Consider the following 288,358-nt stretch of genomic DNA (forward strand, 5'->3'; position numbering starts at 1 on the left):
TGATAAAAATTATGGTATTTTTTCTTCACCGCCCAAGGATATAAATTTCTGCTACACACACATGGTGTAATTATTATCACTGCACCTCTATATGAATTATTTGAGAGATGCAGTTTGTAAAATGAGGTCACTTATGGTGTGTTCTGGTGTTCTGGCACCTCAAAGACTCAGCCAATGTGTCATGGCACCCTCAAACCATTCCAGCAAAATATGCAGTGCAATTAGGCACTGCTTCCTTTCTGAGGTTCGCACTGTGCCTTGAAGCAATTTTTGAACACTTATGATGTAGTGGCATAATCAAAAGAAATAGCGTAACATATTTAGTGTTCAATTTTCTAATATTATCCCTTTTGAAAATTGAAAACTTGGGACCAAAGAAACATTTTAGTGGAAAAAGGGAATTTTCCATTGATTCAGCCCAATGTTATAAAAATTTATAAAAAGCCTTGAGGTTAAAAATGCTCACTACCCCATTAGATAAATTCCACAAGAGGTAAAATTTCCAAAATGGATTCATTTGTGGGGGTGCTCTGCTGTTTTGGCATGTCAATCGCAAATTTGGCACAAACGTAGCACATTGAGCTTCATGTTCACGTTCACAAGCATTTTTACTCAAAGTTGGCAAAATTCTTTCACAGTTCGGTAAATCATCGCATTTCCAAAAATGCTTTTGTTATTACTTTGGCTATGATAGTGGTAGTGTATGATGAGCGGGGTGATGGAGGAATTTGTTTAATGAGGGGAGGGGGTGTGGAGAGTTTAGAGGAGCGGCATGCTTTTTTTTTCCTTAACTTTATGTGTGCTGATTCTGACAGCCTATCAGGGCTCAGAAAATATTTACAACGCCATGACACAAGGTCTTGTGTAATTGGCTACTGAAATCACATGTCTATGGCCATATAAAAAGAGGACATCTTGTTTTGTTGGTGACATTGTCTCAAGGTCACAGTGCAGAGATATCGCTCCTGCGCTAGTGCTGCTGCTGAAAGTGAACTTGTAAATTAAATAGATAGGATTCTGTCCTGTGTGAACTTTCAGCATAGAACTAGATTGTGCAAAAACTATGTGGTAGTCTCCGGAGGCCCCATTTGCTACTCCAAATCATTTGTGATAAAACTGTTTTATTAGCAAATCAGAAGGCCAGATTTACGCTTAAAAATCTTTTGGTATAAGGGCACATGCCCACTTGCTATGAAATTGGAATAATTCAATCAGATAAAAAATAGGGTTAAATTCGGACCAATATTAATGATAATGATAATTAATGATCTATGATTGTGTGTACATCTGTGTGTTTTTTCCAGCTCGGATTGTCAGGGCTTATCACTGAAGCAAGCACCAGCAGCTTCTCATTCATTCAGTAGTAGTTTAGCACCGCTCCTGGTTGTAAACTGTATATGGCCCAAATATGGATTACGGCGTTGGACTCTATGCCGGAAAGGTATGGTATATTGTTGGTTTATTATTTTTTCTTTATTACAGGAGAATGATGGGGGTCACTCGGATTAGCAGAACAATAAAGATCACAAACTGTGTTTATTGTTTTATTTCATTAAAAGACTTTATTCTGGCTGTGTGTTTTTTAACCACTTAATAACTCATCTCTAGGATTATTAATGGATAGGTGTCTTATTTATACCTCTCCATTACTAAGCCGGGCTTGATGTCACCTTTCAATAGAAAGGTGGCATCAACCCTCAACTATTACCTCATATGCCACCCATTACAGGGCAGTGGGAAGAGAGAGGCTAAGTGCCAGAATTGGCGCACCTTAGAGATGCGCTATTTCTTGGGTAGCTTGGTTCAGATGTTTGTAGCCGGGGGGGCAATAACCATGGTACCTTCCTAGGCTATGAATATCTGCTCCCAGTCGCTGACTTTCCCTCTCTGGCTTGGAAAATTGCATGGGACCACACTCCATTTTTTACCTGAATAGATTCTTTTATTAAATACATACATGTCCCATAATTTGCACACACTATACTAATTATATTGGTCACTGACATCTATATCTCAAATTATTCTACATGTGTTTACTGTATGTAGACCATGTCTCCTATCCCGTCAGCTCCTGCATTGATTTTACAGAAGCTGACAAATGAATTAATGGCTAATCTTCTATCTATATCTCTATGCAATATAAAGATATATAGATGGGTGTCACTGATATATATTCTATGTGTATATATCTATTCTATTTTATTCTATACTGTACCCGGCAAATTATTTGCCAGCTTTCTATCTATCTATCCATAATATATATACAGACACTGTATATACTTGTGTATAAGCCGACCCGAGTATGAGCCGGCCCCCCTAATTTTGCCACAAAAAACTGGGAAAACGTATTGACTCGAGTATAAGCCAAGGGTGGGAAATGCAACATGCTCCATATTAATACATGCCCAATATAATGTTGCACAAAGGTTAATGGTGGCTTATAACGTGCTCAATATTAACCTCTTCGCGACCGCCCACAGTAGATAAACGTTGGCGCTTGCTGGACTTTGTGCAGCGCCGACGTTTATCTACTGTCGGCGGTTTTGTGCCCCCGGGACCCCTTCATACCTTATAATGCGGGGATCCCGGTGCACAATGCATGCTGGGACCCCCGACGTCATCGAGACCTGATTGGTTCAGGTCCTGATGACGTCGCGTCACAGCAGCCAATGAGAGAGCTCGCTGGGAAAGCTGCTTGTTTCCCGGCGATCTCCCTCATTATAACGTGACTTCTCCTCTGAGCTCATGCTGACAGATGAGCAGAGGTGAAGCAGCGTTACAGTGTGACTAGATCGCTGCCTGGCACAGCTGATCGCTGCCTGGCACAGCTGTGTCAGGCAGCGATCTTGTCACACAGTAAGGCTGGTTTCACATTTGCGTTAAAACAACGCTGCGCCCTGCGTCGTTAAGCCCCGCCCTGAGCCGGCTCCCTGCCCACCCCATCCGGGATCACCGCCTACTTTCGCATTTGCACGCATGCGATCGGCGCACCCTATCTTTAGCATAGGGTGCGCAGATCATGCGCTGCCAGTGTGAAAGTAGCGTGCTGCGCACTTTTGACGGTGCGCCATGCCCGCCGAAATGCAGCATGTTGCATTTCGGCGCGCACGGCGCACCGTCAAAAGTGCGCAGCATGCTACTTTCACACTGGCAGCGCATGATCTGCGCACCCTATGCTAAAGATAGGGTGCGCCGATCGCATGCGTGCAAATGCGAAAGTAGGCGGTGATCCCGGATGGGGCGGGCAGGGAGCCGGCTCAGGGCGGGGCTTAACGACGCAGGGCGCAGCGTTGTTTTAACGCAAATGTGAAACCAGCCTAACGCTGCTTCACCTCTGCTCATCTGTCAGTGTGAGATCAGAGGAGAAGTGGCGTTACTATGTGCCGGGCAGCGATCTTGTCACATAGTAATGCTGCTTCTCCTCTGATCATCTGCCAGTGTGAGATCAGAGGAGAAGTGGCGTTACTATGAGTCAAAAATACAAAAAATAAAAAACACAAAAATAAAAAAAAAAGTAAAGAAAAAAAAGCAGGTAGGCAGGCTAGGGCTAGGTCTAGGGTTAGGGCTAGGGTTAGGGCTAGGGTTAGGGCTAGAGTTAGGGGTGTGTTGGGGTTAGGGTTGGAATTCAAATTGGGGGTTTCCACTGTTTAGGTACATCAGGGGCTCTGTAAATGCAATATGACGCCCGCAGACCATTCCATCAAAGTCTGCATTCCAGAACGTCACTACTTCCCTTCCGAGCCCCACCGTGTGCCCAAACAGTGGTCCCCCCCACATGTGGGGTACCAGCGTACTCAGGACAAATTGGACAACAACTCTTAGGGTCCAATTTCTCCTGTTACCCTTGTGAAAATAAAAATTGGGAGCTAAAAGATCATTTTTGTGGGAAAAAAATGATTTTTTTATTTTCACGGCTCTACATTATAAACGTTAGTGAAACACTTGGGGGTTCAAAGTGCTCACCACACATCTAGATAAGTTCCTTGGGGGGTCTAGTTTCCAAAAAGGGGTCACTTGTGGAGGATTTCCACTGTTTAGGCACATCAGGGGCTCTGCAAACGCGACATGACACCCGCAGACCATTCCATCAAAGTCTGCATTCCAAAACGTCACTACTTCCCTTCCGAGCCCCCCCGTGTGCCCAAACAGTAGTTTTCTTCCACATATGGGGTACCAGTGTACTCAGGACAAATTGGACAACAACTTTTGGGGTCCAATTTCTCCTGTTACCCTTGTGAAAATAAAAAATTGGGGGCTAAAAGATCATGTTTGTGGAACAAAAATAATTTTTTATTTTCATGGCTCTACGTTATAAACTTCTGTGAAGCACTTGGGGGTTCAAAGTGCTCACGACACATCTAGATAAGTTCTCTAAGGGGTCTAGTTTCCAAAATGGGGTCACTTGTGGGGGTTTCCACTGTTTAGGCACATTAGGGGCTCTCCAAATGCGACATGGCGTCCTATCTCAATTCCAGCCAATTCTGCATTGAAAAAGTCAAACGGCACTCCTTCCTTTCTGAGCTCTGCCGTGTGCTCAAACAGTGGTTTAGCCCCACATACGGGGTATCGGCGTATTTGGGAGAAATTGCACAAAAAATTTTGTGGTTCATTTTCTGTTTTTACACTTGTGAAAATAAAAAAAATGGTTCTGAAGTAAAATGTTTGTGAAAAAAAGTTAAATGTTTATTTTTTCCTTCCACATTCCATTCATTCATGTGAAGCACCTGAAGGGTTAATAAACTTCTTGAATGTGGTTTTGAGTACATTGAGAGGTGCAGTTTTTAGAATGGTGTCACTTTTGGGTATTTTCTGTCATATTGACCCCCCAAACTCACTTTAAATGTGAGGTGGTCCCTAAAAAAAATGGTGTTGTAAATTTTGTTGTAAAAATGAGAAATCGCTGGTCAACTTTTAACCCTTATAACTTCCTAAAAAAAAAAATTATGTTTCCAAAATTGTGCAGATGTAAAGTAGACATGTGGGAAATGTTATTTATTAACTATTTTGTGCGATATCACTCTCTGATTTAAGGGCATAAAAATTAAAAGTTTGAAAATTGCAAAATTTTCAAAATTTTTGCCAAATTTCGATTTTTTTAACATATAAGCGCAGTTCATATCTAAGAAATTTTACCACTATCCTGAAGTACAATATGTCATGAGAAAACCTTGTCAGAATCAGCAGGATCCGTTGAAGCGTTCTAGAGTTATGGCCTCATAAAGTGACACTGGTCAGAATTGAAAAAATTGGCCTGGTCACGAAGGCAAAAACAGGCTCAGGCGCGAAAGGGTTAATATATACCCCATATAATAATGCTGCACAAAGATTATTGGTGGCCCATAACATGCTCCATATTAATATATGTGTCCCATATAATGCTGCACAAAGGTTATTGGTGACCCATAACATGCTCCATATATGCCCCATATAATAATGCTGCTGCTGCAGCAATTTAAAAAAAATGACATACTCACCTCTCCTTATGGCATCCTTATGGCATGGCTGGCTCACCCTCCCCCAGTGCTACTCACCCTCCTGGCGTCTGCATATCCGGCTCTGCTACATCTCAGTACCAGAGTCTGTATCTCCCTTCCTGTCTTCTTCCTGTGCGGTCACATGGTACCACTCATTAAAGTCATTAATATGTGGCTCCACCCCTATGACTAAGTATGGAATGGACAAGGCAACTGTTAGGTGGATTCATAACTGGCTTAGTGATCGGACCCAAAGAGTGGTCGTAAATGGCTGCACATCCAGTTGGAAGAATGTCTCAAGTGGGGTACCACAGGGCTCTGTCCTGGGCCCTGTATTGTTCAACATCTTTATCAACGATTTAGATGAAGGAATTGAGGGTAAACTGATTAAATTTGCTGATGACACAAAGCTAGGAGGGATAGCTAATACTAGAGAAGAGAGAGAGAGGATTCAAAAAGATTTAAATAAACTGGAGAAGTGGGCAGCAACTAACAGAATGGTTTTTAACAGGGAGAAATGCAAAGTACTACATCTGGGCAATAAAAATGAAAAAAGCATATATAGAATGGGAGGAATAGGGCTAAGTGACAGCACATGTGAAAAAGACTTGGGTATACTAATAGATCACAGACTGAATATGAGTCAACAGTGTGATGCAGCAGCAAAAAAGGCAAATGCAATTCTAGGATGTATTAACAGAAGCATACAGTCTAGATCACGTGAAGTCATTATTTCCCTCTACTCCTCTTTGGTCAGACCTCATCTGGAATATTGTGTCCAGTTTTGGGCACCACATTTTAAAAAAGACATCAACAAACTGGAGCAAGTTCAGAAAAGAGCGACCAGAATGGTGACCGGTCTGCAAACCCTGTCTTATGAGGAAAGGTTGCAGGATTTGGGAATGTTTAGTTTGCAAAAGAGAAGACTGAGAGGAGACTTAATAGCTGTCTACAAATATCTAAAGGGCTGTCACATTGTAGAAGGATCAACTTTATTCTCATTTGCACAAGGAAAGACTAGAAGCAATGGGATGAAACTGAATGGGAAGAGACACAGATTAGATATTAGAAAAAACTTTTTGACAGTTAGAGTGATCAATGAGTGGAACAGGCTGCCACGAGAAGTGGTGAGTTCTCCTTCAATGGAAGTCTTCAAACAGAGGCTGGACAGACATCTGACTGGGATGATTTAGCGAATCCTGCTTTGAGCAGGGGGTTGGACCAGATGGCCCAGGAGGTCCCTTCCAACTCTACGATTCTATGATTCTATGAGAGTGGAGAAACATCCATATTCATAATGAGCGGTACCATGTGACCGCACAGGAAGAATTCAGGAAGGGAGATACAGACACCGGGACTGAGATGTAGCAGAGCCGGATATGCAGACGCCAGGAGGGTGAGTATCATGTTTCCTGCTCCTCCTCCCTCACTGGCTTTCAGGTGTATGACTCGTGTATAAGCTGAGAGGGTCTTTCTCAGTACAAAAAAGGGACTGAAAAACTCAGCTTATACACGAATATATACGGTATATGTTTTGAAGAATATTTCGTTTTAAAATGATGTGTAAATGACTTAGAACATTTCTCTATGTAAAAGCTCATGTTAAAATTGCATTGCAGTCTGATAGCAATCGCACTGCATTCGGATGTAAATGGGATGCTAGGTGTGAAAAACCGGATTGTACTCGCATACAAATACTGGAGTAAAAAACTCACCAAATGCTGAATGTGTGCATGTGGCCTTACAGTGTTGTTCAGGCACACTAGCTAATAAAATAGTGATTGTTCATTTAGTGACAGGTGACTGACAGCTGTAGGACTAAGGTTGCGAAGCAGCAGGTTACAAAAGGGGAAGGCTACTTACAACATGAGTGAGAAAAGCAAGGTCATGGTGGAAGGGGGTATAGGCTTGTACGTGTACATGGGTTAGGTGTTAATGTTAATAAAAACTCAACTGAACAAGCACCGTCTTGTCCTATCCAAAGACCACTGACAACATTTGTTACTGGACGGGTTACTCCACTCCACTCCTGCTTCTTCCTCCTCCATCATCATTCCAAGTCTTCTCACATAGGTCTCTGGCCGCAGAAGCTACAATTGTTTATCAACCACAGTCGGGGTGAGTGAGAGCCAGTCAGCGGTTACTGAAGTAGAAATAACTGCTGCTTTTTTGTCACCTAGCACAACACATCTTTCTTTATCCACCATAATATCTCTGCCTGCACCTCACTCACAGTCCAGCAGTTTGTCCTGTTATCCATACTCCGTCCCTCTCTCAGCACAGCAGCCAGCCCTTGGTCCTGTAGTTGTGGTCACGTAAAAGGATATTTCCTCCTGCACATGGCAGAGCTAAAAGCTTGAACTCCACCATCTCCAATCTGTTGCCCATGGAAATGCTGCTTTTCAACCTGGTGGATACAAATGGTTTCCGAAAGTTGATGGTCGTCTCAGTCCCCCAGTACCAGTTACCCAGTCACCATTACTTCTCTGAGAAAGCTGTGCATGCGCTACACCAGCATGTCTCCAACAAAATCACCTATTCCGTGAAAAACTCTATGTCTGCCAGAGTGTATTTCACTGCTGAAACCTGAACAAACAAACATAGGCAGGGGTGTTGCATCTCGCTGACTGGGCACTGGGTGACTGTGGTGGCAGGCGGTCAAGGAGCTGCTCCACAAGTATTTGAATCCCCAAGGCTTGTGGGACAACCCTCTGTATCTAACAGTTCCTCCACTGCTTCAGCCTTCTCTACCTACTCTAAGGACTGCTCCTGTGCCCTCAACCTCTCCCTTAATCAGACACGCATTCCAACTGTGCAGATAGAATATCCCCCACCTCCATACTGCAAAGCAATGGCTCACCGCAATCAGGCAGTGTTTAAATTAATATGCTTCGAAGATCGCAGTCACACAGCTCAAGAGTTGTTGACAGGTATCCAGGCCAAGTTATAACAATGAATGTCTCCACTAAACCTGGAGTCAGAGAAGGCGATAATGGTGGAAACCTAGGGCAGCCCTATGTGGTGGCAATCTCACACACATGCCTTAAGACTCACTTTCTCAACCTGATGGTAGAGCAATTTCTGTGCCACTATCCCTGCTTGGATGTGCTGCTGCAGAAAGCATGGTCGCTGTGTGCTCACTTCCGACAATCACACCCCGCAGGTCATCGACTTGTATCACTAAAGAGGTCTTTCTGCCTACCGGCTAACTGTTTGATTAGTGATGTTCCGACACAGTGGAATTCCACTCTGCATGTGTTGCAGCGGTTGTAGCAGGAGCTGAGGAACAAATTGAGAAGGACGAGGTGATGGACGCTCAACAGTCAGGAGATGAAGAGGATAATGATACGCTCTCTGTTGTCCGTGGTTGGTGAAAGGGGACGGAGCAAGCAACCTTGAGTGTTACCCCGCCACTGACACAGCATGGACTTGAATCTCAAGTGCCCAATGCATGAGTGCCTTCTTGCTGCAATATCTTCAACATGATGCCTGTATTCTTAGGGTTAAAAATAGTGCTGACTACTGAGTTTCCACTCTATTAGGTCCATAGTACCATGGTACAAGAGTAAATTTAGCCAGATGCTCCCCCCGGAAAGTGATGCACGCATACTGCAGTATAGAAATACACTTGTATACAATCTTAAGACCGATTTTCCTCAAGAAAGCAGTGAGGCACACAGTGAGTATCCCATTTGTAGATGTCCAACCCAGGAAATTTCAAAGCATCATCAGCAAAACACTAGCAGCAGCAGTATTGCAAGCGGCATAAGCAATTTCTTTGAGTCATTTAGCACATTTTTTAGATGAGCCCATGCACCAGCTGAACAGAGTAAAAGTCTGACATGTGAACAACTGGAAAGGATGGTGCAAGAGCATATGGAGTTCAATATAAATGCTATTGGGGGGTTTGGACCCTTTTACATTTTGGTCTTTAAAAATGAAAGCATGGCCGTAGCTCACCTGTCACACCTTGGAGGTTTTGTCAGCCCGGCAGCCAGCGCTCTATAAGAACTTGCCTTCAGTGGTGATGGTGGTGTCCTGATGGATAAGCACATCCAGCTGTCCCCCCAAAGTGTAGACTGCCTAACTTTCATCAAAATGAACAAATCATGGATCTCCGATGACTTTTGCACCCCAGTCACAGATTGGGCAGACTAGGTGATGGTGCCATTTTTAGTGTCTCTCTTTATTGCAGTCTGTGTATCTTTGTAGTGTCTTCTGTGCCTGCTGTTGCTTGAATAAAAAAAATTGGAGGTGTTGCATGAGGTATTAGGTCTCACAGCTAAGAAGGCTTACACCTCTTCCTTAAACATCAGGTCCTCATTAAAACTTAAATTTGGCTGACTGCTGCTATGCCATTTGCAAATTTCTACTGTGGGACAATTGATGCCACTTTTTATGTTGTCTACCCCTAATTTTAGCTGTTTGGGAAGCTTTTTGTCACCCCTTAAGATGTTGTCTATGCATTTGGTTTTGCCTCCCATTGAATCTAATGGCGTTCTGGTCCGTTCGGCAAATGGTGGTCCATTCAACGAATCTGAAATGAACCTTGAAAGGTTTTTTCATCTTTATTAATATTAATACAGCATAAATTACATGTAAGTCAGAAATTCAAATTGTTATGACTACTTTCCACATCCATTGCTCATCTCCTGCAAGAAAATTCCAGAAAATAGAAATCTTTGCAAATATCATCCACCCACTATCACTGATAAGTCTATTCACCATCCAGTATTCTTGCGGTTTCCTCAAATATCTTTTGGCCATGCTGGCTACTCCATTCTTCTGGACCCCCACTGTCTGCAAAGGCTGCCAAATAGTACTGTAACTATACAGTCTCGTTTGGCTTGTTGAAATAAGCACTTGAGCAAAAGCGTCCTAATTTGAACCTGTAAGTAAATATATTGCTTATCACTTAACCTTAAAATCTTTGCATGAGTAGTTTTAAATAAAATATGAGTATTCTTACAGTATGTATATTTCCCAAAGATTAGTTTATGTTATGTTTAAAGTCATTGGAAGTTCAGAAGCAACTAGTGATGGCAATTACCGTGAAGTAACTGAGATTTCTGCTATGAGCCTTCTTATTATAACTTGTTTTTACTGTCTTTACTATTTAAAAGACTTAAATACCGGTAATAATAAAATATCTCTGGTATTAAAATCATGATTACTGTCAGATAAAAGAAAGCCTTCACGATATTGCGCATAGCTCATTGTTATACTCGCTGCATTTGTGCTCACCTTTTCTTTTGCTTTTGGAAATGTTTGTTAAGCTAAATCTTTAATCTCTTTTTAACAAAATCACTAAAGACCATTAAGAAGTTGAGCAGATTGTGATTTTGATGAGACTCTTCACTTGATCACCATGGAATATCTGGCAAGATATTGCAAAACAGGAATGAAGAGTTGATGAATGGGAGCAGCCAAGGGAAAAGACAGATAAATATGACTCTAGTGTCATAGCTCTGCAAATGACTTTAATGCAGCAGACAGCAGGATTTTAAAGGGACTCCTTTTGTCTTTTTTAATGGAATTTAGAAAAGTATCACTGATTAGTTGTCTGGTAGGAATATGACTATTTCATAGTCACTGTTCCTCTGTGACTGCAGTCAATTTCTGAAAACACAATTTTTTTCAATGAATTCTTTCAGTTTTATGCTTTAAAAATACAAAAAACATTCATCAGAATCACTAGAACTGTATTGACTAGGACTGTAACTGGAAGTAGCTAAACCATACCAGTTTTATAATCTATGCACTACATACCTGATGAAGGTGGCCTCAGGTCTACTCCTGCTCCTACTCCTACTCAGCAGCCATTTTGGAAACTTTAGATTTAGACTCCCTTTTATATTTGAATTTCTTTGTGCACATTAAAGAAGAAATTTAGTGGTGTTACCTCACCCTGTTTATGTCAAAGCTATGTCCTGCCATTTCCAAGAAATGGACGAACACAAGCAGATACCATCAGAACTGAATGTAGGGATGTGGACTGTATTACACTGTTCCTGCTCCTGACATTGACAATTATGCTATGTGTACAGTATAGTGTAAATGTGGTTTTACACGTCATAATGATGAGCGTCTTGCATAATGTTTTATGATAATGTACAGTATGTAAGTCATATAAAGTATTGCTGTACATTGTGAGTAGTGTTTAGTGCAAGGTAAGCATAGGAATAGCTTTAGGATACCATAAATAAGTGATATAGCAACAGCATAGGACATAGGATAAGAACATTAGGTTTAGTCTATAGGATAGAAAATAGTTTATTATAGAACTAGCCCAGTGGGTGGCGACTAGTGTTAATAAAAAAGGTGGCACTTCCTGCTAGTGAGTGATTAGAGAAGTGCAGTGTCAAAGTGAAGTTTGGGTGCAGTGGGCTGTTAGGAACAGCATGGGCCAATCGTTCGAGGCAGTGGGAGGCCTTACTGATATCACTGATGTCACGAAACAATCACTTACCTCAGGGAGACCAGTCAAAGAAAACACTGCGGCAGCCGGCAAAGGTGCTCAATCACAGTGAAATCCTAGGTGCAATGCTCCCTGGGAAATACGAATATGCAAATAAAGTCCGTGGAGCCTCATTTAAGAGTCTCAAACACAGGACTAGCCAGATCTTCCTCCAGGGAAGGACCCAGCCAAGGAGTGGCTCCTTTCGGAAACCACCATTACCACCATAGAGACTGGATTGTCAGCGGGCCACTGGATTTTACTTTTGCAAGGAGCAGGGAAAAAGGTAATAGATATTATACATGTATTTACTGGGAATTTGGATTTTGGGATGTGTTGACGGTGATCATTCTGAAAGAGCGTGGTGAAGTGGAAACAGACGTATATGAAAATTTAGGTATGGGCACTTCATGAGGCCATGTGGCATAATGCAATATACGGATGTCTTAGTCTCAATTTACGTCTATGGGCAATGGTTGCATGATAGTTATATGGGAATATTTTTTTATTCTGGTATTTGGCTATATGCATTGAGGCTTTTTCTACATATCTAACAGATGTTATTGAAATTCAGAACTATGATGGATTTATTCCCAATTTTACCCTATTTGAAATATAATAATGTTATTTTCCCTGCATACTTGTGATCTGCTAAACTCTTAGTTTTGTTTATGGTTTGAGGTACCTTGTCTTATTGTATGTCTATATATGTTTTTTCTAAATAAAAGAGTATTTTTTATATAATCTTTGTCTAATCATCACACTTTTTGATCTATATATAGTTAAAGTCTATAATGATCATTGTGTTTTATTGGTATTTCAAGTGTGACCTATTCCTTGTGTAAAGGAAATGGGTTTGGGTAGTGTGCTTATCAATAATAGATAGTAATATAATACTACTTACTAGAGTTGAGCGACTTTTGGTTTTTTAGGGTCGAGTTTCGTTTCGTGAAACCCGACTTTTCCAAAAGTCGGGTCGAGCAAGATCGGCCGATTATAGGGAAAAGTCGGGATCGTCCCGAAACACGAAACCCAATGTAAGTCAATGGGGAATAAAAGTCGGCAGTGAGAGGAGGACAGGAAACACACCTACAGTGCCCATTTGAATGCCAAAAGCATCAATTCTTCTTACTTAAGCTTGTCAACCTTAATTAACTTCATAATACAAGTTACGCACTGAAAAATGGGGGTTATTTGGCTAAAGTTGTGGGGGGGTAGGGCTGGCTCCAGGTTTTCATGTGCCGTGGGCGAAAGAGCGCCCCTATAACACATACCACAACTCATCATGCTCCGATACGGCAGAGAAATAGCGGTATAGTACAATGAAAAATACTTCACTTTTTACATCTCATGACGAGGCCCATCTATTTCTCCATACAGAATCATTGGTCCCATATAATGTTTGAAACAGTATATGATGAGCTCCACATAATGCTACAGTATATGTTGGTCCCCATGGATGAAGCTCCACTGTCTTATGGGCCCAAATAATGCTCCAAACATAATGGGCCCCATTTCTAATGCTCTAGTGTATAATGGGCCCTGTAAATGCTGCTCCAGTGTCTGATGTCCACCTTTGGAATGTTCCAGTGTATGGTGGGCCCCATCTATCATTCTCCAGAGTAACGTGCTCCCCAAAAATTGCTGTCCCAACATTGAAAACAATCAAATAAGTCTCCTCGCTAGGGAATCCCTGTACTAGTCTGGACTCCTTGTCGTCCCCATCTTCCATCTCACTGCACAGTATTTCAACCTTGCAAGTGCTGTGATCCTGAGCAAGCAGGGGGGGCCCACTCATTGGCGACGGCACTGGCACAGGGCCCCTGATAGTACGGTGGTGTGTCTGATGGTGGGTGGGCCGAACCTGCACTTTCATCTGCAGCTTCCTCTTTGTCACCGTGTAAGATGGAACTGTATATGGGAAGGGTAACCTGAGTTTCATCAGGGTCAGATTCAGGCCGTGTAGCGTGTGAGGAGAATGTAGTGGTCTGGGTCAATGTACCAGCAAATTCATCGAGCAGTGGCTGGGCATCAGTGCACTTGTGTCGCCCCCAGGAGTACGGTCGCCACAGTGGCATTACCTTCCTCCTAGGGAGTGTGATGTCATGCTTGGGAGCAACAAAGGATCTCTCTAGCAGGTTAACTGATTGGGCGGCGTTATTCCCACGAGTCATGACCCTCCAAACAGCGTTCATGAAGGCAAAGTGTTTGTTTTACGTGGGCAGTATGGTTGCAAAGCTGAACCTTAAAGGAATGTCCAGAAGGGCACCACCAGGAGTGGAGCCTACGGTTAAATTCGACTCCACCTGGGAAAGCTCAACCATGCCAGCTACAGAAAAGATGCACACATTGCAAGCTTAATTCCGTTAACGAACGAGACTCCGTCATACCCCGCGGTCCGAGTACAGCTTACTAGAGGGACACGTGAGGCTCTGGCACATGAGATTGGCCAATAACTGGTGTGTCATGCCCTTACATGTCCGTGGCTGCATGTGCGCTACACTGAAAAGGCCAGCGTTTGTCGCTTACAGGTGCAGATAACCCGCTGAACAACGTTAGTGATGGGGATCACTGATTACAATTATTACCCGCGAACGATGATTTCCCAGTAAGTGCAGGTCAACTGCAGTTCCGGAATTAGGCCTAACCGTCATTCCTGAAAAAATGAAAAACTTACGTGTGCAAACCACAGGTGCTGTAGCTTGCTTAACAGCTCGCCAGCCATTCTCACGCCCAGTATGGATTACACGTGATTGCACAAAGGTGAGAAAGGGTACCGTATCCCCGGATAACATGTATGGAAAGCGTACACATTCAAAATATATGTCAATACATCAGGAGGCAGGCTCAGACGGTGTTAGGCCCAGTATGGCTTGCACGTGATTGTACAAAGGTGAGAAAGGGTACCGAATCCCCGGATAACATGTATGGATAGCGTACACATTCAAAATATATGTCTATACATCAGGAGGCAGGCTCAGACGGTGTTAGGTCCAGTATGGATTGCACGTGATTGCACAAAGGTGAGAAAGGGTACCGTATCCCCGGATAACATGTATGGATAGCGTACACATTCAAAATAGATGTCTATACATCAGGAGGCAGGCTCAGACGGTGTCAGGCACAGTATGGATTTGACGGCCCAGACTACACAGCGGAGAAGCAGGGAGAGGTAAAGATTGCAAATGCTGGGGCCCTGCCCAAGCAAGGGGGGCCCACTCGTGGGCGTCGGTACTGGCACTGGGCCCCTCATAGTATGGCGGTGTGTCTGACGGCGGGTGTGCACCACCACCGTCAGAGACACTTGATTGCACTATGAGGGACCCTGTGCCAGTGCCTGCGCCCAAGAGTCGGCCTACCCACCTGTCCAGGGCAATGGCACTCGCACGGTGTCGTGCGCTAGGTGGTAACCCCGGCCATGGGGGGGGAGGCAGCACAGTTAGGGAGTTTTAGAAAGTGGCATATGTTGATGTTAGACATTCAGCTGATGCAAAAGGCGAAATAGGTCAAGTCCCAGGAAGAGGTGGACCAAAGCAAGCCATTTTTCTGTCACCCTATGTGTCATCAGGGGAAGGTGGGACAAAATCCTTGGAAACCCATGCATGGTTCATTTTAATGAAGGTTAGATCATCCACATTTTGGGTTGACAGACGGGTCCTTTTTTCTGTCAGGATTGATCCAGCTGCACTGAAGACTCTTTCCGATAGCACACTTGCAGCTGGGCAAGCGAGCTCCTGTAAGGCATATTGGGCCAATTCAGGCCAGGTGTCCAGTTTAGCGGCCCAATAGTCAAAGGGGAATGACTAGAGTTGAGCGAAACGGGTCGAAAAAATTCAAAAGTCACCGACTTTTGGCAAAGTCGGGTTTCATGAAACGAAACCCGACCCTAGGATGAGGTCGGCCACGAGGTCGGCGACTTACGCGCCAAAGTCGCGTTTCAAAAGTTTGTTTTGCGCTCTTTTTCAGCCAATCAGGATCCACGGACACTGTGGGCAACGTGATGACATAGGCACGGGTCACCACCATCTTTCAGAAGGGCATGCAAGTGATTGGCTTGCTTTGGTGGGCGTCACAGGGGGTATAAAAGGGCGTGCACGCCGACCGCCATCTTACTTCTGCCGATCTTAGTATAGGGAGAGGTTGCTGCTGATTCTGTAGGGAGAGCGTTAGGCAGGGAAGAAGACAAAAAAACTGCTTCTGCTGCTAGCGATTTGGCCTGCACAACACACAAGTCACTGTGTGTGCAGTGCAAGGGGAGGCTATATTGTGGTGTATCAGTGGTGTTGGTTGTTGGGCTGCCTTCTAAGGCTTCCTGACACGCTTGCATTGCTGTTTACCCACTGCTCCGCAAACTGCTTTTTTAAAAGCAATCCAATCTCCCTTATCCTCTCGTCACTTTGGTCACAGGCAGCTGTGCCATCGAGCGTGTCACATAGCGCTCAGATATCAGTGGGCCGCACACAATCCACAAGTGTCCAGTGTCCAAAAGTGTACGCAGAGATTCAAAATCTCCATTATCCTCTCGTCACTTTGGTCACAGGCAGCTGTGCCATCGAGCGTGTCACATAGCGCTCAGATATCAGTGGGCCGCACACAATCCACAAGTGTCCAGTGTCCAAAAGTGTACGCAGAGATTCAAAATCTCCATTATCCTCTCGTCACTTTGGTCACAGGCAGCTGTGCCATCGAGCGTGTCACATAGCGCTCAGATATCAGTGGGCCGCACACAATCCACAAGTGTCCACTGTCCACAAGTGTACGCAGAGATTCAAAATCTCCATTATCCTCTCGTCACTTTGGTCACAGGCAGCTGTGCCATCGAGCGTGTCACATAGCGCTCAGATATCAGTGGGCCGCACACAATCCACAAGTGTCCACTGTCCACAAGTATACGCAGAGATTCAAAATCTCCATTATCCTCTCGTCACTTTGGTCACAGGCAGCTGTGCCATCGAGCGTGTCACATAGCGCTCAGATATCAGTGGGCCGCACACAATCCACAAGTGTCCAGTGTCCACAAGTGTACGCAGAGATTCAAAATCTCCATTATCCTCTCGTCACTTTGGTCACAGGCAGCTGTGCCATCGAGCGTGTCACATAGCGCTCAGATATCAGTGGGCCGCACACAATCCACAAGTGTCCACTGTCCACAAGTGTACGCAGAGATTCAACATCTCCATTATCCTCTCGTCACTTTGGTCACAGGCAGCTGTGCCATCGAGCGTGTCACATAGTGCTCAGATATCAGTGGGCCGCACACAATCCACAAGTGTCCAGTGTCCAAAAGTGTACGCAGAGATTCAAAATCTCCATTATCCTCTCGTCACTTTGGTCACAGGCAGCTGTGCCATCGAGCGTGTCACATAGCGCTCAGATATCAGTGGGCCGCACACAATCCACAAGTGTCCACTGTCCACAAGTATACGCAGAGATTCAAAATCTCCATTATCCTCTCGTCACTTTGGTCACAGGCAGCTGTGCCATCGAGCGTGTCACATAGCGCTCAGATATCAGTGGGCCGCACACAATCCACAAGTGTCCAGTGTCCACAAGTGTACGCAGAGATTCAAAATCTCCATTATCCTCTCGTCACTTTGGTCACAGGCAGCTGTGCCATCGAGCGTGTCACATAGCGCTCAGATATCAGTGGGCCGCACACAATCCACAAGTGTCCACTGTCCACAAGTGTACGCAGAGATTCAACATCTCCATTATCCTCTCGTCACTTTGGTCACAGGCAGCTGTGCCATCGAGCGTGTCACATAGTGCTCAGATATCAGTGGGCCGCACACAATCCACAAGTGTCCAGTGTCCAAAAGTGTACGCAGAGATTCAAAATCTCCATTATCCTCTCGTCACTTTGGTCACAGGCAGCTGTGCCATCGAGCGTGTCACATAGCGCTCAGATATCAGTGGGCCGCACACAATCCACAAGTGTCCAGTGTCCAAAAGTGTACGCAGAGATTCAAAATCTCCATTATCCTCTCGTAACTTTGGTCACAGGCAGCTGTGCCATCGAGCGTGTTACATAGCGCTCAGATATCAGTGGGCCGCACACAATCCACAAGTGTCCACTGTCCACAAGTGTGTGCAGAAATTCTAAAACTCCCCTGTCCTATAGACACCTTGTACCTTGTTTTACATTACTATATAGTTTGTTGGATTTTGTCTACATTTCTACCAAAAATGAGGAAGGCTGGTGGAAGAGGCCGTGGAATTGGGCGGGGGTTGGCAGCTGGTAATGATGGTGTTGGTGGTGGATCTGATGGTAGTGGCAAGAGCAAAATAGAACCAAATGCAGGAGGTGCTGACCCTGCGTCATCGTCTGTCTACATAAGGCCTCGAACGCTTAGTTTTCTAGGAGTTGGCAAACCGCTTTTAAAGGCAGAGCATCAGGAAAAAGTTTTGTCTTACATTGCTGACTCAGCCTCCAGCTCTATCGCCTCCTCTTCTGAAGTTGTAAAAAGTAAAAGCACTGAGTCGTCATTGGAGGCTCATGTTCATGAACCACACCTTTCCTTGTGTCCTTCACCCAAACCAAGATTGAAGGATGATGCAGGCCATACTACTGATTACTCCATGGAGCTGTTTTCACATACCATGCCTGGATTATCAAGTCAAATGGTGAATTACCCAGGCCAAGATGAATCTGACATGGAGTGCACTGATGCACAGCCGCTGATGGATGATTCTGCTGGTACATTCACTCAGAGCACTACATTGTCCTCGCAGTGTACAGAGCCAGATTTTGACCCTGATGAGACTCAGGTGCCCCTTCCCGCACACTATACCACCATACACGGTGACACAGAGAAAGGTGCACATGACATAGAAGAGGAGGTGATGGATGACCCAGTTGTTGACCCAGATTGGCATCCATTGGGGGAAGAGGGTGCTGCTTCCAATAGCTCAGATGAGGAGCATCCACAGCAGACATCGACATCGCAACAGCTGTTATCTGGCAGGCCCGGAGCACTCCAAAGACAGGTTCCAAACATCAAAAGAGTTGCTGGACAGCTTGTCCAGATGGTCAAAAGATCACAGCGTGCTAGGCCGCAAAATGTCTGCCAAAGTAGGAAGAGTGCAGTGTGGCAGTTTTTTGAACAAAATCCTCATGATCAGGCCAAGGTTATCTGTAAGAAGTGCGCAAAGACCTTTAGCCGAGGGAAAAATCTGAAAAATATGAATACCAGTTGCATGCTTAGACATTTAACCAGCATGCACTTGCAAGCGTGGACACAACAACAAACCTCAAGTGCCACATGTGCAACTGATCACAACAAAGGTAGTCAGCAACGCTACATTGTTTCCCCCACTGTAAGCCCACCGGTTAGCACAGCAGCAAATGTTGAGGTGTCGTTGCAAGGCCACAGCAGTCAGGGAATCCCACTGTTATATCAACGAAAGACTGATTCTAGGCCATCAGAAAGAACACCAACTCCATCACCATCATCAACCCTCTCTCAGTCCGCCCTGTCCACCGCTACTTCCACCATATGCAGTTCTCAAGTCCAGCTCACCCTCCCAGACACTATGAGTAGGTCAAGAAAGTACTCAGTCTCTCATCCGCGTACACTGGGTTTGAACGCCCACATTGCCAAACTAATCTCGTTTGAGATGATGCCCTTTCGGTTGGTGGAAAGCACAGCTTTCCGCGAACTCATGGCCTATGCAGTACCACGCTATGACCTACCCAGTCGCCACTTCTTCTCTCGCAAAGCCATCCCAGCCCTCCACCATCATGTGAAAGACCGCATTGTCCATGCACTCAAGCAGTCAGTGAGCGGAAAGGTGCACCTCACAACTGATGCATGGTCCAGTCGGCATGGCCAGGGCCGTTACGTGTCCATCACTGCGCACTGGGTTAATGTGGTGGATGCAGGGTCCACAGGGGACAGCGGTGGTGGGACAGTGCTGCCTAGCCCACGGTATAGGAAACAGTTGGCTGTAGGCGTTCGACCCTCCTCCTCCTCCTCCAGAAGCGACAGCTCGTCCACAGAGCGCAGTCGTACGAGCACTCCATCTGCAGCTGCCACTGTTGCACACGATGTGTCCCCCTATCGAGCAGCTAGTGGAAAGCATCAGCAGGCTGTGTTGCAGATGATGTGTTTGGGCGACAGACACACCGCCGAGGTGCTGGCCGAGTACTTGAAGCGACAAACTGAGTCATGGCTGGGCAGTGTACATCTTGAGGCAGGCAAGGTAGTTAGTGATAACGGCCGTAATTTTGTGGCAGCCATAGCCCTTTCAAAACTCAGCCACATACCTTGCTTGGCTCACACCTTGAACCTGGTGGTGCAGTGCTTCCTCAAAAATTATCCGGAGTTAACAGCCCTGCTCCAGAAGGTGCGAAGACTGTGCGCGCACATCCGCCGGTCGCCTGTACACTCCGTTCGTATGCAGAAGCTGCAGCGATTGCTCCACCTTCCCAACCACCGCCTCATTATCGACATTGCAACAAGGTGGAACTCCACCCTGCACATGGTGGAGCGGCTGTGCGATCAGAGACAGGCCATAATGCATTTGTGGGAGGATACACGGCCAGGCACTTTGAGAGCAGACATGGAGTTGACAGGCGTGCAGTGGTCGAAGCTGAAAGACCTTTGTAAAGTCCTTCAGTGTTTTGAGGAATGCACACGGCTGGTAAGCGCAGACAACGCCATCCTAAGCATGAGCATCCCACTTATGCGTCTGCTCATGCAAACTTTGACGCACCTTAAGGAGCAGGCGTCTGCAGCCAATGTTGATGAGGAGGAAGAGGAGGAGGGAATCCTTGATGACATTCAGCCATTGTCTGCTCAGGGACCTCTCCTGGACGAGGTGGAGGAAGAAGAGGAGGAGGAGGAGGAGGATGATGGGGATGATTACTTAGGGGAGGAGGATGCATCTCGTGGGGCAAGTGAAAATGTTGGCGTGGCAAGGTCTGGTACAGGGTTTGTGCGTGACTGGAGGCATGTGGATTTGCCAGAAAGTGCTCCTCCAACCAGCACTCGCAGTGCATCATTGACACCGGGAACATTGGCCCACATGTCAGATTATGCCTTGCGGATCCTAAAAAGGGACCCCCGCATTGCCAAAATGATGAACGATGACGACTACTGGTTGGCCAGCATCCTGGATCCACGCTATAAAGGCAAATTACAAAACATCATGCCACAGGAGAACCTTGACCTAATATTGGCTAATAAACAAGCAACTCTGGTAAATCGGTTGCTTGAGGCACTCCCAGCACACAGCAGCGGTGATGGTTCTCACACGAGCCGTACGGGCCGGGGGCAGCTTGGCAGAGGTGTTCGTGGTGCACACAGCAGAAGTGGCATTGGAGACAGGGGTTTCATGACAATGTTGTGGACTGATTTTTCAAATACCGCTCACACAACTGGTAATACTGCATCGATGGAAAGTGACAGGAGACAGCAGTTGTCAACTATGGTTACAAACTACTTTTCCTCCCATATCGATGTTCTCCCACACAGGTCATTCCCCTTTGACTATTGGGCCGCTAAACTGGACACCTGGCCTGAATTGGCCCAATATGCCTTACAGGAGCTCGCTTGCCTAGCTGCAAGTGTGCTATCGGAAAGAGTCTTCAGTGCAGCTGGATCAATCCTGACAGAAAAAAGGACCCGTCTGTCAACCCAAAATGTGGATGATCTAACCTTCATTAAAATGAACCACGCATGGGTTTCCAAGGATTTTGTCCCACCTTCCCCTGATGACACATAGGGTGACAGAAAAATGGCTTGCTTTGGTCCATCTCTTCCTGGTACTTCACCTATTTCGCCTTTTGCATCAGTTGAATGTCCAACATCAACATATGCCACTTTCTAAAACTCCCTAACTGTGCTGCCTCCCCCCCATGGCCGGGGTCACCACCTAGCGCACGACACCGTGCGAGTGCCGTTGCCCTGGACAGGTGGGTAGGCCGACTCTTGGGCACGGGCACTTGCACAGGGTCCCTCATAGTTTAATCAAGTGTCTCTGACGGTGGTGGTGCACACCCGCCGTCAGACACACCGCTGTACTATGAGGGGCCCAGTGCCAGTACCGACACCCACGAGTGGGCCCCCCTTGCTTGGCCAGGGCCCCAGCATTTGCAATCTTTACCTCTCCCTGCTCCTCCGCTGTGTAATCTGGGCCGTCAAATCCATACTGTGCCTGACACAGTCTGAGCCTGCCTCCTGATGTATAGACATATATTTTGAATGTGTACGCTATCCATACATGTTATCCGGGGATACGTTTCCCCTTCTAAACTTTGTGCAATGACGTGCAATCCATACTGGGCCTAACACCGTCTGAGCCTGCCTCATGCTGTATAGACATATATTTTGAATGTGTACGCTATCCATACATGTTATCCGGGGATACGGTACCCCTTCTAACCTTTGTGCAATGACGTGCAATCCATACTGGGCCTAACACTGTCTGAGCCTGCCTCAGGCTGTATAGACATATATTTTGAATGTGTACGCTATCCATACATGTTATCCAGGGATACGGTACCCTTTCTAACCTTTGTGCAATGACGTGCAATCCATACTGGGCCTAACACCGTCTGAGCCTGCCTCATGCTGTATAGACATATATTTTGAATGTGTACGCTATCCATACATGTTATCCAGGGATACGGTACCCTTTCTAACCTTTGTGCAATGACGTGCAATCCATACTGGGCCTAACACCGTCTGAGCCTGCCTCATGCTGTATAGACATATATTTTGAATGTGTACGCTATCCATACATGTTATCCGGGGATACGGTACCCCTTCTAACCTTTGTGCAATGACGTGCAATCCATACTGGGCCTAACACCATCTGAGCCTGCCTCATGCTGTATAGACATATATTTTGAATGTGTACGCTATCCATACATGTTATCCGGGGATACGGTACCCCTTCTAACCTTTGTGCAATGACGTGCAATCCATACTGGGCCTAACACCGTCTGAGCCTGCCTCATGCTGTATAGACATATATTTTGAATGTGTAAGCTATCCATACATGTTATCCGGGGATACGGTACCCCTTCTAACCTTTGTGCAATGACGTGCAATCCATACTGGGCCTAACACCGTCTGAGCCTGCCTCATGCTGTATAGACATATATTTTGAATGTGTACGCTATCCATACATGTTATCCAGGGATACGGTACCCTTTCTAACCTTTGTGCAATGACGTGCAATCCATACTGGGCCTAACACCGTCTGAGCCTGCCTCATGCTGTATAGACATATATTTTGAATGTGTACGCTATCCATACATGTTATCCAGGGATACGGTACCCTTTCTAACCTTTGTGCAATGACGTGCAATCCATACTGGGCCTAACACCGTCTGAGCCTGCCTCATGCTGTATAGACATATATTTTGAATGTGTACGCTATCCATACATGTTATCCGGGGATACGGTACCCCTTCTAACCTTTGTGCAATGACGTGCAATCCATACTGGGCCTAACACCGTCTGAGCCTGCCTCATGCTGTATAGACATATATTTTGAATGTGTACGCTATCCATACATGTTGTCCAGGGATACGGTACCATTTCTAACCTTTGTGCAATGACGTGCAATCCATACTGGGCCTAACACCGTCTGAGCCTGCCTCATGCTGTATAGACATATATTTTGAATGTGTACGCTATCCATACATGTTATCCAGGGATACGGTACCCTTTCTAACCTTTCTGCAATCACGTGCAATCCATACTGGGCGTGAGAACGGCTGGCGAGCTGTTAAGCAAGCTACAGCACCTGTCCAGACAAGTACAGGGATTACCTAGCGAGGAGACTTATTTGATTGTTTTCTATGTTGGGACAGCAATTTTTGGGGAGCACTATACTCTGGAGAATGATAGATGGGGCCCACCATACACTGGAACATTCCAAAGGTGGACATCAGACACTGGAGCAGCATTTACAGGGCCCATTATACACTAGAGCATTAGAAATGGGGCCCATTATGTTTGGAGCATTATTTGGGCCCATAAGACAGTGGAGCTTCATCCATGGGGACCAACATATACTGTAGCATTATGTGGAGCTCATCATATACTGTTTCAAACATTATATGGGACCAATGATTTTGTATGGAGAAATAGATGGGCCTCGTCATGAGATATAAAAAGTGAGGTATTTTTCATTGTACTATACCGCTATTTCTCTGCCGTATCGGAGCATGATGAGTTGTGGTAAGTGTTAAAGGGGCGCTCTTTCGCCCAGGGCACATGAAAACCTGCAGCCAGCCCCCCCCCCACAAATTTAGCCAAATAACCCCCATTTTTCAGTGCGTAACTTGTATTATGAAGTTAATTAAGGTTGATAAGCTTAAGTAAGAAGAATTGATGCTTTTGGCATTCAAATGGGCACTGTAGGTGTGTTTCCTGTCCTCCTCTCAATGCCGACTTTTATTCCCCACTGACTTACATTGGGTTTCGTGTTTCGGGACGACCCCGACTTTTCCCTATAATCGGACGATCTTGCTCGACCTGACTTTTGGAAAAGTCGGGTTTCACGAAACGAAACGCGACCCTAAAAAAGCAAAAACTCGCTCAACTCTAGGAATGACCTGTGTGGGAGAACATCAATATGGGAGGAAAAGTAGTTTGTAACCATAGTTGACAACTGCTGTCTCCTGTCACTTTCCATCGATGCAGTATTACCAGTTGTGTGAGCGGTACTTGAAAAATCAGTCCACAACATTGTCATGAAACCCCTGTCTCCAACGCCACTTCTGCTGTGTGCACCATGAACACCTCTGTCAAGCTGCCCCCGGCCCGTACGGCTCGTGTGAGAACCATCACCGCTGCTGTGTGCTGGGAATGCCTCAAGCAACCGATTTACCAGAGTTGCTTGTTTATTAGCCAATATTAGGTCAAGGTTCTCCTGTGGCATGATGTTTTGTAATTTGCCTTTATAGCGTGGATCCAGGATGCTGGCCAACCAGCAGTCATCATCGTTCATCATTTTGGCAATGCGGGGTCCCTTTTTAGGATCTGCAAGGCATAATCTGACATGTGGGCCAATGTTCCCGGTGTCAATTATGCACTGCGAGTGCTGGTTGGAGGAGCACTTTCTGGCAAATCCACATCCCTCCAGTCACGCACAAACCCTGTACCAGACCTTGCCACGCCAACATTTTCACTTGCCCCACGAGATGCATCCTCCTCCCCTAAGTAATCATCCCCATCATCATCCTCCTCCTCCTCTTCTTCCTCCACCTCGTCCAGGAGAGGTCCCTGAGCAGACAATGGCTGAATGTCATCAAGGATTCCCTCCTCCTCTTCCTCCTCATCAACATTGGCTGCAGACGCCTGCTCCTTAAGGTGCGTCAAAGTTTGCATGAGCAGACGTATAAGTGGGATGCTCATGCTTAGGATGGCGTCGTCTGCGCTTACCAGCCGTGTGCATTCCTCAAAACACTGAAGGACTTTACAGAGGTCTTTCAGCTTCGACCACTGCACACCTGTCAAATCCATGTCTGCTCTCAAAGTGCCTGGCCGTGTATCCTCCCACAAATGCATTATGGCCTGCCTCTGCTCGCACAGCCGCTCCACCATGTGCAGGGTGGAGTTCCACCTTGTTGCAATGTCGATAATGAGGCGGTGGTTGGGAAGGTGGAGCAATCGCTGCAGCTTCTGCATACGAACGGAGTGTACAGGCGACCGGAGGATGTGCGCGCACAGTCTTCACACCTTCTTGAGCAGGGCTGTTAACTCCGGATAATTTTTGAGGAAGCACTGCACCACCAGGTTCAAGGTGTGAGCCAAGCAAGGTATGTGGCTGAGTTTTGAAAGGGCTATGGCTGCCACAAAATTACGGCCGTTATCACTAACTACCTTGCCTGCCTCAAGATGTACACTGCCCAGCCATGACTCAGTTTGTCGCTTCAAGTACTCGGCCAGCACCTCGGCGGTGTGTCTGTCGCCCAAACACATCATCTGCAACACAGCCTGCTGACGCTTTCCACTAGCTGCTCGATAGGGGGACACCTCATGTGCAACAGTGGCAGCTGCAGATGGAGTGCTCGTACGACTGCGCTCTGTGGACGAGCTTTCGCTTCTGGAGGAGGAGGAGGAGGAGGGTCGAACGTCTACAGCCAACTGTTTCCTATACCGTGGGCTAGGCAGCACTGTCCCACCACCGCTGTCCCCTGTGGACCCTGCATCCACCACATTAACCCAGTGCGCAGTGATGGACACGTAACGGCCCTGGCCATGCCGACTGGAACATGCATCAGTTGTAAGGTGCACCTTTCCACTCACTGACTGCTTGAGTGCATGGACAATGCGGTCTTTTACATGATGGTGGAGGGCTGGGATGGCTTTGCAAGAGAAGAAGTGGCGACTGGGTAGGTCATAGCGTGGTACTGCATAGGCATCATCTCAAACAAGATTAGTTTGGCAATGTGGGCGTTCAAACCCAGTGTACGCGGATGAGAGACTGAGTACTTTCTTGACCTACTCATAGTGTCTGGGAGGATGAGCTGGACTTGAGAGCTGCATATGGTGGAAGTAGCGGTGGACAGGGCGGACTGAGAGAGGGTTGATGATGGTGATGGAGTTGGTGTTCTTTCTGATTGCCTAGATTCAGTATTTCGTTGATATAACAGTGGGATTCCCTGACTGCTGTGGCCTTGCAACGACACCTCAACATTTGCTGCTGTGCTAACTGGTGGGCTTACAGTGGGGGAAACAATGTAGCGTTGCTGACCACCTTCTTTGTGATCAGTTGCACATGTGGCACTTGAGGTTTGGTGTTGTGTCCACGCTTGCAAGTGCATGGTGGTTAAATGTCTAAGCATGCAACTGGTATTCAAATTTTTCAGATTTTTCCCTCGGCTAAAGGTCTTTGTGCACTCCTTACAGATAACCTTGGCCTGATCATGAGGATTTTGTTCAAAAAAGTGCCACACTGCACTCTTCCTACTTTGGCAGACATTTTGCGGCCTAGCACGCTGTGATGTTTTGACCCTCGGGACAAGCTGTCCAGCAACTCTTTTGATTTTTGGAACCTGTCTTTGGAGTGCTCCGGGCCTGCCAGATAACAGCTGTTGCGATGTCGATGTCTGCTGTGGATGCTCCTCATCTGAGCTATTGGAAGCAGCACCCTCTTCCCCCAATGGATGCCAATCTGGGTGAACAACTGGGTCATCCATCACCTCCTCTTCAATGTCATGTGCACCTTCCTCTGTGTCACCGTGTATGGTGGTATAGTGTGCGGGAAGGGGCACCTGAGTCTCATCAGGGTCAGAATCTGGCTCTGTACACTGCGAGGACAATGTAGTGCTCTGAGTGAATGTACCGGCAGAATCATCTATCAGCGGCTGTGCATCAGTGCACTCCATGTCAGATTCATCTTGGCCTGGGTAATTCACCATTTCACTTGATAATCCAGGCATGGTATGTGAAAACAGCTCCATGGAGTAATCAGTAGTATGGCCTGCATCATCCTTCAATCTTGGTTGGGGTGAAGGACACAAGGAAAGGTGTGGTTCATGAACATGAGCCTCCAATGACGACTCAGTGCTTTTACTTTTTACAACTTCAGAAGAGGAGGCGATAGAGCTGGAGGCTGAGTCAGCAATGTAAGACAAAACTTTTTCCTGATACTCTGGCTTTAAAAGCGGTTTGCCAACTCCTAGAAAACTAAACCTTCGAAGCCTTATGGAGCCAGACGATGACGCAGGCTCAACACCTCCTGCATTCGGTCCTATTTTGCTCTTGCCACTACCATCAGATCCACCACCAACACCATCATTACCAGCTGCCAACCCCCGCCCAATTCCACGGCCTCCAGCCTTCCTCATTTTTTGTAGAAATGTAGACAAAATCCAACAAACTATATAGTAATGTAAAACAAGGTACAAGGTGTCTATAGGACAGGGGAGATTTTGAATTTCTGCACACACTTGTGGACACTGGACACTTATGGATTGTGTGAGGCCCACTGAATATCACAGCGCTATGTCACAGGCACGATGGCACAGGTGTGAAAAAAGTGACTACAGGATAAGGGAGATTTTGAATTTCTGCACACACTAGTGTACACTGGACACTTTTGGATTGTGTGAGGCCCACTGAATATCACAGCGCTATGTCACAGGCTCGATGGCACAGGTGTGAAAAAAAAGTGACTACAGGATAAGGGAGATTTTGAATTTCTGCACACACTGGTGGACACTGGACACTTTTGGATTGTGTGAGGCCCACTGAATATCACAGCGCTATGTCACAGGCTCGATGGCACAGGTGTGAAAAAAGTGACTACAGGATAAGGGAGATTTTGAATTTCTGCACACACTAGTGGACACTGGACACTTTTGGATTGTGTGAGGCCCACTGAATATCAGAGCGCTATGTCACAGGCTCGATGGCACAGGTGTGAAAAAAGTGACTACAGGATAAGGGAGATTTTGAATTTCTGCACACACTAGTGGACACTGGACACTTTTGGATTGTGTGAGGCCCACTGAATATCACAGCGCTATGTCACAGGCTCGATGGCACAGGTGTGAAAAAAGTGACTACAGGATAAGGGAGATTTTGAATTTCTGCACACACTAGTGGACACTGGACACTTTTGGATTGTGTGAGGCCCACTGAATATCAGAGCGCTATGTCACAGGCTCGATGGCACAGTTGTGAAAAAAGTGACTACAGGATAAGGGTGATTTTGAATTTCTGCACACACTAGTGGACACTGGACACTTTTGGATTGTGTGAGGCCCACTGAATATCAGAGTGCTATGTCACAGGCACGATGGCACAGGTGTGAAAAAAGTGACTACAGGATAAGGGAGATTTTGAATTTCTGCACACACTAGTGTACACTGGACACTTTTGGATTGTGTGAGGCCCACTGAATATCAGAGCGCTATGTCACAGGCTCGATGGCACAGGAGTGAAAAAAGTGACTACAGGATAAGGGAGATTTTGAATTTCTGCACACACTAGTGGACACTGGACACTTTTGGATTGTGTGAGGCCCACTGAATATCACAGCGCTATGTCACAGGCTCGATGGCACAGGTGTGAAAAAAGTGACTACAGGATAAGGGAGATTTTGAATTTCTGCACACACTAATGGACACTGGACACTTTTGGATTGTGTGAGGCCCACTGAATATCAGAGCGCTATGTCACAGGCTCGATGGCACAGGAGTGAAAAAAGTGACTACAGGATAAGGGAGATTTTGAATTTCTGCACACACTAGTGGACACTGGACACTTTTGGATTGTGTGAGGCCCACTGAATATCACAGCGCTATGTCACAGGCTCGATGGCACAGGTGTGAAAAAAGTGACTACAGGATAAGGGAGATTTTGAATTTCTGCACACACTAGTGGACACTGGACACTTTTGGATTGTGTGAGGCCCACTGAAAATCAGAACGCTATGTCACAGGCTCGATGGCACAGTTGTGAAAAAAGTGACTACAGGATAAGGGAGATTTTGAATTTCTGCACACACTAGTGGACACTGGACACTTTTGGATTGTGTGAGGCCCACTGAATATCAGAGCGCTATGTCACAGGCTCGATGGCACAGGTGTGAAAAAAGTGACTACAGGATAAGGGAGATTTTGAATTTCTACACACACTAGTGGACACTGGACACTTTTGGATTGTGTGAGGCCCACTGAATATCAGAGCGCTATGTCACAGGCTCGATGGCACAGGTGTGAAAAAAGTGACTACAGGATCACAGAGATTTTCAATTTTTGCACACACTAGTGGACACTGGACACTTTTGGATTGTGTGAGGCCCACTGAATATCAGAGCGCTATGTCACAGGCTCGATGGCACAGGTGTGAAAAAAGTGACTACAGGATAAGGGAGATTTTGAATTTCTGCACACACTAGTGGACACTGGACACTTTTGGATTGTGTGAAGCCCACTGAATATCAGAGCGCTATGTCACAGGCTCGATGGCACAGGTGTGAAAAAAGTGACTACAGGATAAGGGAGATTTTGAATTTCTGCACACACTAGTGGACACTGGACACTTTTGGATTGTGTGAGGCCCACTGAATATCAGAGCGCTATGTCACAGGCTCGATGGCACAGGAGTGAAAAAAGTGACTACAGGATAAGGGAGATTTTGAATTTCTGCACACACTAGTGGACACTGGACACTTTTGGATTGTGTGAGGCCCACTGAATATCAGAGTGCTATGTCACAGGCTCGATGGCACAGGTGTGAAAAAAGTGACTACAGGATCACAGAGATTTTGAATTTCTGCACACACTAGTGGACACTGGACACTTATGGATTGTGTGAGGCCCACTGAATATCACAGCGCTATGTCACAGGCTCGATGGAACAGGTGTGAAAAAAGTGACTACAGGATAAGGGAGATTTTGAATTTCTGCACACACTAGTGGACACTGGACACTTTTGGATTGTGTGAGGCCCACTGAATATCAGAGCGCTATGTCACAGGCAGAAATTGGCTAGAGTATCACAAACTACAAGGTGTATGTAGAATTGGGCAGAATAGGAATCTCCCTTGAGGGAAGGTCTGTAAGAACGGAACATGTCCTCCACTTATCCTTCCACAGTGACACACAGATAGCTTCACTGTGGCCGTGATAACAGCCGTTACACGGTACTGAGAGGAGCGTGCACGTACACGGCTGTCCGGTGTACGTAAAATTGTCAAGCTCCGTGTTTTTTAAGTATACGGACTGACACACTCTGTCTCTCTATAGTTTTGAATGTGATCAAACAGCAAATATATTTAACTGTTTGAAAGCTAGACAAAACTAGTAGGTGCAGGTCTGTAAGAACGGAACATGTCCTTGACTTATTCTCACAGAGTGACACACAGATAGCTTCACTGTGGCTGTGATAACAGCCGTTACACGGTACTGTGTGAGGAGCGTACACCGCTGTATGGTGTGAAAAAATGCACGCTCAGTACCTCAGCAGGACAAAAAAAAAAATTGGGATTGCTTTTAAAAAAGCAGTTTGCAGAGCAGTGGGTAAACAGCAATACAGCTGTCAGGAAGCCTTAGAAGGCAGCCTAACAACCAACACCGCTGATCCACCACAATATAGCCTCCCCTTGCACTGCACACACAGTGACTAGTGTGTTGTACAGGCAAAATCGCTAGCAGCAGAAGCAGTTTTTTTTTCTTCTTCCCTGCCTAACGCTCTCCCTACAGAATCAGCAACCTCTCCCTATGCTAAGATCGGCAGAAGTAAGATGGCGGTCGGCGTGCACGCCCTTTTATAACCCCTGTGACGCCCACCAAAGCAAGCCAATCACTTGCATGCCCTTCTGAAAGATGGTGGTGACCCCTGCCTATGTCATCACGTTGTCCACAGTGTCCGTGGATCCTGATTGGCTGAAAAAGAGCGCAAAACAAACTTTTGAAATGCGACTTTGGCGCGTAAGTCGCCGACCTCGTGGCCGACCTCATCCTAGGGTCGGGTTTCGTTTCATGAAACCCGACTTTGCCAAAAGTCGGCGACTTTTGAAATTTTTCGACCCGTTTCGCTCAACTCTACTACTTACTGGATAAGTAAAGGGAGGTCAAATGATCCGAGGTCAGGTCCAAGAAATGGCGCAGTACAACAAGGGGTAGTCAGAGACGAAATTCAATTCACTAGCCGGGGTCAGCAAAACCAGAAAGGCAAATATAGTTTACAGGGAGCAGGCAAAAGAGAAGTCAGGTCACAAACAAGAGTCAAGCCCAGGAAGGGAATCAAGTCAGGCTAGGTCAGGTGCAGAGCACAGAGGGGTCAGACTTTGGCCTCTTTCACACTTCCGCTTTTTACAATCAGTCAAAATCCGTCAGGTTTTGAAAAAAACGGATCCGCAATTTTTTTTTGCGGATCCGTTTTTTTCTCCATTGACTTTCATTATTGGCGGATCTTGACGGATTGCCGTCCGTTGCATCCGTTTTTGTGCAGATCCACCATGATGTTGCTCTCTGTCAACATCCTCAAAGATTTCCAAACGGAGCTTGCAACGTTTTTTTGGCCGGCGGATCCTCCAGACACAGATTTAACCCGAAATTCTGTCTGGGTGCAGGACAAAAAAAAAATTCTCTCTCTCTCTCTCTCTCTCTCTCTCTCTCCTTCCCGGCCAGCGGTTCCTTTAAATTTCCTCATTTTGCAGATCCATCAAAAAACGGATCCTGTGGCATCCGTTCACATCAGTTAAGAACGGATCCGCTTGTCCGCCTTTTTGGCGGATTTTAACTGACACAAAAAACTGAAGTGTGAAAGAGGTCTTACACAGACAGCAGCAAGTGTACGATTGACACTGGGTGAAGGAACTAGCATGCTTAAGTAGAAGACTAATCAAGGAAAGTGAACACAGATGATTCAGCACAAACCCAGCACAACCAAAACATATTGACAACCCCTACACAAAGTAACATATCAGACAGGAACAGAGAGGAGATAGTGACAACACCTAAGTATTCCATTATATAGTGATTAAAAATGATGTTCAATGAAAGTCTCTTGTGGATCCAAAAAAATAAACATTTTCTTTTTCATTTTTCTACTAAAATGACAAAACATATTTTTAATATCCATATATACATGAGAATAAGACGACCAGAGTGTAAGCCAACCCGAGAATACTCCGAGGCCCCTAATTTTGCCACAATCAAACTGGGAAAACTTATTGACTTGAGTATAAGCCTAGGGTGGGAAATGCAGCCGCTACTGGTGAATTTAAAAAATAAAAATATATACCAATAAAAGTAAAATTAATTGAGTCTTCAGTAGGCTAAATGTTTTTGAATATCCATATTGAATCAGGAGCCCCATATAATGCTCCATACAGATCATGATGGGCCCCATAGGATGCTCCATACAAAATATGCCCCATATAATGATCCGTAAAGTTCATGATGAGCCCCATAAGATGCTCCATACAAAAATATGCCCCATATAATGCTGCACAAAGGTTAATAATGGCCCCATATGATGCTCCATAGAATAATATGCCCCATATGCTGCTCCATAAAGCTTGATGGCCCCATAAGATGCTCCATAGAATAATATGCCCCATATGCTGCTCCATAAAGGTTGATGGCCCCATAAGATGCTCCATAGAATAATATACCCCATATGCTGCTCTATAAAGATTGATGGCCTCATAAGATGCAACATAGAATAATATGCCCCATATGCTAATCCATAAAGATTGATGGCCCCATAAGATGCTCCACAGAATAATATGTCCCATATGCTGCTCCATAAAGGTTGATGGCCCCATAAGGTGCTCCATAGAATAATATGCCCCATATGCTGCTTCATAAAGGTTGATGGCCCCATAAGATGCTCCATAGATATATATGCCCCACATGCTGCTGCTGCTGTGATTAAAAAAAAGACATACTCACCTCTCATCGCTGGGGGCCAGGTGCCAGTGTCCTGAGCCGGCGGGGACATCAGCGCGCTATAGGGGCCAGGTGCCGGTGTTGCCGCTGGCTCAGGCCCCCGGCACCTGCAATATTCACCTCTCCCCATTCTACCACCATGAGCTGCTCTGTCTTCTAGGTCTCTGCAGTGACTGCTCAGGCAGAGGGCGTGCACTAAACATGTCATCGCACCCTCTGACCTGAATGTCACAGCCAGAGGATGAGGAAGACAGAGCGACGCATGGCAGTGGAGCGGGGATAGGTGAATATTGCCTAGCTCTCCCTGTCCTCCCCATCATACTCACTTCCACCTGGCACGGTCTCTGCAGTCCCTGCTTCTCCGATGGTCTCTGGCACCACAGCTCCTTCCAGTGTTCAGCAGTCATGTGACTGCTGAACACAGGAAGAGCTGCATCGCCGGAGACCATCTGAGAAGTCAGGACTGCAGAGACTGTGCCAGGAGGCGGTGAGTATGATCTGACAGCAGCGCTCCCCCTCCCCCGCCGAACCCCTGTGACAATGATTCAAGCATACGCCGAGAGGAGCACTTTCAGCCTTTAAAAATGGGCTGAAAATCTCAGCTTATACGCGAGTATCTATGGTATTTCATTCTGTACAAAAGGAAAACCAGCAAATATACACTAACACAACTCCTACATACAGTATTTGGCATCCCCATAAACATCACAAGATCTACAATGCATATATTTAGAAAAACATGTTTAATTTCCTTTACACTTCTCAAAATATTTATTTATTTTATTCATTTAAATGCAATTAATTCAACAACTTTTTACAGACATTATCGGCAATGTCCCCATTGGGGCTGACAATATAAATTCCCTATCGGTGTAATTTTGGAGTGTAGGAGGAAACTGGAAAACCTGGAGGAGACTGTCAGGAAAGGTAGCTCCGTACCTATGCAGGCCCCTCGCTCTCTTGCTCTCAGACCGGTCACCCGTAGCCCTTCACGGGCCATGAGAGTAAGGATGTCACCTCCTGGGTGAAGCGCTTACGAAGGTGCTCGCTCAGTCCGGATATCGCATTCTAGGAGATGCACTCCTAGCAACGCTGAGAGGTGGGATGCCTCTGCTACCGGTGATTATGCTGTGCGGGAACCCCGCGACACCTGGCCTCCCAGTGTTAGCTGCTGCCATTTCCTCCTTTTGCTGCCGATTATTCTCAGTTCTGGTGGGTGGTTAAGGTCAGTGTTGTTGAACTTCTGAGGAGATTTCTGCTTTGGTTCCTGTGTTTAGGTTCCTGTCCATAGTTCATGCATTTGCACTGCAGTTTTTAGGTTCTAGGGTGTTTTCCCTGTCTGCTGTTTATGTGTCAGGTCACCAGTCGCCATGCTTCTCTCTGCCTAGGATGCACAGCAGTGTGATGACTAGCGCCAAGTGTGACTGACACACTGCTCATGCTGGCTAGTAGTAGGTCATTACACCATCATCCAGCATAACAGAAACCCACACAAACATGGAGAGAACATATAAACTCCTTGCAGATGCTTTCCTTGGTGGGATTTGAACCCAAAAGTCCACAAGACTGTAGTGCTAACCACTGAGCCACCGTGCTGCTCATATCACATTAAATCCCAATAAAATATGTTTAAGTTCATGGGTGCAACACGAAAAAAGGAGAAAATGTTCACTTGTGGGAATACTATTTCATAGCACTGTACATTTAGGTGTATAATGAAAATCATGATGATATGTTTGGTTTGTCTCTAAAATGAAATTAATTGGAAGTAATATTTTACTGTCTCTGTACCTAAAAATGGTACAGGTAGAAACTACAATTTGTTCTTAAACCCTTAAGAGAATCTATCACTAGCATTTTGTTTCTTCAACAGAGAGAAGCTTAAATCACTTTCGGAGGGAGTGTGGGTGGTGAGGTTGGTGGGTTTAAATACCAAGACTCACTGCTTTTTTGTTTCTTCTTAAGACAGTTTCATACAGGCTGATTTTTTTTCCCTACTTCCATTTTTGGAAACATATGATATTATTATCACATTTAATCTCATTTTTTGTGAGGCTGGATGACCAAAAGTCATCTATTCTGGTGATTTTTTATTAACAGTGTTCATCATATGGGATAATTTATTATATTGTTTCACAGTATTCTATGATTACACTGATACTCAATTCATATTTTTTAAGCTTTATTACTTTGCACAAAAAACAACTTTTTAACTTTAACAAAATATTTTTTTTTTGTTTACAGATCTATGAGGACTGATTTATTTTTTCTGTAACAACAGGAGTTTTTATTTGCATAATTTTTGGATATAGACATGGACAAGGTGTTATCCTTCTGTGATGAAATCCTACATTGGTCACCGAAATAACTTGAAAGTGACATGAGTAATTTTCAATTTAAATTTACTGAATGTCAACTAATGAAAATCAGACACTGCTTTTAAATTGTTGTTTAACAGAGAATTCTTAAAAAAAAAGAAAAAAAAACTAATGTAAATTGCCTGGTCGAAAAGTGATGCCACAATTAACTTACTATTTTGTTGCACAACCTTTTGATGCAGTCACTGCAAACAAAGTTTTTTAGGTCATGTCTAAAACTGTGGACATTGAAAATTAATAAAATTATCTGAGGAACCACACTACAGTGGACTAATGCAGCTTTAGGATGTTCTTGAAATGGGACTGTGAGGTTTGGATTATAAATGTAGGTTTGAGATTGTATTATTAGCAGAATATAGGGCACAGTTAGGGTGCAGCACTGTGGAGAAGTTTGTGAGCCTGATAAGTTTATGTTGCATTCTGAAGAAGATAGCAAACAGCTGAATGGCTGTCATAGGGTGGAGGCATGCGTGTAGTGGCTGTGCAGTAATATGAACTTGGCATCTGCATTCAGGATAGATTAGAGAGAGGATAGTTTATTGAAAAGAAGACAGATTTGTATTAAATTACAGTAAAGCTGGGAGAAATTTGCACGAGTCTTGCATCTCATTAGCCGGCACTGCTGCCGGCACTTGCTACTGGAGCGCTCATATGCATGTATTTCTATGCAGCTGTGCGCTTCAGTCCCATGTGCCGGCGATAGTGCTGGGTATTCAGATGTGAGACTCGTGTGAGTTTTTTGCAAGTGTGACCCAAGCCTAAGGGTCAGTTTCAGACAGTCGGTCATGAGCAAAAGCTAAATGTACATGTTAGGCACCGGGATTCTCTCTCTGCACAGGATGGATCCCATGCCTTCTCTTCTCCTGCGGTCTCCCATTCAGTCTCAACCACAGTGAATGCTGCTCAGCAAAGACATCAGTCAGCATCTTGCTCAGACTCAGGTTGTACACTTGGTTACTGCTGCCTCTCCAGGTTCAGCTATAGTAACTGGCAATACTCAGCAGCGAGCAGTGACTCTTGAAGCTAAGTCCAGGATTTGCCTTACTGAGCATGCTCATGAGATTGAGACCTCCCAATGGTGGTCGGTCGTCAGCTGCTCAGGTCCTGCAGCGAGTCCGAATTGGCCAGCGAGTAAGGTCCTTTCTGACTGGCCTAGTCTATAAAAGGATCTCTGAGGCGCCCATCGGTGCGCTATGAGCACATTCATATTTGCGTCGTGTGTGCTTGGGGCTTCAGCCCTGCCTCTAATGGCCTGTGTCTGTGAGTGTGTGCTGTGAGTGTATGCAATAGTTGTTCCTTGTGAGGCAGGTTATCCTTTACACAGGGCACAGTCTGGCCACGCATCGTGACACACATTAGTTATTACACAGTGCGCAGTCAGGCAACGTGCTGTTGTTGTAATACAAATGGGATATGCATGAGTGAGAGACTGGTATAGATAGGCATCCAGTCAATAAGGTAGTGATTGCAGTACATTGAAACATCCATTTGGATACTATGGATTGTGACCGGAATCTTAACTTTTCCTACCATGAGGAGAGCACACACTCAGGAATGTGAAAAACAACCACCTGCTCAGGCATTGTTGTGGGAGTTGGAAGGGAGGAATGTGAGAACCAAACCAACTGAGATAAAGGAGGAATGTGAAAAAAACCTGATTCACTGCGCATGTCAGTGCGTGATCATTCCAATTAATATTATAAAAAGTACTGACCTCCTCAGCGGGTAGGGACTTTCCAGACAATTCAAGTGGACGCACTTAGTCTGTGATGCTGACCGAGGAAAACCCCTTCCCGCTGATCGAGGTCCCCCGATGTGAAGGGTGATGCTACAATAACTCGGTAATTATTATTGATGCTGAAATCTTTCATGTCATAACTGTTGTTTTTAAATCAATGAGACTATTCATGTGCTATGTAAAACAAAATGATTGCTTGCTAAAATAAAAGATTGTCAATAATCTTTGCCTGGTTGGGATGCCAGTGAGCGCTACGTAAGTTAAGGTAAATAACCTAATTTGGGAGAAAATTTAGCAAGACATAAATTGGCGTAGTCGGCAGGATTTTTCAAATTTCAGGCTTTTGAGTAAAAAGATTTTTGTAGTTGTAACTAGGAAGGTTTTTGGTATGTTCTATAGTCTGGAGAAGTGATAATTGTAAAGTTGTGATAGGTTGCGTCTATTTGGCAGAAAGCCAATTTTGGAAAATCCTAAATAACTTTTTGCCTGAATATAATTTTGAAATTCTATTTTTGTCAAAATACGGAATATTAGTTAAGGTTTCTTTGTGCAAAAAATCAGCATTTGGCATTTTGCCAAATTTTTGTTACAATGTTCAGGTGAAGTAATAAAGAAAAGTTGAGGAAAAACCGGAGGTTCCTGGCTGGACCGAAGCTCTGTATGATATAATAGCGCATGAATTGGGGAGTAGTGGACTTGCAGAGGCATAGGATAATAAGCTCAAGGGCTCAGAGCCCCATGATGTTGTTAGTGTACTCATGGGGATCCCTGCAAAGGCAGGTGATGCAGTTAACCCCTCGATGTTGTTAAGTTACTCGAGGGTGTCCCTGCAAAGGCAGGTGATGCAGTTAACCCCTCGATGTTGTTAAGTTACTCGAGGGTGTCCCTACAAAGGCAGGTGATGCAGTTAACCCCTCGATGTTGTTAAGTTACTCGAGGGTGTCCCTGCAAAGGCAGGTGATGCAGTTAACCCCTCGATGTTGTTAAGTTACTCGAGGGTGTCCCTGCAAAGGCAGGTGATGCAGTTAACCCACTGATGTTGTTGATGTACTCAGGGGTGTCCCTGCTAAGGCAGGTGATGTAGTGTCTTTAGGACGGCGCATGTGGATTCTGCTCAGTGCTTACCGTGTTATGCATGACTGGAAGATTAACATGCAGGAGAAATGCTCTTAGTTAAAACAAAAGATAACAGAAGTAGGAGGGCAGAAAGTGGTGTTAGAATGTAACACCTGGTTGTAAAAAGACAAGTGAGAACATTATCAGAATGTAGCTGGAAAAAAAAAACTGCAGTAAAAGTTCCTGGAATACTGGAAAAGAAAATGGAAAAGCAGTCAATATGCTGAATTATATGGGGTTTTTTTTGGCTTTGAAACATGAACAAGTTTCAGAATGTTATCTGTACACTGATTCATGGTCAGTGGCTAATGGATTAGCTACTTGGATCATGGGATAAAAAAACATGATTGGCAGATTCATGGAAAAGAGGTGTGGGGTAGGGAAGTGTGGCAATATTTGGAGGAAATGGTGCAAGAGACACCTACCACTGTCTTTCATGTTGATGCTCATATGCCAATTGACTCACTTGAACGTTTGTTTAACTCTGAAGCAGATAAAGCAGCTGCTATTCGACAAAATACTACTGAGATTGATGCTGGAGAAAAAGAAGCATGGCTGCAAGGTACAGCCGTTTGGGCTCATCAGAAAAGCGGACATCTTGGAGAAAAAGCCACTTACAGGTGGGCCCAGGAGAGAGGTGTGCCTCTGACACTTGACATAATAAAACAAACTATACAACATTTCCCAATATGTCAACATTCACAAAAACGAGAGGTACCACACACCGTAATGGGACACATAGGCAGAGGCCAGTTACCTGCTCAGATATGGCAAATGGATTTCATCGGCCCTTTGTCAGAGAGTAGGGGGTGTAAGTATGTCTGTACTGCGGTAGATACATATTCAGGACTGATGGTGGGCTTTCCGTGTAAAGCAGCCACCCAATGGAGCACAGAGCGGACCTTAGAGATAATAACACAGTATTATGGGGTCCCCTTACAAATTCAAACTGATAATGGATCTCATTTCACTGGAGATGCCATTAAAAAATATGCTCAGGACAACAATATACAATGGGTATATCATATACCTTACTATCCACAAGCAGCAGGTTTGGTGGAAAGAATGAATGGATTATTAAAATCCACATTGAGAAAACTTAATCAATCTGATACACAGTATGGACAATGGAGAGACAATTTGAGTGAGGCTTTACAGATAATTAACAACAGGCCTATCACAGACTCTATGACTCCTCTCATGAGGATGCTTACACCCAATCTCACCATACATGAGGCACACCTGATAAGGTCCGTCATATGGTGGAAAACTGATCAAGAAGCACGAATACCGGAACGAGCAACTCCACATTCAGCAGGTTTGGATTTGAGTGCATTGGAAACTGTTGTGATCCCACAGGGGAAAGTAAAACCAATAGCTACAGGATTGGGGTGTCAGATTCCAAAGGACCACTATGGACAGATAGCCACTAGGTCTAGTTTGGCATTAAAGGGGGCCATGGTGGTGGGAGGAGTCATAGATGCAGATTATCAAGGAGAAATCAAAGTATTAATGATAAATTTGGGGAATGAGCCTCTAATTTTGGAGAAAGGACAGCGTATTGCGCAAATGCTTTTGATTCCAATAAATTTGTCAGATGTGCAAGAGGGAACAGCCCCTTCAGAATTAACGATCAGAGGCTCAAAAGGTTTTGGCTCTTCTAACATCACTAATGTGGGAGCCAAAATCTGGGTTCAAAATACCCAAGGACCGCCTTCAGAGGCTGAAGTGATAGCAATAGGCAAAGACCATACCCTGTTAATTATGAGGCCAGGAGTGGAAAAATGGGAATATATCCCACAAGAAAAATGTTATTTGAGAGAATAATGTTGATTATTGATTTTATAGATTCCAAATCTTCAAATATGGTTAAGTGGAATCCTTGGGCTCGCGTGTTTGGACAGCATCGGTGCCTGGACTCCTGGAATCTGTCTGACTACAAAATTCAGGAAGGAGTACGTTCCGAGGCCAGGAGATTGGAAGGAATACAACCGAACCACCCCGAATGAAAATGCCGGATGTGGAGGTTGGGGAAAACTCACCACTCAAGTGATTTTTGACGTTAATCTCACCATAACTGCAAAATATCCCCGACCATGGTATTATAATGGGACTAAGTCTACTATATACTTAGCTGATAGTAAGGACACTTTGAATATTCAAGCTGAAGATCATATTATTTGTTGGACGACTGAACAATTAACCTTTGATCAGTCGATATGGGATAATTATAGTTCAAAAGGGGAGAATAAAACTGAGTTCACTTTTACTTTAAACAAAACTATGATTATATTTTGTGGTAATGCCACCAATCGTCAGATGGTAGCGATGACAGGACAGAAATATCCGCCTTGTAATAATCACACGGGAACCTATAACGGAACAGGACTATGCTGTGGGATACCTAGTTTATCATGTATATCATGGAGAAGGATACTCCGGGTGTATCTGATGTCACAGACTAAAGCTGATCCAGGACAGATGAAGAAGATTCCCACATCATGTGTAAAAACAGGAACTCAATCGCAGAAGACTGTTGTTGCAGCCAAAATAATCTTCCCACCTACTCCTGCATGCCATTATAGGGGTAAAAGGGCATGGTATGATACAGTATTGGGAGGAGTCGGGGCTGTGACTGGGACTTTGAACTCATTTGATATTGAAACTTTGGCAAATAAAATGCATAATGCCGGAAAGGATATCCAAGATGCTTTGACTAGAGTTGAGCGAAACGGGTCGAAAAAATTCAAAAGTCGCCAACTTTTGGCAAAGTCGGGTTTCATGAAACGAAACCCGACCCTAGGATGAGGTCGGCCACGAGGTCGGCGACTTACGCGCCAAAGTCGCGTTTCAAAAGTTTGTTTTGCGCTCTTTTTCAGCCAATCAGGATCCACAGACACTGTGGGCAACGTGATGACCTAGGCACGGGTCACCACCATCTTTCAGAAGGACATGCAAGTGATTGGCTTGCTTTGGTGGGCGTCACAGGGGGTATAAAAGGGCGTGCACGCCGACCGCAATCTTACTTCTGCCGATCTTAGTATAGGGAGAGGTTGCTGCTGATTCTGTAGGGAGAGCGTTAGGCAGGGAAGAAGACAAAAAAACTGCTTCTGCTGCTAGCGATTTGGCCTGCACAACACACAAGTCACTGTGTGTGCAGTGCAAGGGGAGGCTATATTGTGGTGTATCAGTGGTGTTGGTTGTTGGGCTGCCTTTTAAGGCTTCCTGACACGCTGGCATTGCTGTTTACCCACTGCTCCGCAAACTGCTTTTTTAAAAGCAATCCAATCTCCCTTATCCTCTAGTCACTTTTGTCACAGCTGTGCCATCGAGCGTGTCACATGGCGCTCAGATATCAGTGGGCCTCACACAATCCACAAGTGTCCAGTGTCCAAAAGTGTACGCAGAGATTCAAAATCTCCATTATCCTCTCGTCACTTTGGTCACAGGCAGCTGTGCCATCGAGAGTGTCACATAGCGCTCAGATATCAGTGGGCCTCACACAATCCACAAGTGTCCAGTGTCCAAAAGTGTACGCAGAGATTCAAAATCTCCATTATCCTCTCGTCACTTTGGTCACAGGCAGCTTTGCCATCGAGCGTGTCACATAGCGCTCAGATATCAGTGGGCCTCACACAATCCACAAGTGTCCAGTGTCCAAAAGTGTACGCAGAGATTCAAAATCTCCATTATCCTCTAGTCACTTTGGTCACAGGCAGCTGTGCCATCGAGCGTGTCACATAGCGCTCAGATATCAGTGGGCCTCACACAATCCAAAAGTGTCCACTGTCCACAAGTGTGTGCAGAAATTCTAAATCTCCCCTGTCCTATAGACACCTTGTACCTTGTTTTACATTACTATATAGTTTGTTGGATTTTGTCTACATTTCTACCAAAAATGAGGAAGGCTGGTGGAAGAGGCCGTGGAATTGGGCGGGGGTTGGCAGCTGGTAATGATGGTGTTGGTGGTGGATCTGATGGTAGTGGCAAGAGCAAAATAGGACCGAATGCAGGAGGTGCTGACCCTGCGTCATCGTCTGGCTACATAAGGCCTCGAACGCTTAGTTTTCTAGGAGTTGGCAAACCGCTTTTAAAGGCAGAGCATCAGGAAAAAGTTTTGTCTTACATTGCTGACTCAGCCTCCAGCTCTATCGCCTCCTCTTCTGAAGTTGTAAAAAGTAAAAGCACTGAGTCGTCATTGGAGGCTCATGTTCATGAACCACACCTTTCCTTATGTCCTTCACCCCAACCAAGATTGAAGGATGACGCAGGCCATACTACTGATTACTCCATGGAGCTGTTTTCACATACCATGCCTGGATTATCAAGTCAAATGGTGAATTACCCAGGCCAAGATGAATCTGACATGGAGTGCACTGATGCACAGCCGCTGATGGATGATTCTGCTGGTACATTCACTCAGAGCACTACATTGTCCTCGCAGTGTACAGAGCCAGATTTTGACCCTGATGAGACTCAGGTGCCCCTTCCCGCACACTATACCACCATACACGGTGACACAGAGAAAGGTGCACATGACATAGAAGAGGAGGTGATGGATGACCCAGTTGTTGACCCAGATTGGCATCCATTGGGGGAAGAGGGTGCTGCTTCCAATAGCTCAGATGAGGAGCATCCACAGCAGACATCGACATCGCAACAGCTGTTATCTGGCAGGCCCGGAGCACTCCAAAGACAGGTTCCAAACATCAAAAGAGTTGCTGGACAGCTTGTCCAGAGGGTCAAAAGATCACAGCGTGCTAGGCCGCAAAATGTCTGCCAAAGTAGGAAGAGTGCAGTGTGGCACTTTTTTGAACAAAATCCTCATGATCAGGCCAAGGTTATCTGTAAGAAGTGCGCAAAGACCTTTAGCCGAGGAAAAAATCTGAAAAATTTGAATACCAGTTGCAAGCTTAGACATTTAACCAGCATGCACTTGCAAGCGTGGACACAACACCAAACCTCAAGTGCCACATGTGCAACTGATCACAACGAAGGTAGTCAGCAACGCTACATTGTTTCCCCCACTGTAAGCCCACCGGTTAGCACAGCAGCAAATGTTGAGGTGTCGTTGCAAGGCCACAGCAGTCAGGGAATCCCACTGTTATATCAACGAAAGACTGATTCTAGGCCATCAGAAAGAACACCAACTCCATCACCATCATCAACCCTCTCTCAGTCCGCCCTGTCCACCGCTACTTCCACCATATGCAGCTCTCAAGTCCAGCTCACCCTCCCAGACACTATGAGTAGGTCAAGAAAGTACTCAGTCTCTCATCCGCGTACACTGGGTTTGAACGCCCACATTGCCAAACTAATCTCGTTTGAGATGATGCCCTTTCGGTTGGTGGAAAGCACAGCTTTCCGCGAACTCATGGCCTATGCAGTACCACGCTATGACCTACCCAGTCACCACTTCTTCTCTCGCAAAGCCATCCCAGCCCTCCACCATCATGTGAAAGACCGCATTGTCCATGCACTCAAGCAGTCAGTGAGCGGAAAGGTGCACCTCACAACTGATGCATGGTCCAGTCGGCATGGCCAGGGCCGTTACGTGTCCATCACTGCGCACTGGGTTAATGTGGTGGATGCAGGGTCCACAGGGGACAGCGGTGGTGGGACAGTGCTGCCTAGCCCACGGTATAGGAAACAGTTGGCTGTAGGCGTTCGACCCTCCTCCTCCTCCTCCTCCTCCAGAAGAGAAAGCTCATCCACAGAGCGCAGTTGTACGAGCACTCCATCTGCAGCTGCCACTGTTGCACACGATGTGTCCCCCTATCGAGCAGCTAGTGGAAAGCGTCAGCAGGCTGTGTTGCAGATGATGTGTTTGGGCGACAGACACACCGCCGAGGTGCTGGTCGAGTACTTGAAGCGACAAACTGAGTCATGGCTGGGCAGTGTACATCTTGAGGCAGGCAAGGTAGTTAGTGATAACGGCCGTAATTTTGTGGCAGCCATAGCCCTTTCAAAACTCAGCCACATACCTTGCTTGGTTCACACCTTGAACCTGGTGGTGCAGTGCTTCCTCAAAAATTATCCGGAGTTAACAGCCCTGCTCCAGAAGGTGCGAAGACTGTGCGCGCACATCCGCCGGTCGCCTGTACACTCCGTTCGTATGCAGAAGCTGCAGCGATTGCTCCACCTTCCCAACCACCGCCTCATTATCGACATTGCAACAAGGTGGAACTCCACCCTGCACATGGTGGAGTGGCTGTGCGAGCAGAGGCAGGCCATAATGCATTTGTGGGAGGATACACGGCCAGGCACTTTGAGAGCAGACATGGAGTTGACAGGCGTGCAGTGGTCGAAGCTGAAAGACCTTTGTAAAGTCCTTCAGTGTTTTGAGGAATGCACACGGCTGGTAAGCGCAGACGACGCTATCCTAAGCATGAGCATCCCACTTATGCGTCTGCTCATGCAAACTTTGACGCACCTTAAGGAGCAGGCATCTGCAGCCAATGTTGATGAGGAGGAAGAGGAGGAGGGAATCCTTGATGACATTCAGCCATTGTCTGCTCAGGGACCTCTCCTGGACGAGGTGGAGGAAGAAGAGGAGGAGGAGGAGGAGGATGATGGGGATGATTACTTAGGGGAGGAGGATGCATTTCGTGGGGCAAGTGAAAATGTTGGCGTGGCAAGGTCTGGTACAGGGTTTGTGCGTGACTGGAGGGATGTGGATTTGCCAGAAAGTGCTCCTCCACCCAGCACTCGCAGTGCATCATTGACACCGGGAACATTGGCCCACATGTCAGATTATGCCTTGCGGATCCTAAAAAGGGACCCCCGCATTGCCAAAATGATGAACGATAACGACTACTGGTTGGCCAGCATCCTGGATCCACGCTATAAAGGCAAATTACAAAACATCACGCCACAGGAGAACCTTGACCTAATATTGGCTAATAAACAAGCAACTCTGGTAAATCGGTTGCTTGAGGCATTCCCAGCACACAGCAGCGGTGATGGTTCTCACACGAGCCGTATGGGCCGGGGGCAGCTTGGCAGAGGTGTTCGTGGTGCACACAGCAGAAGTGGCGTTGGAGACAGGGGTTTCATGACAATGTTGTGGACTGATTTTTCAAATACCGCTCACACAACTGGTAATACTGCATCGATGGAAAGTGACAGGAGACAGCAGTTGTCAACTATGGTTACAAACTACTTTTCCTCCCATATCGATGTTCTCCCACACAGGTCATTCCCCTTTGACTATTGGGCCGCTAAACTGGACACCTGGCCTGAATTGGCCCAATATGCCTTACAGGAGCTCGCTTGCCCAGCTGCAAGTGTGCTATCGGAAAGAGTCTTCAGTGCAGCTGGATCAATCCTGACAGAAAAAAGGACCCGTCTGTCAACCCAAAATGTGGATGATCTAACCTTCATTAAAATGAACCACGCATGGGTTTCCAAGGATTTTGTCCCACCTTCCCCTGATGACACATAGGGTGACAGAAAAATGGCTTGCTTTGGTCCACCTCTTCCTGGTACTTCACCTATTTCACCTTTTGCATCAGCTGAATGTCCAACATCAACATATGCCACTTTCTAAAACTCCCTAACTGTGCTGCCTCCCCCCCATGGCCGGGGTAACCACCTAGCGCACGACACCGTGCGAGTGCCGTTGCCCTGGACAGGTGGGTAGGCCGACTCTTGGGCGCGGGCACTGGCACAGGGTCCCTCATAGTGCAATCAAGTGTCTCTGACGGTGGTGGTGCACACCCGCCGTCAGACACACCGCTGTACTATGAGGGGCCCAGTTCCAGTACCGACGCCCATGAGTGGGCCCCCCTTGCTTGGGCAGGGCCCCAGCATTTGCAATCTTTACCTCTCCCTGCTCCTCCGCTGTGTAATCTGGGCCGTCAAATCCATACTGTGCCTGACACCGTCTGAGCCTGCCTCCTGAGACATATATTTTGAATGTGTACGCTATCCATACATGTTATCCAGGGATACGGTACCCTTTCTAACCTTTGTGCAATCACGTGTAATCCATACTGGGCCTAACACCGTCTGAGCCTGCCTCATGCTGTATAGACATATATTTTGAATGTGTACGCTATCCATACATGTTATCCGGGGATACGGTACCCTTTCTAACCTTTGTGCAATCACGTGCAAGCCATACTGGGCCTAACACCGTCTGAGCCTGCCTCATGCTGTATAGACATATATTTTGAATGTGTACGCTATCCATACATGTTATCCGGGGATACGGTACCCTTTCTAACCTTTGTGCAATGACGTGCAATCCATACTGGGCCTAACACCGTCTGAGCCTGCCTCATGCTGTATAGACATATATTTTGAATGTGTACGCTATCCATACATGTTATCCAGGGATACGGTACCCTTTCTAACCTTTGTGCAATGACGTGCAATCCATACTGGGCCTAACACCGTCTGAGCCTGCCTCATGCTGTATAGACATATATTTTGAATATGTACGCTATCCATACATGTTATCCGGGGATACGGTACCCTTTCTAACCTTTGTGCAATCACGTGCAATCCATACTGGGCCTAACACCGTCTGAGCCTGCCTCATGCTGTATAGACATATATTTTGAATGTGTACGCTATCCATACATGTTATCCAGGGATATGGTACCCTTTCTAACCTTTGTGCAATGACGTGCAATCCATACTGGGCCTAACATCGTCTGAGCCTGCCTCATGCTGTATAGACATATATTTTGAATGTGTACGCTATCCATACATGTTATCCAGGGATACGGTACCCTTTCTAACCTTTGTGCAATCACGTGCAATCCATACTGGGCGTGAGAACGGCTGGCGAGCTGTTAAGCAAGCTACAGCACCTGTCCAGACAAGTACAGGGATTCCCTAGCGAGGAGACTTATTTGATTGTTTTCAATGTTGGGACAGCAATTTTTGGGGAGCACTATACTCTGGAGAATGATAGATGGGGCCCACCATACACTGGAACATTCCAAAGGTGGACATCAGACACTGGAGCAGCATTTACAGGGCCCATTATACACTAGAGCATTAGAAATGGGGCCCATTATGTTTGGAGCATTATTTGGGCCCATAAGACAGTGGAGCTTCATCCATGGGGACCAACATATACTGTAGCATTATGTGGAGCTCATCATATACTGTTTCAAACATTATATGGGACCAATGATTCTGTATGGAGAAATAGATGGGCCTCGTCATGAGATGTAAAAAGTGAGGTATTTTTCATTGTACTATACCGCTATTTATCTGCCGTATCGGAGCATGATGAGTTGTGGTATGTGTTAAAGGGGCGCTCTTTCGCCCAGGGCACATGAAAACCTGCAGCCAGCCCCCCCCCACAACTTTAGCCAAATAACCCCCATTTTTCAGTGCGTAACTTATATTATGAAGTTAATTAAGGTTGACAAGCTTAAGTAAGAAGAATTGATGCTTTTGGCATTCAAATGGGCACTGTAGGTGTGTTTCCTGTCCTCCTCTCACTGCCGACTTTTATTCCCCATTGACTTACATTGGGTTTCGTGTTTCGGGACAACCCCGACTTTTCCCTATAATCGGACGATCTTGCTCGACCCGACTTTTGGAAAAGTCGGGTTTCACGAAACGAAACGCGACCCTAAAAAACCAAAAGTCGCTCAACTCTAGCTTTGACTATACAAGGTAGATGGATGCCTACTATTTGGCGTCCTTGGAAGCAGGCATTACAAATGGATACTTTTCTTTTACAAATGAAAAATGTTTCAGATACCTTAAATTTAGAAATTAATACTAATGTTAGCATAATAGTTAACTTGACAATATGTACGCTGCAAGCTATATATCAAATTCAGCAGAAAAATAATATGCAAACTCAACTTATGACCGGGAATGAGTTAGTCTGGAGGACCGTATTTAAAAATACAATCCCGAAGGTTTCCTGGTTAAGAATAGAAGCTCCTAAGATGGTTTGCAACGACACTTTGTGTTCAGGACTATTGATTGTTTATAATGTAACCAATCAACAAGTAATGTGTAGATTTGTAGTGATGCCATTATTATTAGGTATTCCTGGACAACAGTGGTTATGGATGCCCAAGTTTAATGGGTTATATATTGATAAAAATAATTGTACTCATGATTTAAGTTTATGTGAGGATACTTTAGAGGGGAAAATTTGCAGGTTACAATCAGCCGTATATGAACCATGTTTGTTACAAAATACTATGAATGCATGTGATAAGCACCACTATTATAGCAGATAAGATTGTAAAAATGGGATCGATTATTGCTGATGCTACCTCTCATCATTGGTATGATATTTTTCTAGGGTATTCGCCCTTAGCTACCAAATTATTGAATTGGCTGATTCATCCCGTGTTGGTGATGGCTATTGTAGTGATTCTATTATCCATATGGAATTGCTTTATAGCTTACAAAATGTGTTGCAAGAAACCACAAGTGCTCATGGTGTCCTATAAAGATGGTGTTTAAAAGACTGCAATCAAGGACCGATTGTGATACAAATGGGATATGCATGAGTGAGAGACTGGTATAGATAGGCATCCTGTCAATAAGGTAGTGATTGCAGTACATTGAAACATCCATTTGGATACTATGGATTGTGACCGGAATCTGAACTTTTCCTACCATGAGGAGAGCACACACTCAGGAATGTGAAAAACAGCCACCTGCTCAGGCATTGTTGTGGGAGTTGGAAGGGAGGAATGTGAGAACCAAACCAACTGAGATAAACGAGGAATGTGAAAAAAACCTGATTCACTGCGCATGTCAGTGCGTGATCATTCCAATTAATATTATAAAAAGTACTGACCTCCTCAGCGGGTAGGGACTTTCCAGACTATTCAAGTGGACGCACTTAGTCTGTGATGCTGACCGAGGAAAACCCCTTCCCGCTGATCGAGGTCCCCCGATGTGAAGGGTGATGCTACAATAACTCGGTAATTATTATTGATGCTGAAATCTTTCATGTCATAACTGTCGTTTTTAAATCAATGAGACTATTCATGTGCTATGTAAAACAAAATGATTGCTTGTTAAAATAAAAGATTGTCAATAATCTTTGCCTGGTTGGGATGCCAGTGAGCGCTACGTAAGTTAAGGTAAATAACCTAATTTGGGAGAAAATTTAGCAAGACAGTTGTACGCTCCAGTTAGTTTACAGGGCACAACCAGGCCACGCGCTGTGGCACACACCTGTTAGCATGTGCTGTGCATAGAGAACAGTTTATCCACGTGTTCTGACACATTGCTTCTTTACCGCTCTGTGGAGTAACAGGGCAGGTTCTTTATATTCAGTTCCCACCTCGTGACGTTTAAAGCAGTGTGCTTAGCTGCATAGCCTTAGGTGCTCTGTAGCATTGTATCTTTGTGTTCCGTTCACATTGTGTGCATTTAACCCAGTGTGCTTATTGTGAATGCTTGCAGTGCAGGGCCACCATTGTTCACATTAGCTGCAGTTTTACACCTCTGCACGGTGGACCCCGGGTTGCGAACGCTCATTATAATATTTTATTTAGTGCGTTCCTCCAACCCTAACAGTACGTCTGTAAATGCCAACATATTGCATCGTCACATAGAAACATTTAGGTTGCAGTTACATGAGCTGTTTTAAGATCATTAAACAAGAGTGATTGATTATATTGAAATCATTTGAAGCTTGTTTATTGGCCTCTTTACACAGACTGATAAAAAATTATGGGGATGGAAGGAACACCAATAGATTATTCAGTCTTCATAATATGTTATCAGCAGCACATCTCCTATTTACATCAGACGATGTGCTGCTGAGAAAAATATTTTTGATCAGGCATAAACCCAATCCAGTCACCCTATGAATGAGCATCATTTTGCTTGTTTGTTGCATGATTGCTGATTGTATACATCTATAAACATTCTTCTACGCGGCTGCTATTTATAAATGTGGATAATTCCCAAACACACACACTATATGTGACACATAATAGAAGTTATACACATGTCAATATACTGGGTGAGCCATCTATATGGATTCACGTAAGTAAAATGGGAATGGTTGGTGACCAAGATCGGCACACTGAATTTGCAGAATGGGCAAAACAAAAATTGAAACAGGACCCTCAGTTTACACAGAACTTTATGTTCAGTGATGAGGCAAACTTTTCTGGGTGGGCCATTTATATGGATACACCTAAATAATATGGGAATGATGCCAGTTTTCTAACGTAGGGTATCTTGCATTGAAATCTGCTGCAATGACCCGGGTACTGCGTTCACCAGACATCAACACAATTTCTATCTGCTCCTCACGTGTTAACCTCTGCAACATGTCAATGGCTGTAAACAAAGAGAAACTTGTAAATAACTCATAAAAGAATAAAGTTACATTAAAACCAAGCACACCATTGTTTTTTTGTGAAATTATCAATAAGTTTGATGTGTCACATGACCCTCTTCCCATTGAAAAAAATAAATTTGTATCCAAAATGGCTGACTTGAAAATGGCTGCCATGTCACCACCCATCTTGAAAAGTTTTCCTCCTCCCATATACTAATGTGCCACATAGAGGAAATTGATATCACCAACCATTCCCATTTTATTTAGGTGTATCGATATAAATGGCCCACCCTGTATAACACACATACTATATGTTGAAAACACATATACACACACCATATGTTACATACACACACACTGGCAAAAAATAAGAGACCACTGCACAGTTTTATAAAAATCCGCTTCTCTACATGTGTGACAGCCATTCCATTCCAGTGTCAGTTGAATTCCTACCAGAGTACACCTCATTCTACTTAATGTGCCTCTGATTAGGTAATCACCTGAACCAAATCTTATTTATCAAAGGAAAGTATAAAAAAAAACCCTGCTGTGCTGTTAACAAGCCTCTTGCAATAGGACAAGCTGGATTTCAAAACAAGTGCTAGTAATATCCCAAAAGTAATAGGAATGAAAAAATAACTATTAACCATGCCAAGGGAGTTGAAAAGAAAAGTCTTTAGTGAGCAAAAATTAGGGTTCAATTCTGGCTTTGCTAGCAGAGGGATACAGTGAGCGTCATGTTGCCTCCATCCTTAAAATTTCTAAGATGGCAGTCCATTACAACAAGGTCAAGCAGCAGAAATTGGGGACAACATAGCTACAGACCGGCAGAGGGGGAAAACGACTCTCCACTGCCCGGGATGACCGTCATCTTATTCGAATGTCACTCAGCAACTGCAGGATGACATCAAATAGGGACCTACAAAAGGAATGGCAAATGGCATCTGGGGTGAAGTGTATGGCAAGAACAGTCCCTAAGAGGCTCCTAGAGGCAGGGCTCAAGTCATGTAAAGCTAGGAAAAAGCCTTTCAACATTGAGAAGCAAAGGAGAGCCAAGATGAAGTTTGCCAAAGACCATAAGGATTGGACCATAGAGGATTGGAGTAAGGTAATCTTCTCTGATGAGTCTAATTTTCAGCTTTGCCCAACATCTGGTTGTCTAATGATTAGACGGAGACCTGGAGAGGCATACAAGCCACAGTGTCTTGCACCCTCTGTGAAATTTGGTGGAAGATTGGTGATGATCTGGGGATGCTTCAGCAAGGCTGGAATTGGGTAGATTAATCTTTGTGAAGGATGTGTGAATCAAGCCGCACACACGGTTATCCTTGAAAAAAAGTTGATTCCTTCTGCTCAGGCAATGTTCCCCATCTCTGAGGACTGGTTTTTCCACCAGCACAATGTGCCATACCACACAGCTAGGTCAGTCATTGTGTGGATGAAGGGCCACCACATCAAATCCCTGTCATGGCCAGCCCAATCTCCAGACCTGAACCCCATTGAAAACCTCTGGAATGTAATCAATAGGAAGATGGATAGTCACAAGCCATCAAACAAAGAAGAACTGCTTAAATTTTTGTACCAGGAGTGGCATAAGGTCACCCAAAAGCAGTGTGAAATACTGGTGGAAAGTATGCCAAGATGCATGAAAGCTGTGATTAAAAATCATGGTTATTCCACAAAATATTGATTTCTGAACTCTTCCTTAGTTAAAACATTAGTGTTGTTACTGCTAAATGATTATGAATTTGTTTTCTTAGCATTATTTAAGGTATGCAAGCACTGCATTTTTTGATATTTTGACCATTTCTAATTTTTTGAAAATAAATACAAAATTTAGTAGCTTAAGGAGAGGGGGGGATTTTTGAAGCTCACCACGCCATGTCATCCAATATTGGAGGCTGAAATCTGTGTGTCGGGTGGCCATCCTGCTGGTGAAGCTCAGCCAAAGGTTCAGAGAAAGGAAATAGGTGGCACATCCTTCCACAATATGTAAAAATTTAGTTCATGCTTTGTTCAAAATTCATTAAAACATGGAATCCAAAAAATATAGGTAAAAACCTGATGCATTTCTGGCGTCCAACCGACCTTAGTCAGAGGATATGTCAGAAATAAACTAAGTGAACTATTTATGAAGCTCTAAGCCAATTACAACAGAGGTAGACAATCATTATCGGAAATAGAACACAGGTGTTAGCTGCGGGTTACATGGATTTGACATCGGTATACGAGACAACAATAAGTCATTTGTGAAATCTAATTAGAATACTTTCCTTTGAACACCATGAAAAATGCTTTTGTGCAAAAAATAAAGTCCGTGAAATGGTAACAAAGGAATTCCATATAAAAAGTCAAGACCATGGTATGCTGACCAAGAAAATTAAAACTGTCATAAACAGAATCACATTTATTATGTGGCTAATTGACTAGTTTTACAACGTATCAAAAGAGTTTTTCTGGCAATGAAAATCCATATAAATTGCAACAAAAATGCTATATTGATATTAAGTATATTGCACTAAGTCAAGAATAGGTTTTTTGTGTAAAAATTATATAAACATGATAAACATGAATATTAGATATTTAACAGACAAAAAAACACTCACGGTACTGCCACTGACCAATCAGATAACAGTAAACCTCACATTGAGCATTAATCATGATACCAAGAAAAATTCATTGGGAGAGAGCAATAGAACCAATCAATATCGCATGTGTAACAAACTGCTACCCTGCCAGCCGTGATTTGTGCTTGTGTTGATACGAGGAGTAAGTTCAGGAGGACAATAGTGTTTATTCTGTATATATATATACAATATACATACATATAGCACTTAAAACATAGTATACATACATACACACTTATGTATACACAGAGAATAAACATTTGTATACATTGAGCACATAGATACCCACATACAGTTATGGCTGAAAGTATTGTGATTAGATATGTTTTCAGATACACATGTTTATTTCCTTCATGTGTATTGGAACAATACAGAAAAACTGAGAAAAAAAAGGCAGATTGGACATAATTTCACACAGAACCCTAAAAATGGGTTGGACAAAATTGTTGGCACTCTCAACTTAATATTTGGTTGCACATCCTTTGGAATAAATAACTGAAATCAGTCACTTCCTATATCCATCAACAGGCTTCTTACATCTCTCAACTGGAATTTTGGACCACTTTTTTTTCAAACTGCTCCAGGTCTCTCACATTTGAAGGGTGCCCTTTCCCAACAGTAATTGTAAGATCTCTTCACAGGTGTTCAATAGGATTTAGATCCAGACCCATTGCTAGAACTTCAGAACTCTCCAGAACTTTGTTTCCATCTATTTTTAGGTGCTTCTTGAAGTATGATTGAGGTCATTGTCCTGCTGGAAGACCCATAACCTAGGATAAAAGCCCAGCTTTCTGACACTGGGTACAAAATTCTTTGTTAATCTTCAGATTTCTTGATGACTTGAAAACTGTCACGGTACCCAATGCAAAAGGCAGCAAAACAACCTCAAACCATCATTGAACCTCCACCATATTTGGCTGTAGGTACTGTTTTTTCTTTTTGTAGGCCCCAATCTGTTTTTGGTAAACAGAAGAATGATATGCTTTACCAAAAAGTTCCATCTTGGTCTCATGTGTCTCATGTGTCCACAAGATGCTTTCCCAGTAGGATTTTGGCTTACTCGCATACATTTTAGCAAACTGCAGTCTAGCTTTTTACTTCTCTGGGGTCCTCCTGGGTCTCCTGCCATAGCGTTTAATTTCATTCAAATGTTAATGGATAGTTCGCGCTGACACTGATGTACCCAGAGACTTTAGGACAGCTAGAATTTCTTTGAAACTTGATTAGGGCTGCTTATCTATCATCTGGAATATAGTGCTTTAGAACCTTTCAGCTATCTTTTTCTATCATTTACATCCAAAGAGATTAGCGACAGTAACATAGGTTGCAAAGTTCTTAATTATGTTGTGCACCATGAGCAAAGGAACAGCAAGATTTCTGGAGATGGCATTGCAACTTGAGTTGAGCAAATTTTTTTGAAATTTTGTTCCAATTATGATCAGAGACGAATATTGTTTTTGCAATATTCGCCAAACACAGCCTAATGTCACTGGAGTCAATGGGAGTAGAAATGACTAAAAATGTTTGAAACCGATTATCAAACATAATAAATTCAGCACAAATAGGATAGCAATATTAGCCAAATATGGCAAATTCATATTCGGTGACCTACCGAACATATTTGCTCAACTCTACTTGTAACCTTGAGATTGTTCATATTTTTAAACAGTTTTGGATCTGAAGTCCTCAGAAAGTTCTCTTCTCCTCTCTCTGTTCTTCATGCTTAGTGTGGCACACAAAGACAGCAATGGAACTAAGTCAACGTCTCATATTTTTTTATCTGGTTTGAAGTTTGATATTCATATTTCTCAAATCTGTTATTTGCCACAGTTGAGTTTGAATGAGTATCACATGCTTGAAACAAAGTTGTTTATCCACATTTTTGGAAAGGTATCAACAATTTTGTCAGGTCTATTTTGGGGGATTTGTGTGAAATTATATCCAATTTGCCTTTTCCTTTTTTTGTGCTTTTCCAATACACACAAAGGAAATAAACATGAAAAACAAGGCATGTATTATTGCAATAATTTTCTGTGAGAAATGCTTCATTTTCTGGAACAATTTCAAGGGTGCCAATACTTTTTGCCAAGACTGTATGTGCCTAATGTAAATATGCATATTAATGTGTATATGCAAGTGGTTATTAATGGAACAGAAGGCAGATATGGGGCGGTTTTGCTCTCAGTGATCAACCCTGGCATTGACCTATGAATTTTTATGTGAGTATACGCCTCTATAATATACCAAGTATAAAGCGAGGCTACCTGGCTGAGTCATTCAGTACAAAGATAGTCTTTGTAGGGAAAATTGAACTTGTCAAGGATATGATCCATGCTATTAGTTAATCATTGGGGTAAACCAACACAACCTTTTTAACTCAATGAGTCATAAAGATGTTCTGAAGAGAGAAATGAAATATTAAGTTTGCTACATCTAGAGGTGATTTACTTCAATTCTGTTAGTTGAATACTGTGGAATAAATTACTAAATGATGTGAACACAGAAAAACTGATTCAAGCCATGTAGAATATGTTTTCAAGGTACTGTCATTAGATTTCATTATATGCCATTAAATTCAAAATGAAAGCAGATAATGATTTGTAGGATGCAAAAGCAATTTTCAGGGTACTCTTCTAAATAGCAGAACATTAACATTGACATTTCTATGTCAGATAGCTGCTATATTCAACACTTTGTATGTACAATGCTTCTTAAAGTTTTTTTCTCCTTGTTTTCAATAAGAGAGTAAAATCCAACAATATGAATGCACCTCTCTTTTCCAGTGAAAACCATGTTTTTTACCAATAATATTAAAAATTAGCTTTAATAAGCTGCAACAGTGAATGCTTGATACTTTTTAGTTAAATACAGCATGCATGACTCTGGCTTTATTGTGAAATGCATTCTTATTGTGTTGACTCTATCATTGTCCACTGTTAAGTTTATCATCTGTCATCTATATCTAGTAAATAAAACAAAAAGATTACATAAGTATATATATACATATATATGTACAGTGTGTGTGTATATATACATATACAGTATATATATATATATACAGCACAGGCCAAAAGTTTGGACACACCTTCTCATTCAAAGAGTTTTCTTTATTTTCATGACTGTGAAAATTGTAGATTCACTCTGAAGGCATCAAAACTATGAATTAACACATGTGGAATTGTATAATTAACAAAAAAAGTGTGAAACAACTGAAAATACTGTATGTCTTATATTCTAGGTTCTTCAATGTAGCCACCTTTTGCTTTGATTACTGCTTTGCACACTTTTGGCATTCTCTTGATGAGCTTCAAGAGGTTGTCACCGGAAATGGTTTTAACTTCACAGGTGTGCCCTGTCAGGTTTAATAAGTGGGATTTCTAGCCTTATAAATGGGTTGGAACCATCAGTTGTGTTGTGGAGATGTCTGGTGGATACACAGCTGATAGTCCTACTGAATAGACTGTTAGCTGCTTTTTTCTTGCCATAATACAAATTCTAAGTAAAGACAAATGAGTGGCCATCATTACTTTAAGAAATGAAGGTCGGTCAGTCTGAAAAATTGGGAAAACGTTGAAAGTGTCCCCAAGTGCAGTGGAAAAAACCATCAAGCGCTACAAAGAAACTGGCTCACATGAGGGCCACCCCAGGAGAAGAGCAAGAGTCACCTCTGCTGTGGAGGATAAGTTCATCCGAGTCACCAGCCTCAGAAATCGTAGGTTAACAGCAGCTCAGATTAGAGACCAGGTCAATGCCACAGAGAGTTCTAGCAGCAGGCACATCTGTACAACAACTGTTAAGAGGAGACTTTGTGCAGCAGGCCTTCATGGTAAAATAGCTGCTAAGGAAACCACTGCTACGGTGTCATGTCGGACACTGTTCGCACCAGGATGTCCGGCAGACAGCGGTAATACCCCATCTTACCACATGGTTCTCAGCGGCGCTGGTTGGTCTTCTGATCCGGCTTGGATTGTGTTAACCAGGCTGTCATTCTGGCTGAGGTCTTAGCCACACCCTCTGTCTTTAAATTGCCCTGTGTGACTATGGGCGTCGCCGACTATAGCTCTTGCCTTGTGCTAAGCGATACCGGTCTGGAGTGGTGGTCTAAGGAGCATACGGTTGCTGGTGTAGTATATTCCATTGTTGCCATTTTGTCTCCCTGTGTTGTATTCTTTGGTTGCCCTTGCACATTACTGTATTCCCCTGTGTGTACGCAGTGTGGTGCATTTCAGTTATCCCTGTCCATACTTATTTGTGGGGTCTGGTGCTTGGTCTCCTCACTGGGTGGAGGGTGGTGGGTTCAGCTTAGGGCTGGACAGGAGACAAGGACAGGGTGGAGGCCCAGGCAGGCACACCTTCAGTGTAAACCCTGGGTTGAGGGACAGCCAGGGTTTCCCCTAGTCTGAGGGACACCACAGGGGCCCCGGGTTTTCTGCCTAAAGTTACCTAGGCTTCCCTTGACATTATAGTCGGCCCAAAAAGAGAAAAAAAAAAAAAGGAATTATTTACCATGGATCCTATAGTCTCCATAACCAAGCAGCTGGAGGCTCTGTCCATACAGGTCACTGAACTGAGGGGGGCGGTCCAGCAACAAGGCCTCTCAGTTCCTGCTGTGCAAACTGAGGCAGCAGTCAGGGCAGCTGAACCTAAGTTACCTCTCCCTGAACGATTTTCTGGTGATCGCTGTAAGTTCGTTGTATTTCGTGAATCCTGCAAATTGTATTTTCGCATGCGTCCTCTCTCCTCAGGAAATGAGGCTCAGCGTGTAGGCTTGGTAGTTTCCTTGCTCGGTGGTGACCCACAAGCATGGGCGTTTTCACTACCTTCTGATTCATCTGCATTTGAGTCCGTAGACCTTTTTTTTCTGCTCTGGGTTTAATCTATGACGATCCTGACAGACTGGCGTTAGCAGAATCTAAAATACGCTCTCTACTCCAGGGTGAGCGACTGGCGGAGGATTACTGTACTGAATTTCGTCGCTGGGATGTGGACACGCAATGGAATGACCCTCCACTAAGGAGTCAATTTTTGCATGGGGTTTCTGAAGGGGTTAAACAAGCTCTGCTAATGTATTAGAGTCTCGCTTCGCTGGAGGCTGCTAAGGTGCTTGTAGTACGCATTGATCGCCGCTTTCGTCAGAGGTCGCAGGAGACATTGCCTGTAGGGGGAGGGGCAGTCTCTGGTGAGGTTGCCTCAGGTGAATCCGTGGAACCTATGCAGATCGCTGGTATATCACATACACATAATAAGAAGCATAAATGTCCCTTGCCCAGAAAGCAAGGGGTCCGTTTTTTTGTGGCAAAAAAGGACATTTTATTAATGGTTGGCCCCTGGTACCTAAGAAAGATGTGCCGGCGGAAAACTGCTAGGCTCAGAGGGTTTGGAGGAGTCTAGTCTGAGCCTTTGCATATCCTCCGTGGTGGTCTCCCAGTGTATGCTCCCTGCCAAGGTAGTTATCGGGGGCCAAGAGCTGTCAATTACTGTATTTGTAGATAGTGGTTCAGCCACTAATCTCATTGATGAAAAGTTTGCACGTACTGCGGGATTTAAGGTGGAGACGCTGCCTAATCCTATCCGGGTGGTTACCATCAATGCCTCCCCTCTCTCACAAGGGGAGATTAAAGAGTTTGTGGCTGATGTAAAACTCCACATTGGGGTCCTACACTCTGAGCGGGTAACATGTAAGGTGCTCAGTAATTTACCTGCTCAGGTAGTTCTGGGGTTTCCATGGTTGTCTTTGCACAATCCGGTGATTGATTGGAAACCCCAGGACATAATTCAGTGGAGCAGATACTGCCAGGAGAGTTGTCTGGCCATGTGTATCTCCGCTGTGACTCCCAGCATCCCGGAGCCACTGCTGGACTTTGCTGATGTATTTTCTGAAAGAGGTTGTTCAGAGCTGCCACCGCACCGACCCTATGTCACGTTTCCGCCAGACTTAGGGCCTGCTGTTCCGGTCGCGGCCTCTAGGAGGCGCCGGACCGCCACTTTATCGTCAGACTCAGGGACGGCTGTTCCTGCCTCGGCCACTGGACAGGGCCGTGGTTCTGTCACGTCAGGCTCAGAGCCTACTGTCCCGGCTTTAGCCTCTAGGAGGCGCCGGTCTGTCACGTCGCCGTTAAATTCTGGGTCTGCTGCTCCTGTCGCGGTCACTAGGAGGCGCCATGGCTCGCCCGTGAGTTATGGTGCTGACAGAGTAAGGGCACCTGCGCAGGCATCTGGTGGACGCAGGCTCCACCCCTCTGTCAGTCATCAAGAGGTTACTGCATCTCCATCTGGCCTGGTCCTGGGGGCGGTACTGATGACATCATCAGTCCAGGAACCTATGAGGGGTGACCTGATCCCTGAAATACCTTGGGACTGGTCTTGCAAGCCGCTGGATATATTCTTGGTTCCCCTGTGTGTTACTGTGTGAATTGCTTTCTGACTGACTGACTTTGGCCTGGACTTCTGACTCTCCTTCTGCCTAACGATTCTGTACCTCTGCGACTCTCCTGGTTTATGACTTTCGGCCTGAATCTGACTCTGATTCTGCCTAACGATTCTGTACCTCTGCTACTCTCCTGGTTTATGACTCTCGGCCTGAATCTGACTCTGCTTCTGCCTAACGATTCTGTACCACTGCTACTCTCATGGTTTATGACTCTCGGCCTGAATCTGACTCTGCTTCTGTCTACCGTTTTTGTACCATTGCTGCCCGACTGGTTTAGACTCGCATATCTCCACGTTTGTGTCCTGTATTGAACACCAAGGGTATCAGTGTTTCTCGGGGTGTTGCCTGGCTGCAGCCCAGACCCGCAGGCGGACGTCACATTATATCCGGCCATATAAAAAAAAAACTTCTTCTTGTGTATATATCCAGCATATACAAAAGCAGTCTCCCTGAACTTTTTTTTTCTCTCCCTTCTTCTGACTGAGCTGATTTCTGGCCTAAACACCTGGTTCAGTGCACAGCCTGAAGGAGCACTTTCATCTTCCTGCACCAGTATGCTGCAGTCTGGAGCCTTCAGAGAGAGAGCTGAGCGTCAGAGATCCATACTACTGAGACATCGGCCTCTGGGCAACTCTGGCTATGGTTGCCCAGGGGCACAGGTATTGCCCGCAGATGCGGCTAAAGTTTTATTGCCTATTGCCCTTTCTTTTGGTCAGAAATCTCAGTGTGTGAACGCATATGTGGATTGTGGATCTGAAGGGAATTTTATGGATTCTTTGGTTGCTAAAAGTCTCGGTGTACCCCTATTAAGACTTAATGCCCCTATAAAAACTACGGCTATTAATGGCACATCTATTGTCCAGGAGGGGGTTAAATTTGTTACTGACAAAATCACTATGTCGGTGGGAGCATTGCATACCGAGGTTATGTCATTTTTTGTGATGGATAATTTGTCTGCTGCAGTCATTTTGGGGATGCCATGGCTACGCCAGCATAATCCAGTCATCGACTGGCACCTAGGCGATGTTATACGCTGGAGTTCACACTGTCAGGAAAACTGCATGTCGCTAACAGTAAAGCAAGTTAAAGTTAAACCCCTCCACATACCGTTTGCCTTCAGAGATTTTGAGGATGTCTTTTCTATTGCAAAATCTGAAAAGCTACCCCCTCACAGAAAGTATGATTGTCCTATAGATCTGATTCCAGATGCCCGTCTCCCAAAAGGGAGAATATTTAATCTCTCAGGTCCAGAGCGTCAGGCTATGAACGAGTACATAGCTGATAGCTTAAAAAAGGGGTTTATTAGACCGTCCATTTCACCAGTTGGAGCTGGCTTCTTCTTTGTAGAAAAGAAAGATGGTGGTCTCAGACCCTGCATTGACTACCGGGAATTGAATGCAATCACTGTAAAGAACCAGTACCCGCTTCCACTCATCCCTGATCTTTTTAATCAGCTAATGGGAGCCCGTTGGTTTACTAAACTGGACCTCCGGGGGGCATACAATCTAGTCCGCATAAGAGACGGGGATGAGTGGAAAACAGCCTTTAATACCCCTCTTGGCCACTTTGAGTACCTGGTAATGCCCTTCGGACTCAGTAACGCACCTGCCGTGTTCCAGCACTTTGTAAATGACATTTTCAGGGACATTTGTGGGGTGTATGTCGTCGTGTATTTAGATGACATTTTGATTTATTCTGCTGACCCTGTGACACATGCTCAGCACGTTCGCTCTGTACTGCAGAGACTGCGAGAACACTCCCTGTTTGCTAAACTGGAGAAATGTGTTTTTTTTGCGGAGGAGGTACAATTTTTAGGATATGTGGTTTCAAGCACAGGCTTCCGTATGGATCCTGCCAAGATCCAACCTATTAAAACTTGGGTGCAACCCAAGTCGCTAAAAGCGCTGCAGCGATTTTTAGGGTTTGCAAATTATTACCGAAAATTCATCAGGGGTTTCTCCGAAATTGCTAAACCACTCACGGATTTGACCCGAAAAGGGGCAGACGTGACCAATTGGAACCCTGAGGCAATTCAGGCTTTTGCTACGTTAAAAGAGTGCTTTGTAGCCAACCCAGTTTTGGTTCAGCCTGATCTGGACCGCCCGTTTATTGTAGAGGTGGACGCCTCTGAGGTCGGAGTTGGAGCAGTGCTGTCGCAAGGCACTGCATCACTCACTCAGCTTCACCCATGTGCCTTTTTCTCCCGCAAATTCTCTGCCACTGAGAAGAATTACGATATAGGTAATCGGGAGTTATTGGCGATCAAATGGGCCTTCGAGGAATGGCGCCACTTCCTCGAAGGCGCCAAACATAAGATCACTGTGATTACAGATCACAAGAATCTGACTTACCTGGAGTCAGCTAAAAGATTAAATCCTAGACAAGCGAGGTGGGCCTTGTTCTTCTCTAGGTTTGATTTCTTAATAACCTTTCGTCCTGGTACCAAAAATGTGAGGGCTGATGCTCTCTCTCGAAGTTTCTGCCCCTCACAGGCTGAGGACTCGGAGCCAGTTCCAATACTGGCCAATGGTATTGTTGTGTCGGCTGTGTCTCTGGACCTTCTGGAGGAGATCCGTAGGTCCCCAGAACCAGCCCCTGACTCGACGCCCCCCCAGAAATTGTTTGTTCCAGCGCCGTTTCGCCTACAAGTTCTGAAGGAGTCGCACGACTCCGTCCTGGCAGGCCATCCTGGGGTCAATAATACCGCCAGGCTTGTGACTAGGAGTTTTTGGTGGCCAACGGTAGTTAAGGACTGCAAGGATTATGTACTAGCTTGTGAAATCTGTGCTCGCGCCAAGTCCCCTCACAATCGGCCTGCCGGCTGGCTCCAGTCCTTGCCCGCTCCAGAGAGTCCATGGACCCACATCTCCATGGACTTCATTACTGACCTACCACCCTCAGAGGGGAAGACATGTATCTGGGTGGTGGTGGACAGGTTCAGTAAGCAATGTCATTTCGTTCCCCTCTCTGGATTACCTAATTCAGAAACTCTGAGTAAGTTGTTTATTGTTCATGTAATAAGGCTGCATGGCGCTCCAGAGAATATCGTGTCCGACCGAGGTACCCAGTTTGTTTCCAAATTCTGGAGAGCATTCTGCAAACGTATTGGTATTGAATTATCCTTCTCCTCCGCTTACCACCCTGAGACAAATGGTCAAACGGAGCGTACCAACCAGGCTCTAGAGCAATATCTTCGCTGCTATGTCTCAGAACATCAGTCTGATTGGGCGGAACATCTCCCATTAGCTGAGTTCGCTCTAAATAACCAGTACCAGGAATCTATCAAAACCACCCCGTTCTTCTGCAATCATGGTTTGCACCCACGTTTTGGTTCATTTTCGGCCAAGATGTCGGAGCTTCCGGGAGTAGAGAATTCCATACATCACTTAAGGACAATCTGGTCGGAGGTGAACACAAACTTGAAAGGGTCCCAGGTCAGGCAGGCTTCGGCCGCAAATAAACGGAGGTCCACGGGGCCGCACCTAGGAGTTGGGGACAAAGTTTGGCTGTCTACCAGAAACATTAAGCTTAAGGTGCCATCTGCCAAACTGGGGCCCAGGTTTATTGGTCCCTAAGAGATATTAGAAGTAATTAACCCGGTAGCCTTTCGTTTAAGGCTCCCTCAGTCTTTTAAAATTCCTAATGTTTTCCACAAATCCCTTCTCAAGGTGTACCGCTCCCCAATTCATCCCGTCCAGTCCCCTCCTCCTCCAGTTTTGGTCAAGGGTGCCTTGGAGTACGAAGTCCAGGGCATCCTTGATTCCCGTTTAGTGAGAAAGTCTGTGCAATATTTAGTTCATTGGAAAGGCTATGGCCCAGAGGAGAGGTCCTGGGTCCCCGCTAGTGACATTCATGCCAAGGGGTTGATTAGAAGGTTTCACCTCCTTCACCCTGATAAACCGGGTTTTGAGGGTCCGGAGGCCCCTCTTGGAGGGGGGGTACTGTCACGTTTCCGCCAGACTTAGGGCCTGCTGTTCCGGTCGCGGCCTCTAGGAGGCGCCGGACCGCCACTTTATCGTCAGACTCAGGGACGGCTGTTCCTGCCTCGGCCACTGGACAGGGCCGTGGTTCTGTCACGTCAGGCTCAGAGCCTACTGTCCCGGCTTTAGCCTCTAGGAGGCGCCGGTCTGTCACGTCGCCGTTAAATTCTGGGTCTGCTGCTCCTGTCGCGGTCACTAGGAGGCGCCATGGCTCGCCCGTGAGTTATGGTGCTGACAGAGTAAGGGCACCTGCGCAGGCATCTGGTGGACGCAGGCTCCACCCCTCTGTCAGTCATCAAGAGGTTACTGCATCTCCATCTGGCCTGGTCCTGGGGGCGGTACTGATGACATCATCAGTCCAGGAACCTATGAGGGGTGACCTGATCCCTGAAATACCTTGGGACTGGTCTTGCAAGCCGCCGGATATATTCTTGGTTCCCCTGTGTGTTACTGTGTGAATTGCTTTCTGACTTGGCCTGGACCTCTGACTCTCCTTCTGCCTAACGATTCTGTACCTCTGCGACTCTCCTGGTTTATGACTTTCGGCCTGAATCTGACTCTGCTTCTGCCTAACGATTCTGTACCTCTGCTACTCTCCTGGTTTATGACTCTCGGCCTGAATCTGACTCTGCTTCTGTCTACCGTTTTTGTACCATTGCTGCCCGACTGGTTTAGACTCGCATATCTCCACGTTTGTGTCCTGTATTGGAACACCTTTCTGGCAACCGTCCTGCTCTGGTCACTGCTCCTATTCAGACAGCGCCTCCTGGGCTCTGCTATAAATCCAGATCCCTGTATAGGGGTAAATGGTTTCAGTGTTTCTCGGGGTGTTGCCTGGCTGCAGCCCAGACCCGCAGGCGGACGTCACACCCTATGACTGTGCTTTTAGGTTAAAACCGGGGGCCAAGTTACCAAAAGCCAGGATGTTTAATATCTCAGGTCCTGAGAGGCAAGCTCTCAAAGAATACATTGCAGAAAGTCTAAGCAAAGGGCACATCAGGCCTTCATCATCTCCATTGGCGGCGGGGTTCTTCTTTGTCAAGAAGAAAGATGGCGGATTACGCCCGTGTCTGGATTTCAGGGAACTCAACCAGATTACGGTTCGTGACCCCTACCCGATGCCACTGATACCCGATTTGTTCAACCAGGTGTCTGGTGCCAAATGGTTTTCCAAGCTTGACCTCAGGGGGGCGTACAATCTCATAAGAGTCCGTCAAGGGGATGAATGGAAGACGGCATTTAATACCCCTGAGGGTCATTTTGAGAATTTGGTGATGCCATTTGGGTTGACGAGCGCGCCAGCAGTATTTCAACATTTCATAAATGATGTCTTTTCTCATCTCTTGGGGAAATTTGTTATTATATACCTTGATGACATTCTTATTTACTCACGCGATCGTGATGCACACATAGAGCATGTTAGACAGGTGTTGCAGTTGCTCAGGGAAAACAAGCTCTATGCCAAGCTTGAGAAATGTGTATTTGTCATCCAAGAATTACCTTTTTTGGGTTATGTAATTTCCACCTCATTGTTTAAAATGGACACCGCTAAGGTGCAAGCGGTGCTGCAGTGGGAGCGGCCTGATAATCTCAAGGCGCTTCAGCGATTCCTGGGCTTTTCAAACTATTATAGGAAATTTATTAAGAATTTTTCTATGATTGCTAAGCCGCTCATCGACATGACTAAAAAAGGTACCAATTTTTCCGACTGGTCTGAGGCTGCTGTGCGCGCGTTTGAATTCCTCAAAAACAGTTTTGCTTTAGCTCCCATCCTGGTTCAGCCTGATGTCTCCCTACCATTTACCGTGGAGGTGGATGCATCTGAGGTTGGAGTGGGGGCGGTACTGTCTCAGGGTCCATCCTTGGGCGAATTGCATCCGTGTGCCTACTTCTCCAAGAAACTGTCGCCGGCCGAGCGTAATTACGATATTGGTAACAGGGAATTGTTGGCCATCAAGTTGGCATTTGAGGAATGGCGACACTTCTTGGAGGGGGCTGTCCATCAGATTACTGTTATAACAGACCATAAGAATCTGCTTTATTTAGAGTCTGCTAAACGCCTGTCCCTCAGACAGGCTCGCTGGGCGTTATTCTTCACCCGGTTCAATTTTTTTGTGACATACCGACCAGGTTCTAAGAATACTAAGGCGGACGCCTTGTCCAGATGTTTTCCGGGTGGAGAGCCACGTGAGGATCCGGTGCCTATCCTCCAAAAGGGAGTTGTGGTCTCGGCTCTCACAACAGAGGTTGAGGCAGAGATTGCTGATGCTCAGGAGGAGGTACCGCCTGATCTGCCTCCTAATAAATCATTTGTGCCACTACACCTACGCTTAAAAGTGTTAGGGGAACATCACGATACTGTCCTGGCGGGTCACCCAGGAGTTAAGGGCACTCTGGAACTTGTATCACGTCGTTTTTGGTGGCCCAAAATTCGGCAGGACGTGGCCTCATATGTGTCAGCCTGTACCACGTGCGCACGGGCCAAGACACCACGCTCCCGTCCTGCTGGCACATTGCATCCTCTCGGTGTGCCCAGTAAGCCATGGACTGAGATTACCATGGATTTCATTACGGATTTGCCCTCCTCGGCTGGGAACACGGTCATTCTGGCAATAGTTGATCGGTTCTCTAAAATGTCGCATTTCGTAGCTTTGCCATCTTTGCCCAATGCGAAGACCCTTGCTCAGGTATTTATTCGTGTGGTGGTCAGACTTCATGGTGTCCCATCTGACATTGTATCTGATAGAGGTACACAATTTGTGGCAAAATTTTGGAAAGCTTTTTGTTCACGCCTAGGGATTAAATTGTCTCATTCATCGGCTTTCCATCCTCAGTCGAATGGGCAGACTGAGCGTATGAACAAAAACCTGGAACAATACTTACGCTGTTTTGTGTCTGACAATCAGGAAGAGTGGTCGGCGTTTCTTCCTCTGGCTGAATTCGCGATAAACAATCATTATCAGGAAACGTCTGGGGAATCTCCTTTCTTTTGTGTTTATGGTCAACATTCCCAATTCTGTACCTTGCGCCAAGGGAGCTCTGCAGGCGTCCCTGAGGAGGACCAGTTGGGAGCACAATTGTCATCCGTTTGGAGGAGAGTAAAGCAGCGCTTGCTGATTGTAGGTTCTAGGTATAAACGTGTGGCTGACGGTAGACGTGTACCTGGTCCGGACCTGTGTGTGGGTGATTGGGTGTGGTTGTCTACAAGGAACATCAAACTCAAAATACCATCGCTTAAGTTGGGGCCCAGGTTCATTGGTCCATTTAGGATCTCCGCAATTATCAACCCTGTGGCATTTCGTTTAGAGTTACCTGCCGTATACAAGATACATAATGTGTTTCACAAGGCGTTACTTAAGAAAGTCGTGGGTGCTGTTGATGTTTCTCCCGTGCCACCACCTCCCGTCTTGGTGGATGGCACGTTGGAGTTTGAAGTGTCTAAGGTGGTTGACTCTCGGGTAGTGCGTCGCACTCTACAGTACCTGGTCCATTGGCGTGGCTATGGTCCTGAGGAGAGGTCTTGGGTGCCGGCCTCGGACATAAATGCGGACCGACTGATTACAGTGTTTCATCGCCACCATCCGGACAAGCCGGGTCCTCGACATTGTGAGGTTCCTGGGGTCCCTCGTAGAAGGCGGGGTACTGTCATGTCGGACACTGTTCGCACCAGGGTGTCCGTCAGACAGCGGTAATACCCCATCCTACCACATGGTTCTCAGCAGCGCTGGTTGGTCTTCTGATCTGGCTTGGATTGGGTTAACCAGGCTGTCATTCTGGCTGAGGGCTTAGCCACGCCCTCTGTCTTTAAATTGCCCTGTGTGAATATGGGCATCGCCAACTATAGCTCTTGCCTTGTGCTAAGCGATACCGGTCTGGAGTGGTGGTCTAAGGAGCATACGGTTGCTGGTGTAGTATATTCCATTGTTGCCATTTTGCCTCCATGTGTTGTATTCTTTGGTTGCCCTTGCACATTACTGGTATTCCCCTGTGTGTACGCGGTGTGGTGCATTTCAGTTATCCCTGTCCATACTTATTTGTGGGGTCTGGTGCTTGGTCTCCTCACTGGGTGGAGGGTGGTGGGTTCAGCTTAGGGCTGGACAGGAGACAAGGACAGGGTGGAGGCCCAGGCAGGCACACCTTCAGTGTAAACCCTGGGTTGAGGGACAGACTGGGTTTCCCTAAGTCTGAGGGACACCGCAGGGGCCCCGGGTTTTCTGCCTAAAGTTACCTAGGCTTCCCTTGACATACGGACAGGCAGCAAGCAGAAGAGACTTGTTTGGGCTAAAGAACACAAGGAATGGACATTAGACCAGTGGAAATCTGTGCTTTGGTCTGATGAGTCCAAATTTGAGATCTTTGGTTCCAACCACCGTGTCTTTGTGTGACGCAGAAAAGGTGAACGGATGGACTCTACATGCCTGGTTCCCACCGTGAAGCATTGAGGAGGAGGTGTGATGGTGTGGGGGTGCTTTGCTGGTGACACTGTTGGGGATTTATTCAAAATTGAAGGCATACTGAACCAGTATGGCTACCATAGCATCTTGCAGCGGCATGCTATTCCATCCGGTTTGCGTTTAGTTGGACCATCATTTATTTTCCAACAGGACAATGACCCCAAACTCACCTCCAGGCTGTGAAAAGACAATATGACCAAGATGGAGAGTGATGGGGTGCTACGCCAGATAACCTGACCTCCACAGTCACCAAACCTGAACCCAATCGAGATGGTTTGGGGTGAGCTGGACCGCAGATTGAAGGCAAAAGGGCCAACAAGTGCTAAGCATCTCAGGGAACTCCTTCAAGACTGTTGAAAGACCATTTCCAGTGACTACCTCTGGAAGCTCATGAAGAGAATGCCAAGAGTGTGCAAAGCAGTAATCAAAGCAAAAGGTGGCTACTTTGAAGAACCTAGAATATAAGACATATTTTCAGTTGTTTCACACTTTTCTGTTAATTATATAATTCCACATGTGTTAGTTCATAGTTTTGATGCCTTTAGAGTGAATCTACAATTTTCATAGTCATGAAAATAAAGAAAACTCTTTGAATGAGTAGGTGTGTCCAAACTTTCGGTCTGTACTGAAAATATATATATATATATATATATATATATATATATATATATATATATATATATACAGTCATGGCCAAAAGTATTGACACCCCTGCAATTCTGTCAGATAATACTCAGTTTCTTCCTGAAAATGATTGCAAACACAAATTCTTTGGTATTATTATCATCATTTAATTTGTCTTAAATGAAAAAACGCAAAAATAATGGTCCTAAAGCCAAATTGGATATAATTCCACACCAAACATAAAAAAGAGGGTGGACAAAAGTATTGGCACTGTTCGAAAAATCATGTGATGCTTCTCTAATTTGTGTAATTAACAGCACCTGTAACTTACCTGTGGCACCTAACAGGTGTTGGCAATAACTAAATCACACTTGCAGCCAGTTGACATGGATTAAAGTTGACTCAACCTCTGTCCTGTGTCCTTGTGTGTACCACATTGAGCATGGAGAAAAGAAAGAAGACCAAAGAACTGTCTGAGGACTTGAGAAACCAAATTGTGAGGAAGCATGAGCAATCTCAAGGCTACAAGTCCATCTCCAAAGACCTGAATGTTCCTGTGTCTACCGTGCGCAGTGTCATCAAGAAGTTTAAAGCCCATGGCACTGTGGCTAACCTCCCTAGATGTGGATGGAAAAGAAAAATTGACAAGAGATTTCAACGCAAGATTGTGCGGATGTTGGATAAAGAACCTCGACTAACATCCAAACAAGTTCAAGCTGCCCTGCAGTCCGAGGGTACAACAGTGTCAACCCGTACTATCCGTCGGCATCTGAATGAAAAGGGACTGTATGGTAGGAGACCCAGGAAGACCCCACTTCTTACCCCGAGACATAAAAAAGCCAGGCTGGAGTTTGCCAAAACTTACCTGAAAAAGCCTAAAACGTTTTGGAAGAATGTTCTCTGGTCAGATGAGACAAAAGTAGAGCTTTTTGGGCAAAGGCATCAACATAGAGTTTACAGGAGAAAAAAAGAGGCATTCAAAGAAAAGAACACGGTCCCTACAGTCAAACATAGCGGATGTTCCCTGATGTTTTGGGGTTGCTTTGCTGCCTCTGGCACTGGACTGCTTGACCGTGTGCATGGCAATATGAAGTCAGAAGACTACCAACAAATTTTGCAGCATAATGTAGGGCCCAGTGTGAGAAAGCTGGGTCTCCCTCAGAGGTCATGGGTCTTCCAGCAGGACAATGACCCAAAACACACTTCAAAAAGCACTAGAAAATGGTTTGAGAGAAAGCACTGGAGACTTCTAAGGTGGCCAGCAATGAGTCCAGACCTGAATCCCATAGAACACCTGTGGAGAGATCTAAAAATGGCAGTTTGGAGAAGGCACCCTTCAAATATCAGGGACCTGGAGCTGTTTGCCAAAGAAGAATGGTCTAAAATTCCAGCAGAGCATTGTAAGAAACTCATTGATGGTTACCGGAAGCGGTTGGTCGCAGTTATTTTGGCTAAAGGTTGTGCAACCAAGTATTAGGCTGAGGGTGCCAATACTTTTGTCCGGCCCATTTTTGGAGTTTTGTGTGAAATGATCAATGTTTTGCTTTTTGCTTCATTCTCTTTTGTGTTTTTTCATTTAAGACAAATTAAATGAAGATAATAATACCAAAGAATTTGTGTTTGCAATCATTTTCAGGAAGAAACTGAGTATTATCTGACAGAATTGCAGGGGTGTCAATACTTTTGGCCATGACTGTATATATATACAGTATACTGTGTATATATATATATATATATATATATATATATATATATATATATATACTGTGTATGCATATACAGTATATACAGGCTCATACTGGCCCATAGGGTAACAGGGCAATCACCCGATGGGCCCATGTGCAGATCTGGGCCTTCAACTCCCTTATATGAGCAGTACTTAGCATAATTCACTTGATTCACTATGTACAGAAAGAAGCAGCATCTCATCATTCATTAACCAGACTATCCAGCTTATTATGAAAAGAGATATAGGTAAATTTAACGGGGTAGTGTAATGTATGTATGCAGGTGGGTTCCCCAAAGTCAATGGTACTGGTGGTCCCTTGGCACCCCAGTCCGATACTGTATATATATAATATATATATATATACTGTAAATAAATTCCTAAGTGCTTCTAAATGATATCACCTTTGCTGAGTGCTATAGTATCTAACTGCATAGCCAAATAACAGGCCAGACACTGTGCGTCACATCTATCTGTGTGACTGACATCTTATGCAAGTCTCATCTGTGTGCATTTATCATACTAGGCAACCATTTTCCCCATTTTTTATAGGTTTGTGAGTGATTGCTTCATCAGTATTTTGCAACTGTGTAAACCCGCCATTTTCATGGGAGCCGCCTTCATTTTGCTAGTGCATTTGTACTGCGATATGCTGGAAGGCTGCATTGTTAATATTTTTGTTGAGAAACTCTGTGGACATTATTATATGTGAAGTCAAGGGTCATTCTTATTTGTGAAGGACTTAAGAGGCATCATTACTCTATGGGTGGCATGGTGGCTCAGTGGTTAGCATTGCAGCGCTGGAGTCCTGGGTTCAAATCCCACTAAGGACAACACCTGCAAGGAGTTTGTATATTCTCCCCGTGTCTGCGTGGGTTTCTTCCCTCATTCCAAAGTCATACTGATGGGGAATTTAGATGGTAATGTGTGCAAACTGTAAAGCGCTGTAGAATAGGTTAGCGCTATATAAAAAAATAAAGATTATTATTATGTTCAGGACACAGGGGGCATTATATGTGGAGGACTCAGGGAGCCATTATAATCATTTCTATATATTGAAGACTAATGGGGCCTTATTAATATATGAGCAGTGCACTACGGGGAGGTTAGTATATTTGGAGGACTCGGGCCATTATTGTAGGTGGAGGACTCATGAGGCATTATTTTAAGTGGATGGCTCAGGGGCCTTTATTATATATGGAAGACTAAGGAGGAATTATTATTTTTGTAGGACTCAGGGGCTATTAATGTATGTGCAGGAATTAGAGGGCATTATTATATATGGGAGACTCAAGGTACATATTTTATGCAGAGGACTCAGGGGGCATTATTAGGAAATGTGGACTTGTCTCAGGGGCAATGATTCGTATATGGAGGACCAAGGTCTTATCCTCCCCCAAAAAATCACTTCAAATATTAATTCCATTCCGACTAATTTACTGTTCTCTGACTGAAGTAAGAAATAAAAATCAGAGTTTGAATGGAACACCATCCATGTTCCAGCTAAATATACTTTTTTTATTTATTTAGAGCACAAGCGCCAGCTGATGAATACTCTCTTCAGACACGCCTGTTCTCCCTGTTATTAGTGGCAGCAGACGTCGGCTAATGGGAGTAGTATTCCCATCAGCTGACGCCAGTGAGCAGAGGTTAACATTTTTACCTCCAATCACAGCTGTGGGCTCACGCTGTCATTTGACAGAATGGGAACTGTGGCTCTCTGACCAGTGGTAATAATTTTATCGCTGATCCTAGGCAGTGTTTGCTGCGCTTTCATGCACATGTTCTGGCCCCCCATTCAAGGTTGGGCTCTGGTACTGTTCTGTTACCCAAACCAAACCTTTTTTTAACTGTTTGCCCAACCCGACGAACCCGAACCAGGGGTTGGCTCATCTCTAATAACAGTTGTAATCTTTTTTGTGATTTTCTGTTTTGAGACTAAACCACTGATAAATCTACATCTAGTTTACACAATGTACAAATAAATGAATCTCCAAAGACTTAAATTACAGATTCCTGTTTGTTAAATCTGTAGCTATATAAAATTGTATAATAATAATGCCATAGCCATGCTACATAAGTGCTATTTGTCATGTATTTTATGTAAAAGTTGAAAGTAATTTTTTTCCGGAGAATCACAACACCAAAATCTATTAATAGAAACCTTATCAAATGTAAAATGAATCCAAAAGAAAATGGTTTGGTAATGTAGCAAGAAAATGTCTCCAATATCATTATATTTCTAGATTTATGTTTATTCCTGAGAAAGCCTTAAAGTCATCTAAACTGGTTAAGGAGCTTGTAGGAGAAATTGAGCAGTTTGTAAGAGCTATTAATGTGCCATCTGCATTGATTTATACATATCTCATTTTGACCATAACCTGAGAGTCCTCCAATAAAATGATGTGATAAATAGACCAGCCAAAGGCTTAAGTGCAAATATTAGAGAAGATTTTTTACCCTTATAACCCAGTGTTTTTAAACTTGAAGCTGTATTGGCTATAGGTCTTTTTTAAAACATTCATCAATTCCCCACTTTTTACCTATATTGCAGCTTCAGGTACGAAATACAAAAAATGGGAATAGTTTGATAAAAAAAGCTTTCTTATTAAAACCATTTAGTATTTTAGAGTATTTTATATACTACATTGAAGGTTGGTTATCCAGTCTGAAACAGAGATGAGCAAACCCTTGGATGTTCCAGCTCGGCAGGTTCGGCAAACAGTTAGAAAAGAGTTTGGTTCAGTTCCAGAACAGTATCCGAGCCCGAGCTCAAACCCGGAACCCATTCACTTGAATGAGGAGGCCAGAACATTAAGTTTGCCATGCAATCATGTGCATGACAGTGCGGCAAACACTGCCTCTGATCGGCAGAAAAATCATTACCAACAGCCAAAGAGCTGTCAAATGACAGCATGAACCCACAGCTGTGATCAGTGTTAAAAAGTTTACCTCTGGTCACTGGCATCAGCTGATGGGGCTACTACTCCCATCAGCCAACACCTGCTGTTGCTAATAACAGCGAGAGCATGCACATCTGATAGGAGTATTCATCAGCCAGAGCCAGTGCTCTACATAATTAAAAAAAACAGTGTGAGGTCTCCTGTATTTTTGATAACTAGCCAGGCAAAACTGACAGCTGTGGGATGCAAACCTTAGCTGTCAGCATTGGCAAGGCTGGTTATCAAGAAAAGAGGGTTCCTCATTTTTTATAATTATTTCAATAAATAATTAAAAAAACGATATGGGGTTCTTCCCATTTTTGACAACCAGCCCACTTGCCATTTAGCGCTGGCAAGTGGGGTTCATATTTGTGGGGTTGATGTCACCTTTGTATTATACGGTGACATCAAGTCTACGGATTAGTAATGGAGAGACGCCTATCCACTACTAATGCAACAGCCTTTATTTGAAATAAGAACAAAACACACTTTTCCATAAAAAAAATAGCAAGCACAGTTATACTCATCTAACACCCACTCCATTGAAACTCTTGTCTCCGGTAATAAACAGAAAATAATAAACAACAAAAATATTCACCTATGCCTACTCCAGTGAAGCCATGGTCTCCTGTAATAAAACAAAAATAAAAAACAGCCATATCCCTCACCTGTCCATCGTTCTTTCACATGCAGTAATCTTTGTCTGAGGATAAATAGATTTCAACCTGAACAGTGCCAAGATGTTACGATCCAGGCTGAGAATCACTGGGGAATGAGCTGCTGCAAGCACAGCCTAAGTAACAAGCAATGTCATCATCAAGGTTACCATTGGTCACTGAGGCTGCGGTGCCAGATGGGCCCCTGAACTGCGTGAACCTCGGTGAGATCACCACTAGCACTGTGAGAAAAAGTCTCAGGGTGCAGCAGTGAATTTATCATGAGAAATAATAATTTAAAAAATTGGAATGGGGACACCTCTACTCTTGATAATCAGTCTTGCTAATGCTGACAGATGTCAGTTTTGCCCAGCTGGTTATCAAAAATACAGGGAACCCACGCCGTTTAAAAAAAAAAATATGTATTTGTTTAACCCCTTAACCCCCAAGGGTGGTTTGAACGTTCATGACCGGGCCAATTTTTACAATTCTGACCACTGTCCCTTTATGAGGTAATAACTCTGAAACACTTTCATGGTTCCCGGTGATTTTAACACTGTTTTCTTGTGACATATTGTACTTCATGTTAGTGGTAACATTTCATTCAAATAACTTGCGCGTATTTGTGAAAAAAATAGAAATTTGGTGAAAATTTTGAAAATTTTGCAAATTTCCAACTTTGAATTTTTATGCCCTTAAATCACAGAGATACAGTGCCTTGCGAAAGTATTTGGCCCCCTGGAACTTTTCAACCTTTTCCCACATATCATGCTTCAAACATAAAGATACCAAATGTAAATTTTTGGTGAAGAATCAACAACAAGTGGGACACAACTGTGAAGTTGAACGAAATTTATTGGTTGTTTTAAATTTTTGTGGAAATTCAAAAACTGAAAAGTGGGGCGTGCAATATTATTCGGCCCCTTTAACTTAATACTTTGTTGCGCCACCTTTTTCTGCGATTACAGCTGCAAGTCGCTTGGGGTATGTCTCGATCAGTTTTGTACATCAAGAGACTGAAATTCTTGCCCATTCTTCCTTGGCAAACAGCTCGAGCTCAGTGAGGTTTGATGGAGATCGTTTGTGAACAGCAGTTTTCAGCTATTTCAACAGATTCTCGATTGGATTTAGGTCTGGACCTTGACTTGGCCATTTTAACACCTGGATATGTTTATTTGTGAACCATTCCATTATAGATTTGGCTTTATGTTTGGGATCATTGTCTTGTTGGAAGAATCTCCGTCCCAGGCTCAGGTCTTTTGCAGACTCCAACAGGTTTTCTTCAAGAATGGTTCTGTATTTGGCTCCATCCATCTTCCCATCAATTTTAACCATCTTCCCTGTCCCTGCTGAAGAAAAGCAGGCCCAAACCATGATGCTGCCACCACCATGTCTGACAGTGAGGATGGTGTGTTCAGGGTGATGAGCTGTGTTGCCTTTACGCCAAACATATCATTTGGAATTGTTGCCAAAAAGTTCGATTTTGGTTTCATCTGACCAGAGCACCTTCTTCCACATGTTTGGTGTGTCTCCCAGGTGGCTTGTTGCAAATTTTAAACGACACTTTTTATGGATATCTTTGAGAAATGGCTTTCTTCTTGCCACTCTTCCATAAAGGCCAGATTTGTGCAGTGTACAACTGATTGTTGTCCCATGGACAGACTGTCCCACCTCAGCTGTAGATCTCTGCAGTTCATCCAGAGTGATCATGGGTCTCTTGGCTGCATCTCTGATCAGTCTTTCCCTTGTTTGAGATGAAAGTTTAGAGGGACAGCCGGGTCTTGGTAGATTTGCAGTGGTATGATACTCCTTCCATTTCAATATGATCGCTTGCACAGTGCTCCTTGGGATGTTTAAAGTTTTGGAAATCATTTTGTGTGGAAATCCAGATTTAAACTTCTTCACAACAGTATCACGGACCTGCCTGTTATGTTCCTTGGTCTTCATGATGCTCTCTGTGCTTCAAACAGAACCCTGAGACTATCACGGAGCAGGTGCATTTATACGGAGACTTGATTACACACAGGTGGATTATATTTATCATCATTAGTCATTGAGGACAACATTGGATCATTCAGAGATCCACAATGAACTTCTGGAGTGAGTTTGTGCGCTGAAAGTAAAGGGGCCAAATAATATTGCACGCCCCTCTTTTCAGTTTTTGACTTTCCACAAAAATTTTAAATAACCAATAAATTTTGTTCAACTTCACAATTGCGTCCCACTTGTTGTTGATTCTTCACCAAAAATTTACATTTGGTATCTTTATATTTGACGAATGATATGTGGGAAAATGTTGAAAAGTTCCAGGGGGCCGAATACTTTCGAAAGGCACTGTATGGCACACAAAAAACTTAATAAGTAACATTTCACATATGTTTACTTTATATCAGTACAATTTTGGAACCAAAATTTTTTTTTGTTAGGAAGTTATAAGGGTTAAAAGTTGACCAGCGATTTCTCATTTTTGCAACACCATTTTATTTTTATGGACCACGTCACATTTGAAGTCACTTTGAGGGGTCTATATGATAGAAAATACCCAAAAGTGAAACCATTCTAAAAACTGCAACCCTCAAGGTACTCAAAACCATATTCAAGAAGTTTATTAACCCTTCAGGTGCTTCGCAGGAATTTTTTGAATGTTTTAAAAAAAATGAGCATTTAACTTTTTTTCACAAAAACATTACTTCAGGTCCAATTTTTTTTATTTTACCAAGGGTAACAGGAGAAATTGGACTGCAAAAGTTATTGTGCAATTTGTCCTGAGTATGCTGATACCTGATATGTGGGGGAAACCACTGTTTCAGCGCATGGCAGAGCTCAGAAGGGAAGGAGCGCCGTTTGACTTTTTCAATGCAAAATTGGCTGGAATTCAGATCTGACACCATGTCACGTTTGGAGAACCCCTGATGTACCTAAACAGTGGAAACCCCCACAAGTGACCTCATTTTGGACACTAGACCCCCCAAGGAACTTATCTAGATATGTGGTGAGAACTTTGAACCCACAATGGCTTCACAGAAGTTTATAACGTACAGCCGTACAATTAAAAAATCATATTTTTTCCACAAAAATGATCTTTTCACCCCTAATTGTTATTTTCCCAAGGGTAACAGGACCCTAAAAGTTATTGTGCAATTTGTCCTCAGTACGCTGATACCCCATATGTGGGTGTAAATGACTATTTGGGCACATGGCAGAGCTCGGAAGGGAAGCAGCGCCATTTGACCTTTTTGGCTGGAATTGAGATCGGACACCATGTCGCGTTTGGAAAGCCCCTGATGTACCAAAACAGTGGAAACCCCCCACAAATGACACCATTTTGGAATATAGACCCCCCCAAGGAACTTATCTAGATGTGTGGTGAGCACTTTGAACCCCCAAGGGCTTCACAGAAGTTTATAATGCCCGGGCATGAAAATAAAAAAATCATATTTTTTCCACAAACATGATCTTTTAGTCCCCATTTTTTTTATTTTCCCAAGGGTAAAAGGAGAAATTGTACCCCAAAAGTTGTTGTCCAATTTGTTTTGAGTACGCTGATACCCCATATGTGGGAGAAAACTACTGTATGGGCACACGTCAGGGCTCGGAAGGGAAGTAGTGACGTTTTGGAATGCAGACTTTGATGGAATGGTCTGCAGGTGTCATGTTACCTTTGGAGAGCCCCTGATGTACCTAAGCAGTGGAAACCCCCACAAGTGACCCCATTTTGGAAACTAGACCCCTCAAGGAACTTATCTAGATGTGTGGTGAGCACTTTGAACTCCCAAGTACTTCACAGAAGTTTATAACGCCCGGGCGTGAAAACAAATAAATCATATTTTTTCCACAAACATGATAATTTTGCCCCCAATTTTTTATTTTCCTAAGGGTAACAAGAGAAATTGGACCCAAAAAAGTTGTTTTGCAATTTGTCCTGAGTAGGCTGATACCCCATATGTGGGGGTAAAACACTGTTTGGCCAATGGCAGTGCTTGGAAGGGAAGGAGCACCATTTGACTTTTTCAACGCAGAATTGGCTGGAATTGAGATCAGATGCCATGTTGCATTTGGAGAGCCCCTGATGTGCCTAAATAGTGGAAACCCCCCAATTCTAACTCCAACCCTAACCCCAACACACCCCTAACCCTAATCTCAGCCTTAACCCTAGCCCTAACCCTAACCCTAATGGGAAAATGGAAATAAATACATTTTTTTAATTTTATTATTTTTCCATAACTAAGGGGGTGATAAAGGGGGGTTTGATTTACTATTTATAGCGGGGTTTTATTTTTGGCAGCTGTCATACACTAAAATATGCTTTTTATTGTAAAAATAGTTTTGCATCACCACATTTTGAAAGCTATAATTTTTCCGTATTTTGACTCACCGAGTCATGTGAGGTCTTATTTTTTGCGGGACGAGTTGACATTTTAATTGGTACCATTTTCGGGCACGTGACTTTTTTGATCGCTTTTTATTCAGATTTTTGGGACGCAGAATGAGCAAAAACCAGCATTTCAAGAATTTCTTTTGGGGGGGTGTGTTTACACAGTTCAACGTGTGGTAAAATTGATAATGTGGTTTCATTCTTCGGGTCGGTATGGTTACAGCGATACCTCATTTATGTCATTTTTTTAAGTTTTGGCACTTTTATGCAATGAAAACAATTTTATATAAAAAATAATTATTTTTGCATCGCTTTATTCTGCGAGCTATAACTTTTTAATCTTTTTTGCTGATGATGCTGTGTGGTGTCTCGTTTTTTGCGGGACAAAATGCCGTTTTCAGCAGTACCATGGTTATTTATATCTGTCTTTTTGATCGCGCGTTATTGCACTTTTTGTTCGGAGGCATGATGATAAAGCATTATTTCTTGCTTTGCTTTTTATTTTTTAAGAGGTTCGCTAAAGGGGTTAACTAATGGGATATTTTATAGGGCGGGTGGCTATGGATGCGGTGATACCAAATATGTGTACTTTTATTGTTTTTTTTTATTTCCAAAAAATGAATTATTAGGGAATATTTTTTTTTCTTTATTTATTTAGCGATTTTTTTTATAACTTTTTTTGCACTTTTTTTAACTTTATTACATTTTTCCAGGAGGAATATAACTGTCAGGTTACAGATCGCTGATCTGTCACATCCCAGATCGCTGTGACAGATCGCTGATCTGTCACAGGCAGTGCTGCAGGCTTCCTCATGCTGGCACTTTGCAGGCAGTGAGGAAGCCGGCTCCCTGCAGGCCCCCGAAGGTCCCCGCCGCCATATTAGATCCCGGGACTTGCAGGGAAAGAGGCCCCTGCAGCAGCGCTGCAAATTGCGCTGCTGCGAGGATCTCAGGGAAGCACAGAGGGAGCCCCATCCCTGCTGATGCTTCCCTAAACCCTTGGTACACTGCGATCGTGTTTGATCGCAGTGTGCCAGGGGTTAACATGTCGGGGGCGGTCTGTGACTGCCCCCTGATACATAGTGCCGGGTGTCAGCTGTGATAATCAGCTGACACCGGCCCCATCAACGGCGCTCACCACGTGAGCGCCGCTGATCGCTATGATGTACTATCCCATCCCTGGGGATTAAGTCCCAGGGCACATGGATGGGATAGTTCGTCATATGGCAGAAAGGTGGGGAGGCATGGGCCTGTGTGCTTTCAAATCCTAGAGCTGACTATTTGTCCCATTCTATCCCTAATGCTGTGCACAATCAAACTCATCCCTTTGAATTTTTAAATCAAAAGATTTGCATGCGAAGGATGGTTCGCATAGGGGGTATAAACCCCTTCACCCTCTAAGCCTGTTTTCACCTTTAAAATCAGGCCAAATTTTATAATTCTGACCAATGTCACTTTATGTGGTAATAACTTTGGAACGCTTCAGTGGATCACACTGATTCTGAAATAGCACAATTAAAAAACAGTTGGAAGGAGGTTAAACGTTGACTGGCGATTTCTCATTTTTCCAACATTTGCAAAACAATTTTTTTTAGGGTGCACATCACATTTGAAGTAGTTTTGAGAAAGCGATATGACAAAAAAGTCCCCAAAGTGACACCATTCTAAAAACTGTACCCATCAAACTGCTCAAAACTACATTCAAGAAGTGTATTAACCCTTCAAGTGGTTAACATGAATTGATGGAATATGAAAGGAAAAAAATGAACCTTTTTTTTTCACAAAAATTTTACTTTGGTACATAGTACATAGTTTTTTAACGTTGAAGGAAGACTTTAAGTCCATCTAGTTCAACCCATAGCTTTTAGACCCATTTTCCTATTTTCAGGGTAAGAGGAGAAAATGGACAACAAAATTTGTTGTAAAATTTCTAAGAGCTAGGAAGGGAAGGAGCGCCATTGGACTTTTGAAGCACAAAATTATCTAGAATCATTAGCTGACACCATGTTGCAAGTGGAGAGCCTCCGATATGCCTAAATAGTGGAAACTCCCAACAATTAACCCCATTTTGTAAGTTAGACCCCTCAAGGAATGGATCTAGATTTGCAGTGAGCACCTTGAACCCACCAGGTACTTCACAGAAGTTTATAACGTAGAGCCTTGAAAATATTCAAAATGTTCCCACCAAAATGTCTTTTAGCCTCAAGTTTTTTATTTTCACAAGGATAAGAAGAAAAAATGGACCCAAAATATATTGTGCAATTTCTCTTGAGTATGCAAATATCCCCCATGTGGGGCTAAACTACTGTTTGGGCACCCCTCAGGATTCAGAAAGGAAAAAGTGTTGTTTTAAAATGCAGACTTTGATGGAATGGTCTGCAGGTGTCATGTTGCGTTTGTAGAGCCCCTGATGTGCCTAAACAGTGGAAACCCCCCACAAGTGTCCCCATTAACCAAACTAAACCCCTCAAAGAATTTCACTAGAGTGATAAGCACCTTGAACCCAAAGTTTCTAAACAAAATTTTACAATGTAGATATGTAAAAATGAAAAAAAAAATACTTTTCCCACAAAATTGTTCTTTCAACCAAAATATTTTTCATTTTTACAAGGATAGCAGAAGAAAATTGACCCTAAAATATGTGGTCAAAAACTACTTTTGAGGCACCATGCACAGCTCAGAAGGGAAGAAGCACCATATTGGAGTTAAGATTTTGCAAGAATGGTTTGAGGGAACCATGTCACATTAGCAGAGCCCCAGAGGGGTCAGAACTAGAGTTGAGCGACTTTTGCTTTTTTAGGGTCGAGTTTCGTTTCATGAAACCCGACTTTTCCAAAAGTCGGGTCGAGCAAAATCGGCAGACTATAGGGAAAAGTCAGGGGGTCCGACCGAAACACGAAACCCAATGTAAGTCAATGGGGAATTAAAGTCGGCAGTGAGAGGAGGACAGGAAACACACCTACAGTGCCCATTTGAATGCCAAAAGCATCAATTCTTATTACTTAAGCTTGTCAACCTTAATTTACTTCATAATACTAGTTACGCACTGGAAAATGGGGGTTATTTGGCTAAAGTTGTGGGGGGGGTAGGGCTGGCTCCAGGTTTTCATGTGCCCTGGGCGAAAAAGCGCCCCTTTAACACATACCACAACTCATGATGCTCCGATACGGCAGAGAAATAGTGGTATAGTACAATGAAAAATACTTCACTTTTTACATCTCATGACGAGGCCCATCTATTTCTCCATACAGAATCATTTGTCCCATATAATGTTTGAAGAAGTATATGATGAGCTCCACATAATGCTACAGTATATGTTGGTCCCCATGGATGAAGCTCCACTGTCTTATGGGCCCAAATAATGCTCCAAACAAAATGGGCCCAATTTCTAATGCTCTAGTGTATAATGGGCCCTGTAAATGCTGCTCCAGTGTCTGATGTCCACCTTTGGAATGTTCCAGTGTATGGTGGGCCCCATCTATCATTCTCCAGAGTATAGTGCTCCTCAAAAATTGCTGTCATAACATTGAAAACAATGAAATAAGTCTCCTCGCTAGGGAATCCCTGTACTAGTCTGGACTCCTCGTCGTCCCCATCTTCCATCTCACTACACAGTATTTCAACCTTGCAAGTGCTGTGATCCTGAGCAAGCAGGGGGGGCCCACTCATTGGCGACGGCACTGGCACAGGGCCCCTGATAGTACGGTGGTGTGTCTGACGGCGGGCCGAACCTGCACTTTCATCTGCAGCTTCCTCTTTGTCACCGTGTAAGGTGGAACTGTATATGGGAAGGGTAACCTGAGTTTCATCAGGGACAGATTCAGGCCGTGTAGCGTGCGAGGGGAATGTAGTGGTCTGGGTCAATGTACCAGCAGATTCATCGAGCAGTGGCTGGGCATCAGTGCACTTGTGTTGCTCCCAGGAGTAGGCCGCCACAGTGGCATTACCTTCCTCCTTGGGAGTGTGATGTCATGCTTGGGAGCAACGAAGGATCTCTCTAGCAGGTTAACTGGTTGGGCGGCGTTATTCCCACGAGTCACGACCCTCCAAACAGCGTTCATGAAGGCAAAGTGTTTGTTTTACGTGGGCAGTATGGTTGCAAAGCTGAACCTTAAAGGAATGTCCAGAAGGGCACCACCAGGAGTGGAGCCTACGGTGTAATTTGACTCAACACGGGCAACCTCAACCATCCAGCAACAAAAAAGATACACACTTTGCAAGCTTAATTCCGTTAACGAACGAGACTCCGTCATGCCCCGCGGTCCGAGTCCGGCTTACTAGAGGGACACGCTAGGCTCTGGCACGTGAGATTAGCCAATAACTGGTGTGTCATGCCCTTACATGTCCGTGGCTGCATGTGCGCTACACTGAAAATGCCAGCGTTTGTCGCTTACAGGTGCAGATAACCCGCTGAACAAAGTTAGTGATGGGGATCTGGGATTACAATTATTACCCGCGAACGATGATTTCCCAGTAAGAGCAGGTCAACCGCAGTTCCGGAATTAGGCCTAACCGTCATTCCTGAAAAAATGAAAAACTTACGTGTGCAAACCACAGGTGCTGTAGCTTGCTTAACAGCTCGCCAGCCGTTCTCAGGCCCAGTATGGATTACACGTGATTGCACAAAGGTGAGAAAGGGTACCGTATCACCGGATAACATGTATGGATAGCATAGTGTACACATTCAAAATATATGTCTATAGATCAGGAGGCAGGCTCAAACAGTGTCAGGCCCAGTATGGATTACACGTGATTGCAAAAATGTGAGAAAGGGTACCGTACCCCGGATAATATGTATGGATAGCATAGTGTACACATTCAAAATATATGTCTATAGATCAGGAAGCAGGCTCAAACGGTGTCAGGCCCAGTATGGATTACACGTGATTGCACAAAGGTGAGAAAGGGTACCGTATCCCCGGATAACATGTATGGATAGCATAGTGTACACATTCAAAATATATGTCTATAGATCAGGAGGCAGGCTCAAACAGTGTCAGGCCCAGTATGGATTACACGTGATTGCACAAAGGTGAGAAAGGGTACCGTATCCCCGCATAACATGTATGGATAGCATAGTGTACACATTCAAAATATATGTCTATAGATCAGGAGGCAGGCTCAGACGGTGTCAGGCCCAGTATGGATTACACGTGATTGCACAAAGGTGAGAAAGGGTACCGTATCCCCGGATAACATGTATGGATAGCATAGTGTACACATTCAAAATATATGTCTATAGATCAGGAGGCAGGCTCAAACGGTGTCAGGCCCAGTATGGATTACACGTGATTGCACAAAGGTGAGAAAGGGTACCGTATCCCCGGATAACATGTATGGATAGCATAGTGTACACATTCAAAATATATGTCTATAGATCAGTAGGCAGGCTCAGACAGTGTCAGGCCCAGTATGGATTACACGTGATTGCACAAAGGTCAGAAAGGGTACCGTATCACCGGATAACATGTATGGATAGCATAGTGTACACGTTCAAAATATATGTCTATAGATCAGGAGGCAGGCTCAGACGGTGTCAGGCCCAGTGTGTATTACACGTGATTGCACAAAGGTGAGAAAGGGTACCGTATCACCGGATAACATGTATAGATAGCATAGTGTACACGTTCAAAATATATGTCTATAGATCAGGAGGCAGGCTCAAACGGTGACAGGTCCAGTATGGATTACACGTGATTGCACAAAGGTGAGAAAAGGTACCGTATCACCGGATAACATGTATGGATAGCACAGTGTACACATTCAAAATATATGTCTATAGATCAGGAGGCAGGCTCAGACGGTGTCAGGCCCAGTATGGATTACACGTGATTGCACAAAGGTCAGAAAGGGTACCGTATCACCGGATAACATGTATGGATAGCATAGTGTACACGTTCAAAATATATGTCTATAGATCAGGAGGCAGGCTCAAACGGTGACAGGCCCAGTATGGATTACATGTGATTGCACAAAGATGAGAAAAGGTACAGTATCACCGGATAACATGTATGGATAGCACAGTGTACACATTCAAAATATATGTCTATAGATCAGGAGGCAGGTTCAGACGGTGTCAGGCCCAGTATGGATTTGACGGCCCAGACTACACAACGGAGGAGCAGGGAGAGGTAAAGATTGCAAATGCTGGGGCTCTGCCCAAGCAAGGGGAGCCCACTCGCGGGCGTCGGTACTGGCACTGGGCCCCTCATAGTACGGTGGTGTGTCTGACGGCGGGTGTGCACCACCACCGTCAGAGACACTTGATTGCACTATGAGGGACCCTGTGCCAGTGCCCGTGCCCAAGAGTCGGCCTACCCACCTGTCCAGGGCAACGGCACTCGCACGGTTTCATGCGCTAGGTGGTGACCCCGGCCATGGGGGGGGCAGCACAGTTAGGGAGTTTTAGAAAGTGGCATATGTTGATGTTGGACATTCAGCTGATGCAAAAGGTGAAATTGTTCAAGTCCCAGAAAGAGGAGGACCAAAGCAAGCCATTTTTCTGTCACCCTATGTGTCATCAGGGGAGGGTGGGACAAAATCCTTGGAAACCCATGCATGGTTCATTTTAATGAAGGTTAGATCATCCACATTTTGGGTTGACAGACAGGTCCTTTTTTCTGTCAGGATTGATCCAGCTGCACTGAAGACTCTTTCCGATAGCACACTTGCAGCTGGGCAAGCGAGCTCCTGTAAGGCATATTGTGCCAATTCAGGCCAGGTGTCCAGTTTTTGCCCAATAGTCAAAGGGGAATGACCTGTGCGGGAGAACATCGATATGGGAGGAAAAGTAGTTTGTAACCATAGTTGACAACTGCTGTCTCCTGTCACTTTCCATCGATGCAGTATTACCAGCTGTGTGAGCGGTACTTGAAAAATCAGTCCACAACATTGTCATGAAACCCCTGTCTCCAACGCCACTTCTGCTGTGTGCACCACGAACACCTCTGCCAAGCTGCCCCTGGCCCATACGGCTCGTGTGAGAACCATCACCGCTGCTGTATGCTGGGAATGCCTCAACCAACCGGTTTACCAGAGTTGCTTGTCTATTAGCCAATATTAGGTCAAGGTTCTCGTGTGGCATGATGTTTTGTAATTTGCCTTTATAGTGTGGATCCAGGATGCTGGCCAACCAGTAGTCGTCATCGTTCATCATTTTGGCAATGCGGGGGTCCCTTTTTAGGATCTGCAAGGCATAATCTGACATGTGGGCCAATGTTCCCGGTGTCAATGATGCACTGCGAGTGCTGGTTGGAGGAGCACTTTCTGGCAAATCCACATCCCTCCAGTCACGCACAAACCCTGTACCAGACCTTGCCACACCAACATTTTCACTTGCCCCACGAGATGCATCCTCCTCCCCTAAAGTAATCATCCCCATCATCATCCTCCTCCTCCTCTTCTTCCTCCACCTCGTCCAGGAGAGGTCCCTGAGCAGACAATGGCTGAATGTCATCAAGGATTCCCTCCACCTCTTCCTCCTCGTCAACATTGGCTGCAGACGCCTGCTCCTTAAGATGCGTCAAAGTTTGCATGAGCAGACGCATAAGTGGGATGCTCATGCTTAGGATGGCGTTATCTGCGCTTACCAGCCGTGTGCATTCCTCAAAATACTGAAGGACTTTACAGAGGTCTTTCAGCTTCGACCACTGCACACCTGTCAACTCCATGTCTGCTCTCAAAGTGCCTGGCCGTGTATCCTCCCAAAAATGCATTATGGCCTGCCACTGTTCGCACAGCCGCTCAACCATGTGCAGGGTGGAGTTTCACCTTGTTGCAATGTCGATAATGAGGCGGTGGTTGGGAAGGTGGAGCAATCGCTGCAGTTTCTGCATACGAATGGAGTGTTCAGGCAACCGGCGGATGTGCGCGCAGTCTTCGCACCTTCTGGAGCAGGGCTGTTAACTCCGGATAATTGTTGAGGAAGCACTGCACCACCAGGTTCAAGGTGTGAGCCAAGCAAGGTATGTGGCTGAGTTTTGAAAGGGCTATGGCGGCCACAAAATTACGGCCGTTATCACTAACTACCTTGCCTGCCTCAAGATGTATATTGCCCAGCCATGACTCAGTTTGTCGCTGAATGTACTCGGCCAGCACCTCCGCGGTGTGTCTGTCGCTCAAACACATCATCTGCAACACAGCCTGCTGACGCTTTCCACTAGCTGCTCGATAGGGGGACACCTCATGTGCAACAGTGGCAGCTGCAGATGGAGTGCTCGTACGACTGCGCTCTGTGGACGAGCTTTCGCTTCTGGACGAGGAAGAGGAAGAGGGTCAAATGCCTACAGAAAACTGTTTCCTATACCGTGGGCTAGGCAGCACTGTCCCACCACCGCTGTCCCCTGTGGACCCTGCATCCACCACATTAACCCAGTGAGCAGTGATGGACACGTAACGGCCCTGGCCATGCCGACTGGACCATGCATCTGTTGTGAGATGCACCTTTCCACTCACTGACTGCTTGAGTGCATGGACAATGCGGTCTTTCACATGATGGTGGAGGGCTGGGATGGCTTTGCAAGAGAACAAGTGGCGACTGGGTAGGTCATAGCGTGGTACTGCATAGGCCATGAGTTCGCAGAAAGCTGCGCTTTCCACCAACCGATAGGGCATCATCTCTAACGAGATTAGTTTGGCAATGTGGGCGTTCAAACCAAGTATACGCGGATGAGAGACTGAGTACTTTCTTGACCTACTCATAATCTCTGGGAGGGTGAGCTGGACTTGAGAGCTGCATATGGTGGAACTAGCGGTGGACAGGGCGGACTGAGAGAGGGTTGATGATGGTGATGGAGTTGGTGTTCTTTCTGATGGCCTAGATTCAGTCTTTCGTTGATATAACAGTAGGATTCCCTGACTGCTTTGGCCTTGCAACGACACCTCAACATTTGCTGCTGTGCTAACCGGTGGGCTTACAGTGGGGGAAACAATGTAGCGTTGCTGACTACCTTCTTTGTGATCAGTTGCACATGTGGTACTTGAGGTTTGGTGTTGTGTCCACGCTTGCAAGTGCATGCTGGTTAAATGTCTAAGCATGCAACTGGTATTCAAATTTTTCAGATTTTTCCCTCGGCTAAAGGTCTTTGCGCACTTCTTACAGATAACCTTGGCCTGATCATGAGGATTTTGTTCAAAAAAGTGCCACACTGCACTCTTCCTACTTTGAAAGACATTTTGCGGCCTAGCACGCTGTGCTATTTTGACCGTCTGGACAAGCTGTCCAGCAACTCTTTTGATTTTTGGAACCTGTCTTTGGAGTGCTCCGGGCCTGCCAGATAACAGCTGTTGCGATGTCGATGTCTGCTGTGGATGCTCCTCCTCCTCATCTGAGCTATTGGAAGCAGTACCCTCTTCCCCCAATGGATGCCAATCTGGGTCAACCACTGGGTCATCCATCCATCACCTCCTCTTCAATGTCATGTGCACCTTCCTCTGTGTCACCGTGTATGGTGGTATAGTGTGCGGGAAGGGGCACCTGAGTCTCATCAGGGTCAGAATCTGGCTCATTACACTGCGAGGACAATGTAGTGCTCTGACTGAATGTACCAGCAGAATCATCTATCAGTGGCTGTGCATCAGTGCACTCAATGTCAGATTCATCTTGGCCTGGGTAATTCACCATTTCACTTGATAACCTAGGCATGGTATGTGAAAACAGCTCCATGGAGTAATCAGTTGAATGGCCTGCGTCATCCTTCAATCTTGGTTGGGGTGAAGGACACAAGGAAAGGTGTGGTTCATGAACATGAGCCTCCAATGACGACTCAGTGCTTTTATTTTTTACAACTTCAGAAGAGGAGGCGATAGAGCTGGAGGCTGAGTCAGCAATGTAAGCCAAAACTTTTTCCTGAAGCTCTGGCTTTAAAAGCGGTTTGCCAACTCCCAGATAACTAAGCCTTCAAGGCCTTGTGGAGCCAGACGATGACGCAGGCTCAACACCTCCTGCATTTGGTTCTATTTTGCTTTTGCCACTACCATCAGATCCACCACCAACACCATCATTACCAGCTGGCAACCCCCGCCCAATTCCACGGCCTCTTCCACCAGCCTTTCTCATTTTTGGTAAAAATTTACACAAAATCCCACAAACTATATAGTAATGTAAAACAAGGTACAAGGTGTATATGGGACAGGGGAGATGTAGAATTTCTGAACACACTTGTGGACACTGTTGGATTGTGTGAGGCCCAGTGAATATCACACCGCTATGTCACAGGCTCAATGTCGCAGGTGTGAAAAATGTCACTATAGGACAGGGGAGATGTAGAATTTCTGAACACACTTGTGGACACTGTTGGATTGTGTGAGGCCCAGTTAATATCACACTGCTATGTCACAGGCTCAATGTCGTAGGTGTGAAAAATGTCACAATAGGACAGGGGAGATGTAGAATTTCTGAACACACTTGTGGACACTGTTGGATTGTGTGAGGCCCAGTTAATATCACACCGCTATGTCACAGGCTCAATGTCGCAGGTGTGAAAATGTCACTATAGGACAGGGGAGATGTAGAATTTCTGAACACACTTGTGGACACTGTTGTGTGAGGCCCAGTTAATATCACACCGCTATGTCACAGGCAGAAATTGGCTAGTTAATGACAAACTACAAGGTGTATATAGAATTGGGCAGAATAGGAATCTCCCTAGAGTGTAGGTCTGTAAGAAAGGAACATGTCCTCGACTTATCCTTACAGAGTGACACACAGATAGCTTCACTGTGGCCATGATAACAGCCGTTACACAGTACTGAGAGAGGAGCGTGCACGTACACCGCTGTCCGGTGTCCGTAAAATTGTCAAGCTCCGTGTTTTTTAAGTATACGGACTGACACACGCTGTCTCTCTATAGTTTTGAATAGAAGCAGTTTTTGGTGTCTTCTTCCCTGCCTAATGCTCTCCCTACAGAATCAGCAGCAGCAGCTCTCCCTATTCTGAGATCAGCATGAGTAACATGGAGGTCGGCGTGCACGCCCTTTTATACCCCCTGTGACGCCCCCCAAAGCAAGCCAATCACTTGCATGCCCTTCTCAAAGATGGTGGTGACCCCTGCCTATGTCATCACGTTGCCCACAGTGTCCGTGGATCCTGATTGGCTGAAAAAGGGCGGAAAACAAACTTTTGAAACGTGACTTTGGCGCTAAAGTCGCCGAGCTCGTGGCCAACCTCACCCTAGGGTCGGGTTTCGTTTCATGAAACCCGACTTTACCAAAAGTCGGCGACTTTTGAAATTTTTCGACCTGTTTCGCTCAACCCTAGTCAGAACAGTAGAAACCCCCATAAATGATCTCATTTTACAAACTACCCCCTGCAATGAATTCATCTAGAGATGCAGTGATCATATTGATAGCACATGTGCCTCATAGAATTATACACTATGGGGCAGTGAAGAAAGAATGATTAAACTTTACCACTAAAATGTTGTTTTAGCTGCAAGTTTTTAATTTTTCTGAGGGCTAATAGGAAAAAATGGACTTTAGTTTATTGTAGGAATATCTCCTGATTGCGCCAATACCCTACTTGCAATAAGGAAATACTTTTCAGGCACATTGCAATGCTCAGAAGGAAAGAAGCGCCGTATTATAGTGCAGATTTTACTGTTATGTATTGCGGGTGCCATGACCCACTCGGAGAGCCCCTGAGGTGCCAGAACAGCAGAATCCAGCATAAGTGGCCTCATTTTACAAACTACACCTCTAAATGAATTCAACTAGTGGTGCAATGATCATATTTAAACCACATGTGTGTTACAGAATTGTATTCCATTGGGCAATGACAAAAAAAAATTACATGTTTACCTACAAAATGTTGTTTTAGCCACAGATTTAAAATTTTATCACAGAGAAATGGGTAAAAATAACATAGTAACATAGCTTTGAAGGCTGAAGGAAGACCTTATGTCCATCTAGTTCAGCCTATTTTTAGTGCAACTGTTTTGCACTGTTGATCCTGGGGAAGGCAAATAACCCACAAATCAATTTTCTCCATAGGGAAAAAATTTCCTTTCCGGTGTCCGTAAAATTGTCAAGCTCCGTGTTTTTTAAGTATGCGGACTGACACACGCTGTCTCTCTATAGTTTTGAATGTGATCAAACAGCAAATATACTTAACTGTTTGAAAAGCAGACAAAACTAGAAGGTGGAGGTCTGTAAGAACGGAACATGTCCTCGACTTATTCTTACAGAGTCACACACAGATAGCTTCACTGTGGCCGTGATAACAGCCGTTACACGGTACTGTGTGAGGAGCGTACACCGCTGTATGGTGTGAAAAAATGCACGCTCAGTACCTCACCAGTACAAAGAAAAAGAAAATTTGGATTGCTTTTAAAAAAGCAGTTTGCAGAGCAGTGGGAAAACAGCAATGCAGCTATCAGGAAGCCTTATAAGGCAGCCTAACAACCAACACAGCTGATCCAGCAAAATATAGCCTCCACTTGCACTGCACACACAGTGACTGGTGTGCTGTACAGGCAAAATCGCTAGCAGCAGAAGCAGTTTTTGGTGTATTCTTCCCTGCCTAACGCTCTCCCTACAGAATCAGCAGCAGCAGCTCTCCCTATTCTGAGATCAGCATGAGTAACATGGCGGTTGGCGTGCACGCCCTTTTATACCCCCTGTGACGCCCCCCAAAGCAAGCCAATCACTTGCATGCCCTTCTCAAAGATGGTGGTGACCCCTGTCTATGTCATCACGTTATCCTTAATAATTATCCCTTCTCCATAAGGTGCAAAGACTGTGCTCGCACATCCCTTTCTCGCCTGTACACTCCAGTCGTATTCAGAAGCTGCAGCAATTGCTCCAGCTCTCCAAGATCCGCCTAATCATAGACGCTGCACATGGTTGAGAGGCTGTGCGAACAGAGGCAGGCTGTAATGCATTTGTGGGAGGATACACAGGCAGGCAGTTTGAGGGAAGACATGGAATTGTCAGGTGTGCAGTGGTCAAAGCTGAAAGACCTCTGTAAAGTCCTTCAGTGTTTTGAGGAATGCACACAGCTGGTAAGCGTCTGCTCATGCAAAGTTTGACGCACATTAAGGATCTGGCGTCTGCAGCGGATGAGGAACAGGAGGAGGAGGATTAGGAGGAGGGAAGCCTTGCTGACAGTCAGCCTTTGTCTGGTCAGAGAACTGTCCTGGAAGAGATGGAGGAAGAAGAGGAAGAGGAGGAGGATGAGGGGGATGATTATTTTGGGCATGAGGATGCTTCTCGGGGGCAAGAGAAAATGTTGGCTTTCCAAGGTCAAGTATAAGGTTTGTGCGTGACTGTAGGGATGTGGATTTGCCAGAATGTGCTCCTCCACCCAGCAGTGGCAGGCATTATTGACACCTGGAACATTTGCCCACATGTCAGATTATGCCTTGCGGATCCTAAAAAGGGACCCCCGCATTGCCAAAACGATGAAGGATGACAACTACTGGCTGGCCAGCATCCTCGATCCACGCTACAAAGGCAAATTACACAACATCATGCCACAGGAGAACCTAGAGATAATATTGGCTAACAACCAAGCAACTCTGGTAAACCGTTTGTTTGAGGCTTTCCCAGCACACAGCAGCGGTGCTGGTTCTCCCACGAGCCATAGTGGGCACAATGGAAGACGTGTTCATTGTGCACACAGCCAAAGTGGCGTTGGAGACAGGGGTTTCATGACCATGTTGTGGAATGATTTCTCAAGTACCGCTCACACGACTGCTAATACTGCATCTATTACAAATGACAGGAGACAGCAGTTGTCAACTATGGTTACAAACTACTTCTCCTCCCATATCGATGTTCTCCCTCACAGGTCATTCCCCTTTGACTATTGGGCCTCTAAACTGGACACCTGGCCTTAATTGGCACAATATGCCTTACAGGAGATCACTTGCCCTGCTGCTAGTGTGTTATCTGAAAGAGTCTTCAGTGCTGCTGGATCAATCCTGACAGAAAAAAGGACCCGTCTGTCGACCCAAAATGTTGATGATCTAACCTTCATTAAAATGAACCATGCATGGGTTTCAAAGGATTTTGTCCCACCTTCCCCTGATGACACATAGGTTGCAAGAAAACTGCCTTGCTTTTGTCCACCTCTTTCTCGGACTTTCCCAATTCTGCCATTTGCAGCTGCTGAATGTCCAGCCTACACATCAACATATGCCATTTTTAAACCTCCCTAACTGGGCTGCCCACCCCCCCAAGATCTGGGGTCAACACCTGGCGCACCCGGGCAAGTGCCGTTGCTCTGAACAGGTGGATGGGCCCACTGATGGCCGACGGCACTGGCACAGGGCCCCTCAAAGTACAATACAGTGTCTCTGATGGTGGGGGGCCCACTCGCCGTCAGACACACCAGCATACTATGAGGGGCCCTGTGCCAGAACTGTCGCCCACGAGTGTTCCCCCCCCTGCTTGGTCATGGCCGCATCACTTGCAATTTGCAATACTTACCTCTCCCTGCTCCACCGCTGTGTAGTCTGGCCAGTTAAATCCTTCACATGGACAGCCAATAGAAATTTGGTGCATTGATCGATGATGGTTAAGATGTAGCTATGGCCTGTCAAGCAGGCCTCGACCTTCAGGTGATCAATGGCTACCATTTGTAATGGATGTCAACTTACAAGTGGATGCAGTGGTGCTTTATGATCACCTTTCACAGTTGTGATAGTCACAGACGTGTGACATTCCTGCCACCATTTTTCAATGTCTCCTCTCATGCCAATCCAATAGAATCGCCTACGGCCTGTGGCTTCTGTCTTTTGCACTCCAAAATGACCAGACACATCATGATAGGCAGTGAGGACCATGTCTACATCTCTCCCTGTGATCACAATTTGATGGAGACAAGTAACGGTGATGTGATCCACGCTACTGCGATAAAGCAATCCTTTCTTCACAAAGAACCGTTTTCGCTGTCTCCACAGACACAGTAATTGAGGGTCTGCATCACCTGTGCAACATCTACAGGGAGGTTTTCCCGTGATGAGTAATTCCCAAATTTCTGCTAACACTCTACTTTCTGTCTGTACTTGTATCCATGTAGTTTCCAGTAGCGGAGAGTCTGGACTGGCTTACTGAGATTGAAATATATACGAAGATTTAAAAGTACCACAACACTGTATACTGGTGTACGCTTCGAATAACTTTCCATTTTTCCACTTTTTAAATTCTAGTGTAATACATACTGAGCCTGTGAGTGTCTGTGTCTGACTCCAGAAGTATAGATGGAAATTTACAATTACCCCTAGACTGGATACACCTGGTATTTGCTGATATGATACCTTTGTACAAAATTTTTTATTACAGTATCATCCATAGTGAGTGAGCGTGTGTGGTTTATGCCTTCTATATATACGGTGAATCAGAGATACCAAATTTTGCCCTATACTCAATACAGCTTGTATCTTGTTATACAGTACCTTTGTTCGACATTTAGTATTACGGTCAAATCCATACTGAGTATGTGTCTTAGAGTGACTACGGGACTATGTATATGGAGATTTCAATTGTACCCTATAATATATGTACTTGCTATCTTGTTATCCAGTACCTTTTTTACAACATTTTTTATTATGGTCAAACCCAGACTGAGTGAGCATCAGAGGGTGACTCCGAAAATATATACCGAGATTTCAAATTTGCCCAACACTGTATACAGCTGTACGCTTCTGATACAGTAACCTTTTTGCTATTTAGATTCTGGGGTGATCCATAATGAGCCTGTGAAAGTCTGTCTGTTACTCCGGAAATATATTTGGAGATTTAAGATTACCCCAACATTGTATACAGCTGTACGCTTGTGTTACCTTACCCATTTACAGCTTTTCATATTCTTGTGTAATCCATACGGGGCTTGAGAGCGTTTGTGTATGCCTCCTGAAATATATACGGAGATTCAGAATGTTTACACTATACTATATATACCTTGTATCTGGTGATACTGTACCCTTTTTCAACTTTTTCTTTTATTGTGTAATCCATACTGAACCTGTGAGTGTCTGTGTATGACTCATGAAATATATATGGAGATTTACTGTTATCCCTAAACTGTATAGAGCTGTACACTTCTGATATAGTACCATATATCTGCTGGTATTTTGTGTCCATTTTCCAAAACATGAGGAAGTATGGTGGAAGACGATGCAAACATGGGTGTGGGGGGCCACCTGGTACTGATGGTGGTGGTGGTGCATTTGCTGATAGTGCCAATAACACAATAGCAGCTAAGGCAGGAGGTGTTGAGCCTGCATCATAGTGTAGCTCCGGAAGGCCTGTAAGGCTCCCTTTTCTGGAAGTAGGTAGACTGCTTTTAAAGCTGGAGCATCAGGAACTGTTTTGGGCTTACATTGCTGAAACAGCCTCCAGCTCTATCGCCTCCTCTTCTGAAGTTTAAAAAAATGCAAGCACTGAGTCGTCACTGCAGGCTTCTGGTCAGGAGCAACCCCTTTCCTTGTGTCCTTCACCCACACCAAAAGTGAAGGATACGGCAGCACACACTTCAGATTACTCCATGGAGCTCTTTTCACATACTATGCCTGGGTTCATTGAAAATGGGGCCCATCATATACTGGAGCATTCCAAATGGGGACATCAGACACTGGAGCAGCATTTATGGGGCCATTATACACTGGAGCATTAGAAATGGAGCCCATTATATATGGAGCAATATTAGGGCCCATGATACACTGGAGCATCATCCATGAGGACCATCACATACTGGAGCACTCCAAATGGGGGACATCAGACACTGGAGCAGCATTTACGGGGCCCATTATACACTGGACCATTAGAAATGGAGCCCGTTTTATATGGAGCATTATTTGGGCCCATAAGACATTGGAGCATCATCCATGGGGCCCATCATATACTGGACCATTCTAAATGGGGCAGATCAGACACTGGAGCAGCATCTATGGGGAACATTATACACTGGAGCATTAGAAATATGGCCCATTATATATGGAGCATTATTAGGGCCCATAAGACACTGGAGCATCATCCATGAGGCCCATCATATACTGGAGCATTCCAAATGGGGGACATCAGACTCTGGAGCAGCATTTATGGGGCCCATTATGCACTGGAATATTAGAAATGGAGCCCGTTATATATGGTGCATTATTTGGGCCCATAAGACACTGGAGCATCATCCATGGGGCCCATCATATACTGGAGCATTCTAAATGGGGCAGATCAGACACTGGAGCAGCATCTATGGGGCACATTATACACTGGAGCATTAGAAATGGGGCCCATTATATATGGAGCATTATTTGGGCCCATTACACACTGGAGCATCGTCCATGGGGACCATCATGTAGAATTATGTGGAGCTCATCATATACTGTATGGAACATTATATGTGACCAATTATTCTGTACGGAGAAATATATGGGGCTCATTATTCTGTATGGCGCACAATGTGGTGGCCATACTGTATGGAGTAATATACTGTCCGTTTTTTGCGCTATTGTACAATTTGACAATAGATCAGTCATGTCATGTAAGCAGTGAAGTATTTGTCATTGTACTATACTGTACCTATATTTCTGTGCTGTATCGGAGCATCATGAGTTGTGGTATGTGTTAAAGGGGCGCACTGACACTCTTTGGCCCAGGGCACACGAAAACCTGGAGCTAGCCCTACCCCCCCAAACTTTAGCCAAATAACCCCCAGTTTTCAATGCATAACTATTATTATGAAGTAAATTAAGGTTGACAAGCTTCAGAAATAAGAATTGATGTTTTTGGTATTGAAATGGGCACTGTAGGTGTCTTTACTGTCCTTCACTCCCTGCCGACTTTGCTTCCCCATTGACTTGCATTGAGTTTCGTGTTTCAGTCGGCCTCCGACTTTTCCCTATAGTCGGCCGATTTTGTTCGACCCGACTTTTGCGAAAGTCGGGTTTCATGAAACCCGACTCGACCCTAAAAAAGGAAACGTCGCTCATCTCTAATGGACACAGCTGGATCATATGTGAGATGGCATTCCTATCTGCTTCGCTATAGGGAATCTTATCTCAGGGGTCCGTCTGAATCATGTATTGCAGACATTTACACAGAAACCCAGGTGTAAGCGCTCAATGTAGAGTGCAGGATAAATATGCGTCAAGCCTTACTGCAATCTTTGAGACAGAATGAATAAATCAACAGCAGGTGAAAAATTGGTATTAGTTATATTTTAAGCCATTCCTCATGCGGTATAAGTGACTAGATGACTTTATTCTTTAGGTCTGTGAAATTACAGCGATATCAGATATATATATTTTTGGCTGCTGTCACTCACTAGAAAATGCTTGTTATTGCAAAAACTGCAAAGGAGTGATGAATTTTCATTTTTTTGGTACCTTTTTGGTACATGACATTTTTGATCGTTTTCTGTTCCAAGTTATGGAAACCAGCAATTAAGGAATTGTTTTTTTGGGGAGTTTTTTTTAATGCTTTTCCATGTGTGGTAAAATTGATAAGGCAGCTTTCTTTGGGTCAGTTGGATTACAGTGATACCACATTTATATAATACTAGCTGAAGAGCCCGGCGCTGCCCGGGCATAGTAACTAACTGTGGTTAGTTATAGCAAATTATAATTATCCTCCATCCCATAGTCCCGTGCCCATATACCCATGATACATATCCACGATCCCATAGGCCCGTGCCTATATACCCATCATACATATCCTCCATCCCATAGTCGAGTGCCCATATACCCATCACACATCCTCCATCCCATAGTCCCATGCCCATATACCCATCACACATCCTCCATCCCATAGTCCCATGCCCATGTACCCATCATACATATTCGCCATTCCATAGTCGAGTGCCCATATACCAATCACACATCCTTCATCTCATAGTCCCATGCCCATATACCCATCATACATATCCTCCATCCCATAGTTCCGTGCCCATATACCCATCATACATATCCGCCATCCCATAGTCCTGTGCCCATATACCTGTCATACATATCCTCCATCCCATAGTCCCGTGCCCATATACCCATCACACATCCTCCATCCCATAGTCAACCATTATGACATCATAATGAGCGGCGGGGCTTGCAACCTATGATGACATCAGCGTCGCCATGGAAACCATTATGACATCATAATGAGGGGTGGGGCTTGATGCGCACACACTTTTTCCCCATTATGTAGATAGGGGCAAAATTGTTTGGTGAATTGGAACACACGGGGTTAAAATTTCACCTCACAACATAGCTTAGGACACTCTCGGGGTCTAGATGTGTGACTGTGCCAAATTTTGTGGCTGTAGCTGCGACGGTGCGGATGCCTATCCCGGACATACACACACACATACATGCATACACACACTTGAGCTTTATATATTAGATTTTACGTTTTGGTACTTTTTCACAATAAATAAAATTTTATAGAAGAAATTATTATTTTTGCATCGCTTTATTCAGAGAGCTATACCGATTGCAGCAATTAGGGGGTTAAACTCTAGTATTGAGAGTTGGATGTTAGCTATGATATCAGCGGATTACGCCGGCGCCAATCGCTCACAAGCAGCTTCTGTGCCCACAAGATCACCAAGACATACCCTGTGCATCCAAGGTCAGCAAGCATTTCTTAACAATGACATACTGGGTGCGTTTAAGGTCGGGAAGAGGTTAACCTGGTCATGTTGCGGTTGGTAAAAGTCCAAGTCAAAGCCATAAAACCAAAGTTTCGAGGTTCTGTACTATTTCATGATTCTCTCAGTGAACTTATTGAGTTCACCAAAGTTCATTATCCCGGCTCATAGTGATCTACCGGTGGTAACAAAACTTCACCGACCGGTGGTAACCTCTATGACATCACCACCGTCACTGAAGCTTCTTTCGTAGCACCTCAATGTCTGCTGGTTTTCAGCCTGGACTGTCACATAATGGCACGGTCCAGATGTGGCAAAGATGGATTACGGCATGGGATAGTATGGATAGCAATCATTGATTGTTAGAGTTGGAAGCTCCATCTGGCGGATGTCAGAATCCTCTGGTCAGAAATGGAGTCATAGAAACCAAGAAGGGAGCGAGTGTAATACCCATACGTATCGCCACACCACATACTCGCACTTGGTTCCTATGACTCCATTTCTGACCAGAGGATTCTTATATCCGCCAGTTTGAGCTACTCTGCTCCTTCATCTTCCTTATTCTGAAGGAAGCACGGTAACATCTTTTGACCTGTCCATGCTCTTTTTTCTAAGTGTTAATCTGCTATCCCTTACTAGCTTCAGCTAGGGACTTGATTTATTTGTATTATTTTTCTGGTATTGTGAATGAGCATGGTATTCAGCTCAATTATGTGTATTGCATATATTTCTGAATATTGATATTTATATTGATGTCTGGAGTCTTTACTACATGTTTATTATCATGTTTTTCTCATGTCGGGGATTGCTTTTGTCGGACGTCATTGCCTCCATATTAAGGCATGACCAGTGTGTATTTTTTAAATGTTTTTAATGAATTTTTGTGTGCTGTCCTTTTGTAGTGTGTATATGAAATTGTGCAAAAAAATATTGTTTTGTATTTTGTGGATGTTCCCATTCATATGGGCATGATCTTCTTTCTAGTTGTTTCATCACTATAGTTTTTTGCAAACATTTTTCGGAGACCATCCTACACATTTCTTCCTTGCGGGATTGGAGTGTGTGCAAATTTTTGGGAGACCTTGTATTCACTTCATGGGCAAACTTTAGGTGACTTAAAAAAATCAAAATAATGGGAGCTTTGGCTTCATGTGACTATCCAGTATGTGTGTTCAAAGGCTTATTGGGGTGCGTGTAACTTTGGTGTAGGGCAGGCCTTGCATTCAATGCATAAGTAAAAAGTATGGGAGTACCAAATGAATAATGTGAACTTGGCTTTCTTGTGGCCATACAGTACCTTGGTTCAAAGGCTTATTGGGGTGCATGTAACTTTGGTGCAGGGCAGGCCTTGCATTCAATGCATAAGCAAACAGTATGGGAGTACCAAATGAATAATGTGAACTTGGCTTTCCTGTGGCCATCCAGTACCTTGGTTCAAAGGCTTATTGGCATGTATGTAACATAGGCACAGGGCAGGCCTTGCATTCAATGCATAAGCAAACAGTATGGAAGTACCAAATGAATAATGTGATCTTGGTTTTCCTTTGGCCATCCAGTACCTTGGTTCAAAGGCTTATTGGGGTGAGTGTAACTTTGGTGCAGGGCAGGCCTTGCATTCAATGCATAAGCAAACAGTTTGGAAGTACCAAATGAATAATGTGAACTTGGTTTTCCTGTGGCCATCCAGTATGTGTGTTTAAAGGCTTACTGAGGTGCGTGTTACTTTGGTGCAGGGCAGGCCTTGCATTCAGTGCATAAGCAAACAGTATGGGAGTAACAAATGAGTAATGTGAACTTGATTTTCCTGTGGCCAACCAGTATGTGTGTTCAAAGGCTTATTAGAGTGCGTGTAACTTTGGTGCAGGGCAGGCCTTGCATTCAATGCATAAACAAACAGTATGGGAGTACCAAATAAATAATGTGAACTTGCTTTTCCTGTGGCCATCCAGTACGTGTGTTAAAAGGCTTATTGGGGTGCATGTAACTTTGGTGCAGGGCAGGCCTTGCATTCAATGCACAAGCAAACAGTATGGGAGTACCAAATGAATACTGAGAACTTTGGTTGCATGTGGCCATCCAGTACCTTGGTTCAAAGGCTTATTGGGGAGCATGTAACTTTGGTGCAGGGCAGGCCTTGTATTCAATGCACAAGCAAACAGTATGGGAGTACCAAATGAATACTGAGAACTTTGGTTGCATATGGCCATCCAGTACCTTGGTTCAAAGGCTTATTGGGGTGAGTGTAACTTTGGTGCAGGGCAGGCTTTACATTCAATGCATAAGCAAACAGTATGGGAGTACCAAATGAATAATGTGAAATTGGTTTTCCTGTGGCCATCCAGTTCATGTGTTGAAAGGCTTATTGAGGTGGGTGTAACTTTTTGTGCAGCGCAGACCTTGCATTAAATGCATAAGCAAACAGTATGGGAGTACTAAATGAATACTGAGAACTTTGGTTGCATGTGGCCATCCAGTACCTCGGTTCAAAGGCTTATTGGGGAGCATGTAACTTTGGTGCAGGGCAGGCCTTGCATTCAATGCATAAGCAAACAGTATGAGAGTACCAAATGAATACTTGGAACTTTGGTTGCATGTGGTCATCCATGATGTCTGTTCAATAGGTTGTTGGCGTGCATCCAAATTTTGTGCAGCCCTGCCACTCACTGCATACACAATAACAGTATACGGGACTAAATTTTTAATAATGGCAACAACAAAGCATAGTCGGCTGATGGCTCTCTAAGAATAGTGATGGCGACTGCTGGCCCTATAAAAATAGTCTTTGCGACTTTCAGAGTCCCTCCTTCATAAATTAAACAGGAAATGTCTGATGATGTGTCACACACCACATGGTCAAAGAAGGTGGTAAACTGTTAAAGTGATATTTCTCAGTGAATGCATTTCTCTTGGTTGAAAGCAATGGTAAATCTGAAAAACGCTACGTGTGAACATAGCCCAAGAGGTGGAGGAACATTTTTGTTTGGGGTTATTCATTTTGCCTTATATAAAAGTCATTACCCTGGAAAGGATGTTCCTTAACATATTTCCCAGGAAAATCCATATTGGTTTTATTTTTGTGTGTTTTAATGTAAGACTCGGACAACATTGTACACAGCTGTGACCTGGGAGTCAGAAATGCTTCCCAGAGATTTCACCATAATGTTCCCATGTCATTTGAGCACTGTTTCCATCATTTTCAGATGTTTTTAGATTCTAAAATTACCCCAGGGGGTGGTCGCGGTAAAAATGCTCTGTTTTCCCATAAACTTATATTGGCCTCTTTACTCGGGTCGAGTACCCGAGTATTTCAATTTGCTCGACCCGAGCTAAGAGCACCTGTGCATTTTAGTGCTTGCTTATCACTAGTGACATCAACAACAACTCTATTACCCCACTTGACACCACCGCAGGTAAGTGGGAAGAGTGATATAAGTGCCAGATTTGGCTCATCTTATGGATGTGCCATTTCTGGGGAGGCTGTGGGCTGATGTTGGTAGCCTGGGGGGCAATATCTCTGACCCCTTCCCAGGCTAGTATTATCTATTATCAACCCACAGCTGTCTGTTTATCCTTTGCTGGTTTTAATTTATAGGGGGACCCAATGTATTTTTGTCTCTGGGGTTCTGTGGTCCCCCATAAATTCACTAGGAAAGGCTAGGCAAACAGCTGTGAGCAGTTATCAATAGTATGGGAACCTTTTGCGATATTACCCCTTTTCCCAAATTATTAACATCAGCCCCCCCACCATTTTTTAACCTAATTCTTTATTTTACACATGAGGGACACATATGCTGCTAAATACAACTCCCATCATTGTTTATTGGTCTCGCTGATCACAGGGAGACAAGCGACAATGATGAGAGCTGCCTTCAGCAGCTAGCACCTGGGAACAGTGCACACTGTTCCGCCTCTTCCCAGGTGCCAGTATGTGTCACATTGTTGACACATGGATGTCATCCATGTGTCAACAGTGTGCACATGTGTGGACTTATTTTGTCCGTGCTGCTGAAATGTCCGTGTGAAAAACCTGACATATGTGCATCACCATTGAATATAATGGGTATGCGTGTGTCAGTTTTTGTGGCTCTTAAAAAATGGACAGCATGCGGAGACAAAAGGAGTCTAAAGGAGGCCTAGCAAATATCCTGACTCGGTGCATCAGGATGGGAATCCTTTCTTCTTTCAACTCTTTTAACCATATAATTAAATTGTGCATGATCACACTCATCTCTTTGTCCCATAGTTATACCCAAATGATCTGCATGTACAGATATGGTGGTGCTGTGCCCCTTTAAGAATATAGGATATAGTGGACCTTGGTGGCAAATTTGTTCTACACTCAGGAATGGCAGAAGGAATGTAGGCATACACAGAATCAGTTCAGAAACAGCTTTGCTCAAGAAAAGACACTAAAAATGATATTTACAGAATCTTACAAATGGTAACATGTTTTTCATTGATCTGTGCCTCTGGATAGTAGTTTACTGAAAATGTAAAACCCCCATATTTGCAAATATTGTAAACAGAAGTGAAAACACTATCACTAAGATAATTAAATACAGTATATATTTTTTATGTAATGCATAACATTCCTTTTATTGTGCTGTTCCTCACTACTACTATGATAAAGGTTATTTTACAGGATAATATAATGAAAATATCTTCAATAATAAGAAATATGTCATGAGACAGCTATTTATCATTGCTGTTTTTAATAACTGATATAACAGCATGAAGATACTATTTGTTTTTGCTTCAAGATATTCCTTATGCTTGATTTGAACATGTCTGAATGACTCATTTGAATTCATGTATTAACTTTAAGTAGTCACTCTAGCACTATAAGTCTTCTAAATATTTGATATCATTCCTAGGATTCTAAGTGTGAAGGTTAATTACTATGTAAGTGATATTTTTTCTATGCAATCATTCTTCAATTTCTGGTTATAATGTGACCACAGAGCATAATTAAAGGACCTGAAGCAGCGTGGAACATTTAAGCTTTTGGCATTGCTCTGTTTGGAAAAATGTGATTTAGTTAGCTACTGTGATTCTAACATTAAGGGAAAGTGAGATGTGATTACTACTTCTAGTGCAAAGTCTGCTTTTACAAAAGTGCCTTGTGATTGGGCGGGTAATTTCATCTTTGGCTTAGTGCTATAGACATGTACAACTCTGTAGTGCTTGAAGTGAAAAAACTTCAGTTTTGCTAAAATGATTACAAATTAATTAACTTTACAGATTATTTTAGAATTTTAAATTGTTAGGAAATGCCACTACGGCTGATCTGAAGTGAAACTATGTGAATGTTTAAACCATTTCTTAACCCCTTCATGACCGGAGCTTTTTTTTGATTTTTCATTTTTTGCTCCCCTTTTTTCCAGAGCCATAACTTTTTTATTTTCCCATCAATATGGCCATGTAAAGGCTTATTTTTGGCGTGACGAGTTGTACTTTTGAACGACACCATTGGTTTTACCATGTCGTGTAGTCGAAAACAGGAAAAAAATTCCAAGTGCGGTGTAATTATGACATGGAGGGGATATCTGAGACATGGCTGGATGAGAGCCATGACTGAGCTGTTAATTTGCAGGGCTATAGTCTGTTCAGAAATGACCGAACAAATAAGCGAGGGGGAGGTGTGTGTGTTTCTATGTAAAATCATCCTTAAAACCCATCCTGCGTGATAATATATATGAATCTAATGAAAATGTAGAGTCCCTGTGGGTGGAGATAAGGGGAGGGGGGAAAATAATAAATTACTGATAGGGGTTTGTTATAAGTCTCCAAAAATAATGGAAGCAACAGAGAATATCCTCATAAAGCAAATAGATGAAGCTGCGACTCAAGGAGAAGTCATTATTATGGGGGACTTCAACTACCCTGAAATACATTGGGGAACCGAAACCTGCTGTTCCAGCAAAGGTAATGAGTTTTTGACAACTATGGCTACTTTCACACATCAGTTTTTTGCCGTCAGGCATGATCCGGCTTTTTTTAGAAAAAACGGATCCGGCATAAATTTTGGAGAACTGTAGAAACGGATCCGTTTTTTTGCTGGATCCGTCTCTGTTCCTGGAGGCTGGCCAATTGGATCTGAGCATGCGCAGACTTAAAAAAAACGGATCCGGTTGCTGGATCCGTCTTTTTCTGGATCCGGCGCATTCCGGCGCCCATAGACTTTCATTGTAGCAAAAAGCTGGAAGCGCCGGATCCGGCGCTTCCGGCTTTTTCGCCGGAGACAAAAAACGTTACAGTAGACGTTTTTTCAAGACGCCGGAATGAGACAAGTTGCCGGATCCGGCAAAAAACGGATGAAACGCAATGCCATCCGGCACGATCCGGCGCTAATGCAAGTCAATGGGGAAAAACCGGATCCGGCATTGCATTTTGCCGGATCCGTTTTTTCCAAAAAAAGCCGGATCGCGCCTGAAGGCAAAAAACTGATGTGTGAAAGAGGCCTTAGAGAGACAATTACCTTTCACAACTGGTTCAGGACCCAACAAGAGGGGGGCACTGCTATACCTAATATTAACCAACAGGCCAGACCGCATATCAAATATAAGGGTTGGGGGTCACTGGGGTAATAGTGATCACAAGATAATAAGTTTTCATGTATCCTTTAATAAGATGTGTAGTAGAGGGGTTACAAGGACACTAAACTTCAGGAAAGCAAATTTCCAAAGGATGAGAGATGATCTTGGTGCAATTAACTGGGACGATATCCTGAGACATAAAAATACACAAAGAAAATGGGAGATGTTTATTAGCATCCTGAATAGGACCTGTGCACAATATATACCATATGGGAATAAATATGCTAGAAATAGGAGGAAACCACTATGGCTAAATAGAGCTGTAAGGGGAGCAATAAGAGATAAAAATAAAGCATTTAGAGAATTGAAGCAAATAGGTAGTGATGAGGCATTAAATAAATACAGAAGGTTAAATAAATTCTGTAAAATGTAAATCAAGACAGCAAAGATTGAGACAGAGAGACTCATTGCCAGAGAAAGTAAAAATAATCCCAAAATATTCTTTAACTAAATAAATAGTTAGAAACTAAAAAATGATAGTCTGGGTGAAATGGTGGATGAGGATGAGGAAAAAGCCAATATGCTAAATGATTTTTTTCAACAGTATTTACACAAGAAAATCTCATGACGAATAACATGATCAGTGATAAAAATTCTCCATTAATGTCACCTGCAGGAAGAACGGCGGCGTCTAAAAATCACTAAAATTGACAAATCCCCGGGCCCGGATGGGATACACCCCCGAGTACTGCAGGAATTAAGTGCAGTCATAGATAGACCATTATTTTTAATCTTTAAAGATTCCATAATAACAGGGTCTGTAGCACAGAACTGGCATACGGCAAATGTGATGCCAATATTCAAAAAGGGGACAAAAACGGAACTTGGAAATTATAGGCCAGTAAGTTTAACCTCAACTGTGGGTAAAATCCTGGAGGGTTTTCTAAGAGATACTATACTGGAGTATCTGAAGAAGAATAACCTCGTGACCCAATATCAACATGGGTTTACAAGGAACTGTTCCTGTCAGACTAATCTGATAACCTTTTATGAAGAGGTAAGTTCCGGACTGGACCAAGGGAATGCAGTGGACGTGGTGTACATGGACTTTTCAAAAGCTTTTGATATGACGGTGCCACACAAAAGGTTGATACATAAAATGAGAACAATGGGGATAGGGGAAAATATGAGTAAGTGGGTTAAGAGCTGGCTCAGGGATAGAAAACAAAGGGTGGTTATTGATGGAGCACACTCGGACTGGGTTACAGTTAGCAGTGGGGTACCACAGGGGTCAGTTTTGGGCCCACTTCTTTTTAACATATTTATTAATGACCTTGTAGGGGACACAGAGAGTAGAATTTCAATATTTGCAGATGACATTAAACTCTGCAGGGTAATCAATACAGAGGAGAACAATTTTATATTACAGCAGGATTTATGTAAACTAGAAGCTTGGGCTGATAAATGACAAATGAGCTTTAATGGAGATAAATGTAAGGTCATGCACTTGGGTAGAACAAACAAGATGTATAATTATGTGCTTAATTGTAAAACACTGGGCAAAACTGTCACTGAAAAAGACCTGAGTGTATGGGTGGATGACAAACTCACATTTAGTGGCCAGTGTCAGGAAGCTGCTGCAAAGGCAAATAAAATAATGGGATGAATTAAATGAGGCATAGATGCTCATGAGGAGAACATAATTTTACCTCTATATAAGTCACTAGTGCGACCACACTTAGAATACTGTGTACAGTTCTGGTCTCCGGTGTATAGGAAAGACATAGCTGAACTGGAGCGGGTGCAGAGAAGAGCGACCAAGGTTATTAGGGAACTGGGGGGTCTACAATACCAAGACAGTTTATTACACTTGGGGTTATTTAGTTTTGAAAATCGAAGGTTTAAGGATGATCTTATTACAATGTATAAATATATGCGGGGACAGTACAAAGACCTTTCTAATTATCTTTTTACTCTTAGACCTGTGATGGGGACAAGGGGCATCCTCTACGTCTGGAGGAAAGAAGGTTTAAGCATACTCACAGATGCGGATTCTTTACTGTAAGAGCAGTGAGACTATGGAACTCTCTGCCATATGATGTTGTAATGAGTGATTCCCTACTAAAATTTAAGAAGGGTCTGGATGCCTTTCTTGAAAAGTATAATATTACAGGTTATATACACTAGTTTCTGTGATATTGCGTTGATCCAGGGAGCTAGTTTGATTGCCGTATGTGGAGTCGGGAAGGAATTTTTTTCCCCAGTGTGAAGTTTACTGTTTGCCACATGGGTTTTTTTTGCCTTCTTCTGGATCAACATGTTAGGGCAAGTTAGGATAGGATATGGGTTGAACTAGATAGACTTAAAGTCTTCCTTCAACCTTAATAACTATGTTATCCCATTGATTCCAGAAATGTTTGACTGATTAAGAGGTGCCAGGATCTTCACCAAATTCAATTTAAGAGGCACCTTCAATCTAATCCGCATTCACCGGGGAGAAGAATGGAAGATGGCTTTCAACACCAGGGACAGACACTATGAATACCGCGTGATGCTCTTTGGTCTCAGTAATGCACTGGCTGTTTTCCAAGAGTTCGTCAATGACATCTTCTGGGACCTGCTTTATTCTTGCGTTGTGGTGTACCTGGAAGATATTCTGATATTTTTCCCCAGATTTGACCTCCCACAGATAAGCAGTTTGGCAAGTTCTTCAGTGTCTTAGGGAGAATAGACTCTACGCTAAGTATGAGAAGTGTGTTTTTGAAAAATCCTCTCTACCTTTCTTGGGATACATTGTCTCAGATACCGGACTTAGGATAGATCCTGAGGTCGCTTCCATCCTTAAATGGCCGCTACCTGTGGGAGTCAAGGCAATCCAAAGATTACTTGGCATGGCTAATTATTATAGGCAATATATCCCACACTTCTCCACGCTGACTGCTCCCATCTCTGCCATGACCTGAAAGAGAGCGGATCCAAAGAACTGGTCCCTCAAGGCTGAAGAGGCCATCCACTCTCTCAAACAGTGCTTCTCCACCACACCTGTTCTGCATCATCCAGATCTGAATAAACAGTTTTTACTTGAGGTGGTTGCATCCTCATTAGGGGCCTGAGCAGTGCTTATTCAGAAGTCCTCCTCGGGTCACCACGTGTCCTGTGGCTTCTTCTTCATGGTCCTCTCCGCTCCAGAATGTAACTACTCCATCGGGGACCAGGAGTTGCTCGCCGTTAAGATGGCTCTGGAGGAGTGGCGATACCTGCTGGAGGGCGCAGTTTATCCAGTAGAGATCTACACAGACCATAAGAATCTGGCATATATCCAGTCTGCTCAGAGACTTAATCCTCACCAAGCCAGGTGGTCTTTGTTTTTTCCCCGCTTTAACTTTATTTTGTATTTCAGATCCGGTGACAAAAATGTCAGAGCTGATGCCCTCTCTCACTCATTTCTATCTGGGGACCAAGAGGAGGATCCTCAATTTATCATTGAAATATCTAAGATGGTGACGGTCGCCCCTGTCTTTCTGTCACAAATTCCGCCAGGAAAGACACTTGTGGGTGTATCTGAGAAGAAGTGGGTTTTGCCTTGGGGTTTCTCGCCCAAGGTGGCTGGTCACGTGGGACAAAGGAAGACATTACAATTGATCTCTCATCAAGTAGATCTATGATTATGTGGCTGCCTGTCTGACTTGTGCCCACAATAAAGTTCCTAGGCGGCTTTCCACCGATTCTCTTCTGCCATTACCATTTATTCCTTGGCATCCCATAGCAATGGACTTTATTATGGAGTTGTCAGTTTCCAAGGGTTGCACCATCATCTGGGTAGTCGTGGAATGCTTCTCAAAAATGGCGCATTTTACCCCGTTGTCTGCTTTGCCGTCTGCTCCTGAATTGGCTGACAGCTTCATTAAGCATATTTTCCTTCTGCATGGATTTTCTCGCCACATCGTATCAGATCGAGGTTGGCAGTTTACTTCCAGATTCTGGCAAGCACTCTGTAAACATCTGGATATCTTCTTGGATTTCTCCTCGGCTTATCACCCTCAGTCCAATGGACAAGTAGAGCGGGTCAACCAGGTCCTGGGCAACTACCTGCTACACCTCGTCAATGCACACCATAATGATTGGGTGAAATTGCTTCCCTGGGCTGAGTTCTCGTACAACAGTCAAGTTGGTGAAGCCTCTGGAGAGTCACCATTCTACATTGTGTTCGGTCAGCAACCCGAGGTTCCCCTTCCAGTGTCAGTTCCTTCTGATGTTTCTGCAGCAGATGTCCTTTCCAAGAATTTTGTGACGTTGTGGGAGGACACCCGAGACACGTTACAAGCATCCTTGCTTTGTATGAAAAGGCATTCAGACAAGAGGTGCCTGGATCCTCTGTGCTTCCATCCTGGAGACAAGGTATGGCTTTCGTCCAGATACGTCCGGCTAAAGATCCCTTCTTACAAGTTGGGTCCTCGTTTTATTGGGCCTTTCGAGGTGTTGAAGCGGATCAATGAAGTCTCCTATTGGGGACCTATGATGCCTATTTGGGACATTTACCTGCCTATTGGGGACCAATGCTGCCTATTGGGGACATTTACCTGCCAACTAGGGACATTTACCTGCCTATTGGCACATTTACCTGCCTATTGGGGACATTTACCTGCCTATTAGAGACCCATGCTGCTTATGGGGGACATTTACCTGCCTATTGGGACATTTACCTGCCTATAGGGGACATTTACCTGGCTATGGGGACATTTACCTGCCTATTGGGGACATTTACCTGCCTATTGGGAAATTTACCTGCCTATTGGGGACATTTACCTGCCTATGGGGACATTTACCTGCCTATTGGGGACATTTACCTGCCTATTGGGGACTCTCGCACCACACCAGTCTGAGCCAGAGGTAACAGCAGAGTTCCTCCAATATGGGCACTGGTGAGGCTGAAAGGATGTGGACTGGCAAGGCTGCATTGATGGGCACTGATCAGACTGCATTGATGAGCAGTGCAGTCTGTATGTCTCTCTGTTGGCAATTGTATTGCTGGTATATTGTTTTTGTAGCACTGTATATACAGTGGGGCAAAAAAGTATTTAGTCAGTCAGCAATAGTGCAAGTTCCACCACTTAAAAAGATGAGAGGCGCCTGTAATTTACATCATAGGTAGACCTCAACTATGGGAGACAAACTGAGAAAAAAAATCCAGAAAATCACATTGTCTGTTTTTTTTTTCATTTTATTTGCATATTATGGTGGAAAATAAGTATTTGGTCAGAAACAAAATTTCATCTCAATACTTTGTGATATATCCTTTGTTGGCAATGACAGAGGTCAAACGTTTTCTGTAAGTCTTCACAAGGTTGCCACACACTGTTGTTGGTATGTTGGCCCATTCCTCCATGCAGATCTCCTCTAGAGCAGTGATGTTTTTGGCTTTTCGCTTGGCAACACGGACTTTCAACTCCCTCCAAAGGTTTTCTATAGGGTTGAGATCTGGAGACTGGCTAGGCCACTCCAGGACCTTGAAATGCTTCTTATGAAGCCACTCCTTCGTTGCCCTGGCGGTGTGCTTTGGATCATTGTCATGTTGAAAGACCCAGCCACGTTTCATCTTCAATGCCCTTGCTGATGGAAGGAGGTTTGCACTTAAAATCTCACGATACATGGCCCCATTCATTCTTTCATGTACCCGGATCAGTCGTCCTGGCCCCTTTGCAGAGAAACAGCCCCAAAGCATGATGTTTCCACCACCATGCTTTACAGTAGGTATGGTGTTTGATGGATGCAACCCAGTATTCTTTTTCCTCCAAACACGACAAGTTGTGTTTCTACCAAACAGTTCCAGTTTGGTTTCATCAGACCATAGGACATTCTCCCAAAACTCCTCTGGATCATCCAAATGCTCTCTAGCAAACTTCAGACGGGCCCGGACATGTACAGGCTTAAGCAGTGGGACACGTCTGGCACTGCAGGATCTGAGTCCATGGTGGCGTAGTGTGTTACTTATGGTAGGCCTTGTTACATTGGTCCCAGCTCTCTGCAGTTCATTCACTAGGTCCCCCCGCGTGGTTCTGGGATTTTTGCTCACCGTTCTTGTGATCATTCTGACCCCACGGGGTGGGATTTTGCGTGGAGCACCAGATCGAGGGAGATTATCAGTGGTCCTGTATGTCTTCCATTTTCTAATTATTGCTCCCACAGTTGATTTCTTCACTCCAAGCTGGTTGGCTATTGCAGATTCAGTCTTCCCAGCCTGGTGCAGGGCTACAATTTTGTTTCTGGTGTCCTTTGACAGCTCTTTGGCCTTCACCATAGTGGAGTTTGGAGTCAGACTGTTTGAGGGTGTGCACAGGTGTCTTTTTATACTGATAACAAGTTTAAACAGGTGCCATTACTACAGGTAATGAGTGGAGGAAAGAGGAGACTCTTAAAAAAGAAGTTACAGGTCTGTGAGAGCCAGAAATCTTGATTGCTTGTTTCTGACCAAATACTTATTTTCCACCATAATATGCAAATAAAATGAAAAAAAAACAGACAATGTGATTTTCTGGATTTTTTTTTCTCAGTTTGTCTCCCATAGTTGAGGTCTACCTATGATGTAAATTACAGACGCCTCTCATCTTTTTAAGTGGTGGAACTTGCACTATTGCTGACTGACTAAATACTTTTTTGCCCCACTGTATATATTGGTATTTTACTAATAGCAATTTGGAATCCCTAGGAAACAATGATATCAAGAAAGAGAACAATTGCTTCACTTGTTACGACTAACAGTGACAAATATGGAAATGGATATTGACCATCTCTTTAGCCAAAAGCAGGCCCATAGTTTCAATTGAAATACAGGTAATGTCACACTCACCTCCTCCCCGGCGCCTGGCACGCTCACCTCCCCAGCTCTGGCCAGCTCTGTGGCATCTGCGGCCGCTGTCCCTGCTGCCTCTGCCCGGGTTCCTGTCGCTGCCGCTCCATCTGCCAGTGCCGCGGCTCCACCGCTTGCGGTGCCTTCAGTCCTTGCTGCCTCCCGTGCCTCCACGCCGCCTGGGGCTCCCCGGCGTGTCCGGTCCTCTCGCTCCGCCCCCTCAGCTGGCACCTTTCAGTCATCCTTCCTGCGGCCGGCCCCCACTCCTTCACACAGGCATACAGCTAGATACGCCCCCTAGACCTGGCGTCCTATCTCCTGGCCCCATGGTACAACTGCACTCTGACCCGTAAGTTCACCAGCGTGCCCTATATCAGGCAGCCTCCCCCTATGCTCGCTGCCTGACTATCTTTTGTGGTATCGGGTCCACACGCTCCTGCATTCCTCTTTGCCTCTGCGCTGTGTACCACTCAGTGGTCTCCACTGTTCTCCCTGGTTGTGACTTTCCAGTGTTCCCTCCTAGATCCAGTCCGTTCCTGCCTCTGTCTTCCTGCTCCTGTGTCTCGCCCTGTACCGGTTCCTGCCGTCCGCCATTGCCAGTCTCGTCTGTCGTCCACCATCGTTTCCGCAGCCTCTGCAGCCATTCCTGTGGCCATCGCCATCTCCCATCTGGGCGCCTGCACTTCCCTGTCTGCATACTCTCCCAGTTGTTCCCGGGTATCAGCTTCCGCGGCGATAGTCTCCCTTGGGTCTGCCCCTAACGCTCCCTGTATAGGGGGTGGTCCACCTGGTCAGCTCGCCCGAGGGGGGTTCGTCGTCGCGGTCTTGAGGGTTCACTCTGGAAGTCACCAGTCTCTCAGGTAAGTTTGTTGATTTAACTTTACTTGTTTTTCATTTTAAATATTGGATTTGTTTCTGTTTAGTTTTTTTTTTACTTCAAAATAAGATATGTGCAGTGTGAATAGTAATTTGTTCATAGTTTTTTTAAAACTATATTCTGGCCCTCCAATGGTCTGAGGGACCGTGAACTGGCCCCCTGTATAAGTTTGAGGACCCCTGGTCTAAACCATTAAAATACATTTAAATATTTTTCATGAATACATATTTTCAATTGATGAAAACATTTTTTATGACACATTCCCTTAACAGAACATTTGGCATACAAAAATGTATTACTACTGACTACTGCATATATTGAGTAATGCATTCATGAATTCATAATGCATTCATAAATGGCTAACTATCAATTTAGGTATATATATAGTAATATTATAGCTGAATGGGTGCCTACTGTAGCTTTACATCATTAAAAATTGTACATTACAAATGACTGAATCTATGCAGATAACAAATGCAGGTGCAAAAAATAAATCCTTACTCATTTTCCCTTGGTGAATGTACTGCTCAATGTATGCAACAGTATAAAATTATTTTCATGCAAAAATAAGTTGAGCTACTTTTATTATATCAAATAATATCCTATAATACTGCAGTATATACCATTAGAACAAAAAAAGTCATAGAGACGTCATTCTTCCATAGATATTGAATATCAACATATCATAAAAGACTGAAGGAAATGTGCCCTCGGGTCCGATAAGATTACTCATTCACTTGTGAAAGAAATGTTGCTGCAGATAACGTAGAATGCTTCTATGGCTTAATATCAACTTAAAGAAAGACTGACACTGTTTTATAAATTATTTTTAGCTGTAATACCACTATAGGTGAGCGAACCCGAGCAGTAAAGTTTGGGGTCCGTACCGAACACTTAGTGTTTTGGGCACTCAACCCTAACAGGGATTTCTTCATGAAGTCTGAGTTGCTGTTCTGGTACAGCACTCTGAATATCGGGTTTTTCCCATATCGGGTATTTCCCATGCTGTCATTTGTATGATAGCACGAGAAACACCGGTGGCTCTGATATGCGGTAAGATTATTACTGCCGGTGAGAGAGCTGCAGTTCTCACGCAGTTAAATGACAGGATGAGTAAGCAGCTGTGACCAGATGTAAAAAGTTTACCACCAGTCAAAGGCATTAGCTGATGAGAGAGTAAAATCTGTTTTCTCTGCTGCAGATCTACCAGTTCTCAGTTCTATAATGCTGAGCTCTGTATAACTCCGCCCACACCATGATTATCAGCTTTCTGCATACATTGTACATATATAGAAAGCTGTCAATCAGTGGTGGGGGAAGGGTTCATGGGGTTCACAGAGTTCATGAACATGCTTGATTACATGGCAGCATGTTTACTAGTCCTCTAATGTTAATCTCTTTGTGGTATCCCAGTACCCAGTCTACTGCTGCTGGGTGAAGCAGTTGTCATGCGGCAGTAGATTTGTCACTCATTATAAGAGCTACATTGAGCACTGTGAGTTAAGAGATGTAATATATAGTGCATGTGCATACACAGAAAATTCTTAAATATGCATTGTAATTTGTACTTAGCTGCCATCTACTGGTCAATGTATGCATATGAAAGTTAGATGATTAGTCTTGTCTAGTGTTGAGCGATACCATCCGATATTGTGAAATATCGGATGGGATTGGATCGGACAGATACCCAAAAAGTATCGGATATCGCCGATTCCGATACCGGAAACCAATGCAAGTCAATGGGACAGAAATATCGGAATTAAAATAAACCCTTTCTTTCCTTGTAGGTTAATTCTACATGAAGAAAAACAACTAATAATAATGTAGAATGTATTGGGGGAGGTGGAGGAGACATTAAAGGCATAGAGGTTTAGTCCAATCAAATGGAATAGCAGGAATTAATTTTTTTTTTAAGACGTTCGGAGTTACAAAGATATTGACTATGTTAACCTTTTTTATATTTTGTCAGATATGTATGTTTCACTACTTCCAAGCTCTTCACCTTCTTTTTTACTTCTCCCACACTTTCTCCATAATGATCCTCAGCAGCAACATCTTTTTCATCAACTTCTTCTTCACCTTATTCATCTTCTTCTTCTTCTTCACCTTCTTCCTATTATTCTTTTTTTTACATTCTTCATATTCTTCTTATTCAACTATTATTCTTCTTCATATTCTACTTCTTCATCTTCTTCCTATTCTTCTTCTTCATCAAATTCTTATTTGTGACAGGCAATCCTGTAGTTGTTATCTATAAAAGTTTGAAGATTACAACAGCCGTTCTGCCTGTCACAAAAGATTTACAACAGGATTTGTCCGCGTTCAGTTTGGCCTGCAGCAGCAGGCATTTTCCAGGGGCACCACGAGGAGGAACGGACTCACCCCCATACACTGCTTAGTCTTCTTCTGCTTATAATTTAGATAATATCTTTTGCTCTGATTTTTAGTCTTATGCTTAATGTTCTTCTGCTTTTTGTTCTTCTGCTTCTTGGTCTTCTGTCTCTTGTTGCTCTGTATCTTGGTGGTTGTCTTCATGTTCTTTGTCCTCTTGGTCATCTTCTTCAGGGTCATCTTTTTGGTCTTCTTCAGGGTGGTCTTCCGGGTCGTCGTCTTCAGGGTCATCGTTTTCGTGGTCATCGTCTTCTTCGGGGTGATCTTCAGGGTCGTCGTCTTCAGGGTCGTTGTCAGGGAGATCCAGAGTGATAACCAAAAACCATTTCCAAAAGCTTGAACTTGGAAATGTAGCAGAAGGTACAAGAAGGCTGAGGAACTGCCGAGAACCAGCTGACGGTACTGGAACCTGGATGGGTAGCAGAAGGAACAAGAGCCAATGGCACTACCGAGGACCAGCTGATGGTACTGGAACCTGGTTACTAAGCAGTAGGTACCTGTGCTAGAAAGCACTACCAAGGACCAGGAGATGTTGCTGGAACTCAGATACCGAGAAGGAGGCACCTAAGCCAAAGGCACTGCCGAGAACCAGCTGACGGTGCTGGAACCCGGATGGGTAGCAGAAGCTGCAAGAGTCAATGGAACTACCGAAGACCAGCTGATGGTGCTGGAACCCAGAGGGTCAGCAGAAGGAAAAAGAGCCAATGGCACTACCGAGGACCAGCTGACGGTGCTGAAACCTGGTTACTAAGCAGGAGGTAACTGTGCTAGAAAGCGCTACCAAGGACAGCAGACGTTGCTGGAACTCAGATACCGAGGAGGAGGCACCTAAGCCAAAGGCTGTTATGATGAGTCACCGAAGGAGGAAAAAACAAAATACCAGCTAAGTCCAGAAAAAACAGAGAAGTTGGCAGCTATCGGATTGCAGACCCCTGAACCGATCCACAACAACTAGCAGTAGCCGTGGGGGGTTCCTACGGTGCCCTAGACCCCTCAATCACAGCCGGAGAGCTACATAGCCTAAAGACAGAAAGGGGAAAAACTAAACTGCCCCAGAGCAGACCCCAAAGCAATAGGCAGCCCCCAACATATAATGACGGTGAAGCAAGATGAAAACACTAACACAGATAGAAAGATAGGTTGAGCAAATGATGGGGCCTAAGCTAACTACATAGGCCAGGATAGGAAAGCTGCTGTCTGCCATCCGCAAAAACCCTATCAAAATGAGCCAACCGACTGATAGGAAAAACAGGCCATGAAGTCGCTAGGCTTCAAAAGACTATATCAGCACTCAGGTATATTCTGAAGACAGAGCAAAAGATCAACAGATCAGAGACAAAAATGGAATTCAGCTCACCCCCGGCCGGGGATGGCAGAACTCCCAAAAAACAAGGCAAAACAAAAACAAAACTGAAGAGTACAAAGCAGAGCAGAAAAACTTAGCTTTGAGACGCAGGAATCAGACTGGTCTCCAAGAATCCAGCAGGAAAATCACCAGCCAGGAAGAAGGGCGTCGGCAGCCTTATATCCAGTCCTCAATTCCAGCCACCCAGTTATCATCTAGCTGCCCAGGTGTTTGGTAATCAGTCTCACTACTTTCCTTCACCAGAGGAGGGAGTTCATCAGACCTCAATGGTGAAGGGAAAAATGAACTCACAACAGTACCTCCCCCTTGAGGAGGGGTCACCGAACCCTCATCCATGCCACCAGGGCGATCCGGGTGAGCCCGATGAAAGGCACGCACCAATCTTTCGGCATGAATATCAGAGGCAGAGACCCAGGAATTATTCTCCTGACCATAACCCTTCCACTTAACCAAATACTGGAGTCTCCGTCTAGCCAGACGGGAATCCAGTATCTTCTCTACCTCATATTCCATGTTACCAACCAATATAGGGTCAGGAGGTGCCACGACAGGAACTACTGGTTCAACAAACCTCTTCAACAAGGACTTATGAAACACATTATGAATTTTAAAGGTGACAGGAAGAGCCAACCGAAAAGAGACCGGATTAATAATCTCCAAAATCTTGTAAGGTCCAATAAATCTAGGCTTAAACTTAGGAGAAGCCACCTTCATAGCGATATTGTTTGATGACAACCAAACCATACCACCCACCTTAAACTGGGGACCAACGGTCCTACACCGGTTGGAAAACCGCTGGGCCATTTCCTGGGAGAGAGACAACTTATCCACTACTTGGTCCCAGATCTGGTGCATTCTCTCCACCACAGTGTCAACACCTGGGCAGGCAGAAGGCTCCACCTGCCCTGAAGAAAATCGAGGATGAAAACCAAAGTTACAAAAAAAAGGTGACATCAAAGTGGCAGAACTAGCTCTATTATTTAAAGCAAATTTGGGCAAGGACAAAAATGAAACCCAATCATCCTGATCGGCAGAAATAAAACATCTCAAATACGACTCCAAAGTCTGGTTTGTTCTCTCCGTCTGCCCATTGGTCTGAGGGTGAAACGCAGAGGAGAAGGACAACTTAATTCCCAGCTTGGAACAAAGTCCTCCAAAATCTAGACACAAACTGAACTACTCTGTCAGATACAATGTTCTCAGGAATCCCGTGCAAGCGAACCACCTGTTGCAAAAACAAGGGCACCAACTCAGAGGAAGATGGCAACTTAGGGAGTGGTATAAGATGGACCATCTTAGAGAATCTATCACAAATCACCCAAGTAACAGTCATTCTCTGAGAGACAGGCATACCAGAGATGAAATCCATTGAAATATGGGTCCATGGCCTCCTGGGCACCGGCAAAGGCATCAACAAGCCACTAGAGCGAGAACAAGGTTTAGACCGGGAGCAAGTCCCACAGGACTGCACAAAATTCCTGACATCACGAGACAAGACGCGCCACCAAAAGGACCGACTCACCAGATCTCTAGTACCAAAAATACCTGGATGACCAGCCAATGCGGAGCAATGAACTTCAGACATCACTCTCTTCCTCCACTGGTCAGGAACATACAACTTTCCACTGGGACAATGCTCAGGTTTGTCCTCCTGAAACTCTTCCAGAGAACGTCTCAAATCGGGCGAGATGGCAGAAAGAACTACCCCCTCGCCTAAGATGGTAGCAGGCTTAGTCACAACAGGAGAATCAGCAAGGAAACTCCAAGAGAGGGCATCTGCCTTGACATTCTTAGTGCCCGGAAGAAAAGAGACCACAAAATCAAAACATGTGAAAAAAAAGGCCCACCTAGCCTGTCTAGGATTCAAGCGCTTCGCCGACTCCAGGTAAATCAAATTCTTGTGGTCAGTAAGGACCACGACTTGGTGTTTGGCTCCCTCCAACCAATGTCTCCACTCCTCAAATGCCCATTTCATGGCCAACAGTTCCCAATTCCCCACATCATAGTTACGTTCGGATGGTGAGAACTTTCGGGAAAAGAAAGCACAAGGATTCATTTTAGAAGTCACAGGATCTTTTTGGGACAACACCGCTCCTGCACCAATCTCAGAAGCGTCCACCTCCACCTGAAACGGAAGTGAGACATCAGGTTGCCGCAAAACCGGAGCAGAAGTGAATCTTCGCTTCAGCTCCTGAAAGGAAGAAACAGCCTCCGGAGACCAATTCAGCACATCAGCACCCTTCCTAGTCAAATGGCTTGGCAATACCAGAAAAATTAGCTATAAATTTCCGATAAAAATTAGCAAAGCCCAAAAACTTCTGGAGGGCCTTCAAAGAAGTGGGCAGAACCCAATCATAAATGGCCTGTACCTTGGCCGGGTCCATTTCAATAGTTGACGGAGACAAAATAAATCCCAAAAATGAAACCCTCTGTACCTCAAAAAGGCATTTCGATCTCTTGACATACAGGGAATTCTCCCTCAAAATCCGGAACACAGTCCGAACATGTTCCACATGAGAGTCCCAATTCTTGGAAAAGATCAAAATATCGTCCAGATAGATAATCAAAAATTTATCCACAAAGTCTCGGAATATATCGTTCATGAAGCACTGGAAGACAGAAGGGCCATTAGTGAGCCCAAAAAGCATCACCAGGTACTCAAAATGTCCCTCCGGAGTATTAAACGCCGTCTTCCATTCATCCCCATGCTTAATGCGAATAAGATTATACGCCCCCCTGAGGTCAAGCTTGGTAAACCAGCAAGCACCTTTAACTCTGGAGAACAGATCAGAAATCAGGGGTAACGGATACTGATATTTAACAGTAATTTTGTTGAGGGCACGATAGTCAATACAAGGCCTTAATGAACCATCCTTTTTAGCCACGGAAAAAAAAACAGCACCTAAGGGTGAAGAGGATGGTCTAATATGACCCTTCTCCAATGCCTCCTTAATATAGGATCGCATAGCCTCGTGCTCGGGTACAGATAAATTGAAAAGCCGACCCTTGGGGAATTTACACCCCGGGTTCAGCTCAATTGCACAGTCATAACTCCTATGAGGAGGCAAAGACGCAGACTCATTCTCACTAAATACATCATAAAAGTCAGCCAAATAGTCAGGAACATCATGCGACTGGGGAGAGGTGGAGAAAACAGGAGCATCACTAAGGGCACACCGACAACCCCAACTCACCACAGACAAAGATTTCCAATCCAGAACTGGATTATGGATTTGCAACAAGGGAAACCCCCGAACAATGGTATCATGCAAATTATGCAACACCAAAAATCTGCAATTTTCTTGATGGTCTGGGGCGACCCGCATTACCACCTGGGTCCAAAACTGAGGTTTATTCTTCGCCAAAGGAGTAGCATCAATACCCCTCAAAGGGATAGGCGTCCGCAGAGGTGTCATAGGAAATCCACAACGTTTAGCAAAATCCAAGTCCATCAGGTTCAGAGCTGCTCCTGATTCCACAAAAGCCTAGGTGGAAAATGTGGACAGGGAGCAGATCAGAGTAATTGCCAGAAGAAACCTAGGTTAAACACCACCCACAGAAAACATGTGTGCACAACGTTTCTCTCGTTTAGGGCAGACAGAAATAATATGCGAGGCATCTCCCCAAAAAAACACAGCTTATTACGCCTTCTGAACTCCTGACGTTGCACCCTAGACAAAACTCTATCACATTGCATAGGTTCAGACATTTGTTCAACAGGTGGTAACATCTCTCGTGTAGTTTTGCGTTCACGTAAACGCCGATCCAACTGAATGGCTAATGACATAGAATCGTTAAGACCAGAGGGAACACGAAATCCCACCATAGTATCTTTTACAGTTTCTGACAAACCCTTCCGAAAGAGAGCTGCAAAGGCACCATCATTCCAGGTAGTAAGGACCGCCCACTTTTGGAATTTTTGACAGTGCAACTCTGCCGAATCCCGACCCTGGCTTAATGCCAACAGGGTCTTTTCAGCCTGATCAATAGCATTAGGTTCATCATACAACAACCCCCAAGGCTTGAAAAAATGCATTCACATTATTCAGAATAGGATCATCAGGTTTCAAAGAAAACGCCCAATCCTGGGGATCGCCGCGCAGCAAAGAGATGACAATTTTAACCTGCTGCGCGGAGTTCCCCGACGAGTTAGGCTTCAAGGCAAAAAATAATTTACGATTATTCTTGAAATTCAAGAATTTAGACCGATCCCCAAAAAACACATCAGGAGTAGGAATCTTTGGTTCAGCAGCATGTGAATGAGCAAGATAGGCGGAAATTCCCCGCACTTCAGCAGCGAGCTGCTCCACACGATCAGACAATTGCTTCATCTCCATTGAGAGAAAAATTCCCCCTACGGCCTCAGAGATATAGAGGAAAAAATATGCACACAAAAAAAAAAAAATTCTGACACTTTTTTTTTTTTTCCTTTTTTTTTACAATTCTCTCCTGCTATTGAGTACCCTAGGATCTGCGGTATGGCTGGTGATTCTTGTTACGCTCCCCGACGCTCACCTGGGGTCCTCCTCCTCCCGGCGCCCTCCCTCTTCGGTCTCGCGCCGTCCCCTGTCTGGCTTTGCAGGGTCACGGCGCGTCAGAGGCCCGCGCATGCGCGCTCGCCTGTCACCGACCGCTGGGCATCCTGGGAGCACGTGACCCGGTGGCTCCGCCTCATCATGGCGGCGCCCACCGGGTATTTCTGCGTGGCGTCTTGACAGGTAAGACGCCTGTTTGTCATGATCCGTGGCGCTTAGCATTCCTGTGCAGCGTCACCCCCGACTCTCAGGTCCCTGCGCACCCCCTGCTGCGCTCTGCTCTCTGCCCTGGTTTCCGTCTGGGATCCCTGTCCAGTTCTCCCTGCTGTTGCCTTCCTCTTCGTTCTGTCCTCCTACCCCTCTCCCCGGGTCCTCTGTTTTCACCATCCTGTATTCCCCGGTGCCTGTTCCCCGCCTGGTCCTCTGCCTCAGTAACTGTCTGTCTCTGGCATAGTTCGCTTCCTTCCCCTATCTGGTGTTCTGCCCGAACCCCTAGGCCAGTGTCTCCTAATCTCCTTGTGTCCTTTCATTCCAGCTTTTGGTCCCGGCTCCGTCCTGATCCTGCCCGGTTCCCGCAGCCTGTCTCCTCCTGTCCCGGGCCCACTCAATTCCTCATATACCCTCTCATTCTCTGATCTGCTCTTCTGTTTACTCCCCGGGTCGTCCCTTTGGTTCCGGCTGTCGTGGTCCCATCCCCTTTGGGCCTGCCCCTAACACTCCCTGTATAGGGGGTGGTCATCACCTGGGCCGCTCGCCCTCGGGGGCTCTGGAGCCACGACCCAGAGGGTCCACTCTCGGGTTTCTACCTAGAACCCTAACAATTCTGTTATGATGAGTCACCGAAGGAGGAAAAAACAAAATACCAGCTAAGTCCAGAAAAACCAGAGAGGTTGGCAGCTATCGGATTGCAGACCCCTGAACCTATCCACAACAACTAGCAGTAGCCGTGGGGGGTTCCTACGGTGCCCTAGACCCCTCAATCACAGCCGGAGAGCTACATAGCCTAAAGACAGAAAGGGGAAAAACTAAACTGCCCCAGAGCAGACCCCAAAGCAATAGGCAGCCCCCAACATATAATGACGGTGAAGCAAGATGAAAACACTAACACAGATAGAAAGATAGGTTGAGCAAATGATGGGGCCCAAGCTAACTACATAGGACAGGATAGGAAAGCTGCTGTCTGCCATCCGCAAAAACCCTATCAAAATGAGCCAACCGACTGATAGGAAAAACAGGCCCTGAAGTCGCTAGGCTTCAAAAGACTATATCAGCACTCAGGTATATTCTGAAGACAGAGCAAAAGATCAACAGATCAGAGACAAAAATGGAATTCAGCTCACCCCCGGCCAGGGATGGCAGAGCTCCAAAAAAACAAGGCAAAACAAAAACAAAACTGAAGGGTACAAAGCAGAGCAGAAAAACCTAGCTTTGAGATGTAGGAATCAGACTGGTCTCCAAGAATCCAGAAGGAAAATCACCAGCCAGGAAGAAGGGCGTCGGCAGCCTTATATCCAGTCCACAATTCCAGCCACCCAGTTATCATCTAGCTGCCCAGGTGTTTGGTAATCAGTCTCACTACCTTCCTTCACCAGAGGAGGGAGTTCATCAGACCTCAATGGTGAAGGGAAAAATGAACTCACAACAAAAGACACTGCCGAGAACAAGCTGACGGTGCTAGAACCCGGATGGGTAGCAGAAGGTACCCATGAAAAACAAAGTTGCAAGGCCGTGAGCCGGCCACAGTTACCGAAACCCACAGTCCTACAGGGGGTGCTTGCCCTATTGGCACTACGGAACCAGCCTTTGTTGCCAGATCCCGCAGCCCACATAGAAAGCCCATAAACTGCCGGCAACATAGACTCGGCTAACCCGACCGCAACAAGACAGGACAAAGTATTAGTGGCAAAGTGACGTTGACACTACCCGGAAACAGCAGGCGTGCTGGAACCAGGCTGGGCAGGAGGGAGTGCCCGTGCCAAAGACAATGCCGAGAACCAGCTGACGGTGCTGGAACCCGGAGGGGCAGCAGAAGGAACAAAAGCCAATGGCACTACCGAGGACCAGCTGTCGGTGCTGGAACCTGGAGGGGCAACAGAAGGAACAAGAGCCAATGGCACTACCGAGGACCAGCTGACGGTGCTGGAACCTGGTTACTAAGCAGGAGGTACCTGTGGTAGAAAGCACTACCAAGGACCAGCAGATGTTGCTGGAACTCCAATACCGAGAAGGAGGCACCTATGCCAAAGGCACTGCCGAGAACCAGCTGACGGTACTGGATTCCGGATGGGTAGCAGAAGGTACCCATGAAAAACAAAGTTGCAAGGCCACGAGCCAGCCGCAGTTACCGAAACCCACATTCCTACAGGGGGTGCTTGTCCTATTGGCACTACGGAACCAGCCTTTGTTGCCAGATCCCGCAGCCCACATAGGAAGCCCATAAACTGCAGGCACCATAGACTCAGCTAACCCGACCACAACACGACAGGACAACGTATTGGTGGCAAAGTGACATTGACACTACTCGGAAACAGCAGGCATGCTGGAACCAGGCTGGGCAGGAGGGAGTATCTGTGCCAAAGACAATGCCGGGAAACAGCTGGCGGTGCTGGAACCCAGGGAAAATACTACAAACTGAGTGGAGACAGAGGCCTAATTGGAGCAAGTTTAAAATCTGTAGTTGTGTGAGTGTGGACAGAGCAGGAGAAATTGCCTGACACATAGCTGGGGATCAGATGATATTTCTGAACCCCAATAACACTGGAGCGTATGTTGACTGTGCAGATGGCACTTCTGAGCTGCAACTGGCGATGTTGGAGCCCAGAGTCAATCAGGGTGTAGGCTGAGGCCTATTTTCATAAAGTTTAATATCTCTTGTAGACTACTACTGATTTTAAACATGCTCCAATTAGGCCTCTGGCTCCACTCTGTTTCTAGTATTTACCCTGGCCTCCAACACCGCCAGTTGCTGCTCAGAAGTGCCGTCTTAGTAGTGGGAATGTGGACAGAGCAGGAGACATTGCCGGACACACATCAGGGGGTCAGCTGACGCTACTGAACCCCAGTAACACAGGAACAAGTGTTGATTGTGCAGACGGCACTTGTGAGCAGCAACTGGCGGTGTTGGAGACCAGGGTAAATACTAGAGACAGAGTGGAGCCAGAGGCCTAATTGAAGCAAGTTTTATATCTGATATAGTTTGAATGTGGAGGCAACAGGAGACTTTGCCGGACACACAGCAGAGGAGCAGCTGGCGTTACTGAACCCCACTAACACTGGAGCATGTGTTTTTCTCTGTGCAGATGGCACTTCTGAGCAACAACTGGCGGTGTTGAAGCCAGGTTCAATCAGGGTTTAGTGCTATGAGCTCATTTTCTGCTCCACTAGTTGAGAGTTCTCCTTCCGTTCTCCCTCTGGTGGTGACAGGAGGTAGTGAGGTTGGTTTAATTGGTAGTGATCTACCACCTGATGAGGAAGATAACGATTGGATCTCTGGAGTATCAGACTGGATATAAGACAGCCGATGCCCTATCCTGTTGCTGGTGATTTAGTCTGCTTCTCAGGTCTTGGACTCAGCTCTGTTCCAGTCTTCTCAAGTTAAGTTTGTTTTTGCTAATGTTCACACTTGCTCTTGTTGGTCAATTCAGTTTTTTTGTGTTGTCAGCCAGCCCGGCTGGGCTGTGCTAAATTTCCACTCTTATTTATCTGTATTTGCCAATTTGCCTTTTCTTTGTCCCTTATTAGATTGGCCTCTTTTTGCTCTGTCTCAGAATATTTCAGAGTGCTGATATAGTGGGAGAAGTCTAGTGACTTCAGGGTTAATTTTGCTATCAGTTGTGTTGTACATTATTTTTGGTAGGGTTTTTGGCCGATTGCAGACACTATCTTTCCTTTCCTGTCCTTTCTAGTTAGTCGGGCCCCATAGTTTTCTCAGCCTATTTTCCTGCCTTTGTGTGTGTTTTCATCTTGTTTCACCGTCAATACATGTGGGGGCTGTCTTTCCTTTGGGGTCTACTCTGGAGCAGATAGTTTTCCTCTTTTCCTGCTTTAGGCTTATGTAGCTCTCTGGTTGTGACGAGGTGTCTAGGACCAATGTAGGAACGCTCCACGACTGCTCCTAGTTGCGTGGTTAGAGTCAAGGATTTGCAGTCTGCATAGTTACCAACCTCTCTGGTTTTCTGAGACTTAGCTTGTGTTGTTTTTTTTTTCCTCGGTGACCCATTCATAACAGTTTAGGCTGAGGCCTACTTGGAGCAAGTTTTATATCTGATGTAGTGTGAATGTGGACGGAGCAGGAGATATTGCCATACACACAGCAGGTGAGCAGCTGTCATTACTGAACCCCACTAACACAGGAGCTAGTGTTTTTCTCTGTGTAGACCGCACTTCTGAGCAGCAACTGGCAGTGTTGGAGGCCAGGGTCAATCAGGGTGTAGGCTGAGGCCTAATTGGAACAAGTTGAATATCTGATGTAGTGTGAATGTGGCGGGAGCAGGTGCTATTGCCGGACACACAGCAGGGGAGCAGCTGGCGTTACTGAACTCGACTAACACAGGAGCTAGTGTTTTTCTCTGTGCAGACGGCAGTTCCGAGCAGCAACTGGTGGTGTTAGAGCCCAAGGTCAATCATGGAGCAAGCTGAGGCCTACTTGGAGCAAGTTTAATATCTGATGTAGTGTGAATGTGGCGGGAGCAGGTGCCATTGCCGGACACACATCAGGGGAGCAGCTGGCATTACTGAACCCCACTAACACACTAGCTAATGTTTTCCTCTGTGCAGATGACACTTCCGAGCAGCAACTGGCGGTGTTGGAGCCCAGGGTCAATCATGGAGCAGGCTGAGGCCTACTTGGAGCAAGTTTAATATCTAATGTAGTTTGAATGTGGAGGCAGCAGGAGACATTGCCGGACACACAGCAGGGGAGCAGCTGGCGTTACTGAACCCCACTAACACAGGAGCATGTGTTTTTTTCTTTGCAAACGGCACTTCTGAGCAACAACTGGCTGTGCTTGAGCCCAGGATCCATCATGGTGTAGGCTGAGGCCAACGTGGAACAAAGTTTAATATCTGATGTAGTTTGAAAGTGGAGGGAGCAGGAGATATTGCCGGACAAACAGCAGGGGAGCAGCTGGCGTTACTGAACCCCTCTAACACAGGAGCTAGTGTTTTTCTCTGTGCAGACAGCACTTCCGAGCAGCAACTGGCGGTTTTGGAGCCCAGGGTCAATCATGGAGCAGGCTGAGGCCTACTTGGAGCAAGTTTAATATCTGATGTTGTGTGAATGTGGACGGAGCTGGAGATATTGCCGGACACACAGCAGGGGAGCAGCTGACATTACTGAACCCCACTAATACAGGAGCTAGTGTTTTTCTCTGTGCAGACGGCACTTCTGAGCAGCAACTGGCAGTGTTGGAGCCCAGGTTCAATCAGGGTGTAGGCTGAGGCCTAATTGGAGCAAGTTTTATATCTGATGTAGTTTGAATGTGGAGGCAGCAGGAGACTTTGCCGGACACACAGCAGGGGAGCAGCTGGCGTTACTGAACCCCACTAACACTGGAGCATGTGTTTTTCTCTGTGCTGATGGCACTTCTGAGCAACAACTGGCGGTGTTGAAGCCCAGGTTCAATCAGGGTTTAGTGCTATGAGCTCATTTTCTGCTCCACTAGTTGAGAGTTCTCCTTCCGTTCTCCCTCTGGTGGTGACAGGAGGTAGTGAGGTTGGTTTAATTGGTAGTGATCTACCACCTGATGAGGAAGATAACGATTGGATCTCTGGAGTATCAGACTGGATATAAGACAGCCGATGCCCTATCCTGTTGCTGGTGATTTAGTCTGCTTCTCAGGTCTTGGACTCAGCTCTGTTCCAGTCTTCTCAAGTTAAGTTTGTTTTTGCTAATGTTCACACTTGCTCTTGTTGGTCAATTCAGTTTTTTGTGTTGTCAGCCAGCCCGGCTGGGCTGTGCTAAATTTCCACTCTTATTTATCTGTATTTGCCAATTTGCCTTTTCTTTGTCCCTTATTAGATTGGCCTCTTTTTGCTCTGTCTCAGAATATTTCAGAGTGCTGATATAGTGGGAGAAGTCTAGTGACTTCAGGGTTAATTTTGCTATCAGTTGTGTTGTACATTATTTTTGGTAGGGTTTTTGGCCGATTGCAGACAGTATCTTTCCTTTCCTGTCCTTTCTAGTTAGTCGGGCCCCATCGTTTTCTCAGCCTATTTTCCTGCCTTTGTGTGTGTTTTCATCTTGTTTCACCGTCAATACATGTGGGGGGCTGTCTTTCCTTTGGGGTCTACTCTGGAGCAGATAGTTTTCCTCTTTTCCTGCTTTAGGCTTATGTAGCTCTCTGGTTGTGACGAGGTGTCTAGGACCAACGTAGGAACGCTCCACGACTGCTCCTAGTTGCGTGGTTAGAGTCAAGGATTTGCAGTCTGCATAGTTACCAACCTCTCTGGTTTTCTGAGACTTAGCTTGTGTTGTTTTTTTTTTCCTCGGCGACCCATTCATAACAGTTTAGGCTGAGGCCTACTTGGAGCAAGTTTTATATCTGATGTAGTGTGAATGTGGACGGAGCAGGAGATATTGCCATACACACAGCAGGTGAGCAGCTGTCATTACTGAACCCCACTAACACAGGAGCTAGTGTTTTTCTCTGTGTAGACCGCACTTCTGAGCAGCAACTGGCAGTGTTGGAGGCCAGGGTCAATCAGGGTGTAGGCTGAGGCCTAATTGGAACAAGTTGAATATCTGATGTAGTGTGAATGTGGCGGGAGCAGGTGCTATTGCCGGACACACAGCAGGGGAGCAGCTGGCGTTACTGAACTCGACTAACACAGGAGCTAGTGTTTTTCTCTGTGCAGACGGCAGTTCCGAGCAGCAACTGGTGGTGTTAGAGCCCAAGGTCAATCATGGAGCAAGCTGAGGCCTACTTGGAGCAAGTTTAATATCTGATGTAGTGTGAATGTGGCGGGAGCAGGTGCCATTGCCGGACACACAGCAGGGGAGCAGCTGGCATTACTGAACCCCACTAACACAGGAGCTAATGTTTTCCTCTGTGGAGATGACACTTCCGAGCAGCAACTGGCGGTGTTGGAGCCCAGGGTCAATCATGGAGCAGGCTGAGGCCTACTTGGAGCAAGTTTAATATCTAATGTAGTTTGAATGTGGAGGCAGCAGGAGACATTGCCGGACACACAGCAGGGGAGCAGCTGGCGTTACTGAACCCCACTAACACAGGAGCATGTGTTTTTTTCTTTGCAAACGGCACTTCTGAGCAACAACTGGCTGTGCTTGAGCCCAGGATCCATCATGGTGTAGGCTGAGGCCAACGTGGAACAAAGTTTAATATCTGATGTAGTTTGAAAGTGGAGGGAGCAGGAGATATTGCCGGACAAACAGCAGGGGAGCAGCTGGCGTTACTGAACCCCTCTAACACAGGAGCTAGTGTTTTTCTCTGTGCAGACAGCACTTCCGAGCAGCAACTGGCGGTTTTGGAGCCCAGGGTCAATCATGGAGCAGGCTGAGTCCTACTTGGAGCAAGTTTAATATCTGATGTTGTGTGAATGTGGACAGAGCTGGAGATATTGCCGGACACACAGCAGGGGAGCAGCTGACATTACTGAACCCCACTAATACAGGAGCTAGTGTTTTTCTCTGTGCAGACGGCACTTCTGAGCAGCAACTGGCAGTGTTGGAGCCCAGGTTCAATCAGGGTGTAGGCTGAGGCCTAATTGGAGCAAGTTTTATATCTGATGTAGTTTGAATGTGGAGGCAGCAGGAGACTTTGCCGGACACACAGCAGGGGAGCAGCTGGCGTTACTGAACCCCACTAACACTGGAGCATGTGTTTTTCTCTGTGCTGACGGCACTTCTGAGCAACAACTGGCGGTGTTGAAGCCCAGGTTCAATCAGGGTTTAGTGCTATGAGCTCATTTTCTGCTCCACTAATTGAGAGTTCTCCTTCCGTTCTCCCTCTGGTGGTGACAGGAAGTAGTGAGGTTGGTTTAATTGGTAGTGATCTGCCACCTGATGAGGAAGATAACGATTGGATCTCTGGAGTATCAGACTGGATATAAGACAGCCGACGCCCTATCCTGTTGCTGGTGATTTAGTCTGCTTCTCAGGTCTTGGACTCAGCTCTGTTCCAGTCTTCTCAAGTTAAGTTTGTTTTTGCTAATGTTCACACTTGCTCTTGTTGGTCAATTCAGTTTTTTGTGTTGTCAGCCAGCCCGGCTGGGCTGTGCTAAATTTCCACTCTTATTTATCTGTATTTGCCAATTTGCCTTTTCTTTGTCCCTTATTAGATTGGCCTCTTTTTGCTCTGTCTCAGAATATTTCAGAGTGCTGATATAGTGGGAGAAGTCTAGTGACTTCAGGGTTAATTTTGCTATCAGTTGTGTTGGACTTTATTTTTGGTAGGGTTTTTGGCCGATTGCAGACAGTATCTTTCCTTTCCTGTCCTTTCTAGTTAGTCGGGCCCCATCGTTTGCTCAGCCTATTTTCCTGCCTTTGTGTGTGTTTTCATCTTGTTTCACCGTCAATACATGTGGGGGGCTGTCTTTCCTTTGGGGTCTACTCTGGAGCAGATAGTTTTCCTCTTTTCCTGCTTTAGGCTTATGTAGCTCTCTGGTTGTGACGAGGCGTCTAGGACCAACGTAGGAATGCTCCATGACTGCTGCTAGTTGCGTGGTTAGAATCAAGGATTTGCAGTCTGCATAGTTACCAACCTCTCTGGTTTTCTGAGACTTAGCTTGTGTTGTTTTTTTTTTCCTCGGCGACCCATTCATAACAGTTTAGGCTGAGGCCTACTTGGAGCAAGTTTTATATCTGATGTTGTGTGAATGTGGACGGAGCAGGAGATATTGCCAGACACACAGCAGGTGAGCAGCTGTCATTACTGAACCCCACTAACACAGGAGCTAGTGTTTTTTCCTGTGCAGACGGCACTTCTGAGCAACAACTGGCAGTGTTGGAGCCCAGGATCAATCATGGTGTAGGCTGAGGCCTACTTGGAGCAAGTTTAATATCTAATGTAGTTTGAATGTGGAGGCAGCAGGAGACATTGCCGGACACACAGCAGGGGAGCAGCTGACGTTACTGAACCCCACTAACACAGGAGCATGTGTTTTTTTCTTTGCAGATGGCACTTCTGAGCAACAACTGGCTGTGTTTGAGCCCAGGATCAATCATGGTGTAGGCTGAGGCCAGCTTGGAGCAAGTTTAATATCTGATGTAGTTTGAAAGTGGAGGGAGCAGGAGATATTGCCGGACAAACAGCAGGGGAGCAGCTGGCGTTACTGAACCCCTCTAACACAGGAGCTAGTGTTTTTCTCTGTGCAGACAGCACTTCCGAGCAGCAACTGGCAGTTTTGGAGCCCAGGGTCAATCATGGAGCAGGCTGAGGCCTACTTGGAGCAAGTTTAATATCTGATGTTGTGTGAATGTGGACGGAGCTGGAGATATTGCCGGACACACAGCAGGGGAGCAGCTGACATTACTGAACCCCACTAATACAGGAGCTAATGTTTTTCTCTGCAGACGGCACTTCTGAGCAGCAACTGGCAGTGTTGGAGCCCAGGGTCAATCAGGGTGTAGGCTGAGGCCTATTTGGAACTGTGGCGCCCCTGAGGCTCAGTCACCACAGAGGTACTGCACCTTCTCCTAAGGTGTAGTGCCCCACCATCCAGGTAAGATGGGAACTCCCTGCCACACTCCAACACCTGAATCGCACACACAGGATAGTTCAGCAGGGACACCTAGCTGCTTCAGGCTGGGGGTAGCAGAGCACCCTTCGTGGAACCCTGCTTCGCAACACGAGATGTGCTGGGAGGTGGGTGGAGTTAGTATAAAAAGAATAGGAAAGATAGAATTACAGGTCAGTCCCTTAGGGGTCCGTCAGATAGTTAGGTCAGTCTGAACGGAGGGGAGTCTGGAGTCAGTCCCTGAGGGGGACAGGCTGAGAGAAGGTCAGTTGGGACGGAAGCCACTCAGACAGGAGTGAGGGTCCCTGGAAGAAGAGAGAGAGAGAGAGAGAGAGACGTAGAACTGTAACCTGCATTTCCATAAGAGAGAAAAAGACAAGTACGGAATGAAGTGGAAGGAGAACAGAGAGCAGGAGTGGGTTGGATAGGAACCCTGCCTATAGGTTCTAAGTGCACGGCCGGGGCCCGGTCCCCGAGGTTGTATGGACCCTTATGGTTCTGCAGCAGGCACCAGTGGAGTAGTTGGCTGTAAATGCACTACTCCCATCTAAGACTTGGGACATAACAGCAAAACAGATAGAGAGCCAGGACACAGGAGAAGGGAGTCCCCGAAGCAGGCAACAGCTGTCTGTCATACAAGTGAGAGAGTTGTTAGGAACATCTGACAGGAGGAACTTTAGATAACCACGGTGCTGGAGATCTTCACACCAATAGGTGCTATAGAGGAGTCGTTCAGCAAAGGCACATGTTGGAGGGGTGCTGGCGGGGAAAGCCCTATCTTGCCTGGAGGTCGGCTGGGCCTCTGTCCCGGAGGACACTGTACCAAAGCGGGCACCTGTGTGCACTACGAACTGTGAGTAAAGCTTTGAAACTGCAAGCCCTGGTGTCCTCCATTCATTCCCGCATCAGCACTGCCACATTGGGGGTATCAACATCTACACCATTCGGTGCCCCTACTCCTCCATCGCACCTATACACTGCCCTGGGACTACAGGTCCACCTGTGGGGAGCTACACCATCTTAGCTGCATCACACCATCAGTCTCAGTGGATCTGCAAGCAGCGTTGGCTACCATCTTACTTGCCAAATACCACGGGTGGCGTCGCAAACTTTATATTACAACCAAACACCACCGCCATTGATATTGGGGCCCAGGGCCACGGACCGGGTCACCGCTGCTATGAGACATCATCCCCCTGACACCGGCCCGGTACCGAGTACCCCACAGCCCTGGGTGAAACCAGCAGGGGCGACCCAGAACAAGTTTATTATCTGATGTAGTGTGAATGTGGCGGGAGCAGGTGCCATTGCCGGACACACAGCAGGGGAGCAGCTGGCGTTACTGAAACCCACTAACACAAGAGCTAGTGTTTATTTCTGTGCAGACAGCACTTCTGAGCAACAGCTGGCGGTGTTGGAGCCCAGGTTCAATCAGGGTTTAGGCTGAGGCCTAATTGGAGCAAGTTTTTTATCTGATGTAGTTTGAATGTGGAGGCAGCAGGAGACTTTGCCGGACACACAGCAGGGGAGCAGCTGGCGTTACTGAACCCCACTAACACTGGAGCATGTGTTTTTCTCTGTGCAGATGGAACTTCTGAGCAACAACTGGCGGTGTTGGAGCCCAGGTTCAATCAGGGTTTAGGCTGAGGCCTAATTGGAGCCAGTTTTTTATCTGATGTAGTTTGAATGTGGAGGCAGCAGGAGACTTTGCCGGACATACAGCAGGGGAGCAGCTGGCGTTACTGAACCCCTCTAACACAGGAGCTAGTGTTTTTCTCTGTGCAGATGGCACTTCCGAGCAGCAACTGGCGGTGTTGGAGCCCAGGGTCAATCATGGAGCAGGCTGAGGCCTACTTGGAGCAAGTTTAATATCGGATGTAGTTTGAATGTGGAGGAAGCAGGTGCCATTGCCGGACACACAGCAGGGGAGCAGCTGGCATTACTGAACCCCACTAACACAGGAGCTAATGTTTTCCTCTGTGCAGATGACACTTCCGAGCAGCAACTGGTGGTGTTGGAGCCCAGGGTCAATCATGGAGCAGGCTGAGGTCTACTTGGAGCAAATTTAATATCTGATGTAATTTGAATGTGGAGGGAGCAGGTGCCATTGCCGGACACACAGCAGGGGAGCAGCTGGCGTTACTGAACCCCACTAACACAGGAGCTAGTGTTTTTTTCTGTGCAGACGGCACTTCTGAGCAACAACTGGTGGTTTTGGAGCCCAGGTTCAATCAGGGTTTAGGCTGAGGCCTACTTGGAGCAAGTTTTATATCTGATGTAGTTTGAATGTGGAGGCAGCAGGAGACTTTGCCGGACACACAGCACGGGAGTAGCTGGCGTTACTGAACTCCACTAACACAGGAGCTAGTGTTTTTCTCTGTGCAGATGGCACTTCTGAGCAACAACTGGCGGTGTTGAAGCCCAGGGTCAATCAAGGAATAGGCTGAGGCCTAATTGGAGCAAGTTTAATATCTGATGTAGTTTGAATGTGGAGGGAGCAGGAGACATTGTCGTACACACAGCTGGGAAGCAGCTGGCGTTACTGAACCCCACTAACACAGGAGATAGTGTTTTTTTCTGTGCAAACGGCACTTCTGAGCAGCAACTGGTCGTGTTGGAGCCCTGGGATTACAGTTCAGGTGGTAGAAACATGAACACAACAGGAGACCTGGATACTGTTGCCAACCAATTATTTATTCTGGAGGAGGACTGGCAAATTCCGGCGAGATCCAGGCCTTGTTCATTTTCAGAAAAGTAAGCCGGTCAACGTTATCGGTGGCTAAGCTCTGGCCATGTATCCAGTTTAGAGACCCAAAACTTGAAGGGGGAAGAGCCGTCTTGGAGTACACTGATAGGGCATGACATGTAGTCTGTCACCATCTGACGGAAACGTTGCCTCCTGCTGACTGGAGCCGTCTGTGATGGTGTAGACATTTGTATCGGGCACACAAAACTTTGCCACATTTGGGCCATACTGGTCTTGCCTTGTGCTGAGGCGCTGCCTCTGCTCCCTCTTTGTGCAGAGCTTCCTCCACTGCCTCGACGCACAGAGCTGCTTTGTAAAGCACTAGCAGCACTGCTCTTGGGTGAAATGGAGAACATGATGGAATGCACCAGTGTGTCTTGATACTCCCGCATTTTACGCTCCCGGTTCAACGGTGTTATGAGGCTTTGTAAGTTGTCCCGGTAGCGAGGATCTAGGAGGGTGTGCACCCAATAATCAGCCGTGTTGAGAATGTGGGCGATACGGCGGTCATTTCTCAGGCACTGCAGCATGAAATCAACCATGTGCTGCAGACTCCCAACTGCCCAAGAAACGCTGTCCCCTACTTGAGGCGTCATCTCTGCCTGCTCTGCATCACCCCACCCTCGCTGTACATACTGACTACTAGAGCATTGTGTACCTCCTTCCTCTGGAGAGATGTCTTCCTCCTCCATTGACTCCTCCTCATCCTCCTCACAAAGTGTCCCCTGCCTAGGCCTTTGTGAGGAACCACGTTGCACAGACTGTCCAGAAGCAGATGGCATTTGTGACTCCTCATCCTCCACCTCTTCCAAAACCTCCTCCCTTAGTGCTTGCAGTGTTTTTTGAAGCAGGCACATAAGGGGGACAGTCATGCTGACTAGTGCATCATCTGCACTCACCATCCGCGTGGAATCATCGAAGGCATGCAAAACGTGGCAGATGTCCTTCATAGAGGCCCACTCAGTGGTGCTGAAGTGTGACCGGCGCACAGTGCGACTTGTTTGCGCCTGATGCAGCTGGTACTCCATTACTGCTGGCTGCTGCTCACACAACCGCTCCAACATATGTAACGTTGAATTCCACCTGGTGGGTAGGTCACATATGATGCGATGTTCCGGAAGGCGGAATCGGCGCTGCAGAGTTGCAATGCGTGATCTTGCCATGCTGGAACGGAGCAAGTGAGCGCACTCTATGCAGACCTTGTGCAGCAGTGCATCAAGATTCGGATAGTCCCTCAGAAAGCTCTGCACGACCAAGTTGAGCACATGTGTCAGACATGGGATGTGAGTGAGGTTGCCTAGGCCCAGAGCTGCCACCAGATTTCGGCCATTGTCACACACTACCAAGCCTGGCTGGAGATTCGCTGGCACAAACCACACGTCGCTCTCCTGCTTGATGGCATTCCAGAGCTCCTGCGCTGTGTGGCTTCGATTCCCCAAAGAAATTAATTTCAGTACAGCCTGTTGACATTTGGCCACGGCTGTGCTCATATTGGGTAAGCATTCACGGGTCCATGTGGAGGTAGACCGTGACGGCTCCTGCATCTCTGACTCTGAGGAACTTGAGTATGAGGAGGAATCAATGTATACAGACTGGATTCCTGCAATCCTTGGAGTCGGCAGAACACGTACAGCGCCACTCTCAAGATCTCTACCCGGCTCCACAACATTAACCTCCATGGTTACTGGTCCACGCATCAGTGGTCAGGTGGACCTTGCTACTGACGGCATTTAGTAGCGCATGTTTAATTTTTCCCTCCACATGCTTTTGCAGGGCAGGGACGGCTTGCCTGCTGAAATAAAAGTGGCTGGGCACAGTGTATTGTGAGACTGCCAATGCCATGAAGTTATGGAAGATATCAGTCTCCACCAGCCTGAATGAGAGCATTTCAAGGGCCAGTAGTTTTGCAATGCCAGCATTCAGAGCCTGTGCTCGGGGATGGTTTGCCGAGTATGGCCACCTTTTCTCCAATGCCTGTGCTACCGATGGCTGTAGAGTGGCCTGGGAGTGTGAGGATGACAGGGAACGTGGTGCTGTGGGTGGAATGTCACTGGGTCTCTGGACAGCAGTGCCAGAGGTTATTCCATGGTGATCCTGTGAGGAAGCCGAACCAGCTGTGTGTGAGCTGGAGGAAGAGGCTACAACACGAGCTGAAGAGGTGGTAGGTGGTGCTGTAGGTTGGTCTATGTCTTCAGTGTGTATTTGTAACTCCACCACGTGCTCGGTCCGCACATGTTTCCACATATTTGTGGTATTGAGGTTGCTGACACTTTTCCCTCTTTTGACTTTCTGATTACACAGCTTGCATTTGACAAAGCAAATGTTATCTGCAACTGTGTCAAAAAAGGACCACGCACTGCAAGTCCTGGGAGCGCCCGTTTTGGAAGAGGAATGCTCCTAATGGGTGCCGAAGTGGAGGCTACAGGCAACCAAGTCTGCCCTCTCCCTCTCCCTCCTGTTTTGGCCCTTCGGGGAATCTCTTCCTCAGAGCTGCTCCCACCACCTTCCTGTTCCTCACGCCATGATGGGTCAAGGACCTCATCATCTACACTCCCCTCTTCTCCTGGGTAGTCTCACCAGCACAGTACGCACCAGAAAGTGGCACCTGAGTCTCATCATCTAATGCGTACTGAGGTGTGCTGACTAGAGTTGAGCGAAACGGGTCGAAAAATTTCAAAAGTCGCCAACTTTTGGCAAAGTCGGGTTTCATGAAACGAAACCCGACCCTAGGATGAGGTCGGCCACGAGGTCGGTGACTTAAGCGCCAAAGTCGCGTTTCAAAAGTTTGTTTTGCGCTCTTTTTCAGCCAATCAGGATCCACGGACACTGTGGGCAATGTGATGACATAGGCAGGGGTAACCACCATCTTTCAGAAGGGCATGCAAGTGATTGGCTTGCTTTGGTGGGCGTCACAGGGGGTATAAAAGGGCGTGCACGCCGACCGCCATGTTACTCATGCTGATCTCAGAATAGGGAGAGCTGCTGCTGATGATGATTTTGTAGGGAGAGCGTTAGGCAGGGAAGAAGACACCAAAAACTGCTTCTGCTGCTAGCGATTTTGCCTGTACAACACACCAGTCGCTGTGTGTGCAGTGCAAGTGGAGGCTATATTTTGCTGGATCAGCGGTGTTGGTTGTTAGGCTGCCTTCTAAGGCTTCCTGACGGCTGCATTGCTGTTTACCCACTGCTCTGCAAACTGCTTTTTTAAAAGCAATCCCAATTTTTTTTTTGTCCTGGTGAGGTACTGAGCGTGCATTTTTTCACACCATACAGCGGTGCACACTCCTCACACAGTACCGTGTAATGGCTGTTATCACAGCCACAGTGAAGCTATCTGTGTGTCACTCTGTAAGAATAAGTCGAGGACATGATCCGTTCTTACAGACCTGCACCTTCTAGTTTTGTCTAGCTTTCAAACAGTTAAATATATTTGCAGTTTGATCACATTCAAAACTAAATAGAGACAGCGTGTGTCAGTCCGTATACTTAAAAAACACGGAGCTTGACAATTTTACGTACACCGGACAGCCGTGTACGTGCACGCTCCTCTCTCAGTACCATGTAACGGCTGTTATCACGGCCACAGTGAAGCTATCTGTGTGTCGCTCTGTAAGGATAAGTCGAGGACATGTTCCGTTCTTACAGACCTGCACCTTCTAGTTTTGTCTAGCTTTCAAACAGTTAAATATGTTTGCTGTTTGATCACATTCAAAACTATAGAGAGACAGCGTGTGTCAGTCCGTATACTTAAAAAACACGGAGCTTGACAATTTTACATACACCGGACAGCCGTGTACGTGCACGCTCCTCTCTCAGTACCGTGTAACGGCTGTTATCACGGCCACAGTGAAGCTATCTGTGTGTCGCTCTGTAAGGATAAGTCGAGGACTTGTTCCGTTCTTACAGACCTACACTCTAGGGAGATTCCTATTCTGCCAAATTCTATATACACCTTGTAGTTTGTCATACACTAGCCAATTTCTGCCTGTGACATAGCGCTGTGATATTCAGTGGGCCTCACACAATCCAAAAGTGTCCAGTGTCCACAAGTGTGTGCAGAATTCAAAATCTCCATTATCCTCTAGTGACATTTTTCACACCTGCGACATCGAGCCTGTGACATAGCGCTGTGATACTCAGTGGGCCTCACACAATCCAAAAGTGTCCAGTGTCCACAAGTGTGTACAGAAATTCAAAATCTCCATTATCCTCTAGTGACATTTTTCACACCTGCGACATCGAGCCTGTGACATAGCGCTGTGATATTCAGTGGGCCTCACACAATCCAAAAGTGTCCAGTGACCACAAGTGTGTGCAGAAATTCAAAATCTCTGTTATCCTCTACTGACATTTTTCACACCTGCGACATCGAGCCTGTGACATAGCGCTGTGATATTCAGTGGGCCTCACACAATCCAAAAGTGTCCAGTGTCCACAAGTGTGTGCAGAAATTCAAAATCTCCGTTATCCTCTAGTGACATTTTTCACACCTGCGACATCGAGCCTGTGACATAGCGCTGTGATATTCAGTGGGCCTCACACAATCCAAAAGTGTCCAGTGTCCACAAGTGTGTGCAGAAATTCAAAATCTCCCCTGTCCTATAGACACCTTGTACCTTGTTTTACATTACTATATAGTTTGTTGGATTTTGTCTACATTTCTACCAAAAATGAGGAAGGCTGGTGGAAGAGGCCGTGGAATTGGGCGGGGGTTGGCAGCTGGTAATGATGGTGTTGGTGGTGGATCTGATGGTAGTGGCAAAAGCAAAATAGGACCGAATGCAGGAGGTGTTGAGCCTGCCTGCGTCATCATCTGGCTCCACAAGGCCTCGAAGGCTTAGTTTTCTAGGAGTTGGCAAACCGCTTTTAAAGCCAGAGCTTCAGGAAAAAGTTTTGTCTTACATTGCTGACTCAGCCTCCAGCTCTATCGCCTCCTCTTCTGAAGTTGTAAAAAATAAAAGCACTGAGTCTTCATTGGAGGCTCATGTTCATGAACCACACCTTTCCTTGTGTCCTTCACCCCAACCAAGATTGAAGGATGACGCAGGCCATACTACTGATTACTCCATGGAGCTGTTTTCACATACCATGCCTGGATTATCAAGTGAAATGGTGAATTACCCAGGCCAAGATGAATCTGACATGGAGTACACTGATGCACAGCCACTGATAGATGATTCTGCTGGTACATTCACTCAGAGCACTACATTGTCCTCGCAGTGTACAGAGCCAGATTCTGACCCTGATGAGACTCAGGTGCCCCTTCCCGCACACTATACCACCATACACGGTGACACAGAGGAAGGTGCACATGACATTGAAGAGGAGGTGATGGATGACCCAGTTGTTGACCCAGATTGGCATCCATTGGGGGAAGAGGGTGCTGCTTCCAATAGCTCAGATGAGGAGGAGGAGCATCCACAGCAGACATCGACATCGCAACAGCTGTTATCTGGCAGGCCCGGAGCACTCCAAAGACAGGTTCCAAAAATCGAAAGAGTTGATGGACAGCTTGTCCAGAGGGTCAAAATACCACAGCGTGCTAGGCCACAAAATGTCTGCCAAAGTAGGAAGAGTGCAGTGTGGCACTTTTTTGAACAAAATCCTCATGATCAGGCCAAGGTTATCTGTAAGAAGTGCGCAAAGACCTTTAGCCGAGGGAAAAATCTGAAAAATTTGAATACCAGTTGCATGCTTAGACATTTAACCAGCATGCACTTGCAAGCGTGGACACAACACCAAACCTCAAGTACCACATGTGCAACTGATCACAAAGAAGGTAGTCAGCAACGCTACATTGTTTACCCAACGGTAAGCACACTGGTTAGCACAGCAGCAAATGTTGAGGTGTCGTTGCAAGGCCACAGCAGTCAGGGAATCCCACTGTTATATCAACGAAATACTGAATCTAGGCCATCAGAAAGAACACCAACTCCATCACCATCATCAACCCTCTCTCAGTCCGCCCTGTCCACCACTACTTCCACCATATGCAGCTCTCAAGTCCAGCTCACCCTCCCGGACACTATGAGTAGGTCAAGAAAGTACTCAGTCTCTCATCCGCATACACTGGGTTTGAACGCCCACATTGCCAAACTAATCTCGTTAGAGATGATGCCCTATTGGTTGGTGGAAAGCGCAGCTTTCCGCGAACTCATGGCCTATGCAGTACCACGCTATGACCTACCCAGTCGCCACTTCTTCTCTCGCAAAGCCATCCCAGCCCTCCACCATCATGTGAAAGACCGCATTGTCCATGCACTCAAGCCGTCAGTGAGTGGAAAGGTGCACCTCACAACTGATGCATGGTCCAGTCGGCATGGCCAGGACCGTTACGTGTCCATCACTGCGCACTGGGTTAATGTGGTGGATGCAGGGTCCACAGGGGACAGCGGTGGTGGGACAGTGCTGCCTAGCCCACGGTATAGGAAACAGTTGGCTGTAGGCGTTCGACCCTCCTCCTCCTCCAGAAGCGAAAGCTCGTCCACAGAGCGCAGTCGTACAAGCACTCCATCTGCAGCTGCCACTGTTGCACACGAGGTGTCCCCCTATCGAGCAGCTAGTGGGAAGAGTCAGCAGGCTGTGTTGCAGATGATGTGTTTGGGCGACAGACACACCGCCGAGGTGCTGGCTGAGTACTTTCAGCGACAAACTGAGTCATGGCTGGGCAGTGTACATCTTGAGGCAGGCAAGGTAGTTAGTGATAACGGCCGTAATTTTGTGGCAGCCATAGCCCTTTCAAAACCCAGCCACATACCTTGCTTGGCTCACACCTTGAACCTGGTGGTGCAGTGCTTCCTCAATAATTATCCGGAGTTAACAGCCCTGCTACAGAAGGTGCGAAGACTGTGCGCGCACATCCGCCGGTCGCCTGTACACTCCATTCGTATGCAGAAGCTGCAGCAATTGCTCCACCTTCCCAACCACCGCCTCATTATCGACATTGCAACAAGGTGGAACTCCACCCTGCACATGGTTGAGCGGCTGTGCGAGCAGAGGCAGGCCATAATGCATTTGTGGGAGGATACACGGCCAGGCACTTTGAGAGCAGACATGGAGTTGACTGGTGTGCAGTGGTCGAAGCTGAAAGACCTCTGTAAAGTCCTTCAGTGTTTTGAGGAATGCACATGGCTGGTAAGCGCAGACGACGCCATCTTAAGCATGAGCATCCCACTTATGTGTCTGCTCATGCAAACTTTGACGCACCTTAAGGAGCAGGCGTCTGCAGCCAATGTTGACGAGGAGGAAGAGGTGGAGGGAATCCTTGATGACATTCAGCCATTGTCTGCTCAGGGACCTCTCCTGGACGAGGTGGAGGAAGAAGAGGAGGAGGAGGATGATGATGGGGATGATTACTTAGGGGAGGAGGATGCATCTCGTGGGGCAAGTGAAAATGTTGGCGTGGCAAGGTCTGGTACAGGGTTTGTGCGTGACTGGAGGGATGTGGATTTGCCAGAAAGTGCTCCTCCACCCAGCACTCGCAGTGCATCATTGACACCGGGAACATTGGCCCACATGTCAGATTATGCCTTGCAGATCCTAAAAAGGGACCCACGCATTGCCAAAATGATGAACGATGACGACTACTGGTTGGCCAGCATCCTGGATCCACGCTATAAAGGCAAATTACAAAACATCATGCCACAGGAGAACCTTGACCTAATATTGGCTACTAAACAAGCAACTCTGGTTAACCGGTTGGTTGAGGCATTCCCAGCAAACAACAGTGGTGATGGTTCTCACACGAGCCGTACGGGCCGGGGGCAGCTTGGCAAAGGTGTTCGTGGTGCACACAGCAGAAGTGGCGTTGGAGACAGGGGTTTCATGACAATGTTGTGAACTGATTTTTCAAGTACCGCTCACACAACTGGTAATACTGCATCGATGGAAAGTGACAGGAGACAGCAGTTGTCAACTATGGTTAAAAACTACTTTTCCTCCCATATCGATGTTCTCCCGCACAGGTCATTCCCCTTTGACTATTGGGCCGCTAAACTGGACACCTGGCCTGAATTGGCACAATATGCCTTACAGGAGCTCGTTTGCCCAGCTGCAAGTGTGCTATCGGAAAGAGTCTTCAGTGCAGCTGGATCAATCCTGACAGAAAAAAGGACCCGTCTGTCAACCCAAAATGTGGATGATCTAACCTTCATTAAAATGAACTATGCATGGGTTTCCAAGGATTTTGTCCCACCTTCCCTTGATGACACATAGGTTGCCAGAAAAATGGCTTGCTTTGGTCCTCCTCCTATTACGCGAACTTGACCTATTTCGCCTTTTGCAGCAGCTGAATGACCCACATCTACATATGCCACTTTGTAAACCTCCCTAAGTGGGCGGCCCCCCCCATGGCCGGGGTCACCACCTAGCGCACAAAACCGTGCGAGTGCCGTTGCCCTGGACAGGTGGGTAGGCCGACTCTTGGGCGCAGGCACTGGCGTAGGGTCCCTCATAGTGCAATCAAGAGTCTCTGACAGTGGTGGTGCACACCCGCCGTCAGACACACGCCGTACTATGAGGGGCCCAGTGCAAGTACCGACGCCCACGAGTGTGCCCCCCTTGCTTGGGCAGGGCCCCAGCATTTGCAATGTTTACCTCTCCCTGCTCCTCTGCTGTGTAGTCTGTGCTGTCAAATCCTTCACTGGGACTGCCACTACAAATTGATTGAACTGAAAGATGATGGTTAAGATGTAGCTATGCCCTGTCCTGCTGGCCAGGCTCTAGTTCCATATGATCAGTGGCTTCTATTTCTTATGGACGTCGACTCACAATTACATGTAGTGGTGGTTTATCATCAGCTTTCACAGTTTTCCTACTCACAAACGTGTGACATTCCGGCGCACATTTCAAAATGTGCCCTCTCATGCCAATCAAATAGAATCGCCTACGGCCTGTGGCTTCTGTCTTTTGCACTCCAAAGTTACGTGACAGATCATGATAGCCAGTGAGCACCATGTTTACATCGCTCCCTGTGATAAAAATTGGATTGAGATGAGTAACAGTGATGGAATCAACGGAAGTGCGATACAGAAAGACTTTATTCACAAAAAAATGTTTTCACTGTCTCAACACACAAATTAATTGAGGGTCAGCATCGCCTATGAGAATTGTGATGGAAGTTTTTCCCTTGAATAATAATTCCTAGATTTCTGCAATCAATAGCCTTTATGTCACTAACTGTATGCATCTCATTTCCTATTGCGGAGAGGCTGGACTGTATTACTGAGACAGAAATATATATGAAGATTTAAAAATAACACCAAAAGTATATAGTTGTGTACGCCTCAAATGCATTTCCTTTTTTCCACTTTTTAGTTTGCTTTGTAATCCATACTGAGAACACGGAGATTTTACATGTTTAAGCTATGCTATATATACTTGCTATCCAATGAAAAAGTACCCTTTCTCAACTTTGTACAACCAGGTCAAATCCATACTGGGCCTGAGAACATCTGAGTCTGCCTCCTGATCTATAGACATATATTTTTAATGTGTAAACTAGGCTACTTATATACGTGTTATCCGGTGAAACTGTACCCTTTATCAACTTTCTACAATGTTGTTGAATCCATACTGGGCCTGAGAACGGCTGCCGAGCTGTTAAGCAAGCTACAGCACCTGTGGTTTGGACACGTAATTTTTTCAGGAATGACGGTTAGGCCTAACTCCGGAATTGCGGTTGACCTGAACTTACTGGGAAATCATCGTTCGCGGGGAATAATCTGAATCACAGATCCCTATCACTAACGGAGTTCAGCAGGTTATCTGCACCTGTAAGCGACAAAAGCTGGTCCTTTCAGTGTAGCGTGCATGCAGCCCCGGACATGTACTGGAATGCTAGACCTGTTATTGCTCGATCTCACGTGCCACAGCCTCACGTATCCCTCTAGTAAGCTTGACGCGTACCGTGGGGCCATGCCGGAGTCTCGGTCGTTAACGGAATAAAGCTGAGAAATCGATAGCACAACTACAAACGGACATACCACACCACACACAGAATAGACAAATCTTGCAATCTGTCCATCTTTTCTGTAGCTTGTATGGTTGTGGTTTCCCGAATGCAGTCCAATTAAGCCACAGGCTCCACTCCTGGTGGTGCCCTTTTGGACATTCCTTTAAGGTTCAGCTTTGCAATCATACTGCCCCCGGAAACCAAAAACTTTGCCTTCAGGGACGCTGTTTGGAGGTTCGTGGGAATAACGCCGCCCGATCAGCAGTCGGCATATGGGTCACCCTCCCAGGCTTGTGGGGTACTCGGTACCGGGCCGGTGTCAGTGGGATGTGTCACAGCAGCGGTGACCCAGATGGTGGCCCTGGGCGCCCATGTAAATGGCGTGGTACAATGGTAAAGAGTTTATATAGATAGTTTGACACCACCTGTGGTGTTCGGCAACATAGATGTTAGGCCGACGCTGCATGCAGATCCTCTGGGACTGATGGTGTTGTGCAGCAAAGATGGTGAAGCTCCCCACAGGTGGAGCTGGAGTCCCAGGGAAGTGTAGATGTAGTGATGGGGGAAAGACACAGGCGGTGTAGGTGCTGGTACCCAGATGTAGCGGTGCTGGACTAACTGTAGGACACCAGAGCGTGCAATTTCAAAGCTTTACTCACAGTCTGCAGGTTACACAGATGCCTGCCTCCGTGCTGTGTCCTCCGGGTCAGGACCTCTGCCAACCTCCGGGACCAGAATGGAAAGCTCCCTTCCAACACTCCGCCAACATGTACCTTCCTGAACGTCTCCATTCTAGCGCTTGTGGGGGTAGCACTCACAGGACCGTGGTTCACTGAAACTTCCTGTCTAACAGATGTTCCTCAGACTTTACTTGTATGGCAGACAGCTGTAGCCTTTTCCTTCTGCCTCGCACACGTCGATGCTGGGGCCTCCGAGCCTTAGTTGGGTACAGAGCATTTATAGCTGCTACTTCCCCCGGTTTCTGCTGCAGGAACGTCAGTGTCCCTACAAACTCGGAGACCGGAATCCGGACCATGCGCTCCAGCTAGGAGTGAGCATTAACTCTGCTCATCCTCCAGCTCCCCTTCTCACGTCCACACACTTCCCCTTCCCTGCACAGAGTGCCCTAACTTACCTCCTCCCGACCACAGAGAGCAGCTCCTCAGCAGTCACGTTCAGAGGTCTCCCTGCTGGCCTGGAGTGGGAAATGTGTTGTGTGTTGGTTTCACTGCTAGAGAGATCCTTCGTTGCTCCCAAGCTTGACAACACATTCCCTAGGAGGAAGGCAATGCCACAGTGGCGACCGTACTCTTGGGGACGCCACAAGTGCACTGAGGCCCCGCCACTGCTGGATGATGCTGCTGGTACATTGACCCAGACCACTACATTCCCCTCGCACTCTACACAGTGCAGAATCTGACCCAGAGGAAACTCAGGTTCCCCTTCCCGCATACTATACCACCTTACACGGTGACAAAGAGGAAGGTGCAGATGAAAGTGCAGGTTCCTTGAGCAGGTCGGGGGCATACTCATGGGCGATGGCACTGGCACAGGGCACCGCATAGTACGCAAAAGTGTCTCTGCCGGTGGGAGGGCCTAAACAGCCAAGTGCAGTGAGATGGAAGATGGGGACGACAAGGAGTTCAGAGTAGTGCAGGGATTCCCTAGCATGGAGACTTATGTAATTGTTTTCAATGTTGGGACAGCAATTTTTGGGGAGCACTATACTCTGGTGAATGATATATGGGGCCCACCATACACTGGAGCATTCCAAAGGTGGACATCAGACACTGGAGCAGCATTTACAGGGCCCATTATACACTAGAGCAGTAGAAATGGGGCCCATTACATATGGAGCTTCATCCATTGGGACCAACATATACTGTAGCATTATGTGGAGCTCATCATATATGGTTTGAAACATTATATGGGAATAATGATTCCGTATGGAGAAATATATGGGCCTCATTACTCTGTATAGCGCACTAAGCGCTGGCCATAATACTGTATGGAGTTATATACCGTCCGTTTTTGGAGGTATTGGAGAATTTAAAATGGATATCAGTCATGAGATGTAAGAAGTGAAGTATTTTTCATTGTACTATACTGCTATTTCTCTGCCGTATCGGAGCATCATGAGTTGTGGTATGTGTTAAAGGGGCGCTCTTTGGCCCTGGGCCCACGAAAGCCAAATAACATTTTTCAGTGCGTAACTAGTATTATGAAGTTAATTAAGGTTGACAAGCTTCAGTAACAAGAATTTATGTTTTTGGCATTCAAATGGGCACTGTTGGTGTGTTTCCTGTCCTCCTCTCACTGCCGACTTTAATTCTCCATTGACTTACATTGGGTTTCGTGTTTCGGGACGACCCCGACTTTTTCCTATAGTCGGCCGATTTTGCTCGACCCGACTTTTGGAAAAGTCGGGTTTCATGAAACGAAACTCGACCCTAGAAAACCAAAAGTCGCTCAACACTAGTGCTGACCAAAGGCACCGGCCCACCCGCCTCTTCAGATTCAGAGGGACAAAGCAGTTGTGCATCACTGCGTACTCCCTCTTCTTCACATTCTAGAATGCTGCTTGGCTGGCCCCCTGTTTCCAAGCCAAGAGATTCAGAGAACAGAAGTAGAGATGGCTCCTGTCCAGGGCTCTCTGACTGCCTGGGCAATTTGGCAGGTGGTGACGAGACAGATGGTTGCTCTTCAGTGCTCTGGCCCTGAGAGGATGTGGAAGTAATTGAAGTCGATGCGTTAGCTGCCATCCATCCGACAACGGCTTCAATTTGTTCGTCCCGCAGCAGTGGGGTACGGCAAGGTCCTACAAAGCTGCGCATAAAGGACTGTTGCCTGGTAAAACAGGGGGATGCTGAATCACTGATGCCCGCAGCAGGCACAGAGACCCCACATCCTCTCCCTGCTGAAACTCAACGCCCACGACTACGTGCCTTACTCCCTGCCTTCTTCATCTTAGTAGACTGATAAAGATAGGCAGAAAAGTAGAAAGGGGGGGCTTAGTGTGCTTATTCCTGAACAGCTGCAACAGGTATAAGAAACACTAATTTTATAAAGTTAGTGGACTACACTTTAATATGAGCTAATGTGGCCTACACAACTGTCAAGTGGAGTGTTTGGTGAACTTTATTTACTTGTTTTTTTTTTCAAAAAAAACAAAAAGGATGTGACCAAAGATGTGAAAGCGATAGTATCACAAACTTTTTGGCGCTATTACAATGCAGGAAGGTAACCTCCAATGCAATAGATGAGGCTCCAAAAAATAGGCTAATACTAATCTGGCTGCGTCTGCCGGGCACAAGTCAGCAAAAAGGCTCCTCTATCTACTCCTATATAGTGTTTGCAACCAACCAATGTAGATGGATACGGATGGAAGCACACTAATAGGAGAAAAAAATCAGGAAAAATGACCTGCAATAAAACAAAAAAAGGACTATGTATGAGGCAGTGATGCACGCTGAGCACAGAGACCTCACAGACAGCTGTGAACAGTGCAGAGAACTGGGCACTAGCACTGAAAGGCTGCAGAAAGGCTCCACTGTCTACTCCTATAGTGTTTGCAACCAATGTAGATGGATACGGATGGATGCACACTAATAGGAGAATTAATGAAAAATGTGCAGCAAAAATAAATATATATGAGGCAGTGACGCACGCTGAGTGGCCTACAATCAGAGGTGGCTGCAGGACACACTACAGCATGAGCTGCACTCACACAGACCTTGCAGACAGCTGTGAACATCGCTGCAAGGCTAAAGAAAGCTTCAGTGATTGATAATGTAGCCTGGGTAAAGCACAATATTATATAGCAAATCGCTATCTCTAACTGTCCCTCAGAGTCTTGAACAGCAGCCTGTCCCTAACTGAATTCACAGCAAGTGAACCCTAAATGGCGGCGACGGCTTTTATAGTGCATCATGACATCATATCAGCAGCCAATCACAGCCATGCCATTAGTTAACATGCCTACATGCCAAACAGGATGTGCCCACACTTCTGAGGATTCCTCATTGGCTGAATCAAATCAAACTGGCTCATAGCATTAAGGGAACTTCCGATTCCGGTATTCGATATGCAAAAAGTAAAGGAACTCAGTATCGGAATTCCGATACCGCGAACATCGGCCGATACCCAATATTTGCGGTATCAGAATGCTCAACACTAGTCTTGTCACAAAAAGCTGCAATAGAAGCATCATCCTCCACATAGTCACTTCAGCAAATGAGTGAAGCCTTATGCATTCAGGAGAGATAAGACTGAACAACTTATCAGCAACAGCAGGCTGTCACGGGTGTTTCAGGTGTGCCAGACAGTCATCCTGAATCAAAGCTGTAGAAAATCAAATCAATGTGGTTAGCTCTACAAGCATCTTTTTTATTTTGCATTTCTGTTATGAAGTGATATCCTTCTCCCTCGAGGACCCACCAGTTACCTCCACCTTCTGCTGCTAATTAACACACCTTTGCTGAAGTTTTAAATACATTCATTTTCTTCAGCATGGTACTTGTGTTAGCTAGTAGTTGGCTAGTGTCTTCTTGGAGTCTCTTGGAGGATTGCTGGTGTGATTTCTCGGTGGTCTCAAATTAAGTGTATCCCCTAATTCAGCCACCCTCTCTGTCATTAGTTGTAGTGGGGATGACTAGCTCTACCCCGTCCCCTCACTATCCAGGGCCTATAACTAGGGTCAGGCAGGCATTAGGTTCCTGCTCGGTGATAGATGCGGAACCTATTTAGGGATGTTTACAGCAGACAGTACTCTCATCAGCCAATGCCTGTGACTGGCAGTAATCTTTTTACTGCTGGTCACAGCTGCTGGCTCACACTGTCATATGACACCATGGGAACCGCAGCTCTCTGACCAGCAGTAATGATCTTACCATCAATCAGAGCCAGTGCTTGCCGCATTGTCACAGAGATGACAGCATGGCAAACAGCCAATGTTTCGGCCCCCCATTCATCTCAATGAGGTCCAGGTTCGGGTTCAGGTTTGGGTACCATTCTAGTAACTGAACTAAACTTTTTTTTAAATGTTCATCCGAACTTTCTGGACCTGGGCATCCACGTGTTTGCCCATCACTAAGTGTAACCTATACTGTGAACTACTACAATTTTGTGTTTAAGTCACAGGGACTGTATCCTGATTTCTTCTTCAGTAAAATGTTAAGTTTACAAGTACACACATGTGTCTGACTGCTTGACATTGCACAAACATCATGGGCACTCCAACACCCGCACCCAGACACCACCACTAAAGGAGTGCCCCTGGGAGGTCCTATACCATCTCGATAAGTGCCACCTCCCGCTATTGACAATTGTGGTGGACACATGGCAAGTGTTTATGGGTCCAGTGACCCCCTTCAGCTACTGTGACATTAAAATCTGCTGCCAGTGGAACTAAATGTCCGAACTGGCCACTCTGCAACACCTGGAACCACCGCTGTTGCTTACCCCATCTTGCTAACAAAACAGTTATATTATTACAACTACACAAAGCAGCCCAGTAAGTGACACATCATCGGTATCTAGGTCTCTGTCTCTACATTATGCTGCTTTCAGATTATATGGCAAAAACCTATCAACAGCTTTTAATCTATTTTTTTCCAGCGACATACGAGTCGCAAAACAACACTGGAAAGACAGAGAATTATTGGAGGATAACAGTGCAGGTGCACACATTTGATGTCTACATATGACAAAATAAATTACTGAGCAATGATTGTTTTAATTATACATCTGTGCTAATGGGAATTACTTGCTTTTGACAAATAAGACTTTTGTGCTTGTCATAATTATTGAGCTTTTTAAATTACTAATTTGAACATGTGTAAGGTGTAATTGCACTGAAATTCAATGTGGTGTTTGAATTTCATGTTTATTTGCTCTTTAAACTTTTTCTAGTTTAGCATATTCCCTGCAGTGAGAGGAACTTGCCAACAAGTTCAACCTGTTTTTACAACATTGTCATAACCAAAAGACCTACAGTATATAGTAAAGTACTAAATTCCATCTCTGCTAAGTTAACTCCAGCATAAAAAAATAACAAAATATTGTGAAGGGTTAAAACTAAAATCAAAGCTGAAGTTTCATTTTCTCCATTCTCTGAAGGTTTCGTTTCTCCTTTTTTGTTGCTGTAAGATACATTTTTGTAATTGGGATGAAAAGTTCAGGCTGTCATGAAACCAGACTGTTCCTCATCAGGTGCAAGATAAGAGACCCGGGGGTTTATTACTCTGAAGAATATGCTATTATACTACTTTCTATGCTTTGTAAATATAGACATATATGCAGTTTCCAGTTTTCTTGCAATATTATTGGCTTATAAAGTGAAATGATGCTATTGGTAGTTGAGAACTTTGCATAATTAAGCAAAATATTATAAATGAAGTGACTAAAATAAATGGGTTTAGTGATCTCCTTGGATCGTCCCGTACAGAGACCCCCGCGTCTCCGTGTGGTCATTTGAGTTGCTAGCAACACTCTGTGGAATAATTTGGAAATCACTGGATCAACCGTGAAGGGTTAATTCAACCCTCTCCCTATCAGCTGGCTGCCCAATGTGGGGCCCCGAACAGGGACGCCTCTGCCCCCGGAGGACAACAAGACAAAGGACCCTAGGACCGGACACAGGTGCTGGAAAATTGGGACTGATCATCCCGCACGACAACCACGGTAAGTTGGCAGTTATACTGTTCAGACTGACCATTTTGGTGTGGTTTTACTGTGCGTGTTTCTGCAAAGAGGATCTGAGGCTTGTCCCAGATGGTGGGGTGATTCTTGGGTGGAATCATATAGAGGTGCAATCCCGTTGGGGGCCCAGCGCTCGAACCGTACCTCATAAGGGACGGACACCCCGGATTGACCAGTGATTGTGGCTCTCTTTATAGTCAAAATATCCTGAAATCCTGATCACTGTTAGTATCGGGCGTGGTGAAGTGATGGAAGATTGGGTAGGATATGTAAGTCAGGAATATATATATATAACCAGAGGTGTCCGGAGGGATAGTCTGAGACGCCCTCCTCCTTTTGCTGAGTACCACGTTGAATTTTGGGCTTCCCAGAGAGGGTTGACCCTGTGGAACAGAGACTGATATGGCCACCAGTACTATGCACAACTGAAGTAAGGATATTTAGCTTTAAAGGAGAGAATTATGTTTCTGTGGAAGAAGAAGAAAAGTTTGAAATTGTGTGAAGGATCAGATACTGTTAGTCTTATGATTCAAAGACAAGGAAAGAAATCTGTCAGGAATGCAGTAAAAATATTTTCGATTCTGGGATTTGCTAAGGGCGGGAAGCTACAGCCTACGCTATGGGACGAAGGAGTTAAAAGAATAAAGGGAGGTTGAATGATGATGGATTACTTAAAGGCGCTGAGGAATTCCGTGGCTTGGCACATGAATTGTATAATGAAGGTTATGTGGAAATTGAAGAGCAAGTGAATTCTGATTGTTTTTATTGCTATGTGGAAAAAGGAAAATTGTCTACCACTGTGAAAAAGACTGGAAGTTTTGTGGTACAGGAAAGAATTGAGGAAGTGGTTAAAGAAGACACTGGGATCGAGACTAATGTGTCAGGCAGACAAATAGGTAAGAATGATTTGAAACAAGAAGTTTCCCTACTAGATGATAAGGTCCCTCCCCAGGAAATCAAGCCTCTCCTCCCGACTGTAAGCTCTGTGCCCCTTAATCCTAAGGCACCAATATATCCTGGACTACCAAAACTCAGTACACCCCCACCCTATGATCCTGCCGGGTGGATCTGTGCTGTATGCGGAGTTACTAATCCTCAGTGGAGAGAGGTCTGTTACAATTGTGGTATGAGGAGACCGGGAGTAGTAGCCACCTTTCCTTTTTTAAAACGCTGATGGTACCTATTATCATCCGCCGCCAGCCTCAGTCCCCGTTATGCCTAATATTGCTAGTGGTTATGAATATCCACCCCCTCCTACTTTAGTCACTCGGTCAGAGACAGGATACTCAGAGGAGATAGAAGATTTCCAGGAAATGTATTCCAATATTATTCCTGGACCCCACTGTTATGATGTGCCCTTTAGGATAGGGACAGGGGATCTTACGAAGCAGCATGTTGGGGCCATAGTAAATGCTGCGAATAATCAACTCCGCCATGCTGGAGGACTGGCTGCAAAAATTTTACAAAAAGGCGGACCCATGATACAGGAAGAATCTGATTCGCATATACAAATGTATGGCCAGGTAGAAACAGGGCAGGTCGCAGCAACCAGAGCAGGACAGCTGCCATGTCAATATGTAATACATGCAGTGGGACCACGATATGATCCTATCAATATTCCTAGGTCCCAACAATTGCTTACTGAGGCTGTCCAGAGCGCAATCCTGTATGCCTCCTCTGTTCCCCCCGGTATGATGCCTCAATGTACAGTGGCTATACCATTAATCTCTGCCGGTATTTTTCAATATCCCAGGAAGGATGCTGCCATGGTCATAGTATCAGCAATAGAGCGGTGTATACAGGAAAACCCCATAAAATTGGAAGAGGTCCGATTTGTTCTCAACAGCCGCCTAACGGCCCATCAGGCAATACAATCTCTAGCTGTAACAGAGCCTCCTGCCCCGATCCCACAGCAGATGCCTCTTGTGCCCGTACTACCACTACCTCCTCCCCCTGAGTTGTCAGTAATATCTGAATTTGAAGAAGATAATGTGGAAACCACTCCTGACAGGTCAAAGTATACTCCCTTCACCCCATCCCAAATAGACACTCTTTGCAATCAATTACCCGATCCAGAGACTTCCCCCATGGCTTTCTACAGGCAAATGGCAGCAAATCGAGAGATTTATTCCACTCCCCGAAGAGATCTATTGCACATACTTCGAGTAAAAGCTGGGGAGGGGTGTTTTCCAATTATTGAGGGTGGCATAATGTATAATGTGAACTTGGATGGGGGAACCTATGAGAGTGGTGTTGATTTCTGCAATGCTTTAACGGTTTGGGCACAAGACAAACTAGTGGACCAGGCTACCTCTCTCACAGATGTCACACAGGACAAGGGGGAGACTGCCAAGAAGTTCTATGGGCGTCTTATGGTAGTATTTAGAGATCTGGGATTCTCACTGTATAATAAAGCCCATACACATCTTTTTGTGGCAGCTTTGATGTCCGGCCTTAAACCCAAATTGCATGAGGCAATAATGTCTGTTAGACCTGATGTCGAGAATTCCATTCCGGATGATGCATTGAAAGTAATAAAAAGTATTCAGAAGAATTTATTCCATTCTGCAGCAACAGGGAAACAGAAAAATAAATCAACAGCGGCAGCAGTGACAGCTCCTGCTCTAGTAGCAGCCACCACCATCTCGCCTAGCGCTGCTGCGAGTATACAGCTCATCTCTTATCAGTGGAGCACACAGCAAACTGGCCCCTCTCACACTTCAGCTCCCTATTCTCCTAATCCTATGACTAGGAACCTTACTCCCCTGATCCGTCGTGCCAATTCTCATCTGCAATGCTGGCGCTGTGGTCAACTCCGTCACTTTCAGAGAGACTGTCACACTCCCGCTGATAGATGCTACCCTCAAGTTCCCTCTTCCAATCGTAATCTAGATACTGGGAACCCTAGAGGATACCCTGGTTACAGACAGCTCCAAAATCCTGATAATTGTCCATACTGAAGGGGTGGCCAACCAGGGTCTGCCATCACAATGTCCTCCACCAAACCTGGAGCATGCTCATACGTCACGCTCCCTGTAGGGGACACCCTTCTAAGTTTATGGTAGACACTGGGGGGCAATATTTTGTAATCAAATCATCAGATGTACCTATTGATATCCCTATTCAATTCTCAGATCAAGAGCTTGTTTTAATTGGAGTAGATGGCAGACCCAATAAATATACTCTTACAAAACCCATCCCTGTGGGACCCTTCCCCGAGGATACTGCTCAGTTCGTAATCTCTCCCACATGTCCAGTAAATTTACTGGGGGTAGATTTATTATCACAGTTCCGCTTCAGAATACAATTCCAAGATGATGGTCGGATGGTTCTTACGTTACATAACCCCTATGCAGATGAAGACAGTGAGGAAATCTGTATTTTGCATGCCCTTCCCACAGTTATGATGGCCCTGATAGGTCCAGATCCACCCCCAATATTGCCTGAGGATCAACAACTCACCCCCATACCTCTCTGAGATACCATCTAAACTTTGGTCAAAAGGGCCAAATGATATAGGGAAAATGCCTGTAGAACCAGTAAAAGTGTTTCTCAAACCTGGTGCCCCTTTTCCCAAAGTCCATCAATACCCTTTGAAACATGATCAGGAGCGGGGCCTTCAGGAACAAATACAAACGTTACTTGATAACGGTGCTTTGGTACCCTGTGTTTCTCCATGTAATACGCCCTTGTTTCCCCTTAAGAAAAAGAGCCCCACCTGGCCAGCCACCTGTGTACCGGCTGGTACAAGATCTACAGGCAGTTAATGCATCTACTGTTCTGGAAACTCCAGTGTTGCCTAATCCACATACTCTTTTGTCCCAAATACCCCAAGATGCTGCTTGGTTTACAGTTATTGATCTTACCAATGCCTTCTTTAGCATTCCGTTACACCCAGATTGCCAGTTTCTGTTTGCATTCACTTATCAGGTGACAGTTAACATGGACAGTTATGCCACAAGGGGCCCAAAACAGTCCAACCAGTTTGCAAAAAACATGAGCGAGTGTCTCTTGCCCTGACAGTTAGATCACCCCCAGGTTACGCTGCTTCAGTATGTGGATGATCTTTTGCTGTGTGCAAGGACGGAGCAGGAAGCCATTGCTGCCACTGTTAGCCTCCTCAAGCATCTGGCAGCACTGAACTGTCGGGTTTCGGCCTCAAAACCAGTTCTGCCTTGGTCAAGTGATATTCTTGGGTCACTGTCTCCTTCAGGGTGTCAGACTATGACGGCCAGGAAGGTTAAGTCCGAGAGTGGACCCTCAGGATCGCAGCACTGGAGCTCGCAGGGGTGAGCGCGCCAGGTGGTGCCGACCCCTATACAGGAGCCGTTAGGGGCAGACCCTCGGAAGTCAGATGCCGCGACTGCTAGAACCAAGAGGGGCGGCTCAAAGGACTGAGTGAGGGGTACAGTACTGAGAACGGAATGCAGAACGGAGTAGGAAGTACAGAACGGAGTATAGGACGGAGACACGGAGTACAGGACTGGGCACTGGAGTACAGGACGGAGACACGGAGTACATGACTGGGCACTGGAGTACAGGACTGGGCACTGGAGTACAGGACGGAGACACAGAGTACTGGACTGGGCACTGAGTACAGGACGGAGACACGGAGTACAGGACTAGAGAGAGAGTGTGAAGGGGAAACCCCTAAACACTTGGCCAGGATACCGCAAGGAAAGGCACACGATAATCAGGTGTCTCCACCATGCTGGAGACGCCTGATATACCCCATGCTGCTGGCTGATTGGGCGCTCAGGCTAATGGGCGGGCGCTGCAGGGTTAAGAGACCTGCAGAGCGCGCGCCCACGGCCTAAGGTGCCCGCACGAGGCAGGCACACGCTGGACAGATGAGAACATGGAGGAGGCGGGCACAGTGCAGCGTGGGGAGCGCCGGTGAGTATAGGTGGCGGCTACCACCGCCGACATGACACAGACACCTCACAGAAGAAAGAAAAATAGCTGTCAGCTCCCTTCCTTTCCCAAAAGATGAAACTGAACTCCAGCGTTTTCTTGGATTATGTACTTATTGTCATCAGTGGATACCGGATACATCCCGCATAATGCAACCTCTTTACAACGCCTTGAAAGACGGCATAATGAGCTACAAGGAAAGATCACCGGTTTGCATGGAAAGCCTTTATCATGCCTTCTCTGAGTTAAAGCGGCTTATTGCTTCCACCCCTGCCTTAGGACTATACTCGACTATTCCATTTGTATGCATCTGAGAATGAAGGACACGCAGCAGGGGTACTTACACAATCACATGGCAATAGGCAACGACCAGTAGGCTATTATTCGGCCCGCCTCGACCCAGTGGCCCGAGCATCACCAAGTTGCATGACGGCAGTTCACGCCACTCACTCGTTGCTTGACAAGACTGCAGACATAATTCTTGGACATGAAACGCACATTTTTGCCCGCATGATATTGCAGCAATACTGACACTTCAGCAACCAAGACATTTGACTGTGCAACGACACTAACGGCTGCAGTGTGCACTCCTTTTGCCTGATTATGTCAAGTAGCATCGCTGTACAACAATCAACCCTGCTACTTTACTGCCGGTCCCCAAGAAAGATGGCAGTTTTGAGGATTTTCTCCAACATGATTGTTCCCAACTTCTGACTGAAGAAATAGCTACTCCACCAAATGTCAGTGAGAATCCACTTACAAATCCTGATCTGGTGTTATACACGGATGGTTCAAGATATGCTGACGAGTTTGGTAGATTCCACACGGGATATGCTGTTACCACAGAGGACACTGTAGTGCACGCAGCTGTGCTCCGGTCATCACAGTCAGCACAAGAAGCCGAACTCCAGGCTCTGTCTACTGCATGTACTTTGGCCAAGAACAGACGGGCTAATATATACACGGACTCACGGTATGCATTTGGTATTGCTCACGATTTTGGGGCTCTATGGGCCAATCGAGGGTTTATTACTACTGCCGGAACCCCAGTGAAAAATGCTGAAGCTGTTAAAACCCTCATGGACTCAATCAAATTACCTACTCAGGTGGCCATTATTAAAGTTAAGGCACACGGTCCTAGGAACAGTCCACAGACTGTTGGCAACGCATTTGCGGATTTGATCCAACCAAACCAACTATGGTGACTACACGCTCTCAGCATAAACAGTTACAAGAAGCATTGACCCTACAAGAACCTGATGATCTACAACAGACTGAAGTTTTCTGTCGGACCCCGCGAGACCGCTTAATGATGATGCAGAGAATGTCTCCAAAGGAAGAGGTGAAGCAATGGAAGAATGATGGGGCATGAATGGATAATGGTCTCTGGAAAAAGGACCAACTCGTGTGTCTCCCTAATCGGATATACTCTGCTATTGCCACATGGGCATATGGACCTACACATCGAGGAAAGAATCAGGCCCTCGCACTGGTGCAAAAATACTACTGGGCCCTGGGAATTTCCACAGTTTTGACAGCGCTCAACCGTGCCTGTAATATCTGTCAGACTTGTAATCCTGGTCAACTTCAACGTGTACCCCCGAAGCATCTTGCTAAGCCCGACTATCCTTTCCAAAGGCTCCAGGTGGACCATATCACGTTGCCTAAGTCTGGAAGGTATGAATACTGTTTCGTTGTTGTTGACATGTTCTCCAGTTGGCCGGAAGCATTCCCTATTACCAACATGACCGCAAAAACCACAGCGAAGAAACTGGTGATGGAAGTCATATGCAGATATGGGGTTCCAGAAGTTGTTGAAAGTGATCAAGGTCCGGCCTTTTCTTCTCATGTGTACCAAGAAGTTCTGACAATGCTTGGATCCACTGTAGCCCTCCATACTCCGTACCATCCACAATCCAGTGGGAAAGTTGAGAGGCTGAACGGCACACTGAAGGGACAATTGACCAAAATGATGCAGGAGACTACGGCTCCATGGCCAGAGCTCCTACCCATTGTACTATACCATATCCGTACTACCCCTATTGCAAAACATGGCCTGTCCCCATATGAGATATTGTTTGGAACTAGGCCCCAAATTGCAAATTTCCAGCCTCAGCAGTTATCAGAAGAAACTGACCATGCTGTTCAATATGTTACTCAGCTTAGTAAAAATCTTGCTAACACCGATGCTCTAGTTTCTTCTTCTCTTCCAGATTCAGCAGAAACCGACACCTGTCATAACCTGAAGCCTGGTGATTTGGTAGTCGTGAAAAGGCATGTCAGAAAGCATGGACTAGAACCCTTGTATGACGGTCCCTATCTAGTCCTCCTCATCACCCCTACATCAGAGAAACTACAAGGAAGACCGACTTGGATTCACGCATCGCACTGCAAGCCGGTTAAACAACCCAATAGCAAATAAGGGGGCACAATGTTTTGGTCTTTCGCATTTTCCATATTATTATTGGTAACCGCATGAGACAGCCTAAATTCCCCAACATCCTTGAATAATGAGAGATTTGTTGGACAATTCCCAGTCTCTGGCAGACTGTTGGATCTGCACGTATTCACCAGTGTCAGAAACAAGCATCCCCTTTTTGGCTATCCCTGTTCCACCTGAGGAGTTATTTGCTTGGACTAACTGTTCTGACATACTCGCTAATAATGCCACAAATAATTCTAAGTTATGGAATTTAACTGTTGGTATACCTATTGTGGGATGGGTGGGATACCCCTGGTGGCAAGGTAACCTTTCAGGAAGCAATACACAACTTCAATATTTGGCATAAAAAGGAGGGGATTAGGTCCCTAAGAATAAGACTAGTCTAACCAATCTAGGGCAAATTCGAGCGTATGGTTTACAAGTCAGTTTCAATGTAACTTCACACTCTACTGATTCCTTCAAACCAATGTTGTTAGAAAGAAGGTTACATAATATGTCTGAAGGTTTCGTTTCTCAATTTTTGTTGCTGTAAGATAAATTATTGTAATTGGGATGAAAAGTTCAGGCTATCATGAAACCAGACTGTTCCTCATCAGGTGCAAGATAAGGGACCCGGGGGTATACGCGACGCGCCTGCACAGTGTGGCTCCAGACAGAATGAGGCATCCAGCGGGGAGGCGTGTGTATGGTGCCCGGAGATGGCGGTATGCGTCCATACCGCGATCTCAGGCGCCATACTTGCATACTTACCTGACCAGGAGGAGCGTTGCCGCGGTGCTTCTCTTCGGCCAGAGACCAGGGCAGGAGTGTGGCCGGAATCGCACGTGTGCATAACACGACCCAGGGCCATTTTACTGAAAACACATTTGCAGTGTGTCTTCAGCAATATGGCGCCGGTCAGCGCTATGGGCATGCGCGTACTCTGGTGCCAGACTCCTCCCCTGGCCTCCAGCAGAACGCGACAGCGCTGGAGCACAGGAAAGAAGGGTGAGTATAAATGGGTTTTTTTTGTATGTGTGTAGTTTAATAGGGGTGAGGGGGACCATACATATCAGGACAAGGGGGGGTGAGGATGTAGGGAGGAGGACCCCCACAGAGTGTCCGGGCCAGAACCAAGGGGACCACCATCTGAGTTCGTAAGGAAACAGTACTGTTATGATTGAGTCACCGTAGGAGGCAAAAATAGTAATGCTAGCTAAGTCCAGAAAACCAGAGAAGTTGGCAGCTATCGGATTGCAGACCCCTGAACCTATCAACACAACTAGCAGTAGCTGTGGGGGGCTCCTACGATGCCCTAGGCCCCTCGATCACAGCCGGAGGACTACATAGCCTAAAGACAGAAAGGGAAATCTAAACTGCCCCAGAGCAGACCCCAAAGTAAAAGGCAACCCCCCACATATAATGACGGTGAAGCAAGAAGAAAGAACAAAACACAGACAGAAAGATAGACCGAGCAAAGATGGGGCCCACTTAGATAGGAAAGGACAGGAAGGCTGCTGTCTGCAATCCGTGAAAAACCCTATGAAAATAAGAGCCAACAAACTGACAGTAAAAAAGAACCTGAAGACGCTAGGCTTCAAAAAAGCTATGTCAGTACTCAGGAATATTCTGAAGACAGAGCAACAGACAAAAGGAGATTCAGCTAACCGCAGCAGGGAATGGCAGAATCCAGAAAAGCAAGGAAAACAAAACACTAATGCAAAAAGGCAAAGCAGAAATCTTAGCTTTAGATGAGCAGGAATCAGACTGGTTTCCTAGAAGTCCACAGAGAAATCACCCGCAGGCCAGAAGGGCGTCGGCAGCCTTATATCCAGTCATTAACTCCACTCAGCCAGTCATCATCATCAGCCCCAGGTGTTTGACAATCAGGCTCACTACCTTTCTTCACCAGAAGAGGGAGTTCCTCGGGCCTCAGTAGTGAAGGGGAAAATGAACTCACAACACAGTACCCGGGGAACAAAGGAAGAGAGTGGACTGTTGAGAGTGACAGGAAAGCAAGGAGAGAGGCGAGTATAAAAGGGACAGGGAGCACGCAGAGGAGTCAGTTGGTGATACGTCAGACACGGAGCAGGAGATGGAGGGGGCGTGACAGAACGGGAAGGACACTGACAGTTGAGAGAAGAGACCAGCAGCAGAGGGTAGATATGCAGTTGCCCTCAGGAGAGAGGCGCCGAGCTTACCGACAGGGGACTGCCTCTTCACCCCAACCCCGGGTTACGATCTGCCCCGGTCATCCTCTGCCATTACCGCTCGAGCCCTCCGCGGCCTGTCCGCTCCCTCTCCTGGCTGCTGCCATCCCCCTTCAGCCCGCGGCTGCGGCCTGCCCGCTGTCACCTGTGGACGCTGCCGTTTCACTTCAGCCCGTGGTTGCAGCCAGTCTATCACCGCTCACAGCCACCTTCACCCCGTTGCAGTCGGCAGTTGGGGCCTGTTCCTCGTCAACAGAGACACTCTGCACACAGCCTCAGGCTGTGCGCGTGTCCAGTAAACCGCCACTCTTGAGGACTGCGACACAACCCTGCTTGGTCCCATTGAACTCACTAACAAGCACAACCCCGCTGTTACAACAGGGGGATACTTCATCTCAGGACTTCATCAGGGCCTGTTGTGTCCCAACTCCTCCTGGGCGCTGGAACGCCCAAAGATTACTCCAAACCTTCAGCAGCTGGGCTCAGCGGCTGCAACGCCAAGGCAGCCTCATCAAAGACGCCATAGCAGCCTTATCAAAGACGCCAGAGCAGCCTTATCAAAGACGCCAAAGCAGCTTCATCAGCAACGCAGCTTCCACAGAGCCGCTGAGGGACGTCAGGACGGATAAATGACATTATAGAGTATAAGGACCCGTAGACGGCCATACCGTGGCCCCATAGTAACCGGCCTCGGCCGGGTTAGTCGTGTTCTTTTCAAGTAGTGTTTGGTTGTACTGAGTCCCTGCGAGGACAACTGTTGTTACCCTTTTTAGGTTGCTTAGTATAGCCCTAGCGGCTTCAAATTATAAAAGTTTGCTTTTCAAAGTTCAACCAGTCTCACGTCTCGTCAATGCATCCTGCGAACCTGCTGTTACCTACAAGGGGGGAGGGGACCATGCATACCATGAAAAGGGGGTGAGGGGACCATGCATACCACAAAAGAAGAGTGAGGGGACCATGCATACCACAAAAGAAGGGTGAGGGGACCATGCATAACACAAAAAGAGAGTGAGGGGACCATGCACACCACGAAAGGGGGGTGAGGGGACCATGCATACCACAAAAGAAAAGTGAGGTGACCATGCATACCATGAAAGGGGGTGAGGGGACCATGGATACCATGAGAGGGGGGTGAGGGGACCATGCATACCACGAAAGGAGGGTGAGGGGACCATGCATACCATGAAAGGAGGGGGTGGGGACCATGCATATCACGAAAGGGGGTGAGGGGACCATGCATACCACAAAAGGAGGGTTAGGGGACCATGCATACCACGAAAAGGGAGAGAGGGGACCATGCATACCACGAAAGGGGAGTGAGGAGACCATGCATATCATGAAAGGAGGGTGAGGGGACCATGCATACCATGAAAGGGGGGTGAGGGGACCCTGCATACCACAAAAGGGGGGTGAGAGGACCATGCATACCACGAAAGGAGGATGAGGGACCATGCATAACACGAAAGGGGGGTGAGGGGACCATGCATACCACGAAAGGAGGGTGAGGGGACCATGCATACCACGAAAGGGGGTTGAGGAAACCATGCATACCACGAAAGGAGGGTGAGGGGACCATGCATACCATGAAAGGGGAGTGAGGGGACCATGCATACCACGAAAGAGGAGTGAGGGGACCATACATACCACGAAAGGAGTGTGAGGGGACCATGCATACCACGAAAGGAGGGGGAGGGGACCATGCATACCACAAAAGGAGGGTGAGAGGACCATGCATACCACAAAAGGAGGGTGAGGGGACCATGCATACCATGAAAGGAGGGTGAGGGGACCATGCATTCCATGAAAGGGGGGTGAGGGGACCATGTATACCACAAAAGAAGAGTGAGGGGACCATGCATACCACGAAAGGAGGGTGAGGGGACCATGCATACCACGAAAAGGGAGTGAGGGGACCATGCATACCACGAAAGGGTAGTGAGGAGACCATGCATACCACGAAAGGATGGTGAGGGGACCATGCATACCATGAAAGGAGGGTGAGGGGACCATGCATACTACTAAAGGAGGGTGAGGGGACCATGCATACCACGAAAGGAGGGTGAGGGGACCATGCATACCACGAAAAGGGGGTGAGGGGACCATGCATACCATGAAAGAGGAGTGAGGGGACCATGCATTCCACGGAAAGGGAGTGAGGAGACCATGCATACCACAAAAGGGGAAGTTAGGAGATCATGCATACCACAAGAGGAAGGTGAGGGGACCATGCATACCACGAAAGGGGAGTGAGGGGACCATGCATACCATGAAAGGGGAGTGAGGAGACCATGCATACCACGAAAGGAGGGTGAGGGGACCATGCATACCATGAAAGGGGGGTGAGGGGACCATGCATACCACGAAAGAGGAGTGAGGGGACCATGCATACCACGAAAGGAGGGTGAGGGGACCATGCATACCACAAAAGGAGGGTGAGGGGACCAAGCATACCACGAAAGGGGAGTGAGGGGACCATGCATACCACAAAAGTAGGGTGAGGGGACCATGCATACCACAAAAGGAGGGTGAGGGGACCATGCATACCACGAAAGGGGAGTGAGGGGACCATGCATACCATGAAAGGGGAGTGAGGAGACCATGCATACCACGAAAGGAGGGTGAGGGGACCATGCATACCATGAAAGGGGGGTGAGGGGACCATGCATACCACGAAAGAGGAGTGAGGGGACCATGCATACCACAAAAGGGGAGTGAGGGGATCATGCATACCACAAAAGGAGGGTGAGGGGACCAAGCATACCACGAAAGGGGAGTGAGGGGACCATGCATATCACGAAAGGGGGGTGAGGGGACCATGCATACCACAAAAGTAGGGTGAGGGGACCATGCATACCACAAAAGGAGGGTGAGGGGACCATGCATACCACGAAAGGAGGGTGAGGGGACCATGCATACCACGAAAGGAGGGTGAGGGGAACATGCATTCCATGAAAGGGGGTGAGGGGACCATGTATACCACAAAAGAAGAGTGAGGGGACCATGCATACCAGGAAAGGGGGGTGAGGGGACCATGGATACCATGAGAGGGGGGTGAGGGGACCATGCTTACCACGAAAGGAGGGTGAGGGGACCATGCATACCATGAAAGGAGGGGGAGGGGACCATGCATACCATGAAAGGTGGGTGAGGGGACCATGCATACCACAAAAGAAGAGTCAGGGGACCATGCATACCACAATAGGAGGGTGAGGGGACCATGCATACCATGAAAAGGGAGGGAGGGGACCATGCATACCATGAAAGGGGAGTGAGGAGACCATGCATACCATGAAAGGAGGGTGAGGGGACCATGCATACCATGAACGGGGGGTGAGGGGACCATGCATACCACAAAAGGGGGGGTGAGGGGACCATTCATACCATGAAAGGAGGGTGAGGTACCATGCATACCACGAAAGGGGGGTGAGGGGACCATGCATACCGCGAAAGGAGGGTGAGGGGACCATGCATACCACGAAAGGGGGTTGAGGGAACCATGCATACCATGAAAGGAGGGTGAAGGGACCATGCATACCATGAAAGGGGGGTGAGGGGACCATGCACACCACGAAAGAGGAATGAGGGGACCATACGTACCACGAAAGGAGGGTGAGGGGACCATGCATACCACGATAGTAGGGTGAGGGGACCATGCATACCACGAAAGGAGGGTGAGGGGACCATGCATGCCACAAAAGGAGGGTGAGGGGACCATGCATACCAGAAAAGGAGGGTGAGGGGACCATGTATACCACAAAAGAAGAGTGAGGGGACCATGCATACCACGAAAAGATGGTGAGGAGACCATGTATACCACGAAAAGGGAGTGAGGGGACCATGCATACCACGAAAGGGGAGTGAGGAGACCATGCATACCACGAAAGGATGGTGAGGGGACCATGCATACCATGAAAGGGGGGTGAGGGGACCATGTATACCACCGAAGAAGAGTGAGGGGACCATGCATACCATGAAAGGATGGTGAGGGGACCATGCATACCATGAAAGGAGGGTGAGGGGACCATGCATACCACTAAAGGAGGGTGAGGGGACCATGCATACCACGAAAGGAGGGTGAGGGGACCATGCATACCATGAAAGGGGGGTGAGGGAACCATGCATACCACGAAAGAGGAGTGAGGGGACCATGCAAACCATGAAAGGAGGGTGAGTGGACCATGCATACCACGGAAAGTGAGTGAGGAGACCATGCATACCACAAAAGGGGAGTGAGGGGACCATGCATACCACAAGAGGAGGGTGAGGGGACCATGTATACCACGAAAGGGGAGTGAGGGGACCATACATACCATGAAAGGGGAGTGAGGAGACCATGCATACCACGAAAGGGGGTGAGGGGTCCATGCATACCTTGAAAGAGGAGTGAGGGGACCATGCATACCATGAAAGGAGGGTGAGGGGACCATGCATACCATGGAAAGGGAGTGAGCAGACCATGCATACCACAAAAGGGGAGTGAGGGGACCATGCATACCACGGAAAGGGAGTGAGCAGACCATGCATACCACAAAAGGGGAGTGAGGGGACCATGCATACCACAAAAGGGGGTGAGGGGACCATGCATACCACAAAAGGGAGGTGGTGGACCATGCATACCACGAAAAGGGTGTGAAGGGACCATGTATACCAGGATTGGGGGGTGAGGGAACCATGCATACCAGGATTGGGGGAGTGAGTGGACCATGCATGCCAGGATTTAGGGGTGAGGGGACCATGCATACCAGGATTGGGGGGGTGAGAAGACCATGCATACCAGGATAGGGGGGTGAGAGGACCATGCATACCAGGATTGTGGGGTGAGAGGACCATGCATACCAGGAAAAGGGGGGTGAGAGGACCATGCATACCAGGATAGGGGGCATGTGAGGACCATGCATACAAGGATAGGGGGTGAGAGGACCATGCATACCAGGATAGGGGGGTGAGAGGACCATGCATACCAGGATAAGGGGGTGAGAGGACCATGCATAGCAGGATACGGGAGTGAGAAGACCATGCATACCAGGATAGGGGGGTGAGGGGACCATGCATACCAGGATTGGAGGGGTGAGGGGGCCATGCATACCAGGATAGGGATAAGGGGGTACCATGCATACCAGGATTGGGGGGTGAGGGGACCATGCATACCAGGATGAGGAATAGGTTGCCAAGCTTACCAGGATTGGGGGGGTGAGGGTACCATGCATACCATGATAGGGATGAGGGGTGCCATGCACATCAGGATAGGAGGGGGGCAGCACATACCAGGATGGGAGACCATATACCAATAATAATGCTTGCCACCCAGGTATAGAACGGGTTCATAGCTAGTACCATATATAATGTCGATCACCTACCTACAAGATAGTTATTGAAAGTTTGATTAGTGGAGGTCTGGATGCTGAGATCTTCACTGATCACACGATTGGGAGCCCAAAGTCCCGTGTATGAATGAATCTGTATCTTGAATGTGTGACCAATTCTCATAGGAATTTTGGAAGCATGCTTCTCTTGACGAGAGGGAGACCCCTTGGTTGGACCCTCAGTAGTCGAACATTTATCAGGTATCTTGTGACTACATGATGTATGTTGCTTTTGGGAAATCACCATTACCCATTACTGACATCTTTCATACACTATTTGATCAACAGGTGTGAAAAAGTTCCATGGAGAAGGCTCAGGAAGTGAGCCTACTCTGCCCATGTTTGGTATTATACAGCTGGCTGTATGATACAGCTGACATCTGCCAGTAAATGTTGCAATCACAGCTAGCTCAAATCATAGAGGTTTATTCTCTTAAATTTAATTCATTCTTTTACATCTACCTGTCGAGATTTTGGTGTTGCCAATCTGTTTTCATGGCAGGGTCAAAATACAGATAAGAATATGAGAGAAAAAGCTGTGCATTGTGTACTGCTTGTCAAGGAAGAAGTCAAGGAAAGAAATCCTGGAGGATTCAGTGGAATATATATAATCAATAGAGGCTGTATTGAAATATTATTATAAGTACTGTAAATAATTGAATAAAGCAGAAATTGTTATAAAAGGAAAAGGGGATAACAGTATCAAAATACTGCAACATTTCTCAATGCTAAGAGATTTCATTGTAAATTTGGTTATACCTGAAAGGTGTAATACCATGGCATGAAGCAAAAATTATGAAGCAAACCAAATGTGGAAAAAAAATTCTATTTATCAAAATAAAGAAGACATTTAAAGACTACTCAATAAACAAGAAATACCTATAAATGACTCTTTAAACCAAAGTAAATACCAAAAAATCTATATACTGTATATATAAAAATATATCTCATTTTAAACTATTAATTACAAGAAAATAAAAACCCATAAACCCAGAAGGACAGTGAGGTAGATGGAAAATCCTATAATGGCTCATGTAATTAATAAAATGTTTGCTATAACACTCAAGCAGTAATGTTATATTGCACACTCATATACATAATAATGGGAAATATAATACAAGAAATTAAGATATGATTATAGAATTAAATAACATGATATGCGCAATAAAAAAAAACCCTAATTATAGCAAAACCCCTCAAAGAACGCTTGTAAAAATGTATGTTTTTCGCCTTTAGCGTCATCAGTGGGTACTGGGCAGTGCCCTCAGTAATCTTTTATAATAGCCACTCATAATTCTGGTAGATGGCAGATGTATGTCCGCCTCCCGACACCACCCGTCACAATCCTCATCCAAAAAAAGCATCTAGTAATAAATGAGCCCATACACACTAATAAATATCAGCATGAGAAAACCCAAACTGTACACATAACATACAGTGGCTTGCAAAAGTATTCCCCCCCCTTTTTACTGATTTTGTTACATTACAACCTGTGTTTAAATATTTTTGTAATCAAACTTGTGTGCATTAACAGTAAATAGTCTAAGCTGGTGAAGTGAAGTGAGAAAAATATAGATATAAATTAAATGTATGGGATAAAAGAGCTAAAAATTGACATGTGCAAATATTTTCACCCCTTTTGTTATGAAGCCCGTATATATTTCAGGTTCAGGCAATTACCTTCATAAGTCACATTCTTACTGAAAGGAAGTCCAACTGTGTATAATCTAAGTGTCATATGGTCTTTCAGTATATAAACACCTTTTCTATAAGGCCACAGAGGCTGCAAAGCCATAAAGCATGAGGCACCACTAACCAAACAACACCACGAAAGAGCTGCCACTGTGCGCACACAGGTCACCTCTTTCTCTCTGACGCTGGCCAGAACCAGCATCACAGAACATTATGCTTTACTGCTCTACTGACCAATCAAAGGGATCCGCTCCTCAGCTTGTTCGACACTGGACCCGCTTTAGCTTTTTATCCACCTCCCATCTTAGTGATCTAAGTATATGCAGCAGTCTTTATACATTATATAGGTGATACTCTGACTGCTGTATATACATTATATCGGTGATACTGCTAATGTGCCCAATTAGATTCAGGTCTGGGGGACGAGCAGGCCAGTCCATAGCATCCATGCCTTCATTATGCAGGAACTCCAGACACACTTCAAACACAGTACCTAATGGCAGTGAGGGTACCTCTGGCTAGCACATGGAGGGCTACGCGGCCCTCAAAAGAAATGCCTCCCCACACCATTACTGACCCCCTGCCAAACTAGTCATGCTGGAGGATGTTGCAGGCAGCAGAACAGTCTCCACGGCATCTCCAAAACTCTGTCACATCTGTCACATGTGCTCAGTGTGAATCTGCTCTCATCCGTGAAGAGCATAGGGTGCCAATGTCGAAACTGCCAAATTGGTTTTTGGGCTGTAAGCACAACACCCACTTGTGGACATCGGGCCCTCATACTACCCTCATGGAGCCTGTTTCTGACCGTTTGAACAGACACATGGACATTAGTGGCCTGCTGGAGGTCATTTTGCAGGGCACAAAGGAGTTGATATCAGATTTGTTTCTGAGTTGTTACTCTCCTATGGCCCCCTCCATGACTCCTATTGCACTGGCATGTCTCCTGGTATCTTCTCCATGCTCTGGACACTGTTCTGTCAGACACAGCTACCCTTCTTGCCACACCTTGCATTGATGTGCCATCTTGGATGAGCTGCACTACCTGAGCAACTTTTGTGAGTTTCTACTGTACCTCAAGGGGTGAGAGCAATGACAAAATGCAAAAGTGTCCAAAACAACAGCCAAAAAGGATGAGAACAGAGAACTGGTCTGTGGTCACCACCTGCAGAACCTTTATACTGGTTGTCTTGCTAATTGCCTATAATTTCTACATGCTGTTTGTTCCATTTGCACAACAGCATGGGAAATTGATTCACAATCAGTATCGCTTGACAGATGGACTGGTTGATTTCACAGAAATGTGATTGACTTGTTGTTCCCTTTATTTTTTGAGCAGTGTGTATATATATATATACATATGTATATATACATACATATATACATATATATATATATTTATATAATGTAAGGTAGCGCTTGTCATTCGGGATGGGGATACTCACTTTGCAGCCAAATATCCAGGTCCGGCACGGGTTTTTCATAAAAACATCAACATAGTCTATGCAGTTTATTCATCATCATAAACCAAAGCAATATGCAACAGAAAGTTAATATCCAAACAGCATAATGTCCATGACAGAGCTTGGCTCTGTTAACCCTGTGGTCACACAGGCTTTGTTATGTCTGGTAGGCAGGCTCTCTAGCCTCACAGTTATATCCCCTGTCAGGGTTACCTCATAGCTGCTTCTCAGTGCAGACGTTGATTCCCTCTCCTGGGAACTCTCAGACATGTGCAGCCATGATACACAGTGTCCCCACATGCACTCAGGAAGGCAGACACTTCTTCCTGCAGTCGGTCTGACGAGACCTTCCATACGGACCAACCGGGTCCAAGCATTCACTCATCTGACCTACCCTGGTCACCTTGTATGGTCCGTAGCCACGCCCACTGGATCACATGGCTATGACATCATCACAGGTCCTACAACAAGTCATACACATATGCTTTACTATGGGCGTTTTAGACACACGCCCCTGGGTGGATTTGTAGGTGATTGATCCCACCCGTCTCACCAATCACCTGAAGGCTTCTTCCTAAGGCTGGTTTCACATTTGCGTTTTTTAGCGCTGGAAAAAAACGCATATGTGCGCATGCATTTTTTCCCCTATATTTAACATGGGTGCGCATACATGCGCGCTTGTAAGCGCATGTATGCGATTTTCATGCGCTGCGTTTTTTTGGGGTGTGCGTTTGTATTTTCCAGACGCAGCATGTTGCATTTTTTGGCCCTGCAAAAAAGCGCATGCGCACATATGCGCACGTTTTGCGCTAAAAATGGCCATTATAGCCTATGGATGCGCATATGTGCGCACTGGCATGCTCATGTATGCGTTTTTTTGCATATGCGTTTTTTTTTTTTAACCATGGAATTTAGGGGTTTGGGTTAGAGTTAGGGTTAGTTAAGGGGGTTTAGGGTTAGGGTCAGGGTCAGGGTTTGGGTTGGGGTTTGGGTCAGGGTTAGGGTTAAGTATGGTTTGGTTAAGGGTTAGGGTCAGGGTTAGGGTCAGGATTAGGGTTAAGTATGGTTTGGTTAAGGGTTAGGGTCAGGGTTAGGGTTAGGGTTAGGGTCAGGGTTAGGGTTAGGGTTAGGGTTAGGGTCAGGGTTAGGGTTAGGGTTAGGGTCAGGGTTAGGGTTAAGTATGGTTTTGTTAAGGGTTAGGGTCAGGGTTAGGGTCAGGATTAGGGTTAAGTATGGTTTGGTTAAGGGTTAGGGTCAGGGTTAGGGTTAGGGTTAGGGTTAGGGTCAGGGTTAGGGTTAGGGTTATGGTCAGGGTTAGGGTTAGGGTCAGGGTTAGGGTTAAGTATGGTTTTGTTAAGGGTTAGGGTCAGGGTTAGGGTCAGGATTAGGGTTAAGTATGGTTTGGTTAAGGGTTAGGGTCAGGGTTAGGGTTAGGGTTAGGGTCAGGGTTAGGGTTAGGGTTATGGTCAGGGTTAGGGTTAGGGTCAGGGTTAGGGTTAAGTATGGTTTTGTTAAGGGTTAGGGTCAGGGTTAGGGTTAGGGTTAGGGTCAGGGTTAGGGTTAGGGTCAGGGTTAGGGTTAGGGTTAGGGTTAGGGTTAGTTAGGGTTTAGGGTTTGGGTTAGGGTTAAGTATGATTTGGTTAAGGGTTAGGGTCAGGGTTAGGGTTAGGGTTAGGGTCAGGGTTAGGGTTAGGGTTAGGGTTAGGGTTAGGGTCAGGGTTAGGGTTAGTTAGGGTTTAGGGTTTGGGTTAGGGTTAAGTATGATTTGGTTAAGGGTTAGGGTCAGGGTTAGGGTTAGGGTTAGGGTCAGGGTTAGGGGGGTTAGGGTTAGGGTCAGGGTTAGGGTTAGTAAAGTCATGGTTTGGGTTAGTGTGAGGGGCCACCTAATGTTGGAAAAAAACGCAAATGCGGTAAAAACACACTAAAAACGCATACAAACGCATAAAAACGCTGCGTTTTTTTCATGCATGCTCATAAAAATGCTTGAAAAAAACGCAGCAGTTGTATGCTTTTGTATGCGTTTTTTCAATGCGTTTTTTTGCGGGAAAAACGCGCTGCAAAAAAAAGCAAGTGTGAAACTAGCCTAACACATTGAAACAGAACATCAGCAGTAGCTCTGCTGATCAGCACATAATCAAGCCTTCATCCCAAGGCCACCCAACTTGGGATACATAATGGTCATTTACGACCCTGCTCCTGTTACCACACTGGATGTGCCTGTACACCCATCCTGGGACACCTACACAGCGCCCCCTAGCGGACACAGTGGTCACTACATCACAATATATATATACTGTATATATATATTGTGGTGTAGTGACCACTGAGTCCACTAGGGGGCGCTGTGTGGATGTCCCAGGAGAAAGGATGAATGGCAGAATACAGAATGGCCGTTATGTATCCCAAAGTGAGTGGCTTTGGGATGGAGACTTATGTGTTGCTCAGCAATGATATTGTTGAGGTGTTGTTTCAATGTGTAAGGGAGAAGTCTCCAGGTAACTAGAGAGATGGGCAGGCCTGGTTACCTACAAACCCACCCAGGGGGTGTGTTTAAAGCAATGTTGTAAAGAGTGTGTAAATGCCTGAAGGACCTGTGATGAGGTCATAGTCATGTGACCCAATGGGTGTGGCTATGAACCATATAATGTGGCCAGGGTAGGTCACAGGTGGTGAATGCTTGGACCCGGTTGGTCCAGTGTGGAAGGTCCTGCTGAGATGGGGCTTTCTGCCTGACAGCATGTGTGGACGCTGTGAGTAATGGCTGCAAGTGCCTGAGAGTTCCCTGGAGGGAATGAATGTCTGCAGTATGGAGAAGCTGCCATGAGAGAACCCTGACGTGGGTGAGACAACACTGAGGCTGAAGATCCTGTATGCTGGACATTTGCTTAACCTGTGTGATAACAGGATAACCAGAGTGAAGCTATAATGGATGCTATGCTGGTATATGAACTGTATGTTGCTTCTATGGGTTTATGCTGCTGAATAAACCGCATGGACTGTGTTATGGTTTATGAAAACCCTGTGCCGGATCTGGTTTTGTGGCTGCTGAGCGAGTATCCCCTACTTAGATGACAGCGCTATCTCACAATATATATATATATATATATACTGTATATATATAGGCAGTATTCCTATATATATATATATATATATATATATATATATATATATATATATATAGGCAGTATGCCGATTATTTGTGAAAATGTGGAGGACTCTTCATTAGTTCATGTGGCAGCGCATCTTATCCATAACAGAACATTTTTCTGCTATGGAATTTAATTTGGTGTTTATGGAATTTAATTGTTGCCACACGGTCTAATAAAGAGTCCATTGCTTAAGATTTGGTGCTGCTCAGTTATGATATCTATCTATCTATCGATCTATCTATTCATCCTGTCTGTAGGGTGCAAGTCTAAGTATCTGTTTATACTATTACTGTTAACTGCCATTTCTTTATTACATTTCAAACTGAGGAAAGGACAACTTGAAAAACTTTGCTTTCTTCTTGTAACTTCGGTTTGTTTGTACCTTGTTTTCCCTGGAGTTAGTCTGCATGTCTCTCATGTCTCTGCATTAACTCTTTGCTCCTTTCCCCCTATTTAGCTGGGATACTGTTGTTTGTTACCTATATGGATGCTGCTCAGTTCCCGGCTTCGCTGCATAGCCATACATGCGTGTGTGGCTCCACTGCGCTGCATAACCATCCGCTTTTGCGGTCCCTGGCTGCTGCTGTGGAAAGATATTCGCATGTTGCAAGGTCCTCTGCACTGTGCATGATTTACCACGTGTGTTCAGGCTTGCAGCTCTTGCCAGGTGTCCTTTGCAATGCTGATTTGTGTCTGGTTGTATGCTAAAATTGCTGCTCCAGCCTATTGCTGTGAGGCAGCTCCAATATAAAGTTTCCCTGCCCTGTGGGGCATTGCCAGAGCTTTGCACTGAGTTCCTTAACCTAGCCATGTATGTTTGTGTGTTCACTTCCTGCTCTGAATGCTATCAGTTCTGGGAGAGCTGATGCCCTTTGTCTTGTCTTGCTTTTCCGCCTGCTCTGGGGCCAGAATACCCAGATTGCCTTTCCTGGAGGCTGCATACTCAGGCCCATTCCTATTGTGTCTTGTTTCCTGAATCCTTGATCCTGTATCTGTTCCTGTAGCTGACCCTGTCTGAACTGTGTCCTCTGTATTATGTTCCTGATGTCCTTCTGTGTCTTGAACCCTGTGCCCAGTGACTGTGTCTCTTTGCTAACTGACTTTCTGTGATCTAACCTGGCTTCATCTTGGAAGTAGGAGTCCGGTGTGTCTGCTGAGTTTCTGCTACTCTGTGCTCAGCTTGTTGTTCGGTGCAAATCCCCGGCCGGTTTCAGTCCAACCCGGCGGGGCTTGCACCAGACCGCTTGGGTTCCTTTTTAGGTTGCTGCTAGATATTCGGAGCCCAAAAACCGTGGTCTCTCATCCAGATCCTGATGACCACGGACCGATGTCTGATGACTTATGTTGAGCGATACCACCCGATATTGAAAAATATCGGATCGGATTGGATCGGCCGATATCAAAAAAGTATCGGGTATCGCCGATTCCGATCCCGGAAGTCCCATTCGAGTCAATGGAACAGAAATATCGGAATTAAAAAAAAAAACTTTCTTTCCTTGTAGGTTAATTCTACATGAAGAAAAACAACTAATAATAATGTAGAATGCATTGTGGGCGGTGTAGGAGACATTAAAGCCAGAGGTTTAGCCCAATCAAATGGAATAGCAGGAATTAATTTTTTTTTTTTTAAAGACGTTCGGAGTTACAAAGATATTGACTATGTTAACCTCTTTCATATTTTGTCAGATATGTATGTTTCACTACTTCCATGCTCTTCATCATCTTTTTTACTTCTCCCACACTTTCTCCTTCATGATCCTCAGCAGCAGCAGCAGCAGCAGCATCTTTTTCATCAACTTCTTCTTTACCTTATTCATCTTCTTCTTCTTCATCTTCTTCCTATTATTCTTTTTTTGTACATTATTCATATTCTTCTTATTCAACGATTATTCTTCTTCATATTCTACATCTTCATCTTCTTCCTATTCTTCTTATTCATCATATTCTTATTTGTGACAAGCATTCCTGTAGTTGTTATCTATAAAAGTTTGAAGATTACACCTTCCGTTCTGCCTGTCACAAAAGATTTATTACAGGATTTGTCCGCGCTCACTTTGGCCTGCAGCAGCAGGCATTTTCCAGGGGCACCACGAGGAGGAACGGACTCACCCCCATACACTGCTTAGTCTTCTTCTGCTTATAATTTAGATAATATTTTTTGCTCTGATTTTTAGTCTTATGCTTAATGTTTTGCTTTTGGTTCTTCTGCTTTTTGTTCTTCTGCTTCTTTGTCTTCTGTCTCTTGTTGTTCTGCATCTTGGTGGTTGTCTTCATGTTCTTTGTCCTCTTGGTCATCTTCTTCAGGGTCATCTTTTTGGTCTTCTTCGGTGTGGTCTTCAGGGTCGTCGTCTTCAGGGTCGTCGTCAGGGAGGTCCAGAGTGAGAACCAAAAACCATTTCCACAAGCTTGAACTTGGAAAAGTAGCAGAAGGTACAAGAAGACTGAGGAACTGCCGAGAACCAGCTGATGGTACTGGAACCCGGATGGGTAGCAGAAGGAACAAGAGCCAATGGCACAACCGTGGACCAGCTGACGGTGCTGGTACCCAGAGTGGCAGCAGAAGGAACAAGAGCCAATGGCACAACCGTGGACCAGCTGACAGTGCTGAAACACGGTTACTAAGCAGGAGGTACCTGTGCTAAAATGCACTACCAAGGACCAGCAGACGTTAATGGAACTCGGATACCGAGAAGGAGGCGCCTAGGCCAAAGGCACTGACGAGAACCAGCTGACGGTGCTGGAACCCAGATGGGTAGCAGATGCTACAAGAGTCAATGGAACTACCGAGAACCAGCTGACGGTGCAGGTACCCAGAGTGGCAGCAGAAGGAACAAGAGCCAATGGCACAACCGTGGACCAGCTGACAGTGCTGGAACACAGTTACTAAGCAGGAGGTACCTGTGCTAAAAAGCACTATCAAGGACCAGCAGACGTTGCTGGAACTCGGATACCGAGAAGGAGGCACCTAGGCCAAAGGCACTGCTGAGAACCAGCTGACGGTGCTGGAACCCGGATGGGTAGCAGAAGCTACCCCTGAAAAACAACGTTGCAAGGCCACGAGCCGGCCGCAGTTACCGAAACCCATAGACCTACAGGGGGTGCTTGTCCTATTGGCACTATGGAACCAGCCTTTATTGCCAGAACCCACAGCCCACATAGGAAGCACCTAAACTGCAGGCACCATAGACTCGGCTAACCCGACCGCAACACGACAGGACTATATATTGGTGGCAAAGTGACGTTGACACTACCCAGAAACAGCAGGCGTGCTGGAACCAGGTTGGGCAGGAGGGAGTACCCGTGCCAAAGACATTGCCGAGGACTAGCTGACAGTGCTGGAACCCGGATGGGTAGCAGAAGCTACAAGAGTCAATGGAACTACTGAGAACCAGCTGACGGTGCTGGTACCCAGAGTGGCAGCAGAAGGAACAAGAGCCAATGGCACAACCGTGGACCAGCTGACAGTGCTGGAACACGGTTACTAAGCAGGAGGTACCTGTGCTACAAAGCACTACCAAGGACCAGCAGACGTTGCTGGAACTCAGATACCGAGAAGGAGGCACCTAGGCCAAAGGCACTGCCGAGAACCAGCTGACGGTGCTGGAACCCGGATGGGTAGCAGAAGCTGCAAAAGTAAATGAAACTAGCGAGGACCAGCTGACAGTGCAGGAACCCGGAGGGGCAGCAGAAGGAACAAGAGCCAATGACACAACCGTGGACAAGCTGACGGTGCTGGAACACGGTTACTAAGCAGGAGGTACCTGTGCTACAAAGCACTACCAAGGACCAGCTGATGTTGCTGGAACTCGGATACCGAGAAGGAGGCACCTAGGCCAAAGGCACTGCCAAGAACCAGCTGACGGTGCTGGAACACGGATGGGTAGCATAAGCTGCAAGAGCAAATGAAACTAGCGAGGACCAGCTGACGGTGCTGGAACCCAGAGGGGCAGCAGAAGGAACAAGAGCCAATGGCACAACCGTGAACCAGCTGACGGTGCTGGAACATGGTTACTAAGCAGGAGGTACCTGTGCTACAAAGCACTACCTAGGACCAGCTGACGTAGCTGGAACTCGGATACCGAGAAGGAGGCACCTAGGCCAAAGGCACTGCCGAGAACCAGCTGACGGTGCTGGAACCCAGATGGGTAGCAGAAGCTGCAAGAGCAAATGAAACTAGCGAGGACCAGCTGACTGTGCTGGAACCCGAAGGGGCAGCAGAAGGAACAAGAGCCAATTGCACTACCGTGGACCAGCTGACGGTGCTGGAACACGGTTACTAACAGGAGGTACCTGTGCTACAAAACACTACCAAGCACCAGCTGACGTTGCTGGAACTCGGATACCGAGAAGGAGGCACCTAGGCCAAAAGCACTGCCGAGAATCAGCTGACGGTGCTGGAACACGGATGGGTAGCAGAAGCTGCAAGAGCAAATGAAACTAGCGAGGACCAGCTGACGGTGCTGGAACCCGGAGGGGCAGCAGAAGGAAAAAGAGCCAATGGCACAACCGTGGACCAGCTGACGGTGCTGGAACCCGGTTACTAAGCAGGAGGTACCTGTACTACAAAGCACTACCAAGGACCAGCTGACGTTGCTGGAACTCAGATACCGAGAAGGAGGCACCTAGGCCAAAGGCACTGCCGAGAACCAGCTGACGGTGCTGGAACCCAGATGGGTAGCACAAGGTACCCATAATAAACAAAGTTGCAAGGCCGCGAGCAGGACGCAGTTACCAAAACCCACAGTCCAACAGGGGGTGCTTGTACTATTGGCACTACGGAACCAGTCTTTATTACCAGAACCCGCAGCCCACATAGGAAGCACCGAAACTGCAGGCACCATAGACTCGGCTAACCCGACCGCAACACGACAGGACAACGTATTGGTGGCAAAGTGACGTTGACCCTACCCGGAAACAGCAGGCGTGCTGGAACCAGGCTGGGCAGGAGGGAGTACCCATGCCAAAGACACTTCTGAGCAGCAACTGGCGATGTTGGAGCCCAGGGTCAATCATGCAAGAGGCTGAGGCCTACTTGGAGCGAGTAGTAAATAAGATGTAGTGTGATTTTGGAGGCAGCAGGAGACTTTGTCGTCCACACAGCAGGGGAGCAGCTGACGTTACTGAACCCCACTAACACTGGAGCATGTGTTTTTCTCTGTGCAGACGGCACTTCCGAGCAACAACTGGCTGTGTTGAAGCCCAGGATCAATCATGGAGCAGGCTGAGGCCTACTTGAAGCAAGTTTTATGTCGGTTGTACACTACTACTGATTGTAACCGTGCTTCACTTAAGCCTCTGGCTCTACTGTCTCTAGTATTTCCCCTAGCCTTCAACCCCGCCGGTTGCTGCTCTGAAGTGGCATCTGCACAATCCACACTTGTTCCTGGGTTACAGGGGCTCAGTCACGTGAGTTGATCCCCTGATGTGTGTCCGGCAAGGTCTCCTGCTCTGTCCACATTCCCACTACTAGTGCTGGAACGCCGCAAGTGAGTGCACTCTATGCGGACCTTGTGCAGCAGTGCATCAAGATCCGGATAGTCCCTCAGAAAGCTCTGCACGACCAAGTTCAGCACATGTGCCAGACATGGGATGTGAGTGAGGTTGCCTAGGCCCAGAGCTGCCACCAGATTTCGGCCATTGTCACACACTACCAAGCCCAGCTGGAGATTCGCTGGCACAAACCACACGTCGCTCTCTTGCTTGATGGCATTCCAGAGCCCCTGCGCTGTGTGGCTTCGATTCCCCAAAGAAATTAATTTGAGTACGGCCTGTTGACGTTTGGCCACGGCTGTGCTCATATCGGTCGTAACAGGCTCCTGCAGCGATGTTTCTGAGGAACTAGAGTAGGAGGAGGAGTCAATGTGTACAGACTGGATTCCTGCAATCCGTGGTGTTGGCAGAACACGTACAGCACCACTCTCCAGATCTGTACCCGGCTCCACAACATTGACCCAATGGGCAGTGAGGGAAAGGTATCGTCCCTGTCCATGGTTACTGGTCCACGCATCGGTGGTCAGGTGGACCTTGCTACTGACGGCGTTTAGTAGCGCATGTTTTATTTTTCCCTCTACATGTTTTTGCAGGGCAGGGATGGCTTGCCTGCTGAAATAAAAGAGGCTGGGCACGGTGTATTGTGGAACTGCCAATGCCATGAAGTTCCGGAAGGTGTCAGTCTCCACCAGCCTGAATGAGAGCATTTCAAGGGCCAGTAATTTGGCAATGCCAGCATTCAGAGCCTGTGCTCGGGGATGGTTTGCCGAGTATGGCTGCCTTTTATCCCATGCCTGTGCTACCGATGGCTGTAGAGTGGCCTGGGAGTGTGAGGATGACTGGGAATGTGGTGCTGTAGGTGGAATGTCACTGGGTCTCCGGACAACAGTGCCAGAGGTTCTTCCTTGGCGATCCTGTGAGGAAGCCAAACCAGCAGTGTGTGAGCTGGAGGAAAAGGCCCCAACACGAGCTGAAGAGGTGGTAGGTGGTGCTGTACGTTGGCCTACGTCTTCAGTGTGTCTGTGTAACTCCACCTCATGCTTGGTCCGCAAATGTTTCCACATATTTGTGGTACTGAAGTTGCTGACATTTTTCCCTCTTTTGACTTTCTGATGACACAGCTTGCATTTGACAAAGCAAATGTCATCTGCAACTGTGTCAAAAAAGGACCACGCACTGCAAGTCTTGGGAGCGCCCGTTTTGGCTTTTGAAAGAGGAATGCTCCTAACGGATGCCGAAGTGGAGGCTACAGGCAACCAAGTCTGACCCCTCCCTCTCCCTCCTGTTTTGGCCGTTCGGGGAATCTCTTCCTCAGAGCTGTTCCCACCACCTTCCTGTTCCTCACGCCATGATGGGTCAAGGACCTCATCATCTACACTCCCCTCTTCAAACACCTGCTTCTCCTGGGTTGTCTCGCCAGCACCGTATGCACCGTTAAGTGGCACCTGAGTCTCGTCATCATCTGATGCGTACTGAGGTGTGCTGACCATAGGCACTGGCCCACCCGCCTCTTCAGATTCAGAGGGACAAAGAAGTTGTGCATCAATGCGTACTCCCTCTTCTTCACATTCTTGAATGCTGCTTGGCTGGCCCCCTCTTTCCAAGCCAACAGATTCAGAGAACAGAAGTAGAGCCTGTGATGGCTCCTGTCCAGGGCTCTCTGACTGCCTGGGCACTTTGGCAGGTGGTGAAGAGACAGATGGCTGCTCTTCAGTGCTCTGGCCCTGAGAGGACGTGGAAGTCATTGAAGTCGATGCGTTAGCTGCCATCCATCCGACAACGGCTTCAATTTGTTCCTCCCGCAGCAGTGGGGTACGGGTAGGTCCTACAAAGCTGCGCATAAAGGACTGTTGCCTGCTAAAACTGTGGGATGCTGGCTCACTGGTGCCCGCGGCAGGCACAGAATCCCCATGTCCTCTCCCTGCTGAATCCCCACGTCCTCTCCCTGCAGAATCCCCACGTCCTCTCCCTGCTGAAACTCCACGCCCACGCCCACGTGCCTTACTCCCTGCCTTCTTCATCTTGGTAGGACTGATAAAGATAGGCAGAAAAGTACAAATGGGGGGCTTAGTGTGCTTATTCCTGAACAGCTGGTAACAGGTATAAGAAACACTAATTTTATGAAGTGTGTGTGGACTACACTTTAATAGGAGCTAATGTGGCCTACACAACTGTCAAATGGAGTGTTTGGTGAACTTTATTTTTTTATTTTTTTATTTTTTTAAACGAAAAGGATGTGACCAAAGATTTGAAAGCAATAGTATCACAAACTTTTTGGAGCTATTACAATCCAGTAGGGTAACCTACAATGCAAAAGATGAGGCTCCAAAAAATAGGGTAATACTAATCTGGCTGCAGCTGAAGGGCACAAGCCAGAAAAAAGTCTCCTCTATATACTCCCATATAGTGTTTGCAACCAACCAATATAGATGGATACGGATGGATGCACACTAATAGGAGAATAAAAAATGAGCTGCAATAAAAGAAAAATATGTGTGAGGCAGTGATGCACGCTGAGCGGCCTACAACCAGACGTAGCTGAAGGACACACTACTCAGCGTGAGTTGCACTCACACACAGAGACCTCTCAGACAGCCGTGAGCAGTGCAGCAAACTGGGCACTAGCACTGAAAGGCTGCAGAGAGGCTCCGCTGTCTACTCCTATAGTGTTTGCAACCAACGTATATGGATACGAATGGATGCACAGTGCACACTAATAGGAGAATGAAAAATGAGCAGCAAAAAAACAAAAATGGGTATGATGCAGTGACACACGCTGAGCGGCATACAACCAGACGTGGCTGCAGGACACACTACTCAACGTGAGCTGCACTCACACAGACCTTGCAGACAGCTGTGAACACTGCTGCAAGGCAAAAGAAAGCTACAGTGGTGGATTATGCAGCCTGGGTAAAGCACACTATGATTGTGAAAATCGCTATCTCTAACTGTCCCTCACAGTCTGGAACAGCAGCCTGTCCCTAACTGAATTCACAGCAGAGTGAACCAGAAATGGTGGCGGCGGCTTTTATAGTGCATCATGACATCATTTCAGCAGCCAATCACAGCCATGCCATTAATTAACATGCCTACATGCCTAACAGGATGTGCCCACACTTCTGAGGATTGTCATTGGCTGAATCAAATCAAACTGCCTCATAGCATTATGGGAACTTCCGATTCCGGTATTCGATATGCTAAAAGTATGGGAACTCAGTATCGGAATTCCGATACAGTGAATTTCGGCCGATACCCAATACTTGCGGTATCGGAATGCTCAACACTACTGATGACCACTTCCAGATGTGCTGTGCCTGATGTCCTCTGCCAGATGTCCGGATCCTATCCTTCCCTGACCGATGTCCGGAGCCTGCCGATCGCTGCCTGATGTCCGGAGCCTGATGACTGCGGCCTGATGTCCAGAGCCTGATGTCCGTGGCCTGATGTCCAGAGCCTTTCAATCGCTACCAGATGTCCTGAGTCCGATGCCAGTGTTCTGATGTTCTATCTGAGATCCAAGTCCTGATGTCCTGCCTGAGACCTGATGTCCATCTGGTGTTCTGATGTCCTGTCTGAGACCTGATGTCCGCCTGGTGCCTTGTTGCCTTAATGTCTAGATGTCCTTCCTGGTGACCTGATGTCTGGCTTGTGCCCTCATATCCTGATGTTCAGCCTGTGTCCTGATGTCCTGATGTCCTGCCTGTGTCCTGATGTCCTGCCTGTGTCCTGATGCCTCCCGATATCCGATCTGTGGTCCTGGTCATCCAGCCTGTGTCCAGATGTCTGGTCCATGGTCCTGGCGGTCCCACCTGTGTTCCTGGGGAGTCTCCAGCCTTGTTTCCCAGTGACGGCTCTGCCTGAATCTAACCAGCCGATGACCTGTGTTGCCATGCTGGTGTTCCTGGTCCTGTTCTGTCTGTGTCCCGATTTTCCACCGCTTCCCTGTGATGGCGTCTGTCCTGGGTAGGTGTCTGATGTTCTCCTGGTGAGCCTGTGCTATGCCTGAGGCCTGAGAGAGAGGCCATCCTGATATGCCCATGCCAGATGACCTTGGACTGCATCAACCTGTAATTACCCCTGCCATCGTCTGACGTCTATCCGAGGTCTGTGTCTGATGTTCTCCTGCTGAGCCTGTGCTGCACCTGAGGCTTGAGAGAGAGGCAGTCCTAGTATGCCCGTGCCAGATGACCCTGGACTGCATCAACCCGGGAGTCTGGCATAATTATGTTTCATTCATGTACTGTGTTTCCATTTGAGTAAAATTATGTCTTCATACCTGAAGTTGTGCGGTGTCATATAGTTCTGCACATAGCCATCTCTTCCACATGCTCAGCTGCCACAGACCCTGCTCGCTACCCTTCCCTAGTCTGGGTAGGTACAGGTTACCCTATGTGGTCTGGTGGGTCCACATTCAGTCCCCACCTGGGACGCTCACCCCACGTTGTAGTGGTTGGTCGACGTGGAGGCGCCAGCTGGGCCGTGTCCATGGTCTCAGTCGTGACACTTCTCATAGTCTTCTCCTGGTTTGTAGGCCTCCACCATTTTTATTTTCAGAGTGCTAGGCAGCTGCATAGAAGAAACCATGGCTGCTGTTTTTTGGCACAAGGTTAGACGAGGCTGGGGTTTTATAAAGCTGGGAAATTTGCATTACTTGGCCTTTCCTAAAGATAATAGTGAACAAGCCATAACAGGCTAAGTTCTGAAACCTTGGTCAAAGTTATCTGAGCACACAAATTTCCAAGGGTGTCCAAACTTTTGCATCAGTCCATTTTCCTTTTTGTAATTTGTAAAATGTGAAAATATATATTTTTATTTTTAATATATATTTATATATACTTTTTTGCCTAAAATACAATTGAAATGTGTCATCTTTAACCTTTGGCCTCTGAGTGATCATTTCATCTTCAACTTGCTTAACCGTTCACATTAACAGTAATTTTGACCAGCGGTGTCCAAACTGCTAAATCTTTCTGAAGTGAGGACTCTGATTTTCCTTTCTATCAATCCTATGAGCAGCTCTCACTGAAATTTTCCTTAGTCTTCCAGACCTTATCTTGACAAACACTGTTTCTTAATTTTCATTTTGCACACCCGGCTTCAGAGATGCACGGCGCATGACCGGAAGCCATATTCTGAACTTCCTGATATATGCAGTTCATGCTTCTGAAGCCAGGAATCGTACACATTGTTGCAGAGATGTGGTGACCCTGCTGGAATGAGCGGCGAGCCTGTGCAGATTTGCATGAGTGGCGATGATGCCGTTTGTGCAAGTTAAGTTATCATGCCCACAACGGTGGAATAACATAAAAAGAGCGCTGACTAGTCTGGGGTACTAATGCCCCATCGACTAGTCAAAGCCCTCATTAGGGCTCTTCTCTATATATATGGTTCTCCCTCACTCTTGATGTATTCATAAATATGAATTTTTGACAATGCTCCCCTTGCCCCTTCTACTTGCCCTCTCAGCTGCTTGCTTGGTCTATATATATATATATATATACTAGCTGATGGCCTGATTCTAAAACATCGGGTACTCTAGAATATGGCCAGTGGGAGGTTAAAATAAAAAAAGTGATATACTCACCATCTGACAGCCCCCGGACTGTGTCCCTCCTCTCCACGCTCCCGTGAGATTGCGACATCATCAGCTGTCTTTGGCGCAAAGCCTTACTGTGGAACGGAAGATGCTGGGAGCGTGGAGAGGAGAGAAAAAGTCCGGAGGCAGTCGGAAGGTGAGTACATCACTGTTTTTTATTGTAATACTATTTTTTACTCGTTTATGGTACCCAGGGTCCGGAGGAGTCTCCTCTCCTCTGGACCCTAGGTACCGCTAGCCGGTCATCTTCCGGTTGCATCGCCACTGACGCCCGTGCACCCGGAGGTGACCCGCGGCAACCATCGGGAGATCAACGGCTAGCGCCGCTGATCACCCGACAGTAGCGGTGGCGTGCGTCCTTCTAATTGAGGACTGCACCTGCGCACTGCGCCTGTCACTGATTGGTCGAGGCTTGGCGGCCGAGACCAATCAACAATGCGGGATTTCGGTTTCAGACAGACACCATAAGACGATTATATATACAGTGGGGAAAAAAAGTATTTAGTCAGTCAGCAATAGTGCAAGTTCCACCACTTAAAAAGATGAGAGGCGTCTGTAATTTACATCATAGGTAGACCTAGACTATGGGAGACAAACTGAGAAAAAAAAATCCAGAAAATCACATTGTCTGTTTTTTTTTCATTTTATTTGCATATTATGGTGGAAAATAAGTATTTGGTCAGAAACAAGCAATCAAGATTTCTGGCTCTCACAGACCTGTAACTTCTTCTTTAAGAGTCTCCTCTTTCCTCCACTCATTACCTGTAGTAATGGCACCTGTTTAAACTTGTTATCAGTATAAAAAGACACCTGTGCACACCCTCAAACAGTCTGACTCCAAACTCCACTATGGTGAAGACCAAAGAGCTGTCAAAGGACACCAGAAACAAAATTGTAGCCCTGCACCAGGCTGGGAAGACTGAATCTGCAATAGCCAACCAGCTTGGAGTGAAGAAATCAACTGTGGGAGCAATAATTAGAAAATGGAAGACATACAAGACCACTGATAATCTCCCTCGATCTGGTGCTCCACGCAAAATCCCACCCCGTGGGGTCAGAATGATCACAAGAACGGTGAGCAAACATCCCAGAACCACGCGGGGGGACCTAGTGAATGAACTGCAGAGAGCTGGGACCAATGTAACAAGGCCTACCATAAGTAACACACTACGCCACCATGGACTCAGATCCTGCAGTGCCAGACGTGTCCCACTGCTTAAGCCTGTACATGTCCGGGCCCGTCTGAAGTTTGCTAGAGAGCATTTGGATGATCCAGAGGAGTTTTGGGAGAATGTCCTATGGTCTGATGAAACCAAACTGGAACTGTTTGGTAGAAACACAACTTATCGTGTTTGGAGGAAAAAGAATACTGAGTTGCATCCATCAAACACCATACCTACTGTAAAGCATGGTGGTGGAAACATCATGCTTTGGGGCTGTTTCTCTGCAAAGGGGCCAGGACAACTGATCCGGGTACATGAAAGAATGAATGGGGCCATGTATCGAGAGATTTTGAGTGCAAACCTCCTTCCATCAGCAAGGGCATTGAAGATGAAACGTGGCTGGGTCTTTCAACATGACAATGATCCAAAGCACACCGCCAGGGCAACAAAGGAGTGGCTTCGTAAGAAGCATTTCAAGGTCCTGGAGTGGCCTAGCCAGTCTCCAGATCTCAACCCTATAGAAAACCTTTGGAGGGAGTTGAAAGTCCGTGTTGCCAAGCGAAAAGCCAAAAACATCACTGCTCTAGAGGAGATCTGCATGGAGGAATGGGCCAACATACCAACAACAGTGTGTGGCAACCTTGTGAAGACTTACAGAAAACGTTTGACCTCTGTCATTGCCAACAAAGGATATATCACAAAGTATTGAGATGAAATTTTGTTTCTGACCAATTAATTATTTTCCACCATAATATGCAAATAAAATGAAAAAAAACCAGACAATGTGATTTTCTGGATTTTTTTTTCTCAGTTTGTCTCCCATAGTTGAGATCTACCTATGATGTAAATTACAGACACCTCTCATCTTTTTAAGTGGTGGAACTTGCACTATTGCTGACTGACTAAATACTTTTTTTCCCCACTGTATATAGATGTGTGTGTGCTGCTTATGGATTAAGCTGTGTGCTCCCGTGGGCTGTCTTGCGGCTGGTTTCCATGGACACACATCCTTCTGATGCATCAGTGAAGGGCGGGCACCTACCACGTTGGACCCCGGTTCCATGGCTTCCAGCCCTTGTTTCCGCTGCCGGAAGAGACAGTCGACTGGTATACCAGCCACAGCTACTGGGGTATATATACACCCCCTACACACCTCCTCCACACAACTGACCCCCGAAGAAGCCAAATGCGAAACACACTTTGGGGCCACGCTCCACACTACTCAGGTTGTATGCAGGGTCTAGTGATCCCTTTACAAGTGATTATTTATTATTCTACTCTTGACTGGGGGCTTCTCTCTATATTGTGACATTTGCCAGAATTTGGGCATTGGTATTTATCAGTCTTCTTATTTCTTGTACTTCATAGTGCGGTTATGTTATCTTCTGTACAGCATCCTGCACATCAGACCTTGCTTTAGCTTGATTTATGCTAGCAACTATCTCAGGTATAGTCAGTTTGTGATAATAATGTTTCAGCTTTGCACATGCACTTTCTAAGACAATGACCTTTTTGGTACATACATCTTCAGTATTAATATGATGCTCTATACCTTACTGTCTGTATGCTGAATCAAACACTTTGTTTTCATATTTCTGCCCCTTTTGCGCATTAGCGTTTTTCATTTGAGTAACCTGTATATCCATTGTGATATTATGAAGTTAATACTTTCTACATATGGGATAGATAACAGTTTTCTGTCCTTCTGTCCTTTGCCTCAGTCCTTGATATATCATTCCCTGCTCTTTTGTATCTTTGTATACTATCTGATGTTACGTGGCACTTTGGTGTCATCAATTTTTTTGCCTTCCTTATTTTTTATCTTTTGTTTGATTTTATCTGTTTTTCAAAAAAAATTATATTTTATTCTTATGCTCTTGATTAGTGTTGAGCATTCCGATACCGCAAGTATCGGGTATCGGCCGATATCAGCGGTATCGGAATTCCGATACTTAATTCCGATACTTTTTTCATATCGGATTCCGGGATCGGAATCGGAATAGGAAGTTCCCATCATGCTATGAGCCTGCTTGCTTTGATTAAGCCAATGGGAATCCTCCGAAGTGTGGGCACATCCTGTTAGGCATGTAGGCATGTTAACTATTGGCATGGCTGTGATTGGCTGCCGAAATGATGTCATGATGCACTATAAAAGCCACCGCAGCCGCCATTTCTGGTCACTCTGCTGTGAATTCAGTTAGGGACAGGCTGCTGTAGAAGACTGTGAGGGACAGTTAGAAATAGCGATTCTAAAAACAATATTGTGCTTTATCCAGGCTACATAAACCACCACTGTAGCTTGCTTTTCCCTAGCAGCGCTGTTTTCACAGCTGTCTGCAAGGGCTGTGTGAGTGCAGCTCACGCTGTGGAGTGGGTCCTGCAGCCACGTCAGGCTGTAGGCCACCCAGTGTGATCACTGCTGCCTCATACATCTTTTATTTTTTGAGCTGCATTTTTTAAATAATTTCAATCTAGTGTGCTTCCATCCGTATCCATATACGTTGGTTGCAAACACTAGTAGTAGACAGCGGAGCCTTTCTGCAGCCTTTCAGTGCTAGTGTCCACTTTGCTGCACTGTTCACGGCTGTCTGAGAGGTCTCTGACTGTGTGTGAGTGCAGCTCACGCTGAGTAGTGTGTCCTGCAGCTACGTCTGGCTGTAGGACGCTCAGCGTGCGTCACTGCCTCACACATTTTTATTTGAGTGCAGCTCATTTTTTCTTCTATTAGTGTGCATCCATCCGTCTCCATCTACGGTGGTTGCAAACACTATATAGGAGTACACAGCGGAGCCTTTCTGCAGCCTGTCAGTGCCAGTGCCCACTTAGCTGCACTGTTGACGGCTGTCTGAGAGGTCTCTGACTGTGTGTGAGTGCAGCTCACGCTGAGTAGAGTGTCCTGCAGCTACGTCTGGTTGTAGGACGCTCAACGTGCGTCACTGCCTCACACATATTTGTCTCTGAGTGCAGCTCATTTTTTCTTCTCCTATTAGTGTGCATCCATCCGTATCCATCAACATTGGTTGGTTGCAAACACTATATAGGAGTAGATAGAGGAGCCTTTTTTTCTGGCTTGTGCCCTGCCGGCGCAGCCAGATTAGTATTACCCAATTTTTTTGGAGCCTCATCTTTTGCATTGTAGGTTACCTGCCTGCATTGTAATAGCTCCAAAAAGTTGGTGATACTATCAGTTTCAATTCTTTGTTCTCATACTTTGAGTTTGTTTCAAACAAAGAAACCACATAAAAAGTTCACCAAACACTACATTTTGAACTTGTGTAGGCCACATCAGCTCCTATTAAAGTCTAGTCCACACACACACACTTCATAAAATTAGTGTTTCTTGTACCTGTAACCAGCTGTTCAGGAATAAGCACACTAAGGCCCCCCTTTGTCCTTTTTTGCCTATCTTAAGCAGTCTTGCAAGATGAAGAAGGCAGGGAGTAAGGCGCGGGGGCGTGGGCGTGGGCGTGGAGTTTCAGCAGGGAGAGGACGTGGGGATTCTGCAGGGAGAGGACGTGGGGATTCTACAGGTAGAGGACGTGGGGATTCTGGGCCTGCTGCGGGCACCAGTGGATCAGCATCCCCCAGTTTTAGCAGGCAACAGTCCTTTATGCGCAGCTTTGTAGGACCTCAACGTACCCCACTGCTGCGGGAGGAACAAATTGAAGCCGTTGTCGGATGGATGGCAGCTAACGCATCGACTTCAATTACTTCCGCATCCTCTCAGGGTCAGAGCACCGAAGAGCAACCATCTGTCTCTTCACCACCTGCCAAAGTGCCCAGGCAGTCAGAGAGACATGGACAGGAGCCATCACAATCTCTACTTCTGTTCTCGGAATCTGTTGGCTTGGAAAGAGGGGGCCAGCCAAGCAGCATTCCTGAATGTGAAGAAGAGGGAGTATGCAGTGATGCGCAACTTCTTTGTCCCTCTGAATCTGAAGAGGCGAGTGGGCCAGTGCCTATGGTCAGCACACCTCAGTACGCATCAGATGATGACGAGACTCAGTTGCCACTTTCTGGTGCGTACGGTGCTGGCGAGACAACCCCGGAGAAGCAGCTGTTTGAAGAGGGGAGGGAAGATGATGAGGTCCTTGACCCATCATGGCGTGAGCAACAGGAAGGTGGTGGGAGCAGCTCGGAGGAAGAGATTCCCCTACCGGCCAAAACAGGAGGCAGAGGGAGGGGGAAGACTTGGTTGCCTGTACCCTCCACTTCGGCACCCGTTAGGAGCATTCCTCCTTCCAAAGGCAAACCGGGCGCTCACAAGAGTTGCAGTGCGTGGTCCTTTTTTGACACAGTTGCAGATGACATTTGCTTTGTCAAATGCAAGCTGTGTCATCAGAGAGTCAAAAGAGGGAGAAATGTCAGCAACCTCAATACCACAAATATGTGGAAACATGTGCGCACCAAGCACGAGTTGGAGTTGCAGAGACACCCTCAAGACGTAGGCCAACGTACAGCACCACCTACCACCTCTTCAGTTCGTGTTGGGCCCTCTTCCTCCAGCTCACACACTGCTGGTTCGGCTTCCTCACAGGATCGCCAAGGAAGAACCTCTGCCACTGTTGTCCGGAGACCCTGTCAGATTCCACCCATAACAGCACGTTCCCATCCATCACAGCCATCGGTAGCACAGGCATGGGATAAAAGGCGCCCTTACTCGGCAAACCATCCCAGAGCACAGTCTCTGAATGCTGGCATTGCCAAACTTCTGGCAGTTGAAATGCTGTCATTCAGGCTGGTGGACACTGACACCTTCCGGGACTTAATGGCATTGGCAGTCCCCCAATACAACGTGCCCAGCCGCTTTTATTTCAGCAGGCGAGCCGTCCCTGCCCTGCAGAAACATGTTGAGGGCAAAATAAAACATGCGCTACTAAACGCCGTTAGTAGCAAGGTCCACCTGACCACCGATGCGTGGACCAGTAACCATGGACAGGGACGATACCTTTCCCTCACTGCCCACTGGGTCAATGTTGTGGAGCCGGGTACGGATCTGGAGAGTGGCGCTGTACGTGTTCTTCCAACGCCACGGATTGCAGGACTCCAGTCTGTACACATAGACTCCTCCTCCTACTCAAGTTCCTCAGAAACAGCAGAGCAGGAGCCTGTTACGACCGATATGAGCACAGCCGTGGCCAAACGTCAACAGGCTGTACTCAAATTAATTTCTTTGGGGAATCGAAGCCACACAGCGCAGGAGCTCTGGAATGCTATCAAGCTGGAGAGCGATGTGTGGTTTGGGCCAGCGAATCTCCAGCCGGGCTTGGTAGTGTGTGACAATGGCCGAAATCTGGTGGCAGCTCTTGGCCTAGGCAACCTCACACACATCCCATGTCTGGCACATGTTCTTAACTTGGTCGTGCAGAGCTTTCTGAGGGACTATCCGGATCTTGATGCACTGTTGCACAAGGTCCGCATAGAGTGCGCTCACTTGCGACGTTCCAGCACGGCAAGATCGCGCCTCGCTGCTCTGCAGCGACGATTTGGCCTTCCAGAACATCGCATCATATGTGACCTACCCACCCGGTGGAATTCAACGTTACATATGTTGGAGCGGTTGTGTGAGCAGCAGGCAGCAGTCATGGAGTACCAGCTGCATCAGGCGCAAACAAGTCGCACTGTGCGCCGTTCACACTTCAGCACCATTGAGTGGGCCTCTATGAAGGACATCTGCCTCGTTTTGCGTGCCTTCGATGAATCCACGCGGATGGCGAGTGCAGATGATGCACTAGTCAGCATGACTGTCCCCCTTATCTGCCTGCTTCAACAAACACTGCAAGCACTAAGGGATGAGGTTTCAGAAGAGGTGGAGGATGAGGAGTCCCAAATGCCATCTGCTTCTGGACAGTCTGCGCTACGTGTTTCCTCACAAAGGCCTAGGCAGGGGACACTTTGTGAGGAGGATGAGGAGGAGTCGATGGAGGAGGAAGACATCTCTCCAGAGGAGGGAGGTACACAAACCTCTACTCAGTATGTACAGCGAGGGTGGGGTGATGCAGAGCAGGTCGAGGTCACGCCTCAAACAGGGGACAGCGGTTCTTTGGCAGTTGGGAGTCTGCAGCACATGGTTGATTTCATGCTGCAGTGCCTGAGAAACGACCGCCGCATCGCCCACATTCTCGTCTCGGCTGATTATTGGGTGTACACCCTCCTAGATCCTCGCTACCGGGACAGCGTACAAAGGCTCATACCAACGTTGAACCGGGAGCGTAAAATGCGGGAGTACGAAGAGTCACTGGTGCAGTCCATAATGTTTTCCATTCCACCCGACAGCATTGTTGCAAGTGCTTTACAAAGCAGCTCTGTGCGTCGAGGCAGTGGAGGAAACTCTGCACAAAGAGGGAGCAGAGGCAGTGCCGCAGCACAAGGCAAGACCACTATGGCCCAAATGTGGCAAAGTTTTGTGTGTCCACCACAATTGTCTACACCATCAGCGACGCCTCGAGTCAGCAGGAGGCAACGCTTCCGTCAGATGGTGTCAGACTACATGTCTTGCCCTGTCGCTGTACTCCCAGATGGCTCTTCCCCCTTCAAGTTTTGGGTCTCTAAGCTGGATACATGGCCAGAGCTTAGCCAGTATGCATTGGAGGTGCTGGCTTGCCCTGCTGCCAGTGTATTATCGGAACGTGTCTTTAGTGCCGCAGGTGGTGTACTAACAGACCGTCGCATGCGACTATCTTCCGATAATGTTGACCGGCTGACTTTTCTGAAAATGAACAAGGCCTGGATCTCCAAAGACTTTGCCATTCCTCTTACAGACTAAATTAGTGGTTGGCAACTGTATCCAGGTCTGCTGGTGTGTTCATTTTTCTACCACCTGAACTATAATCCCTGTGCTTCAACACAGCCAGTTGTCGCTCAGATGTGTCGTCTGCACAGAGAAACACACTAGCTCCTGTGTTACTGGGGTTCAGTAATGCCAGCTGATCCCCTGCTGTGTGGACGGCAGAGTCACCAGCTCCATCAACATTCAAACCACTACTGATTTTTAACCGTGCCCAACTTAGGTCTCTGGCTCCACTGTCTCTACTATTTCCCCTGACCTCCAACCCCGCCATCTACATCTCTGAAGTGGCGTCAGCACAATCTACACTTGTTCCTGTGTTCCTGTGGCTCAGTCCCATCAGTTTATCCCCTGATGTGTGTCCGGCAAGGTCTCCTGCTCTGTCCACATTCCCATAACCAGTAGTGGGAATGAGGACAGAGCTGGCGAACTTGCCGGACAAACATCAGGGGATCAACTGATGGGACTGAGCACCAGTAACACAGGAACAAGTGTAGATTGTGCTGACGCCACTTCAGAGATGTAGCTGGCGGGGTTGGAGGCCAGGGTAAATAGTAGAGACAGTGGAGCCAGAGGCCTAAGTGGAGCATGGTTAGAATCAGTAGTAGTCCACAACCTCCATAAAAACCGCTGCCCATTGGCCTCTGCATGCGGCATGCGTAATCCTGGGCACCAACAGCGTCAGTTGGTGTTCAGAAGTGTCGTCTCCACAGAGCCAAACACATTCGTTCAAGTGTTAGTGGGGTTCAGCACTGCCAGCTGTTCCCCTGCTGTGGAGATGGCAGTCTCTCCTGCTGTCTCCGCATTACAAAGACAGTAGGCCTCTGCCTACACCCTCCTATTTCCTGGGCTTCAACACAGCCAGTTGTAGTTCGGAAGTGCCGTCCACACGGAAAGAGACACTTGCTCCCGTGTCTCAGTGGGGTTCAGTAACGTCAGCTGATCCCCTGCTGTGTGGATGGCAGTCTCTCCTGCTGTAAACTCATTCAAAATACAGTAGGCCTCTGCCTACACCCTCCTATTTCCTGGGCTTCAACACAGCCAGTTGTAGTTCGGAAGTGCCGTCCACACGGAAAGAGACACTTGCTCCCGTGTCTCAGTGGGGTTCAGTAACGTCAGCTGATCCCCTGCTGTGTGGATGGCAGTCTCTCCTGCTGTCACCTCATTCAAAATTCAGTAGGCCTCTGCCTACACCCTCCTATTTCCTGGGCTTCAACACAGCCAGTTGTAGTTCGGAAGTGCCGTCCACACGGAAAGAGATACTTGCTCCCGTGTCTCAGTGGGGTTCAGTAACGTCAGCTGATCCCCTGCTGTGTGGATGGCAGTCTCTCCTGCTGTAAACTCATTCAAAATACAGTAGGCCTCTGCCTACACCCTCCTATTTCCTGGGCTTCAACACAGCCAGTTGTAGTTCGGAAGTGCCGTCCACACGGAAAGAGACACTTGCTCCCGTGTCTCAGTGGGGTTCAGTAACGTCAGCTGATCCCCTGCTGTGTGGATGGCAGTCTCTCCTGCTGTCACCTCATTCAAAATTCAGTAGGCCTCTGCCTACACCCTCCTATTTCCTGGGCTTCAACACAGCCAGTTGTAGTTCGGAAGTGCCGTCCACACGGAAAGAGATACTTGCTCCCGTGTCTCAGTGGGGTTCAGTAACGTCAGCTGATCCCCTGCTGTGTGGATGGCAGTCTCTCCTGCTGTAAACTCATTCAAAATACAGTAGGCCTCTGCCTACACCCTCCTATTTCCTGGGCTTCAACACAGCCAGTTGTAGTTCGGAAGTGCCGTCCACACGGAAAGAGACACTTGCTCCCGTGTCTCAGTGGGGTTCAGTAACGTCAGCTGATCCCCTGCTGTGTGGATGGCAGTCTCTCCTGCTGTCACCTCATTCAAAATTCAGTAGGCCTCTGCCTACACCCTCCTATTTCCTGGGCTTCAACACAGCCAGTTGTAGTTCGGAAGTGCCGTCCACACGGAAAGAGATACTTGCTCCCGTGTCTCAGTGGGGTTCAGTAACGTCAGCTGATCCCCTGCTGTGTGGATGGCAGTCTCTCCTGCTGTAAACTCATTCAAAATACAGTAGGCCTCTGCCTACACCCTCCTATTTCCTGGGCTTCAACACAGCCAGTTGTAGTTCGGAAGTGCCGTCCACACGGAAAGAGATACTTGCTCCCGTGTCTCAGTGGGGTTCAGTAACGTCAGCTGATCCCCTGCTGTGTGGATGGCAGTCTCTCCTGCTGTAAACTCATTCAAAATACAGTAGGCCTCTGCCTACACCCTCCTATTTCCTGGGCTTCAACACAGCCAGTTGTAGTTCGGAAGTGCCGTCCACACGGAAAGAGACACTTGCTCCCGTGTCTCAGTGGGGTTCAGTAACGTCAGCTGATCCCCTGCTGTGTGGATGGCAGTCTCTCCTGCTGTCACCTCATTCAAAATTCAGTAGGCCTCTGCCTACACCCTCCTATTTCCTGGGCTTCAACACAGCCAGTTGTAGTTCGGAAGTGCCGTCCACACGGAAAGAGATACTTGCTCCCGTGTCTCAGTGGGGTTCAGTAACGTCAGCTGATCCCCTGCTGTGTGGATGGCAGTCTCTCCTGCTGTAAACTCATTCAAAATACAGTAGGCCTCTGCCTACACCCTCCTATTTCCTGGGCTTCAACACAGCCAGTTGTAGTTCGGAAGTGCCGTCCACACGGAAAGAGATACTTGCTCCCGTGTCTCAGTGGGGTTCAGTAACGTCAGCTGATCCCCTGCTGTGTGGATGGCAGTCTCTCCTGCTGTAAACTCATTCAAAATACAGTAGGCCTCTGCCTACACCCTCCTATTTCCTGGGCTTCAACACAGCCAGTTGTAGTTCGGAAGTGCCGTCCACACGGAAAGAGACACTTGCTCCCGTGTCTCAGTGGGGTTCAGTAACGTCAGCTGATCCCCTGCTGTGTGGATGGCAGTCTCTCCTGCTGTCACCTCATTCAAAATTCAGTAGGCCTCTGCCTACACCCTCCTATTTCCTGGGCTTCAACACAGCCAGTTGTAGTTCGGAAGTGCCGTCCACACGGAAAGAGATACTTGCTCCCGTGTCTCAGTGGGGTTCAGTAACGTCAGCTGATCCCCTGCTGTGTGGATGGCAGTCTCTCCTGCTGTAAACTCATTCAAAATACAGTAGGCCTCTGCCTACACCCTCCTATTTCCTGGGCTTCAACACAGCCAGTTGTAGTTCGGAAGTGCCGTCCACACGGAAAGAGATACTTGCTCCCGTGTCTCAGTGGGGTTCAGTAATGTCAGCTGATCCCCTGCTGTGTGGATGGCAAAGTCTCCTGCTGCCTACACAGTCGTACCACTACTGATTTTTAACCGTGCTCCAATTAGGCCTGTGGCTCCACTGTCTCTCGTATTTCCCCTGTCCTCCAACCCTGCCAGTTACAGCTCCGAAGTGGCGTCTGCACAATCCACACTTGTTCCTGTGTTACAGGTGTTCAGTCCGATCAGTTAATCCCCTGATGTGTGTCCGGCAATGTCGCCTGCTCTGTCCACATTCCCATTATCGGAATGTGGACAGAGCAGGCGACATTGCCGGACACACATCAGGGGATTAACTGACCGGACTGAACACCTGTAACACAGGAACAAGTGTGGATTGTGCAGACGCCACTTCGGAGCTGTAACTGGCGGGGTTGGAGGACAGGGGAAATACGAAAATCAGTGAATCCACAGGCCTAAGTGGAGCTTGGTTCAAATTAGTAGTCTACAACCGATCTTAAAATTTCTTCAATGCAGCCTAAGCCTGCTCCGTGCTTGTCCCTGGGCTTCAACACAGCCAGTTGTTGCTCGGAAGTGCCGTCTTCACAGAGTAAAACACTAGCTCCTGTGTTTGTGGGGTTCAGTAACGTCAGCTGTTCCCCTGCTGTTTTGATGGCAATCTGTCCTGCTGCCTCCCAATTGACAGCACATCAGGCCTCAGCCTGCTAAGTGCTTGTCCTGGGCTCCAACATCGCCAGTTGCTGCTCATAACTGACTTTGGCACGGGTACTCCCTCCTGCCCAGCTTGGTTCCAGCCCTGCCTGCTGTTTCCGGGAAGTGTCAATGTCAGTTTGCCACCCCAAGTTGCCATGTCGTGTTGCGGTTGGGTTAGCCGAGGCTAGGGTGCCAGCAGTTTAGGTGCTTCCTATGTGGACTGCGGGTTCTGGTAAGAAAGGTTTGTTCCATAGTGCCAGTAGGACAAGCACCCCCTGTAGGACTGTGTGATTCGGTAACTGCGGCCAGCTTGCGGCATGCCAACTTTGCTTTTCAGGGGTAACTTCTGATACCCCTCCGGGTTCCAGCACCGTCAGCTGGTTCTCATCAGAGCCTTTGGCCTAGGTGCCTCCATCTCGGTATCCGAGTTCCAGCAACGTCTGCTGGTCCTTGGTAGTGCTTTGTAGCACAGGTACCTCCTGCTTAGTAACCGGGTTCCAGCACCGTCAGCTGGTCCTCGGTTGTGCCATTGGCTCTTATTCCTTCTGCTGCCCCTCCGGGTGCCAGCACTGTCAGCTGGTCCTCGCTATTTCCATTTGCTCTTGCAGCTTATGCTACCCCTCCGGGTTCCAGCACCGTCAGCTGGTTCTCGTCAGAGCCTTTGGCCTAGGTGCCTCCATCTCGGTATCCGAGTTCCGGCAACGTCTGCTGGTCCTTGGTAGTGCTTTGTAGCACAGGTACCTCCTGCTTAGTAACCGGGTTCCAGCACCGTCAGCTGGTCCTCGGTTGTGCCATTGGCTCTTATTCCTTCTGCTGCCCCTCCGGGTGCCAGCACTGTCAGCTGGTCCTCGCTATTTCCATTTGCTCTTGCAGCTTATGCTACCCCTCCGGGTTCCAGCACCGTCAGCTGGTTCTCGTCAGAGCGTTTGGCCTAGGTGCCTCCATCTCGGTATCCGAGTTCCGGCAACGTCTGCTGGTCCTTGGTAGTGCTTTGTAGCACAGGTACCTCCTGCTTAGTAACCGGGTTCCAGCACCGTCAGCTGGTCCTCGGTAGTGCCATTGGCTCTTGTTCCTTCTGCTGCCCCTCCGGGTGCCAGTACCGTCAGCTGGTTCAAGAGGACAAAGAACAGGAAGACAACCACCAAGATGCAGAACAACAAGAGAGAGAAGACAAAGAAGCATAAAAAAAACAAAGCAGAAGAACATTAAGCATAAGACTAATACTCTGAGCAAATGATATTATCTTATTTATAAGCAGAAGAAGACTAAGCAGTGTATGGGGGTGAGTCCGTTCCTCCTCGTGGTGCCCCTGGAAAAGGCCTGCTTCTGCAGGCCAAACTGAACGCGGACAAATCCTGTTGTAAATCTTTTGTGACAGGCAGAACGGAAGGTGTAAACTTCTAACTTTTCTAGATAACAACTACAGGAATGCCTGACACAAACAAGAATATGATGAAGAAGAATAGGAAGAAGATGAAGAAGCTGAATATGTAGAATAATAATTGTTGAATAAGAAGAATATGAAGAATGTAAGAAAAGGAAGAAGAAGAAGAAGAAGAAGAAGAAGAAGAAGAAGAAGAAGAAGAAGAAGAAGAAGAATGTAAAAAAAGGAAGTAGAAGAAGAAGAAGAAGAATGTAAAAAAAGGAATAAGAAGAAGAATGTAAAAAAAGGAAGTAGAAGAAGAAGAAGAAGAATGTAAAAAAAGGAAGTAGAAGAAGAAGAAGAAGAATGTAAAAAAAGGAAGTAGAAGAAGAAGACATACATGTCTGGCAAAATATAAATGAGGCTAACATAGTCAATATCTTTGTAACTCCTAACATCTTTAAAAAAAAAAGTTTAATTCCTGCTATTCCATTTGATTGGGCTAAACCTCTATGGCTTTAATGTCTCCTCCACCTCCCACAATACATTCTACATTATTCTTAGTTGTTTTTCTTCATGTAGAATTAACCTACAAGGAAAGAAAGGGTTTTTTTTAATTCCGATATTTTGGCCCCATTGACTTGCATTGGTTCCCGGTATCGGAATCGGCGATACCGATACTTTTTTTTAAGATCGGCCGATCCATTCCGATCCGATATTTTCAAGTATCGGCTGGTATCGCTCAACTCTACTCTTGATTCCATTTCATCCTCTGGGTTGCTCATAAGCACAGTGAATGCTGAGTTTATAAATGCTTTTTTTAAAGCATTTATTTTACTGACTTATGTAAAGAGGGCTGATTACATATCAGTATATCTTGTTCCACAACTGATTTTAATTATTTTTCTGCCTCTTTAAACCTAATTTCTGTTTATTTTTAGGAGTTTTACAGACAGCCCATCAAATATGTTCCCCCAGCAATTTTTTAATATTGGATGATTGTAAATGGATTCTGACAGAGGATACCTCGAGCAATTTTTTATGGGAATTAATTTTGATCAATTCTTCACATGGGTAAGATTTACCCCTGAAAAATGCTAGATCTAATTTAATTATTGTACATCTAATTATTTCCTTACATTTTATTTAGCTTTTTTCTAATTGTGTGACTTATTGTAGGCTTTGGGGGAAGCCCATGTTAAAAGATCAGCTAAAGTATCTGCCGGCAGGGTTAGCCGACTGTATGCTCTATATGTGGTGATGCTAAGGATGCGTCATATGACACTTTCAGTGAAGGGGACACACTTGTCATTTATTTGTTAAGTTGATGGGTAAATTGCACTAGTCACTGACAGGTGGCAATGGGCTGTATCATATAATACCAAGGAAGGGCAGCTTGACATCCCCAATATAGGAGGCATTGCCATAAAAGTCATCGACATGACTGGCAGTGTTAGGCATGATTTACACAATAGTGCACCAGAAGTCACGCATCTGCATAAGCCATATGTTCCACCTGGCATGGCTTTGATACACCGTGTTCATATCAAACCGAACTGGAAGTGGAGTCTCTTCAGCCAGCTGTGACATACGGGAGGCACAGGATCACAATTGTCTTTTGCAGCGTTATTTCCATCAGAACCTAAGGGAGCTCTCTGATTGGCACCTCCACAACAGGTACGTATATAACACCTTGCTTACTTTGACTGAGTTGTACCAGTCTGATGAATGCTTGGTTTGCTACAGGAATGCTGGTATCATAGCCCTTGTATAGTTGGATATGTGCATTGCCATCCCATGAAGACTCAGAATGGAAGAAATGCAGGGTGAGTGCAGGGTATTTTCTGCACATACACAGGGATTGTTGTGGACTACCTTGTCAGAGAGGGAGTTTTGGGGTAACCAGAGTCTATGTAGACTTCTTGGCTTTCAAAAGAGCAATATCCAAGCTCTGTTAAGGAGGATGGACAAGTCTTTGCATCATTTATTGATATGCAAGGACTTTCTCCTTTGGATTTGTCAGATGGATGAGATGGTTCCTTTTTTCTACTCTACATTCCCCCGTTAGTCACTAATGATATATCAGACAGCAACCTCTTACCAACCAGGTGGGTCTTTCATAATTACAAACATCTATGGTTGGCTGACCACTATCAGTATTTATCTGTCTAGACAGTCTTTCACCAATATTGGTGACAGTATATGTCGTGCTTATACCCGTCACTGTGAATTGGATATTTGTGTGTTCATTTGCCTATTGTGCATGGGTAATTTGTTTTCTGTGATTATTTATGATAGTTTTAATAGTTTATTAAAAGTTATGCTTTAACTTTTACTCACAAATTTCTGATTTACTAAATAAGTACTTGGAAGCAAGAGCATATAATTGCTGCAATCACTAAATAAAATTCTTTATTTAGGCATGATAATGAAGAGTACGTTATTTGTTTTAATCCCTGTTTTGTCCTTGCCTAAATAAAGAAATAATTTTTCGATTGGTGTATAGTAATCGGCTGACCTGTGGATGTCTGAGTTCATCAGGTTCAGCCAAACTTTAAAAAAAAAGTTTGGTTTGGGTACCAGAGTGGTACCCGAACTCGAAAACACGAACCTGAACCAGGACCCCATTCAAATGAATGGATGGCCTGAACATCAGAGTTTTACCATGCTGTCATCTGTGTGACAGCGCAAGAAACACCAGCGCTGATTGACGGTGTCGCTCACAGCCCTGCACTATCACACAGATGACAGCGTGTGAGCTAACAGTTATGACAGGCAGTGAAAAGGTTACAGGCGTTGGCTGATGAGAGTACTACTCTCATCATTGTACGCATTGTGTCGCTGATAGCAGTGAGAGCAGGCGTACACTTATGAGAGTGTTCACCATCCAGTGCCTGCCAAATAAGCTAATAAATAAAGAAAAGAGAAAAATGGCATGGGGTCACCACTATTCTTGATAACCAGCGCAGGCTGCAACCCTAAGCTTTATCTTGGCTGGATTTCAAAAATAGCAGGGTCACTACTCCTTTTTTTAATTATTTAAATAAATAATCCCCTACAAAGGATATTGGCCCTTCCATGGCATAAAATAGCAGCCCACAAGTGCCCCAGAAAAGGCACATCCATTAGATGTGCCACTTCTTGAGATTTGCCCAGCTCCTCCAACTTGTAATATTTTTGCAGTTGATGTAATGGAGATGCATCTATCAGACATCCCCATTGCTAACCACATAGTCATATTTAAAAAAGACACAGACGCAGAGAAAAGTCTTTTAATTGAAATAAACACTCCCTGACCCTCTTTTACCCATTTATGGGTGTGTCTTTATTAAATTTGACCACAGGGTTAGTAATGGGGATGTCTGACGGGTCCATGAGCCACGTGCGCCACCTGCAGACATGACAGTTTACTCAGTCCATGGATCCTGCTGATCCTAAGACCCCTCAAGCATCGGAGCTGTACCAAGAGATGGCTCATCAGCAAAGTCAGCGAGAAAAAATGTTGTCCTATTTGTGGACTGCAAATACCCGATTGAATGCTATTACCACACTAGCTTCTTCTTATCCTGCTCAGGTTGCCGCAGCCTAGTCTTCTCTGTCTACAACCTACGTTTCCAGAGTTTTTCTTTGTTTATCGGCTTCATCACAATTCATCAGAGACTCTAGGCAGTACCGTGGATTCTTGAACCAGTGCACATTGCACTATGAACTTTTGGCCATCTGATTGGGTAAGAGTGGGATTCCTGATGTCCCACCTTGCAGAAGAAGCCCTAACATGGATTAACCCCTTGTGAGAGAGAAGGGATCCTGTGACCTTGGACCTACAGGCCTTTCTGGTGGCCTTCTTAAAGGTCTTCGACAGACTTGGTTGTGCTTCATCCCTTCTTAGACTGCATCAGGGAGAAATATTCATCAGCCAGTATGCTGTCTAGTACAGCACTTTGTCTTCTGAACTTGGATGTAAAGAAGAAGCATTGGTAGCCGCCTTTTGGGAGGGATCATTTGAAAGGATCAAGGGTGAGTTGGCTGTACAAACATCTCGCCCACTCAAGATTAATTAATCTCCCTGGAAATCTGAATCAACCACAGGTTTCAAGAGCAGACCAAAGAGGAGTCGCATGAAAGTATACAGTTGTGTCTGGCTCTGTCTTTCCAAAGACCACATGTTCCTCAGCTTCCTGAAACAGCCATCCTGGCAGAACCAATACAGGTCAATTGAGTTAGGCTGGCAAAGAGGCAACAAAGAAGTGGTTGTGCCAAGGGAGTGTGTTATGAATGGGTCACTGAGAAGGATAGCAGGACCAGGCTAAGCCACCAGAAAACCAGAGAGGTTGGTAACTAAGCGGATTACAGACCCCTGATTCTATCCACACAACTAGCAGTAGCCGTGGAGCGTACCTACGATGCCCTAGACGCCTCAGCACAGCCAGAGGGCTAACTCAGCCTAAAGCAAGAAAGGTGAAAGCTAAACTGCCCCGGAGCAGGCCCCAAAGGAATAGATAGCCCCCAAACATATATTGTCGGTGAGACAAGATGAAAACACAAACACAGGCAGAAAAAGAGACTGAGCAAATGATGGGGCCCAAACTGACTAGACAGGACAGGAAAGGAAAGACACTGTCTGCAATCATGCAAAAAACCCTGAAAAATCCAACACATCTGATGCACCAAAATACAATGAAGTCACATGACTTCGCCCCCACTATATCAGCACTCTGGTATATACTGAAAGCAAAGCAAAAAGAGACCAATATAACAGGGGACAAAACAAACTGATACAAGCAGTAACATGTGGGCGGTGATCCAGCGCAGCCCCAGCAGGAGCAAGCCGACCCGCACAAAGCAGAGATAGACAAAACCAGATCCAATGCACAAGGATTAGCAAATTAACCACTTAGCTGAACCATGCAGGAGCAGAGCAGGAGGCATCAGACCTCAGAAGGCACAGGAAGAAAAACACCAGCAGGGATTGAAGGAAGTCAGCTGTCTTAAATACATCAGTCAGAAACCCCAGATCTCCAATCGTCATTATCATTATCAGGTGGCAAGCTTCTGTCAATCTGACCAGCTCCACTACCTCCAGTAACCACCAGAGGGAGCCCAGAAAGAGAACTCGCAACACCTCTGTTAATCTGACCAGCTCCACTACCTTCAGTTAGCACCAGAGGGAGCCCAGAAAGAGAATTCACAACAGTACGCCCTTGAGGAGGGGTCACCGAACCCTCATCATGCCACCAGGCCAGTCAGGATGGGCCCGGTGAAATGCATGAACCAATCTCTCAGCATGAATGTCAGAAGCAGAGACCCAAGAATTATCCTCCTGGCCATAACCCTTCCACTTGACCAAGTACTGGAGTCTCCGCCTAGCCAAACGACAATCCAATATCTTCTCTACCTCATACTCCAAATTACCTTTAACCAATACAGGGTCAGGAGGTGCCCCCATGGGAACTACTGGCTTCACAAACCTTTCAACAAAGATTTATGAAAAACGTTATGAATCTTAAACGTAACTGGAAGAGCCAAATGGAAAGAAACGAGGTTAAGGATTTCCAAAATCTTATAAGGTCCAATGAATCTTGGCTTGAATTTTGGAGACGCAACTTTCATAGGAATATTTTTTGAAGCCAACCAAACCACACCCACTTTAAACCAGGGACCAATGGTCCTATGCCGGTTGGAAAACCGTTGGGCCTTTTCCTGAGAGTGGGACAACTTATCCACTACTTGGTCCCAAATCTGCTGCATTCTCTCTTCCACAGAATCCACACTTGGGCAGGCCAAAGATTCCAACAGCCCTGAAGGAAATCGAAGATGAAACCCAAAGTTACAGAAAAAAGGCGACATCAAAGTGGCAGAACTAGCCCTATTGTTTAGCGCAAATTCGTCCAAGGGCAAAAATGAGATCCAGTTATCCTGATCAGCAGATATGAAACATCTCAAATAGGATTCCAAAGTCTGGTTTGTTCTTTCAGTCTGCCCATTGGTCTGAGGATGAAATGCAGAGGAGAAAGATGACTGAATTCCCAGTTTGGAACAGAAAGCTCTCCAAAATCTGGAAACAAACTGCACTCCTCTGTCCGACACAATGTTCTCAGGAATCCCGTGCAAACGAACCACCTGTTGTAAAAACAAGGGCACCAACTCAGAAGAAGATGGCAACTTTGTGAGTGGTAAAAGATGGACCATCTTAGAAAATCTATCATAGATCACCCAGATAACAGTCATTCTCTGAGAGACAGGAAGATCAGAAATAAAATCCATTGAGATTTGTGTCCATGGCCTCCTGGGCACCTCCAGGGGCATCAACAAACCACTAGAAAGAGAACAGGGCTTAGACCAAGAACAAGTCCCACAAGACTGCACAAAATTCCTGACATCACGAAATAAGGCAGGCCACAAAGAAGACCGACTCACCCAATCTCTGTTACCAAAAATACCTGGATGACCAGCCAACACGGAGCAATGAATTTCAGACATTACTCTTTTCCTCCACTGGTCAGGGACATACAATTTTCCCATAGGGCAACGTTCAGATTTGTCCTCCTGAAATTCCTCCAGGGCACGTCTCAAATCGGGTGAGATGGCGGAAAGAACTACACCCTCATTTAGAATGGTAGTAGGCTTGGTCACATCAAGAGAATCCGCAAAGAAATTTCTAGAAAGGGCGTCCGCCTTAACATTCTTAGTGCCCGGAAAAAAAGAGATCCCAAAATTAAAACTCTTGAAAAACAAGGCTCACCTAGCCTGTCTAGGATTCAAGCGTTTGGCTGATTCAAGATAAATCAAATTCTTGTGGTCGGTGAGGACCACAACTTGATGTCTAGCTCCCTCCAACCAATGTCTCCACTCTTCAAATGCCCATTTCATGGCCAACAATTCCCGATTCCCCATGTCATAGTTACGTTCAGATGGGGAATGTTTTTGAGAAAAGAAGGCACAGGGATTCATCTTAGAAGTCACCGGATCTCTTTGGGACAAAACGGCTCCTGCACCAATCTCAGAAGCATCGACCTCCTCCTGAAATGGGAGTGAGACATCAGGTTGTTGTAGAACCGGAACAGAAGTGAATCTCCGCTGAAGTACCTGAAATGCCGAGACTGCTTCTGGAGACCAATTCACCACATCAGCGCCCTTTTTGGTCAAATCAGTCAGTGGTTTAATAATACCAGAAAAATTACTTATAAATTTACAGTAGAAATTTGCAAAACCCAAAAACTTCTGGAGAGCCTTCAAAGAAATGGGCTGAACCCAATCATAAATGGCCTGTACCTTGGCCGGATCCATTTCAATAGCAGACAGGGACAAAATGAATCCCAAAAATGGAATCCTCTGTACACCAAAGAGACAAATCGATCCCTTAACCCCTTTCCTACATTAGACATACCATTCCATCCATGTGACCTGGGGCCTAAGTCCCAAGGTTGGAATAGTACATCTAGCGCGATCAGCTGCGCTCACCACGGGAGCGCAGCTGATCGCGGCCGGGTGTCAGCTGATTATCACAGCTGACTCCCGACACTATGTGTCAGGGGTGGTCACGAGCCACCCCCAACATGTTAACCCCTGGCACACTGCGATCAAACACGATCGCAGTGTACCGGGGGTTTAGGGAAGCATCGGGAGGGGGCTCCCTCTGTGCTTCCCTGAGACTCCCACAGCAGCGCAATGTGCAGCGCTGCTGCGGGGACCTCCTTCCCTGGAGATCCCTGAATTCAAAATGGCAGCGAGGACCTTCAGGGGCCTGCAGGGAGGCGGTTTCCTCATGCCTGCAAAGCACCGGCATGAGGAAGCCTGCAGCACTGCCTGTGACAGATTGCTGATCTGTCACAGCGATCTGTGATGTGACAGATCAGCGATCTGTCACATGACAGTTATGTCCCCCCTGAGACATTGTAATAAAGTAAAAAAAGTGTTAAAAATAATTTATAAAAAATTGCTAAATAAAATAAAAAAAATTCCCTAATAAATTCATTTTTTGAAAATAAAAAAAGCAATAAAAGTTCACATATTTGGTATCGCCGCGTCCGTAATGACCCGCCCTATAAAACTGTCCCATTAGTTAACCCCTTTAGCGAACTCCTTAAAAAATAAAAATAGAAAACAAAGCAAAAGATAATACTTTGTTATCATACTGCCGAACAAAAAGTGCAATAATGCGCGATCAAAAAGACGGATATAAATAACCATGGTACCGCTGAAAACGTCATCTTGTCCTGCAAAAAATGAGCTGCCACACAGCCTCAACAGGGAAAAAATAAAAAAGTTATAGCTCGCAGAATAAAGCGATGCAAAAATAATTATTTTTTATATAAAATTGTTTTCATTGCATAAAAGCGTCAAAACAAAAAGAAGACATAAATGAGGTATTGCTGTAACCGTACTGACCCGAAGAATAAAACCGCTTTATCAATTTTACCGCATGCGGAACGGTGTAAGCGCACCCCCCCAAAAGAAATTCTTAAAACGCTGTTTTTTGTTCATTCTGCATCCCAAAAATCTGAATAAAAAGCGATCAAAAAATGTCACGTGCCCAAAAATGGTACCAATGAAAACATCAACTCATCCCACAAAAAATAAGACCTCACATGACTCGGTGGGTCAAAATATGGAAAAATTATAGCTCTCAAAATGTGGTGATGCATAAACTATTTTTACAATAAAAAAATAAAAAACATCTTTTAGTGTGCGACAGCTGGCAAAAATATAAACCCGCCATAAATAGTAAATCAACCCCCCCGCTATCACTCCCTTAGTTAGGGAAAAATAATTAAAAAAAAAAATGTATTTATTTCCATTTTACCATTAGGGCTAGGGTTAGGGCTAGGGTTAGGGTTAGGGCTTGGGTTAGGGCTAGGGGTGTGTTGGGGTTAGGGTTGGAGTTAGAATTGGGGGGTATCCACTGTTTTAGCACATCAGAGGCTTTCCAAACGAGACATTGCGTCCGATCTCAATTCCAGCCAAATTGTGCTGCTTCTCTTCCAAGCTCTGCCATGCGCCCAAATAGTGATTTACCCCCACATATGGGGTATCAGCGTACTCAGGACAAATTGCACAATAACTTTTGGGGCCCTGTTACTCTTGGGAAAATAACAATTGGGGGTGAAAAGATCATTTTTGTGGAAAAAACGTTATAAACTTCTGTGAAGCCCTTGGGGGTTCAAAGTGCTCACCACATATCTAGATAAGTTTCTTGGGGGGTCTAGTTTCCAAAATGGGGTTACTTGTGGGGGGTTTCCACTGTTTAGGCACATCAGGAGCTCTTCAAACTTGACATGGCATCCAATCTGAATTCCAGCCAATTTTGCAGTGAAAAAGTCAAATGGCGCTCCTTCCCTTCCGAGCTATGCCATGCACCCAAACAGTGGTTCCCCCCACATATCAGGTATTGGCGTACACAGGACAAATTGCACAATAACTTTTCCAGTCCAATTTCTCCTGTTACCCTTGGTAAAATTAAAAAATTGAACCTGAAGTAATTTTTTTTTGTGAAAAAAAGTTAAATGTTCATTTTTTAAACATTCAAAAAGTTCCTGTGAAGCACCTGAAGAGTTAATAAACTTCTTGAATCTTTTTTTAAGCACCTTGAGGGGTGCAGTTTTTTTAATGGTGTCACTTTTGGGTATTTTCTATCATATAGACTCCTCAAAGTGACTTCAAATGTGATGTGGTCCATAAAAATAAAATGGTGTTGTAAAAATGAGAAATCGCTGGTCAACTTTTAACCCTTTTAACTTCCTAACAAAAAAAATTTTGGCTCCCAAATTGTGCTGATGTAGAGTAAACATGTGGGAAATGTTACTTATTAAGTTCCATATCTCTGTAATTTAAGAGCATAAAAATTCAAAGTTGAAAAATTGTGAAATTTTCAAAATTTTCGCCAAATTTCCATTTTTTTCACAAATAAACGCAAGTTATATGAATGAAATTTTTACCACTGCCATGAATTACAATATTTCACGAGAAAACCATGTCAGAATTGCCTAGATCTGTCAAAGCTTTCTTAAGTTATTACCTCATAAATGGACAGTGGTCAGAATTGTAAAAATTGGCCCGGGAGTTAACATGCAAACCACCCTTGGTAGTAAAGGGGTTAACATACAGAGAATTTTCCCTCAAAATCCGGAACTCAGTCCAAACATGTTCCACATGAGAATTCCAATCACTGGAAAAGATCAAAATATCATCAAGGTAAATGATCAAAAACTTATCCACAAAGTCTTGGAAAATATCGTTCATAAAAGATTGAAAGACAGAAGGGGCATTAGTGAGCCCAAAAGGCATCACCAGGTACTCAAAATGTCCCTCCGGGGTATTAAACCCCATCTTCCATTCATCCCCTTGCTTGTTGTGAATAAGATTATATGCCCCTCTGAGGTCAAGCTTGGTAAACCAACAGGCACTTTTAACTCTGGAAAATAAATCAGAAATCAGGGGTAACGGGAACAGTGATTTTGTTAAGGGAACCATAGTCAATACATGGCCTTAATGAACCATCTTTCTTGGTCACAAAAAAACCAGCACCTAAAGGTGAAGAGAATGGTCTAATATGACCCTTCTCCAACGACTCCTTGATATAAGATCGCATAGCATCATATTCGGGTACCGATAAGTTGAAAAGCCGAACCTTGGGAAATTTACACCCAGGCATTAACTCAATTGCACAGTCATAACTCCTATGAGGAGGCAAAGACGCAGACTTACTCTCACTAAATACATCAGAAAAATCAGCCAAATAGTCAGGAATATCATGAGACTGAGGAGAGGTGGAGAAAACAGGAGTGTCACTAAGAACACATTGACAACCCTAACTCACCACAGACACAGATTTCCAGTCCAAAACAGGATTATGAGTTTGCAACCAAGGAAGACCCAGAACAATAGTATCATGCAAATTTTGCAACACCAAAAATTTACAATTCTCTTGGTGGTCCGGGGTGACCCGCATTATCACCTGGGTCCAAAACTGAGGTTTATTCTCCGCCAAAGGAGTAGCATCAATACCCCTCAAAGGGATAGGAGTCCGCAGGGGTATCATGGGAAAACCACAACGTTTGGCAAAGTCAAAATCCATCAGATTCAAAGCTGCTCCGTAATCAACAAAAGCCTTAGCGGAAATGTAGATAAGGAGCATATCAAGGTAATTGCCAAAAGGAACTTAGGCTGTACACTGCCCACCGCAAATGCGTGAGTAAATCGCTTTTCTCGTTTAGGGCAGACAGAAATAGTATGAGAGGCGTCCCCACAGAAAAAACACAACTTATTACGCCTTCTAAACTCTTGACGTTGCGCCCTAGACAAAACCCTATCACATTGCATGGGTTCAGAAGTTCGTTCGAAAGGCGGCAACGCCTCTCTTGTAGTTTTACGTTCATGTAAACGCTGATCAATTTGAATGGCCAATGACAGAGTCATCTTCACCAGAGGGGACAGGAAATCCCACCATAGTATCTTTTACGGTTTCTGCCAAACCCTTCCGAAAGAGAGCTGCTAGGGCATCGTCATTCCATTTAGTAAGGACCGTCCACTTTCGGAATTTTTGACAATATAACTCTGCAGGATCCTGACCCTGGTTCAATGCCAATAAGGTTTTCTCAGCTTGATCAATAGCATTAGGTTTATCATACAACAACCCCAGGGCTTGAAAAAATGTGTCCACATTAGCCAGAATAAGATCTCTGGGTGTCAAAGTAAAGGCCCAATCCTGGGGATCGCCGCGCAGCAGGGAGATGACAATTTTAACCTGCTGCACAGAGCTCCCCGATGAGTTAGGTTTCAAAGCAAAAAATAGTTTACAATTATTCTTAAAATTCAAAAATTTAGACCGATCCCCAGAAAACACATCAGGAGTAGAGATTTTTGGTTCAACAGCAGATGATTGTGCGAGATAGGCAGAAATTCCCCGCACTTCAGCAGCGAGCTGCTCAACACGGTCAGACAATTGCTTAGTCTCCATTTAGACAAAAAATATCCTCCTGTGGCCCCAGAAAAAAAGAGGAAAAAATATACAAATAAAAAAAAAATTCAGACAATTTTTTTTTTTAATTCCTTCCTTCTTTAGAGTACCCTAGAGTCTACAGTAAGGCTGGTGATTCTGTTATGAATGGGTCACCGACGAGGATAGCAGGACCAGGCTAAGCCATCAGAAATCCAGAGAGGTTGGTAACTAAGCAGATTGCAGACCCCTGATCCTATCCACACAACTAGCAGTAGCCATGGAGTGTACCTACGATGTCCTAGACACCTTGGCACAGCCGGAGAGTTAACTCAGCCTAAAGCAAGAAAGGTGAAATCTAAACTGCCCCGGAGCAGACCCCAAAGCAATAGATAGGATCCAAACATATATTGTCGGTGAGACAAGATGAAAACACTAACGCAGGCAGAAAAATAGACTGAGCAAATGATGGGGCCCAAACTGACTAGACAGGAAAGGAAAGGAAAGACACTGTCTGCAATCACTCAAAAAACCCTGCAAAAAGACCAACACGTCTGATGCAAAAAACACTGAAGTCACACGACTTCGCCCCCCACTATATCAGCACTCTGATATATTCTGAAAGCAGAGTAAAAAGAGACCAATATAACAGGGGACAAAACAAACTGACACAAGCAGTAACATATGGGTGGTGATCCAGCACAGCACCAGCAGGAGCAAGCTGACCAGCACAAAACAGAGATAGACTAAACCAGATCCAATGCAAAAAGATTAGCAAATGAACCACTTAGCTGAGCCATGCAGGAACAGAGCAGGAGACATCAAACCTCAGAAGGTTGGATCTGACAGATTAAATGCACAAAGTAACCTTTTTTTCCTTTGGCTGTGTGCCAAAAGTGGTTTTGCCCCCGGTGGCCATTAGGGTCATTGCACTGTGGTGATTTCAGTTGTAGTTTTCCCCCGGTGGCCATTAGGGTCATTGCACTCTGGTTACCTTAGTTTGTGCATGTGATTATGTATCAGGTGTGATTGCTCTATAAAAGAGTGTCAGGTGTGTCAATCACTGTTGGTGATAGTTCCTCATTTGCAAGCAAGCCTGGGTGAAGTATGGAGCTGAAGGAGAGTCATGGGCAGCTCAGTGAGCATCCTGGAGTAGCAGCTATGGTGTCTGCAAGGAGGGCTGGCATGGCTTGGTGAAGTGTCAGCTATGGTGTCTGCAAGGAGGGCTGGCATTGCTTGGTGGAGTGGCGGCTATGGTGTAGAGCTGCACTCGGGATGCTGGACTCGGTTGCTGGAAAGCTGGACTCAAAATGTTGGACTCTTTGGCAGAAAAGCTGGACTCATTTGCTGGACTCTGTTTCTGGACAGCAGCATGCAGGTGGTGGACTCTGTTTGCTCCAAGGCTGCACTATGGGGTTGGATCCGGTCGGAGGAAAAGATGCACACAGGTGGTTGGCTCTGTTGCTGGGAGCGTAAGCAACAGAGTAAAGCTAAGTGGTGTTCCCGTGTTTTGTCACTTTTCCTTATGTGTGTTTAGTGCAGTGGTGGGATTAGTTTCCGCACCGACCATTTCCCTAGTGAGGGGTGCAGGGCGAGTCAGGGTTTTTAGGTTCTTGATCGGCACCTGGTGCGGAACCGGCCTAGGGAACGTTAGGAGTGTGAGACACTGACTCAGGGGAGTGCAGGAGGTCTCCATGTCCCCATTCTCTATCGCAGGGCCACCATTGTTACTGCTACCCAGGTTTTCCCTATCCCCTGTGTCTGGTTGCATTAGTTACCGGACTGCGGGCCGCGTCACACTGGAAAATTACACGTGCCATGTCCTGTTGTATCAGTTAACGGCCTGCTGGCCGTGTCACACAGAACGGGGCACGTGACAAGAAGGCACAGGAAGAAAATCACCAGCAGGTATTGAAGGAAGTCAGCTGTCTTAAATACACCAGTCAGAAACCCCAGATCTCCAATCGTCATCATCAGCATTATCAGGTGGCAAGCTTCTGTCAATCTGAAAGGCTCCACTACCTCCAGTAACCACCAGAGGGAGCCCAGAAAGAGAACTCGCAAAACCTCTGTCAATCTGACCAGCTCCACTACCTCCAGTAACCACCAGAGGGAGACCACAAAGAGAATTCACAACAGGAGTGTGTTTTGGCTGCGGTAACACCAAGCACTATATTTGTGGCTGTCCTGAGAGATATAAAAATTTCCTAAACCTAGGGCCTGTGGCTGAAGCTTCCCTAGTTGAGAGAGGAGATTCTTCACCACTGACTTTGAACATATCTGTGCCCTGTGGAGATATCTCCCTCAACAAAATAGCCTATCTTGAGTCTGGTTCGGCAGGAAATTTCTTATAGCAGGCCCTGGTGGACCAGTATCAAATTCCCATTCAACGCCTCCAGAATACACTGAGAATATCATCCGTTGAAGGGAAGAACCTACCCAAAGTCATTTAAGTATTCACTGAACCTGTAGAACTCCAGATAGGAGCACTCCATTAGGAGGAAATTGTTTTCTCTGTACTAGCTGACCTTTTTCACCCCTCTTCTCTTAGGTCTTCCGTGGCTAAAAACTCATGAGCCTGTGCTAAATTGGAAGTTTGGTGAGGTGCTATGTGCTTTGATAGGGACAATCATGTCATGATTTGTGTCTGCTTCCTTTACTTCCAACTGGTCAGCAAGCATTGAAATCTCCTCTGCCAGAGATTGTTCCCTTTGTCCTGTTTTCTGAAATCGCTCCGACTCAAAGATATATCCTGGGGGAGACCAATTTGAAGATCGACCAAAAGAAGGTATCTTCTAGTTCCAGGTGATCACAGGATGACAGCATCAAAATGGAGGCATCTTCTGAGTCTCTGCTGACCAGGAGGAAGAATCCTAGTCCATCTTTATTTCTTTCAAGGGGATAGCTGCTGTTGCTGGACTAAGAGACTCGGCAAATTAAGATTCCTCTTTCCAAGTATGCTCTGTTATTTTCCAAAGATGTCCAGTGTGTGAGAAGCATCCTGACCAAGAAGAAGGTGGGAGATGTAGCCTTTCTTCCAGTAACTTGGAGAGAAAGTTGGCCTGATGAGAGTTTGTGGGAGTTCAGGAGGAAAAAAATCTGGTTCCCTCTTCTCTGCAAAGAATCCTCACGTGCTTAAAGAAGAGTAGGCATAAAGGGGAGATAATGTAACGTCCATGGCTGGCACTCCTAATGATTTCCCTCCTTGCTTCATGTATGAACCCCAGAATACCCACTGCTCCAGCTGCAACAGCATCTTCATGCTCCTCCTTCCCTGTTTGTGATAGCCGCACTGTCATCCACCAGCGCACCTAGCCATACAGTACAATGTCTCCCACTATGGCCCTAATACAGTGTAATATCCCCCTCGTGGCTCTTTTCAGATGGCAGTTAAAAAATAAGCATACAGCTCTCATAGCCCTGCTCTCAAAGCAAGCAGTTCATTTGCTGCCCCCTGGCAGACACTGCAGATCACTATTGCAAGATGCTAATCTCACCTACCATCTTTTATTCTCCTCTATCTGGGGCAGTTGTCGATGGCAATTTGGTATTATTCTACATTAGCAATTCTTGTTTTTTTTCACAGTAATATATAAAGTAAGATAAACCTATTGATTGGATATCAAAATGCATCTTTTAATATTTTACAAGTTTAAATTTCAGTTTTCAATATATTGTAGAAGAATATATAGTCATAATATGGTAAGTATAGGAGAATTTCTCTTTCTGTTGAATTTGCATAAAGCTGACAAAATCTTCCATATAAAATCAGAGGCATAAGAAGGTACAGCATGGACCCTTAAACTTCTCTTAGTGCTGTTATATGGTTTTGTATAAATTGGAACATGTACAAGGTCCATCAAGTAATTTCTCTAAAATGTTCCTTTTATCCAAATGTAGTTTCATTGAATATTAATAAATGTAAAAGAATCAGATCTAATTATAATAGATTTTAGATTACATGATGATTCAAAAGAGTTTAAACAGAGCTTTCTTTTGTGTCCAAGTACAGATATTTGTTTAAGCCAAGATATACTTCTTTTGTGATAATGAAACATTCATTGGCAATTTCCAAAAACTACAGACATTGTAAAAAGAAAATGCGTAATGCAATCATTTTCAAATGTAATTATCACTAAACTACTGTAGGTTGATTCTTTGGAACATTTCATAATCATCAAACTTGCTATTTTTTCTGATTAAAATGAATGTCCCTAGGATAACTATCTTGTCCTACATCTAACAATTTACAAAATGCTAGCAAGTCAAATTATGTTGTGGAAGACAAGCTAACATTTTCTTATTTTATGTATCCCTGGTTATTTTGCTTATAAAGTGCATACTGTATGAAATATTCTCAAATCAAACAACTGAACAATAAAATCTGATTTTTTTAATACCTAAGTTTCACATTTCAAATTATATATTCATCCTCAAGATCAGGGTTAAAGCGTGGGACTGATATGCAGTATGAACCTTGGCCACCAGGTGATATCACCCTAAATCTGTGCTCCACTACATAGCCTGGCCTCTGAGAAAATGTAATTTTTTTTATTAATCAAAAATACTATGTACCCAGCAGTACTGAAGCCAGGTCAAAGCTATAGGGAGATGAAATAGCTGGCAGACAAAAGAGAAGACCTGAGGAGTCATGCAACACAAGGGAGTTGACGGCCAAGTAAAGGCAATGGTGCACTCTTCTACCTTTTCCGGGATTATCAACACACATACAGCTCTGTTAAAATTTAAGTGACCACCACACCAAAATCCTGTCATGGCAGGCAGCTCATTCTCCAGACCTAAACCCCATTGAAAACCTGTGGAATGTAATCAAGAGGATGATAGATAGTCACAAGCTATCAAGCAAAGAAGAATTGCTTAACTTTTTGTGCCAGAAGCATTGTGAAAGACTGGTGGCAAGCATGCCAAGACGCATGAAAGCTGTTTTTAAAAAGCATGGCTATTCCACAAAATATTGATTTCTGAACTCTTCTGGAGTTAAAAAATTTGTATTTTTGTTTCTAAATGATTATGAACTTGTTTTCTTTGCATTATTTGAGGTCTGAAAGCACTGTTTTTTTAATTTTGACCATTTCTCCTTTTCAGGAAAAAACAAACAAAATTTATTGCTTGGAAATTAGGAGACATGTTGTCAAAAGTTTGTAGACTAAAAGAACAATTTACATTTTACTCAAAAAAATACTTATAAAGTGAAAAATTAGACAAACTGAACATTTGGAAAAGGTCTCTTAATTTTTGCCAGAGCTGTACTTCTGTGTAATGTATTGAACTTTTGACTTTTGGGATCCATATTCCACTATCAACTATTGCTTTGAACGTGAGACTACCATTATTTTATAGACAATCATTGAGGCTATCTCATGCATATATTTGACTTCCAACTATTTAGCATATGATTAGTTTTGCAAATTCTTGCCATGTCACTGTATTGTTACTAATTTTCTCATGGTGATGGAAAAATCTTTTTCTTCCTGTATGCTACAAAATGCAACCTGTTCGCACTTTCCCTAATAAATCATTAGCTTATTAGGTTTATTCCCAAGCAAAAGGTCACTGGTTCGAACCAAGGAGCAGCCATGAAGAAGATATCCAAAAAAGAGAAACATCTTCATCCAGCTGAGCTCGATAGTGGTCCCTCAGAAAATTGACAAACTACATCATCTGAGTACCATAACGGTTGGAAGAATACGAAATGAAGTAGTTCATCCATTGATTTCAAAGTCAAGAGGTGGACATCCAGGCAAAATATCAGAGTCAACAAGTCAGCTCATCACAAGGTCTATCAGTTCTGGCACCACAAACATGGCGGTGGAGGTGGCTCGTATGCTTAGAGAGCATAGTTGTTCATGCAAGTACCATGCGACACACATTACACAAGTCTGGAAGACTTGAAAAAAGGTGAAGACGTTTTAACTTCAGTATTGTCATAAGAAATGTCAGCTCGAGTTTGCAAAAAAGCACGAAAAGTGGAAGGTAGAAGATAGGAAGCAGGTGATTTGGAGTGAAGAAACAAAAGTCAATAGACTAGGCTCTGATGGGTGCAAATGAATCTAGAAGAAACAAGACAAAAAGGGGCTAACGTATTGAGAAATTGAAGGAACTGTCAAGTTTGGTGGAGGAAGCCTGATGATTTTGGGTCGTTTTACAGCCAAAGGCATTGGATACTTGACTAGGATCATTGGTGGTCTCAATGCTATGCTATATGTGAGTATCCTACAAGGCAAGTTACTTTGTACACTTGCGTGCTATGGTTATGAAAAGGATGACATAGTGTTCCAGAAGGACAACAACCCAAAGCATATGTCGAGATTGACAAACAAATGGTTCAATGACAATGAAGTAGAGGTGCTGGTCTAGCCCCCCATAGTCACCAGGCCTCAACTCAATCAAACACTTGTGGGTAGAGTTGAAGAAAAAACTGTATACATACCGAAGTGAGTTGACCAATATGCACCAACTTTGAGAATTTGTAAAAGAGACCTGAGATCAGATTTAGGTCAAAACATGCTTGAATCTGATCTAGAGTATGCCCAGAAGAATTCAGGCAGTGTTGAAAGCCAAAGGCGGATTTACAAAACACTATTAAAATATTAAAAACTAAAATGTTAATTTTGTAGTAACAAAACATTAACAATGCAGTGACATGACAAGAATCTGCATAACTAATTATTATGCTAAATAGTTGCAAGTTAAATTTATGTTTGAGATAGCCTAGATGATTGTCTATAAAATGATGGTGGTCTCATGTTCGTAGTAGTAGTGAATGGTGAGATATGGAGCCTGAAAGTCATAAGTTCAAATCATTGTTACCCGTTGCTTTTCAGTGTATTAAAAGAGAGTGTCACCTTAAAGCATAGTATGCAAATAAAGTCCGTGGAGCCTCATTTAAGAGTCTCAAACACGGGACTAGCCAGATCTTCCTCCAGGGAAGGACCCATTTTCCCAGGGAGCAATGCACCTAGGATTTCACTGATTGAGCGCCTTTGCCGGCTGCCACAATGTTTTCTTTGACTGGTCTCCCTGAGGTCAGTGATTGTTTCGTGATGTTGGTCTACTAGGCATTGCTCCCACCTAGCCAGAATCCTACTCCACACTGATGAGGGGCAACACCCCAAAACAGCTGTCTGTGGATGGATACCTGGCCTTGGTATTTCCCTTGTCATGTCTGTAAACTTGTAAAGAGCTGGATGTTGACTTAAAGGGCCACTTAATATGGTGGTAATGGTGGTTTCCGAAAGGAATCACCCCTTGGCTGGGTCCTTCCTTGGAGGAAGATCTGGCTAGTCCCGTGTTTGATACTCTTAAATGAGGCTCCACGGACTTTATTTGCATATTTGTATTTCCCAGGGAGCAATGCACCTAGGATTTCACTGATTGAGTGCCTTTGCCGGCTGCCATAGTGTTTTCTTTGACTGGTCTCCCTGAGGTCAGTGATTGTTTCGTGACCTTAAAACATAGTGTCATCTCTTGTTTTGTCAAGAGCCTTCCCTTAAATAGTATATTCTCTTCCTATTTTTGTTATTCATAGCGCCCTAGTGTAAAGTGTTGGTTTGCGGTTTGAATTTTAATTGCTCGGACACCACACAAACCCACTGACTTTGTCCTATTCTGATCCTCAAAATAAGATCACAATGGAACAAACTCTGTGTCTCTCAGATCTGTGATTTTCACAGATGTGTGAAACTCTATGGGTCTGTGTGCCATCTGATAAAGAAAAGGTGGCAGGCAGCACATATGCCTTTCACAAAAACACATGAAGGGAGGTTGTTAGAGTACTATTGTAAGTCATGCAGTATAGAAAAATAATAAAAGTGACATTATGATATTCCTTGATCGCAATGTATATTTATCTTGTTACCTACCTTACTTACCTAATGATCGGATATTGATCGAGTATTTTGTTTTGCTTTGTATATTTGTATATATGTATATACTATACCCTTGGGACACTGTTTATTTTTACTATTTTATGTTTATTTCTTTATTCTTTTGACACAGTCACTTATTTATATGAACATGTCACTTACTCACATTTCTTATTGCAGTGATGTACTGAATAAGGCCGTGGATTGGCCGAAACGTCAAGATTTACTTGTCGCTTCCAAATAATTCTTCCTTTGTGCTACATGAATACTGTGCTGTCTCACTTCTTGCATCAAATATTTGCATCACGTGCAAGAGAGATAGTCCGGTGAATTTTTTGATTTTACTTGTTAGGCTATGTGCACACGGTGCGTATTCTGTGCATGCATTTTCTGTGCAGAATTCACGAAATCCGCAGGTCAAATGACCTGCATTTTTCCTGCGGATTTCTTCCTTTTTTTTTGCGGTTTTCTTGCGGTTTTTGTGCGGTTTTCCACTGCGGCTTTCCACCTGCGGATTCCTATAGTGGAGTAGGTGGAAAACTGCAGGAAAACCGCACAAAAGAAGTCACATGCTGCTTTTTTTTTTCCGCAGGAAAACCGCGTGGAAAAATCTGCAGCATGTGCACAGCGGTTTTTTTTTTTCATAGTGTTAAATGGTACTGTACATCACCTGCAGTTCTGCTGCAGATCCGCAGCGGCAAAACCCCTGCGGATCCGCGGCAGAATCCGCACCGTGTGCACAGGGCCTTAAAGTGTGGGCTGTTTACTAACTATGAAGGATTTATCACTAAGAGATTAACATTAAGCACCTCTCTGTCTATGGACTTTGTACATACAGAGCATGATGTGGGTAGGATTAGCTTTATTGGCTCTACTGCATTGCTAAATCTAAAAACCCCGATTGTGTGAGAACGGTTGCACCCAGTAAGCTAAGTGATACATCGTTGCATTCAGCTTCCCTTTATCTACACCAGGCTGCTCTCAGATAAGAATCAAACAAAAAATGATGATCACAAGGCAATTACTCAAATATCAAAATACAATTTTATTATGAAGATGATTTTTACAAATCCATAGCATCAATAATGGGGAAAAGGGATAGACAGACACACTCACTAGACGCATGATCACACACAAAAAGACGCACAAGCCCGGGCAAGGAAACCCATATGTTTTCTCAGAGACTGACTACAGTATGTTATTTATATAAAATTAATATAAAATCTAACAGATCATTAACTCATTATCATATTACATACATAGCCACAGATAATTTACAAGAAAGGGTTGATACCCAAAATTCCACTGATATTATATTGAAAGAGCATATGTATGAATAAATAGACAAGCGCCACCTAGCTACTAATTACCCACATTCAACATAGCGTCCACAATATTAGGGAACAGTGTCCAATGCAATGTAATATTTACCAGTCGGTGTCAGCAGTGAGAGGCGCCTCCAATGCTCCATTATAGGCTATCTCTGCACTGGTCCCCTCCACCTCTGAGCCTCGGTGAAGTTGCACCCAAGGCTCCACCAGCAAGATGTGAAATAGCAGGATGTTATTGTGTTACTTTGACATTCAAATGTGGAGTTTTTTTCATCTGGAACATATTGGATATTATATTGTGCCAATTTAAAAAAAAATCTGCACTTTTTACATACATCAGTTTTTGTACCTTTCTTTTTTATGCATTGTTAGCATGAGTAAAATACACTATCACTTAGAGATAACCAAATCTTTTAAAATTCAAATTTACCAAGTTTGACAAATGTTTCCAAAACATTTGATTTCTGCTGAATACATTTTCTGCAAATTGCATGGATACCAATTGTCCTGAAAATATGTGTTTAACACTCTAAGGTCTGCTATGACTGTATGTAAACCTTTACAATCTCTTTACTGAAAATAGCGCCTTAGTAATGTCAAAGCGTATTTCACCATAGATATGGATGGTAACCCTGTAGTAACCAACCACTGATTTTATAACATAAATATAAAAGTGCACTGACACTTTTCATGTTTTTTTAATCAAAAATACAGTCCAAAAATGGTTATGAGGCCAACTCTCCTGTGCAGAACATGAACTTAAACTTACACTGTCGCTGTGAGAGGTAACATCATCCTCTTGTGTTTGAGACGAGTGATGTGTGATATATTCCATAATGCCTTCTGCTTCCTCCACACTTATATGCTTTCCGAAGACAAAGTAGAAATATTGCTGCCTGCGTTTGATAATACTGATAAACTCGTACTGTTTCTCTTATTCATTCTCATCTGGACAATTGTAACTCTACAAATTGCTCTAGCTCTTACCAAACTCTCCCCTTTCCAATCTGTATTGAATGCTGCAGCCCGGATCATATTCCTCACCAATCGTTACACCGATGCCCCTACCTTGTGCCAGTCATTACACTGGTTACCCATCCACTCCAGAATCCAGTACAAACTTATTACCCTTACCCACAAAACAATCCATGGCTCAGCACCACCCTACATTTCCTCCCTTTCCTCCCTCGTCTTATTCTACATCCTCAATAATCAGAACCTCCCTATCCCGTCTCCAAGACTTTTCAGGTGCTGTGCCAATTCTTTGGAATGCACTACCCAGGTTAGTACAAATAATCTCCAATCCCCACAGTTTTAAGTGTACCCTAAAAACACATTAGTTCAGACTGGCTCACCATCTCAACACATTAACCTAACTATCCCTGTGATGCCCATTCAAAATCTTTTACCATAAACAGGCTCCTCGCATCATGTTCTCACATGCTTTAGGCTGTGGGCACACGTAGCGTTTTAAAACACTCACTAAAAACCGGACTCCTTCCCAGAAATCGCGCGTTTTTTTCAGCACGATTTCACCGCGATTTTACCGCGATTATGATCGCAATTTTGCCACGATTTTCGCGTGCGATATTCAAGCACTTTCCAAGCGATTTGAAGCATCGCTTGGAAAGTGATTGACAGGTTGGTCACACTCGTCAAACATAGTGTTTGACAAGTGTGAGCAGGTTTTTACTATTGAGGCCGCCTATGCGGCCTCAATAGTAAAAGATAGGATGTTAAAATGCTAAAAAAAAATAAAAAAATCGGGGTATATTTACCTTCCGGCGTCCCGCGATGCATTCCCGGGCCTCAGCGCTCCCAGTAATGCCTTGCGAGACCTGTGATGACGTAGTCTCGCGTTGCTATAGCGATCTCGCGAGACCGCTAGAGTCACGCGAGACTACGTCATTACAGGGCCTTGCCGCAAGGCATTACTGGGAACGCTGAGGCCCGGGAATGCATCGCGGGACATCGGAAGGTAAATATACCCCGATTTTTTATTCTTTTTCTTACAGGGATATGGTACCCAGGGCCTGGAGGACAGTCTCCTCTCCTCCACACCGTGGGTACCAACCGCACATGAGACGCTTAACTTCCCGCATGGTGGGCATAGCCCTATGGGTGCAGAATCGCGGCAATTCTTTGCGATTCCGCACAAAAGAATGAGCATGCTGCGATTTTTTCCGCGATGCGATTCCACCTCGGAAAAAAGCGCAGCATTAGCACAGCATGTGCGGAATACCATAGGAATGCATGGGGGGCGTTCTGTACACGATTTTTAAGCGTTTTCGCGCCGAAAATCACGGCAAAAACGCTTAAAAATCGCTACGTGTGCACATAGCCTTATGCATTTAATAGACCTCTGTGTATGTATTGTTACATACTTAAGCTGATAACCAGTTCATGCACATTACATGAACACCAGATTCTTACACGAAAGCAATTGTTACCATCTACTTTCCATGTCTTCCCTTTTCCTCATAGACAGTAAGCTTGCAAGCAGGGCCTTCATTCCTCTTGGTATCTGTTATGATCTATGTGTCTATTGTTATGCTGTAATGTCTATCGTCTGTACAATTTCCCTCTAAAATGTAAAGTGCTGCGGAATATATCGGCGCTATAGAAATAAAATTATTATTATTATTATTATTACTGCTGCTTGTTTGGCAGGTGGCAATGGTAGTGGTGCTTCAGTTGCTGCCTGTGATTCTTACATTCTTAGATATGGTATTAAATAGATTAAATCCACACATAAAGCACAGAACAAAGTTAAGAGTTAGGCAAATCAAACTCAGGATTAAACAAGCTTTCTAAGGCCAGGATCACACTATTGTGTGTGATGCAAGAAACTCCTACAAATTTTTCGCATCAACACCCGGCACTGCCACCTTGACTCAGGACCAGAGCTGCAGCTGCATGTATTTCTATGCAGCCGCAGCTCCGGTCCCAAGTGCCGGCGGTAGCGCCGGGTGTTAATTGATCACGGTTGTGTGATCCCAGTCTAATTGTAATAGTAGTAACATTTTAGCGTCTCCAAACTACAGACTACACAATAAAAGATATGAGGATTATTTTATGGTTAAAAATTATATCTTACATTGTGCATCCTATGTATTTAAAATTGCTATATGGCCAAAGATATGCTTGCAGCTGTAGCCGGATAATAGATCATAATCTTCTCTCTCTTCACACAGGTAATCAACTGAGCCACCCTGCATGTATTTACTCCATTCACTGCCAGCAAGCAGCCTGAATGATACAACTTCCCACCTCTGCGGCCTCTATTTCTCTGCTGTAATATATCCAAATGGTAATCAACTGAGCCACCCTGCATGTATTTACTCCATTCACTGCTAGCAAGCAGCCTGAATGATACAACTTCCCACCTCTGCTGCCTCTATTGCTCTGCTGTAATATATCCAAATGGTAATCAACTGAGCCACCCTGCATGTATTTACTCCATTCACTGCTAGCAAGCAGCCTGAATGATACAACTTCCCACCTCTGCTGCCTCTATTGCTCTGCTGTAATATATCCAAATGGTAATCAACTGAGCCACCCTGCATGTATTTACTCCATTCACTGCTAGCAAGCAGCCTGAATGATACAACTTCCCACCTCTGCTGCCTCTATTTCTCTGCTGTAATATATCCAAATGGTAATCAACTGAGCCACCCTGCATGTATTTACTCCATTCACTGCTAGCAAGCAGCCTGAATGATACAACTTCCCACCTCTGCTGCCTCTATTGCTCTGCTGTAATATATCCAAATGGTAATCAACTGAGCCACCCTGCATGTATTTACTCCATTCACTGCCAGCAAGCAGCCTGAATGATACAACTTCCCACCTCTGCTGCCTCTATTTCTCTGCTGTAATATATCCAAATGGTAATCAACTGAGCCACCCTGCATGTATTTACTCCATTCACTGCCAGCAAGCAGCCTGAATGATACAACTTCCCACCTCTGCTGCCTCTATTTCTCTGCTGTAATATATCCAAATGGTAATCAACTGAGCCACCCTGCATGTATTTACTCCATTCACTGCCAGCAAGCAGCCTGAATGATACAACTTCCCACCTCTGCTGCCTCTATTTCTCTGCTGTAATATATCCAAATGGTAATCAACTGAGCCACCCTGCATGTATTTACTCCATTCACTGCCAGCAAGCAGCCTGAATGACACAACTTCCCACCTCTGCTGCCTCTATTTCTCTGCTGTAATATATCCAAATGGTACAACTCCATACTTCTGCTGCTTGACCATTTTGCTGCATATTTAAATGTGCTTGCTAAAGCTTTGGTATAATTCATTTGTTGCACTGTATGTAATACTTACTGCTTTAGATCTGTGACTGGGGCCTTTCTAGATCTTATCAGGTGGAAGGTGCTATAGCATTTTGCCACATCTTGGTCTAGTGCCTTTGATCATCTAACCATCCCCTGGTGTGCTGGCCCCAGCTGCCAAATTATACCCAACCAGCTCCCACAATCCCTCTCTCCTGACCCTGTAGTGTGGCCTATATATGTAGTAGTTGCTAAGGGGAAGCACGCAGTGTGGGGTACAGCACGCAAGCATCCCATAAGCAAAGCATCACAGAAGATAAGCATCCAGCAAAACGGCAGTTATACATGGCATGGAATTAACATTCATCTTCTCTCTCTTCACACAGGTAATCAACTGAGCCACCCTGCATGTATTTACTCCATTCACTGCCAGCAAGCAGCCTGAATGATACAACTTCCCACCTCTGCTGCCTCTATTTCTCTGCTGTAATATATCCAAATGGTAATCAACTGAGCCACCCTGCATGTATTTACTCCATTCACTGCCAGCAAGCAGCCTGAATGATACAACTTCCCACCTCTGCTGCCTCTATTTCTCTGCTGTAATATATCCAAATGGTAATCAACTGAGCCACCCTGCATGTATTTACTCCATTCACTGCCAGCAAGCAGCCTGAATGATACAACTTCCCACCTCTGCTGCCTCTATTTCTCTGCTGTAATATATCCAAATGGTAATCAACTGAGCCACCCTGCATGTATTTACTCCATTCACTGCCAGCAAGCAGCCTGAATGATACAACTTCCCACCTCTGCTGCCTCTATTTCTCTGCTGTAATATATCCAAATGGTAATCAACTGAGCCACCCTGCATGTATTTACTCCATTCACTGCCAGCAAGCAGCCTGAATGATACAACTTCCCACCTCTGCTGCCTCTATTTCTCTGCTGTAATATATCCAAATGGTAATCAACTGAGCCACCCTGCATGTATTTACTCCATTCACTGCCAGCAAGCAGCCTGAATGATACAACTTCCCACCTCTGCTGCCTCTATTTCTCTGCTGTAATATATCCAAATGGTAATCAACTGAGCCACCCTGCATGTATTTACTCCATTCACTGCCAGCAAGCAGCCTGAATGATACAACTTCCCACCTCTGCTGCCTCTATTTCTCTGCTGTAATATATCCAAATGGTAATCAACTGAGCCACCCTGCATGTATTTACTCCATTCACTGCCAGCAAGCAGCCTGAATGACACAACTTCCCACCTCTGCTGCCTCTATTTCTCTGCTGTAATATATCCAAATGGTACAACTCCATACTTCTGCTGCTTGACCATTTTGCTGCATATTTAAATGTGCTTGCTAAAGCTTTGGTATAATTCATTTGTTGCACTGTATGTAATACTTACTGCTTTAGATCTGTGACTGGGGCCTTTCTAGATCTTATCAGGTGGAAGGTGCTATAGCATTTTGCCACATCTTGGTCTAGTGCCTTTGATCATCTAACCATCCCCTGGTGTGCTGGCCCCAGCTGCCAAATTATACCCAACCAGCTCCCACAATCCCTCTCTCCTGACCCTGTAGTGTGGCCTATATATGTAGTAGTTGCTAAGGGGAAGCACGCAGTGTGGGGTACAGCACGCAAGCATCCCATAAGCAAAGCATCACAGAAGATAAGCATCCAGCAAAACAGCAGTTCTACATGGCATGGAATTAACATTCATCTTCTCTCTCTTCACACAGGTAATCAACTGAGCCACCCTGCATGTATTTACTCCATTCACTGCCAGCAAGCAGCCTGAATGATACAACTTCCCACCTCTGCTGCCTCTATTTCTCTGCTGTAATATATCCAAATGGTAATCAACTGAGCCACCCTGCATGTATTTACTCCATTCACTGCCAGCAAGCAGCCTGAATGATACAACTTCCCACCTCTGCTGCCTCTATTTCTCTGCTGTAATATATCCAAATGGTAATCAACTGAGCCACCCTGCATGTATTTACTCCATTCACTGCCAGCAAGCAGCCTGAATGATACAACTTCCCACCTCTGCTGCCTCTATTTCTCTGCTGTAATATATCCAAATGGTAATCAACTGAGCCACCCTGCATGTATTTACTCCATTCACTGCCAGCAAGCAGCCTGAATGATACAACTTCCCACCTCTGCTGCCTCTATTTCTCTGCTGTAATATATCCAAATGGTAATCAACTGAGCCACCCTGCATGTATTTACTCCATTCACTGCCAGCAAGCAGCCTGAATGACACAACTTCCCACCTCTGCTGCCTCTATTTCTCTGCTGTAATATATCCAAATGGTACAACTCCATACTTCTGCTGCTTGACCATTTTGCTGCATATTTAAATGTGCTTGCTAAAGCTTTGGTATAATTCATTTGTTGCACTGTATGTAATACTTACTGCTTTAGATCTGTGACTGGGGCCTTTCTAGATCTTATCAGGTGGAAGGTGCTATAGCATTTTGCCACATCTTGGTCTAGTGCCTTTGATCATCTAACCATCCCCTGGTGTGCTGGCCCCAGCTGCCAAATTATACCCAACCAGCTCCCACAATCCCTCTCTCCTGACCCTGTAGTGTGGCCTATATATGTAGTAGTTGCTAAGGGGAAGCACGCAGTGTGGGGTACAGCACGCAAGCATCCCATAAGCAAAGCATCACAGAAGATAAGCATCCAGCAAAACGGCAGTTATACATGGCATTTAGTCAGGGCAGGAGTCAGGTAACCCACACCTTGCCTTCCCCTTTAACCATGTGCTTTATTTTTATCCTCCTGTGTTCCCTTGCCATCCACATTCATCACCCTATCCCCCCTCCATCACGACTCATACACATCAGCCCCTCTATACTTCCCTCTCCCATGTACAGCTCCCACACACTCCTCACCTTCCTGAGAAACCTCAGCCCATCTTGCCCAAACACATCGCAGAAAAAAACTACTTACAATTCCAACAACTATTGGCTCTTTATCTTCCTTCTCCTACTGATTTCAGGGGACATCTCCCCCAACCCTGGTCCACCATCCCCCAACCTCGACCCCTACCCTACCTCATATCGAAACCACAATAATCTGATTAACATTACTTGCACTCCCTCATCTCAATCTTTTAATTGTGCCCTCTGGAATCCACGGTCTGCTTGTAACAAGCTTCCTTTCCTACACAACTACTTTCTGAACAACTCTCTTAATCTGTTGGCCCTCACTGAAACCTGGATTCAGGATTCTGACACTGTCTCTCCTGCTGCCATTTCCTACGGTGGCTTACAATTCTCTCACTCCCCGAGACCCACAAACAGACCTGGTGGTGGAGTTGGCATACTCCTGTCCCCACAATGCACTTTCCAGGTCATCCCCCCAGTCCCATCACTCTTATTCCCTTCTTTTGAGGTCCACACCATCAGGCTCTTCCATCCCCTCTCCCTCAGGGTAGCGGTCATATACCGGCCCCCAGGCTCACCCACCCTCTTCCTTGACCACTTTTCAGCCTGGCTGCCACACTTCATGTCCTCAGAACTACCAACCCTCATCCTGGGAGACTTCAACATCCCCATTAACAGCCCTAATTCCACATCTGCATCCCAGCTTCTATCACTAACCACCTCTCTAGGCCTCTCACAGCTTTCAACCTCTGAGACACATAAGGACGGTAACACCCTTGATCTGGTCTTCTGCTGGCTCTGTTCAATCTCCCACCTAAACAACTCACCGCTTCCACTCTCTGACCACAACATTCTCTCCTTCACGCTCACAAATCCTCGCCCACCCCAGCTCATTCCTACCTACCACACAGTCAGAAATCTACAAGCTATTAACCCTCAGACACTTTCAGATTCCCTACACTCATCTCTGTCCCCAATCTCCTCTCTTTCCTGTCCTAATCTGGCTGTTCATCACTACAATGACACTCTTAGAAGCACCCTTGACCAAGTAGCTCCCCTCACCCTCAGAACCTCCAAACACAGAGTAAAAGAGCCCTGGCTCACATCGCAAACTCAACTTCTCCAGCGATGCTCCAGGAGTGCTGAACGCCTATGGAGAAAAACCCGCACACCAGAAGACTTCATCCACTTCAAATTTATGTTAAGAACCTATAACGCTGCCCTTCACCTTGCCAAACAGACCTACTTCACCACCCTGATCTCCTCACTAGCCAACAACCCCAAGAAACTTTTTGACACTTTTCACTCCCTCCTCAGGCCAAAAGCACAAGCCCCTATCACAGACATTTGTGCTGATGACCTGGCCTCCCACTTTACAGAAAAAATAGATAATATCCGTCAAGAAATCTGCTCCCAACCACCAAGTGCTGTGACTCCCATCCCTTCCTACATCTCCCATGGCTCACTCTCCACATTTGATCCCATAACAGAAGAAGAAGTCTCCAGACTCCTCTCTTCTTCTCGTCCGACTACATGCACTACCGACCCCATTCCCTCACATCTCCTCCAGTCTCTCTCTCCAGTCGTCACAACCCACCTAACTACAATCTTTAATCTCTCCCTCTCCTCGGGCATTTTCCCATCCTCCTTCAAACACGCCATCGTTACTCCACTACTAAAGAAACCTGCTCTCGACCCATCCTGCACAAACAACTACAGGCCAGTCTCCAATCTCCCCTTCATCTCTAAACTTTTGGAACGCCTAGTTTACTCCCGCCTTACCCGTTACCTCTCCATTCACTCCCTTCTAGACCCTTCACAGTCCGGCTTCCGCCCCCTACATTCGACTGAAACTGCACTCATCAAAGTGACCAATGACCTTCTGACAGCAAAACGTAACGGTGACCGCTCTCTGCTCATTCTTCTTGACCTATCTGCAGCTTTCGATACTGTTGACCACCATCTCCTACTCTCTAGGCTCCAGTCACTAGGCATTAAGGACACTGCACTCTCCTGGTTCTCTTCCTATCTCTCTGACCGCTCCTTCAGTGTTTTGTTCTCTGGCTCCACGTCATCTCCTCTTCCTCTTGCTGTCGGGGTACCTCAGGGCTCAGTCCTTGGCCCCCTTCTTTTCTCTCTCTACACGGCCCCAATTGGACAGACCATCAGCAGATTTGGCTTTCAGTACCATCTTTATGCTGATGACACACAACTATACACGTCTTCCCCCGACCTTACCCCCGCTGTACTACAGAACGCCAGTGACTGTCTGTCCGCAGTCTCCAATATCATGTCCGCTCTCTATCTGAAACTCAACCTCTCCAAAACTGAACTTCTTCTGCTCCCGCCGTATACTAACCTCCCTAAATCTGACATTTCCTTCTCCGTGGGTGGTACCACAATAACGCCCCGGCAGCAGGTGCGCTGTCTGGGTGTTATATTTGACACCAATCTCTCCTTTATATCCCATATACAATCCCTTGCCCGCTCTTGCCGCTTACACCTAAAGAACATCTCTAGAATCCGCCCTTTTCTCACTATGGAAACAACAAAAACCCTCACTGTTGCATTGATCCACTCTCGCCTGGATTACTGCAACGCTCTATTAATTGGCCTCCCCGTCACTCGACTATCCCCTCTCCAGTCCATACTCAATGCAGCAGCCAGGATCGTCCATCTGGGTAATCGGTACTCGGACGCGTCCGCTCTTCGCCAGTCCTTACATTGGCTGCCCATTCATTATAGGATCCAATTCAAAGTACTTGTTCTCACCCACAAAGCTCTCCACAGTGCGGCACCCCCTTACATCTCTTCTCTCATTTCTGTCTATCGGCCTAGCCGATCGCTGCGCTCTGCAAACGACTTTCGACTAACCTCTGCACTAATCCGTACCTCCCACTCCCGACTCCAAGACTTCTCCCGTGCTGCTCCTATCCTCTGGAATGCTCTACCCCAAGAAATCAGGACTATCCACAATTTGCATAGTTTTAGGCGCTCCCTCAAAACACACCTGTTCAGAGCGGCCTATCACATTCACTAATCAAAGTCATTCTCTGTGTAAGTGTGCGTGCGTAGCCCATTCACTATCTCCATCCATCCTTCACTCCTGCAAGATGGTGGGACCTTCATTGTAAATACACCATTGTAAATACACACCTGTACTCTGTATCTCCCTCACCTCATTGTAGATTGTACGCTCTCACGAGCAGGGTCGTCTTATTTCGTCTTATTTTGCTTTAATTATTGTATTGTTAGCGTTGTTACTTATGACTTGTGTTTTGAAACTGTTAAACTGTAAAGCGCTGCGGAATATGTTGGCGCTATATAAATAAAGATTATTATTATTATTATTATTATAATGCAAATGGATATCATGTTGTAAAGTAAGCACAATAGATGACTACTGTACATATAACACTTAATAGTTAATACATTGCTAACAGCCTCTGTGTAATATACATCAATAGTACAGTGCGTTGCGAAAGTATTCAGCTCCCTGGAACTTCTCAACCTTTTCCCACATATCATGCTTCAAACATAAAGATACCAAATGTAAATTTTTGGTGAAGAATCAACAACAAGTGGGACACAAATGTGAAGTTGAACGAAATTTATTGGTTATTTTAAATTTTTGTGGTAATACAAAAACTGAAAAGTGGGGCGAGCAATATTATTCGGCCCCTTTAACTTAATACTTTGTTGCACCAGCTTTTGCTGCGATTACAGCTGCAAGTCGCTTGGGGTATGTCTCTATCAGTTTTGTACATCGAGAGACTGACATTCTTGCCCATTCTTCCTTGGCAAACAGCTCGAGCTCTGTGAGGTTTGATGGAGATCGTTTGTGAACAGCAGTTTTCAGCTCTTTCCACAGATTCTCGATTGGATTCAGGTCTGGACTTTGACTTGGCCATTCTGACACCTGGATATGTTTATTTGTAAACCATCCCATTGTAGATTTTGCTTTATGTTTGGGATCATTGTGTTGTTGGAAGAAAAATCTCCGTCCCAGTCTCAGGTCTTTTGCAGACTCCAACAGGTTTTCTTCTAGAATGGTCCTGTATTTGGCTCCATCCATCTTCTCATCAATTTTAACCATCTTCCCTGTCCCTGCTGAAGAAAAGCAGGCCCAAACCATGATGCTGCCACCACCATTTTTGACAGTGGGGATGGTGTGTTCATGAAAAGTTCCAGGGAGCCGAATACTTTCGCAAGGCACTGTATATGCATCCAAGTCATTCATATACAACAAGCACAATCTTAGCTATAGTAAGGTTCTTTGTGCAGAGTTCCACTAGCCATGCACCAAATGCGAGTGTTGAGAGGCGTAACTAAGGGTTTTGTTGAGGTGACCCTGATTATAACCTGAGCAGATGACCATGGCATTACTGGAAATAAATCTCTATTAAAATACCAACACTGATATTACTGCCCTATAGTGCCCATATAGTGGTAGATATCAGTGCTGCAGATAATATAGGAGATTACAGTATAGTTATAGATGGTGACTTAAACCTGACGTTCTTACTTATGGAGTGGTTCGCTTTTCACATCTTTTCCATCTGGCCCAGACCGACATGATAACTTTCCATGCCAGGACTCATGTGCAAATATTACAACAAAGACACACTTGTCTTCTCACATTTCCAGGACATAGTAATACATAGTAATAATGCCTCCCTTGTACTCTCTAGATGGTAAAATTACCCCCTAGAGAATATTAATGCCCAGTGCGTGTGCCCATATTTAGTCTCTAGAAAGTAATAATGCCTCCTGAGCACCTGGAGTTAATGTTGTTGGAACATAATTATGACATGGTGGGGATATCTGAGACATGGCTGGACGAGAGCCATGACTGGGCTGTTAATTTACAGGGCTATAGTCTGTTCAGAAATGACCGTACAAATAAGCGAGGGGGAGGCGTGTGTTTATATGTAAAATCATCCTTAAAACCCATCCTTCGTGATAATATATATGAATCTAATGAAAATGTAGAGTCCCTGTGGGTGGAGATAAGGGGAGGGGGGAAAAATAATAAATTACTGATAGGGGTTTGTTATAAGTCTCCAAAAATAATGGAAGCAACGGAGAATATCCTCATAAAGCAAATAGATGAAGCAGCGACTCAAGGAGAAGTCATTATTATGGGGGACTTCAACTACCCTGAAATACATTGGGGAACCGAAACCTGCAGTTCCAGCAAAGATAATAGGTTTTTGACAACTATGAGAGACAATTACCTTTCACAACTGGTTCAGGATCCAACAAGAGGGGTGGCACTGCTGGACCTAATATTAACCAACAGGCCAGACGGCATATCAAATTTAAGGGTTGAGGGTCACTTGGGTAATAGTGATCACAAAATAATAAGTTTTCATGTATCCTTTAATAAGATGTGCAGTAGAGGGGTTACAAGGACACTAAACTTCAGGAAGGCAAATTTCCAACGGATGAGAGATGATCTTGGTGCAATTAACTGGGACGATATCCTGAGACATAAAAATACACAAAGAAAATGGGAGACGTTTATTAGCATCCTGAATAGGACCTGTGTACAATATATACCGTATGGGAATAAACATGCTAGAAATAGGAGGAAACCACTATGGCTAAATAGAGCTGTAAGGGGATCAATAAGTGACAAAAAGAAAGCATTTAGAGAATTAAAGCAAGTAGGCATGAGGCATTAAATAAATACAGAAAATTAAATAAATTCTGTAAAAAGCAAATCAAGACAGCAAAGATTGAGACAGAGAGACTCTTTGCCAGAGAAAGTAAAAATAATCCGAAAATATTCTTTAACCCCTTACCTACAATTGACGTAATATTCCGTCCATGTGTCCATGGACCTAATTACCATGGACGGAATATTACGTCATCGCGATCAGCGGCGCCCACGTGGTGAGCGCCGCTGATCGCGGCCGAGTGTCAGCTAATTATCATAGCTGACACCCGGCACAATGTGTCAGGGGCGGTCACGGACCGCCCCCGACATGTTAACCCCTTGCACACCGCGATCAAACGCGATCGCGGTGTACCGGGGGTTAAAGGGAAGCATCGGCAGGGAGGGGGCTCCCTCCGTGCTTCCCTGAGCCCCCCACGGCAGCGCAATGTGCAGCGCTGCGGGGGTCTCTTTCCCTACAGGCCCCCGGATCCAAGATGGCGACAGGGGCCTGCAGGGAGCTGACTTCCTCACTGCCTGCAAAGCGCAGGCATGAGGAAGTCTGCAGCAGTGCCTGTGACAGATCGCTGATCTGTCACAGTGATCTGTGATGTGACAGATCAGCGATCTGTCACAGGACAGTGATGTCCCACCTGGGACAAGGTAATAAAGTAAAAAAAAAAAAAAAAAAAGTGTTAAAAATAATTAAAAAAAAATCGCTAAATAAATCAGTAAAAAAAAAAAAAATATTCCCCAATAAATCCATTTTTTCAAAATAAAAAAAAACAAAAACAATAAAAGTACACATATTTGGTATCGCCGCGTCCGTAATGACCTGCCCTATAAAACTGTCCCATTAGTTAACCCCTTTAGCGAACCCCTTAAAAAATAAAAATAAAAAATGAAGCAAAAAATAATGATTTATTATCATACCACCGAACAAAAAGTGCAATAACGCGCGATCAAAAAGACGCATATAAATATCCATGGTACCGCTGAAAACGTCATCTTGTCCCGCAAAAAACAATCCACCATACAGCATCATCCGCAAAAAAATAAAAAAGTTATAGCTCGCAGAATAAAGCGATACAAAAATAATTATTTTTTATATAAAATAGTTTTCATTGCAAAAAACCGACAAAGCATAAAAAAACGACCTAAATGAGGTATCGCTGTAACCGTACTGACCCGAAGAATAAAACCGCTTTATCAATTTTACCGCACGCGGAACGGTGTAAACGCACCCCCCCAAAAGAAATTCATGAAACGCTGGTTTTTGTTCATTCTGCGTCCCAAAAATCGGAATAAAAAGCGATCAAAAAATGTCACGTGCCCGAAAATGGTACCAGTAAAAACGTCAACTCGTCCCGCAAAAAATAAGACCTCACATGACTCGGTGGGTCAAAATACGGAAAAATTATAGCTCACAATATGTGGTGATGCAAAAACTATTTTTACAATAAAAAGCGTCTTTTAGCGTGCGACAGCCGCCAAACATAAAAACCGCCATAAATCGTAAATCAAACCCCCCGTTATCACCCCCTTAGTTAGGGAAAAATAATAAAACTAAAAGAAAATGTATTTATTTCCATTTTCCCGGTAGGGTTAGGGCTAGGGTTAGGGTTAGGGCTAGGGTTAGGGCTAGGGTTAGGGCTAGGGCTCAGATTAGGGTTAGGGGTGTGTTGAGGTTCGGGTTGGAGTTATAATTGGGGGTTTCCACTGTTTGGGCACATCAGGTGCACTCCAAAGGCAACATGGCGTCTGATCTCAATTCCAGCCAATTCTGCGTTGAAAAAGTCAAATGGTGCTCCTTCCCTTCCAAGCTCTGCCATGTGCCCAAACAGTGTTTTACCCCCACATGTAGGGTATCAGCCTACTCAGGACAAATTACAAAACAACTTTTGGGGTCCAATTTCTCCTGTTACCCTTAGGAAAATAAAAAATTGGGGGCAAAAATATAATTTTGCGGAAAAAAATGTTTTTTTTATTTTCACGCCCAGGCGTTATAAACTTCTGTGAAGCACTTGGGGGTTCAAAGTGCTCTCCACACATCTAGATAAGCTCGGTGGGGGGTCTAGTTTCCAAAATGGGGTCACTTGTGGGGAGTTTCAATAGTTTAGGTACATTAGGGGCTCTCCAAACGCATATGACACCCGCATACCAATCCATCAAAGTCTGCATTCCAAAACGTCACTACTTCCCTTCCGAGCCCCGACGTGTGCCCATACAGTAGTTTTCTCCCACATATGAGGTATCAGCGTACTCAGGACAAATTGGACAACAACTTTTGGGGTCCAATTTCTCCTGTTACCCTTGGGAAAATAAAAAATGGGGACTAAAAGATGATGTTTGTTGAAAAAATACGATATTTTTATTTTCACGCCCGGTCGTTATAAACTTCTGTGAAGCACTGGGGGGTTCAAAGTGCTCACCACACATCTAGATAAGTTAATTAGGGGGTCTAGTTTCCAAAATGGGGTCACTTGTGGGGGGTTTCCACTATTTAGGTACATCAGGGGCTCTCCAAACGCAACATGACACCCGCAGACCATTCCATCAAAGTCTGCATTCCAAAACGTCACTACTTCCCTTCCGAGCCCCGACGTGTGCCCATACAGTAGTTTTCTCCCACATATGAGGTATCAGCGTACTCAGGACAAATTGGACAACAACTTTTGGTGTCCAATTTCTCCTGTTACCCTTGGGAAAATAAAAAAATGGGGACTAAAAGATCATGTTTGTGGAAAAAATACGATTTTTTTATTTTCACGCCCGGACGTTATAAACTTCAGTGAAGCACTGGGGGGTTCAAAGTGCTCACCACACATCTAGATAAGTTCCTTGGGGGGTCTAGTTTCCAAAATGGTGTCATTTGTGGGGGGTTTCTACTGTTTTGGTACATCAGGGGCTTTCCTAACGCGACATGGTGTCCGATCTCAATTCCAGCCAAAAACGTCAAATGGCGCTGCTTCCCTTCCGAGCTCTGCCATACGCCCAAATAGTGGTTTACCCCCACATGTGGGGTATCAGCGTACTCAGGATAAATTGCACAATATCTTTTAGGGTCCTGTTACTTTTGGAAAAATAAGAATTGAGGGTGAAAAGATCATTTTTGTGGAAAAAATATGATTTTTTAATTGTACTGCTGTACGTTATAAACTTCTGTGAAGCCCTTGGGGGTTCAAAGTTCTCACCACACATCTAGATAAGTTCCTTGGGGGGTCTAGATTCCAAAATGGTGTCATTTGTGGGGGGTTTCCACTGTTTTGGTACATCAGGGGTTTTCCAATCGCGACATGGTGTCCGATCTCAATTCTAGCCAAAAACGTCAAATGGCGCTGCTTCCCTTCCGAGCTCTGCTATGCGCCCAAATAGTCATTTACACCCACATATGGGGTATCAGCGTACTCAGGACAAATTGCACAATAACTTTTAGGGTCCTGTTACCCTTGGAAAAATAAAAATTGGGGGTGAAAAGATCATTTTTGTGGAAAAAATATGATTTTTTAATTGTACCGCTGTACGTTATAAACTTCTGTGAAGCCCTTGTGGGTTCAAAGTTCTCACCACATATCTAGATAAGTTCCTTGGGGGGTCTAGTTTCCAAAATGGGGTCACTTGGGGGGGTTTCCACTGTTTAGGTACATCAGGGGCTCCCCAAACGTGACATGGCGTCCGATCTGAATTCCAGCCAATTTTGCATTGAAAAAGTCAAACGGCGCTCCTTCCATTCTGAGCTCTGCCATGCGCCGAAACAGTGGTTCCCCCCCACATATCAGGTATCAGCGTACTCAGGACAAATTGCACAATAAGTCTTGCAGTCCAATTTCTCCTGTTACCCTTGGTAAAATAAAGAAAATTGAACCTGAAGTATTTTTTTTGTGAAAAAAAGTTAAATGTTCATTTTTTTTTAATATTCAAAAAATTCCTGTGACGCACCTAAAGGGTTAATAAACTTCTTGAATGTGGTTTTAAGCACCTTAAGGGGTGCAGTTTTTAGAATGGTGTCACTTTTGGGTATTTTCTATCATATAGACCCCTCAAAGTGGCTTCAAATGTGAAGTGGTCCCTAAAAATAAAATGGTGTTGCAAAAATGAGAAATCGCTGGTCAATTTTTAACCCTTATAACTTCCTAACAAAAAAAAATTGGGGTTCCAAAACTGTGCTGATGTAAAGTAAACATGTGGGAAATGTTATGTATTAAGTTTTTTGTGTGCCGTATCGCTGTGATTTAAGGGCATAAAAATTCAAAGTTGGAAAATTGCGAAATTTTCAAAATTTTCGCCAAATTTCCATTTTTTTCACAAATAAACGCAAGTTATTTGAATGCAATTTTACCACTAACATGAAGTACAATATGTCACGAGAAAACAATGTCAGAATCACCGGGATCCATAGAAGCGTTCCAGAGTTATGACCTCATAAAGGTACAGTGGTCAGAATTGTAAAAATTGGCCCGGTAGTTAACGTGCAAACCACCCTTGGTAGTGAAGGGGTTAACTACGTAAATAGTAAGAAACTAAAAAATGATAGTGTTGGCCCCCTTAAAAATAGTCTGAGTGAAACGGTGGATGAGGATGAGGAAGATGAAAAAGTCAATATGCTAAATTACTTTTTTTCAACAGTATTTACACAAGAAAATCCCATGACGGATAACATGATCAGGGATAAAAATTCTCCATTAAATGTCACCTGCTTAACCCAGCAGGAAGTACGGCGGCGTCTAAAAATCACTAAAATTGACAAATCCCCGGGCCCGGATGGGATACACCTCCGAGTACTGCAGGAATTAAGCACAGTCATAGATAGACCATCATTTTTAATCTTTAAAGATTCCATAATGACAGGGTCTGTACCACAGGACTGGCGTATAGCAAATGTGGTGCCAATATTCAAAAAGGGGACAAAAACTGAACTTGGAAATTATAGGCCAGTAAGTTTAACCTCAACTGTGGATAAAATCCTGGAGGATTTTCTAAGAGATACTGTACTGGAGTATCTGGAGAAGTATAACCTCATGACCCAAAATCAACATGGGTTTACAAGGGACCGTTCCTGTCAGACTAATCTGATAAGCTTTTATGAAGTTCTGGACTGGACCAAGGGAATGCAGTGGACGTGGTGTACATGGACTTTTCAAAAGCTTTTGATACGGTGCCACACAAAAGGTTGATACATAAAATGAGAACAATGGGGATAGGGGAAAATATGTGTAGGTGGGTTAAGAGCTGGCTCAGGGATAGGAAACAAAGGGTGGTTATAAATGGAGCACACTCGGACTGGGTCACGGTTAGCAGTGGGGTATCACAGGGGTCAGTTTTGGGCTCGCTTCTTTTTAACATATTTATTAATGACCTTGTAGGGGGCATAGAGAGTAGAATTTCAATATTTGCAGATGACACTAAACTCTGCAGGGTAATCAATACAGAGGAGGACAATTTTATATTACAGGAGGATTTATGTAAACTAGAAGCTTGGGCTGATAAATGGCAAATGAGCTTTAATGGGGATAAATGTAAGGTCATGCACTTGGGTAGAATGAACAAGATGTATAATTATGTGCTTAATTGTAAAACACTGGGCAAAGCTGTCACTGAAAAAGACCTGGGTGTATGGGTGGACGACAAACTCACATTTAGTGGCCAGTGTCAGGCAGCTGCTGCAAAGGCAAATAAAATAATGGGATGCATTAAAAGAGGCATAGATGTTCATGAGGAGAACATAATTTTACCTCTATATAAGTCACTAGTGCGACCACACTTAGAATACTGTGTACAGTTCTGGTCTCCGGTGTATAAAAAAGACATAGCTGAACTGGAGCGGGTGCAGAGAAGAGCGACTAATGTTATTAGGGAACTAGGGGGTCTGCAATACCAAGGTAGGTTATTACACTTGGGGTTATTTAGTTTGGAGAATCGAAGGCTTAGGGGTGATCTTATTACAATGTATAAATATATGCGGGGACAGTACAAAGACCGTTCTAAGGATCTTTTTACTCTTAGACCTGTGATGGGGACAAAGGGGCATCCTCTACGTCTGGAGGAAAGAAGGTTTAAGCATACTAACAGACGCGGATTCTTTACTGTAAGAGCAGTGAGACTATGGAACTCTCTGCCATATGATGTTGTAATGAGTGATTCCCTAATAAAATTTAAGAAGCGACTGGATGCCTTTCTTGAAAAGTATATTACAGGGTATATACACTAGTTTCCTTAATATTGCGTTGATCCAGGGAGCTAGTCTGATTGCCGTATGCGGAGTCGGGAAGGAATTTTTTTCCCCAATGTGAAGCTTACTGTTTGCCACATGGTTTTTTTTTGCCTTAATCTGGATCAACATGTTAGGGCAAGTTAGGATAGGATATGGGTTGAACTAGATGGACTTAAAGTCTTCCTTCAACCTTAATAACTATGTTACTATATTACTATGTTACCTTTGATAGTCATAAAACTCTAACTGCCTCTATAACAATAATGCTTCTTAAGTGCCCACTTAACATTTATTAATGTCCCCTGAGTCCCCCCATGTACAGTTCCTTTATACAGAGCATGAGAGACCTACAGTTCCACTATACACAGCATGAGGGCTTCACAGGTTCCCTATATACAGTGTGATGGGACCACAGCTCCCCTATGCACAGTTTGAGGGGCCCACAGCTGCCTTATGCACAGTGTGAGGGGCCCGCAGCTGCCCTATACATATTATGAAGGGTCTAACAGCTCCCCTATGCACAGTATGAGGGGCCCACAGCTGAACTATACACAGTGTGATAAGCCCAATGCTCCCTCAAAATACAATTTAATGACCACCACAGTAGTCCTCCCACTATATAATGGTGACCACACTGTATAATGGCTCCCAGAGTAGCACCAACACTATATAATGGCCCTCACACTGTATATTAGCCTCCACAGTAGTTTCCACTCTGTTTGATGGCCCTCACATTAGCTCTCACAGTGTATAATAGCCCCACAGTTGTTCCCACACTTTATATTAGTGTCACGATGTGACTTGGCCCTGTGTGACGCGACCCGAAGATCGGTTGGTCACAAAACAACAAGACAAAACAAGGGGACACAGGGGACACAATTACAGCGGTGGGCCCTTCAATAGGGAATGGGGAAGTGTACACCTCCTGCATTCTCCTGAGGCTGTGTCCCTGAACTAGCCTGACGTCCCTATATGGCTTCTTTCAAACCGTTGCCGACCAGGATACCTCAGCCCTCACTCACCATGCACCTATGCCTCAGTAGGGAATTGGTTAGTGCGGACACTGGTCCCACCGCTGCACTAATACAACACAAGGGAAAATAACGGACAGGGAAAAACAAACAACTTAGCTTTCTCTGCTGCCAATGATCTGTAATAATGGCCCCAGTGTCACTGATGTGAGCTGGCAGTCATGTGATTGCTGGCATAAAACTTACAGTCAGGTGTTGACTACACTCTTTCATCCTCTCTCAATTCTAGTCTATTGAAAGACAACAAACATTGACTGCATACTTTTATCCCAAACCTGGACAACCCATTTAACCCATTAAACTCTGGGCCATTTTATGTTTTTGCGTTTTTGTTTTTTGCTCCCTTTTTAACCAGAGCCATAACATTTTTACTTTTCTGTAAAAATGGCTATGTGAATGTAGAAATAGCAGGAACACGGGATGTCGTCACAGACAGGAGACAGATCAAAAGTTAACAGGATTTTATTAACAACAATTATACTCCATGCAGGGAGTAGCAGGGCACCAAGGGGTATAATAGGATAAAGGACAGGGCAGGGAGTTTGAACGGGTAGGACAGGAAAAAACGATAGTTCAGAAGAAAAAGGGAAAAACTTATCAGTCTGTAGTCTTCTTGATTGTAGCGTCTCGGTGCTACAACGGTGGCACTGACAATAGCGGCACGTGACATCTCGGCGAAGTCTGCAGCAGGCGGGAATCCAACAGTGGCAACTGACAACAGCAGAACATGATGTCTCAACGAAGTCTCTGGGAGGCGGGTAGATTTCTCGTGCTTACAGGTGGCTAGCACGGTACTGAGTCCAGTGTTGGGAACCGCCGGAACGAGACTTTGCTCCATGGTGTGCACAAGTCCTTGGTAGTGAGTCCCAGAAACTATCAAACAATGACTCCTGGTGAATTCAGGTCACACGTGTGTGGGCTGCTATTAACTAACACAGTCAGGGTGCAACTGACAGCCACGACTACCGGTCTCTTTCAAGTTGCACGCACAAGTCACTCACTTTCCTGGAGCGTCTCGCACCTGACTTTATGTAGGTAACCGGTCACGAACTGTACGTCTCCTTTTCTCTTGTCCCCGCTATTGGCGGTGGGTCGATGGCGGTTGCTGGTCTGTGTGGCGTAGGTGCTCCCCGGGCAGAGCACTTCTATCTGTGTCTGCTGCAGCACCCGACAAAGCTCTGCTCTGCGTGCACGGCTCTGCGTGACTCTGCTCTATTCGGCTCTGCTCTGTACATCTGGCCCTATTCTCCGCTGCGACCTCTCTGCAAGTGGGGAGGCCTGTCGCAGTGCCGGTACTGTCTGGAGGGATGGGGTGCAGCACTCCTCTCACTGCACTGCTCTGCACTGGCACCAAAAGCCCCCTGCAGCTTGCACTTTTCCCTTTTAACCTCACACTCCTGCGCACACTTTTCCCGTTTTACCTCACGCTGCTGCTGGCGCTTTTTTGGCTCTCTCCACCTCCTCCTGTCAGCAGGAAGCTTCATCCCACTAGTGTTTCCCTCATGCAGCAGGGGAGGGTCTGCCTCTCTCTGGCTTCCCCCTGGAAACAGAGGATGCAGCCCTCCCAGTTCTGGACCCGGCATGCAGGTACTCGCGGTCCAGTCTATCTCCTTACATTAGGGCTTGTTTTTTGCAGTACAAGTTGTACTTTTGAATGACATCATTTGTTTTAACATATCGTGTACTGGAAAATGGGAAAAAAATTCCAAGTGCAGTGAAATTGCAAAAAGGTGCAATCCCACACTTGTTTTTTGTTTGGCTTTTTTGCTAAAACTGACCTACCATGATGATTCTCCAGGTTATTACGAGTTCATAGACAACAAACATGTCTAGGTTCTTTTTTAACTAAGTGGTGAAAAAAATTCCAACTTTTGTTAAAAAAAAAAAAAAAAAATTGCATCATTTCCGATACCCATAGCTTCTCCATTTTTCGTGATCTCAGGTTGGGTAAGGACTTATTTTTTTGCGTGCCGAGCTGACGTTTTTAATGATACCATTTTGGTGAAAAGACGATCTTTTGATCGCCCGTTATTGTATTTTAATGCAATGTCGTGGCAACCAAAAAAACATAATTATGGCGTTTTGACTTTTTTTCTTGCTATGCAGTTTAGCGATCAGGTTAATCCTTTTTTAATTGATAGATCGGGCAATTCTGAAAACAGCGATACCAAATATATGTATGTGTTTTTTTTTATATTGTTTTATTTTGAGTGAGGCGAAAGGCGGGTGATTTGAACTTTTATAATTTTTTTAATATTTTATATTTTTGAACTCTTTTTTAGTTTTGGCATGCTTCAATATTCTCTATGGGAGACTAGAAGCTGCCATAACCCGATTGGCTCTGCTACATAAAGGCCATGATCATATAGCATATATGTAGCTGAATAACTCACTTGTTATGAGCCCCTACCACTGGACAGTGCTCAGAGCAAGCCGACAGGGACAACCATAGAGGTCTCCGGGAGACCTCTGGTTGTCATACCAACACACCGGTGATCTGCGATTTCACCCATGGCTGTTCCGGGCACATGTCAGCTGTTCAAAACAGCTGCTAAGTGCCAGGAAAGACGTGGACTCACCGCCGGAACCCACATCAAAGGGAGGGAGTCCGACATCGGCGCACTATTACGCTCACTATTGGAAAGGGTTTAAAGAAATTATAAGCTATGATCCCATGCTGTAATATCTGTATAGACTTTCTGCTTCCCCCCTGACCAGGAGATGTGGTTTATTGAACTATGATCCTGCATGGTCAGACACAGTCATGAGACAGTATATAGCAGAGGCACATTTACAAGATTATCTGAGCTCAGGAACATTTTTTAAACACATCCAATTGTGGAACTTATTTTTATTACAAGATCTGTTGAATATAACATACTATTGTTCGTGCCACAAGTTTTATGATTTCATCAGGATTATAGTTATTTTATTAAAAATGAAACAAGGTGATCTTAACTTTTAAATAATTAACTGGTCTCCTTTAATATCATGTACAACAGGAAACTTAAGAAGCAATGTTAGTTACAGTAAATTAATCTGTTTTGCGGCCATCCAACTCACAGAATGTCTGTCAAAAACATTCCTATTTTTGTGCTAAAAGAACAAAATTTAAAGCCCAAACAGATCAAGACAAAAATCTATAAAGCAATCACACTGCTACAGAAATGTGACAGGAATAATGTGTGCTTATTTCATGCAACACTATAAAAGTCAGCACTAAACTTGTTTTTTTGTTTTACTTTTTTACAGCAGACACTGTCCTTTGGGTACTGCTTGAGGAAAGAGCTGTATTCATGAAGAACTTTCTATATACAGTGGGGCAAAAAAGTATTTAGTCAGTCAGCAATAGTGCAAGTTCCACCACTTAAAAAGATGAGAGGCGTCTGTAATTTACATCATAGGTAGACCTCAACTATGGGAGACAAACTGAGAAAAAAAAATCCAGAAAATCACATTGTCTGTTTTTTTTTCATTTTATTTGCATATTATGGTGGAAAATAAGTATTTGGTCAGAAACAAAATTTCATCTCAATACTTTGTGATATATCCTTTGTTGGCAATGACAGAGGTCAAACGTTTTCTGTAAGTCTTCACAAGGTTGCCACACACTGTTGTTGGTATGTTGGGCCATTCCTCCATGCAGATCTCCTCTAGAGCAGTGATGTTTTTGGCTTTGCGCTTGGCAACACGGACTTTCAACTCCCTCCAAAGGTTTTCTATAGGGTTGAGATCTGGAGACTGGCTAAGCCACTCCAGGACCTTGAAATGCTTCTTACGAAGCCACTCCTTCGTTGCCCTGGCAGTGTGCTTTGGATCATTGTCATGTTGAAAGACCCAGCCACGTTTCATCTTCAATGCCCTTGCTGATGGAAGGAGGTTTGCACTCAAAATCTCACGATACATGGCCCTATTCATTCTTTCATGTACCCGGATCAGTCGTCCTGGCCCCTTTGCAGAGAAACAGTCCCAAAGCATGATGTTTCCACCACCATGCTTTACAGTAGGTATGGTGTTTGATGGATGCAACTCAGTATTCTTTTTCCTCCAAACACGACAAGTTGTGTTTCTACCAAACAGTTCCAGTTTGGTTTCATCAGACCATAGGACATTCTCCCAAAACTCCTCTGGATCATCCAAATGCTCTCTAGCAAACTTCAGATGGGCCCGGACATGTACAGGCTTAAGCAGTGGGACACGTCTGGCACTGCAGGATCTGAGTCCATGGTGGCGTAGTGTGTTACTTATGGTAGGCCTTGTTACATTGGTCCCAGCTCTCTGCAGTTCATTCACTAGGTCCCCCCGCATGGTTCTGGGATTTTTGCTCACCGTTCTTGTGATCATTCTGACCCCACGGGGTGGGATTTTGCGTGGAGCACCAGATCGAGGGAGATTATCAGTGGTCTTGTATGTCTTCCATTTTCTAATTATTGCTCCCACAGTTGATTTCTTCACTCCAAGCTGGTTGGCTATTGCAGATTCAGTCTTCCCAGCCTGGTGCAGGGCTACAATTTTGTTTCTGGTGTCCTTTGACAGCTCTTTGGTCTTCACCATAGTGGAGTTTGGAGTCAGACTGTTTGAGGGTGTGCACAGGTGTCTTTTTATACTGATAACAAGTTTAAACAGGTGCCATTACTACAGGTAATGAGTGGAGGAAAGAGGAGACTCTTAAAGAAGAAGTTACAGGACTGTGAGAGCCAGAAATCTTGATTGCTTGTTTCTGACCAAATACTTATTTTCCACCATAATATGCAAATAAAATGAAAAAAAAACAGACAATGTGATTTTCTGGATTTTTTTTTCTCAGTTTGTCTCCCATAGTTGAGGTCTACCTATGATGTAAATTACAGACGCCTCTCATCTTTTTAAGTGGTGGAACTTGCACTATTGCTGACTGACTAAATACTTTTTTGTCCCACTGTATACAGATATTTATGTGTGTGTATATACAGTGGGTATGGAAAGTATTCAGACCCTTTTAAACTTTTCACTCTTTGTCTCATTGCAGCCGCATTCAAGTTCCTTCAATTGCAACCAGTTGTCCTGTCCCTGCAGCTGAAAATCACTCCCATATCATGATGCTGCCACCACCATGTTTCAAAGTTGGGATTGTATTGGGCAGGTGATGAGCAGTGCCTGGTTTTCTCCACACATACCGCTTAGACTTATCACCAAAAAGTTCTATCTTCATCTCATCAGACCAGAGAATCTTATTTCTCATAGTCTGGGAGTCCTTCATATACTTTTTAGCAAACTGTATGCGTGCTTTCATATGTCTGACACTGAGGAGAGGCTGCCGTCGGGCCAATCTGCCATAAAGGTCCAACTGGTGGAGGACTGCAGTGATAGTTGACTTTGTGGAACTTTCTCCCATCTCCCTACTGCATCTGTGGAGGGCAGCCACAGTGATCTTGGGGTTCTTCTTTACCTCTCTCACCAAGGCTCTACTCCCACGATTGCTCAGTTTGGCTGGACGGCCAGGTCTAGGAAGACTTCTGGTGGTCCCAAACTTCTTCCATTTAAAGATTATGGAGGCCACTGTGCTCTTAGAAACCTTGAGTACTGCAGAAATTCCTTTGTAACCCTTACCACATCTGTGCCTTAAATGAAAAAAAGGGAGAAAAGAGACACAGGATAACATGCACGCAACAGCAGAATGTCCATGTGAAAAAAGGCTTTTATTGACATACAATAGCCAGAGAGATCCAAGTGTACAATAAAAACAATTAAAAACCACAAATGAAATAAAAGTGGGCAGGTGGAGAACACATGCAGTATAGAAAGGAAGAAATGTTTATATAAATAAGTGTTTAAAAAAAATGCATTCACAACAATGCCCTCTATCACCATATAATATGCATAAATTGTTTAGTATAAACATATGGACAATTTGCAGCAATAAAATCCGATCAGTCTAATAGTCACTTGTAGGTATGTAAACAATCCAAACGATTACCATGCAAGTCCATAGATGAGGGAAGGCAATTGCTGGATCACATGAAAATTACCTAAGCATACTCACACTGCCCACAGAACCCAACGCGTGTCGCTGCTAACCTGCAGCTTCATCAGGGAAAGTAGCCAGGAATGATATCAAGTCCCCTTTATAGTACAATTGCAATTGTAATCACTACAGCACACTCCAACACCTGAGTGCAGAGTCAGCTGTGTGATGAAGATAACCTGAGTCCAGAATGAGTCATGACGCCTGCGCAGTAGATAGCATTGTATTCCTGAGAGATTGTGAACAAGACACTAGCAATTCAAAAGCCAGAGACCAGGAACCAGGAGGTGCCCCACATGTAACAAAGCTGCTGCTCTGTAAGCCAGACAGGGAGGGGGGAGGGTGGTTTTTAACTCTTTCTCCTCACATAGCCCAGCACCCAAGAATGACATCAGTGCTCCACAACATAAACTTATGCTATCAACCTGGAAAAATAAAGTGATAATAGAGCGCCAGTATCTTGCAGCAGTATCCATGCTCAGAATCACATGTAATACAAAAATCAATGCAAATACTAAGAAAAAAAAAAATTAATGCACTAATGACATGGAAACTGCACCTAAAAAACTGCAGCATGTGAACAATGTATCCTAAAAATGGTGGAAACGCAGACAATCAGCAAGAGATATATATACCTTTAAATATATCAAAAGGGTAATGCAATTTCATGGATTACAACAATCAGGTAACCAATATAACAGTAGGGAAAATATCAAAGATGAAAAAATATTCCATAAAAATCGATGATGCCATAATTCATGGTACCAAACTGAATGGTCAATTCTGTAACAGTAACTATCTTTCTAATCAGAATGCATATTCAAAAAACTCAGGATATTCAACACAGCAACCAATGTGATTGATGGTATAAATAAATCCTATCATGAGGAAAAATTATATCTTTTTTTCTTTTCTATTTTCCTTTAGATGGAACTAGAGGGCCTATCAAACCCAAACTAAAAAATTTTTTTTGGCTCTATTGAAAATCATGATAGAAAATAGCAACAAAAATAAATAAATAAAATAAATAAAAATAAAAATAAAAAAAATGCATAGAGGTACATGAAAAACACCAAATCGACACAAGAAGGGCCTTAAGAATGTCAACACCAATCAGGCCATGAGGAAGCCAGTAAAAGACAAATCCTCATTGATGCCCCCAGGTCTGACAGTGTTCAATTGAAAAATCCATCTGGACTCCAACCGCAATAATTCGCTCAGTCTGTCGGTTTTGCGAATATTGGGTTTGATCCTCTGCAAACCCACCACAGTAAGGCCCCTAATTTGGCTATTATGAAATTCCAAAAAATGTGAAGCCACTGAGCTCAAGCTTTTACCCTTGGCCAGGTCTTATCCAGCCAAATTAATGTTGGAAGTGTGCTGCTGCACACGTTTACGCAATTCTTGGGATGTCTGTCCAATGTAAACTTTAGAACATGGACAGACTAGTGCCTATATGATGTTGTGCATTTTACAATTAATGTAATCTCGTAGCTGGTATTCGCATCCATCCTGTGGGTTAGTGAAAGTGTGGGTGCGAATCATGAAGCCACACACATTACACTCTCTACACGGAAAGGAGCCCCGTAAGCGAAATCCTGTTTGGGTTCTTACAGTGGGCCTAACAAAATGACTCCGCACAAGCGAATCTCGCAAATTAGGTGCTCTCCGTGCAGTTAAGAGGGGTCTTTCAGGTAAGAGGTTAGAAATACGCACGTCAGTTTTCAAAATTGGCCAATGAGTCTCAAAAAGTTTCCTCATTTTGTCCCACTGGTTGTGGAATATCGTGATGAAACGAATTTGGCTGTCACCAATCCGTGAGACAGGTTTTAAAAGCTCTTCACGAGTGACAGAGGTGACCCTACAAAATGCTTGACCTATCGTGGATCTCAGATAATGTCTCTGACGCAGTCTATTGGTAAGATCCCTAGCTTGTGTCCTGAAATCAACAAAGTCCGTACAATTTCGACGCAGTCTCGGAAATTGTCCATAGGGTATGCCCCTTTTCAAATGTTCTGGATGAAAGCTCCTATAGTCTAAAAGACTATTGGTTGCCGCTGCTTTTCAGAAAAGGTCGGTGCAAATCCGATTGTCCTGGAGAGAAAGTCTGAGATCCAAAAAATCTACAGTGGAAACAGAAAAGTGATAAGTCAAATGTACATTTAACGAATTCCGATTAAGAGATGCAATGAAGTTCTCACAATCTGAACCAGAGCCAGTCCAAATTAAAAAAATATCATCAATAAAACGAAACCACGTAAATACATGTTCTTGAAAGTCAGGCGATGGGTACTCAAGCTCCGCCTCCCACCAACCCAAAAAAAGGTTGGCAAAGGAGGGGGCGCAGCGGGCACCCATCGCCGTACCTGACACCTGTCGAAAAAAAACAAAATCAAAAATGAAATAATTGTGTGTCAAAACGAATTTTAGCAAACTGAGGAGAAAATCATTGTGTCCCAAATCGCAATTAATCTGGTGGCTCAAAAAATATTCAACAGCCCTTAGTCCCAAATCATGTGGAATGCTTGTGTAGAGAGACTCAACGTCAATTACAACCAGTAACGCCGGACTTGACAGTTGAATAGAATTCAACTTGTGAATTAAGTCCAAGGAGTCTCTCAAATAAGATGGTAAATTCAGGACCAAGGGCTGGAGAAAAAAATCCAAATAGATGCAGGCCTTCTCACCAAGACCCCCTATTCCAGCAACAATGGGCCTGCCCGGTGGATTAGATAGGTCTTTGTGCACCTTAGGCAGTAAATAAAAGGTTGGCACAACAGGCTTTTTAACAAAAATGTAGTCCTTCTCCTGTTTTGTGATTACACCCTCATCGAGTGCAACACACAACAACCGTTCGAGTTTTCGGCTGAACACTTGTGTTGGATCCGATGGTAATTTGTGATAGTATTCACGATTATCCAGCTGTCTCCTGGCCTCACTGACATAAAGTTCAGTAGGCCAGAGAACAACATTCCCCACCCTTGTCAGCCATTTTGATCAAGAAGGTATCATTGGATTTCAAGTCATATAAGGCCTTTTTGTCCATCAAAGTCAAGTTTTGTTGGCTAGTGGGGTCCTGAGGAAGTTGTAAAATCTCATTCCTCATGACCTCAAAGAACATGCGAGATTGCGTCGAAATTGTACGGACTTTGTTGATTTCAGGACACAAGCTAGGGATCTTACCAATAGACTGCGTCAGAGACATCCGAGATCCACGAAAGGTCAAGCATTTCGTAGGGTCACCTCTGTCACTCGTGAAGAGCTTTTAAAACCTGTCTCACGGATTGGTGACAGCCAAATTCGTTTCATCACGATGTTCCACAACCAGTGGGACAAAATGAGGAAACTTTTTGAGACTCATTGGCCAATTTTGAAAACTGACGTGCGTATTTCTAACCTCTTACCTGAAAGACCCCTCCTAACTGCACAGAGAGCACCTAATTTGCGAGATTCGCTTGTGCGGAGTCATTTTGTTAGGCCCACTGTAAGAACCCAAACAGGATTTCGCTTACAGGGCTCCTTTCCGTGTGGGGAGTGTAATGTGTGTGGCTTCATGATTCGCACCCACACTTTCACTCACCCACAGGATGGATGCGAATACCAGCTACGAGATTACATTAATTGTAAAATGCACAACATCATATACGCACTAGTCTGTCCATGTTCTAAAGTTTACATTGGACAGACATCCCAAGAATTGCGTAAACGTGTGCAGCAGCACACTTCCAACATTAATTTGGCTGGATCAGACCTGGCCAAGGGTAAAAGCTTGAGCTCAGTGGCTTCACATTTTTTGGAATTTCATAATAGCCAAATTAGGGGCCTTACTGTGGTGGGTTTGCAGAGGATCAAACCCAATATTCGTAAAACTGACAGACTGAGCGAATTATTGCGGTTGGAGTCCAGATGGATTTTTCAATTGAACACTGTCAGACCTGGGGGCATCAATGAGGATTTGTCTTTCACTGGCTTCCTCATGGCCTGATTGGTGTTGACATTCTTAGGGCCCTTCTTGTGTCGATTTGGTGTTTTTCATGTACCTCTATGCTTTTTTTTATTTTTATTTTTATTTATTTTATTTATTTATTTATTTATTTATCTTTGTTGCTATTTTCTATCATGATTTTCAATAGAGCCAAAAAAATTTTTTTAGTTTGGGTTTGATAGGCCTTCTAGTTCCATCTAAAGGAAAATAGAAAAGAAAAAAAGAAATAATTTTTCCTCATGATAGGATTTATTTATACCATCAATCACATTGGTTGCTGTGTTGAATATCCTGAGTTTTTTGAATATGCATTCTGATTAGAAAGATAGTTACTGTTACAGAATTGACCATTCAGTTTGGTACCATGAATTATGGCATCATCGATTTTTATGGAATATTTTTTTTTATCTTTGATATTTTCCCTACTGTTTATATTGGTTACCTGATTGTTGTAATCCATGAAATTGCATTATCCTTTTGATATATTTAAAGGTATATATATCTCTTGCTGATTGTCTGCGTTTCCACCATTTTTAGGATACATTGTTCACATGCTGCAGTCCATGTCATTAATGCATTAATTTTTTTTTTTCTTAGTATTTGCATTGATTTTTGTATTACATGTGATTCTGAGCATGGACACTGCTGCAAGGTACTGGCGCTATATTATCACTTTATTTTTCCAGGTTGATAGCATAAGTTTATGTTATGGAGCACTGATGTCATTCTTGGGTGCTGGGCTACGTGAGGAGAAAGAGTTAAAAACCACCCTCCCCCCTCCCTGCCTGGCTTACAGAGCAGCAGCTTTGTTACATGTGGGGCACCTCCTGGTTCCTGGTCTCTGGCTTTTGAATTGCTAGTGTCTTGTTCACAATCTCTCAGGAATACAATGCTATCTACTGCGCAGGCGTCATGACTCATTTTGGACTCAGGTTATCTTCATCACACAGCTGATGCTGCACTCAGGTGTCGGTGCGCTGTAGTGATTACAATTGCAATTGTACTATAAAGGGGACTTGATATCATTCCTGGCTACTTCCCCTGACGAAGCTGCAGGTTAGCAGTGGCACGCGTTGGGTTCTGTGGGCAGTGTGAGTATGCTTAGGTAATTTTCATGTGATCCAGCAATTGCCTTCCCTCATCTATGGACTTGCTTGGTAATCATTTGGATTGTTTACATACCTACAAGTGACTATTAGACTGATCGGACTTCATTGCTGCAAATTGTCCATATGTTTATACTAAACATTTTATGCATATTATATGGTGATAGAGGGCATTGTTGTGAATGCATTTTTTTTTAAACACTTATTTATATAAACATTTCTTCCTTTGTATACTGCATGTGTTCTCCACCTGCCCACTTTTGTTTCATTTGTGGTTTTTAATTGTTTTTATTGTACACTTGGATCTCTCTGGCTATTGTATGTCAATAAAAGCCTTTTTTCACATGGACATTCTGCTGTTGCGTGCATGTTATCCTGTGTCTCTTTTCTCCCTTTTTTCATTTGATGTACTTGGCACAGTGTTGCACCCAGTTATTATATTCATGTCATATTTTCTGTGGTGCCCACCTATATACATGTGCTGTATTGCACATCTGTGCCTTGCCACAATTCTGTCTCTGAGCTACTTGGCCAGTTCCTTTGACCTCATGATTATCATTTGGTCTGACATGCACTGTGAGGTCTTATATAGACAGGTGTGTGCCTTTCCATATCAAGTCCTATCAGTTTAATTAAATACAGCTGGACTACAAAGAAGCAGTAGAACCATCTCAATGATGATCACAAGGAAATGGACAGCATGTGAATTAAATGAGTGTCTGAGCATAGGCTATGAATACTTATGACCATGTAATATTTCAGTTTTTCTTTTTTAATAAAATTGCAAAAAATTATACATTTCTGTTTTTCTTCAGTCAAGATAGGGTGCAGAGTGTACATTAATGAGAAAAAAATGAACTTTTTTGAATTTACCAAATGGCTGCAATGAAACAAAGAGTGAGAAATTTATAGGGGTCTGGATACTTTCTGTACCCACTGTGTATATTATATATCCAGTGATGCTCACCATTATTGTCGCCCCTACATATTTTTCATAGACTTTACAATATCTTTAGAAATAAATGGAACTGTACTACAGTTATATCCTCAATATTTTTTTAATTAGTGGTCCAAAGTAATACAACAGTAAAACAATGTTGTTCAACTTACATGTTGCAATTTCAAAGAAGAAGCAGAAATAAAGGCACCTCTAATTAATACTCGGCTGCACACCCATTGGCATTGATGGCAGCCTCCAAACATTTCTTGTAGTTATCTCTAAGATTATTGCACTTCTCTACTGGTAATTTCTCCTATTCTTCCATAAGTTTGTTCAAGCTCTTGAATGTTTGTGGGTTCTTTTTCCCAATGGCAGATTTCAGCTCATCCCAAAGATTTTCAATCGGATTGCGGTAAGGACTCACTCACGGCCATTTTAAAACAGTCCATTTTTTATTTTTCAACTACTCCTGTGTACTTTTGGATCTGTGCTTTGGGTCCTTATCTTGCTGGAGGACCCATGATCTTCAACTCAAACCAAGTTTTGTAACATAAAGCTCTGCTTGGTTTATTGTGCGGCGTAAGGTACTTGTTGAAACCATGACCCTAGACTGTTCCAGGTTGGCCTTCAGGTCTTTGTATGATTGACGTGGTGTTTTTTCCATTATTCTCACCAACCTTCAAAAACATCTCTTGTCAATTTTCCTCTTTCCCCCATGTCCTGGGAGGTTGTTAATGATTGGCAAACTTCTTAATAGCATTGCACACTTTTGAAACTGGGATACCTAGGTCTATGGTGATTGCCTTATATCTAGGGATGAGCGAGTAGTGAAATACTTGGACTCGCTGTACTTGTTACGAGTAGTTCCTAATACTCGGGTGTTCGTAACGAGTAGCGAGTCCAATGTAAGTCTATGGGAAACACGAGTAATGGGCTGTTTGTGTGTGCGGGGCTGTGCTGGCCTGTGCTGGGCTCTGTGGGCTCTGCCGGGCCTGTGCTGGGCTTTGCAGGGCTGTGCTGGGACTGTGCCGGGCTGTGCGGGGACTGTTGTGGGCTGTGCGGGGACTGTGCTGGGCTATGCGGGGACTGTGCTGAGTTATGCGGGGACTGTGCTGGGCTGTGTGAGGACTGTGCGGGGCCTGTGCGGGCTGTGCCGAATATTGCGAGGCGAGTAGTGAAGTTTACTCGCTAAGATTCGAGTACCGCGAGTACCGCATTACTTGCCGAGTACCGAATCCTAACGAGTATACTCGCTCGTCCCTACTTATATCCTTTGGAAGTCTTGTGTTTGCTAATAATAGCAGTTCTGATGTCCTCAGACAGCTCCTTTCTCTTCATCATTGTGACAAGGGAACAGGGCCTACCACCGTGTGGCTTTTTAACCCCTTCCCGACCTGTGACACAGCGTATGCGTCATGAAAGTCGGTGCCAATCTGACCCATGACGCATACCCTGTGTCATGACTTCAAAGCCCCCCTGTGGGTCGGGTGACCGGGGTCAATGAAAGGTCACCTGACCCGCAGATACAGGGGGCTTTGTAATTCACCACAGGAGGCGTGGCTTCACCCCATGTGGCTACGATCGCTCTGATTGGCTGTTAAAAGTGAAGCAGCCAATCAGAGCGATAGTAATATTTCATCAATGAAAATTGATGAGATATTACAATCCAGCCATGGCCGATGCTGCAGTAGCATCGGACATGGCTGCTGACACCGATCCGATGCCCCCACTGATGTTCGCCCCCCACCACTGAAAGACAGCGATGATCTGCCGCCGCTGTCATCATCTGCCCCCCCTCCCCTTCCCTCCGCTCCCCACCAGCTTCCGATTCCCCCCTCACCCCCCCGTACTTTCTGAGTCCCCCTGTCGCTCCCGGTGTCCCGCGGGTCCAGATAAAGGGCGCCGACATCTTGGAAAATGGCGGGCGCATGCGCAGTGCGCCCGCCCGAATCTGCCGGCTGCAGATTCCATTCTGTCATTTTGATCACTCTCACAGGTTGGGATTAGGGTTAGACTTGTGGTTAGGGTTGGAATTAGGGTTAGTGATGTGTTGGGGTTAGGGTTATGGCTAGGTTTGGGATTAGGGTTAGAGATGTGTTGGGGTTAGGGTTGTGGTTAGGGGTGTGCTGGGGTTAGGGTTGGAGATAGAATTGAGGCGTTTCCACTGTTTAGGCACATCAGGGGGTCTCCAAATGCGACATGGTGCCACCATTGATTCCAGCCAATTTTGTGTTCAAAAAGTCAAACGGTGCTCCCTCCCTTCCAAGCCCCGACATGTGCCCAAACAGTGGTTTACCCCAACATATGGGGTATCAGCATACTCAGGAAAAAATGCACAACAACTTTTGTGGACTAATTTCTAATGTTACCCTTGGGAAAATAAAAAATTGGGGGCTAAAATATTATTTTTGTGGAAAAAAAAATGATTTTTTCATTTTTACGTCTGCATTATAAACTTCTGTGATGCACTTTGGGGTTCAAAGTGCTCATACCACATCTAGATAAGTTCCTTGGAAGGTCTAGTTTCCAAAATGGGGTCACTTGTGGGGGGTTTCCACTGTTTAGGCACATCAGGGGCTCTGCAAACATAATGACGACCGCAGACTATTTCATCAAAGTCGAGATTTCAAAACGTCACTACTTCCATTCCGAGCCCTGCCGTGTGCCCAAACAATGGTTCCCCCCCACGTATGGGGTACAAGCATACTCAGGACAAACTGGACAACAACTTTTGGGGTCCAATTTCTCCTGTTACCCTTGTGAAAATAAAAAATTGCGAGCTAAAATATCATTTTTTGATGAAAAAAAATGATTTTTTATTTTCATGAATCTGCGTTATAATCTTCTGTGAAGCACTTGGGCGTTCATGGTGCTCACCACACATCTAGGCAAGTTCCTTTTGGGGTCTAGTTTCCAAAATGGGGTCACTTGTCTGGAGTTTCCACAGTTTCGGTACATCAAGGGCTCTGCAAATGTAACATGATGCCCGCAGACCATTCTATCAAAGTCAGCATTTCACAATGTCACTACTTCCGTTCCGAGCCCTGACATGTGTCCAAACAGTGGTCATCCCCCACATATGGGGTATCAGCGTACTCAGGACAAACTGGACAACAACTTTTGGGGTCCAATTTATCCTGTTACCCTTGTGAAAAAAAAATTGCGGGCTAAAAATCATTTTTTTTTAGTTTAAAAAAGGATTTTGAGTTTTCTCGGCTCTGCATTATAAACTTCTGTGAAGCACTTGGGGGTTCAAGGTGCTCACCACACATCTAGATAAGTTCCTTGGGGGGTCTAGTTTCCAAAACGAGGTCACATGTAGGGGGTTTCTACTGCTTAGGCACACAGGGGATCTGCAAATCTAACATGATGCCCGCAGACCATGCCATCAAAGTCAGCATTTCAAAATGTCACTACTTCCCTTCTGAGCCCCAACGTGTGCCCCACATATGGGGTACCAGCATACTCAGGGGAGCATTACTAATTATTTATAAGTAAAATACAACCTTTATTGAATCAAAAAACAAAACAAACAAGCAAAAAATCCACAAACAACCGTGTCACCCATATAGGCCCTAAATCAGGGCCCTGATAACAGCTACCTACCAGCGGAGGTTGGCACCCTAAACACAATTGAGATTGGCACCCCCGCTCCACGATGACTGACCCTGTTACTCCTAGATAACTTTGGACTGGTGCAACACACAATCACTATTTAACCAGGAAAGGAGTGTAAAGGTGTCGCCGGTAAGGGTAGGTTTAGGCAACAATAGAAAAGGTGCAAAAAAAGTGCTGTAAACAGGAGACATAAAGTGACAAGTGCAAACAAATCAGTACCTGACTATATTGTTCTGATAAATTAAACAAGGGTAGCAAAAGCTAGATAGCCAGAAGGTGCATTTAACCCATAAGGCCAATATTGGCCCACAAGAGAGAAAGATACTAATGATAAATAATTAAATCATGTTGATAACAATAAAAGGGTACTCAAAGTTGGTGGTTGATGGAGTGAAACTTCAACGCGTTTCTCCTTTTAGGATCATCAGGAGGCAGATAATCAGATGCTGTGTGCAGACTGACCAAACTCCCCATATATATAACATAACAGTCAATAGATGCCAATCAATCCTCCATGTTGAAGAGGTCCAATCAATAAGATACAGCAAATGGGGCTAGCCACAGACAAACACATACACATAGCCATGTCCCTATCCTCTCTAAACCAGAAATCTGCTTTGTGTTATAGGTGGATCAGCCCACCATGGGAAAACATAGCTGTCAATCACAAATGCAACCAATGGGTTAATAAGCTACTGGGCGGTAATGCTTGGTGTGCGTTTCACATGGAGCGCAATTATGTCCACAGCTGATGACACATACAGCCAGGAAGTAGTCACATTAAGTGTGCTTCCTGTTCCATATGAGGGAGTGCAGATGAATGATCTACTGCGCATGTCTGCCATAATAGACTCTGGTGTTATAGCCACGCGAGTCCCGGGTGTCTCCCGGGCAACAAGCTCCACCCCCCTCTCTAATCACTGTGGACGCCAGTGACGCGCATGCCGGGAGCACCCCCCGGGAAGCACATCAGTGCCTGCTCAGCCCACCGCTGATAATCGTGGGCGCTGCTACCGCGCATGCCCGGGGCACCTCCCGGGGAGTGCACCAATAATTATTCAGCCCACCGCTGATGATCGTGGGTGCTGTTACCGCGCATGCTCGGGACGTCTCCCAGGCAACCAGAAGACACGTATACCACACGCCCCTTGTATATTAGAGCCGCCCTGATTGTTTTCAAAGGACATTCCTGTTGTGAGTTCATTTTCCCCTTCACCATTGAGGTCTGATGAACTCCCTCTTCTGGTGAAGGAAGGTAGTGAGGCTGATTACCAAGCATCTGGGCAGGATGATGATGATGACTGGGTGACGGGAATTGCTAACTGGATATAAGGCAGCCAACGCCCTTCTGCCTTGCTGGTGATCTCTCTGAGGGATTCTAGGAGACCAGTCTGATTCCTGCTCCTCAAAAGCTAAGTTTTCTGCTCTGCCTTTTGCATTTGTGTTTTGGTTTTGTTTTTCCTTGTTTTTCTGGATTTCTGCCATCCCCTGCTGGGGTGTGCTGAATTCCTTTTTACTCTGTCTTCAGAAGATACCTGAGTGCTGATATAGTCTTTTTGAAGCCTAGCGTCTTCAGGGCTTTTTTCCCTATCAGCTGTTGGCTCTTGTTTTGACAGGGTTTTGGCGGATTACAGACAGCAGCTTTTCTATCCTGTCCTATGTAGTTAGCTTGGGCCCCATCTTTTGCTCAGCCTTTCTTTCTATCTGTGTGAGTGTTTTTTCATCTTGCTTCACCGTCATTATATGTTGGGGGCTGCCTATTGCTTTGGGGTCTGCTCTGGGGCAGTTTAGATTTCCCTTTCTGTCTTTAGGCCTATGTAGTTCTCCGGCTGTGATCGAGGGGTCTAGGGCATCGTAGGAACCCTCCACGGCTACTGCTAGTTGTTGTTGATAGGTTCAGGGGTCTGTAATCCGATAACTGCCAACTTCTCTGGTTTTCTGGACTTAGCTAGTATTTCTGTTTTTGCCTCCTATGGTGACTCATTCATAACAGAATCACCAGTCATACCGCAGATCCTAGGGTACTCAATAGCAGGAAAGAATTGTAAAAAAAAAGTGTGTATATTTTTTTCTCTATATCTCTGAGGCCGTAGGGGGAATTTTTTTTTCTCTCAATGGAGATAAAGCAATTGTCTGATCATGTGGAGCAGCTCGATGCGGAAGTGCGGTGAATTTCCGCCTACCTTGCTCATTCACATGCTGCTGAACCAAAGATCCCTACTCCTGATGTGTTTTTTGGGGATCGGTCTAAATTTTTGAATTTCAAAAATAATTGTAAATTATTTTTTGCTTTGAAGCCTAACTCGTCAGGGAGCTCCGCGCAGCAGGTTAAAATTGTCATCTCTTTGCTGCGTGGCGATCCTCAGGATTGGGCGTTTTCTTTGAAACCAGATGATCCTATTCTGACTAATGTGAACGCATTTTTTCAAGCCTTGGGGTTGTTGTATGACGAACCTAATGCTATTGATCAGGCTGAAAAGACCCTGTTGGCATTGAGCCAGGGTCGAGATTCTGCAGAATTGTACTGTCAAAAATTCCAAAAGTGGGCGGTCCTTACTACCTGGAATGATAATGCCTTGGCAGCTCTCTTTCGGAAGGGTTTGTCAGAAGCCGTAAAAGATACTATGGTGGGATTTCCTGTTCCCTCTGGTATTGACAATTCTATGTCATTAGCCATTCAGGTTGATCGGCGTTTACGTGAACGCAGGACTGCACGAGAGGTGTTGCCACCTGTTGAACAAGTGTCTGAACCTATGCAATGTGATAGAGTTTTGTCCAGGGAGCAACGCCAGGAGTTCAGAAGGCGTAATAAGCTGTGTTTTTTTTGTGGAGATGCCTCGCATATTATTTCTGTCTGTCCTAAACAAGAGAAATATTTTGCACACACATTTTCTGTGGGTGGTGTTCAACCTAAGTTTCTTCTGGCAATTACTCTGATCTGCTCCCTGTCCACATTTTCCGCCAAGGCTTTTGTGGATTCGGGAGCAGCCCTGAACCTAATGGACTTGGATTTTGCTAAACGTTGTGGATTGCCGATGACACCTCTGCGGACGCCTATCCCTTTGAGGGGGATTGATGCTACTCCTTTGGCGAAAAATAAACCTCAGTTTTGGACCCAGGTGGTAATGCGGGTCGCCCCAGACCATCAAGAAAATTGCAGATTTTTGGTGTTGCATAATTTGCATGATACCATTGTTCTGGGGTTTCCCTGGTTGCAAATTCATAATCCAGTTTTGGATTGGAAATCTGTGTCTGTGGTGAGTTGGGGTTGTCGGGGTGCCCTTAGTGAGGCTCCGTTTTTTTCCACCTCACCTCAGTCGCATGATGTTCCTGACTATTTGGTGGATTTTTATGATGTATTTAGTGAGACTGAATCTGCGTCTTTGCCTCCTCATAGGAGTTATGACTGTGCAATTGAACTGAGCCCGGGGTGTAAATTTTCCAAGGGTCGGCTCTTCAATTTATCTGTACCCGAGCACGAGGCTATGCGATCCTATATTAAGGAGGCGTTGGAGAAGGGTCATATTAGACCATCCTCTTCACCCTTAGGTGCTGGGTTTTTTTTCGTGGCCAAGAAAGATGGTTCATTAAGGCCTTGTATTAATTATTGTGCCCTCAACAAAATTACTATTAAATATCAGTATCCGTTACCCCTGATTTCAGATCTATTCTCCAGAGTTAAAGGTGCTTGCTGGTTTACCAAGCTTGACCTCAGGGGGGCGTATAATCTTATCCGCATTAAGCATGGGGATGAATGGAAGACGGCATTTAATACTCCGGAGGGACATTTTGAGTACCTGGTGATGCCTTTTGGGCTCACTAATGCCCCTTCTGTCTTCCAGTGCTTCATGAATGATATTTTATGAGACTTTGTGGATAAATTTTTGATTATCTATTTGGATAATATTTTGATCTTCTCCAAGGATTGGGATTCTCATGTGGAACATGTTCGGACTGTGTTCCGGATCTTGAGGGAGAATTCCCTGTATGTCAAAGGATCGAAATGCCTTTTTGGTGTACAGAGGATTTCTTGTTTATGATTTATTTTGTCTCCGTCAACTATTGAAATGGACCAGGCCAAGGTACAGGCCATTTATGATTGGGTTCAGCCCACTTCTTTGAAGGCCCTCCAGAAGTTTTTGGGTTTTGCTAATTTTTATCGGAAATTTATAGCAAAATTTTCTAGTATTGCCAAGCCATTGACTGATCTGACTAAGAAGGGTGCTGATGTGCTGAATTGGTCTCCGGAGGCTGTTTCTTCCTTTCAGGAGCTGAAGCAAAGATTCACTTCTGCCCCGGTTTTGCGGCAACCTGATGTCTCACTCCCGTTCCAGGTAGAGGTGGACGCTTCTGAGATTGGTGCAGGAGCTGTTTTGTCCTAAAAGGATCCTGTAACATCTAAAATGAATCCCTGTGCATTCTTTTCCTGAAAGTTCTCTCCATCTGAACGTAACTATGATGTGGGGAATCGGGAACTGTTAGCCATGAAATGGGCATTTGAGGAGTGGAGACATTGGTTGGAGGGAGCTAAACATCAAGTCGTGGTCCTCACTGACCACAAGAATTTGATTTACCTGGAGTCGGCCAAACGCTTGAACCCTAGACAGGCTAGGTGGGCCTTGTTTTTTACATGTTTTGATTTTGTGGTCTCTTTTCTTCCTGGCACTAAGAATGTCAAGGCTGTCGCTCTCTCTCTAGGAGCTTCTTTGCTGATTCTCCTGTGGTGACCAAGCCTGCTACCATCTTAGGTGAAGGGGTAGTTCTTTCTGCCATCTCGCCCGATTTGAGACGTGCTCTGGAAGAGTTCCAGGAGGACAAACCTGAGCGTTGTCCCAGTGGGAAGTTGTATGTTCCTGACCAGTGGAGGAAGAGAGTGATGTCTGAAGTTCATTGCTCTGCATTGGCTGGTCATCCAGGTATTTTTGGTACTAGAGATCTGGTGAGTCGGTCTTTTTGGTGGCCCGCCTTGTCTCGTGATGTCAGGAATTTTGTGCAGTCCTGTGGGACTTGCTCCCGGTCTAAACCTTGTTCTCGCTCTAGTGGCTTGTTGATGCCTTTGCCGGTCCCCAGGAGGCCATGGACCCATATTTCAATGGATTTCATCTCTGATATGCCTGTCTCTCAGAGAATGACTGTTATTTGGGTGATTTGTGATAGGTTCTCTAAGATGGTTCATCTTGTACCACTCCCTAAGTTGCCATCTTCCTCTGAGTTGGTGCCCCTGTTTTTGCAACAGGAGGTTCGCTTGCACGGGATTCCTGAGAACATTGTATCTGACAGAGGAGTTCAGTTTGTGTCTAGATTTTGGAGGACTTTCTGTTCCAAGCTGGGAATTCAGTTGTGTTTCTCCTCTGCTTTTCACCCTCAGACCAATGGGCAGACGGAGAGAACAAACCAGACCTTGGAGTCATATTTGAGATGTTTTATTTCCACTGATCAGGATGATTGGGTTTCATTTTTGGCCTTGGCCGAATTTGCTTTAAATAATAGAGCTAGTTCTGCCACTTTGATGTCACCTTTTTTTTGTAACTTTGGGTTTCATCCTCGATTTTCTTCAGGGCAGGTGGAGTCTACAGCCTGCCCAGGTGTTGACAATGTGGTGGAGAGAATGCACCAGATCTGGGACCAAGTGTTGGATAAGTTATCTCTCTCCCAGGAAATGGCCCAGCGGTTTTCCAACCGACATAGGACCATTGGTCCCCAGTTTAAGGTTGGTGATATGGTTTGGTTATCATCAAAAAATATCGCTATGAAGGTGGCTTCTCCTAAGTTTAAGCCTAGATTTATTGGACCTTACAAGATTTTGGAGATTATTAATCCGGTCTCTTTTCGTTTGGCTCTTCCTGTCACATTTAAAATCCATAATGTGTTTCATAAGTCCTTGTTGAAGAGGTTTGTTGAACCAGTAGTTCCTGGGGTGGCACCTCCGGACCCTGTATTGGTTGAAGGTAACATGGAATATGAGGTAGAGAAGATACTGGATTCCCGTCTAGCTAGACGGAGACTCCAGTATTTGGTTAAGTGGAAGGGTTATGGTCAGGAGGATAATTCCTGGGTCTCTGCTTCTGATATTCATGCCAAAAGATTGGTGCGTGCCTTTCATCGGGCTCACCCTGATCGACGCCCTTCTGCCTTGCTGGTGATCTCTCTGAGGGATTCTAGGAGACCAGTCTGATTCCTGCTCCTCAAAAGCTAAGTTTTCTGCTCTGCCTTTTGCATTTGTGTTTTGGTTTTGTTTTTCCTTGTTTTTCTGGATTTCTGCCATCCCCTGCTGGGGTGTGCTGAATTCCTTTTTGCTCTGTCTTCAGAAGATACCTGAGTGCTGATATAGCCTTTTTGAAGCCTAGCGTCTTCAGGGCTTTTTTCCCTATCAGCTGTTGGCTCTTGTTTTGATAGGGTTTTGGCGGATTACAGACAGCAGCTTTTCTATCCTGTCCTATGTAGTTAGCTTGGGCCCCATCTTTTGCTCAGCTTTTCTTTCTATCTGGGTGAGTGTTTTTTCATCTTGCTTCACCGTCATTATATGTTGGGGGCTGCCTATTGCTTTGGGGTCTGCTCTGGGGCAGTTTAGATTTCCCTTTCTGACTTTAGGCCTATGTAGTTCTCCGGCTGTGATCGAGGGGTCTAGGGCACCGTAGGAACCCCCCACGGCTACTGCTAGTTGTTGTTGATAGGTTCAGGGGTCTGTAATCCGATAACTGCCAACTTCTCTGGTTTTCTGGACTTAGCTAGTATTTCTGTTTTTGCCTCCTACGGTGACTCATTCATAACACATTCCGCCCTGATTGGTTTCAAGAAACATTAGCACCCACCCCCATAGGTGTCTCCAGGGGAATAGGACTCATCTTTAACAGATAAAGGAATAAATGAAGCGCACATTACACAGCTTACTATATCCGCATAAGACATGAATACATATATTGTTGCAGGTGTTTGGGTCTAACAATAAAAGAGGGGAGGACAATATTATGAGAGTTAAAATTAACATTTCCCATAATATAGACACAACATAATATCACATACTGTCAATAGGAGATGCATATTGGAGGAAATTTGGGGAAGAAGAGAGGTCAAAAATTATATTCACAATAAAGGGATACAATAATCACTGAAAATATATACAAAATATTGATACCAAATTTTAAATAAATCACAATAATTTGTGAATCCCCAAAAGAAGGGGAAAAAATGTATCGTATGGCAAGAAAGGCCATAAGGGGGTATTTTGGCGTAGAGTAGGGGAGCACATTGGTGATGTGAGGCATGACCGTGATACCCCTCTGGCAAAACATTTAAACGAGTCACATAAGGGTAACCTGGAAGAGATTCATTTCTCTGTCATTGAGGTAGTCAAGAGGAACCCCAGAGGTGGCAATTTTGACAGGTTATTGTTACAAAGAGAATGTAGATGGATCCACAGGTATGAGTCCATGGGGCCAAGTGGCCTAAATGAAAATCTGTCCTATGCGTGTTTTTTATGAGGTTCCGGTTGTTGCTGGGGCCTTTCTTGCCATGCGATACATTTTTTCCCCTTCTTTTGGGGATTCACAAATTATTGTGTTTTATTTAAAATTTTTATTGTTAGACCCAAACACCTGCAACAATATATGTATTTATGTCTTATGCGGATATAGTAAGCTGTGTTATGTGCGCTTCATTTTTTCCTTTATCTGTAAATGATGCGTCCTGTTCCCCTGGAGACTCCTATGGGGGTGGGTACTAATGTTTCTTGAAAACAATCAGGGCGGAATGTCCTTTGAAAACAATCAGGGCAGCTCTAATATACAAGGGGCGTGTGGTATACGTGTCTTCTGGTTGCTCGGGAGACGCCCCGGTCATGCACGGTAACAGCACCCACGATCATCAGCGGTGGGCTGAATAATTATTGGTGCACTCCCCGGGAGCGGCCCCGGGCATGCGCAGTAGCAGCACCCACGATTATCAGCGGTGGGCTGAGCAGGCACTGATGTGCTTCCCGGGGGGTGCTCCGGGCATGCGCGTCACTGGTGTCCACAGTGATTAGAGAGGGGGGTGGAGCTTGTTGCCCGGGAGACACCCGGGACTCGCGTGGCTACAATGCCAGCATCTATTATGGCGGACATGCGCAGTAGATCATTCATCTGCGCTCCCTCATATGGAACAGGAAGCCACTACTTCCTGGCTGTATGTGTCATCAGCTGTGGACATAATTGCGCTCCATGTGGAACGCACGCCAAGCATTACCGCCCAGTAGCTTATTAACCCATTGGTTGCATTTGTGATTGACAGCTATGTTTTCCTATGGTGGGCTGATCCACCTATGACACAAAGCAGATTTCCGGTTTAGAGAGGATAGGGACATTGCTATGTGTATGTGTTTGTCTGTGGCTAGCCCCATTTGCTGTATCTTATTGATTGGACCTCTTCAACATGGAGGATTGATTGGCATCTATTGACTGTTATGTTATATATATGGGGTGTTTGGTCGGTCTGCACACAGCATCTGATTATCTGCCTCCTGATGATCCTAAAAGGAGAAACGCGTTGAGGTTTCACTCCATCAACCACCAACTTTGAGTACCCTTTTATTGTTATCAACATGATTTAATTATTTATCATTAGTATCTTTCTCTCTTGTGGGCCAATATTGACCTTATGGGTTAAATGCACCTTCTGGGTATCTAGCTTTTGCTATCCTTGTTTAATTTATCAGTTATATCAGGGACTTCAGGGATAGTCGTCGTGGAGCGGGGGTGCCATTCCGCTGACAAGTAGGGTGCCAACTTCCGCTGACAGGAAGGTGTTCAGTCACAGGGAACAATATAGTCAGGTACTCATTTGTTTGCACTTGTCACTTTATGTCTCGTGTTTACAGCACTTTTTTTGCACCTTTTCTATTGTTGCCTAAACCTACCCTTACCGGCGACACCTTTACACTCCTTTCCTGGTTAAATGGTGATTGTGTGTTGCACCAGTCCAGGGTTATCTAGGAGTAACAGGATCAGCCATCGTGGACCGGGGGTGCCAATCTCGATTGTGTTTAGGGTGCCAACCTCCGCTGGTAGGTAGCTGTTATCAGGGCCCCGATTTAGGGCCTATATAGGTGACACAGTTGTTTGTGGATTTTTGTGTGTTTGTTTTGTTTTTTGATTCAATAAAGGTTGTATTTTACTTATAAATAATTAGTAGTGATCCCCTCATACTCCAAATTGAATTTTTGAGCTTACGTTTCCAATTCTGATATAGTACCAGCGAACTCAGTACAAACTGTACAGCAACTTTTGTTGTCCAATTTCTCCTGTTACCCTTGTGAAAATAAAAAATTGCAGACTAAAAAATATTTTTTTTTCCTAAAAAAATATTTTTTATTTTCACGGCTCTGCGTTATAAACTTCTGTGATGCACCTGAGGGTTCAAAGTGCTCACTATGCATCTAGATAAGTTCCATAGAGGGTCTAGTTTCCAAAATGAGATCATTTGTGGGGGAGCTTCAAAGTTTAGGCACACAGGGGCTCTCCAAACACAACATGGTGTCCGCTAACGATTGGAGCTAATTTTTATTTCAAAAAGTCAAATGGCGCTCCTTCCCTTTTGAGCCCTGCCGTGCACCCAAACAGTGTTTCCCCCATTATGTGCAGTACCAGCGTACTCAGGACAAACTGGACAACAACTATTGTGGTCCAATTTCTCCTGTTAGCCATGTGAAAATAAAAAATAGCATGCTAAAAAATCATTTTTGAGGAAAAAAAATGATTTTTTTTATTTTCACTGCTCTACATTATAAACTTTTGTGAGGCACTTGGGGGTTCAAAGTGCTCACTACACATCTAGATAAGTTCTTTAAGGGGTCTAGTTTCCAAAATGGTGTCACTTGTAGGGGGTTTTCACTGTTTAGGCACACAGGGGCTCTCCAAACGCGACATGGTGTCCAATAACGTTTGGAGCTAATTTTTCATTCAAAAAGTTACATGGCGCTCCTTCCCTTCCGGGCCCTGCCGTGCGCCCAAACAGTGGTTTATGACCACATATGAGGTATCAGTGTACTCAGGAGAAATTGCCCAACAAATTTTAGGATCCATTTTATCCTGTTGCCCATGTGAAAATGAAAAAACTGAGGCTAAAATATAATTTTTGTGAAAAAAAAGTACTTTTTTTTTTTTTACAGATCAATTTGTGAAGCACCTGGGGGTTCAAAGTGATCCCTGTGCATCGAGATAAGGTCCTTGGGGGGTCTAGTTTCCAAAATGGGGTCAATTGTGGGGAAGCTCCAGTGTTTAGGCACATAGCGACTCTCCAAATGCGACATGGCAAGCGCTAAATATTCCAGCATATTTTCCATTCAAAAAGTCAAATGGTGCTCCTTCCCTTCTGAGCTCTACCGTGCGCCCAAACAGTGGTTTATAACCACATATGAGGTATCGGTGTTCTCAGGAGAAATTGCCCAACAAATTTTAGGATCTATTTTATCCTGCTGCCCATGTGAAAATGAAAAAAATGATGCTAAAAGAAAATTTGTGCTGGAAAAATTAAAATGTCCATTTTTTCCTTCCACGTTGCTTTAGTTCCTGTGAAGCACCTGAAGGGTTAATAATCTTCTAGAATGTAGTTTTGAGTAGATTGAGGGGTGCAGTTTTTAGAATGATGTCACTTTTGGGTATTTTCTGCCATATAGACCCCTCAAAGTGACTTCAAATGTGAGGTGGTCTCTAAAAAAATGGTTTTGTAAATTTTGTTGTAAAAATGAGAAATCGCTGGTCAACTTTTAACCCTTATAACTTCCTAAAAAAAAAATTGTTTCCAAAATTCTGCTGATGTAAAGTAAACATGTGGGAAATGTTATTTAGTAACTATTTTGTGTCACATTGCTCTCTGGTTTAACAGAATAAAAATTTAAAATGTGAAAATTGCGAAATTTTCAAAATTTTCGCCAAATTTCCATTTTTTTCACAAATAAATGCAAACATTATCGACCTAAATTTACCATTATCATGAAGCGTTCCTGAGTTATCACCTCATAAAGGGACACTGGTCAAAATTGCAAAAAATGGCCAAGTCATTAAGGTCAAAATAGGCTGGGTCATGAAGGGGTTAAAGCACTGAAGTCATCATTTATTGGCTAATTCATGTCACATAGGCACCGACAATTAATCACATTCACAGGTGATTCTCATTTCTGATTTACCACATGCGAGTCAATATGTGTTTCCATATTAAATTAATTTAAAAGATGCCAATACCAGTGTCACAGCAAGTTTTAGGTTTTTCTATTTTTCCCTCTCATTGTTTTTTTGTTTTAAATTATTTTTTATTTGTTCTTTTGCATTTAACATGAGTGCTCTACACAAAAAACATATTTCACTTGATTCACTTTTTTCAGGAGATATTTCACATTATGTCTTTAAACTTCATGGGTGCCAATAATGATGAGTAGGACTGTATATATAGTTTTGGTGGAAATATTGGAATCCTTGAAGTTGTTCCAGAAAATGAAGTATTTCTCCCAGAAAATGATTGCAATTACTCATGTTTTGTTATAGACATATTTATTTTTATGGTGTGAATTGCAACCACACAAAAAAGAGAAAAAAAGCAGATTGGACATTATTTCATGCAAAACCACCAAAAGGGGTGGGACAAAATTATTGGCACCTTCAATATAATCTTTGGTTGGATAACCTTTGGAATAAATAACTGCAATCAGTCACTTCCTATTATTATCAACAAGCTCCTTACATCTTTCAACTGGAATTTTGGACAAACAACCTATTTCTCCAAAGATGTTCCATGGGTTTTTGATCCAAACTCATTGCTGGCCACTTCCAAACTCTTCAGTACTTTGTTGTTTCCATCAATTTCTAGGTGCTTTTTGATGTATATTTGGTGTCATCAACCTGCTGACCTAGGACACAAACCCAGGTTTCTGACACTGAGCACTACATAATGACAGAAAATCCATTCATAATCTTCAGATGGCTTACACTCAGTCAAAGCACCTGTTACAGCCATGTCCGCCCGCTCTCCCAGTGCTTCAGGCTCCTGATGGGCTAGTGTGATTGGGGCGCACTGTGCTGCTGCTCTGCTTCTGGTCTTGCGGCTTCCCCGGGTCTCCTGCTGTTTGCGCATGCGCAGCACGAACCCTTAGGCCTCGGCCTAGCACTTGCCAGCTTCTTTCTGTATCCTTACCCAGAAGCGACCTTACCAGCATCCAGTGTCAGGTATATCAGACAGCTTCGGCTGTGCCTTGGCGCCTGATTATTATTTCCTGCACTTGCCCTGTGCAGGCGTTCTCTCAGGTCCTTGTGCACTTCCCAGTGCGTGCTCTGCTCTGTCTCTGTCCCTGTGCACTTTCCATGTCCCTGTGTACTTCCCAGTGCATGCTCTGTTTAGTTCCAGTTACCCTCCCTGTGTGATCTCCCTCCTTTCAAGATCATGTATCCTCTGTGTGAACTCTGCCTTGTCCTGGATTTCGTGCCTCTTGGTGGACGTGCTGCCCTGTCCTGTTCCTGTTGAGTACCCTGGTTCTTCCCGTCTCCTTCGCGCTGTCCCTTGGCACTAGCTATTGCGGTATACCCTCCCACCGGGCCTGCCCCTAACGGTCCCTGTATAGGGGTTGGTTCCACCTGGCCAGCTCGCCCAGGGTCATTCAGCACCGCAAATCAGTGGGTCCACTCCAGGATTCGTAACAGCACCCAGTGCTAGAGGCAGCAAAAACGACCCAAAACATCTTTGAACCTCCATAATATTTGAAGATTGTTACTGTATTATTTTCTTTGTATGCCTTATTCCCTTTTCGGTAAATAGCAGAATGATGTGCTTTACCAAAATCTCTAACTTGGTGTCATCTGTCCACAAGATGCTTTCCCAGAAGGATTTTCTCTTACTCACATACATTTTGGCAAAATGTTGTCTAGCATTTTTTTGTCTTTGTGTCAGCAGTGGGATCCTCTTGGGTCTTCTGCTATAGAGTTTAATTTCATTCAAATATCGACAGTTTGTGCTGGCACTGATGTATTCTGAGACTCCAGCTTGAATTTCTTTGAAACTTGTTTGGGCTGTTTATTCACCATATGGACTATCCTTTGTTGCAACCTTTCATCATTTTTTGTCTATGGTCCACATCCAGGGAGACTAGTTTACAGTGTTATGGGTTGTAAACTTCTTGAATATGTTGCGCACCGTGTACAAAGGAACATCAAGGTCTCTGGAGATAGACTTGTAACCAATGCCATAAGATTGTTGATATTTTTTGATAATTTTGGTTCCAGGAAAAGTGCAGTTGCAGATGTACTTTGCACAAGTTATCACTGTTAGGCAAGTCCTTAAAAGTCGACATTAGAGAATATGTTCGGCTCATTATTCGGCTCTCCATGCATGTGATGTGACTGTCACACAACAGCGACATATGCAACTGCGGCACCAAACACCTGATTATCGAAGCGCTCTTGGTTACTGCTGCATCTTCTTTGGTAAGCGCTATAGCTTGCTGAATAAGGAGGGATCCGAACATATTTACTTATGTCTACTTAAGAGCTGGGATATTCTTCACCCACTCCCGAAGAGGGGGCCGCTTTACAGAGCCCTTCTCAGACTGCGGTTGCAGTATAGCTGGCGTCTGGTGACACGAACAATATGGAGTCAGGTACAATAGTAAAATTGAAGCTAAAATACCCAAATTAAAACTAAATAGATACCCTGGGACAATAGCTAATAAAGAAGAACCCATAATGACCAATAATAACTATTTAGAAGCAGTACAGACACACACAGGGGAACTGAATATACAGCACTGAACTGAATAAGAAGCTGGCTATATACAGCTCTGGCAAAAATTAAGAGACCACTGCAAAATTTTCAGTTTGTCTGCAGGCAGAATCTTATGACCGGGCTACGAATGCATAGGTATATTTTTAGTAAAATGTAAATTGCTCTGTTATTCTGTAAACTACTGACAACATGTCTTCAATTTTCCAAGCACCAAATTTTGTATTTATTTTCAGAAAATGAGAAATGGTCAAAATAACAAAAAATGAAGTGTTTGCAGACTTCAAATAATGCTAAGAAATTAAGTTCATAATCATTTAGAAACAACAATACTAATGTTTTAACTCAGGAAGAGTTCAGAAATCAATATTTTGTGGAATAACCATGATTTTCAGTCACAGCTTTCATGCGTCTTGGCTTGCTTTCCACCAGTCTTTCACACTGTTTTTGGGTGAACTTATGCCACACCTGATACCAAAATTTAAGCAATTTTTCTTTGTTTGATGGGTTGTGAATATCGATCTTCCTCTTTATTACATTCCAGAGGTTTTAAATGGGGTTCAGGTCTAGAGATTGGGCTGGCCATGACAGGGATTTGATGCGGTGGTCCTTCGTCCACACATTGATTGACCTAGCTGTGTGGCATAGCACATTGTCCTGCTGGAAAAAACAGCCCTCAGAGTTGGGGAACATTGCCTGAGCAGAAGGAATCGACTGTTTTTCCAGGATAACATTGTATGCGGCTTGATTCATATGTCCTTCGCAAAGATTAACCTGCCCAATTCTTGCCTTGCTGAAGCATCCCTAGATCATCATCGATCCTCCACCAAATTTCACAGTGGGTGCAAGACACTGTAGCTTGTACGCCTCTCCAGGTCTCTGTCTAACCATTAGACTACCCGGGGTTGGGCAAAGCTGAATATTAGACTCATCAGAGAAGATTATCTTACTCCAGTCCTCTTTGGTCCAGTTCTTATGGTCTTTGGCAAACTTCAGCTTTTCATTGATGAAAGGCTTTTTGCTAGCTTTACATGATTTGAGCCCTGCCTCTAGGAGCCTGTTACGAACTGTTCTTGCTGTGCACTTCACCCCAGCTGCCATTTGCCATTCCTTTTGTAGGTCACTTGATGTCATCCTGCCGTTGCTGAGTGATATTCGAATAAGATGATGGTCATCCCAGTCTGTGGAGAGTCCTTTTTGCCTTCTGCCAGTCTCTAGCTTTGTTGTCCCTAGTGTTTGCTGACTGACATTGTTGTATTGGACAGCTGTCTTAGAAATTTTAAGGATGGGGGCAACATGACACTCACTGTATCCCTCTGTTAGTAAATCCAGAATTGAGCCCTTCTTTTCCTCACTCAAGACTTTTTTTTCAACTCCTTTGGCATGGTTAAAAGCTATTTTTTCATTCCTATTACTTTTGGGATATTACTAGCTCTTGTTTTGCCATCCAGCTTGTCTTATTGCAAGAGGATTGTGAACACCACAGCATGGTTTTGAATACTTTCCTTCAGATTTGGTTCAGGTCATCACCTAATTAGAAGAACATTAACTAGAATGAGGTGTACTCTGGTTGGAATTCAACTGACACTGGAATGGAATGGCTGTCAGACATGTAGAGAAGCTGATTTTCATAAAACTTTGCAGTGGTCTCTTAATTTTTGCCAGAGCTGCATATCCAGCCCAAATCTAAAGCTAGCAATCACGTGATGGATTCTTCCCAGTCATGTCCAGGTAGCCACTCACTGCTCACCTTCACAGCAGCGTGCACACACTCCCACCAGGCAAGGAAGCATCCTGCGCTACTTGGCAACTGGGAGACACAGCATTGCAATCATATACGTTCGGTGACTCGTGATAACCTGCACAATAAAATATTAATATTTAAAATTAAATAGATGTGAAGTAGATAATAGATGGGACATAAGCTACTGTATTTATTATTTGATTAGCTGTGGCTGTTTGTGAGTGATTATTTTCTCATCGGGTCTGGGCAGGAAGACAGGTCTTGGAGCTACCAGCTATACACTCCTGGAAAATTTTCTGGTTTTATACTGCCCGTCGTTATAAAGAGAATAGTCTAAATTAGAAGAGTGAGTGATGAGACTGAAAAGGGTGAAATTACACTGGAGAGTGGTATTTTGTATTGAAAGTGTTATATCTCTGATATGCTTTAAAGATTTCATGTTTAGTGAGTGGGCTAAATGTTTTCACTTCCCAAATCCAATGAGACCTGGTTTGACATATGGAGAGGTAAGACATTAGTGATAGGGATTATTCATACATACAATGCTATGCAAATTTATTGGGACAAAGCATTTTTTAAGTAAAATCGTAAGTTGGCTACCAGTCAGTGATTCAAACTAGTTTTAACTGCTTTGAACAGTTTTGAGTGTACAACCTTGAGTAACAAAATGTGGTTTGACTCGTTTTAGTCAGAAAATAACAGCTAGCTGCCCCCTCAGCTTCAGCTGACTGCTTTTTTCTGTGAGGAGTGGTTTAGTGTACTTTTTCTCTCAGTGTGATTCGTGCCTGTAAAAATGGATGTTACTTCATGGAAGAGGTCTAGAATTATTACTCTTAATGAACATACAAGTCTGACTGTAAGAGAAATCGCTTCCACCATTGGTATTGGAAAATCTACCATTTCAAGAATAATTTGCAGACACAATGAAACTGGATCGTTTTCTCCAAAACGAAAAGGGAAATGTGGAAGAAAAAGGAAAACGACACCAAGAACTAAAAAAAACACTTATCTGAAATGGTAAAATTAATGCAAGAATAACAAGTAAAGACCTACAAAGAGACTTGTTCGCTGCAGGTATTGATATTAGTGAATCGACTGTACGGCGCAGGCTTCTGGAAGTTGGTTGGCGGGCAACAAAGCCAGTAAAGAAAAAACTTCTGACATCTCTAATGAAGGCAAAACGACTCGCATGGGCAAAAAAATATAAATCTTGGACAACTAGCCAGTGGAAAAAGGTAATTTTCAGTGATGAAACCCATCTTTTTGTTCAAGGGTATAGAGCAAGTGTTGTTAGAAGAAGCAAAAATCAACCACTGCGAGCTGATCATATTCAACAAACTGTAAAACACCCTCAAAAACAGATGTTTTGGGGCTTTTTTACAGGTGATGATACAGGGAGCTTATTTCCTGACGATGGTATGATGAATTCATCCAAATAGTTGTTTTAAAATGTTTTATTGTGCCATTCATGCATAAATTTGAAGGGACGTTGAAACAAGATTTGGCTCCATGCCACAATTCCAAGTGTGTGAAGAAATTCCTGGAAGAAAATAATGAAAAAATGCTGGACTGGTCTGGAAATTCACCAGACTTAAATCCTATAGAAAATTTGTGAAGAGACGTCTTGGCAAAATGGACTGTACAACCAAAGAACGCATGATAAACAGTGCCACAGTGGCAAGTGTGGTTCCATGATAAAGAATGGAAGAATTTATGCAAAAACTTGGTAGAATCAATGCCAAAACGCATTGAAAATCTCATATCTGCTAAAGGAGGACATATGTCTTACTAAAATTAGTATGTAACAGTGCATTATAACATTTTATTATTAAATATTACAAAAATATGTGTGTTTTTGCTTTGACCCAATTAATTTACACAAAACTGTAGGTACACCTTGACGTGGTTGGATTGTTTTTGCGCTCTTTGATACAAAAAAACACTAACTAAGAACCAGTTTTAACATTTACTGCAATGATGGAGATCATGTATTCATTAATCATAGTGTGCTCATTCATCATATATATAAACTATATATATGAAGAATCATGTTGCTAAATCATTTACAGAGCACAAAAAAATGGAACTTCAAAAGAACAACATCAGCGTTGCCCCATTTCAGTGCTCCAGGATTTGTTTCAAAATTTGCAGCAGAATATAAGGTACAGTACAATGAAAAGTGTCATTCAAAATGAATTCAAGATGCAAAAAAGAAACCCTTATATTGTTTGTGAAAAAAAAATCCTTGGCTTTTGAAAAAAGGAGAGGAAAAATTGAAATTGCAAAAAATGGAAATTCACCTTCTCAATGGGGGATTAAAAGTATAATTAACATGCCCATAATATGCCGTTTGTGCCATTGAAGCAAGCTTATAGCGTTGGGCCAGAAGCAATTAAAGTTTATCAATTTGTGTTGTACTTTGCAACTTACATCTCTTACATGAGTTTTCTAAATTCTTGAATTTAATTTCTACAAATCCATCACTTATTACAGTCCAATTGAAGTACAGTTCACAATCCACAGTACTACAAAAAAAATCAATTCTCTAATATGTTACTGATGTCTGGGGATTCTATCAGGAAGTTGGTAAGACTACAATAGAAGTTGTGGAAAAGAAGATTATCTGCATTTGCAGAGAGCCTCCAGCTAAATATGTTATAATGCAGTGTTGTATCAGATGAAAAAGAGAACTTAAATGCACTCTATAAAAATAACATAATAGAGTTCAGCAGAAATCATGGCTTTTCCCACTAGAAATGATTTTGTATCTTCGAAAGGTCAGAAATGTTCATGTTACTTTACCCACTCCACATACGCAATCAAACAAGTGGACTGCCTGTAATAGGATGTCATAGATTTATTCTGCAGGGATTATATCTTCAACACATCAGATTTGCAACTGACATGTAGGGAAATGGAAAATTAACAAGATAGAACAAATGACATTTGAAAAAAAGGTTAATTTAAAACTCCGTTTATTGGTTTGACCGATGACAAATGGAAATAGGATACAGATGGGCATAAGGCTAAATTGTTGTGGACATCCTTTTTTGTATGAATTGCCAAATTTCATATCATAACCATATAACACTAAGCATGAAGTTAAAGGGAATATGTCAGCAGGTGCTAGTATGTAATCCGAGAGCAGCATGATGAAGAAACAGATAGCCTGATTCCAGTGATGTATCACTTACTGGGCTGTTTGGTGTATTTTTTTTTATAGAATCCCTGTTTGCTCTTCTGTATACAGTATGTAGTAGTGGACAGAATGCTGAGCTGTTTATAATGTCTCACAAACCACTGATTTGTAGTTTCCTATGTACGCTGTACATTGCCAGCAAGCTTCGAATCAATGGTGGGGGCGGGGTTACATAGATTAGCTGGACAGTCAGGCACATAATAAGTCCTGCAGTGATAATCTCCTACTGATAAAATACTCATTGTATTGAAACTACAACACACATTCCAACAAGTCACATATGCCTGGAATCAGGCTATCCTGCTCTATATTATGCTACTCTCAGATTAAGCAGCAAAAACATGCTGACAGATTCCCTTCAACACTGTGAGAGAGCATTGAGTGGTTAGAATAAAGTGTCGCTATTATAGGAGAAGATTTGTAACATCATATAGCAATGTCATAAATTGTTTAGCTATGCTATTGTTTCTTTAATACGTTGTGGCAGGGTCACTGGCACAGTATATGAGGGGAGATACTGTATGTGTCACTGTGCATAATGGCATCAGTGATGTGAAATCAGGATATTTTCCTTCAGCACACTACGTGTTGGCTGGGTTAAATTAAACTTGCAGACATGGGCTGGTTTTAGGTTGACACCTACAGAGTGGGCGGGAAGGTGTCCACCATTCTCCACCTGCAGAGCCGACACAGGCAGGTGTAGTGACAGGACCTGGGTTGATATTACAGACTTTGAAGCATTTTCCAGCCAGAGTTCAGTTGTGTGTTGGGGGAGAAATTATTGCTGCAGAACATTGCCTAAAGCATGATAGGTGTCTCCAATAATCCCAGAAAGTGTGGACACTCCAATCCAGAATTGAAAATGGAGTGATGATAAGGTCTCTACGGTAGACAGGAAATTGGAAAACAGAAAAAGAGAAAAAAAAGTCAGTACATGTCTTTAATAGCAATCAGATTAATGTCAGGTGTTTCTTTTTCCAAATTAAGTACCAGGGTGACCAACATACATTCCTCAGCAGGAATTGCTCGACGGAGCTGTGTGTCCTGTCTGGTGATGGATCCTTGGACACGTAGCAGCAAGTCATGGAAGCTCTGTTCCGACATCCTCGTGTAGTGAAACAACTTTTCCGGGTTGTGCCGCAGCTCTGTGTACAAAGAGTGGTAGGCTCCATGGCTCTCTCGGAGTTCAGGATGGGGTTTTGCCAATAGCGATGACGACGTCTTCTCCATCTTTCTCTTCTGTCTTGTTGACATGCCACAGAAAAGGCAGCAGCCAATTTCAGTTGTAAATCCAGATCTTCATAGAAGCTGTCCATGTCAAGATCCACTTCGCCTACTTCTGTATGCGTCCTGCATTTCCCTGCATACCTATGTTTAACATTGGGTACGCGAGGACATGAGTTATATGCGGATGCGTCCTCATGTGGCGATTTGACGTGTGCGGCAACTGCACAGAAACGCTACATTTTGCGTTTTCGTGTGGTCACTGCACACGTCAAATCGCCGCATGCGTATGCATCCACTTACAATGCATGGCCCTGCATACCCAATATTAAAGATAGGTATGCAGGGAAAGGTAGAATGCATAAAGAAATAGGCGGAGCATAGGCAGAGCTTCAGGGAGGAAAGAAGGAGGAAGTAGGCACTCATCCACAGCCCTCCTGAATGCAAATGTGAACCTAGCCTTACGCACACATGATGACAGGTAGTAGCTTGAAGAAGTGCTGTTAGAGACATATGTCTCTGAGCTGTTGTATTGTTCCTATTAGGCTGAGGAGCATCATCATAAAGTACCATAAGTAGGGATGAGCGAGTAGTGAAGTATTCGGGCTCGCTATACTCGTACTGAGCATACCATAATACTTGGGTATTCGGTACGAGTAGCGAGTCCAATGATAGTCAATGGAAAATTCAGTCTTCGGGTGGTGTGAACAGTTTCTTACTGACCTGTTCATTTTTGTGCATGTTCCATGTGTCCTTAATCCATTTATTTCTTGCCTATGCAAGCTTTGGGAGATCCCCACCTCTCTCCTGTGGGACATGCACATAAAAAGCCATTTTTCCCAGCGTGCCCATACCGTGCTGCACCTTTCTGAATCCTGCTCATGTAGGTATTGTTCACATGATCAGGTTTAAAATACATTAGATAAGACTGCACCGAGAAGGGTTACCGTGACGTGGTGGAGTGGCTTGGTATAGATTTTTTGCAAAAAATGTATCTGCTAAATACACTGTTTTTGTTATCATCTCTTACTAGCACTTGCTGGTTACTGTTACATTTATTTTACAACAGAGTATTCATGCATATTTGTCATACTGTGTGTTTTTTCTGTGTCTCATTCTTCGGGTGGTGTGAACAGTTTCTTACTGACCTGTTCATTTTTGTGCATGTTCCATGTGTTCTTAATCCATTTATTTCTTGCCTATGCAAGCTTTGGGAGATCACGCCTCTCTCTTGTGGGACATGCACATAAAAAGCTATTTTGCCCAGCGTGCCCATACCGTGCAGCGCCTTTCTGAATCCTGCTCATGTAGGTATTGTTCACATGATCAGGTTTTAAATACATTAGATAGGACTGTTCCGAGAAGGGTTACTGTGACATGGTGGAGTGGCTTGGTATACATTTTTTGCAAAAAATGTATCTACTAAATACCCTGTTTTTGTTATCCTCTCTTACTAGCACTTGCTGCTTACTGTTACATATATTTTACAACAGAGTATTCATGCACGTTTGTCATACTGTATATTTTTTCAGTGTCTCAGTCTTCGGGTGGTGTGAACAGTTTCTTTCTTACTGACCTGTTCACTTTTGTGCATATTCCATGTGTTCTTAATCCCATAATAAAAATTGCAGACCTTTCCATTCTTTGTATGTAGGAAAACTTGCAAAATCGCTAGTGTGTCCATTACTTATTTTCTCCACTGTACTGTATGTTCTTGCCCTATGGGCTTGAACTAATATAATGTTAATATATTGCGTTAAGTATTTGGAGTAATATCCTGCCTTTTTTTGCCCATTTAAAGTGCATATTTACAAGAAACAACTCATAAAAATTGCATCAATCCATGTTCAGAGTTCTGATGTTGTCATATTATCAGCACGACTCCATTTTATTTAATTGGAAGCCTGCCGAATTCATGACAAGTGCATCTGTATGGCAATAGAAACCCATGTGTGCTTTTGATACATTTTTCATGCATACTGAGCACGCAGTTGAAAATGCTTCAAGGGTAGATTTAAAAATGGATGAGATTGGAAGTTTTTTACTCAACCTAAACCTATATTACTCTAGAGCTGAAATTGTGACAGTATAATAGTTTTCTGCGACATTACAATAAATGCCAGCATTTGTATACCATGTATCTCCTTAAGTGTTAAAGGTAGATGAATCCATTTTGGCTAAAATATAATGTATGTATGTCAGATATAATTATTCCATCAATCACATGTCTGGTCTTTTTCTTGCTTCTTCCATTTTTAGATATTGGATAAAACACACTGGATTGTAGATTTGCAGATGGAAAATCCTCCGCAGAATACTGTTTCAGGCATATGTTAGAGATGAGTGCATCTTTTGAAACTGCTGATATCACCAAATTTTCCTCTAACATTGGATTTGAGGGAAATATGTTTGCATGAATCTCAATATTGAAAAGCTTGTACCGTATTTTTCCGACCATAAGACGCACTTTTTTCCCCCCAAATTTTGGGGGAAAGTGGGGGGGTGCGCCTTATGGTCGCAATACACGGTCTAACCTGGTGACTGGTGGCAGCGGGCGGGGCTCTGCAGTGCGGTGGTGGCAGCGGGCGGCGCTCTGCGGTGCGGTGGTGGCAGCGGGCTGTGCTCCGGTGCAGGGGCAGCGGCTCCGCCGGCATTTTTTCGCAGCCTGGAGGCCCCCGCAGTTCCCTTGCTGGCCGCCGCCATGTTGCGGTGGCCTCCGGGAGCATGGACGCCGGGAAGATGGCCGCCGGTCCGGGGACGGCGCATGCGCAGCTTCAGATCTCGTCCCGAGATCTCGGGGGATGAGATCTCGTTGCCGAGATTTGAATCTGGTCCCACGAGATCTCGGGACGAGATCTGATCCCACGCATGGCCGTCCCCGGACCGGCGGCCATCTTTCCGGCGTCCATGCTCCCGGAGGCCACCGCAACATGGCGGCGGCCAGCAAGGGAACTGCGGGGGCCTCCAGGCTGCGAAGAAATGCCGGCAGAGCCGCGGCCCCTGCACCGGAGCACAGCCCGCTGCCACCACCGCACCGCAGAGCGCCGCCTGCTGCCACCACCGCAGAGCCCACCAGCCCCAGCACTGCTGCCCCTGCCCCAGCACAGCTGCCCCTGCCTCAGCACAGCTGCCACCACCGCAGAGCCCACCTGCCCCAGCACAGCTGCCCCTGCCTCAGCACTGCTGCCCCAGCCCCAGCACAGCTGCCCCTGCCCCAGCACTGCTGCCCCTGCCCCAGCACTGCTGCCCCTACCCCAGCACAGCTGCCCCTGCCCCAGCACAGCTGCCACCACCGCAGAGCCCACCTGCCCCAGCACAGCTGCCCCTGCCTCATCACTGCTGCCCCAGCCTCAGCACAGCTGCCCCTGCCCCAGCACAGCTGCCCCTGCCTCAGCACTGCTGCCCCAGCCCCAGCACAGCTGCCCCTGCCCCAGCACAGCTGCCCCTGCCTCAGCACTGCTGCCCCTGCCCAGCTGCCCCTGCCCCAGCACTGCTGCCACCACCGCAGAGCCCACCTGCCCCAGCACAGCTGCCCCTGCCCCAGCACAGCTGCCCCTGCCTCAGCACTGCTGCCCCAGCCCCAGCACAGCTGCCCCTGCCTCAGCACTGCTGCCCCTGCCCAGCTGCCCCTGCCCCAGCACTGCTGCCACCACCGCAGAGCCCACCTGCCCCAGCACAGCTGCCCCTGCCCCAGCACAGCTGCCCCTGCCTCAGCACTGCTGCCCCTGCCCAGCTGCCCCTGCCCCAGCACTGCTGCCACCACCGCAGAGCCCACCTACCCCAGCACAGCTGCCCCTGCCTCAGCACTGCTGCCCCAGCCCCAGCTCAGCTGCCCCTGCCCCAGCAAAGCTGCCCCTGTCTCAGCACAGCTGCCACCACCGCAGAGCCCACCTGCCCCAGCACAGCTGCCCCTGCCTCAGCACTGCTGCCCCAGCCCCAGCACTGCTGCCCCTGCCCCAGCACTGCTGCCCCTGCCCCAGCACTGCTGCCCCTACCCCAGCACAGCTGCCCCTGCCCCAGCACAGCTGCCACCACCGCAGAGCCCACCTGCCCCAGCACAGCTGCCCCTGCCTCATCACTGCTGCCCCAGCCTCAGCACAGCTGCCCCTGCCCCAGCACAGCTGCCCCTGCCTCAGCACTGCTGCCCCAGCCCCAGCACAGCTGCCCCTGCCCCAGCACAGCTGCCCCTGCCTCAGCACTGCTGCCCCTGCCCAGCTGCCCCTGCCCCAGCACTGCTGCCACCACCGCAGAGCCCACCTGCCCCAGCACAGCTGCCCCTGCCCCAGCACAGCTGCCCCTGCCTCAGCACTGCTGCCCCTGCCCAGCTGCCCCTGCCCCAGCACTGCTGCCACCACCGCAGAGCACAGCTGCCCCTGCCTCAGCACTGCTGCCCCAGCCCCAGCACAGCTGCTCCTGCCCCAGCACAGCTGCCTCAGCACAGCTGCCCCAGCCCCAGCACTGCTGCCCCTGCCCCAGCACAGCTGCCCCGGCACAGCTGCCCCTGCCCCAGCACAGCTGCCCCTGCCTCAGCACAGCTGCCCCAGCCCCAGCACAGCTGCCCCAGCACAACCAACCTGCCCCAGCACAGAGCCGCCACCGCACGAGCCTGGACCACTGAATGACCCCTGTGACTACTTCTCCACCTGTGCCGGATCCCTTCCCAGGTAAGCTGAATTCGGACTGTAAGACGGACCCCCATTTGACACATTATTGTTTTTTTTCCCTATTTTCCTACTGAAAATTGGGGTGCGTCTTATAGTCCAGTGCGTCTTATAGACCAAAAAATATGGTAATTGCTAGGAAAATACTCATGGAGGAGAAGAGAGAAAAACCCTTGTAATCATAAGAACTTGCACTTACTTAGTGACTCTGGAGATGGAAAAAGACCATGGAAACTGTGCTCCACAGAGAAGCCTGATTTTTGATGGCCTAAACACTGACCCCAAAATACAATGTATGATAATCCATGAGATGTTATATCTGCAGGGCATTATGAAGAGGTCTCTCTGGCAATGTAAAATGACGTTAGAACACTCTTTCATGCTTCAGCAGTGTGTGAAATGGTGTCGGGCAAGGTTTTTTTGTGAAATTACTCCTAAAATGTTTGAATTCTTGTGAATTTCAGGAAATACAATCCTGGATCCTCGGCTCTTCTCTAATGCTTACTATAAAAATCCTCTGTCACTCACTTACCACGCTTGCCTAGTAAATATTTATTTGCTGCTGAACATTTGAAAACAGACTTGTTTGCGGCATCTGACAAGTGACGTCTAATTCTAACTTTCAAGGTGTTGGTAGTACAACCAGCATACTGAATGTTACAAGACTGACAGGTAAGGAGATATACAACATATGTGGTATTGCAATAGTCCATCTGAGGTGGGCACATTTTCCTGCACTAGTAATCCTGCAAGTTTTTTCAGCAAAAATATTATACGACATTTATACAGCACCAATTGTGCATCAAAATAAAAAAGCCAGATTTGTTGGGATAGAAATTGCATCACATATTGCTCCTGCAATGTAAGAAGTCTGTCTGAGGTAGGCAAATTTTCCTGTGATAGTATTCCTGCAAAATTTTTGCAGCAGGGAAATATTATGTGCTATTTATAGTACACCAGTTGGGTATCAAAAGCATGCAGTCAGACTTTGTTGATTTTGATAGCATCGCTTTATTGTTAACAGGCTGAAATTGGCTGGTGTATGACAAAGTACAAGGTGTATATAGTATTGGGGAGAATGTGAATCTCCCTAGAGATTTTAGGAGGCTGAACTATTATCTCAGGCCCACTACAGATTACACTTCAATTTAACAGGCTGAAATTGGCTGGTGTATGACAAAGTACAAGGTGTATATAGAATTGGGGAGAATGTGAATCTCCCTAGAGATTTTAGGAGGCTGAACTATTATCTCAGGCCCACTATAGATTACACTTCAATTTAGCAGGCTGAAATTGGCTGGTGTATGACAAAGTACAAGGTGTATATAGTATTGGGGAGAATGTGAATCTCCCTAGAGATTTTAGGAGGCTGAACTATTATCTCAGGCCCACTATAGATTACACTTCAATTTAACAGGCTGAAATTGGCTGGTGTATGACAAAGTACAAGGTGTATATAGTATTGGGGAGAATGTGAATCTCCCTAGAGATTTTAGGAGGCTGAACTATTATCTCAGGCCCACTACAGATTACACTTCAATTTAACAGGCTGAAATTGGCTGGTGTATGACAAAGTACAAGGTGTATATAGAATTGGGGAGAATGTGAATCTCCCTAGAGATTTTAGGAGGCTGAACTATTATCTCAGGCCCACTATAGATTACACTTCAATTTAGCAGGCTGAAATTGGCTGGTGTATGACAAAGTACAAGGTGTATATAGTATTGGGGAGAATGTGAATCTCCCTAGAGATTTTAGGAGGCTGAACTATTATCTCAGGCCCACTATAGATTACACCTCAATTTAACAGGCTGAAATTGGCTGGTGTATGATAAAGTACAAGGTGTATATAGTATTGGGGAGAATTTGAATCTCCCTAGAGATTTTAGGAGGCTGAACTATTATCTCAGGCCCACTATAGATTACACTTCAATTTAACAGGCTGAAATTGGCTGGTGTATGATAAAGTACAAGGTGTATTTAGTATTGGGAAGAATTTGAATCTCCCTAGAGATTTTAGGAGGCTGAACTATTATCTCAGGCCCACTATAGATTACACTTCAATTTAACAGGCTGAAATTGGCTGGTGTATGACAAAGTACAAGGTGTATATAGTATTGGGGAGAATGTGAATCTCCCTAGAGATTTTAGGAGGCTGAACTATTATCTCAGGCCCACTATATATTACACCTCAATTTAACAGGCTGAAATTGGCTGGAGTATGACAATGTACAGGGTGTAAATAGTATTGGGGAGAATGTGAATCTCCCTAGAGATTTTAGGAGGCTGAACTATTATCTCAGGCCCACTATAGATTACACCTCAATTTAACAGGCTGAAATTGGCTGGTGTATCACAAAGTACAAGGTGTATATAGTATTGGGGAGAATATCAATCTCCCTAAAGATTTTAGGAGGCTGAACTATTATCTCAGGCCCACTATAGATTACACTTCAATTTAACAGGCTGAAATTGGCTGGTGTATGACAAAGTACAAGGTGTATATAGAATTGGGGAGAATGTGAATCTCCCTAGAGATTTTAGGAGGCTGAACTATTATCTCAGGCCCACTATAGATTACACTTCAATTTAGCAGGCTGAAATTGGCTGGTGTATGACAAAGTACAAGGTGTATATAGTATTGGGGAGAATGTGAATCTCCCTAGAGATTTTAGGAGGCTGAACTATTATCTCAGGCCCACTATAGATTACACCTCAATTTAACAGGCTGAAATTGGCTGGTGTATGACAAAGTACAAGGTGTATATAGTATTGGGGAGAATTTGAATCTCCCTAGAGATTTTAGGAGGCTGAACTATTATCTCAGGCCCACTATAGATTACACTTCAATTTAACAGGCTGAAATTGGCTGGTGTATGATAAAGTACAAGGTGTATATAGTATTGGGAAGAATGTGAATCTCCCTAGAGATTTTAGGAGGCTGAACTATTATCTCAGGCCCACTATAGATTACACTTCAATTTAACAGGCTGAAATTGGCTGGTGTATGACAAAGTACAAGGTGTATATAGTATTGGGGAGAATGTGAATCTCCCTAGAGATTTTAGGAGGCTGAACTATTATCTCAGGCCCACTATAGATTACACCTCAATTTAACAGGCTGAAATTGGCTGGTGTATGACAATGTACAGGGTGTAAATAGTATTGGGGAGAATGTGAATCTCCCAGAGATTTTAGGAGGCTGAACTATTATCTCAGGCCCACTATAGATTACACCTCAATTTAACAGGCTGAAATTGGCTGGTGTATCACAAAGTACAAGGTGTATATAGTATTGGGGAGAATATCAATCTCCCTAAAGATTTTAGGAGGCTGAACTATTATCTCAGGCCCACTATAGATTACACCTCAATTTAACAGGCTAAAATTGGCTGGTGTATGACAAAGTACAAGGTGTATATAGCATTAGGGAGAATTTGAATCTCCCTCGAGATTTTAGGAGGCTGAACTATTATCTCAGGCCCACTATAGATTACACCTCAATTTAACAGGCTGAAATTGGCTGGTGTATGACAATGTACAAGGTGTATATAGTATTGGGGAGAATGTGAATCTCCCTAGAGATTTTAGGAGGCTGAACTATTATCTCAGGCCCACTATAGATTATACCTCAATTTAACAGGCTGAAATTGGCTGGTGTATGACAAAGTACAAGGTGTATATAGTATTGGGGACAATTTCAATCTCCCTAGAGATTTTAGGAGGCTGACAATGATGCTCTCAGTCCAAGTATGGCAGCAGGCATCCTAATAAGGACTGCTGCACACAAAAGTGTGGAAAAATGAATGCTTGGTAACTGCAGAAAAGAGGAAGAAAAGTATTTTTGCTTTTAAAAAAGCAGTTTGCACAGCAGTGTGCAAACAGCAATGCAGCTATCAGGGAGCCTTAAAAGGCAGCCTAATAACCAACAGAGCTGATGCACAAAAATATAGCCTCCCCTGTCACTGCACACAAACTGTTGTGTTGTATAGTGGAAATCGCTACCAGCAGAAGCAGTTTTTTTGTACTTCTTCCCTGATCTCCCTTATTCAGAATCAGCAGCTGCAACCTCTCCCTAATGCTAAGATCGGCATAAGTAAGATGGCGGTCGGCGTGCATGCCCTTTTATAGCCCCTGTGACGCCACACAAAGCAAGCCAATCACTTGCATGCCCTTCTCAAAGATGGTGGTGACCGATGCCCATGTCATCGCGTTGCCCAAAGTGTGCGTCCTCCATCATTGGCTGGAAAAGGGCGCTGAAAGCATCATTTGAAACGCGACTATGGCGCTCTGGTTGCCGACCTCACGCTATGGTCGGGTTTCGTTTCATGAAACCCGACTTCAGCGAAAGTCGGCGACTAATGAATTTGACTGACCCGTTTCGCTCAACTCTAGCAGTCAGTGATGAGCAAGTCATGGATGGATGTTATTAGTGTAGTTGGGATGTACACAAAATGGCTCATTATTTTTGGAACATCAAGCAAGATTGTACACAAATTGAACACTCCAGACAAAGCTATAAGCATAAATGTTAACTGCTACCTAACTTTATTACTTGCACACACTACTTACTTACATTACAATATATCCTTTGTATAAACAAAATAGATTGAAATAAATATTATATTCAGGGTGTTTTTTTGAATTATTTTCCATTGTATGTACATCTTGTATGGAGACAAATTGAGCGCATCCTGTAACTTACAAAGGTGTGATGGAAAAAAATTGAGACCGCTTTTGGATTCATAACCAAGTGTCAGATTTAACAATGAAAATTCTATTCCCCAATGAATCACTGTAAAATTACATAAGTATAAATGTTGCCATGCCTGACAGAGTGCTGGAGGACAGAGAAGCATTACTGTCTGCTTCTCAGTCTTTTTCTTGCTATTTTTCATTTCTTCAATCACAGTAGCGTAACTGGCTATTAGAGATACAGTGGGGAAAAAAGTAATTAGTCAGCACAAATTGTGCAAGTTCTTCTACTTAAAAGGATGAGAGAGGCCTGAAACTGACATCATAGGTAGACCACAACTATGAGAGTCAAAATGAGAAAACAAATCCAGAAAATCACCTTGTCTGATTTGGCAAGATTTATTTTTCAAATTATGGTGGAAAATAAGCATTTAGTCACCGAAAAACATGCAAGATTTCTGGCTTACATTTCTTTGTTTTTTTTTTCCTGTTTTTTTTTCCTCAGTTGATCAGATCAGATAAAAAGAAGAAAGCAGGTTGGCATCCACACCACATTGTATCTACACAGTAATTAAATGACAATGTTCTCATCAAGTGTGCTTAAGAAACTTTAGTCTCAAAGTAAAGTTTCATTTATGACTAGATGGTGGAAATCTATAATCATTAAGGTTTTTTATGTCTATGAATCATTGCTGTTTGGGATGTACTTAATCAGTGCTATTATATAGCTGGACACAGACATAGTACATTGAGAAAGAACATTGGAAGAGCAATCAAAGCCTGAATTGTGTTCAGTCTGAACATTTGGCTCTCTGCACAAACACTTTTCAGTAAAAATGTTCTGTAGTCCGTGAGTGTAATAGTTGCCTATCTTCTTTCTTAAAAAATATCTTCATATTACCACTGCAGTGACAAGCTGTGTTTTTCGTTTAGAAGATGTAGTATTACAGATTGAAATGCTTTAAATAAAACATTTCTATTTAATAAAGATAGCACAAATTAAAGGAGTTGTCCAATAGGTTTACAAAACTAGCTATACTGTTGTGATGCTTTTCTTCCCTTGTTCCAATTGCCATAACATTTTTATTTTTCCATCCATATACCGTATATACTCGAGTATAAGCCAAGGCTCCTAATTTTGCCACAAAAAAACTGGGAAAAATTATTGACTCGAGTATAAGCCGAGGGTGGGAAATGCAGGAGCTGCTGGTAAATTTCATAAATAAAAATAGATACCAATAAAAGTTAAATTAATTGAGACATCAGTAGGTTAAATGTTTTTGAATATCCATATTGAATCAGGAGCCCCATATAATGCTCCATACAGTCCATGATGGCCCCAAAACATAGTAACATAGTTTTGAAGGCTGAAGGAAGACCTTATGCCCATCTAGTTTAGCCTATTTTTAGTGCAGCTGTTCTGCATTGTTGATCCTGAGGAAGGCAAAAAAACCCACAGAGTAGAAGTCAATTTTCTCCATATGGAAAAAAATTCCTTCCCCTAAGCTGGGTCAACCATCTACCTATATTATTATGTTATTCGTAACCTTCTATACTGTTACTCACAAGAAAAGCATCCATTCCTTTCTTAAATTCATTCAGTGAGTTGGCCATCACCACTTCCTCAGGAAGAGAATTCCAGAGCCTCACTACTCTTACCATGAAGAACCCTCTTCTATGCTGGTGCAGAAATTGTCTTTCCTCCAAGCGAAGAGAATACCCCCTTGTTCTTGTCACAGTCCTTGGTACAAACAGTTCATTGGAGAGATCTCTGTATTGCCCTCTGATATTCTTGTACATATATATTAGGTCTCCCCTAAGTCTTCTCTTTTCTAGAGTAAATAGACCTAATTTTGAAAACCTTTCTGGGTATTGTAGTGAATCAACTCCATTCATCATTTTAGTAGCCCGCCTTTGAACCCTTTCAAGTTCAGTAATGTCTTTCTTGAGCACCGGCGTCCAAAATTGCACACAATACTCCAAGTGTGGTCTGACGAGTGAGTTGTACAGAGAAAGAATTATGTTTTCATCTCATGTCCCTAGACCTCTTCTAATGCATCCCATGACCCTATTTGCTTTGGTGGCAGCTGCCTGACACTGGGCACTCCAATTTAGCTTCTTAGTGACTAAGATGCCTAAGTCTTTTTCCATGTCTGATTTCCCCAGCAGTTTTCCATTTAGTAAGTAATTGTAGCATCTGTTTCTCCTTCCCATGTGCATAACCTTACACTTATATGTGTTAAACCTCATTTGCCATTTTTCAGCCCAATTCTCCAATTTACTCAAATCTGTCTGTAGTTGCAAACTGTCCCCCTTTGTGTTAACTACCTTACATAGTTTTGTATCATCTGCAAATACTGATATTTTACTGTGTAAGCCATCCACTAGATCATTAATAAATATATTAAATAATAGGGGACCCAATACAGAACCCTGTGGTACCCCACTAGTAACCCGGGCGCAATGTGAGTATGCACCATTAATAACCACTCTTTGTTTTCTATTACTAAGCCAGCTACCTCCCATCTACACACATTTTCCCCTAGCCCAAGCTTTCTCATCTTACTAACCAATCTTATATGTGGGACAGTGTCAAATGCTTTAGAGAAGTTGAGATAAGTGACATCCAATGATTCTCCTTGGTCCATTTGAGAGCTTACATCCTCATAGAAGCTGATCAGGTTAGTTTGACAGGAGCGATCCTTCATAAATCCATGCTGATATGGAGTTAAACATTTATTAACTTTGAGATATTCCATAATGGTATCCCTTAGAAACCCTTCAAAAATTTTACCCACAACAGATGTTAAGCTTACCGGCCTATAGTTTCCAGGTTCCCTTTTACACCCCTTTTTGAATATTGGTACCACATTTGCTTGCCGCCAATCAAAAGGAACAGACCATGTTTCTATAGAATCTTTAAATATAAGGAATAGAGGCCTGTCTATCACATTACTTAACTCCCCTAATACCCGAGGGTGAATGCCCTCAGGGCCTGGTGATTTGTCAGTTTTAATCTTACTGGTGATTAAAAGATGCTCCATACAAAAAATATGCCACATATAATGATGCACATAGGATAATGATGGCCCCATAAGAGGCTCCATACAAAATATACCCCATATAATGCTGCACATAGGATAGTGAAGGCCCTATAAGATGCTCCATACAAAATATACCCCATATAATGTTGCACATAGGGTAATTGTGGCCCTATAAGATGCTCCATAGATAAATATGCCCCATACAATGCTGCACAAAGGATAATGGTGGCTCTTTAAGATGCTCCATTGATATACACTCACTGGCCACTTTATTAGGTACACCATGCTAGTAAGGGGTTGGACCCTCTTTTGCCTTCAGAACTGCCTCAATTCTTCGTGGCAGAGATTCAACAAGGTGCTGGAAGCATTCCTCAGAGATTTTGGACCATATTGACATGATGGCATCACACAGTTGGCGCAGATTTGTCGGCTGCACATCCCTGATGCGAATCTCCCGTTCCACCACATCCCAAAGATGCTCTATTGGATTGAGATCTGGTGACTGAGGAGGCCATTTGAGTACAGTAAACTCATTGTCATGTTCAAGAAACCAATCTGAGATGATTCGAGCTTTATGACATGGCGCATTATCCTGCTGAAAGTAGCCATCAGATGTTGGGTACATTGTGGTCATAAAGGGATGGACATGGTCAGCAACAATACTCAGGTAGGCTGTGGCGTTGCAACGATGCTCAATTGGTACCAAGGGGCCCAAAGAGTGCCCAGAAAAAATTCCCCACACCATGACACCACCACCACCAGCCTGAACCGTTGATACAAGGCAGGATGGATCCATGCTTTCATGTTGTTTACGCCAAATTCTGACCCTACCATCCGAATGTCGCAGCAGAAATCGAGACTCATCAGACCAGGCAACGTTTTTCCAATCTTCTACTGTCCAATTTCGATGAGCTTGTGCAAATTGTAGCCTCAGTTTCCTGTTCTTAGCTGAGAGGAGTGGTACCCAGTGTGGTCTTCTGCTGCTGTAGCCCATCTGCCTCAAAGTTCGACGCACTGTGCGTTCAGAGATGCTCTTCTGCCTACCTTGGTTGTAACGGGTGGCAATTTGAGTCACTGTTGCCTTTCTATCAGCTCGAACCAGTCTGCCCATTCTCCTCTGACCTCTGGCATCAACATGGCATTTCCGGCCACAGAACTGCCGCTCACTGGATTTTTTTTCTTTTTCGGACCATTCTCTGTAAACCCTAGAGATGGTTGTGCGTGAAAATCCCAGTAGATCAGCAGTTTCTGAAATTCTCAGACCAGCCCTTCTGGCACCAACAATCATGCCACGTTCAAAGGCACTCAAATCACCTTTCTTCCCCATACTGATGCTCGGTTTGAACTGCAGGAGATTGTCTTGACCATGTCTACATGCCTAAATGCACTGAGTTGCCGCCATGTGATTGGCTGATTAGAAATTAAGTCTTAACACACAGTTGGACAGGTGTACCTAATAAAGTGGCCAGTGAGTGTATATGCCCCATATATTGCTGCTGAAGCTGCTGCTGCCATGTAAAAAAATGACATACTCACCTCTCGGCACCTGGGGGCCAGGTGCTGGTGTCCTGAGCAGGCGGAGACATCAGCGCACTATGGGGTCAGGTGCCGGTGCCGCCGCTGGCTCAGGCCCCAGGCACTGGTGATATTAACTGGTCCCTGCTCCATCACTGTGCGTCGCACTGTGTTTCGGGTCTCTCTCCAATGACATTCAGGCAGCAGAGGGCGCTGCACGCACATCGCACCCTCTGACATGAACGTCACTGCAGAGGCACTGGAAGACAGAGCGGCGCGCAGCGATCGAGTGGGGACCAGCAAATATCGCCAGTGCCCGTGGCCTGAGCCAGCGGCGACACCGGCTCCTGATGACCCCCATTGCGCGAGGGTGTCCCCGCCTGCTCAGGACACCGGCACCTGGCCCCCAGTGACGAGAGGTGAGTATGACAATTTTTTATCAATCGCAGGGACCATGACTTGATTATAAGCAGAGGGGGTCTTTTTCAGCCAAAAAAGGGGGCTGAAAAACTTGGCTTATACTCGAGTATATTCGGTAGATATACAAGGGACTCTTTTTTTGCACAACAAGCTGTAGATTTGATAAACACCATTAATTTTTATTATTCAATGTACTAGAAAATGAGAAAAAAATTCTAAGTGTGAATAAATTGTGGAAAATATATATTTTTTTCTTCTTGTTTATGGTGTTCATTCTGCTGCTAAAATGATTATCAGTGCAATTAAAGTAAGATTAAACACATATAGTTTTTATATTATTTAATTTGTATAAAAGAATTCAGTTATTCTTAATAAAATATTTGCTTGTGTCTCCATTTTCTAAGATTCTTATTTTCATTTTTATTTTTTTTGTGTCAAGCTGTATGAGTAATATTTTTTTTGCACAGTAAGCTGACATTTGACATTTGTATTGATATTTTAGGTTAGATATGAAGATTTTACTGTTTCTTATGAAATGTTTTGATTTGGTGACCTCAAAAGCAGAATTCTGGTGTTTTGATTCATTTTGCTCTTTATTGTGTTTACCAATTTTTAATGGGTGATAAAGTAGCTGATTTAAATTTTTATGTTTTGGAATATTTTTTACATTTTTACTTTATTTTTGAATTTGCAATCATTCAATCGCTTTTACTATATGCTGCAATACATCTATATTGCATTATACTGTATACTGAATATGATGTACACCAATGAAGTCAAGTCAACCAAAAGTTCTTGCTTCATAGGAAAAAAAAGATAGCGGTGATAGCGTTTAGCAGGCCCCCTGTTGCCATGAAAACCCATTGGTTCCTGTGATCATGTTTTGTGGAGCTGGAGAAAGCCAGTGACTACACAAATCAGCAGTCAAGTTATTTAAATACCATTACCAGAGGTAGCATTTAAGTGGTAAACCACAGTGATTGGAGTATGCTCCATCCACTGTAATTACAGGCAGATGCCAGCTATGTATCACAGTTGCCATGTGCCATATATGGTACAGACTTATCTCCTAAGCCCACTCCAAGCACAGGAGCCCAACATAAAGACATAGTATTACATGTTATGTTGGACAGTGGTTAAAATTTTAATCAGAGTCATATTTACTTGCTGTCAACTTGATGGATCTGTAATTAAGTGACAGCGGTTATATCAATTGTTTTACTAGACATTAGAGATGAACAAATTGAATTGCAGAAATTTGGTTGTCGCAATGTCAGTAGTTTGTTGTCATCTGTAATCCTGTGATTTGTAATCTTTGTGGCATGACATATGCATGACTTTTGTGTGGTACCTACTAATCAGAAGATGCATTGGGGATTGAGTCAGGTAAGGCTACTTTCACACATCCGGTGTGTGGGGTCCGGCGTCGTGCGGCGAAAAGCCGGGCCGCCGGATCTGGCCTGCAGCCGTGACACCGGATGTGTGTGCGGCGAGACATACGGCTCGGACATTATTTAAAGGAGCCGCAGGACGAGGTGGACAGAGGCAGCCGATGAGAGACAGCTGCTGAAAGGGAGGTGAGGGAAGGGGAGGAGAGGATAGGATAGGAGAGGGGAGGGGAGGGGAGGGGAGTGGGGGGTGGAGAGAGAGAGACATGGGGGGTTAACACTTAGTGTCCAGGCGAGAGAATCTCTCTCTCTTGCCGGGCACTTGTGGGGTTAACCCCACAGAGAGATCTCTCTCTCACCCAGACACTGTGAGTGTTAACCCCACAAGTGCCCGGCGAGAG

At 45.1% G+C, this 288,358-nt stretch overlaps 1 protein-coding gene across 1 annotated transcript; it reads left to right on the forward strand.

Moving 5' to 3' along the window:
- The first annotated feature begins 38,914 nt into the window (after positions 1-38,914).
- Positions 38,915-196,419, forward strand: LOC141083666 (uncharacterized). The gene is made up of 3 exons (XM_073568045.1): positions 38,915-39,153; positions 40,382-41,268; positions 196,362-196,419. Exons 1-3 carry the CDS (start codon positions 39,085-39,087, stop codon positions 196,417-196,419), a joined length of 1,014 nt encoding a protein of 337 aa, XP_073424146.1. The 5' UTR covers positions 38,915-39,084.
- Positions 196,420-288,358: the final 91,939 nt, after the last annotated feature.

The sequence above is a fragment of the Dendrobates tinctorius genome, unplaced genomic scaffold (assembly GCF_039654945.1).
Source record: "Dendrobates tinctorius isolate UK_male_01 unplaced genomic scaffold, ASM3965494v1 ptg000005l, whole genome shotgun sequence".
NCBI classification, from domain to species: Eukaryota; Metazoa; Chordata; class Amphibia; order Anura; family Dendrobatidae; genus Dendrobates; species Dendrobates tinctorius.

What these genes read in the sequence shown, in the direction of transcription:
- LOC141083666 (XM_073568045.1), top strand. Translation starts at nt 39,085, where the DNA reads ATGGCTGCAAGGTACAGCCGTTTGGGCTCATCAGAAAAGCGGACATCT. An exon ending in GGAGAAAAAGCCACTTACAG is followed by an intron (nt 39,154 to 40,381) that starts GTGGGCCCAGGA and finishes TTGATTTTATAG; the next exon opens with ATTCCAAATCTTCAAATATG. An exon ending in ACTAGAGTTGAGCGAAACGG is followed by an intron (nt 41,269 to 196,361) that starts GTCGAAAAAATT and finishes GTTTATTTTTAG; the next exon opens with GAGTTTTACAGACAGCCCAT.